At 43.1% G+C, this 288,358-nt stretch overlaps 1 protein-coding gene across 2 annotated transcripts; it reads right to left on the reverse strand.

Annotated features, from left to right (window-relative positions):
• Positions 1-19,491: 19,491 nt before the first annotated feature.
• PRG4 (proteoglycan 4) lies at positions 19,492-200,787 on the reverse strand. 2 transcript variants are annotated; one of them, XM_077452652.1, is made up of 19 exons: positions 200,694-200,787; positions 157,405-157,527; positions 141,145-141,261; positions 123,042-123,164; positions 106,425-106,577; positions 103,789-103,896; positions 66,149-66,238; positions 61,846-61,947; positions 57,203-57,307; positions 54,284-54,385; positions 50,099-50,224; positions 49,314-49,718; positions 41,703-42,788; positions 34,987-35,067; positions 32,588-32,724; positions 30,326-30,482; positions 26,149-26,337; positions 22,933-23,058; positions 19,492-20,385 (listed from the first exon to the last, which is right to left on the reverse strand). In XM_077452652.1, exons 1-19 carry the CDS (start codon positions 200,752-200,754, stop codon positions 20,285-20,287), a joined length of 3,492 nt encoding a protein of 1,163 aa, XP_077308778.1. In that variant the 5' UTR covers positions 200,755-200,787; the 3' UTR covers positions 19,492-20,284. The 2 variants fall into 2 exon arrangements, with proteins under 2 accessions (XP_077308778.1, XP_077308777.1); XM_077452651.1 differs by lacking the exons at positions 49,314-49,718; positions 50,099-50,224; positions 54,284-54,385; ... (7 more) ...; positions 157,405-157,527; positions 200,694-200,787 and adding an exon at positions 45,960-49,291.
• Positions 200,788-288,358: the final 87,571 nt, after the last annotated feature.

A 288,358-nucleotide genomic window follows, 5' to 3' on the forward strand; every position in this document is an offset into this window, starting at 1 on the left:
TTTCTAAGAGCAGACATCCGGCTAAAATTAAAAAAACTTGTCGGGGTAGGTACGCAGCTGCACATACATGTTTGTGAAATATCCAACGGACATTCACTGTCCCATCAACGGATGGGCCCAATATCGATGAGCTCTGACTCTGGACCTCTCACGAAATTTGTGACGACGTTGCTGTCTCATCAAGAGCAACATCAGGAGCATTTCATGACATATATTCAATATGGGATCCATTTCAAAATATATACCACAGAAAGAGATGCAAGTGTACAACTGCTCTCTATGCTACTGCTGCTCACTCTGATCAAAATAGCAGAAATAGTTAAAAAAACATGCTTTGAGAGCTTGGGGAGGGTCTACATGATGTTATCTTTATAAACGCTTATAAACGCAAATGCGGCTAAACGCGGCCGAACGCAGCATGAAAACGCGCATTTTAGCTTTTTTTGAGCAGAGTTTTCACCTGCGTCTCGTGTGCATGAGGCCTTACTCTGCTGAAGAGGTCAACCCTTTGAGGGGGGGTGATGGGAGCTTAATCGGGGGAACTTGAAGGGGGTTCCAAGTCTTAGGACATTATTTACTTTATGGCTGTTGATCATGGACTTACTGCCTTTATGGATTACTGCCAATCATGGACTCTAAGTTACCTCTTGTTTATTATTGTCTAAATGGACTCTTGCCTTAAAGTGATTGCTTTATGGATTTGCCTTCTGTATAAGGTATGCACAGTCTGTGGGATATTAGAAGGGCTCTGCAATGAAACAGTGCTGAAAATGTTTCTTGAGAACTTTTACTGTGATCAGCAACTACTTCAGTAAAGGACATTTGTTTATTTATTTGCTTTGCCTGGACTAAAGTCTCTGAAAGGGGTGAATGCACATTATATCAAAAGAACAGTGCTTGAAATACAACAAGGGGACTGAGTTAGAAGAGATGCAATACATGGGCCTAACACACAGAGTGCTATCCAGAGGAAGCTACTGTGTGTAGCTAAGGGTTACAGTTCCTGTGTCATATGCAAAGCCATCCAGCCGGGAGATGGGTGACATGGCAAAGGTGACAGCTACTCTTCTCATTGAGGGGGTTAATTGCTGGGCACCGGCAGTTCCCCACTCTTTGGGAGCATGCCTGCAGCATAGTTTACCTAGGGACCCAGCCTGGTGTCACGGGAGAGATGTATGTGGTACCTTGGGAGAATAAAAGCATGCAAGGAGGTTGGAGAGAAAGAGAGCATTTCTTGTTTTCCATAGCAACCATGGGATTAGTCACTGGGAGAGAGACGATGCGAATGCTGGATTGGTGGGGACCCGTACAGGCTCTGTGGTCCCTAAATGCTGCACACCTGGGGAGTGGCATCCTCCAACAGAAGGAGTGTCTGACGTGTACAAGTGTCATCAGTGTAATAAAGTCAGCCACAGATTACAAAGAGGTAAGAGTGCAGTTGCGGCTCACTTCTAAGCTCGGAAGATCTGCCTTAATGTGGACTGTCACATGACCACAGCTCCCTGCCTTGGAATTAGGCAGTATTGATTGCAGTTCCATTTGTCTCCACTACGGCATCTAAGCCCCGCCTAAACACATGTGCAATAAACTATCACAACCCTAAAGAAAAGTGACTGGTGCCCAACATTTTAACCAACCTGAGGACAAGAATTGTACCTGTCCCTGAGTGTAATGTGCCTGAGACAATAATCAAAAAAGTAAGTGATTCTGGGATATTTATGATGTCAGTACACCAGCATAGACATAATGCTGTGGATAAGCTGGTTGTTTTTATACTGTAGGAAATCCTCTTTATTTCTCATTTATTTCCTCATAAGGATAACATTATTTTAAGAACTAGATACTCCTTTAATGCTGGTAGTCTCTGCTCTCCGTATTTAGGTTTCATCCTAAAGAATTTTCCTTCACTGTTTTGATGCAAGATACTGCCTTGTTTAAGTCTGATTCTGGAGGGTCCCAATATAGGTACTCCAGATTCCATTGCCACCATTTGTTGGTGAGTTTAACATGATATTGTACAGGAGTTTGGTTTGATAGGTAGGGCATCCCTATTCAGAATCATCAAATCAATTGCTTACAGGTGGAATTATTTGCCAGTCTGCTAGCTAGTGAATGCTCATGGCAAACTTGCAAGCATTCTTCTCTATAGGCTAAAGGAAAGAAACCTTCAGTGTGCAGCTCCCCTCTCAGCCCCCTCTTATACTCAACTAAGCCCAATCCAGCAATGTGTACTAGAGCAGAAGTTCTCCCGGGTCTGTCCCTCCAATTGCTCCTACTGCTGTCAATCACACCCAGTGAGAAGGTAGGGAGGTGCGGGACCAAGCCACTATCTGTGTGTCTATGAGATGCATGAATGCCCCCAGACCAAGCAGCTTGCTTTGGGGGCAATCAGTGGGGGAGAGGCCAGGAGAGCCGGTGGGGGACCTGAGAAGAGGAGGATTGGGGATGCTCTGTGAAAAACCATTGCACAGAGCAGGTAAATATGACAGGTTTGTTATTAAAAAAAAATCTGAACCTTTACAAACGCTTTAAATAGAATAGAAAAGAGAGCACACCAGATTGCACAAAACACTACCACATTTAATAAACAAAAGACAATAGTTGCATTTAAAGCAGAGCTTCATCCAAAAGGGGAAGTTACGCTTTAAGTCCTCTTCCCCCTCTTCTACCTAATTTGACATGCAATCTTTTTTTGGAGGTGGGGTGCAGGTATCTTGTTTTGACAGGTACCTCTTCCCCCTCCTTACAGTCTTCTGGGACACAGAAGACTGTGGAACTATTCACAGATCACAGCACACCTCACACAGGCACAGTGGGCAGCCGACTGCAAAATCACAAGCAACACATTCGGCTGCCCACAGTTAAGATGCCAGCATGGGGAACCCCGAAGGCTGGTGAAGAACTAGCCTGGGTGAGGATAGAGCTGGATTCATAGACAGGTATGTGTTCTATTATTAAACTGTTACAGAGTGGAGAACCACTTTAAAATTAGAAATTGTGATCAATAGAATATCAGAAGCTGAATTTCCCCATCAGTACTATCAGTACCATCGATCTGTGCTGAAGAAGAATTCTCAAGCTCCAAGGTGGTGCCATCAAATAGAGGAGGTAATGCAGATTAAGATAACAGTCAAGGGTAGGAATGAATGTAGGATGCCAAAACCATGTACTGCCTGATGTGCAGGATATCAAAGATGGGACAGCTGGGTTGCACCAAAAAAAACCTGTCAGCTCCGGTCAGAGATGCTGTACTTATGATCCAACATTAGTGCCATGAGCTGTTGTGTTCTGACGGGGGCATGTCCAACAGACTGACATACACAAGGGCCGATTGTCTGACGTTTTTTTTTTCAACCGGCCATTGTCTCCTGACATTCGGCCTGTGTGTACCCGGCTTTAAGGTGCTGCACAGCCAGAACAATGCCACAGAAAGCAAACATGGGTTATTGTTCTCTCAAACCATGTGATGACAAGGGAAAGCATTGAGTGGGCTGCAGGAAAGGTAGAAAGCTGTAATCTCTTCACATCCTAAACAATTTATGAATACCAGTCTATGCCTGTTAGCCAGCACAATGGGAACATTGGAAGCTGAAAAAGGAGGAGAAAAGCTCACAACTCCAATGAAAAGTGTCAATTTCAGGCTGTGCAAGAAATAAGTCTTGCATCCCCCCAACAACATTCCACTGGAGAAGGAAAAAATGTACTATGCGGAAATATTTTTTATAAAAGGGAATGGGGAGAAGGAAAATAACAACCTAGATGGAACAAGAATAAAACTGTAATAATGCTGGCTAATACTATAGGTTGAGAACCACTAGATGCCCCTAAAGGACCTAATTGGTAAAAGAAGAACACTGGATGTTGGTGCAAACTCAGTATAAAACAGTAGATGTAATATAAGAAAAAAGCACAATGATATGTACCAGGGTATAAAAACCAAAATAATGTTAGTAAAAGTAGTATCATTACCACAATATATGAACTTCTGGGTCTTCATTGAGGTCATAATGGGACAAGGTGCTCATGTTGAACCCTTCTTTATTGTCTTATTATAAAACCCTAATTTTTGGGGAGGAGAAAAGAAAAAAAGTAATATGTGCCACATTTTCCTTTGGCACATAAATAGGCATTTGTTTAGATAACAAAGATTTATTTTGTGCAATGATATGTGTAATCCATTGTGGTTTACAGACAACATTTTTAGGTTTATCAGTGAGTTTGATACCTAGAACTGGATCCGATTTTGGAATGCCCCATTTCTTGTATAGGATTAATTTAATTTGAAATGCTTTGGTGTTGTTCCGAGCGGTAAATCTTCCTTGTTCAGATTATTAGCTGAAGAATTTTGGTATCTATTTTAGGCCTAATGAGATTATCTTTACCATACCAATTTTCTGTTTTCTGTTATTTTGTTTTTGTGTCCTTGTTTTTTGTAATACTGAGTTTTTGAGCTATTCCTATGTAAAGTGTAAACCTGACTAAAGGGGATGTTTCTTATCTATATTATATGGTTGCAGCACAGAAGTAGAAATTGTCACCTTACTTATCAACTTTAGAACTTGAAAAATGAGGGACGTGGTTACTGCATGCCGCTGGTCGGACGTGTTTGAGCAGAGTTCTGTCGCACCACAGGCCTAAACACCTATGGCAATGCCTGCCAAAGCCGTCAGATCCCGCACTAACCCAGGCAAATGTTTGGGGAGAGGCCCCGCAATATCTTTCACCTCCTTGGGCTCCATAAAGTGGTTCCTAGCCGCGGAGAAGCACAGTCCTGGTGCGCGGCCTTCACGGGCCTGAACCTCGAGGTCCTGTGGATCCTGCTCCGAGCACACAGCGTCACCTCGTGAGAGCTCCCCTGCCTCCTCATAGGGATCGGAGCTCATGGAGGACCCTGGTTCTCCCGCTGGCTCTGAGATGTCATCACTGGTAAGCAAATTGAAAAGGGAAATGGTGGGGATGTTCTACAGTCTTGAGAAATCAATCAAGAAAGAAAACACAGCGGTATGTTCTGACATGTCACACTTATTGGAGAGAATGGAAGAAACTGAAAAAAGACAAGACTCCCAAGTAGCAGCCATTAAAGAGCTGCAGATTTCTGTGAAGAGACTTGCATTAGCTCCCACCTCCTCTCTCTACAAATTAGAAGATTTAGAGAACAGAAATCGCAGAAACAATCTACGCATTCGTGGGTTGCCGGAAACTAAAGATACCCATCTTGAACCCGGGATTAGAGGTATCCTAAACGCTATTCTGGTACACTTTGTTTGGGTGCACAGGGTCCTTCGTCCACGTAATTTAGCTACAGACTTGCCCAGGGATGTGGTCTGTCATCTGCATTACTTTGAGGATAAAAACGCCATAATGACTAAATTATATGGCATTTCAAATATTGATTTTGATGGCGCCTCATTATATTCCCTAATCTCTCCAAAGAGCATCGTACAGCACTCAAACCACTTCTGGATCAATTGATGCCTCATTGATGCCTCATTGCTACCAAAAATGGCCGTTCCTCAACCCTTAGGTTCCCAGAATATCTCCCTGCATTCTTCTGTGATATTGGAATCCCCCTGGTAGATCTCCCTGGATGGCAAGACATGCTACTGGATTTCTCTACTTCTCTGGATCCCATGTGGAGAAACACTCCTCTTAAAAAGAAGTACTGTACCAGCACTCCAGGTACCTCAGAAAAAGGGTGAGAATTACATTCCCACAACTCATTTAACTCATATGTTGTGCATTCAGTGATGGCAGTCACTTTAGTGTTTGCTATATTACTGTGTGAATACCACCATACTGATGCCAAGTACTGAATGCAGTTGTCTTATTCTTCTTCGATATTAGTCATCCACTTTTGTTCTAATTTCGTACTGTTAATGGATTTTTTCTTTCCTTTTTTTGATTGTTCTCCATTTTACCTAATGCCAGAGGTTTATACTTATAGTTAAACTGTTTATTTCTATAGCCAGACCAGGATGAGACCCCTGACTCCCAAACCATGTGTCGTTTTTGCTTTTGCCACATAACTTACGCCCCTCCTTCTCCTTCTGAGGTTGGTGGGTGTGAGTGGCCCCTATGATTTGTTTTGGCGACCCCCTATATGGGGTCACATGGGTCACTTGCTCTCACAATCTCTACGGAACACCGCGGTAAGCTGTGTTATTCTAAATTGTTTCCCATTGGTTTCTTTGTACTACTAAATGTGCTTTACTTACATGATTACCCTCCTCCTCCCATACTTTTCTCTCCCTCCTCTCCCCCCTCTTGCTGGTCTAGATGGCACCACGGGCTGAAAATGCACATTCCAAACTCCCAATGGCTACTCTAAATATTCTCTCATACAATGTTAGAGGCCTGAAACACGCTACCAAATGGCACCAAATACTACGCACCTTACACATACTACTCCGGTTAGGCTCTTCTCACCTCCCCAAAATGGTATTACAGCCTTTCGGATACGAATAAAGCCAAAGAAGTGGCTATTGGATTCAGCAGAAATGCGTCCTTCCAGCTTGAGGAGATATTGATGGATACCCATGGTAGGTTTCTGTTTTTGAGGGGCTCTATAGGCAACACCCAATGCACATTAGCAACTATTTACTGCCCGAATCATAATCAACCTTTTTTCATGTCTCAAGTTTTGACCAAACTAGCAGCTTTTACAAAGGGAATTACTATTCTGGCAAGTGATATCAATATGCCACTTGACCCCATTATGGATACATCCCAGGGACGATCCAACATACCATTCAAATGCTTATCCTTCATTAAGAAAAGACTACACAAGCTCCAGTTAATTGATGCATGACATACACTTCACCCTAAAGACGAGGACTACTCTCTATATTCCAAAACACATAACTCTTATTCCAGATTTTATAACATTTTCCTAGACCACTTTCAACTTCCCCTTTTGAAATCAACCTCTATAGGTATAGCTTCTTTGTCCAACCATGCTCCGGTCTCTATTCGCCTAGCTATCCCCTCTCTACCCAAACACACCACTAACTAGAAGCTCAATGATTCCCTCCTGTCTAACCCTGCTGATGCTTCTCTATTAGCCACCGCCATGAAACAGTACTTCTCAGAGAATGGGTCAACAGATACAGCTCCCTCCTTACTCTGGAACGCCTATAAGGCCACAGTGAGGGGTAGACTTATCGAGCTGGGAGCTAGAAGACAGAGAGAGCAGGGTCAGCAGCTTAATGATTTAATATTACAAATAGCAAACCTAGATAGACAACACAATTTGTCCTTACATAAATCCCATCTGGAAGCCCTAATGCAGAAAAGAGAGGAACTGAAAGCTCTTCTAGACTCTCAGACTAAAAATACATTTTTAATTTTCTCCCAAAAAGTATATGAATGGGGTGACAAACCTGGTAAACAACTTGCTCATTTCATTCTGGCAAAGAAATCTGCCTCCTTTATCTCCAAAGTCAAATCCTGGCCTATTCTTCCCCCCCAAATCGCCAAAGCATTTAAAGAATTTTACACTATAGCTCTACAGCGTCAAAAGGGCTCTAGATACCCTCACCCCCACTAGAAAAACGTACACGTATATTATCTTACCTGGAACAAGCAAACTTACCTAGACTTTCCTGCAAAACTCTCAAACATTTGGAGTCTGACTTCACGATAGAAGAGTTTCAAACAGTGTTGAAAAGTACCCCATCGGGTAAAGCACCTGGCCCGGACGGGTTTACCGCACTGTATTATAAGACTTTTAGCAACATTCTCCTTACACAATTAATATCTTATGCCAACTCCATCTCGAAAACCACAGGGTACCGATCCAAATCTCTGGCTGCCCACATCACCATCATCCCCAAACCTGGTAAAGACCCTACCTTCTGTGGCAGTTACCGCCCCATATCCCTACTAAATCTTGACGCCAAACTTATTGCCAAAGTTATGGCCACTAGATTACTACCTCTTTTACCCAAGTGGATTTTGGCAGACCAAACAGGTTTCATCCCAGCTAGGGAGGCCAGGGATAGTTCCCTACGCACCCTATCACTAATCCACCATATCCGGAGGTGCTCCCAGTCCACCCACCTTCTATCCACTGATGCCGAAAAAGCGTTTGATAAGGTGGACTGGGAATACCTTAGGAGAAAAGAGAGGTAGAGCAGTGCCGCTCTGAGAGTAGTATGTCTATTAAAACATGGCTTTATTTATAATTTAAAAGATGTGCGTTTACATTTGAGTAGATAAAAACAGGCATAATAGACCCCCGCGGCCATCCTAAGCTATCATCCGGTGTGTCTGATGAAGGAGCACGCATGCTCCGAACGCGAGTGCTGTAGCTACGCCCCCGATCTCAAGCAGCTGACGCTCTCCACCTGCTGACGTGCTCATTGTAGAACACAAACACCCCGGAGCGACGGACGCCACCGAAAGCGACCGGGGTCTGATTCCCTACTACAGCCCAGCAAGACACATCGGATGATAGCTGAGGACGGCTGCGGAGATCTATTATGCCTGTTTTTATCTACTCAAATGTGAGTGCACATCTTTTAAATTATAAATAAAGCCATGTTTTAATAGACACTACTCTCAGAGCGGTTCTGCTCTACCTCACTTTTCTCCTATGTTACAGAGTCTTTTCTGCTCTCTGGAGCCGGCTACCACTCACAACATTCACCAGATCTCATTAACATAAGTCTGAACTGAAAAAAACTGTTCTGAATTGCCACACGAAAAAAAAAACCCAGCCTTTTCTCATCCTCATTTTTTATCAACCATCTTGTGACTGTTCACTAGCAGCTCCCACCAGCACTCCATCCTCCTCCTTTTTACTGGGAATACCTTAAGACGACTCTCATATACTTTGGTCTAGGTCCCAAAATGTTTTATTGTATTTCCTTCTTGTATGCTCTCCCAAAGGCTCAAATTTGAATTAATGGAACATTAAGCAACCCTCTAACACTACATAACGGAACTAGGCAGGGATGCCCACTATCTCCCCTGTTGTTCACTAATTCCCTCAAACCTTTTTTTAGCACTTATCAGACATAACAACAGCATCCAAGGAATCAAAGTGGGCCCTAGAATACAAAAATACGCAGCATATGCGGATGATAGTCTGCCCTTTATCCTACAAATGCAAATTTCCCTACCAAACCTTATGTCCGCCTTCCACTCCTTCCAAACATTGTCTAATTTTAAAATAAACCTATCCAAATTGGAAATTCTAAATATTAATATTCCCAATTCTACAGCTATGCAATGGAAACCTCAATTCCCCTTTCAATGGAAAGCAAACACGCTAAAATACCTAGGTACCCATCTTACCCCTCATCTCCACTACCTCTTTAGATGCAATTATATTTGCTTGCTCAACAATATTAAGTCAGACTTGAGACAATGGTCCTCTCTCCTAAATTCTTGGTTAGGTAAAATAAATATGATCAAAATGAGCATACTTCCACGTGTTTTCTTCATCTTTCAAATGTTGCCTCTGGGTGTGCCTATAGGGTTCTTCTCAATTCTACACACCATGATATCCCACTTTGTTTGGAAGGGCAGACATCATAAAATATCTTTTCCGTTCCAAAAATGCAGGAGGTGTGGCTCTTCCAAACTTTAAGGCATGCTATCATGCCATTGCATTATCCAGGTTCTCCGATTGGAAATATGCTAATGATACTAAATTGTGGGTACAACTGGAACATGAGCTGAGTGGTTCAGATCTGTCTACTATGCCATGGATCCCCCGCTCTTCTAGATCCTTTTCGCCTGTCTCGCCACTTAGTACCTCCACACTTGCAATCTGGGACTCTTTGCACAAAAAATTATCTTGGGAATCTAACAGACACACAAAAACCTCAGTACAATGAATCAATTAATTTAAAATTTTAACTCTTTTATTACATCCCACAGTGAACCCTTTTAATAGCCTTGCTACCTTGAGTACTGACAGTATTTTTTTTTTTCACTTAAATCCCAGATGGATAGTATGAGCTGCCCTTTGCCCCTATGGAGATGGTTATTACTTTCCATGAGCTTCTTATAACTGTATTCCCACACTCTGGCTATCTGGCCTACCAGTATGCAGTGTTGCTGGGATGGCTAAAGGAGGGTGTTTTTTTTTGGGAGTTGGGAGAGACTGTTCACTTGGGAGTGGAGGTCTGGCAGCCATGTGCAGTGGAGCTGGAATGGTAAAGGGTGTGCTGAAAATGAGGAAAAGAGTGCAGATCGAATAACTCTAAGGTCATTCTAGGTCTGGCAGCCTCAAAAGCGAGAACTGGCTAGGGTCTCCACTCCAATGTTTAGGCTTCCTCAAGTACAGTCTCAAGCATTATCAGTCACTGTTATGCTTTCGTCAGGGAGGTGGATGGGCCAGTCAATTTCATGTGCCAGCAGGAAAGGCATTAGGTGCCACCCTAGCATGTGTTTCTGAGGATGCTGACCCCTGCACTAAATCAAGGTTTAATTTGTCAGGATGTTTAACATTTGAGAGGCTATTGGACCAAATATGGGTATTCTCAATATAACAAATAAATAAGTTAATATAGTCCAGAACACAGATCACCACAAATATTTGGGGATGAGGTATGAATCGAGTATGTGCAAACTCAACCTGTTCGCAGAGCACAGTTCTAAGACATAGCAAACTAATGTGCAGTTTTGGCACCATAGCAACCAACAACCAGTAATCCACCTACTAGGCTTTGAATTTACATCAGATGTGTTAGAATGGCCAATAATGTTTGCTTTGTTATATGCAAGCCCCAAGGCTGGGTCCCCAGCAGTGTGTTGGGCAATAATGTCTGCTTTGATATATGCAAGCCATAAGGCTGGGTTCCCAGCAGTGTGTGTTGAAGTACATAACAAGAGCTAATTGCTATATTTATAAAAAAAAATTAGCTTTCCGCTGGATTTGGTTAAAAAAAATTGATAAAAGTTAGAATTTTCATGTTTCAGGGTTTATTTTCAAGGTAGGTATATTTTATTCCATTTTTTTTTCTTGGATTTTTTATTATTTTGTAGCGAACATTTGTTACTTACACAATCTGCTTTTTGTTTGCAGCACATCACCGCATACTTAATAATTAATGATAATAAGTTAATAATAATGAATAATAAAAAATAAAGTGTTATTATTGTGGAAGCAGAAGTGTGAGAGTAAAATGCAACTTTTTTTCAAGCAAATTTGAGCAGTGGCGCCTCCACCTTGGGGCAATCAACCACAACAAAAGTACTGTTGGTAGTTTAACAAATACCCAGATTGGAAAGTTGCACAGTTTTTAGAATCAGGTTTTACAGAAGGTTTTCATATCCCCTGTAACTTAGTGGATACTCCTCCTGTCCCATGTAAGTTAGGATCTGTGTTGCCCCAAGGTAGTTTCATCAAAGTTGCAAAGATTGACTTGTGCCAGATAGGAAGGCTTTAGAGTCCCTTCCATATTAGAAGTTGGTAGTGTCTTCTTTGGACAAGGTCCCTAAACAAACACATTCAGCTCATTCATTACATGTCCTTCCCAAAAGAGGGTTCAGTGAATGATGCACTTGACTTTTATCTGTGTGCAGTGCCATAAATGTCCTTAGATGCGGAAATCGCAGTCATGTCCACATACCTGGTTATTCTATAATGGTGGCTTATTCTTTATCCCTGTTTCATTAGAACAAGTACTGATTGTTGGCACTGGAACCATGTTTAATTTTGCTAATAGGTTAACCTTACTTTTACTGGGGAGCAAGGAAGGTAGACATTTGGTCTAATGGCAGCCAGCTGGAAGGGGTGCAAAGGGAGGCAAATGTAAGGTGGATAGTCATACCCAGGAAGACCTGGAGCTGTATGTTACCAGAAATTTATCACTTCTCCTAGCTAGATGGACTACCTGACATCCTGGTCTTACATGTTGCCTGGAAATTATGTGGATGCGCAGTAAATGTGGGAGCTAATTAGAGACATTAAATTTAATGTGTTGCGGTTATAGGTATTTTTCTTGGTTACTCTTATCATGTAATCTGATATGGTAGCTTGCAGGATCTGGTGCATGGCTAGTTTTGTGAACATGGTAAATAAGGCTGTCATTAACCACTTCCGAACCCCCCACCGTCGTTATACATTGGTACTTTGAAAAGGAGTATTGTTGTAATTGCAGCAGCTAGCCGCCATAACCCCGGTATCCTCTTCTTCCGCTGCTGGTCCACTTTCAGATAAAAGTGGTCTCTGCGGTCTCTGGACTGTACTCCGTGCCCTCTGCTGGTTACCGGAGCTGTCAGCAGCGGCAGAGGCAATCAGATGTTTTCTCTAGTCTGGCATAGAGACAAGTGAGGGGAAGATGGCCCCCACCCATCTCCATATCATTGCAGGGTGGAAGCAAAGTCAAAATGTCACTTCCACCCATATCTCTTAAAGGGCCATTTTTTTTTGCATTTAAATGACAATTTTTTTTTTTTTTTTGCATTTTAGTGTAAATATGAGATCTGAGGTCTTTTTGACCCCAAAGTAAAATAAATAAGAATTTTTTTTTATTTTTTTTTAACGTGCACCATCCCGATGAGCTTGCATGCAGAAGCGAACGCATACTTGAGTAGCACACGCATATGAAAACAATGTTCAAACCACACTTGTGAGATATCGTCGTGATCTGTAGAGCAAGAGAAATAATTCTATCCCTAGATCTCCTCCATGAGCGGGCGCAATTTTGCGTACCATTATCTTTCACAATATAAAAAAGTTGGGCTAACTTTACTGTTGTCTTATTTTTTTATTAAAAGAAGTGTATTTCTTTCCAAAAAAGTGGGCTTGTGAGACCGTTGTGCAAATACGGTGTGACAGAAAGTATTGAAACGACTGCCATTTTATTCTCTAGGGTGTTAGAAAAAAAGTATAATGTTTGGGGGTTCTAAGTAATTTTCTAGCAAAAAAAAATTTTTAACCACTTAACCACTGGGCACTTAAACCCCCTTCCTAACCAGACCAATTTTCAGCTTTCGGTTTTCTCACTTTACCCTTATGAAATTAATGTCCTTTTTTACACACAAACAGAGCTTTCTTTTGGTGGTATTTAATCACCACTGAGTTTTTTATTTTTTTTCTCTATAACTAATAAAAGACAGAAAATTCGGTAAAAAAAAAATAAAAAAAAATAAACAAAAATCGTAGTTTCTGTTAAAATGTATTGGCGAGTATTGGGGAGTATTGGGCGAGTATTGGCAGAGTATTGGGGAGTATTGGGGAGTATTGGCAGAGTATTGGCGAGTATTGGCAGAGTATTGCAGGGTATAGCAGGGTATGGCAGAGTGTTGGCAGAGTATTGCAGAGTATTGGCAGAGTATTGGTGAGTATTGCAGGGTATTGCAGAGTATTGGCAGGGTATTGCCACAGTATTGCACATTACTGCAGAGTATTGCACAGTATAGGCACAGAGCAGCGCTGTGGGCACTACAGATCCAGCCCACAGCGCTGCTAAAAATGATCTATCCCCCTCTCCCTTCTCCCCTCGCACTGTACAGTTCGGTACAGAGAGAGGAGGGAGGAATCGGTATCATGCCAAGTGATCGCTCCGTCATTTGATGGATCGATCACGTGGTAAATGGCAACTACAATTGGCCATGATCCGTGATGCGCCTGGGTCCTCCGGACCTGGGGGTCATGGATGTTTGTGGGAGCGTGCCCCAGGGGGCGCGCGAGAGCAACATTCTGTGAGGACGCCTGGAGGTGGAAACACCCCTCGACTAGGGCCTACTCATGCTTTTCCACCACCTATAAAACGTCCTCACGCATCGACTTAGCTTTTGCCAATCCAGCCATGCTTTCGGACGTGCTAGACGCCACGTACCTGCCCAGCGGGCTGTCGGACCACTGCCCCCTCCTCCTTAATGTCTGTTCCCCCACTTCCCGAAACTCGGCCCTTTGGCGCCTGGGAACCCAGTGGCTCTCCCATGCCGATTTGGTCAACACTATCCCGCCCCACCTTACGGAATACTGGCAAATTAATGCAGGGTCCTTCTCCCCAGAGATTACTTGGGACGCATTCAAGGCCTTCAGTAGAGGTCATTATATCTCCTCCATAGCTGGGATCCGTAGAGAACAAGCCACCACCATGACTGAATTACAAAGCAAGGTAGATACCCAGGCTGAGGCCTATGCAGCTGACCCCACTGACTCTAGTTTCGAGGCCCTTAATGCGACGAAACGAGAACTACACCTCCACCTCACAGAACTTGCCAGACTGGATCTTTACCGCAACAAGCAAAGGTTTTTTGAACAGGAGGACCGGAACGGTCGTCTCCTGGCAATGTTAGCTCAACACGACCTGCCCCTGACGGTGATACCTAGTGTGGTGTCCCCTTCAGGTGAATCGGTCTCCTCTCTTCCAGACATATTGGACGCATTTAGGCAATACTATAGTTCCCTTTATACCTCCGTACTGCCCTCGGATCTCAGGCCACAGGACCTGGCGCCTTGGCTGGACCCCCTGGCACTCGGCTGGCTCTCGAACGCCGAGAGAGAAAATTTGGTAAGGCCCATTACCCCGGAGGAGGTACGGAGGGCCATTTGCTCCTTTCCCGCAGGGAAATCCCCGGGTCCAGATGGCCTCCCTATGGAGTTCTAAAAAACCCACGGGGACCTACTTGCCCCCCAGCTGGCCCAGCTCTATACTCACTGTCTGGCGGAGGGCACCCTTCCCACCTCCATGAGCCATGCCCACATTATACTAATCCACAAGGCCCCTAAGGACCCCACATTATGTGCCTCATATAGGCCTATCGCCCTCCTAAATGCGGACTTCAAAATTCTTACCAAATTGCTCACTACGAGACTACAGCCCCTACTGCCGTCTGTGATAGAGACAGACCAGACTGGTTTTATGGCTAATAGAGCCACTGACATCAACTTACGACGCCTGTTTACTAACATCCACGCTCAGCACCTTACTGAGGGTTCCAGGGTGGTGGCCTCCCTAGACATAGAGAAGGCCTTCGACACTGTAGAGTGGCCTTTTCTGTGGGAGGACCTCCGCAAAATGGGGTTCCCCTTGGTATTTATTAAGTGGCTTCAGGCGCTCTATAGGCACCCCACGTCGGCCATTAAGTTGGGGGGGAGTCTTTCGCGGTCCTTCCCTTTGTCCAGGGGCACGAGACAGGGCTGCTCTCTTTCTCCGGCCCTATTCGCCATTGCAATGGAGCCACTGGCGGAGGCCTTACGTACCTCCCTGCATGTCAGGGGCCTGCGTGTTGGCTGGCTGGAGGAGAGGGTCGCCCTGTATGCGGACGACCTCCTTCTCTTCCTTAACGATGCAGACTCCTCACTCAGAGGGGCATTACAAATTCTTGACTCATTCTACACGATCACGGGCCTTAAGGTTAACTGGTCGAAGTCGCTTCTGTTCCCCATAGACCCAGCAGCTTGCGACACTGCCCCCCCTGATTTACCCCTACAGTGGGTGGAGACCTTCAGGTACCTTGGGGTTGTGGTCTCGAGGCAGGCTTCGGACTTCGTACCCCTAAATCTATCCCCAGTGGTTCATGAGACACGGCTGCGTCTGAAGGCATGGAAGTCACTACCCCTATCATTGCTAGGGCGGATAAACCTGATAAAAATGAAAATCCTACCGAAATTTATCTACCTACTCCGCCAATCTCCACATTGGATTCCCAAATCCTTTTTCTCCCATCTGCACAGTCTGTTTGCCTCCTTCATCTGGGGAAACCAGTCCCCCAGGTATGGATGGTCAACAATTACGCGTCCGTCCTCCCAGGGAGGACTGGCGTGCCCTGACCTGTACAAATATTTCCTAGCCACCCAGCTGGTTACAGCAGCTTGGTGGCTCACTCCTGATAAGACAAACCCTGCCACCTTGGTTGAAGCGGCGGTGTTGGGGTCGCTGGAGGCGTTGAAATTTTTACTCTATCGTGGCCCGAAGGCCCCGTACCCACTGACCCCCTCCATGCGCACCACGTTACGTGCATGGGGGGTAGGACTTAAAATTGAAAAATACCCTACCAATGCACTTTCCCCAGCTGCCCCCTTGTGGCAAAACCCCACCCTGGAGCAGTTTTACAAGCTGCCTGAACCCCATGCTTGGACTAAATTCAATATTAGAACAGTGGACCAGGTGATTTCTGACCAATCGCTGGCTCCACTCCCCAAGTTGATTTCTGATTTCAACGTCCCGCAGAGTTATTTTTTAAGGTATCTACAACTCTCCCATGCCTTCAGGTGCCAGTTCTCCAGCTCTCCCCCCCAGGTTGTCCAATCCACACTGGAGGGCCTCCTCAAGTCCAGCTGTGACACTAAGCCCACCTCAACACTTTACTCCCATTTGATAATGACCTCCCTCCCTACTTTGGGAAAACTTAGAGATAAGTGGGTGCGAGACATTCCCACCTTTGATAACGATGATTGGGATGACATGTGGGACTTCCCCTTCAGATCCCTGGTCTCCCTGAGAGATCGGCTGATACAGTTTAAGATGGCCCACCGAGCAAATTTCACCCCATACAGACTGCACAAAATGAACCCCGCCTCCCCCCCGGGATGTTGGCGTTGTGGGACATTACCAGGGGACTTCATTCATATTTTTTGGACCTGCCCAGCCATTGTTGACTATTGGAAGGAGATACTAGGGGTCATTACACAGGTCACCTCCATATCGCTCCCACTCTCTATAGAAACCTGCATACTGGGCCTGCTAGATCATCTAATTCCCACTGTGGCGCGGCGCACCCTAGCTGGGCTACTTCTCTTCTATGCCCGCAAGGCCATTGCGCTCAGCTGGCGTAAGCCCACTCCTCCCCCTCTCTCCCTGTGGAAAAAATTGGTGAACGAAAGCCTGCCTCTCTACAAGGACTGCTATGTTAATAGAGGTTGCCCGCAAAAATATAACAAGGTCTGGTCCAGCTGGCTGGCGGATGCCTCCACGGCCTCAGACCCACAGCCTACTTAACGCATTTTCGTTTGTTAATAAATGGGAATATGCACTAGTGGAAATGTTGTATAGCTGAGTAGCGTGGTTTAGTCCTGAGTCGTCCTACTGCACATGGAGACGGCCCTCTGTGGCCGGTGAGATGCCTTGAATTCTCCGACATGTTTTGTATGTAACGCACTTATATTGCAAGTCTTTACACGTCACGCCTGTAACACTAATCGTGACCAATGTCTGTGTTTTTGTTTTTGTTTTTGTCTGTTTTGTTTTGCTTTTGGTTGCTTGTTCACTGTCTAAACTCCAATAAACAGATTTGCAAAAAAAAAAAACATTCTGTGAGGACATCCATGAACGCCCTTCTAGAATAAGCCAACCGCGCTGTAGCCGTCTTTCGGCTATGGCCCGGTCGGCATGTGGTTAACTTGTAAACGACAAAGAAAGAGGCTCGGCCCTTAAGTGGTTAAAACCATTTAAGAGCTGGGGAGGTGCATAGCTGCAATGGTGGTTTACTGGTTTGGCACAGGGAGTGAGGAACACAAATTATACTTTAGGAGGGATGGAGTCTATTTAAACTCAGAAAATATATGTAATTTGTAGAAATGCAGAACAGAATACAAACAATCATGATGGTGTGGAGGTGCATTCAAACATAAGGTCTCAAGCCTGAGGTGTTATGAGGGTTTGTGGAGGAGAATTGAAGACATTTATGTGTGTGGGGGAACCCATCTAGGATACATCATGCTGTGGCTTCATCTGGTCCTGTGGTTGGTGGTATGGGATGAAGGTAAGTAGTGGAATCTGTGTCAGGTTCTGTTATTGTCCTGGAGTCAGTGTGGTGAGTTGGGGGCATAGCAGGTAACAGAGTGGACCACAGAAACAATACTGTTAGTGATGTAGTTGCTGTTTATCTTATGCACTTTCAAAGATCATTAGCCTATGCTTGATTTAAAAATTATACTTGATTATGTATTTTTACAATATTAGAATGTAATTTTTTTAATGAAGGGGCCAACCTGGCCATTAATATCGAATGCAGTGTTGGCTGCTTTTGTTACGAGATTAAGGGTTGGGATTTGGGATGTTTGATGTAGGATTAAGGATACCACTGCTGTGACCGAAGCATGCACTGCAGCCAACTGACACAGTATATACTGAAATGGAAAGGGCCATATTCAGAGATTAGTGTTAGAATAGCTTACCCAAGGTATACTTCCACATGGAACTAAAAGAGACTGCGTTATACTCAAGGTTATTCTTAGAAATGTGCAATTGGTTTTGGTCCGAATACAATTCAGAAAAAAATTTTGTTGGGTCGGTAAAGTCACAAGGGGGAGGGGTCAAACGCCAATGTCATCAGGTGACTCTGCCCCTAAGCTATTTTAGAAATGTACGTTTCTGGCAGTTGGCTGAGAGCCTTTGACCAGACCAGAGGTTTTTGTTTTTTCCGGGTCTGGCGGTGCAGCATGATTAAGGATGCATCTACATTGGGGGAATTTTCAAAAAATCATGTACTGTATTTATTCACTTTTTACACTTTTTTGGTGAATGGGTAGGGGTACTATGTACCACATACTCATTCACATAGGGGAGAGGCAGAATCTTGCTAAAGGGTCTTCCAGATTCCAATATGGGGGGGCAGAGCCATTTTAAGGGCATGTGGCCTGGTATGGTTTCTGACCTACCGGGTTGCATTCTCAAATAAAAAAACTAAAAGGAAACTAAACGAATTCCAAAACAAAACAATAACATTAAATTAGTAACATAAATCTATCAGAAACTAAACTAGATACATTTTTCTGTTCTGCACATTATCCTACTGCTCCAAAACTGAATAGTGCCCTGAGGATAATTGACTGAGAAAGCTCCACATGCAAAGCCCAGTACCCAAAGGTCAGATTTTGAAGGTGGTAAAAAGAGTGGTAGCCTAATCCTATATATCCTATATATGCCATGCCTAAATTCCAAAAAATCTTGAACTCTTGGGTCATAAACTCATTGCCCCTCCTTCCAACTTCTACATGGTTTATTTGAATCTTATTAACAAAACACATACCCCAGCGGAATGTATCATGTAATATTTTGGCTCAGTAATTAGAAGCATTGTGCCACTCCTTGATTTGTCTGCTCCCCTGGGCTCCACGAACAAGCTCTATTTATCACCTTATTGGAGTACCTATCTGCAACCCTCCTTCTCTCTTTCTGCCCTTTCTTAGTCCTTGACCCCTGCTTCAGTAGGTTACTTGTTGTTTTTTATGTTAAATAAATAAACAAGAAGGGTTTCACTGATAGATGTGCATCACCAATTACCAAAACCATCCATTCCATTCTCTGTGCTCCTTCATAAGCATTTTTTAAACTGCATAAAACTGTAAAATGTGCCATGAAAACAATGTACCTTTCAAGTTGTTGTCTCTCTCATGCTGAGAGCCTCCACATTGATAAAGAGATTCAGGGTATAGTGTCAAAAGATTTGAATCTTGTTTTACTGAAATGTCCATGGATTTCAGTATAACAAGTTTGGTACACTAGATTTTACAAAGTCTTCTAAATATATTTTATATATGGACAATGTTTTCAGTTTTTATAGTAAATGACAATAAACCAGCACATTAAAAGATAATTTATTAACATTTTTATAAGAAACAAACTTGTGTTTAAATATATGCACTTTTCTGATTTGGTCACTCACATTTGGTCAATAAATTTACTGGAAAATACGCTCCTATAAATTTCCCCTTCCCTCAAACATTCTTCTACAGACAGAAATTAAATTTTTTTGTACTGTGGTTCTGCTGTAAAGCTTTTTATTACCTTCCTGTAGTGCTGTTTTGTGGCAGGCAGCCAAAAAAAATTACATGGGACATTGTCCAAGTTCCATCACTTTTCTTTGGTCTTAATAAAGCCTATTGGTATCGTATACTGCTGTTTCAAATTGTACTGCTGTGTTGTGTTATATATACTTGTGGCAATGTTTTGCCTAGACTGAATGAGCTAAAAGCTAAAAAAAAACTCTGGGATTTTTTTTACTTAAGAAGCAAAGTGTAAATTCACTTAGCCTATGACATAAAATAAAGCAGTGTTCACTTCAATCATCCAAATCTCTGCATGAAAATATCCTGTTCTGGATTTTAATTACCCTGGCACGTGACTGGGTAATCAAAGTAAGCACAGTCTCACTTCGTTTACTAAGCTTACTGAACTTTTACTTTGCAAATTGATTATTTACCTTAAGTGAACAATCTTTTTTATCAATAGTCATCTGCTGGAGGAGAAAAATAGATGCACACCAGTTTTGAATTCATAACAAGTAGTCTAAAGTTTAGGTTTCAAGCAAATTAATACCATATAGCGGTCCTTCAAAGATGTTTAATTAAAATTTACAATTTGGTATCTTCCGTTCATTCTTTGCACTTGTAAAAGTCCTTTGTTGTTTTCTGCTCAGCCTCAGCTGGGGGTTTAATGGCAACTTTGCTTGACATGTTGATGTTGTAATATTTGTCTGTAAAGAAAAAGCATTTTTGTAAATCTTCTCAGAAATGACCAAATTGTTTTCATTTGTTTTCACCATTAGATTGTCATAATTTAATTGCCGTACCATAAAGATATTTCTTGGCAAAATGCATAGTTAAAATGTGTTTATATACAGTATATATACAGTTGGAAACCTGGTCCGCCAATCTTGTGATCCACAAATTGGAGGAAGTGTGGAGCACTGGACCATTGTTTTTAATAGCTGTTCTAGTAAGAACTAGAGCCCAGGGAATGTTTCCTCTTCTAGGCAGATATCCAGGAGCAGCAACTTTATAACAGCAAATATCTCATAAAATGGTGTATGGTGAGGAAAGTGGCACACACATTATTGTAAGGTCCAGAAGTTAATTTGTATTGAAAGAAATGTTCACATAAAAAAATAGTGTATTTTGGAAGTTTAAAGGGTTCCCCTGAAGATAACATACAATGGAATCAGTAATAGTTATACTTTCTATATCTTCTTTTATACCTGATGAAGAGAAATCCGAAACATATATGCTTTTATTTGAGCACATCTTCCAATAAAACATACCAACTGGCTTGTACAATAATGTATCTGGTGCTCATCCTATGACATATCAAAATCATGATCTAGGCACCCTTGCCAGATATCCATCATTTAGTGCTGCACCCATCTGCAAATTGCACTGCAGTTAAGCAATACAGCTTGATTCTGGACCTGCCCCTTTCTTAAAATGCATAATGGACTAGCAGCGCAGTGATGAGGTCATCTCTGTGCTTGTCCTGATACTACTTTGCAAGCATCAGAATCTGGTTGACTCAAAGTGCTGACTCTATCTCGGAGTCTATGACCTTTTGTGCAGGACATTCATTGAGGGTTATATAAAGAGAGATGTAGATATGGATGCTAAATCATTAATCTTAATAAATAAACTTATTAAATAAATATATTTATTTTAATATCAGCTTTTTATTTTAATATCAGCTGGTGTTCAGATTTATGCCCTGTACACACTGTCGGACATTCCGGATTCAGATTTTTTCTGACGGATTTTGGCCCAAACTTGTCTTGAATACACACGGTTGTACAAATTTGTCGGAAAATCCGATCATTCAGAACGAGGTGACGTACAACACGTACGACAGGATTATAAAGAGGCCAGTAGCCAATAGCTTTCATCTCGTAATTTATTATGAGCATGCGTTGCACTTTGTGCGTCAGAATTGTCTACACACGATCGCATTTTGTTGTCAGAAAATTTTAGATCCAGATCTCAAACTTTGTGTGTTGGAAATTCCAACGGAAAAAGTTCGAAGGAGCCCACTCAGAATTTCTGACAACACAGTCCGATCGCACATTTTCCGTCGGAAAGTCCGACTGTGTGTACAGGGCATTAAAGAGGAAAATATCTCTTCACGTCAGAGAAATCTCCCCTTTCTACTGTAGTTCTAGGAAAAAATCTCCCTGAAGGGACACAGACAAAAAAATGGCAGGGGTCAAATTCATATCATACCATTCTTAACCTTTCCCTACTCTATCCAAAAATCAAAAGGCTTTACGTACACTCATATGTGATATTCTAATAGTACCAACTCTTCTGAAAATTTACCAAAAGTCCATGATTGACTTTGCAAAAATCTTCTTTTGAGACTTTAAAGGCAACCAAAACAAACAAACAAAAAAAAAAAAACAGTATATAAAAAATCTTGACTTTATTAAATATGAATATAAAATTATAAAAATAAAAAATGGTACACCATTATTAGCCATCAGGAAATAACAGTTAACACATATTCAACTCTGAATATATTCAACTGTGTGTGTTCAGAAAGTGGCTTTCTGGAGAGGTGTGCTTCCACATTGTCTAAGGACAGGACATTTGATATTCAAATTGCGATTGTTATAATTTCATGAGTATAAGATTGTAAGTGTTATACAGACAAATTAAAAGTTCAATGTATGAATTATGTGATGTTATGAGATCCCAGTTTTGTTTTTATCTGATTTCAGAATGGTGCTTTTTCACCACTGAGGAAGGAAAAGAGAAATAAAGACTCAAAAAGCATTGGGTTACCAGTATAAGGACTTGCTAATGATGGTTATATGTTATGAGTCTGATCTGGGAGTACTATTTAGTTGAATATATGTTGGATATTTGTTACCAATATGTCCATGTTGAATATGTTAACCATTATGTGCTAATGATTAATGATTGTGTACACATCGTTTTTTAATTTGGAATTTTTTGGACAATTTTTTATTGATATTTAATAAAGTTGAGATTTTTTTTGAATATATTCTTTTGTTTTGGTTGCCTTCAAAGTCCCAAGAGAGGCTCTTTGCAAAGTCTGTACAGCATTACAGGGATGATGGCCACCCCATATGCAACAGAGAAATAATAGTTTATTCAAATGTCCAAGACTAAATATGATTATAGCAAATGTAAATATGTGTTATGTACTTTCCATGCATTTCTGAACACTATGAAGTGCAGAGGGTACCATGCATTTTTTTTTGTGTTTGTTTTTGTTACATGCATATATAGAAACTTACCTTTAGTAAAGACAAAATAATCGAATCCATCTTGCTTTTGAGGATTAGGTAGTGATACAGCAGAGACAATGTTGTTAGGGATACCTCTCCAAGTTGAGCGAATTGAACGTTCTTCATGAAGGATTCCTGAATGTAATAAACATTAACAGATGCAATGAAAGTACAGGAGTCAATTTGGTATATGTGTATCCATCTTACCATCAAAAGATCAGAACAGATGCACAGTTTTGATTATGCTTCAATGCATGCACAAAGTTGTTCCTTTGTCTCAAAGTAGTGAGAGACCTTGCTTATGGTAGGTTGTATAGTCAGTCCATTGCAAATTATTTGATTACTTAACAATTCCTTTTTTTCCTCTATCATCACTTCAGGGACACAAGATTCTTGAAGTTATATGTTTTCACTGCTGCCCTCAGAAACAAACTATAGGCCAGCCCCAGGATCTATAACCCCTCTTACAAACACTATGTTCAGTTTTTCTTAGTGTTCTTAGAAGGATAGATGACTTTTCTCAGCTCTGCTTTTTTAAGACCTTTTCAATCAACAGTCAACAGCTGCTGGTAGTTTCAAAGGAAACTTTGCTGATCTGGGAGCCTGTTTAGTGCAGCCATTGAGAGCAGGTTATCTCAGCCAACATGCTTATGAATTCCACTGTGACAGCCATGCTAAGACATGTTGCTGCATGGCATATCTGGATGTACCCTTTGGGTGGTGGATCCTGCATGTTGGGGCTTCCTAGCACTGTGGATCCTCTCTAGGTCCTCTCTGTGGCTTGCCTTTTCCAGACCTGTAAAATGTGCTACTTTTGCTCCAATGGGCATACAGTAGAGTGACCTCATACTAAAGGTGGTCATGAACAGCCCAACCTTCCCCTGCATGTGATGCATGTTAAAAGATTGGCCTGTATAGGAAGAACCTGGTGGTTCCTAACAAGCACTTCTAAGCATCAGAAATGCTTGTTATTTTTACACAAACTTAAGTTTTTAAAATCTTTCTGCAAAGAAACAAATCATCCTCCCTTTTCAAGTTGATAAAATGAAAACATTTCTAAATGCAAATGTCGTAAGTGAGTAGCAAAAACATAGTGACAGTTGTCTCTCTTCCCACAGTTCTTAAGGAGACATCTGCTTAGTTATGGCCACCCTATAATAAACTTAATAAACTCATTCCCCACATTTATTACCTTTTGTACCACCAATCCCTCCCTTTAGAATGTAAGCTCTACAAGCAGGGCCCTCCTGTCCCTTCTGTATTGAACTGTACTGTAATTGTGCTGTACCCCCTCTACATTGTAAAGTGCTGCATAAACTGTTGACGCTATATAAATCGTGTATAATAATAATATAATAATATTACTATGAAAGGTACTATTTGTATTATGGCTATGCCAATGACCTCATCCAGACAGAGAAAAAAAATCAGTCTGGAATCATGAGGTCTATGGCCAAATGTACCATATATAAGCATTTACTTGTATTGTGTGTATTGTGTTCAGCAAGACAGCTTTTGGACAACTTTGTTGGCGTTTTTAGAGCAGTCTTCAGCTTTAGAGCAGTCTTCAGCTTCAGTTTGAGTATGTTAAGCACAGATCTAAATGGGAATTTAATGTGTCACTAAACCCACATCATAAAAAACTATCAGTAAATTCTGTATTGCATGCTGTTCACTCAGTCCCTATGAGATTTATTTTTTGTATTCTGCAAAAAAACTGGTTCATCTTGCTTCTCTTTATCTCATCCTTCTGTTCATGTCCCCAATTTAACCAGGGATTTTGCAGCTGTGGTGGCAACTCTGCACATGCTTAGTCTTCAGTGTGTTTCTATGCAGAGCATTTCCTCCCTATCACATCTGAGCAGCCCATGTGACTATAGAGTCACAAATGTGGTAAATGACAGCCCACTGACTTCTTCCTCTATGCCCACTAGCCAGCTAAACTCAACATGGGCAGGATTTTAAATGTAGATTAATGGAAGCTTCACCTCCCTCTTATTCTAAGACAAAAGCTAGAGGGAGAAGACAGAGCCTGTGACTAGCAGAAATCTGCTGACACCATGTTATTACCAAAAATAATAAAGATTTAATTTCAAATATATATTTGTATAACAATTTAAAACAGTTTATATTAATTATTTTTACTCTGTATTCCAGAGGCAGTTTTTTTTTTCAATTTGTGACCAGTAGCAGAGGACTATAAACTCCTGCTGCTTATGTTTCCCTGTAGACAGGCTGGGAAAGCTCTAGCTCATGTGACAGCTATATGTCAAATAGGAAATACTTAGATGTTTTTTCTATTAAAATAATTACAGTGCCATCATCCATATATAGAAATAGAGGAGACTATGTAAATTGTACAGTGTGTATTTAGTATCACTTTGTCTTTTGCCAGCTCAAATTTAACTCCATATTGAACAATCTCTAGATAGATTTAAAATTAACTTTTAAAGATTCAGCAAAACTATTTAAAGCTTGCCATACACTTCTCTTGTACAGACTAAAGCCCTTGTGAGCAAGGCCTAGTGGAGAAAACTGCAAAGAAGTATGCTCTTATTAGCTGGTTTATAATTTGTGTATACAGCTCCCTTGACAGTCTTTTCTTAAGGCAACAATAGCATTAAGCAGAGATGGATTTCTGTCCTAGCAAACTAAGTTTACCTCAAGATTGTTTGGTACAATGAGTCTGGACAAGCTTGCACAAGCTCATGAACATATGCTCAAATTACAATCATCCAATGTTTATGGGCATTTTGACCTCTTGAATAGTACACAGCACTCATGTAATGGCAAGGAGAGTGGGCCTAAACACTTACATGCCGCAAACATGCATCCTTAGTGGCTCATTGCATGCTCCAAGGACAGTAACTGAGCTATCTCTACTTATGATCAGGAGGTGACAGGATGGGCTCTCGATCATGTAGCCACTGTGACAACCAATCACAGTGGTCCATCCCGCATACCCACCTTATAACCCAGTTAAAAGGCCACCGTGGGCAGGTGGGCAGAAAGCGGTTAAGCTGTAAACACTTCTAAAACGTCCCTTCTTATTGAGCTTTAAAGAAGTGTATCATTTCAATAAAAGCAACTTAAATTAAAACCTTAAACGCTCTTATTTGTGTGTGGAAGTTACTACCAAATTATTAGCTACAGAATTATATTTCTAATTATAAAGCACCTTAAACACTATAATATTAATGCATATAGCTTGATAGTGGAAATTACCTAAAGGTTGTGGAATGTTAGTGAATGTACGGCGAATCTCTATGCGATGTCTCACAATGTCTCGTGGAAAGCGGAACTTCACAGTCTGAACCTTCTGGGAGTATATAGGGTAATTTACACTGGGCTGTTTCTTTTTGGTGCACCGTTTAGTCTGTTCTTGACGGAATGTGTATTTTTGAACATTTCCACCTATAAAAGAATAATTTCAAAATCATACTTAAAATAATTAAAAGCAATGTAGCAGAAAATGCGCAATTGGTGTGGGCAAATATTGTGGTCCACTTCGATTATAAAGCAAACCTGTCATTAGAAAAAATTGTGTGGGGAGGGGGGAGGGGGTCATTGCCTGCATCAGATAACTTAGCATGCCTAGTCTGTATAATTGTTAGATGTAAAGTATTGAACAAAGAGCATGGCAGCCAGGCAACTTAGGCCCCTTTCACACGAACAGGCTGTCTAGCCGTTTTTCTTCCATCCATCAATGGACAACAATGCATTCCTATGGACAAGTGGATAACCATCCGTTACCATCTGTTAACCTCAGCTTCCAAGTTAACATACGTTTTGAAGAAATCAATTTTTTTGGTTTATCAGTGAACCTATGACCAAGGCAGTAGTTGGACAATAAGAAGTACATTGGAAGTACATCCCCAGTACATCCCCAAGGAGAAACATGGTCAGAGATGTCCCCCAGGAGCAACTAATAAACCTGGTGCATGAAAGGCCAGGCTTGTGTGGCTCAACATGTTGGGACCACAGTGATAAAGTGGCAAAATTGTTGGAATCCATTGCACTATACAGATAGCACACAGAAGAACAAGGACAAAGCAAGGACAAGTCACTCACTGAAAACTGCAATGCAGCATGAGAGGAGCAATGCTTTTTAGGTAATGTCATCAAAGCCACAGAAACTGCTGTAAAAGGATCAAAACGGATGGAAAAACTGAAGTTATATGGGTAAATAAACGGATGTAAACGGATGTTAACAGAAAGAAAGACGGATGAAAACTGAGATTAAGGGAATGGATGAAGACAGATGAAGCAATAAATAAGAACTGAAACGGGTTTTAATGTGGCTAAACTAACGGTACCAATGAGGCCTCAAGGTCAGTAATGGAGGCCTCAATGTTTCTCTCATAATTTTCTTTGATGCAGTTAAGTCAAAACAAAAGACAACTTAACCAGGACTTAAATGTAATAATAAAAAGAGGTTAATTTACTAAAGGCATATAGACTAATCACTTCCATGTACTTAGTTTATTGAATGTGGTGAAAAATCAGTTTGCAAACAAAAACCAATTGCATGCAAAAAAAATATATATATTTTTTTTTTCTTGCACATTACTGGATGATGGTAGTCAGCAGAGCATCACCCCATTCGCTAAGCTAAGGGAAAATTCCCTTGCAAAGTGAACAGCTTTTTTGCCTTTAGTAAATAAGCTACACACTGTTAATTGAATTTTCTGAGAACTCAAAGTAAGCGGTCTCGTGACGTGCATCAACACCATGTACTGAATGCGTAAGATGCAACTCAAATCAAGCTAATTTATATCATACTTATAGGGTGTTGAGATTTATTTATTTTTTTCGAAAGGTTGGTTACTGAAACCATAAGAATCTAAAAAACGATCTCAAAACAAAATAATCAGTTCTATGTTGACTCAAGCTTCAGGCCTGTGTTCTGTAAAGCTGGACATACTAAACAGGCAATTTTATGATCAAAAATTTAATTGCAAAATCAGAAAGCAATTATAAGAAATATCCCCAAAGGTGGACTTTTAACCACTTGCAGACCGGACCATTTTGCTGGTCAAAGACCAGACCACTTTTTGCGATTCGGCACTGCGTCGCTTTAACTGATAATTGCGCGGTCGTGCGACATGGCCCCCAAACAAAATTGACGTCCTTTTTTTCCCACAAATAGAGCTTTCTTTTGGTGGTATTTGATCACCCCTGCGGTTTTTATTTTTTGCGCTATAAACAAAAATAGAGCGACAATTTTGAAAAAAACGCATTATTTTTTACTTTTTGTTATAATAAATATCCCCCAAAAATATATAAAAAAACATTTTTTTCCCTCAGTTTAGGCCGATACGTATTCTTCTACATATTTTTGGTAAAAAAAATCGCAATAAGCGATTATTGAATGGTTTGCGCAAAAGTTATAGCGTTTACAATATAGGGATAGTTTTATAGCATTTTTATTAATCATTTTTTATTATTTTTTTTTTTACTAGTAATGGCGCGATCAGCGATTTTTATTGTGACTGCGACATTGTGGGGGACCCATCGGACATTTTTGACACATTTTTGGGACCATTGTCATTTATACAGTAATCACTGCTATATAAATGCAGTGATTCCTGTGTAAATGACACTGGCAGTGAAAGGGTTAACCAGTGGGTGGCAGTGTAGGGGTTAAGTGTTCCTAGGGGTGTGTTACTAACTGTGGGGGGGTTGGGCTTTAATTTAGTGAACACTGATCTCTGCTCCAATCACATGGAGCAGAGATCAGCATCACTAGTTGCTAGGCAGAATGGAGAAATGTTGTTTACACAGCATTTCCTCCATTCGGCCGCTCCGTGAGACGATCGCGGGGATGCCCGCGGCGATCGAGTCCGCGGGTCCCGCGACCGGACTCACAGGGGTCCCGACCAGCGCGGGAGCGCGCCGCCAGCGGCGTGCTCCCAATGGCAGGGCGGCATTGAATATTGGACGTACCTGTACGCCAATATGCCTGCCCGTGCCATTCTGTCGACGTACATCGTCGTGCGCTGGTCGGGAGGTGGTTAAGGCACTTTCAAATTTTTGGAAAATACAAAAAAATAGTTTTTTTATTGAAAAGATTAAAAGAATACATAAAACAAAAAATACATAGGTACACTGATGATCCATACATATACATGTTATACAAAATACCGTACGCCTTTCGGAGAAACTAGATCTCCTTCTTCAGGGAGTATGTACATTGATAATGGATAATCTATTGAAAAAGGAAGTAAAATACGTATTAGAGAAAAATTCCCATATTCAAAAGTACGTATATATGATGTACTTTTGGTTTCTACCTAAAGGCTTCAGGAGGGCAAAACAACCACCAGTAATAATAGTTTCCCTGGCCTCCTGTCGTGTTTTTAATCATAACTCTGATGGAATGTGTACTCAACACACTGTTTGAATATGTAAGTAAAGTATTAGTAAATACATCATATATATGTACTTTTGAATATGGGAATTTTTCTCTAATATATATTTTACTTCCTGTTTCAATAGATTATCCATTATCAATGTACATACCCCCTGAAGAAGGAGATCTAGTTTCTCCGAAACGCGTAGGGTATTTTGTATAACATGTATATGTACGGATCATCAGTGTACCTATGTATTTTTTGTTTTATGTATTCTTTTAATCTTTTCAATAAAAAAACTATTTTTTTTGTATTTTCAAAAAAATTTACATTGACTCTAGGTGCCTTAAAAGTCCACCTTTGGCGGTATTCCAAGATTTTAACACAGATAGGCAGACATTTTACAAGATAGTCACTAATCGCCACCAAAACAGAGATTTGAATCGGTGTAATAGCCAATGAGTCCACGTTCACACTCTTTTCTACAATTATATGGACTTATTAAAAGAAAAAAGGATGCCTTCAACCCACAAGGTCTGTTGCTATCTTTTAAACATGTTAGGGTATGCATAATAGTCATCCACATCTATGTTTGATGATTTCCCATTGCATATGTACAACTTTTATGGAAAATTCTAAAAAGCAGAGTGCAAAGTAGATTTCCATCTTATTCATGACGCATACATCAGTAGTCCTATTACAGCACTCTAAGCAGGCTTAAAGCTGTTGTGAAGGCAAAGTTTGGCCCCACTCATTATTAGCTTTTGAAGTGCATACATTATTTACCTTCTGTAAATTCCAGGGAAACTGCTGCTATGTATATTTGTTTAGCTTTGTTTAGCTCTGCATTAATTTGCCCTGGTGAAGTTTGGGAAATATAGGAGCCCAATCACAATCAGGGACATCACCAAGGACAAACCTCAGCAGTGCATGACAGGTCAAAGCAAGCTATGATTCAGTTAAGCAATTTTAACTGGGATGCTGAATAAACTGATATATGAGGATCAAACTATGTGAACAATACAGCCATGTATTCTTATATTGTTTACCTGGTTTAAAGAAATAGACAGACTCCGGTCTTGTTTTAATTCCAGCCACTGAAAGTACAGCAGTTACTTTACCTCCAAGTCCTCCAAACCCTTTGATAATTTCTTTAGGGTATCCTTTGTCCATAACATCATTAGTAAAGCGCCAGTAGCGTGGACCCTTTGAAAGAAAGTATTTGTATAATTTTCTTGCAGCTTGCAAACATTTTAAACACAAAGATAGATCATCTACCCCCAAGATATACTGACAGATTGTAGGATGTTCTTTATTTCTACTGCTGGGGAAAAGATTTTTTTATTTTTTATTTACAAATTAATGAGCTGGTTGAAATTGATAAGACACCATTTTGCCACTTCGGCACATCTCTCTTCCATGAAAAAATTTAATGCAAAAAGTAAATAAATACAGGATCATAAGAGAAGCTCTTCCAAGCAGGGTCGGGAGGGGGGGGGGGGGTTCAGAGGGGAGGGGCATCTGCCTTGGGAACTATGGTATCATGTGAGGTGGGAGGGCACAAGCTAATATGAAAAGGAAGAGATAGCGGGGAGGAAGTGAGGGCTGTGGTCTCTCTCCCCTCCAGCTCCTCCCTCCTACTGCAGTCCTCCTGAATCTGGAATGTCAAACTGGGACTGTGTAGGGTTTTCTTACTCCCCCACATCTCCTCCCAACAAAGAATGTGGGTATGAGGTAGATAAGCATAGGAGTCACAATCTGAGAGCAGTGTTGTTCCTCAGACGTGATATGATATGCCTGCAGCTGCTACATCTTTCTTCTCTGGCTGTCTGTTAAATATGAGGGGGTAAATGTGCTGTGGGGGATTGAGCATAGGGTATTTGTGCTGGGAGGGGAATTTGGGAATGACAGTGGGCATGATTTTTTTGAGGAGGGGACATTTGTGGGGCTGTGCTAGGGGTGGTAATTTGGTGAGATTTGTGTTGGAGGGGGATGGAGGAAACATGATTTGTGCTGGAAGGGGGGATTTGGGAGGGGGTGGTTGTGCTAGGAGGAAAAATGTTGGAGTTTGGGGGTAGAGAATTTGTGCTAGGAGAGGAGATTTCAGCAATGGGAGATTTGTACTGGGAGGAGGGGCAATTTATGCCTAGGGGGTAAGCATGCCCCCTCCCCCAATCTGTGCTAAAAAAAATTGGGTGGAGGGGATTTTTGCTGACACATAATGCTTGGGGGGGGGGGGGGCAGTTCGGTATGTTTACCCTGGGAGCTAGATGACCTTGTCCTGGCAATGCCACCAGGTATAGACTACCAGATTGGAAATCAATTTGTTTTCTAAAAGGTTGTTATGTCTAAGAATATTATTTGGCTTGTATGAACTATATCTGAACTATATGAACTATATGAGCTATAAATCAGCCCCTAACCTGTCCACCTTTAGGAAATCCCTGAAAACTCACTTATTCAGGAAAGCCTATCCCACACCCACCTAAGAACTGTCCCCAAGCCACCCCAACCAATTCATTCCCCCCGCATCTATTACCTTTTGTACCACCACCCCCTCCCTTAGAATGTAAGCTTCACAAGCAGGGCCCTCGTGTCCCTCCTGTATTGAACTGTACTGTAATTGTGCTGTCCCCCCCAACATTGTAAAGCGCTGTGTAAACTGTTGGCGCTATATAAATCGTGTATAATAATAATAATAATAATAATAATAATAACAATATTTGTTTGTTGACCCAAGATCAGCCCAAGTTTACTGAAAATAGCAACATTCACAATAGCCCATATTTACATACTGTTGAAGTCTCTTCATACTACAGGGTAGTGGGTGTTAAATCAATGTCTTTTTTTTTTTTTTCATTGAAATTGGTAAGCATACACTGGTTGCATACAAATATTGTCTGGTACACTCTATAAAGGCTGATTTTAACCTCCATATTCCAATAAATACAGTGATGATTGGAATGTGAGGTGCAATCTAGCAAGTAGAACAATAGGGATCTATTCTGCATATTCCCTGTTTTTTTTTGTTTTTTTTTAAAGTGTCAGAACATGAGTGAGATAATACATTAGGTTGAATTCACAAAGCTATGGCAATCAATATGTTTAGCATTGATAGCTGAAAATATAATCAACTATTCTTGTCAATATGACATACAATATTATTTCTATAATACATTTAGCATACTGCAACCAATGCATGATTATTTAATGGCAGAATTCATAGACATTTAAGTGGCATACAGTATATTTCAATGGGATAATAATTGTAATTAAAATACTAGTTACATTTGTACAATATGATTTCATACCTTAAAAAAGAATGTCTTGCCACCACAATTACATCTTGTAAATACTGTGTCAATTGGAGATGGAATTCCCCATACTTCACTAATTTTACGAGGCATTTCTGTTACTCCACCCTGATTAAGTGTCCAAAAGTAGTGACCTGTAAAAACACAAAGTATTTGTGTTACCATAATGCACTTCAGTATTTCATTTTAATCACTTAATTTCCCCTACCACCCTTTATGGGCCCCAGCAGTTTTTACATTACTGCTATGAGCCTGTTTGTTCGGTGGTCATTTTGTAATAAATGGTGAAATAGGAACAAACCTCACAATGATGCCCCTGATGATGTCATTTCTATGACAAAAAGCATATGGTGGCACTGGAAGTGACATCATTGCACATAGTGGCCGTTGGCTGCAAGATCGGGAGTGTGTCGATCCCTGCAGATTTTAATTTTTACTTGGTACCAAGGATTATTATTGTAATTATTATTGTAAGTGTGGTAGTTATTTTAAAAGAGAAGTATGGCTTTTTAAACCAATAAAAAATAATACTCACCTAGTTGGCTTCAACACTGATCCCAGCTGCAGCTGTACACTGCCGCCTCTAAAACTAAAAACTGATCAATCAAACAATGCTGATCGCTCGGCTCTCAGTCTTCAGCCTGCTGGGAGCTGGTAACTGTTAGCCATCAGCTCCTTGCTTTGCTCCTTCAGCACTCACCGGATCGTTGGGCTGTGAAGTGGGCAGGAGTGGCTGACTCAGGCTCTCAACAGCTCGAAGGGCAGATTGGGGTCAATGCTTCTGGGTGGATTGCAACCATATGGTCAGGTTTTTTTTAGGGCTGTTTTCTGGATCCAGATATGAGTGGGTCATTACTAGGCAGGGTAGGAGGACCCAAACACCCAGTAAAACTCCCCAATGGACAACAATATAAACCTACAGAGGCACTAACACCCCTCAGCTGAAAAGCAAAAAAAAGTTTTGGCTGGAGTTGGATGATAATTAATGTCATAAATCTATGAGACACCCATATGCCAGTGAAGGATAAATAACCAAAAACAACATGTTAACATTTTTCTTTTACTTTCACCCTGTATAGCTGCCACAGTATTTTTTGTGCGTAAATTCAGCAGTCAAAGGAAAATCAAGCATGCCTCCAATAGCTGGTGAATGCAGCAGGGAGCTTTTCAAAGAGCTCAAAGTGATCTGCACCAGTCATGTGACCAGCACTTGGCACTGTGGTTTCAGCCATTGGCTGGCTATACATAAACATTATTACTTTTCTACCTTTGACAAAGGCCATGTGACCAACTGCTCTACAATGCTGAGTACAACAACTTCTCCTGGAAAATATTTAATATTTCAAGAGTTTTTATGTTAAGTTTGAGGATAGCTGGGGAAAAGATAGAGGGCACTGTGGCTACAGGGTTCCAAAAACCCTTTCCTGAGTTTTTTGAAGTTTAGGCAATAACTCTATTATTATTTTTTTGGTGAGTCTGAAAACTACAAACACCCACAGATGCACATTCCTAGTTCTCTGCTGCAAGGTTGATTAACTTTCTTATCACAGGAGGCATTTTAGATTTGAACTAAAAAGTTAATTGTGGTCACAAAAGCATTAAAGTCTGCTTCTTTTCCCATGATGAAGTTGATAGGACAAAACACATTGGGCGGAGTTGGAGCATTGTGACATCATTATGTAGAGGGTGCTCACATGATTGGTACAGGAAGTGGTGCAGTTCTGTCCAAAAGTTTTTACTGTGTTACCCTGAGTGCTGGGAGCTAGCAAGGGGGGGAATGTGAGTGTGTTTTAAAATATTTTTTTAAATGATTTTAATAAAGTATGTTGTCTGCATCCTATTTACTTATGATGATCTGATGAAGAGAGGTGTGTAGAATATCAGATGTTCCTTTTTGCACATCTTGGTTTCCCACTCTAATTTTGCCACCAACAATAACATTTACGGCAATAAAAGTGTGTTATATAATATGACTTTTTAATTTGAACATACTATATTTTCTGTTAACAAAAAAATCATGTTTTACCTCATAAGACAAAGTTTAGGAAGCGGATTCTCCTCTGTTAAGTACATTTCCTTCTTAAAACAAGCTAATTATAGATGATCAGTTCCAAATAAAAAAGTACAAGGGTTGTGGATGTGACTGTGTATATTACTCTTTTATTTCACAGTAGCCAAATGTATATCCAGGACTGTTGGATTATAGCACAGATACAAATTATTTATAATATTTTTTTTTATTCCATGTCTATTGTGTGTTATCCACCAACAGGGTAAAATACAACAGTGGTTTACTAGCTAAATTTTGGTTCTATTTCTACCAAAATTTTATGAGTTATTATATCTCATATCTACACAATGTCTACCCTTTAAGCAAACAAAATAAATCACCCTACCTCGAAATACCACCATGGATCCATTCTGAAGAGTAGTCATTCCATCTGCTGGAGGTCCAATGCACAAATTCATCTGAGGGTCTATAGTAAAATATGTATAGTTTTAGCAATACCGTGGATGATTCACATTTTATGTAGCAATATCAATTGAAAATAATAATTATTAGCAAAAACGTTATTGACTTCCTCTAGCTGGGTATCATCATCAGAGCCTTCAAAATCGATGGGCATCCTCATGGAGCATTTACCCGACACTGTGCTCAAACAGTTTGGGGGGACTCTTCAGGAGGACATGGTGGGGCTATTGAAGGAGTGACTTATGCCATTGAGACGAGGAAAGAGGCCGCGTTGGCAGCTGCTTTGCCAGTACCCTGAGCCTGGGTGAAAGAGGATTAGGAGGATGAGGAGGGCTTAGTCATCCACTCTACCAAGTCCTCAACATGTCCAGCTGCTGAAAATAAGGACAAACATGTCCCATGGCCACGTGCTGATGAGGATGCACCGTGTCCACGACCAGCACTGTTGCCTCTAGACACAGTGCCTGCTTGCCCTCTTTTATTGGCTCTTCACTGTCTGCCTCTCCTTGTTGGCCTTCCAGACATACTAATGGCCTGCAGCTTAAGGGCAGCACACTGACTGCATCACACCGCAGAGCTCTGTTATTCCAAAAGTTCTTTGGTGTGGGCCTTTTTTGAGACGAGTGCATCAGATCGCACCACTGCTATTTGCAACATATGTCTCAAGTGTGTTTCGGGTGGCCAAAACATCAGCCGCTTGGGCACCACATGCTTGACAGACATATATCAACCTGCCATGCAGTTCGTTGGCAAGTGTACCTAAAAGACCCACACCAAAGAACCAAGAGGACTATACCTTCAGACCTCTCTGAAACCTGCACTGAGAGGAATGAAGGTGTAGAATTAGGTGTGTCACAGCCAAGTACTTGCGGGCGATCAGTACACCGACGTCCGATTGTACCAGGCAAATTTCCCTGCCCCAGCTGCTGCACCGTCGAAAGAAGTTCACTCCCAGCCATCCACATGCCCAGTGGTTGAATGCTAACTTGGCTAAATTGCTAGCACTTCAGCTGCTGCCTTTTCAGTTGGTAGACTCTGCCCCCTTCCGTGAGTTTGTGCAATGTGCGGTTCCTCGGTGGCGATTTTTCTCACAGAAGGCGATTCCGGCTCTCTACCGGCATGTGGAAGGCAATGTCTTGGCCTTGCTGGTCAGGGCTGTCAGCGGTAAGGTGCATATTATCGCTGACTCATGGTTTAGCAGGCATGGACAGGCACGTTTCCTATCTTTCACGGCACATTGGGTGAATCTTCTGGCAGCTGGGAAGGATGCAGGACAAGGTGCAGTAGTATTGGAGGTTGTTTTCGCCACCATGCCTCCAAAATGCTACTACTGGTAATTGTGACACACCTCTCTCCTCCACCCCCTCCTCTTCTTCTTCCTCCGTGGTCTCTCCATGTGCTTTGTCCTCGGAACCAGCGGTGCTCCATAGGCATTCAAGGGGCTATGCAAGTACGCAGGCAAAAAGATGCAATGCCGTGCTTGTGCTGGTGTACTTGGGGGACAGGAGCCACACTGGGCTCCTCGTAGCTCATCCCTATTTATGATAAATGCTGTTTTCATTGCTATTGAATAACCACATCACCTGTACACCCGTGGACCAAAGCCATTGGACCTAATACCCGTGGACCAAATACCATGGGCATGTTTATAGGAATAACTTTGTCATAATTTAGGATTACTAAGTAATGCATTTAGAGTTTTTTTTTTTTAACAAACAAGGCCTTTTTTTTTTTTTTGCAATATTGTCTTGAAAAAATAATGTAATATTTTATGTAATCCAAAGACAAAAACGTAAAAAAAACATAAAAAAGTACTTTTTCTACTTCAGCAGTATTTAACAATAATTATTGCCAATGTAGATAAATAAGTATAAATGTTGTGCTATAATTTGTCCTCTTTGAAATTACACTAACATTATGATTCTGCCACAAAACATTTTAAAGGTATTTAGAAATGCAGTAAAGGTTTTTTTTTTCCCCCCAATTTTTCTCTTGTTTTAATATGATGCCAATAAAGTTAACAAAAAAATCTAAATAAAACAACAAAAATATGTATCAATGATTAGAAAAATATATAAAAAAAAATGCAGGAAAATAATAGGGAAGGGGGAGATGGAGAAGAAAGAGCAAATTAGGGCTGATTAGGGTAAACTAAGGGTTTATAAGGAAACAGAAATCATTTTTTGTTATTTTTATTCAATTATGTTTTTTTGTCAGGTCGCTTTAACTGACATCATATGCAGATCAAATCTTCTCCCTTTGAATTGTATGGCTTGGTTCACACTACTGAGATTTTGATGCAATTTTCAGTGCAATTATGTAGTGCAACTTTAATGCAGCTTTGGGTATGGTTAACGCTTTTTATGAAGCCATATCCCACTAAAATCACTCCAAAGTAGTACGGGAACCGTTTCCAAAACTCGCACTGATTGGTTACTATGTACATCTTCACCAGTTTCTGTGTGCATCAGTTTTAGTAAATCTCCCAGGAGTGTTTTGCATGTAAAGCTGGCTAGTTTATTATTCCAAATAATAGTATATTTTCTATACCCCAGAACCATTAATTAACCACTTGCCGACCGCCTCATGCCAATATACGTCGGTAGAAGGGCTCATACAGGCAAACTAACGTACCTGAGGTGGCCTGCGGGTGCGCGCAGCAAGCTCCGTGAGTCGGGTCGTGGGTCCTACACTGCCCACTAGTGGTTAACCCATTCACTGCCAGTGCAGAATCAGAGCATTTGTATAGTACTGATTGCTGCATAAATGACAATGGTCCCAAAAATGTGTCAAAAAAGTCCGATGTGTCTGCCATAATGTCGCAGTCACGATTAAAATTGCTGATCGCCGCCATTACTAGATTACTAGTAAAAATTTTTTTATAAAAATACCATAAAACTAACCCCTATTTTGTAAACGCTATAACTTTTGCGCAAACCAATCAATAAACACTTATTGTGATTTTTTTTTTACCAAAAATATGTAGCAGAATACTTATCAGCCTTGTGGGTAAAAAAAAGGTCAATTTTGTTTGGGAGCCACGTCGCACGACCACGCAATTGTCAGTTAAAGTGACGCAGTGCCGAATCGCAAAAAGTGCTCTGTAGCCAGCAAAATGGTCCAGGGCTTAAGTGGCTAGACTCCATTGTTTAGGTGTGGGGAAGTTCTATTAGTTGTTTGCCAATGCTGAGACTTGATTGCAGTATCTAAGTACAGAGCCTGTCTGTCTGTTTGGATATCCTAAAAAACTTAGTATTAGAGTTAACTTATACATACTGTTCACTTTTTAAAGGTATAGTTCACCTTTGCCAAAAAACTGCCTTTGCAGGTAAGGGGCGCTCAAAGATAAAAACAAACTGTACAGCTTTGACCAAAGTTTAATAATGTCTTTGCTATAGGTGTAGGCCATTTAGGTACTTGTTGAAGCCTGATTGAGAAACTCCAAGAGATTGCATTATCCTGCCATGCCTTGTTGCTAGGACATTGCTAAGAGATTCCTAGTTCTTTCTGCTCACCTCCACCATCACAGGAGGAAGGTCTCAAAAGCTGAGCTCAGACCTACTGCTTTAAGCAAAGTGCATGTGATGGGATTTGAATCAGAGAAAAAAATAGAGCTTACTCCTGTGATAGTATAAAATGATAGTGTTTTATTCCTGCGCTACCACTGGTGATCTGTCAAATGTCAAGGGCTGCTGCTACTACCGGAATGGATCACACCGTATCCACTTAATATGAAACTTAAGATATGTTGGTATTGCGCTGCCCCTATAGATTTCTAGAGTGATAGTAGATACCCGGATACCTTTTTTCTGAAAGAATTCCCCCAAATAATAAATGTAGACTAATATTGGATATTGGAATATATTATTTGACAAGTCTCCACCAACCTTATTTCCGACCCCCCCTCCCCATTTGATACCAATAATTCTAATTAGGCGATTTTATATTTTTATTTTTTACTCTTTTAATAAAGATTTTTATAGAGTTTTTATTATATTTTTTATTATTTTTTCAATTATATATTTTTTTATTATTATTTTTTCAATTATATATGTATATACAGTATATATATATGAAGTCACGTGATGTGATGTCACGCGTAGGGACGGGAAGGAAGCTGACTGTGGATGCACTTTCTGCTGATTACTAGAAAAAGGCTTTTTTCTATCTATTAATGTGTGAGTACCCTGTGTATGAAATTTTTTAATAAATGCTATTTGTGAAATACTACACTATGGTATTGCCTCTCTATTAATCTATTGGGTCCTATGGAGCAATAAGAATACAATTTAAAGGAGAAGGTGACCGAATTTACCAGGAGAGAAGAAATATAAAGAAATCTATATACCTCTATGCGAATCCCTCCTTGCTATAGGTAAGGGGCCACTGCCCACTAAAGTGTGATCACAACGGGATTAAGCACTGGGAGATCCACACCTCAGTTGAATTTGCACACGTTTGCACAAAGCACTTGCACTTAAAGGAGACTGTTGTTTATTTATGGACTTGAATATTTATATCTTTTTATTTCTTTCTTTTTGATGGATTTCAATATATATATTTAATCTATAGAGGCCGGATTCATTCTGATATAACGTATGTTACAGCCGGCTCTGTAGTGCATTTACTACTATATATATTTTTTGTTTAATTCTAAAGTTTATTTCCATGTGATCAGGAGAGGGTACCCTCTTTTTGGTCAAGGTATACTTTTTCTTGTATATCATTTGTTTATTATTAGAGTGGTTCACTTATATCACCTCTGGAGAGTGTTTACTTATTTGCACATTTATAAGACGCACTTGGCACTTTATGATCAATTCACTGTTTTTTGGCTTTGCACTCAATTGAAGCAGTTGTGTTTCCGTGGAGGTTTTCAATTGACTCTGTAGTGCGTTTACTTTTTTTTTTTTTTTAGAGTGGTTCACTTATATCACCTCTGGAGAGTGTTTACTTATTTGCACATTTATAAGACGCACTTGGCACTTTATGATCAATTCACTGTTTTTTGGCTTTGCACTCAATTGAAGCAGTTGTGTTTCCGTGGAGGTTTTCAATTGACTCTGTAGTGCGTTTACTTTTTTTTTTTTTTTGCATTTTCTCTGCACTTTATCAAAATAGTAATTTTTAAGAGACTGTTTTTAGTTACTTACCTTTGTTCACTTGATTTTCATTTATTTGGATTCTATCACCTCTGTGGTGTGTTTATTTTATTTTATTTAATGTAGCACTTTGCACTTTTTGATATTATTCAGTAGACATTCATATATATATATATATTTATATTACACTATTGATTTATGTAACTAGGCATTATACTTTTCACCCTCGGAGGGTTATTTAATATAGGGGCAGCGCAATACCAACATATCTTAAGTACTCCTGTGATAGTGGAGGTGAACAGTAAGCTGTGAATCTCTTAGCAATGTCATAGCAACAAGTAGACACGTGCACACTGAAATATTTTGTTTCGGAATTTTGTTTTAGTCCGAAAAATACATTTATTTAGTTACTCCCGAAATGAGTTTTTATTTATATTGTTTTGTTAAAAAATGCATTCGTCTGAAAATTCAAAATAATTAAGGTTGAATCTGTCATTGAAGGCTTATGGTGTCTGTCGAATGTTCTAAGAAGATTCGACGAAGCAGCTAAACTGTACGACACCGCAATCGTACATTTCCGGTCGAATGTTCCGCCTACAAACTATAGTAGAATTCTAATGTTGTATGACACTAGTAATAATTATTTGTATTAATTATTATTACTAGTCAACCAACATTAGAATTCTTCTATAGTCTATGGGCAGAGCATTTGACCATAAATGTTTGCCCGCGGCGACTGCTTCGTCAAATCTTAGTGGCAAATCTTTTCTCTCTATGTCGAATAATCTTGGACTAATAGGGTTAGGTTAGGCACATTCGACCTTTTTTGCTATTGTCTCTATAATGTTGAATCTTTTCTCTCTATGTCAAATATTTTCTCTCTATCTCCAATATTTTCTCTCTATGTAGAATAATCTTGGACTAATAGAGCTAAGGTTAGGCACATTCGACCACAGGTTTGATGGACACAGATCGCTATTGTCAGCGTCATGTGGAATCTCCTATCTATATCGAACTGTTGCAACGAAAATGAAAATAAAGCATTTGTTTATGTCGGATCTTTCAGTTTTTGGATTCTGCACATTCGTTATCGTTTGTTAAAACGATAACGAAAATACCTGAAATTCGGACGAAAATACATTCGAACGAAAACAAATGCACATGTCTAGCAACAAGACAGGATGGGAAGATGGCTTACACATATAGCAAGGTCATTATTCAACTTTGGTTAAAGCTACACAGATTGTTTTTATCTACATGTTCCCCACTACCTGCATAATCAGTTTTTGGTAAGGCAAATTATGCATTTAAAGTCCCGGATAAGTCTTGAAATGAATAATCATGAACAGTCTGACCTCATATGAATTTATACAATGACCTGATAACTTTATTACTTTATATGTCCTTTCTATGTCCGATTCCAGATACTAACAACCAGCTATGGTAATTTTGTACAAAAATAAGATAGGGTAAGTATAAAAGATCATAAAAATGCAATTATTTGATAGCATTAGTTTGTTTTAATCCATTTACTTACCAGTGGCACGCTTAATTTTGTTGATTAGCAATAGCCATGCTGTTGACCTATGGTTGTCCTGGCCTGGTATTCCTGTTAAATTTGTTGTTGGTGAAGTATTTATTCTCCTGTATATTTCCTCTATGATCTGAATAATTTTTGATCCTGGTTGTTGATAAATATTTGGCGTCCCTTCAGATAATGGGTATTCAGGAGGAATCTTTTTCTCATCTATATTTGGTTGTCTTGTTTGTAATGATGATGGTATATTTACATTAGGATACTTTTGTTGCATCTCAGCACATGTGTCTGTAATAAGCTTCAAGTCACTCTCGGGTAATCTCAAACGGATTGCTTCATCCTTGAGCAAATTACAAATATGATGTGGGTGAATTGTATGAGGTGTGGTGGCTTTATTATTTTCAATGTCATCCTCGTTAATAGGCATAGTTGTAAAGGAATCTTTATGGTTTGGTGTTGTTGTGGTATGCCTAGGTATCGATGTCGTTTTTGCATTCGGCGATTGTTTGGTTGTTGCTTCATAACTTGAACCTCCACCTGGTATAGGCCTTTGCCCTGGTTGCTTAGTAGTCTGATCCATGCCTGGTTGTCTAGTTGTTAGTTTAACAGATTGACCAGTTGTTGTTTCTGCTGAGTCTTTAGTTATAATATCATCAGCATGTCTTGTAGTGGGGTTTGTGCTAGTTTGTGATTGACTTTCATTCGGATTCTTTGTGCTGAAAAGAGCAGATGTGGTAGAGTATTCATTAATTTTTTTTGTTGAACGATCTATAGTTTGAGTCTTTGGAGATGTTCCGCTGTCTTTTCCAGGAGAAGAATGAGATAAAGTAGTTGTCAAACCACTTTCAGGTGTGTGTTTTGTTGGGCCCATTGGAGTGCTCTTATGTTGAACTGCAGTTCCTGGAGTTGTAACTGCAGTTCCCTCTAATCCTGGAGTTGTAACTGCAGTTCCCTCTAATCCTGGAGTTGTAACTGCAGTTCCCTCTAATCCTGAAGTTGTTAATGCAGTTCCCTCTAATCTTGGAGTTGTATGCTTAGCATTAGAATCTGCAGTACTTTGATCCTGGGGTGTTTTCAAAGTGCTCACTGTAAGATTAAAAGAAGGTTCATGTAAATGATTTATTCCACTTTCTATCACATCGTTCATGTGCTTACTTTTTGTGACACTGCTTTTGATTAAAGGGGGAGTGGTTGTTACATTTACATTGGCATGCTGGTTAGTATTAATTTTATCTAAACCTTGTGCACTGGAGCCACTTACTTCAGTAATTCCACTTCCTACAGCCACGGTTTGAAAATATGGTGAATGCTTTGGACTTACAGTGTTTTGTAGAGTTGTGAATGTGGAATATCCACTCACATTCTCTTTTATAGTTGTAGACATTCTGCTTGTTTCTATGCCAAACATAATCTTAGATAAGTGGCCCTTTGTAGGAAATGATGGACTTTCAATACTTTCACTTGTTACTTGGGCATCTCCAGCATCTGTTTTTCCTCTAGACATATCCTTCGGTCTCATTGTAGGCAAAACAGATAAAATGTTATCACTAGAAACATCTGTTGTTTCAACAGTTGTCTGAATTTTATGTAACATTTTAAAAGCTGAGGAACCTGGTGTAATTGTGTTTGTCATAGTCACAGAAAATCTTTTCTTGTCTACTTCTGCAGTGCTTTGCTTTATTGTGAATGGAGTAACACTTTCTCCTTCACTCTTGGGATCTGTTGATAAGGGTTTGTAGCTATCTGTTGTCACTGGAAAATGTATTTCTGGATTTCTTGTCATGGCAGATGACTGTTCAGCCATGGGATCTTTATCCAATACAGTAGTAAAGGAATCACTAGTATTTTCAGTAGCTACAGTGGTTTCTTTTGCAACTATTATGGTGATGCCAGTGTTATTATGATCAGCATCAGTAGACATTAAATCATGTGTTGACTGAGCCGTCATACTTTTCATTGCTATGGATGGTCCTTGTGATTTTGTATCTGGGGTTCTGCTTATAAGATCATTAAAAGAAGTGGTTTGTTGTGTATCATTATCAGGAAATCTAATAGTAATATTGCTGATTTCAGATATTGGAATAGCCACAGTAGAAATGTGCTCATCTGTGGTCTGCCATACTTTTTTTTTATCTATGGTAGTGGCCGATGATATATCGGCATGTTCTGCATCAGTTTCTTTCTTTATCAGTAAATCATCTGCTGTGTGCTGTGTCATATGCTGAGTGTCAGATGTCTGTTTCAAAGTTGATGTCTCACTTATGGACAATGATTTTTGTGCACTGCTGGTTGTGACTGTGTGAGGTATTTCTGTTTTATCAGTGGAATCTGCAGGTTTAATTGGTTTTGAGCTACTTTCTGTAATACGTGTAGTGTCTGGGGGCCGCAGTGTACTTTGCTCTTTGGCGGGTTGCAGTGATGGCGTGTTCAGTGTTGTAGTTTGGTCTGTCAGTGTTACATGAGTTGAATGTTGTTTCTCTGTCAGTGTTGCGTACATTGTGTCCATTTTTGCGCTACTTTGTTCTATTGTAAATATATCTGAGACTGATTTGTCCTCTCCTCGAGTTGTAGAATATGGAAGGTCTGTGAAAATATTAATTAATATCCCAACATTATTTTTATTGTCCTCTGCGGTTGGAAAATGTTCCTCTTTAATGGTTGTGGCCACTGTCACTGTTGTTGACTGAGGAATATTTTCCTTTTTAGGGGTATCCATTGATCTAGGTGTATTTGTTGACTCTTTTAGAGGTGTCTGTATTGTGTGCAAAGTGCCTACTGTTTGGCTTATCTGAGGGTTTTCAGTTGTTATAGTTAATGCATTAGTCTTTGCTTCTGTCGTGAAAGGTGTGTTGTGACTATCTTTTGAATTTGTATCTGTTGTCATTATTATAGAAGTCTGTTCTAGCTTTGTTTTCTCACTAAAAGAATTGGTTTGTTGTTTATCATTATCAGGAGATCTAAAACTAGTATTGCTGATTACAGATACTGGAATAGCCACAGTAGAAATTTTATCATCTGTGGGCAGAGAGCTTGTATTGAATATGGATTTTTCTGTTTGCTGTTTGTGTTCTATAGGTGATATATTTGGAGTAGTAGCTTTCTCATTGGTTATATCAGTTGAGTCTAAATCTTTCAAAGTATTTGCCTCTTCTGTTACCAAACCAATGCTTGTTTTATGATCAGCGGACAATGTGGTGTGGTAATTGGTTGATGTGTTGGCTGTAGTGGTAACTTTAGTAGCTATTGATACTGAAGCGCTTAATTCTCCAGACAGAATTGTGGATTTGACTTGGTCTGTACCTGTAGTAGCCTTTGAAGATGTGATTTTAGATGTAAAATGAGACAAATCCTCCATAAATGTCTCTGTTGTTAAAATTATGGAATTTGCTCTTTCGCTAGCAGTCATAAAAGTATTAGATATAATTGGTACAGCAGTGCTGATTGTTGTAGCTATGTTTTCTTCACTTTCTTTGTCTATATTCATGTTTTTTGTGGTAGGCCTAATATGTGGTACATCTGTAGTAGTGGGGGAAAATGTAGCCGAATCTGTTTCGCTTTTGACTGAGCCACTAGTTGTTGTACGTAAAGTGTCTGCTATGTTTGCAGTCTGGCTAGATCTGGCTGTTATACTAGTTGAGTTTGGTAGTGGTAAATCAGTATATACTGTATGAGGACTTGTTTTGTATTCTGTGGGACTGGTTGTTATTGGTTCTGAGGCAACTGTGTTCACAATAGTAATAGTGGTGTGTTGTGTACCTTGGTTTTCTGTTGTTTGCAAAGAGGTAGTGCTTGTTGTTGTTGTATAATCATTTGAGATTCCTCTCTCTGTTTGCTTTTCTGAAGATAAATATTCAGTGGTTGTGTTGGGTGTATGGCGGTTTTCTGTTGAGGTAATCTCATTAATTTCTACATGGTATGTGGACAAAATATCTCTTTTTGTTGTAGCAGTTGTCAGAGAATTGTCTGGTGCTGTTGAAGTAATGTATATGCTTTGTGTAGGGTTCTTATGTGGTGGAACAGTTTGTTCCTTGGTTATATCAGCTGTGTCAGTGGCATTTAGTGCACTATTATTTGGCCCTGTTGTACCTAAGCTTGTTTTATAGCCATCAGACAATGTAGTGTAATAACTGACTGGAAACAATATTACAGCACCTGCAACATTATCATCTCCTTTAACTGCTGTGACCTGTGTATTCCACTCTTTGGGCAACAGTGTTGTTTGCTGTTTTTCGGTTTTAGCCTTTACAGATGTCATACCTGATGTTTCCTTTGTGACAGCTATAGAATCTATATTATGTGTAGCGGTCTCTTTAGCAACAAATATAGTACTAATTTCTACTGGTACTTCAGTGCTCATTTTAGTAGTAGGTGTTACTTTGTTATATATCTCATTTTCTGTAACTTCTTCTTTTTCTACTGGTACTTCAGTACTCATTTTAGTAGTAGGTGTTACATTATTATATATCTCATTTTCTGTAACTTCATCTTTTTCTATTGGTGCTTCAGTGCTCATTTTAGTAGTAGGTGTTACTTTATTATATATCTCATTTTCTGTAACGTCTTCTTTTTCTAACAGTACTTCAGTGCTCATTTTAGTAGTAGGTGTCACTTTATTATATATCTCATTTTCTGTGACTTCTTTTTCTACCGGTACTTCAGTGCTCATTTTAGTGGTAGGCATTACTGTGTTATATATGTCATTTTCTGTAACTTTTTCTTTTTCTACCGGTACTCCAGTGCTCATTTTAGTGGTAGGCATTACTGTGTTATATATCTCATTTTCTGTAACTTTTTCTTTTTCTACCGGTACTCCAGTGCTCATTTTAGTGGTAGGCATTACTGTGTTATATATCTCATTTTCTGTAACTTCTTTTTCTACTGGTACTTCAGTGCTCATTTTAGTAGTAGGCATTACTGTGTTATATATCTCACTTTCTGTAACTTCTTTTTCTACTGGTACTTCAGTACTCATTTTAGCAGTGGGCACTACTGTGTTATATATCTCATTTTCTGTAACTTTTTCTTTTTCTACTGGTACTTCAGTGGCCATTTTAGCAGTAGGTGTTACTGTATTATATATCTCATGTTCTGTAACTTCTTTTTCAGCTGGTACTTCAGTGCTTATTTTAGCGGTAGGTGTTACTGTGTTCATTATTTCCCTTTCCGTAACTTCTTTTGATGTTAACAGTTTTCCTTGAATAGTTGATGGAAACTGATCTGCATTTATATTTTCTGTGGTATGCCTTGCTTTTAGAATTTCTATTGCAGTAGTAGAGGACACACCAGAATGGTAGGTTGTTGGCATCTGTGATGCTTCGGGTAAGTTTACGGTCTGCCTAGAAGTGGAAGTCTCTTTGGTTAAAACTGATTTTTGTGAAACATCTGTAGTTAAACTAGTAATTGTAGACATTTCAGCTGTCACTGGTTTTACACCAGTTTCACTATCTGGGGTCAAGGGCAAGTTTGTACTCTGAATTTGTGAGGTTTGTAGGTCTAGCCTGTACATTGTTGTATAACTGACTGTGCCTTTCTTTTCATCAGACTGTTGGGTGGTTATGCCATTGGACTTTGCTGGATCAGTTTGTTCTTTAATTATTTCAGCTGTGCTTATAGCATTTGTTACATCATTTGATTCTCCTGTTGACAAATCTGTTTCATGGTCAACAGACAATGTAGTGTACAATGTGGCTTGAGAAAATGTAGTAGTTGTTTCTTTAACATCAGTGACTTCATTAACAGGCGACATCTTAGTCATTTCCACTTTGGGTTGCAGTGTTGTTTGCAATTTATCTGTAGTACTTTCTATGGGTGTGGCACTAGATGTAGAATTAGGCAATAGTTCATTTACTGTTTTTCCTGGCACAGCTACGTAATCTGCATTATTTGAGGCTTTTTCTGTAGCAACCATAACACTATTCACTTCAGTTGGTGTATCAGCACTGGTTTTACCAATTAGTGTTACTATGTTTTGGTTGTTTCTTTCTGTGGCATAGCTGGGTATTTCTGACAATAGCTTTCCTTCAGCAGTTGTTGGAGACTGGACTTTGTCAGTTCCTTCTGTGGTCTCCCTTGTATTTTGTACAGATATACTAGAGACAGAATTGTCATGTTTACTTTCTGTAATTTCCTTTAATGTTGCCAAATTTTCTTGAATAGTGGATGCAGGATAGACTTTATCTGTATTGTCTGTGGTCTGCCATACTTTTAATTTATCTTCAGTAGTAACAGAGGATATATCTGAATGCTCTGTATTAGTTGTCATATCTGTTGTCAAATGCAGAGTATCAGGCATTTGTCTCAAAGTTGATGTCTCACTTGCCGAGGAGGATTTTTGGGCACTGCTAGTTGTGACTGTGTGAGGTATTTCTGTTTTCTCAGTGGAAGCTACAGTTTTAAATGGCTTTGAGCTAATTTCCTTAATAAGTGTAGTGTCTGGTGGCTGCTGTGTAATTTGCTCTTTGGTGGGTTGCAGGGATGGAGTGCTCAGTGTTGTGGTTTGTTCTGTCAGTGTTATATGAGTTGAATGTTGTTTCTCTGTCAGTGTTGCGTACATTGTGTCCATTTTTGCACTAGTTTGTTCTATTGTATATATATTTGATACTGATTTGTCCTCTCCTGGACTTGTAGAATATAGAAGGTTTGTGAAAGTAGTAGTTAATATCCCAACATTATTTGTGTTGTCATCTGTGGTTGGTAAATGCTCCTCTTTAATGGTTGTGACCTCTGCCACTGTTGTTGACTGAGGAATATTTTCCTTCTCAGTGGTATCCATTGATCTAGCGGTATTTGTTGAATCTTTTAGAGGTGCCTGTGTAGAATGCAAAGTGCTTACTGCTTGGTTTATCTGAGGGGATTTAGTTGTTACACTTAATGCCTTTGCTTCTGTTGTGAAAGATGTGTTGTAACTATCCTTTGAATTTGTATCTGTTGCCATTATTATAGAAGTCTGTGCTAGCTGTGTGGCACGGGCAGAAGTTGTATCTACAGAATGCAGTAGTGCAGTGGTTTTAGATTCATTAATATTTTCTTCTTTAGCAGTACCTGCTGGAAAAATTGTGTTCACATTATCAGCTTCATCATGAAGGGAATAAGCCTTTTCAGTACTTCCAGTAGCAGAGGATGCTACATTTAAATATGCATTTTTTGTTGTTTTTAAAATTGATTCACTAAATACTACATTGCTTTGGTGAGAAGTTGGGAGCATTATTTGATCTGTACTTGCTGTTGGTTGTTCAGTTGTTTCTTTAGTTGTAGAACTGTAGGTTATCGTTTCCTTATTCAGTTTTTCATTTGTATCAAAGTGTGATGGGCTTATGGTCACCGTTGTCACTTTGCTATTTGTTTCTGAACTCACTGTGTTTCCTATATCAATTTCTACCTTCTCTCCATTATTTTTTCCAGGATATGGTGTGGTCATATCCATGTTAACTGGATTATTAAATGAATCTTGTGTACTTTTTGCTTTGGTTTCCATGTCTTGCTGCTCTATAGTAGAATCATAGTTATGTGCGGGCTTTGTGCTTTCCTCATTGAAGGTTGCTGCTGGAGTACTGGTTAATAAAGTAGAAGATATATCCATACCATTCACAGTAATGCTTATGTTGTTCTTACTTTGAGGTGTAGTACCGGTTGTTGTGTCCAGTTCTTTGGTTTTCTCCTCTTGTGTTGACCTTTGAGTGGAGAGAACTGTTGTGGCTGGACTTCCTGCAGATTCTTTTCCTGTTGACTCAGGAATGGGAATATTGGTTGTTGTTTTGTATGAAGATCCATTAATGCTTTCTGTCTGTGGGTTTATTGAAGGCTTTAATGTTCCTTCTGTGTTTTTTGTTCCCACTGTAGTTGCCATGTTTGTGGTTGTATTAAGCCTAATAGTTGTTGACACTATGGTTGTTTGTAAAAAGTCCATTCCACTACCATCTTCTCCAGAGCCCTCATCTGGAGTAGGGTAAACAGGAGTTGGGAGAGGATACTTCTTCTTTGGTGGCATTAAGGGGTTTTCAGGTTCTTCTTCTTCTTCTTAAAAAAAATGCAAAATGTTATTTTAGTATGCTAATATAGTACAGGTTGAACTTGATTTTGTTATTAGTATGCTATAAGTCAGCTAATACATTTTTATTAACAATGTGTGCATGTTTTGCATGTTATGAATTTGTGTTTTGGTAGCAATGGATGAGATTTATTAAAACAGGAGAGTGCAAAATCTGGTGCAGATCTGAATAGAAACCAATCAGCTTCCAGGTTTTATTGTCAAAGCTTTATTGAACAAGCTGAAATGATAGTTACAATGCACAGCTGCATCAGATTCTCAGCGCTTGAGTTTTAGTTTATCTTTCCCAATGAGTCCATTTTATTTTTGTACTAAAAGTAAAGTTAAACAAAATAAAACTTTTTCTTACCAGGAAATTTCTTTTTGCTTTTTTCTTTAATGTTTTTTTTGTTTTTTCCTGTCTTCCTCCGGATTGATTTGCTTCTACTATGTGATGATGACGACTGGGAAGAACTTGAAAACTCACTCACTGTTTCTAATAAAAACAGACAAAATAAAGATTAAAATTACCAGTACATATTGATACAACAATAAAAGAACATAAATATGCATTGTAAGGTGGATGTAGGTCTTCAAAACACTTGACACCTAGAGGTTCCTACTTTTTCCACCTTCAGCCAACCTTTTCTTTAAGCTGTGCAGTTTTTATTTTGTTATTGTTCACACTTATTTGTTCAGTGGTAAGCAATAACATATTTTACTAGTTAATGTTAATGAAACCTAAATAACTGAATGGGTTCTTGTTATGAATATTTGGACCTCATTATCAGCCCTGCGTTAGCTCTAACCCCATCTGACAGCCTTTTCAGGGTTGGACAAGGGCAACTGAGCGGCTGGGAAAAGATCAAGGGTTAGCTAGTGAAAGCCTCTTTCACTAAGTTGAGGCTTAATATGCTATAATTTACCCATTATGGACCAGATACTTATATACCTCATAACTAGTTGAGGACACTGGGCATGCTACACATGTCCATAAAAAGTCATCAACGTACACACATCCAGTTCAGTCCTTTTGCTTCACTGCCACTCCTCCTTCCCATTTGCTGGCAACCTTGGGATTTTATAAAAAACACGAGTTGCCATGCAAATACATCAGCTCTAGCAGCTGTTGCTGTAATAAAATAAAAACTGTATAAACTGTATGACTCAACACTGTTCAGACAAAATAAAGAGATACAAAGTTAACTGTGTTCATTTTATATCTTTTCTCATTCATTCATCTGCAGATCAAAGGGTTAAGCTTGATCTGCAGATGGTGCCATTTAACCACTTTCCGACCAGCACACGCTGATCATCTCACGGGGAGGAAGAGTTTACTAAAGTAAACAAGCATCTCCCTGTTCTGCCTTGCAACAGTGACACTGATCCCTGCTCCCTGTGATTGGAGCAGAGATCAGTGATGTACAAAAACACAGCCATGCCCCCCACAGTTAGCAACACACCCCTAGGACACACTTAACCCCTACACTGCCACCTAGTGGTTAACCCCTTCACTGCCAGTGTCACTTACACATGAATCAGTGCGTTTGTATAGTACTGATTGCTGTATAAATGACAATGGTCCCAAAAATGTGTCAAAAATGTTCGATGTGTCCGCCATAATGTTGCAATCACAATAAAAATCGCTGATCGCCGCCATTACTAGTAAAAAAAAAAATATTAATGAAAATGTCATTAACCTAGCCCCTATTTTGTAAAATTTTGCACAAACCAATAAATAATCACTTATTGTGATTTTTTTTGTACCAAAAATATGTAGAAGAATACGTATCAGCCTAAACTGAGGAAAAAATGTTTTTTTTGTACATTTTTGTGGGATATTTATTATAGCAAAAAGTAAAAAATTATGTGTTTTTTTCAAAATTGTCGCTCTTTTTTTGTTTATAGTGCAAAAAATAAAAACCGTAGAGGTGATCAAATACCCCCAAAAGAAAGCTCTATTTGTGGGGAAAAAAGGACATAAATTTTGTTTGGGAGCCATGTTGCACGACCGTGCAATTGTCAGTTAAAGCGACGCAGTGCTGAATCGCAAAAAGTGGTCTGGTCTTTGGCCGGCAAAATGGTCCGGTGCTTTAGTGGTTAAAGCAACCTGACAAACAATAAAGAAATTTTTTTTTTTTTTCAAAATAAAGTATGTTAGTTAGTTGACTCTAATGAACCGTAATTAACCCCTCATTCTTTCAACTGTTGTTTTCCTGATGATTTTTTTTGTTTATTTCTATTCTTAAACCAATAATATTTAAAATTTCTTTGTTTTTATTTGTTTTTTCATTAAAGCGGGAGTCCACCGGGACTCCGCGTTTTTTTTTTTTTTTTTAAAAGCCAGCAGCTACAAATACTGCAGCTGCTGACTTTTAAATAGTGACACTTACCTGTCCAGCGCGCCCGCGATGTCGGCACCCGAAGCCGATCGCTCGCTCGGCTGCCGGGTCCCGCCGCCATCTTGGGTATGGGAATCAGGAAATGGAGCCTTTCGGCTTCATTTCCCGGTTCCCTACTGCGCATGCGCGAGCCGCGCGGCGCAATCCGGACGGTCCCCGCTGCCTCTGGGAGCTGTGTGTTTCCCAGCAGGCAGCGGGGCACTTGCTGAAGGGGGCGGGGCATTGCGGAACGGGGGCGTAACCTACGCTCGTTCCGCAGACAGCTAGCCCGGAAGTGGGTGCAGTTACCTGGATTATCCAGGTAACTGCACCCCCCTCCCCCCTGAAAGGTGCCGATTGTGGCACCGGAGGGGGGGAGGGATCAGATGAGCGGAGGTCCATTTTAGGGTGGACCTCCGCTTTAAGTAGTTTTATTGTCAGAATTGAAGAAAAGAGCTTTATTCTTTTTGTAAATAACTTTTATCCACAGTAATCATATTTTTTTGCAGGTTGCATAAAAAAATATTTTTTGCAAAAAATATTAACAAAAAGAAAGCATTGTTTGTTCTTTAAATATATATATTTGTATTATTTGGTTATCTAAAATAATGACACAATTCATACTGAATAAACTGGTCTATAGAAAAAAAAATGCTTAGGCCTTTAGGGGGTTGTACAGGTGTGAAAGTAGAGGGACCAGAGAAAACTTCACCTTTGTGACTACCGATTCTGAAATAGCTTTGTCGTTACTTATGACACCAAAAAAAAAAGTATATACTGAATCTTTTTTTGGGGGACAAGAAAGTATTTTTTGGCTGTCTTCCAAATATTATTTTATGTTAGAAGTATCCTAAAATCTAAAAAAAAAAAAAGAAATTACAATGTTTCTGGAGCAAATTATGTGAGCTGTTTAGAAAAAGGTGTTTATCGTTGTATGTATTTTATAATGCATCTCTAAAAAAAAGTACCGTATATGCCGGTGTATAAGACGACCGGGCATATAAGACGACCCCTAATCTTACTGTTAATCTTACATTTTTTTCTTGTACTTACCGTATAAGACGACCCCCTTCCAAGGCTTCCGACGCTTGATATTCCGTCCTTCTTGCTGGAGCAGGAGCTGGCGCCATATCCTTCTTCCTGCTTTTGCTGGAACCAATCACAGCGAGCGATGTATTCTATTAATGAATACAAAGCCTGCTTGGATTGCCAGAGGCTGTATCATCATCAGCCCGCGCCTCTCTGACTCTCAATGCCAATCCGAGCAGGCTACAGAGTAGCCTGCTCGGATTGGCAGAGGTTGTTGCTCCAATCCGAGCAGGCTCTGTATTCATTTGAATACATCGCTCGCTGGGATTGGCTCAGCGGTATATACTGTATGTAGCCGAAGCTACATACAGTATTACCGAACCCTCAGCAGGCATCGGAGGGGCTGATCCGGCGTATAAGACGACCCCCGATTTTCGGCCAGTTTTTTTAAGTGTAAAAGGTCGTCTTATACGCCGGCAAATACGGTAGTTGTTGTTACTATTACTACTACTACTACAACATAAAATAGATCCACAGTATTTATAACTGAAGCCTCCAAACACTGTTTTCAGACTTTGTTTATACATTAATTGTTGGTCGAAAACAGAATACTATCCTGCTATCAAGCTGATTTAACTGGAAGATTTGGTGTGGCAGTTAGGAAGAAACCCTGTGCGTACAAGGTATGCTCAAGTCTGAAATCGATTATGTTTCTTGGATGTGCCTCATATACAAGGATCTTTAATCAGTTAATACAGTGCAGATTTGTCATAGGGCATTACTACAAGATTTGTGCACATTTTATTCTTAGAATATACAACCTTGCGAGTGCTCAGGAATTTTGAGGAACTAGCAAGTTACTGACCCTACCATTATCCATCCAAAATAATGAAATTGTTTTTTGGTAAGCTATGTTTTAAAAAATAACCTGAATGTTTCTTCCCAGGCAAACATATATACTTGAAATTCACCTATTTTAACTATTTACCTGCTAATTATTGGTAATTAAATACAGCCAATATTGTCTCTTGCTGGACAGCATAACTGGGTTTTTAGTGTAGAAAAAGTTGCAGAGAACCTAGTATATCTCTGTATCACAGACAATACATTTCCACATATCATGGCACTTTTTAATCACTATGTACCTTTTCTTTCTTCTTCTGAGTCAATCTTCTTTTTTCTTTTCACTGTATCTTTTGGTGAAGGTTTCTTTTTTGGGTTTTTCCCTTTTCCTTGTTTTGGGGATTCTGGTTGAAGAAAGATCAGGTTATAACACTGGCATGTAAAGAGGATTTGGCTGCAAAGAGGCTAAAGAAGGTTAGCAGTTATGAAATTCGCCAAATGGTAAAATAAGGCGAAAGTATTTTACAAATACAAAATGGCAGTTAATATACCAAAGTCTAGGACTAAGGCAGAAAAGGGGGACAGTGGATGCCCCTAACAGTAAATGGCCAGGAGGGCCAACAATTATGTGGTGAATGTCAACCTTAAGGAAGAATGTATGTGGAATGCATAGAGGCTTGGGTGAACCATAGAGGAGAAGGGACATGTGAGAGAATATGGATTACCAAAGAAAAGAGCAAAGGTACAGAGTAGTGGAGAAAGTAGAGAGAGGATGGGGAATGTTTGGCTATCCCCGGGGGCTACTAGGCTACTAGGTGGTGCTAAGGGTTATCAAACTTTTTTTATTATCTTCTAAGTACTACATTTAAAAAAACACCTTTATATGTAATCACCTAGTTCCCAGTTAGTGATGAGTGAACTAGCCTGGATTAGTTTCCTGGATATTTGCTGAACTCAGCCTAAAATCCACAAACCCTGAACATAGTACCCAAACCGAATTGTCTATAGGAGCCAATTTTTTTTTCTGGACTTTTTCAAGGCCAACTTGCAAGCTATTGTTAAAAAAGGGCATTAATTGCCGGGTCCTATTATGGGGGACAGAAACATTTTCAAAAATGCTGTTCAGTGGGGAGCAGGTTCTTTTTTACATTTTTACAGGACAACATTAAAATACACAATTTCTTTCAAACAACATGCTTTAAACCTACACTTGAAGTGGCAAGGCTATGAGATGTACTTCAGCAAAAGATTTTTATAGAAAAAAAAATTAATACTGCTAAACGATATGTCTCTGATGGCTTTCTTATGTTTGTAAACAAAACAGCATGTTAATCTCCCTCAAAATCTATACCGGATCCTTATGCAAGATAAAGGTCTGGTATGGTTGTTGAGGGGATCCCTCCCAAAAATAAAATGACCAATGTGGGGTCCCTTCCAAAATCAATACCAGATCCTTATTTTTTATGTATTTTAAGGGAGAACCCAAAACCCAAAAAAAATATATAGCATAATGGCCAAACTAAACACTTATCTGACCATACACCCTGAATCATACCAGGCCACATGCTCTTAACATGGAGAGGGTACTTCATGTTGATAGGGACAAGAACCTCTTTCCACAAACTATATAGGTATATGGTGATCTATTTTACCTATATAATATTTTACTTTTTGTCATAAAAGTGGAGATTTTTATCCTTATCTAACATTTACAACTATGTTTAAATGTTTAAAGTGAAACAATAAAAATGAAATATTCCTTTAAATATCATGCCTGGGGGGTGACCTTAGTGTGCTTGTAAAGAAGCACATTTTTTTGTTTAGAACAATACCACAGCAAAATGACATTTCTAAAGGAAAAAATGTCATTTAAAACTACTTGGCTGTAATGTATTGTCTGGTCCCGGCAATATAGATGAAAATCATAAAAAAGGCATGGGTCCCCCCCCAGTCCATTACCAGGATCTTTGGGTCTGGTATGGATATTAAGGAGAATCCTGCACCCAAATTTAAAAAAACATGGATCCCCCAGCACTATATACTCTGAACAGCAGTATATATACTATATGGCCGGCCCTATATACCCTGCAGAAAATTGTGCCTTAGGTGTTGGTGGTACCAGAACATTGTAAACCCTCACAATTACTCTTCTTGGGCGCAGGAATGGGCCCTGCAGTGAAATAGTATATCAAGAATTGTAATAACATGCCCCTGTTAAACATGGGCATTAAAATTGAGCCTTGGGTGGTGGTGGTGCTGCACCCTGCCTTTGGCCAATTATGGCTCTCTTAGTAGAGGGCGCTGTGATTGGCCAAAGCTTGCAGGTCAGGTGCATGCTTTGGCCAATCATCATACAACAATGCACTGCAATCTTGTAGTGCATTATGGGGCATTCCGCGGCACTCGAATTTGCCACGAACTCCCCACAATGTTCGCTCTTCGGCGAATGGGCAAACACCAAGTTGAACTTATGTTCAACCCGAACATCAAGCTCATGTAGGCAAAAAATTGCTAATTGTGACAATTTATACTGTCCCCCAGTAAAAATATCCCTTCAGAAAAAAAGATCTCTTTTACAATTCACCCAGAGATGCACCCAGCTTTAGTTTTTAGGTGTCATATAACACATCAGAGTTAAGGAGAAGCCAGAAAAAGATACGCAGAGATACAAAGGGGTTCATTTGCTAAATGTAAAAATACTGTGCACTTTACAAGTGGAGTTTCTCCAAAGCTTAGTAAATGTGGTAAGGCTTCACTTTGCAGAAAATACCCAATCACATGCAAGGAAAATAAACATTTTTTCTTGTACATTGGATGATGGAAGTCAGTAGAGCTTCTAGTCTAGTCTAGTAAATCAATCCCACAGTTTGCACTTCTGTATCTGAACTCTGTAAGAGGCTACCTGACACATTACCACAATGTGGGTGCTTTTGGCTGCACCCAGGGCAGACTTCCCTCCCCATCCCCCCAAGTATGTTGCTGTTTATTGATAAACAAGCCTTAAACAGATGTACATAAGGTGGGGTACAGTTGCTTATAATAATGTTTAAATCAGCAGTTCTGACTTCTGAAGGGTATAAGGTAAAGATTTGCATGACTCTACATTCTTACAGTAACCTTAGGTTTTTTTTTATTTTTATTTGGTACAACAATGGAAACTATATACTCTAAGATAAAGCTATAAAGATGTGTTTACTTTTAAAACAAATATGTTTACCTACCATCATCTGCATCATCCTCTGGATTTACTTTTTTCTTCTTATTTGGTTTATTATCAGTGGGATTCTTTTTCCTTTTGTCAGATGGCAAGGGTTTCCGAGGTGAATCTTGTTTGAAACAGAAACAGAGACAAATAATTAATAATAGTACAAACTATAATTTTGACCATTTCCATCTGATAATTAGACACACATATATGATACAGCTGTGATGAATATAGCTCTCAAATTATTCAATATTAAAGCAGTAATATGTGTATTTGCGATACAAACAAACAGATCCCAATAACGATTACATATCATCAGTTTGCCCTTTTACAAATAGGTACAAAAATGACAATAGTATAATAGTATATGGGTATATCAAGGTTCTCTGGATGTTTGTTGTATCTCTGTTATTTTTACCATCTGTATTTTGTCTTGAATTTGGCTTCTTTGGTCTCTTGTTTACATTTGCAGGTGAACGTTTTCTTGTATTTTTTAGGCTAGAAGAGGATGTGTTCTCTTCATTATCTAAAATAAACAATATTACATTTATGTGATCATCCATACCTGTAGCTCTAGGAATTCGTTTCTGCTCAAAAGGGCAATACATTTACCTTCAATGTACCTTAAAAGATTTGTGCAGATTTTACAGGAACAATAAATAATTTTCATATTCACATAATAAGTAATTTCTTTTTATTTGGCCGTCAAATCCTAATCAATGCATTTTCATATTGAAAACAAATACATTGGCAGTTGTTCTTATACTCGGACACTTGTTTTGGATGTCGTGTCCAATTACTTCACCCCTGGTCGACTGACTAAAGTGGATGCTAGGGTTGATAGCATAACAAGACAATGACACAATTAACACACACAACAGTTGTGGATGAAATGATAGGAAAAGGGGAAGATGGTTTCAATTCCCCCTTTTCCTCATGGGAGAGCGACAGGATGGGTAGTTTCAAGCCCCCTTTGGGGAGCCGGCAATGGCTCTCGGGTAGACACCTGGTACTCGCATTGCCTGGGGAGTACAGGGGAATTTCTCGGGCTTTGGGGGTATGGGTCATAAAAACTGGTTAAATCTGGTCAGATCCAGCTCAGGATAGGGCTATATAAGAAGGGTTCCGTCCAGTCAGGCTCAGTTGCCTCAGAAGACAGATCTGTGGTGTTCCCCTCCTCCCTTCCCTTTTTCTTTTTTGTCGTGGCTGTAATTATGTGGTGGTGTCACCTTTGTAAAAAAAAAATTAAAAATTATAAACTAAAGTAAATAAATAAATAAAAAAGAAAATACATATAGAATTTATACAAAGGGGACTAATCTGTTTTTTTTTTATTTTTTTCCGATATTATTTTGTTATACTATTGTGTGGATAGTTTTGGAGTCTGAACATATTTTATGCAGCCTGAGTCATAGTGGCTAGGTTGTTTAAATTTCATTGATTTGGTTTTATTATGATGAATAAACATATTGTCTTAAAACCAATAATAAAGCAGCCGTGGCCTTGTTTATTCCAACACTTGTCTGAGTTTCTTATTTAGAGTTAAATTAGTTATTAAGGGTTCCTGCCTGCTGTCCCATTACAGTGACATGGATCCCAAAAAGACACCTTCATCTCCATCATGAGAGTTTCCCTGATAATGGTTCAAGCAGATTGGTTTGCTTACAATGGGGTACAATAAAGTAATGCATATTGCCTTGTTGGGCCATCTAGAAAATGAATCCACCTAATAGGACATGACAAGAGATGATGTGGGTTGCAAAAACATTAGTATAAAGAAGAGTGATTGCATGCAGAGTTCAATAATCCATAGCAATCCCATATTAGTTGACTGCAGACAGGTAACATTACAACAGTTTTTGATTGATTGCTTTGGGGTACTGCTTTTTACATTGCCTTTTGTTCCTGTTTCCCAGTTCATGCTGTAGATGATACTTGGTAAGATTAATAGCCCTTTCACACTGCCAGTGTGGGGGCATCGTGGTAAAGCACTTTTAACCCCCGCTAGCGGCCGAAAAAAGGGTTAGAAGCTCCCACAAAGCACTGCTGCCGAGGTGTTTTGCAGGCGCTTTGGCAGCGTTGCCCATTGATTTACACACTGCTCCTAAATTGCCTGAAAGGAGCTCCTTGTAGGACTTTTTTTGACATCCTGCCAGTGCAGCACCCCAGTGTGGAAGCACTGGGATTGCAGATGAGGCATTTTTCAGGCGCTTTACAGGCGCTATCTTTCACTAATGCATTTTATAATTGCTTTACTATAAAAAAACCTAGCCATCACCAAATATCAAACCCTCCATTGAAATTATAAATTTTTAATGTGCTAAACCAATATTCAGAATTTTGGCCTCAGTAATGAATCAGTAAAGCAATACTAATAATAACTGTATACATTCTAAGTAAATTGCTATCCAGAGTGTCTCTATAATCCTGATGCATTTTGAATGTCTTCCTTAGAAGAGAAGAGACTTTGTCCATACTATAAGAGATGTACAATGTGATATATAGTTTGCAATATATTAAACATATTTACAATCACATCCAATTGGTACTGTGATTGAACTTACAAATGAAGGGTAACCATATGTTGCGCCAGCCATTAAAAAAGAAAATGTTCCAGAAAATATTAGCCCTAGGCACAGTATTTTACATGCTGCGGTCTGAGTTGCTCCAATAAGCTTTTTTATTTGTGTCTGTCTACATACCATATATACTCGAGTATAAGCCGAGATTTTCAGCCCCTTTTTTTAGGCTGAAAGTGCCCCCCTCGGCTTATACTCTAGTCACCGCCGTCTGCCTACCTGATCAGCGTGTCGTGCAGACAGACGGCGGCCATTCCACTGTTCAAAAGCCGCGCCTCCCTGTCTGTGATAGGCGGAACACTCAATTTCCCAGCAGTCAGTGTTCCGCCTATCACGGACATCCGCTCATCCTCATACTACGGACGAGGATGAGAGGATGTTCGTGATAGGTGGAACACTGACTGCTGGGAAATTGAGTGTTCCGCCTATCACAGACAGGGAGGCGCGGCTTTTGAACAGTGGAATGGCTGCCGTCTGTCACAGACGAGGAGGAGAATTGCGGCTTTTGAATCCTGGCATGTTTTTATGACATGCTGATACATGCTGATCGGTGCAAAATGGCACACAATGGCACACGGAGCTGCAAAAGGACACGGAGCTGCAGAAGGACACAGAGCTGCAGAAGGACACAGAGGCTGCAGAAGGACACAGAGGCTGCAGATTGGCACAGGGAGGCATGCACAGGACACAGGTAGGCTGCAATGGACACAGGGAGGTACACAGGGAGGTACACAGGGAGGTACACAGGGAGGTATGCAGCTGCAGATGGGTATTGTTGACCCTCTTTTCCACTCTTTTAAGCTGTAACAGTAGCTGCTGCATGTCTCATCTTCGGCTTATACACAAAATCAATACGTTTTCCCAGTTTTTTTGTGGTAAATTAGGGGCCTCGGCTTATATTCGGATCGACCTATACTCGAGTATATACGGTATTTGTTTTTCCCTTTTTTGAAAAATTACCTTTAAAAAAGTCTTTTAATAAATCCTTTGTACTGTCTACTTTCAAAAAAGGGGTCATTTGATGGGGGGACGGGGTGTTTGTACACCACACACTTTTCACATATTTATTTGTAAAAAAAATTAAAATCATTTATCATTTTCCTTCCACTTCAAAGTTATGTGCCACTTTGTGCTGGTCTATCACATCCCAAATCCCAATAAAATACATTTATGTTTTTGGCTGTAACATGACAAAGTGTGGAAAATTTCAAGGTGTATGAATACTTTTTCAAGGCACTGTATCTAATATTAGACAGGCTATTAATAAAGTGCTGGATGAGGAAAAAGCCTCCGTCCTAATGAGAAATTCTCACTTAATGTAACCAGTGTAATGGAGAACCACCATCCTTAATTTTATTCAGGCTGCCCTAAAAATCATGCATAGTCTGTGTCGGTAGCTGCCCAATAAGGCTAAGCATCCCACCAGACTAGCAGCCTGAGTAGCCCCCATAATAAATTCACAAATTCTGAGTTCTCTAATCAAGCACCTAAATGGCTCTATCTCAATTTGTTATAAGGTCAAGGTAGCTCTCCGATAATAAAAATCATAATAAAAAAGCGCAGCAACTTAATAAATGCACCCAACATCATTCACGGCACCACAGGTGGTGTGATCGGGGTAAAATAACAAACAATGTGTGTGCATATGCTCAAATTAAAATAAAATAAAAATGGTGTCTTCTCCATGTGCCAATGCCTTTTTATAGCTTCCTCTGCCTCCTGCATGCATTGCTCACATGTGATGTGGAATCAGTTTATTATTTTTGGGGGCTATATTGCCAATATGCTCCAAGACTTTCCATCTTAATGGCTTAATAGTCTTGCCAACATATAAAAGGTTGCATGGGCACTTGGCCACATATACCAATGATGATGAACACTCATTACCAAGTTCAATTGCAATGCATATAAAACACACAAAAAAAGAGCTTTATAAAGAGTTTAATATAAATGCCCTGCACATGTGCATTGCCATGTACAAACCCCAGATGATGCCTAGCTTTTATTAACATTACAGGCACACATCATTTTGTCAGTTGAAAAGTTTTACTTTCATTTCAACAGAATATCATGTTCTTACTTTCATCCTGTTCTGTTTCTTCTTCTGTGTTTTCAATAACCGTAGATGTCTTTGTTTTTTGGGGTTTATCATCTTCATCTTTGGGAGATGTTGGCAATCTCTCTGGTGAAGAAATGCAGTGGAAGAGTTCAAATATATATATTCCTTAATCTCATTAAAATGAATATATATATTTGGAAAACAGTCTTTACTTTATACCTATATGTATTCTTGATGTTTGTTTCATCACAAAGTCCAAGCATTTTTTTGCAAGCAAATTGCTACATACACAATTGAACTGCATACTATATATAAAAACAGTTTTATCTGCTAAAGGAACTATAGTTCTGTTCAGTCAGTAGCGTGATCTAGGTACCCCTGAAAGATACAGCAGCTATCTGATGGACTTCAGATTGGATTGCAACTAAGCAATACAATCTAAATCTTTTTAGCCATCTTTTAGTCTTTCCACTGACCACCAATTTAGGAAGGATATTTCTACCACTGACTATCAATGTAGATAGCATTTTTCCCCTCTGACCCTCAATGAAATGGTAATTTTTTCACCCTGAGCACCGAACTAAGGGGCATTCTTGCTTCCAGTGAACTTAAATGTTTGGGGTGACCTCTCTCATAATGTAATGTTGCCTCGCTTCCACTGACCAACAAAGAAAGGGGGGCCTTTCCCACTGACCACCAGCGTGAGGGGACCCTTTACTAACCACCAATAAAAGAAATAATGTCTTCACCCACCACCAAAGTTTGTCTGGGTTTCTTTTCTGGCCAGTATTGTTGTTTTATATTGTTTGCTCACTATATGAACCACATGTGACCACCACCAGATGTGCTCTGACCTCAGCTATTTGATCTCACATACTATGCTTGGTCCAAATATGCTTTTGGTATTCTTTCTGGACTGTGGGTGATGCTAGGATGTACCCACTCTTCATTCTTCCATCCAATGGTACACATCTCCCCCTTTTACTCCACTCAGCACCATGCAGGCAAATATATATATATATATATATATATATATATATATATATATATATATATATATAGTGCTTATCCTTTTAAAACTTTTTATTTATATGTCACAAAACAACAATGCAACACCCATATTTAATGGGTGCTAGATCACACTAAATATATCCAGCATTGTGTAATAGATATGGAGACCCCGTGTAATGTCATGCATCGATTACCGCACCTCCTCATTCTAATCGAGCATCATGACGTTATCCAATTCCTGCCCACAATCCAAACAAGGAAGTGCAGTAACCGATATATACATTACACAAGGTCTCCATATCTATTAGAGCCCCTGCAGCCACTGTCTCCTAATTGTCATCAATTAGACCACCTGTGTGGGTAAGCAAGGCCTAGCATGGATGTACTCTGTAGGAGTAGGAGTTTTAACATTTGTTTTAAACAATACCAATACTTTTTTGTAAAATAAAAAGTTTAGCAGTCTTGAACCTACAATCATATACAGTTGTGCTCATAAGTTTACATACTCTGGCAGAATTTATGATTTTTTGGCCATTTTTGAGAGAATATGAATGATAACACAAAAACATTTCTTTCACTCATGGTTAGTGTTTGGCTGAAACCATTTAGTATCAATCTTTTTAAATCCTAATTACAACAGAAACTACCCAATTGACCCTGATCAAAAGTTTACATAGCCTGATGATTTTGGCCTGATAACATACAAACAAGTTGACACAAAGGGGTTTGAATGTCTATTAAAGGTAACCATCCTCACCTGTGATCTGTTTGCTTGTAATTAGTGTGTGTGTGTGTATAAAAAATTTAACTTTTAATCAGGGTCATTTGGGTAGTTTCTGTTTCTGATTTAAAAAGAGTAAACACAGTTGATTGATAATAAATGGCTTCAGCCAAACACTAGCCACGAGTGAAACAAACGTTTTTGTGTTATCATTCATATTCTCTAAAAAATGGCCAAGAAATCACAAATTCTGCCAGGGTATGTAAACTTATGAGCACAAATGTATACTGGAGATAGAAACACTAACCATTACAATAACCTAGCAATTCTTCATTACTGTTGATTAATTTGAATATATAATTATAGCACTTAATAATATGAGGTTTCTAAGCCAGTCTCTTGAATATTTAAGAAGTGAGCATACCGCCAAACTATGCATAATATTAACATATATTTTGTATAATTTGTTCAATTAAGATCAAAAAAATATAAAAACTTAACAGTACATTTTATTTTAGAATACTACATGTTATTTTTTTAAGCATATACATTTATATTTATCATGATTGATATGAAGGTCTAGGCCAAAGAGCTGAGCACATATACTTGCATGCACATCTTTGTGAGTCCATTATGAGTTTGTGCTGAACACTGGCTGCTCGTCTCGTTTGGGGAATACCCACGTTTTCAGGGTGTTCGGCAGGTGTTTATCCTGCTGAATTCCCTGCAATGCACTGCACACTGTACAGTGCATTCTGCACCCTAAGCTTTTGCCCAATCAGGGTGGAGTAAAGGTTGGTTGTAAGGGAGCAGGGTTGGGAAGCAAAGTACCGATGAGTAATCAGCTGTCAATGGGCTTCCCGGGTCTGGTATGGATTTTAAGGGAACCCCCATGCCAAAATAAAAATAAAAACAGCTTGGGGTCCCCCCAGAATCCATACTAGACCCTTATCTGAGCATGCTGCCTGGAAGGTCAGGAAAGGGGGGGACGAGTGACCGCCCTTCCATTTCCTGAACTATATCAGGCCACATGCCCTCAATATAGGGGGGTGCTTTTTGACAATTCCTTTATTAAGAAATAAAAAAAAGTGTCCCCTGATGTACAGTAAATCCATCGTCAATCATATTTTTTAATAAAGGAATTGTCAAAAATTGTCTCTGTGTTTTAATAAATTTTTGACACTTTTTTGGTGAATGGATAGGGGTACTATGAACCCCATACTCATTCAAAGGTGGGGGGCTGGGATCGGGGGCCAATTGTTTAATTGCAACCGTAAGTCAATGTAAATGTGATATGACTTTTTTTTTTTTTTTTTACTTTAGATATTTCATTTTTGCTGCAGCATGTCCTATGCATGCTACAGATAGATCACAGGCAGACTAAGGTAACCTCCCAGGCACTATATTTAAAGGAATTTTACATTTTTATTGTTGCACTTTAACAGTTGAGTTTGAAAGGCTGCTGTGGGTTGGTGTAGTCTCTTTAAATCCAAACTTCAGGGAAAGACAGCAATAAATTCAAGGGAGAGTCTCTAAATTTCCACATGCTATCCAAAACAAACTTGCAAGTTTTTAGGTGCAATTATCTTGCATTTGAGATGCTTCTGAGATTCTTCTAAATTTCATAAGAACTGCTTTTTACTTCTTTCTGTCCCTTTTTCAACTGATATGGGCCTGTGTTGGCATTCTTTTGTTCCCTTTGAGCAGTCTTTGAATTCTCAAGTCTATGGGAATGCAAAACATACTTGAAGTAGGTCAAATGTAGTTGAGAAGAAGAACATCTAAAGTTCAAATACACCTCTTAATTGCTCCTGAGTGATTTCAGAAGCATCTCAAACGGATGCCATTGAAACAAACCAGGCCCTTAAAGGCAGTAATAAACACAAAAAACAAGAAGTTATATATTTCAGCTTATCAATCTTTAAATGTGTTGGCAGCACTCGTTTTTCTTTAGACCTTTCTTCCTTTCTTTTCACCTGGTGATCAGACTTTTCAACTCTTCTCTTAACAAACCAAACAGTCCAGCAAAAGTGACAGTTTGAGGGCTGAGACAAACCATTTAACACTGGTTACAATGGTGAATGTTTGGCTTTTATTCATTTATATTACAATGTTACAATGGTCAGCTTTTATTCATTTATCCCAAAAGGAAAGCAACTATTACTGTGACTGTTTAAAAAGTGTTAGGAGAAGTTCTGTTTTGATTCCTTAGCCATGTCAATCTAAATCTACTAGTGCATCCAACACTGCCCTCTCCCCAAATTGACAATACTGCTTTCCAAAGGTGTCTCTTGTTCCTCTATCAAGAGTGGAAGCACCCTAAGTCAGGAAGTGCGTTATTAGCCAGATCACTGAGTGAAATAAAGAAAAAAAATGAGTACAAAGAATGAAAAAAGTTAAAAAGATAGAACACTAATGCAGCCAACACATCTAAGAATTGGTAGCCTGCAATATATTAATTTGTTGGGGTTTAATACCGCATTAAGCTGCTTTTTCATTGGTTAGAAAAGAAGCACTAATGTAAACAAATACCCGTCCACACAAGCCCTAAAAATGATCTCTCCCTGTTTTTAAACCATATGAATCAACTACCTTTTGGAAGTGGATCTGGATCTTCAGGGTCATCACCATTTTTCACTTTGGGCTTTTTGGGTTTTCCATCTTTGTCATTTAGATCTGGCTCTAATAAAAACCATGTGTATTATTTTGGCATAGCTATTAGGTTTTTAAGATGTACAGTCAAATATATGATATCGCTGCATAAATACAAATAAAATATACTTTTCTTTTTATAACAACAGCTAATATAAACCTCACATAAACCATACAATTCAGGATTCTATAAGTTGAGCAACTACATTCAAGGTATTTTATTCTATTACCCAATGTTCTATAAGAAAAAAATATTTAAGATAAAAGTTTAAAAAAATACAAACTTTGCTCTAATATTTCAAGTTAAACAAATTACTTTATCTTTATGTGTCCCCCTTTATGTACCCACACTGTTTATACATTAATGTTTAAAAAATCTAAATAAAAATGTATTAAACTTTAAAAGCAAATGCAAATTTTATCTTCACACGTATGGGATTTTTGTCTGACCCCTTACCATCGTCAACTCTTTCCTTAGATGTTGGGCCTCTGGGTTCTTTTGGTTTGTCACGTTTATCATACGTTTTATTCTGATTTAGCTCTGAAATGAATTTGTAATACCTATCTAATAACATAGTAAGCATCCCCTTTATACTTACCTGAGTCGGATGCAGTGATGTGCATGAGAGTAGTGGCCCTCTCAGCTCTATTCCTCCTAACTTGTTCAGAGACAGAAGCGGGAGCTGTGCACTGTGTGTCAATGGACACACAGCGGAACTTGAGAATGAGACTGTACAAGTGCCCCCAGAGCAAGCAGCTTGCTCTGGGGGAACTCGGGGGGGGGGGGGGGGGGAGAGGAGCCAGGAACATCAGTGGGGCACCCAAGAAGAGGAGGCTGCTCTGAGCAAAACTGTTGCACAGGGCAGGTAAGTACACCATGTTTGTTCTTTTAATAAAAAAAAAATTGAGCATTTACAATCACCTTAAGCAATATTGACTCCATTGGGGGAGGAGGTTTGGGTTTGCTCAGGTGCAGGTAAGTATAACGTGTTAATTCTTTAAAACATAGAAGAAAAACAAAGGCGTACAATCTTTTTAATTTAGGCCATGAAGGGTAACACTTAAAATTGTTTTTCTAATTTATCTGATTAGAAAGGAATACAAATGGTAAACAAAAAAAGCTGTACTGTTTATATAGAACAATTATAAACACTAAGCAAAAATGTTTTGAAACTGAGACCTGTAAGTACACACCACATACAGCATGCATATGAGTGTGTTCCAGAATTTATTGAGTTATCTATAAATACTTTGCTGCATGAATGCAAAATATACTTTTTTTTCTATAACAGCAGGTAACTATAAAGCTTTTATACTTCTGTGACTTAGGATCTGACTTGTAAAACCCCAAGTCGCGTAGTAGCAGGACTTATTATTTTACCTCTCCATCCTTCAGGAATCTTTAACTGAATTAACCTCCCTGGCGATATGATTATTTCAGATTTTAGGTGCTGAAAGCGGCACAATTATTTTGCATGGAAATTTGGCATTGTATATTGTAGGCCTGTAATTCTTGGGAATAACTCACTTAAATCTGTCCAAACCAGAGTCTAGTAGACATCCCGGGGATGATAAAGTTTGAAAAATGAAATAAATTATAATATATAATATATAAATTATAATATAATAAATAACTATAAATAATTATACCAAATAATAATATAACAATAATAAAAATTATTCAATAATGTAATCAAATCAAAAACACTGAAATTTGCTCAGTTGCAGAATTGTCACTGTCATTACTTTTCAGTATTTGATGATGGATCTCCCCACAAATCACTATCACTCAATTCTGCGAGTGATTCTAATTTATTGTCACTGTTTTCTAGCTGGTCTAAAACCATTTTTGATGTAAAGGGACAGTTTTGGTTGCTATGGACAATCTCCAGTTTCAAGGTATAAAGAACAGTTTTTATATTATAAAACTGCATGCAGGACACTGGGCAGACCACTAGGGACAAAGGGGATGTGAAATAATTACATACAGCAATGTAATCTGTAAGATTACATTATACTGTATGTATACTGTGTGTTTCACTTTTTGAATTTGGCACCGTTCTCCATCCCCGTGCGTCGCAACGCTCGCAGGGAACGGAGCTCGGCTCTGTGATAGATCGTGCGGAGAACGCCTCACTCGTACAGCGGGGTGACATTGCTGGATCCAGGGGACAAGGTAAGTAACCTCTTCCTGGATTCAGCGATGCGGTCCTAAGTCTGGCTCGGGGTTACCACTAATGGTACAAAATTTTCACCCCGAGCCAGACTCTGGAATACCGCCAGGGGGGTTAATGCATGAAATACATAAATTGGACCTCTTATCTAACTTTAAAATACATTTTGAGAAATCATTATTGATGCCAAGCCATGTCCCTTCTAGGATGATGTCCTCTCTAGAACACTCCTTTCATTTTATCTGGCGTTTTGACTCCCTACCTTACTTGGGGACTCATATTACCCCAGATTTAAAGAGCTTATACAACCTTAATTATTATTATTAATATTATTCAGGATTTATATAGCGCCAACAGTTTGCACAGCGCTTTACAACATGAGGGCAGACAGTACACTTACAATACAAATCAATACAGGAGGGACCAGAGGGCCCTGCTCGTTAGAGCCTAATTATGGTCCTTTACTAACACTCATATTAAAGGATTTGCATAGTTGGAGGGGCCGCCTCCTGATTTGGTTTGGAAGAGTGAATGCCCTTAAAATAAATGTATTACCTAGAATAATTTATATTTTATATACAGTTCCTATAGCACTTCAACAATCCCTTTTTAAACAGGTACGGAGGACATTTTTGACCTTTTGTATGGGAGGAAAGACATCCCAGGTTAGCGTATGATACTCTACGGAGGCACAAATTAGAGGGTAGAATGGGACTTCTGGATGTAAATTTGTATTATAGAGCTATGACCCATAACTCTTTGAATAAACTCTGGGTGCCTTTAGAGAAGAAAATGGCGGGCAGGAACTTGGCAGGAGCCCCATGGATTCCGGCCAAGTCCAGGGACCTGTCGGAGTCATAATTACACATCTACACAAATTCAAAGGATGATTAAAGCAACGCATTATACTTCCATAAGCTTTTACGTTCAAGGGATGTCTTATACATTTTTGACTAGATGGTATCATACCCCAGCGCATCTGGCACAGATGTACCCAATGGTGGGTTGTGTTTCTGACACTTTTTAGATTTTGTTGCATGGTTAAAATTTTTACACAAACTTTACTTAAATTTTTTGCGCTGGATTTCACAATTTAGTATTTAATATATTGTTGTCTGGAAATGTAGGAAATTGCCACCTTTTTTCTTTTATTTATTTATTTATTTTTTAGGTTCCTGTTCGAATTGTTGGGTCCCTATAGGAACATTAAGATATGTATGTATATTCTAAACAATAAGAAAATGGACTTGGATAGGGTACGCAGTACCATCCATCCTTTCCCTTTTTGTTTGTCTGTTTGTTTATTTGTCCTTTTAACCACTTGCTTACTGGGCACTTAAACACCATTCTGCCCAGACCAATTTTCAGCTTTCGGTGCTCTCACAATTTGAATGACAATTACTCAGTCATGCAACACTGTACCCAAATGAATTTTTTGTCCTTTTTTTCCCACAAATAGAGCTTTCTTTTGGTGGTATTTGATCACCTCTGGGGTTTTTATTTTTTGCGCTATAAATGAAAAAAGACCGAAAATTTTGAAAAAAAACGCATATTTCTTTGTTTCTGTGACAAAATTATGCAAATTATTAATTTTTCTTCATAAATTTTGGTCACAATTTATACTGCTACATATCTTTGGTAAAAATAACCCAAATTAGTGGATATTATTTGGTCTTTGTGAAAGTTAGAGAGTCTACAAGCTGTGGTGCGAATCGCACAAAATTGATCACATCTGATGTACTGGTGGCCTATCTCGCTTCTTGTGACCCGAACAAGTCAGAAAAGTACAAATACCCCCCAAATGACCCCTTTTTGGAAAGTAGACATTCCAAGGTATTTAGTAAGAGGCATAGTGAGCTTTTTGATGTTGTCATTTTTTTCCCACAATTCTTTGCAAAATGAAGATTTTTCATTTTTTTTATTTTTCTCCACAAAATTGTCATTGTAATAGGTTATTTCTCTCACGTGGCATGTGTATACCACAAATGACACCCCCCAAAAAATTCTGCTACTCCTCCTGAATATTACAATACCACATGTGTGGGACTTTTTCACAGCCTGGCCACATAGAGAGGCCCAACATGCAGGGAGCGCCATCACGTGTTCTAGAAGCATAAATTACACATCTAACTTGTTGACTATTTATTACACTTTTGAAATACCAGGACAATGACACGTGACACTGATGACAGATGGCACTGATACGTGGCAATGATGACACTTATACGTGGCACTGATGACACGTGGCACTGATGACAGATGGCACTAATATGTGGCACTGATGACAGATGACACTAATATGTGGCACTGATGACAGATGACACTAATACGTGGCACTGATGGCACGTGGCACTAATACGTGGCACTGATGACACGTGGCACTAATACGTGGCACTAATACGTGCCACCGGTGACAGATGGCACTAATACGTGGCACCAATGACGCGTGACACTGATGACAGATGGCACTGATAAGTGGCATTGATGACACGTGACACTGACAACAGATGGCACGTGACACTGACAGGTGGCACTGATGACAAATGGCACTGATACATGGCACTGATGACAGATGGCACTATGTGGCACTGACACGTGGCACTGACGACACGTGGCACTGACGACACGTGGCACTGACGGCACGTGGCACTGGGGGCAGGTGGCACTGGGGTGGATGGCACTGGGGGCAGGTAGCACTGGGGTGGATGGCACTGGGGGCAGGTAGCACTGGGGTGGATGGCACTGGGGGCAGGTGGCACTGGGGCAGATGGCACTGGGGCAGATGGCACTGGGGCGGATGGCACTGGGGCGGATGGCACTGGGGCGGATGGCACTGCTGGGGGTGGATGGCACTGCTAGGGGAGGATGGCACTGCTAGGGGAGGATGGCACTTTATTTTATTTTTTTACTTTTTTTTCTTTCACAGGCAGAACGGCTGCCGCTGCAGCCGTTCATCTCTCCCCTCTCGCACTGTCTGTGCGAGGAAGGAGAGCGGCGCTGAGAGATGATCTCATATGTAAACATATGAGATCATCTCCCATTGGATACGCCGATCACGCTGTAAACGGCCGCTGTGATTGGCCGTTTACTAGCGATCTGTGTTTGCCTGTCCCCGGGGGACACGGCGAACACAGAACTTCCGCGATGCGCGCCCGCGGCGGCGCGCATTGCGGAAGTAAACATCACGCCGTCCAGGGACGGCAACCCGGACGAAGGCGCCTGCTCTACTGCCGTCATTCGGCCATAGGGCGGGCGCGAGGAGGTTAAAATTATACTTTATAAGAATAAATAAGATGTGTTTAAAAGTTGCTTAAAAAACTGGTGACCATTAATACGGGTTGTAAGTAGCTTTTACACTTCTGTGACTTAGGATCTGACTTGTAAAAGCCCAAGTCACCAAGTCGCAGGACGTGAAATGCAATGTATTTCTATGAGAGCCGTTCTTACTGACACTATCGCTGCAAATTCAGGAGCGGATTTTTCCATAGGAACTGGGTAAGGCAGAGTTCCAAATTTGAAACATGTTCTATTTCTAATGTCCGTCAGCTTTTTGGACAGCAAAGGTCCGATGGAGCCCACACACACGATCAAATCAGATTTTTTCCATCGGACCTTTGCTGTCGAAAAGTCAGTCGCCTGTACGCGGCATAAAGCTCACATTTTGTTATATTATGTACTATAATAAAATAAATGCTACATATGCGTTTAAGAAAATACAAACATTGCTCTCATGTTTCAGGGTAAACATCCCTCTTAGCCTTAGATAAATGTAGCCTAAATGTATATAAAGAATATAAGTAAATAAAATGACATAAAAATATATTCAACCTTCAAAATAAATGTAAGTTTACATTTGTAAGTTTACAAATGTAAGTTTCATTTTTACACCTTTGGGATTTTTGTCTGGCCTTTCAGCATCATCTCCCCTCTCCTTAGATGTTGGGCCTCTGGGTTCTTTGGGTTTGTCACCTTTATCATTAGGATTTCTCTGATTTGGCTCTGAAATTAATTTTCATTGTGTTAGCTTTCAGTGATGTGTGAGCACAACACTAATAGTTTTGTCACTCAAAACAACATACAGAAAAACTACAGAAGTTTTCATAATTTTATTTTATTTTCCATAATTATTTTTAATAATGGAAATTTTTAATAATAAAGGAATGCAGCACCCCCATTGCCAGGAATGCAGCACCCACATTTCCAGGAATGCAGCATCACCATTGCCAGGAATGCAGCCTCACCATTGCCATCAGAGCAGGTTGATTGATGCCCATCTGCAACCTTGGATGGGACAGGGAGGGGGCAGGACAAGTGCCAACAGATTATATACAGCAGAATCTGTTTTCTCAGCGACCTCTTTAATAAAACAGTCCCGCCTCCTATGATGGACAGAACAGTCGTCCAATGCCAGTGCAGGAGACAGGACTTCCTATTACAGAGGCCGCCGTGCAAACAGGAAATGTACTTGTATATATGCCAATCGTCCAACCTCCTCCATGTCACCTCCAAAGCAGCCAGCATGCATATATTGTGTGGCCCCTGGTGCTCGGGGGATCGTTAGGAGCCACAAAAGATATAAATGTCCAAATCACCAGGTGGCTCGTTCGAATCTGGAACGCAGGCCATGATTGGCCCGAGGGCCAGACTTTGGACATGCCTGCTCTAATGTTTCAGGGTAAACATGCCCCCCTTATCCTTATAAAGTGCCCCCTTTATGAACTCACAATGTGTCTATATAAATGTCTATAACAATATAGGTAAATAAAACAAAAAAATATATATATTCAACCTTCAAAACAAATGTAAATTTACATTTGTAAGTTTACAAATGTAAGTTTCATTTTTACACCTTTGGGATTTTTGTCTGGCCCTTCAGCATCATCTCCTCTCTCCTTAGATGTTGGGCCTCTGGGTTCTTTTGGTTTGTCACCTTTTTCATTAGGATTTCTCTGATTTGGCTCTGAAATTAATTTTCAGTGTGTTAGCTTTCAGTGATGTGAGCACAATACTAATAGTTTTGTCACTCAAAACAAGATACAGAAAAACTATAGAAGTTTTCATCATTTTATTTTATTTTTCATAATTATTTTTAATAATGGAAATTTTTAATAATAAAGGAATGCTGCACCCCCATTGCCAGGAATGCAGCACCCACATTGTCAGGAATGCAGCACCACCATTGCCAGGAATGCAGCCTCACCATTGCCATCAGAGCAGCTTGATTGATGCCCAACTGCAACCTTGGATGGGACAGGGAGGGGGCAGGACAAGCACCAACAGATTACATACAGCAGAATCTGTTTTCTCAGCGACCTCTTTAATAAAACAGTCCTGCCTCCTTTGATGGACAGAACAGTCATCCAATGGCAGTGCAGGAGTTAGGACTTCCTATTACAGAGGCCTCCGAGCAAACAGGAAATTCACTTGTATAGATGGCACTCGTCCCACCTCCTCTGTGTCCCCTCCAAAGCAGACAGCATGCATATCTTTTGTTGCCCCCTGCGCTCAGGGGATCATTAGGAGCCACAAAAGATATAAATGTCCAAATCACCAGATGGGTCATTCGAAACTGGAACGCAGGCCGTGATTTGCCCGAGGGCCAGACTTTGAACATGCCTGCTCTAATGTTTCAGGTTAAACATGCCCCCTTATCCTTATATAGTGCCCCCTTTATGAACTCACAATGTGTCTATATAAATGTATATAACAATATAGGTAAATAAAACAAAAATAAAAATATATTCAACCTTCAAAACAAATGTAAATTTACATTTGTAAGTTTACAAATGTAAGTTTCATTTTTACACCTTTGGGATTTTTGTCTGGCCCTTCAGCATCATCCCCTCTCTCCTTAGATGTTGGGCCTCTGGGTTCTTTCAGTTTGTCACCTTTATCATTAGGATTTCTCTGATTTGGCTCTGAAATAAATTGTCATTGTGTTAGCTTTCAGTGATGTGAGCACAACACTAATAGTTTTGTCACTCAAAACAAGATACAGAAAACTACAGAAGTTTTCATCATTTTATTTTATTTTTCATAATTATTTTTAATAATGGACATTTTTAATAATAAAGGAATGCAGCGCCCCCATTTCCAGGAATGCAGCACCCACATTGCCAGGAATGCAGCACCACCATTGCCAGGAATGCAGCCTCACCATTGCCATCAGAGCGGCTTGATTGATGCCCATCTGCAACCTTGGATGGGACAGGGAGGGGGCAGGACAAGCGCCAACAGATTACATACAACAGAATCTGTTTTCTCAGCGACCTCTTTAATAAAACAGTCCCGCCTTCTATGATGGACAGAACAGTCGTCCAATGGCAGTGCAGGAGACAGGACTTCCTATTACAGAGGTCTGTGAGCAAATAGGAAATTCACTTGTATATACGGCACTTGTCCCACCTCCTCCATGTCCCCTCCAAAGCAGCCAGCATGCATATCTTTTGTGGCCCTCGGCGCTCGGGGGATCGTTAGGAGCCACAAAAGATATAAATGTCCAAATCACCAGGTGGGTTGTTCGAAACTGGAATGCAGGCCGTGATTGGCCCGAGGGCCAGACTTTGGACATGCCTGCTCTAATGTTTCAGGGTAAACATACCTCCCTTATCCTTATATAGTGCCCCCTTTATGAACTCACAATGTGTCTATATAAATGTATATAACAATATAGGTAAATAAAACAAAATAAAAATATGTTCAACCTTAAAAACAAATGTAAATTTACATTTGTAAGTTTACAAATGTAAGTTTAATTTTTACACCTTTGGGATGTTTGTCTGGCCCTTCAGCATCATCTCCTCTTTCCTTAGATGTTGGACCTCTATTTTTTTTTTGTTTGTCATCATTATCATTAGGATCTCTCTGATTTAGCTCTGAAATACATTTTCAGCATATTCGTTTTCAGTGGTGTGATCACAACACTTATGCCCCGTACACATGATTGGATTTGGCGACAACAAATGTTGGATGTGAGCTTGTTGGCGGAAAGTCTGACCCTGTGTATGCTCCATCGAACATTTGTTGTCGGACTTTCTGGCAACAAATGTTGGCTAGTAGGTACCCAAATTTTCCGCCAACAAATGTTTTTTGTTATAGTTACATAGTTACATAGTTAGTCAGGTTGAAAAAAGACACAAGTCCATCCAGTTCAACCAAAAAAAAAAAAAATATATATATATATATATATATATAATAAATATACCAGCCCATATACCCAATTCTATACCCACAGTTGATCCAGAGGAAGGAAAAAAACCCCAGCAGAGCATGATCCAATTTGCTAAAGCAGGGGGAAAAATTCCTTCCTGATCCCCCGAGTGGCAATCGGATTTTCCCCGGATCAACTTTATCTATAAATTTTAGTACCCAGTTATATTACGTACACTTAGGAAATAATCCAGGCCTTTCTTAAAGCAATCCACTGAGCTGGCCATAACCACCTCTGCAGGGAGTCTATTCCACATTTTCACAGCTCTTACTGTGAAGAAACCTTTCCGTATTTGGAGATGAAATCTCTTCTCGTCTAGATGTAAAGAGTGCCCCCTTGTCCTCTTTGTTGACTGTAAAGTGAATAACTCGACACCAAGTTCCCTATATAGACCCCTTATATATTTGTACATGTTGATCAAATCCCCCCTTAATCTCCTCTTATCAAGAGTGAATAAATTCAGTTCCTCTAATCTTTCCTCATAGCTGAGTTGCTCCATGCCTCTTATCAGTTTGGTTGCCCTTCTCTGCACTTTCTCCAGTTCCCCGATATCCTTTTTGAGAACTGGTGCCCAAAACTGAACGGCATATTCCAGATGAGGTCTTACTAATGATTTGAACAGGGGCAAAATGATATCTCTCTCTCTGGAGTACATACCTCTCTTAATACAGGAAAGGACTTTGCTCGCTTTGGAAACCACAGCTTGGCATTGCATGCTATTATTGAGCTTATGCTCTACCAAAACCCCCAGATCCTTCTCCACTATGGATTCCCCCAGTTGTACTCCCCCTAGCGTGTATGATGCATGCATATTCTTAGCCACCAAGTGCATAACCTTACATTTCTCAACATTAAACCTCATCTGCCACATAGTCGCCCAATTAGACAGCGCATTGAGGTCGGTTTGTAAATTGGTGACATCCTGTAAGGACGTTATTGCACTGCATAGCTTGGTGTCATCTGCAAAGACGGAAATGTTACTCTTGATCCCAGACCCAATATCATTTATAAAGATATTAAAAAGCAAGGGTCCCAGCACTGAACCTTGGGGTACACCACTCATAACCTTAGACCATTCAGAGTAAGAATCATTAACCACTACTCTCTGAATTCTGTCTTTTAGCCAGTTTTCTATCCATCTACAAACTGATGTTTCCAAACCTGTAGACTTTACCTTACACATGAGCCGTGTGTGCGGAACTGTATTGAACGCTTTTGCAAAATCCAAATATATCACGTCCACCACCACCCCTCTGTCCAAGGTTTTACTTGCCACCTCATAGTTGTCTGACAACTCCTGTCTTTCGTGAATCCATGCTGTCTGTTGCTCAAAATATTTTTTTCCTGCAAGAACTCGTCTATGTGGTCTTTTATTAATCCCTCCAGTATCTTCAGACTTTCTGATCGTATGTACACAAGTCAGTTGGACAAATGTCCACGCTTGCTCGGAATCAAGTATGAGCCAGAGATATAACTAGCGTTCGTAATGGAGACACAAAAATCCACGGTTTTGTTGTCGGAAAGTACGATCGTGTGTGGCATAAGTCCAGGCAAAAACTAACTCTAAATCTACTCTCTGCTACATTCTAAACCTAATTTATCTAACCCTGTAAAGCGAAAATCATTGTACTTACCTATTCTGCAGCCGATCCAGTCTAGTTTCCAGCGGTGGATGCTGTATGCAGGAGAGGACCGACAACGGCTGTGAAATGGCTGGGAGCTGAGGTCATCCATAGACTTACTATGGGGCTTCCGTTATTGCCTGTTTTCCCTGCACCCGCCTCCACACTGAAGCCGCTGCTACAGCTGATGCTGGGGCCTGACTGGATCGGCTGCAGGATTGGTACCGTAAGTACAGAGATTTTTGCTTTACAGGGTTTGATAGATTAGGTTTAGAATTTGGCATAGAGCAGGTTTAGCAACAGCTAGGTTTTTCCTGAACTTCCACTTTAAGGTAAACAACCTGCTACATGCATCTCCCCCCCAGCTGCCCCCCCTATACTTACCTGGGCCCGATCTCGATCCAGCAGTGGTTCTCTCTGCTCTCTCCCTCCTAATTGGCTCAGAGACAGAAACTGGAGCAAATGGCTCCTGCTAATGTCAATCACAGCCAGGGAGGAAGGAGCGGGGGCAAGGCCAAACTGTGCTCTGTGCATCAATAAACACAGAGTGGAGCTTGGGATTGAGTCCGCACAAGTGGAGGGAGAGAAGCCAGGAGTATCAGTGGGGGACCCAAGAAGAGGAGACTGCTCTGTGAAAAACTGTTGCACAGAGCAGGTAAGTATACAATGTTTGTTATTTTAATAAAAAAAAATGCCTGAGCTTTCTTTTACAATCACCTTAAAGCGGAGTTCCACCCTGAAGTGGAACTTCCACTGATCGGAACCCTCCCCCCCTCCGGTGTCACAATTGGCACCTTTCAGGGGGGAGGGGGGTGGAGACACCTGTCAAAGACAGATATTTACACCCACTTCCGGGCATAGACTCCCGTGTGAGTCTATGCCTCTTCCTGTCCTGCCGTACTGTCTGCTGGGACACACACGGGTCCCAGAGACAGCGCGGACAATTCCTATTGCGCTGAGCGACTCACGCATGCGCAGTAGGGAACCGGAAAGTGAAGCCGATTTGCTTCACTTCCTGATTCCCTCACCTAGAATGGTGGCGGCAGCAGCCGAGAGCCGAGCGATCGATCGGCCTCGGCTTCCGGCATCGCTGGAACCCGGAACAGGTGAGTGTCCATTTATTAAAAGTCAGCAGCTGTAGTATTTATAGCTGCTGGCTTTTAATATTTTTTTTTGTAGGTGGAATCCCTCTTTAAGCAATACACGTTATTGGCTAACTTACATTATTAAAGATAAAAAAATGTATAAAACCTGACAAAGGGATCTAAGGCATCCCAAAAGCTTGTACCTATAATAATTTAAGAAAATACTTAATTTTCTGCATTAAGATAAGAAACCTTCTGTGCAGATGACCCCCCCTTATAACTACCAGAGCCCGATATCAGCACTACACCTGAAAGCAGCGGCTCTCTCTGCTTTCTCCCTCCTTAATGGCCAGATTGATAGCAGTGGGAGCCATGGACTCCCGCTACTGTCAATCACATCCAGTAGCAAGGAAGTGGATGTGAGGCCGAGCTACAATATCAGTGTTTATGGGCGCAGACAGTGCGGCTCGGGATCAAGCCTTCACAATTGCCCCTATAGGAAGCACCTTCCTATAGGTGCATTCACAGAAGAGGTGGAGCCAGGAGCTCCGGTGGGGGACCCCAGAAGGGGAGGTTTGGGTTTGTTCTGTGCAAAGCCATTGCACAGAGCAGGTAAGTATACCATGTTCATCATTTAAAACAAAGAAAAAAACCTACAGATCACAATATAATCACTTTAATTTAGGTCATGAAGGGTAACACTTATAATTGTTTTACTAATTTATCTAATTAGAAAGAAATACAAATGCTAAAAAAAAGTAAAAACCTGTAAGATTTATATAGTTCAATTATAAACACTAAGCAAAAATGTTTTATGAAATTGAAGGCTGTAAATACATACCACATACAGCATGTATATGAGTGTGTTCCAGAATTGAATGAGATATCCATAAATATTTTTCTGCATAAATGCAAAATTGACTTTTTTCTATAACAACAGTTAAATATAATATGATAAAGCTCCTTTGACACTTCTGTGACTTGAGATTAGGGATGAGCCGAACACCCCCCGGTTCGGTTCGCACCAGAACTTGCGAACGACCCCCGCGTTCGTTACGAACGTTCGAACCCCATTGAAGTCTATGGGACTCGAACGTTCGAAATGGAAAGTGCTAATTTTAACGGCTAATATGCAAGATAGTGTCCTAAAAAGGGTTTGGGGACCTGCCTCCTGCCTCAGGGGACATGGGTCACTGCAAAAAAAAGTTTTAAAAACTGCCGTTTTGGGGGGGGCGTGTCCGGATGTAAACCATGAAGGACGTGTCGATTAGAGCTCCGCTGATCCTGAAAGGAATCCGTCGCCATCCTGTGTATTAGCGCACATAGGTGAGCCCCAAAACAGCCCTACCTGTTCCTGGTCACCCCCTGCCTCCATCCCAGCAGGAATTGCGGAGCTCGGCCGATCGACTGGGGCACCACGCGATCTGTGGCCAGCTCCATTGACCTGAGACCGCCACCATCTTGCGGCCTACGGAGCAGCCAGCATCCTCGGTGCTCGGGGACCGCGATCGGCGGAACGAGCGTCCTCTCCACCTCCCATCCAGTCGTGGCATTATCTCCGGAGGGCATGGCTTGGGGACATTGATCCGGGAGACGTTAGGAGGGTCTCGGACGCCGGCTCTTTCCTCCCGTGGCCGCCGCCATTTTGAGGCCTGCAGAGCCTCCGGTATTCTCAGGCCCCGCGATCCGCGGAACGTGCTGGTTACCCGCTCCCACATCCATCCGGGCATAATCTCCTGAGGGGTCTGTAAGTGAGCACGGATCCGGGGGGCTGCTAGAGGGTCCAGAACAAGCTTTAAACTCCCGCAATCCGCCGCCAGTTTGAGGCAGCATCCTTCCTGCTCAAGTGCCCTGCTGTGCTGTGCGGACGGAGGCCATTCAGCACCCCCCACACCTGGAACTTTATAACTGGAAGGGTGCATCAGTTGGTCCCATTACTTAGCCTCCAGCCATCCATCCAGCTCCCTGGCCCCTTGTTGCACTGACTTTTCAGCTGGGTTCCCCTATTGGTGGTCGGGCTTGTAGGGAGGGGGGGTCCCGGGACACTTGCAGGCATATTTCTTCATGGGCCCCAAGCACCGACCTAAGAGCTCCTCTGCACCGAGCTGTTCGACTCCCCTGCCAGAGGCGCAGCCAGATCCTTCTCTTATAGGGAGACTGCAGTCGCTGCTTGCGGAACTGGAAATGGAGTCTGGGTCATCCGGGAATGTGGCTTTGTCGGCACCCCCTCCCTCACAGGACAGTACTGCATTGATCCTGGCGGCTATTGAGCAAAGTAAGACCTCTATGCTGGTGAGAATTGACCGTCTTGCAGAAGAATGTAACCTTATACGAAATGACCTGGATAAGATCAGGGGCAGGTTGACGGAATCGGAAACCAGGATCTCCGCCACTGAGGATCTTACCACCACGCACACCAACACCATAGCGGAGCTGCAACGCACGGTGCACTTGCTGGTCGCCAAATCCGACGATGCTGAAAATAGAGCGAGGCGCAACAATGTACGGGTCTTGGGTCTGCCGGAGGGGGAAGAGGGTGATCGGCCGGCAGAGTTTGCGGAAGAATTCTTCAAGAAATTACTGTCTCTTACGGACCTATCCCAGACTTATGTGGTGGAGCGTGCCCACCGAGTTCCTACAGGGCGTTATGTCCCCGGGGCGCATCCCCGTCCCTTTTTGGTCCGCTTTTTGAATTTTAGGGACCGTGACAGGATCCTCTCTGCAGCTCGCAAACACCCTTCACTTCCATATGGCAACTCCTCTATCCTCCTGTTCCCGGATTTTTCGGCGGACCTGCAGCGCAAGAGGAAGTCCTTTACTGATGTCCGCAGGCGCCTACGGGTAAAGGATATTAAATACAGTATGCTGTACCCCAGCTGCCTTAGGGTGCCCTACAATGGATCGGTGAAGTTCTTTGACACACCAGAAGAAGCAAATGACTGGCTGCTGACTGTACGTTAATCCTTGACAGCTTGCCACACGGCAGGGGGGGCACTGTTTGTCTGCAATATTGGCCCGCTGTGGGCTCTCTGACTCTTCTGTGGGCTCTCTGACTCTTGTTTTGGATTGCAGTTTGCTGCTGCTGATGCTGTGGGGCTCACGGGACATTACTTACCCAATTGACGAGCAGGGGTACTTTCACCCTTACTTCTAGCGGATGATGTCCTGGCCTCCACCTCTACTAAGTCATTGCGGTGCTCTATCAGCACTTGAGTTGATCCTTGCTGCTTCCACATCGTTTTTTGTTCAGGGTTTGTCCTCTCTTCTCTATTTCCTTTTACCTCGGAGCTCCCCAGATGAAGGACAATCAAGGACTTATCAGATTTCCCCCCTTAGTACAGGTTTTACTCGCCTTGACGAGGCGTAAGCGGTTGGAGTGGCCGCTACTTCGGAACTTTTTTGCTTAAGAAGTCTGGAGATTTAAGTGTTGGTTAGGTTTTGGGTATCAAACTGGCCTTGTTTTTTAGTGCCCAATTGGATTTTTCTTTTTTTTCTCTTTTCCCAATTAGGGCACTCATGGCCAGTAGGGAGCTGTGGGTTGTTTTTTGGTTCTTTTTTATGTTGCTGTTTTATTGTTCTTTTTTCTTTTTTTCACTGTGCGCTCTGAATCCACTGATAAATGCACCTGTTTTGAATGTTATACTGACATGTACCATGCTCACTGGCAGGATAATGGGATATTGTATGTGTATTACTGTACTATCACAAATTATCAATTACTTCCATGGCTTTGAGACTAGTGTCTTGGAACGTGCGGGGCCTTAATGATAAGGTAAAAATGGCGTTGATGTTTAAATACCTGAATAATCACAGACCCCATGTTCTTTTTCTCCAGGAGACTCATCTCCTGGGAAATAAAATCCTTGCCCTGTGCAGGCCCTGGGTGAGACAGGCATTTCATGCTACATACTCTAGTTATGCGAGGGGAGTGGCCATCTTGCTAAACAAATCTCTAGCTTACAAAGTTGTTCACCTGCACACTGACCAAGGAGGTAGATTTATTGTCCTACTATTAGAGATTTGCCAAGTGGTTTATGCTTTTGTCAACATATATGTGCCCCCCCCCCCTTCAATCCACAGATTTTGTATAAGATTAGTGAACTGCTGGCTCCCCTACAGTTCTCCAGATTGTACATAGCTGGGGATTTTAACTCTATTTTAGACCCATCCCTGGATTCGTCCAACCCGAACAGGGTTTATTCGTCAGATCTGCTGCAGTGGGCCCAAACATTAAACTACACTGAGATCTGGAGATGGAAGAATGTGGACGTTCGGGCCTATTCTTTCCACTCCTCCACACATAAATCGGGCTCTAGGATTGATTTGGTCTTCGGCAACTCTGGGGCCCTGACGTCGGTGAGGGGGGCTCTGTACTTGCCTGCAGGTCTCTCTGACCACGCACCTTTGGAGGTCACCTTGCAGTTGTCGGACACCAGGGGTACAGGTTGTTGGCGTCTAGCGCCCAAATGGTTGCAGGACTTGTGGGTGGGGGAGGAGGTCGCTCCTAAGCTGCAACAATATTGGGAGCTGAATGAGGGCTCTGCCTCGGTACAGATGGTCTGGGATGCTTTTAAGGCCAACACCAGGGGGGAATATATTTCGGCTATCAAGGCGGTCCGCTCTGAGATGTCATCTCGGATGCGGCAGCTCGAGGGGAGCGAGGCCGAGGCGGCTGAGGCTTTTTCCGACTCGCCGACCCCGGAGCGCTTCACTCGGCTGGCTGATTCAAGACGGGCCTTATCCCTTCATCTTGCAGAGGCCACCCATTTAGATCTGAAGTCTATGGCGGGAAAAATCTTTGAATCTGGGGACAAAAATCGTAAGCTTCTGGCAAATTTAGTAGCTGATTCTAAAATGCAGACAGTTGTCTCGGAGATCTATGGGTCGGATGGTCAGTTGGTGTCCGCGCCCGACATGATACTTACTGAATTTAGAGCCTTCTATGAACAACTGTATGCTGAGGTTCCAGGGGGGTCGGTGGAAGCGCAGAGGGAATTTCTTTCCTCTCTAAAATTGCCCACTCTATCACAGGAGGACCGAGAATTTCTAGACAAGGACTTTACTTTGGAGGAAGTGGAGGAGGCAATTCGCTCATTCCCTGGTGGGAAGACTCCTGGACCTGATGGTCTACCTGGCGAATGGTACAGGATGTATGCCCCACTGATTGCTCCCAAGTTGTTAAAAGTATTCTCCGATAGCAAAATTCGGATGGGGCTTCCCCCATCCATGTATCAAGCACACATAGTGCTTATCCCCAAGCCTGGCAAGGATATCTCCCTGTGTGCTTCCTATAGACCGATCTCCCTGCTAAATTATGACCTGAAAATCTTGACAAAAATTCTGCCCACTAGGTTACGGACGGTCCTGCCATCCCTGATTGATATGGACCAAACTGGATTTATGCCAGGGAAGTCCACAGATATAAATCTACGAAGGGTGTTTACACATTTGCAGTTGCCGGCCACTAAGTCTTCTACGAGGGTCATAGTTACACTAGATATTGAAAAAGCTTTTGACTCTGTGGCCTGGCAGTTTATGTCCTTAGTTTTGGAGGTCATGGGTTTTGGAGTAGAATTTTGTAACTGGATACATATTTTATATAAGGAGCCCTTGGCGCAGATTAAGATAGGTGGTGCCTTGTCAGAGCCTTTCGCTGTTAGGAGAGGAACGCGGCAGGGTTGTCCATTGTCACCGGCTCTGTTTGCCCTGGCAATGGAGCCACTCGCGTCGGCCCTCAGGAAGGCGGAGGGAGTTAGAGGGATACAGGTGGGTTCCATACAGGAGAAGGTAGCTTTATATGCAGATGACCTCATACTCTTTTTAAGTGACCCGGCCCAGTCTCTCAGGGAGACGCTACTTATTCTTTCTCACTTCACTGACTGTTCAGGGCTTAAGGTAAACTGGGATAAATCTCAAATTATGTCAATAGACAGGGAGGCTAAAGCGGCAGCGGATCCCAACCTGCCACTCATGTGGACAGATACAATGAAATACTTGGGGATTTACATTTCCCCCTCTACCTCTGATTTTTGTGCCCTCAATCTGGATCCACTGGTGCAGAGGATGAGGACTAGACTGAAGGCATGGTCGCATCTCCCTCTCACCTTGATTGGGAGGATTCATTTATTTAAGATGAAGCTTTTGCCTGCTTTTCTCTATGTTCTCAGACATGCTCCAATCTGGATTCCTAAAAAAATATTTTGCACGATAAATTCTCTTCTGGTGTCCTTTCTCTGGGGCGCTGGTCAGCCAAGGTTTAAGCTCACGGTATTGCAGAGGCCTTGGGGGAGGGTGGTTTAGCTTGCCCGGATTTGCACTCCTACTATGTGGCGGCTCTTCTGTCCCATGCTCATAATTGGCTGGTTTCGGATGAGTCCAATGCGGCGGTGGTCCTGGAAGCGGCGTGGTTGGGGTCGTATGAGGCACTAAGACACTTGGTGTATCGCGGTCTACGAGCCCCGTTCCCTCTTACTGCTGCAATGAGGGCGGTGATAAGGGCATGGAATGTTGCCAATCTGATGCGCCCCGTACCCTCGGGACACATCTCCCCGCACAGTCCTCTTTGGTTCAACCCGAATTTACCGGAATTTGGCTCTATTCCCGACCCTAGTGTATGGGGAAGTAGGGGTATCAAATATATTGATCAACTCTGTGTTGAGGGCAAAATACAGACCTTCGATAGGCTGAAACAACAGTATACCCTGCCCAACTCACACTTATTCAGATACTTACAACTTAATCATGCCTTTCAAACGCAGTTTGGAAATGCCCCCGTCGCATTCTACACCTCAAGGTTGGAATCTCTGCTCAGAGATGATGATCTGTCCAAACCGTTGTCTGCTATCTACAAGGTGTTGCTCCCAAGTGTCCATACCGGTTTGGAACTCCAGAGGGTAAGGTGGGAAGCTGATTTTCCCTCCTTGGACACGGAGGACTGGGAAGATGTATGGGAGTATCCTTTCTTACAGTTAGTGTCAGCTAGAGATAGATTGGTGCAATTCTAAATAGTACATAGGGTATATTACACTCCGCAACGCCTTCACAGAATCTATCCATCTGTCCCTGCCTTTTGTTGGAGATGTAACTCGCTTTCGGCGGATTTTATACACATGTTCTGGAGCTGTCCTCAGATAGCTAGTTTTTGGGTGGAGGTGACTAATTTTATTCTGGCGGTTACCACCGTTAACATACCTTTATCGGTCGAGATATGCCTCTTAGGACTGGTCGAGCCGCTGGCTCCACGCCGAGCGCTCAGAACACTCCTGGGCTTATTGCTATACTATGCCCGTAAGTCGATTGTTCTTAAATGGAAGGCCCCGGTAGCCCCCTCTATTAATTTTTGGAAGAGTTTAGTGAATACGGCTCTCCCTCTATACAAGGCCACCTACCTTTCGCGAGGCTGCAGCATTAAATTTCATAAGGTATGGGACATATGGACGGAGTCGCGTGACACCAACGCTGACTTGAATCCAGACTGACGGAGTTTCATTAGTGATTAGTGGAAGAGTTCTAAGTTTTTTGATATTCATGTAACCCTGGGTCATTATTTACGGGGGCAATAGGGGATTGGTAGGTGAAGGGTAATGCTTGTATGTTTCATCCTGGGTCTAAGTGTAGACTGCAGTGGAGCATGGGCGAATTAGATAACTGTCCTGAGAGATGTGAAGTGGTGCTAGAGCGTATAGGGGGAGGGGGGGTTTCTCTCTTTCTTTTTGGATACACACGCCGGTGGCGGTATATCGGGTGGGGGGAGGGGAGGGTTATTGGTTGTTCCCTGATTGTTGACTCAGGGGGGTGTTGTAATAATCAGCCTGGGTATGCCCAATAGGCATATGTAGGTTGTTTTATTGTTTTACTTGCAAATTAATAAAAATAATAAAAAAAAAAAAAAAACTGCCGTTTTGGCAGGAGCACTGATTTTAATGACGATTAAAGTGAAAAAAAAAAGGTGAAATATTCCTTTAAATATGGTGCCTGGGGGGTGTCTGTAGTATGCCTGTGAAGTGCCACGTGTTTCCCGTGTTTAGAACAGTCCCTGCACCAAATGACATTAAACGGAAATAACACCATTTAAAACTGCTTGCGGTTTTAATGTTATATCTGGTTCCTGCAATAAGGTTGAAAATCATTGAGAAAAATGGCATGGGTAGCCCTCCCTGCCCATTACCAGCCTATTTGGGTCTTGTACGCATATTAAGGGGAACCCCGTACCCATATTAAAAAAAGGAAATGCGTGTGGCCCCCAGGCCCTATATACTCAGAACAGCAGTATACAGGCGGTGCAAACAAGACAGGGACTGTGTAGGTTTGTTGTGTTAAGTTCAATCTGTTTGTAATTTTCAACCGGTACATTTTTAAAGTGTAGCTCCAGTCAAAAAAACTATTTTTAAGCTTTTTGGAAAACATAGGGAAGGGTTATCACCCCTGTATAATTTGTTTTGTCGTCCATCTTTTTTCATCTCACTTGCTGCTGTCTCCTTGCATTTGCAAGTTGGATGTTTGAAAGTAGGGGCCTGCCCTATATTATAGCGGTATGTACTGGGTACAGGTATCTCACTTGCTGCTGTCTCCTTGCGTTTGCAAGTAGGAGATGTTTGTAAGTTGGATGTTTGAAAGTAGGGGCCTGCCCTATATTATAGCGGTATGTACTGGGTACAGAGCACGCAGACAGCACGCACTATCTCCTAACACTACTGACTGCAAGCTCTATTATTAACCACTTGACCACTGGGCACTTAAACACCCTTAATAACCAGACCAATTTTCAGCTTTCGGTGCCCTCACATTTTGAATGACAATTACTCAGTCATGCAACACTGGACCTATAGGAAATGTTTGTCCTTTTTTTCACACAAATAGAGCTTTCTTTTGGTGGTATTTAATCACCTCTCAGTTTTTTTATTTTTTGTGCTATAAAAGAAAAAAGTTTAAAAAAAATTATAAAATTTAGCAGATTAGTAATTTTTTCTTCATAAATTTTGGCCAAAATTCATACTACTACATATCTTTGGTAAAAATAAGTACAAATTGGTGGATATTATTTGGTCTTTGTGAAAGTTATAGAGTCCACAAGCTATGGTGCCAATATCTGAAAATTGATCACACCTGAAGTACTGACGGCCTATTTCCTTTTTTTTTTTTTTTTCCACAAAATTGTCATATTATCAGGTTATTTCACACACACAGCATATGCATACCACAAATTACACCCCAAAACACATTCTGCTATTGCTCCCGAGTACGGCGATACCACATGTGTGAGACTTTTACACAGCGTGGCCACATACAGAGGCCCAACATGCAGGGAGCGCCATCAGGCGTTCTGGAGCACCCAGGCCAATTCTGACATTTCTCTCCTACATGTAAAAATCATCATTTATTTGCTAGAAAATTACAGAGAACCCCAAAACATTATATAGATTTTTTTTTTTAGCAAAGAACCTGGAGAATACAATGGTGGTCGTTGCAAATTTTTATCTCACACGGTATTTGCACAGCAATTTTTCAAACGCGTTTTTTTGGGGGAAAAAACAGTTTTGTGCTTAAAAAACAAACAAAAAAAACAGTAAAGTTAGTCACTCTTCAAAATTGCACATGCCCGTGGAATGGCGCCAAACGTCGCTACTTAAAAAATCCCCATAGGCAACACTTTAAATTTTTTTTTACTGGTTACATGTTTTGAGTTGCAGAGGAGGTCTAGGACTAGAATTATTGCTCTCGCTCTAACGTTCTCGGCGATACCTCACATGTGTGGTTTGAACACCGTTTTCATATGTGGGCGGGGCTTACGCATGCGTTCGCTTCTGCATGCGAGCACATGGGGACATGGGCGCTTTAAATTTTTTTTTTTTTTTATTGTTCATTTTACTTTATTTATTTTAGTTTGACATTTTTTTCCCCAAAAATATATTTTTGATCACTTTTATTCCTATTACAAGGAATGTAAACATCCCTTGTAATAGGAATATGGGGTGACAGGTCCTCTTTACAGTGAAATCTGGGGGTCAATATGACCCCACATCTCACCTCTAGGCTGGGAAGCCTGAAATAGAAAATAAAAAAAAGATTCTGGCTTTGATCGTACTGGCGAGTTGGTCGAAGCACCGGAGGGCGGTGAGGGCGTCTATGGCTGGGTATTTCAGGGTATCACCGAGTATGGCTGGGTATCTCCGAGTATGGCTGGGTATGGCAATTTATGGCAGAGTATTGCAGAGTATTGGCGGGGTATTGGCGGGGTACTACAGAGTAATAGCAGGGTACTGCAGAGTATTGGGGGGTACTCCAGAGTAATGGCAGGGTACTGCAGAGTAATGGGGGTTACTGCAGAGTAATGGGGGGTACTGCAGAGTAATGGCAGGGTACTGCAAAGTAATGGCAGGGTACTGCACTGCAGAGTAATGGCGGGGTACTGCAGAGTAATGGCGGGTACTGCAGAGTATTGGGGGGTACTGCAGAGTATTGGGGGGTACTGCAGAGTAATGGGGGGTACTGCAGAGTAATGGCAGGGTACTGCAGAGTAATGGGGGGTACTGCAGAGTAATGGCAGGGTACTGCAGAGTAATGGCAGGGTACTGCACTGCAGAGTAATGGCGGGGTACTGCAGAGTAATGGCGGGGTACTGCAGAGTAATGGCGGGGTACTGCAGAGTAATGGCGGGGTACTGCAGAGTAATGGCAGGGTACTGCAGAGTATGCACTGGTATTGCAGAGTATTGGCAGGGAATTGAGGGGTTAAATTCGGTGAGCAGCGATGTGGGCACTGCAGATGCAGCCCACATCGCTGCTGACACCGATCTCTTTCCCCTCCGCTGTACCGATCAGTACAGAGAGGGGAGGGAGGAACCGGCGTCATAACATGACGCCGGTTTGTTTACAAGTGATCACTCCATCATTTGACGGAGCGATCACGTGGTAAACGGCCGCGACGAGCGGCCGTTTACCGTGATCCGTGATGCGCCGGGTCCTGTGGACCCGGCGGTCACGGATGCTCTCGAGTGCGCGCCCCAGGGGGCGCGCGAGAGCAGAATTCTGGGAGGCCGTTAATTAACGGCCTCTCAGAGTTAAACAACCGCCCTGAAGCCGTTAATCGGCAATGGGCAGTTGTTAAGTGGTTAAAGCTAGATCACTAGCTATATAGGTGAGGTGAATATAGTGGTGTATACTGCGGTCAGGGCACAGACAACAACCACTACACAGCAGCAAGATAGGAAATCAGCCAAAAACGATCGGTGTGTACTGTGTTGAAGGTACACAGAACACCCACTGCTTCAGATGCTAACACACTACACGAGGCCGCCTCAAAGGCGGCCTTATATAGTGTGGGGCGTGCACTACACAGCCTGAGCTATGATTGGCCACAGGCAGGATGCCTGTGGCCAATCATGGCTCTCCTCGCTGCTGGCGCTACGATTGGCCAAGCATGCGGGGTCACAGTGCATGCTTGGCCAATCATGAGCCAGCAATGCACTGCGCCACCGCAGTGCATTGTGGTCCGCGCGCGCCACTCGAATTTTGACGCGAACGGCCCAAATGTTCGGAATTCGCCGAACGGCCGAACAGCCAATGTTCGAGTCGAACGTACGTTCGACTCGAACACGAAGCTCATCCCTACTTGAGATCTGACTTGTAAGACCTCAAGTCACAGGAAATGTGAAATGTAATGTATTTCTATGAGAGCTGTTCCTAGTGACACTGCAGAAGCTGCTGCAACTTCAGAAAAGGTTCCTGCACTTTGGTCTGACATTTTGTTGCGACAGAGAATGTAAAGACGACTTTGGAGACACACTAATGTAAAAGGAGCCTAAACCTCAGATGTTGTTGTTACCCGATGTACTATAATAAAACAAATGCAAAATATACGTTTAAGAAAATACAAACATTGCTCTAATGCAGTGGTGTCCAAACTTTTTTGAAAGAAGGCCAGATTTGATGAAGTGAACGTGCTTGAGGGCCAACCATTTTGCCTGACATTCTTTGAACCAATAAAATTCGGTCTAATGCCCTGTACACGCGGTCGGACATTCCAACGGCAAAATCCGTCAGATTTTTTCCGACGGATTTTGGCCCAAACTTGTCTAACATACACAAGGTCACACAAAGTTGTCAGAAAATCCGATCGTTCAGAACGAGGTGAGGTAAAATACGTACGATGGGACTATAAAGAGTCCAGCGGCCAATAGCTTTCGTCTCGTAATTTATTGTGAGCATGAGCATTTGTGCGCCGGAATTACACACGATCGGAATTTAAACGATCGGATTTTGTTTTCGGAAAATTTTAGATCCAGATCATAAACTTTGTGTGTCGGAAATTCCAACGGAAAAAGTCAGATGGAGCCAACACACGATCGGAATTTCTGACCGTGTGTACAGGGCATAAGTGTATTCGTCCGAGCACTGATACGCTGCCCAACAAGAGTTCTCTTGTCTTTGTGGCTGTGTGTGTTGAAGGGATGAGCTCGGGTGTGTGTGTGGGTGACTTCCTATTACAGGTATCTTAGTATCTTATAGAGGCCGCCATGCATTCACCTGTATGTATGACACTCATCCCGCTTCCTCCCTGTCACCTCCAAGGCAGCCAGAATGCATATCTTATGTGGCCCCCCGGCGCTCAGGGATCATTGGGGGCCACAAAAGATATACATGTCCAAATCACCAGGCAGTTCGTTTGAAAACTGGAACATGGGCCGCGAATGGCCCAAGGACTGGACTTTGGACATGCCTAATGTTTCATGGTAAACATGCCCCCCTTATCCTTATATCCTGCCCCCTTTATGAACTCACAATGTGTCTATATAAATGTATATAAAAATATATGTAAATAAAACTAAATAAAAATATATTCAACCTTAAAAACAATGTAAATTTACATTTGTAAGTTTACAAATGTAAGTTTCATTTTTACACCTTTGGGATTTTTGTCTGGCCCTTCAGCTTCATCTCTTTCCTTAGATGTTGGACCTCTGTTTTTTTTTTTTGTTTGCCACCATTATCATTAGGATTTCTCTGATTTGGCTCTTAAATACATTTTCAGCATGTTAGTTTTCGGGGATGTGACCACAACACTAATAGTTTTGTCACTCAAAACAAGATTCAGAAAAACTACAGAAGTTTTCCTCATTTTATTTTATTTTTTTAATTAAACAATTGTAATATTGATACTGCACTATATTGTCAAAAGTATTGGGTCGTCTGCCTTTAAACGCACATGAACTTTAACGGCATCCCAGTCTTAGTCCGTAGGGTTCAATGTTGCGTTGGCTCACCCTTTGCAGCTATAACAGCTTCAACTCTTCCGGGAAGACTGTCCACAAGGTTTAGGAGTGTGTTTATGGGAATGTTTGACCATTCTTCCAGAAGAGCATTTTTGAGGTCAGGCACCAATTCATCCCAAATGTGTTCTATCCAGTTGAGGTCAGGACTCTTTGCAGTCCAATCAAGATCCTCCATCACAAACTCGCTCATCCATGTCTTTACAGACCTTGGACTAAGACTGGGATGCCATTAAAGTTAATGTGTGTGAAAAGGCAGGCATTCAAATACTCTTGACAATACAGTATATATATATATATATATATATATATATATATATATATATATATATATATATTTATTTATATATATTTTTTTAAGTTTGTAATTAAGACCCCTTTCAACACTAAAGGCATTTTTCAGGCATTTTAGCGCTGAAAATAGCGGCTGTAAAGTGTCTGAAAAAAGCCTCCCATGCCACCCCAGTGTGAAAGCCCAAGTGCGGTGTGCTTGCGGAACGTTAGAAAAAGTCCTGTAAGCAGCATCTTTGGGGCTGTTTGGGAACAGTGTATACACCGCACCCAAAACGCCCTGCCCATTGAAATGAGTGGGCAGCCTTGCCGAAGCGCCTGCAAAGCGATTTAGCTGCGCTGAAACATAGGCGCTATTAATGCTTTATTTGCCAGCAATCGGGGGTTAAAAGTGCCCCACTAGCAGCCAAAAAGCACAGCTAAAACGATGGTAAAGAGCCACTTTACCATGGACGTGCCACAGTGTGGAAGGGGTCTTAAATAGTTCTAAAGGCAGAAGGTTGTTTACCTTGGACACACAGAGTGGAGCTTGTTGAGCGAGCCTGCACAAGTGCCATTTGGCTTACTATGGGGGCACTCAGTGGGGGGAGAGGGGCCAGAAGTATCAGTGGGTAACCCCAAAAGAGGAGACTGGTCTGTGCAAAACTGTTGCACAGAGCAGGTAAGTATACCATGTTTGTTATTTTATTTACAATCACCTGAAGCGATATATATGTTATTGTCGAATTTACATAATTAAAGATGCTAAAAAATTTATAAAACATCCCCAAAAGCTTGTACCTTTAATAACTTGAATTGGTTCTAAAGCCTTAATGTTTTTTAACTTAATGTACTCTCTGCATTAAGGTAAGAAACCTTCCAAGCAGATGATCCCCCCCTTATAATTACCCAAGACCGATCTCAATCCAGCACTGCACTAGAAAAGAGCAACTCCCTCTGCCCTCTTCCTCCTTACTGAGCAAATTGGTAGCAGTGGACCCATTGGATCCCAATGTTGTCAGTGGCGAGAGAGTGGATGCTGGGCCACACCACACTGTCTTTGTATATGTGCGCAGGCAGCACGACTCGGGATCAAGCCTTCACATTTGCCCCATATAGGAAGCATCTTTCTATAGGGACAGTCGAAAAAGAGGTGGAGCCAGGAACAACGGTTGGGGACCCCAGAAGAGGAGGCTTTGCTCAGAGCAGGTAAGTATACCATGTTTAAGAAATACAAATGCTAAAAAAAAACAAAAAAAAAAACTGTACTGTTTGTATAGAACAATTATAAACACTAAGCAAACACTTTTTTGAAACTGAGGGCTATAAGTTCATACCACATACAGCATGCATATGAGTGTGTTGCAGAATTTAAGGAGGTATTCATAAATACTTTGCTGTGTAAATGCAAAGTTTACTTTTCTATAACAGTTACTGTAACTATAAAGCTCACATTTTATTATGTTACCCGAAGTATTATAATACAAAATATTCCAAATATAAGTTTAAGAAAATAGAAACATTGCTTTAATGTTTCAGGGTAAATATGCCCCCCTTATCCTTATAATATACCCCCTTTATGAACTCACAATGTTTGTATCTAAATGTATATAAAACAAAATAAAAATATACCTTTATCTGGCTGGTCATTAATGTTTTACAGGTGCATTCTCAGATATTTATATCTCAAATTTAGAAATCATTCAAAGTATAGGCTATGTTATAGATGTTCGCTCTCTCTCTCTCTCCCTCTCTTTTCTCCCACACTATGCCATGATGCATACAATAAGCTTTATTGGAGTTGGTAGGCTTATTAACTGATTATTAACCACTTATCAACCGTGCCGTAGCTGGATGTCCACTACAGCGCAGCTCAATAACTCTGGGAGGGCATACATTGACGACCTCCCTGAATCGCCCTCCTGCGTACCACCGCATTCCCGCACACCCCCCGGGGCACGCACCCAAGATGATGGCTGGGTCCGGAGGAGCATCACGGCAAATGGCCGTTGACAGTGACGATTTACCATGTAATCACTCCCTCAAATGACAAAGTGGCATCATATCTGGTTCCTCTCTCCCCTCTCTGTACCAATCGGTACAGTGCAAGGGGAAAGGGGAGTGATTGGGTGCAGCAGTGCTGTGGGCTGGATGTGTAGTGCCCACAGCTCCTCTGTGATAATTCAGGGACTCATCATGCCCAGTCATCCCATACATGCCATCCATGCTCAGTCATTCCATGCATGCCATCTATGCTCAGGAATCCTATGCATGCCAACCATGCTCAGGCATCCCATGCATTCCATCCATGCTCAGCCATCCCATGCATGCCATCCATGCTCAGCCATCCCATGCATGCCATCCATGCTCAACTATACCATGCATGCAACCCATGCTCAGCCATCCCATGCATGCCATCCATACTCAGCCATCCCACGCATGCCATTCATACTCAGCCATCCCATGCATGCCATCCATACTTAGCCATCCCATGAATGCCATCCATACCCAACCATACCCAGCCATACTCAATCATGCTCAGTCATCCCATCCATACTCAGCCATACCCAGCCATACTCAGCCATACCCAGCCACACTCAGCCATACCCAGCCACACTCAGCCATACTCATTCATGCTCAGTCATCCCAGCCATACTCAGCCATCCACATTCATGGCTCAACCATGCTTAGCCATCCCAATCCATGGCTCATCCATCCCCGTTCATGCTCATCCATGCCACATCAGTTCTCATCCATGCCACATCTATGCCACTACCGTGCCTCACAAAAGTGTAATAGGTAGTCAAATTATGTTTGAAATTCATGCCCCTAGAACACCTGATGATGCCCCCTGCATGTTGGGCCTCTGTATGTAGCCAGGCTGTAGAAAAGTCTCCCACATGTGGTATTGCTATACTCAGGAGGAGTAGGAGTATCTATTTGGGGTGTAATTTTTGGTATGTACATGCTATGTGTTAGAAATATTGTATAAATGGACACCTTTGTGTAAAAAAAAAATAAGTTTTAATTTTTTCCACATTCTCCAAAAACTTGTAGAAAAAAATGACATGCACAAAAGACTCATAATGCCTCCAAAATTGGGTAATTTTTTGGGCATTTTCATTGTCCTGGTGCTCCAAGGCCATCAAAAGTGCAAGGTAGTCAAGAAATGATATGTGTAATTTATGCTCCTAGAAGGCTTGATGGTGTTCCCTGCATGTTGGGCCTCTGTATGGGGCCAAGCTGTGTAAAAGTATCACATATGTGGTATCACCATACTTATGATTAGTAGAATGTGTTTTTGGGTGTAATTTGTGGTATGCATATGCTGTGTGTGAGAAATAACCTGCTAATATGGGAAAAAATTGCAACTTCAAAAAACTCACTTTGCTTCTTACTAAATACCTTAATATACTATTTCCTGGCGAGATAGGCCGTCAGTACTTCAGGTGAGATCAATTTTCAGAGATTGGCACCATAGCTTGTGGACTCTAACTTTCACGCAGACCAAATAATATTCACCAATTTTGATTATTTTTACCAAAGATATGTAGCAGTATAAATTTTGGCCAAAATTTATGAAGAAAATTTACTAATTTGCAAAATTTTATAACAGAAACAAAGAAAAATTCATTTTTTTACAGAATTTTTTGTTTTTTTGCATTTATAGCACAAAAAAGAAAAAAACCCATTGGTGACTAAATACCACCAAAAAAAAAAAAATCATATAGGTACAGTGTTGCATTGTAATTGTCATTCAAATGTGAGAGCACTGAAAGTTAAAAATTGGTCTGGTTAGCAAGGGGGTTTAAGTGCCCAGTGGGTAAGTGGTTAAATAATAAATAAAAAAGATGGAAATTATATGGGATATTGTTTGTTAAGCTTGTTGAAATATACAATGAATACTTTATTCTTTGTTTTTGATTTCTATATGGACTTTTGTGCCAATAATAGAGTTTATATATCATTATCATATATTAAAAAATGTGTGATATAATTAGAGGCCCTGATAAAACTGGTTATCCCGTGAAACGCTTAGGCCACTTATGCAGATTTTCCAGCTGCAATAACAACATCCTGGTAAACCTTACTGTAATTGTTTTTTTATTAGTTTTTTTATAATTTGTTAACTAATTCTGTGTATGTATAGAATAAAGATTTGTTTATCTTTTTATACAAATTTCCATGGTTTGTGTTTTCATTAGACCTTGAAAGGTACATGTCCCACTTTATTTTGTTCTAATATGGTACATGTTCATAATGGAATGGTACCTTTGAAGGGTCTAACTGTCTCACACTCGTCCCTCATACCCCTTTACTAAATACAAATATATTCAACCTTAAAAACAAATGATAGTTTACATTTGTAAGTTTACAAATGTAAGCTTGATTTTTACACCTTTGGGGTTTTTGTCTGGCCCTTCAGCACCATCTCCTCTTTCCTTAGACGTTGGGCCTCTGGGTTATTTTGGTTTGTCACCTTTATCATTAGGATTTCTCTGATTTGGCTCTGAAATTAATTTTCAGTATGTTAGTTTTCAGTGATGTGAGCACAAAACTAATAGTTTGGCACTCAAAACAAGATACAGAAAAACTAAAGAAGTTTTCACATTTGTTTATTCTTTAAATTAAATAATTGTAATATCTATTGACACACAGAGCGGAGCTTGGGAGCAAGCCTGCACAAGTGCCCCCAGAGCATTTGACTTGGCATGGGGAGAGGAGTCAGGAGCATCAGTGGGGGGACCTGATAAGAGGAGGCTGTTCTATGCAAAACCATTGCACGGAGCAGGTAAGTATACCATGTTTGGTATTTTAATAAAAAAAAGTGAGCATTTACAATCATATAAGTAATACATGTTATTGGCTAATTTACATTAGTAAAGATGCAAGGAAATGTATAAAACCTGACAAAAGGCTCTAAGTCATCCAAAAGTTTAAACCTTTAATAACTTAAATTGGTTCAAAAGCCTTAAGGTTTTTTAACTTAATTCATTCTCTGCATTAAGGTAGAAAAAAAACTTCTGTGCAGATAACCCCAGCCCCCCCCCCCCCCCCCCGTATAACTACCTGAGCCTGATCTCAATCCAGCACTGCACCTGAAAGCAGTGGGTCTCTCTGCTCTCTTCCTCCTTACTAAGCAGATTAATAGTATTGGGAGCCATTGGCCAGTAGCGAGGGAATAGATGCAGGGACGAGCCACACTGTCTGTGTCTATAGATGCAGGCAGCGTGGCGCGTGATTGAGCCTGCACAAGTGCTCCTATAAGAAGCATCTTCCTATGGGGGCACTCGCAGAATAGGTGGAGCAATGAGCTCCGGTCATGGAACCCAGAAGAGGAGATTTGGGTCTGCTCTGTGCAAAACCATTGCACCGAGCAGATAAGTATAACATACATGTTGATTATTTAAAACAAAGTAAATAAAATAAAAAAAGTTTACAATCACTTTAAGTTAGCCCAAGTTAGCCAAATAATTGTTTTTCTAATATATCTGATTAGAAAGAAATACAAATGCTGCAAAAACGGTACTGTTTATATTGAACAATTATTAACACTAAGCAAACATGTTTTTGGGCTGTAAGTACATACCGCATACAGCATGCATATGAATGTGTTTCAGAACTTAATGAGTTAACCATAAATACTTTGCTGCATAAATGCAAAGATGTACTTTTTTTTCTATAACAACAGTTAACTAAACAGTAACTAAACAGTTAACTGAACAGTTCACATTTTATTATGTTACAAAAGAAAATACAAACATTGCTTAATGTTTCAGGGTAAACATGTCCTCATTATCCTTATAATGTGCACCCTTTATGAAATCACAATGTTTGTATCTAAATGTATATAAAGATATATGTAAATAAAACTAAAACTGTAAGTTTACATTTGTAAGTTTACAAATGTAAGTTTAATTTTTACACCTTTGGGATTTTTGTCTGGCCCTTCAGCATCATCAACTCTTTCCTTAGATGTTGGGCCTCTGGGTTCTTTTGGTTTGTCACCTTTATCATTAGGATTTCTCTGATTTGGCTCTGAAATGAATTTTCAGTATGTTAGTTTTCAGTGATGTGAGAACAACACTAATAGTTGTGTCACTCAAAACAAGATAAAGAAAACTACAGAAGTTTTCATATTTTAATTTATTTAAAAAATATATTTTTAATAATGCCTTACACACATACACAAACACACACACATACTGTGTATCCACTTCAATAACGGCCCATTCTGGCACTTCTCTCCTACATGTAAAAATCATAATTTTTTTGCTAGAAAATTACTCAAAACCCCCAAACATTATAAATGTTTTTTTTAGCAGACACCCTAGGGTGGTCATTGCAACTTTTTATCTGGCATGGTATTTGCACAATAATATTTCAAACGCCTTTTTTGGTTTCATAAATGTAAAAAATAACATAACAGTAAAATTGCCCTATTTTTGTATAATGTGAAAGATGATGTTACGCTGAGTAAATAGATACCTAACATGTCACGCTTTAAAATTGCACACACTCATGGAATGACGCCAAACTTCGGTACTTAAAAATCTCCATAGGCGACGCTTTGAAATTTTTTACAGGTTACCAGTTTAGAGTTACAGAGGAGGTATAGTACTAGAATTATTGCACATGCTCTAACGCACGCAGGGATACCTTACATGTGTGGTTTGAATGGTGTTTACATATGTGGGTGGGACATGTGCGTCCGCTACTGGAGACAGAGGCGTTTTAAATATTTTTTTTGTTCGTTTTTTTTATTTTTGCACTTTTTTTTTACTTTTTTTTTTGATCACTTTTATCATCACTTTTATTCCTATTACAAGGAATGTAAGCATCCCTTGTAATTGGAATGGTGTGTGACAGGTCCTCTTTATGGAGAGATGCGGGGTCAATAAGACCCCACATCTCTCCTCCAGGCTGGAAAGCATGAGATCGGGAAAAAAAATTCACTGATTTCATGCTGACAGCCGCGATCGCAGCTTTGTTTATTTCCTTGAACCCAGGTGTGACATCATAATATTGCGCCCGGGCCTCCGACGGTCGGAAATCTCTATGCTCGTCATCCGGCAGTGGACGATTCTTTCTCTGAGCCCCATATGGCACGGGAGAGCCCAGAGAAGCACCGGATGGCGGCAGGAGGGAGAACGTCCCATCCCGTCACCTATAAGAACGTTCAAGCGGCGGATGCACAAAATTGCTGGCTGGAAAGAATAATATCTGAATGATGCCTGTAGCTGCAGGCATCATTCAGATATCCCCACTCAATGTCAAGGGCATCACGCCCTTAGTATTTAAGTAGTTAAAGATACAGATATATATTATGTTTTTCTACATTTTTTAATTAGAAAGAAATACAAATCCTAAAAGACTGTTTATATTGAAGAATTATACAGTATCTCACAAAAGTGAGTACACCCCTCAAATTTTTGTAAATATTTTATTATATATTTTCATGTGACAACACCAAGGAAATTACACTTTGCTACAATGTAAGATAGTGAGGGTACAGCTTGTATAACAGTGTAAATTTGCTGTCTCCTCAAAATAACTCAACACACAGCCTTTCGTGTCTAAACCACTGGCAACAAAAGTGAGTACACCCCTAAGTGAAAATGTCCAAATTGGGTCCAAACTGTCAATATTTTGTGTGGTCGCCATTATTTTCCAGCACTGCCTTAACCCTCTTGGGCATGAAGTTCACCAGAGCTTCACAGGTTGCTACTGGAATCCTTTTCCACTCCTCCATGACGACATCACGGAGATGGTGGATGTTACAGACCTTGTGCTCCTCCATGTTCCATTTGAGAATGCCCCACAGATGCTCAATAGGGTTTAGTTATGGAGACATGCTTGGCCAGTCCATCACCTTTACCCTCAGCTTCTTTAGCAAGGCAGTGGTCGTCTTGGAGGTGTGTTTAGGGTCGCTCTCATGTTGGAATACTGGCCTGTGGCCCTGTCCCCAAAGGGAGGGGGGTCATGCTCTGCTTCAGTATATCACAGTACATGTTGGCATTCATGGTTCCCTCAATGAACTGTAGCTCCCCAGTGCAGGCAGCACTAATGCAGCCCCAGACCAGAACACTCCAACCACCATGCCTGACTGTAGGCAAGCCACACTTGTCTTTGTATGCTTCACCTGGTTGCTGCCACACACACACTTGACTCCATCTGAACCAATAAATTTATCTTGATCTCATCAGACCACAGGACATGGTTTCAGTAATCCCTGTCCTTAGTCTGCTTGACTTCAGCAAATTGTTTGCGTCTTTCTTGTTCATCATCTTTAGAAGAGGCTTCCTTCTGGAACGACAGGCATGCAGACCAATTTGATGCAGTTTGTGGCATATGGTCTAAGCACTGACAGCCTGACCCCCCACCCCTTTAACCTCTAAAGCAATACTGGCAGCACTCATATATCTTTCTGAAAGACAACCTCTGGATATGATGCTGAGCACGTGCACTCAACTTCTTTGGTTGACCATGGTGAGGCCTGTTCTGAGTGGAACCTGTCCTGTTAAACCGCTGTATGGTCCATGCTGCAGCTCAGTTTCAGGGTCTTTTTTTCAGATCCTCAACGAGTTCTTTGCCACAGGGTGCCATGTTGAACTTCCAGTGACCAGTATGAGTGTGAGAGTGATAACACCAAATTTAATACACCTGCTCCCCATTCACACCTGAGACCTTGTAACACTAACGAATCACATGACACCAGGGAGGGAAAATGGCTAATTGGGCCAAATTTGGACATTTTCACTTAGGGGTATACTCACTTTTGTTGCCAGCAGTTTAGACATTAATGGCTGTGTGTTATTTTGAGGGGACAGAAAATGTACACCCTTATACAAACTGTACACTCACTACTTTACATTGTAGCAAAGTGTAATTTCTTCAGTGTTGTCACATGAAAAGATATAATAAAATATTTACAAAAATTTGAGGGGTGTACTCACTTTTGCGAGATACTGTAAACACCAAACAAAAATGTTTTTGAAACCTAGGGCTGTAAGTATATACTGCATATAGCATGTAAAGCAATGTGTTCCAGAACAGTGCTAATCATTTTGGCATCCAAAACAAGATAAAGATAAAGAAACGAGATACAGAAAAACTACAACATTTTTCATTATTTGATTTTATGTGACCAATTCCCATCCAACTATTGCACATAAACAGCTGGGTGGGAGCTTTGTGTATGCAGGAGGGCATATCTATATACCCTCCAGCATCTACTGCTTGTGCACACCCTCTTGGGCACACAGCAGCGTGCGATGTGATCACTGTATACTTCGGTCACAGTGGATCACAGATCAGGGCATAGTGATAACACTTGTAAACACACATAATGCAGTCTATGGGCTATTCAAAGTGATCATTATAGTGATAAGCGCTGTAATGAAAACTCATGCTGCGTACACACGACTAGACTTTTTGACACACTAGGTCCAACGTCTTCCCGATGGACTTTCGGTGGAGGTCCGATTGACTTTCTGAATGAACTGAATGAAAAATAGCAGCGCTTTACCGCCGACACCGCTTCCGCCCCAGTGTGAAAGGGCCCTTATCACATTTCCCATGAGTTGTAAACAGCAGCTGTCTTTGAATCATCCAATCAAGCTGTGCCCAATATACATTTGCTAGGTACAGGGACCAATTAGGGAGCAGTATATTAGCCACGGTACAGAAAGGAGGGGGGATATAATGCTTTGTCACTGAGCTATGGACTTTCTTTTGTGTGGGGACACAAGGCAGTCATCATGAGCAGACCTGAAGTTACCAGGTAACCTAATACTATACGTGCATTGTACAGTGTATTGTAAATATGATTGTTGTGGGTAATTTGTAAATATCATGTAAGCCAAGGGACTAATACTGTACATTGTGTGGTAAATACTGTCTAGTGGGTAATTTGTATATGTGATGTACCCCTATTAATACATGTGTATTGTGGATGGAACTACCTCTTTTGTGTAAGAACTCTCAATTCTAGATGTTGCATCAGTTGTGGATATTTTTAACTGATTTATGACAAATGTCCCTATACATGTGTAATAATACCTCTCACCCACAGGTGGTTTAGTCGCCTTGTTTTGAAGATGGCTGTCTCATATTCATGCAGCTGTGGGGGGAAGTGTAGCCATGTGTTGCTGACATCACTCACAAAACAACCTGTGATATTTAAGAGGGATGACTACATCATGTGGGTAGTCTCTGGTATACAGGGCTATAATAGAGTCACTAGTATACAGACATTCCAACCTGCCAAAACTCATCTCAGGGAGGTGGCAAACTAATTTTAGGGAGGTGGCATGGTGCCCCCCCCCCCCATTTAACACAACTAGAGGATGATCAAATGAAATGGAATCAGTATACACAGGTTTACTTCTTCTGAGAGATATTAAAGGAACACTCTAACAACCATGACCACTTCAGTGATTTGAAGTGGTCAATGTGGTAGGAGTCAGTATGTGGGATGGTATGAATATTCTAATGATCAGCTTCTGTCTAAAAATGTAAGTTTGACATTTAGGCTATACACTTTATTGGTCAACTTAAGTTATAAAAAATGCAAGAAAATGAATGAAGCCTGACAAAGGGATCTATGTCATCCTGAAAATGTACTTCTTTATTAACTTAAGTTAGTAAAATAAAAGCAGAGTTCCACCCACAAGTGGAACTTCCACTTGTTGTACTCCTTCCCCCCACCGGTGCCACATTTGGCACCTTTCTGGGGGGAGGGGGACAGGATACCTGTCTTTCACAGGTATCCTGTCCCCACTTCCAGGAGACTCAGCCGCAGGTATTTGCGTCATCGCTGAGGCTCCCTCCTCCTCCCTCCTCCTTCCCCAGCCACTGGACCAGTAGGAGAGAGGAGCAGAGCAGGACAGATAAGTATCCGATTATTAAAGGTCAGCAGCTGCAGTATGTGCAGCTGCTGGCTTTTAATTTTTGCAGCGGTGGGCGGACCTCCACTTTAATACATGTATATGGATTATATGGATTATGGATATCAGATCACTGCATTTAGATAAATAGACAGCACAACATGGACTGTTTGTTGTGTGGCTATTTTTTCTGACTGAACTTCAGACTGAGCCCTACAACAAGGGACTTGTCACTGCTGATGAGTTATCCATGTCTGTACGTAAACTACAATTGTAAAAACACTGTAAACATCTGGTTCAGTCAGACAGAAAATGTATATATTGAGTGCTTAAAGAAAACTGCCTTCTGCAGGGATGTGCTTCTGGCCAGTGAACAAATTTGTACTGTAATTCTACAGCAAAAATTACAGTTTCTGGGTGTTGGTAAGATAGCCCTGAGAGTAATAAAAGTCTTATATGATCATCACTAAAATCTACTTCATAGGTGCTGATTTTTCTTAAGAATTACAATACATATGCCTGCTGATTGGTGCCACATAACTGCAACAAGTTTCACCCACGTCCTTGACATAGAGACTTGTGTGTCATTCTGCAAACAATATTGGATATACTACATTTGCCCTACAAGCACCCTGGATTCTGTACTGCTGTCATCCTGGTGCGTCCCCCTATCCTCAACAATGCAATACAAGCTTGCCAATATCCATAAATAGAAAATCTGCAGACCATACTGGTACCTCAGGCGTGACAGTTTCCAGATAGTTCACATAAAATAAACTATCATCTATAGTAAGGCCATAAGGTACAATCTAATCTGTTTAGACACCACAGAAAGAAATTCCCAACTGAAACACCTTAGGAAGGATTTCATAAAACAGGGATATAATCTAGTGACAACCAACACACAAACACCTGTGCAGGTGTGGAATCTGGCAACACATGCATCCATCACTAAAACTACCCCCTTAGAATGTGTAGACGTAGCTCAAGAGGTACAAACACATTTTACAAAGGCTTTAATCAAAAACAATCTATTTATTTGAGATGATATTGCATTTCATACCTTTTGGAGGGATTTCGGGCTTATCAGGATCATCATCACCGTCTCTAGTCTTTGGAGATTTAGGTTTATTTGGTTCATCATCTTTATCTTTAGGTTTTTTATTTGTCCCTGTAATTATACATTTTTGTGAAGATGCTGTTTACAGTAAACACAACGAGTTGTAGCATACATCAACCTAGGCAGGAAGTAGCAACAAGCAGGCTGCACAGGATCAGTAGCACTGAGATCCAATAAAGCAAAAAGAATAAAACAAGTATTTTAAAAGTATTGTACAATTTTTTTATGCTACACATTGCTTTAGAAAACTAAATGTTAAATAATTGGTGCTAACATACACATTAAGAATACAAATATTTTTGAGAGGAAAAGGTGTTTATTGATGGATGTATCTTCACTTTCTGTCTCAGTACCAAAGGTCACTAGAACAAATACAGGAATCAATCTCACCAGCAGGGGTACAGACAGCAATATAAGCTTGGCAAAGGATCTAACTCCATCATACTCTATCCAAGACAAAAAAAAAAAAAAGATTTTCATACTAAAAATCTTTTTGTAGGAATTCCTTGGGGGACACAACATTGTAGTAAGTTTTGGACATGTTGGCAATACTGTTAACCTACAGGAGGTCTTATGTCTGATGTCTGAACTCATGTCTGAGTTTTTTTTAGCAAATAGTACATAAGGCCTAATTATACAGTGGATTAATGTAAACATTTTTTTTTTTTTTTTCGTTTCCAAACCTCTTGTTGCAGCAGTATAAGTTTATGTGTCAGATTTGCCCTCAACCTCAGGACACTTTCTTTTATGTTTATTAGACTGAATGGGACTTCAGCTTAAATTCCCAAAAGGAAGTACAGTGCAATTCACATGTATAAAGCACACAGCCGTGTTTTATATATGTGCAGAAACAACTTCTAATTTAAAAAAATATTTAATTTTGAAAAATGCTGCATGAATGGTCAGCTAAAATGTTAAACTTGAACTAAGTAAGTAAAACTAAACAAGAGAAAAATGTACATTCTTCATAAATGAGCATGCGTTGATATAATACTTAAAGACTGAACTGATTCCTTGATGTGCCCAATTCCAGTAGGCTGTATTAAAGCTATTCATAAACAAAAAAACATTTCTATCGTTTTTCGGCCGTCACATTTTGTGTAGTAATAAAAGAACAAGTGAAGACTTCGTTCTTAGAAGACCAATCTGCTAACAATCTGCTAATAGGAAGTGAGCTACCATCTAGGGGTTAGCTCTCCAGGGGAAGGCCTGTGGATTTAGTGTATCTGGATCTTGCAAAAGCATTTGATACAGTTCCCCATAAGCACTTAATCTACAAGCTGAGGTCTGCAGGCATAGACCATAGGGTTTGTTCTTGGGTAAAAAACTACAGGGGCTTGTCCAAAGGGTTGTGATACATAACATGTACTCAGACTGGTCTGGAGTGGTATGTGGGGAACCCCAAGGTTCTCTCTTGGGACCAATTCTATTCAATTTATTCATAAATGATATAGAGGGTGGGATAAATAGCTCAATTTCAGGTTTTACGGATGATGAAAAAATAAGCAGGGCAATAACTTCACATCAGGATGTAGACAATTTACAGAAAGATCTGAACAAAATAATGGAGTGGACAACTTCATGGCAAATTAAGTTTAATGTGGAGAAATGTAAAGTATTGTACTTGGGGGCAAAAAACATAAATGCAAACTACTCGATAGGGGGAGAACTGCTGGGGAAATCAAGGATGGAGAAAGATATGGGGGTTCTGGTAGATGACAGACTGAGGAATGGCATACAATGTCAAGCTGAAGCTACCAAGGCTGGCAGAGTTTTAGCATGCATAAAAAAGGGGATATACTCCAAGGATAAAACAATAATCCTGCCACTATAGAAAACTCTGGTTAGGCCACATCTGGAGTATTCTATCCAGTCCTCAGAAGGGAAATGCTGGAGCTGGAGACAGTCCAAAGATGGACAATTAAATTAATAAGGGGATTGGAGGACCTCAATTACAAGGAACGACTACAAGCATTACATTTATTCTTGCTGGAGAAGAGCCGATTGAGTGGGGACATGATAGCGATTTACATATATCTCAATGGTGACCCCAGCATAGGAAAAAACTATTCAGTCTTAGGGAGTTTAAGAGGACAACGGGAGGAGAAGTGGTTTAACCTTAAACTGTGCGGGGGGGGGTTCACTGTCAAGGCAATAAGGCTGTGGAACTCTCTTCCACAATTGGTTGTGGCAGCAGGGAGTATCTATATTTTTAAAAGACTCTTGGGTGTGCATCTTAAAGAATACAACATGCAGGGATACGGGAATAATTATAGACACTGACACATGTAAACCTACACAGGTTGAACTGGATGGATGATTGTCTTTATTCAACCTTACCTACTATGTAACTATGTAACTTTGGAAAACCAATGATGACATCACAAGAGATCTGATTTCCTGATTAACTAGAGATAAGCTTGTGCCATACTGTATTTACCATTGGAGGAGATGAAACACCTACTGGGCATACATGGAAAAGTGGATATAAATTTGAGGGGAAAAATATCTCTTTGTGGTTGACATTTCAAAATAAAAACGCAAATCCCTCTATAGCCTTTTATATTTTATTGCAGTACCTGGATTGTCTGGATCAGGTATATCATCCTCATCCTGTGGTTTCTTTTTCATCTGATTTTTCCTTGATAATTTCTTGGTTTTTTTGCTCCCTTTAACACTTGATGAAGAAGATGACGAAGAGAATGAAGATGAGGATACATTGTCTTCTGATTCTTTAAAATAAATAAAGCAAATGTTTAAACTTATTCATTATTTTAAAAATACATATGCTCAATATTTTTTTATTTTATGAACATACATTTTACATATATGTGTATGTACAGTCTTATCTAAAGATACACTGTACATATTTAGCTGTATCTTGAAGGGCATTTCTGCTTTATAAAAGGCTTGTTGACAGAATTGCTGCAGTGATTGCTGCATATGAACTGCAGACAACCTGCACTATTTTTTTAAAGCGGCTCTGTCAATAATTAAGAAATACTAGCAAACGTTTTCCTGTAAAAGAAGCAAGTAAATACTTACCTCCCCTGCTGCCTGCCAATGTGAACACTACTCCACTGAAGAGATGGAGTCTCAACAGAAACCGACACTCTTGCCACTTTACTTGCTGTGCTTGTTACTAATGTATTTGCATGTGTTTTAATTTTTATACTTTTAAGCTTTCACGTTAAAGCCTTATATGCCCTTTTCATTGCATCTCCACACTTTGCTGTGAGAATTGTTGGTGACAATAATAATAATAATTATCCTTGTAATTATTATTAGTATTGTAGATTTAACTGTAATACCTTCAATTTCTTCTTCTGACTCAACAAGTGTCTCACTCTTTTTCTTTTTAGGGGACTTTCTTTGAGGATTTTTTTTACCCTTTGCTGGTAATCTTGAAGAGGGTCTCTCTCTGGGGTCTAAAATACAGAAAAATAATACCAACCATCATGTCATTACCGTGTCCTGGATAAATGGGCACTCCCTATTACCCTTGTTATTATGTGTACGAAACAATTATTAGTATTCATTTTTTGTAAAGTCAACTTTAGCCACATTTTGAAATTCAGATTAATAAACGAGGGCTTATTTTTTAAAATATCTTCTCCTTTACTCCTCTATGCTTATTACTTACAGAATTTAAGATCTTTGGACATAGATTTAATTACACTTGTTACTAACGTATTTGCAAATGTCATTTTTTACCTGTGAGCTTTCATGTTTTAGCCTTCCATGCCCTTCTCTTTGCTTCTCTATACTTTGCAGTGAGAATTGTTGGTGACAATAATAATAATAATAATAATAATAATCTTCATAATTATTATTATTATAGATTTATCTGTAATACCTTCAGTTTCTTCTTCTGACTCAACAAGTGTGTCACTCTTTTTCTTTTTGGGGTTTTTAGGAGACTTTCCTTTAGAATTTTTTTTACTCTTTGATGGTGAGCGTGACGAGGGTCTCTCATTGGGGTCTACAATACACCAAAACAATAATAATTATTATGCATATTATTTAAGTATACCATATTTTCCGGAGTATGAGACGACCTTATACAGTAAAAAAAAGGGCAAAAAGTAGGGGTCGTCTTATACACCGGGTATAAAGCTGAGGTTGTCATATGCAAGCCGCCCACTGGATGTTAAGCCCTCTGGCATGCTCGCTGAGTGTGCCGTAATACTGTATACATACAGTATACACCGCTGAGCCAATCCCGGCGGGCGATGTATTCTATTAATAAATACAGTAGCCTGTTCGGTTTGGTTGTGAGAGTCAGAGGCACGGACTGATGATGTTACAGCCTCTGCCAATCCGAGAAGGCATTGCATTCAATAATAGAATGCACAGCTCACCGTGATTGGCTCAGGGTGGTATACTGTATGTATACTGTGAGACAGCATGTTACCCAGTACCAACATAGTTTCTGAACATACGGTATTACCGCACAAGCGGGTCATCTTATACAGTGAGTATAGCACAAAACCAACATTTTAAATCAAAAAATTAGGGGGTCGTCTTATATGCTCAGCCGCCTTATACGCTGGCAAATACGGTATATGCATATTTTAGACATTGCACATATTTTTCATAAGCTATACCTTCAAATTGTGAATTGTTATAGATAATTTTTCACATCAAGAAGTTATTATAAATCAGGTTAGGTAAAGCTTGCCAGCTTCACATGTAGAAACTTATATACAATAGAGAAAAGTGCAATTACTGGATGTACCATTAGTAACCAATGATATATATATTTTTTGGTAGTTTAGAAATATAGGAAATACTATTGATTAGTTGCTATAGATTACTCTATATTTAGATTTTTTTCCAAGTTTAATAAATAAAGGCAAAATGTGAACTTCATTTTAGGCATAGCAATATTTAAAGAGTTAAGTTTAACAAAATCCTGCTTGGTTACTGATTATTATCGGAAGAGGTACACAGTGCATGTTGCCTTTTCTTCTTCATAATATCATATATAATATAATATCATAATATCATCTCGTAAAATTTCACACCTTTTTATCTCTTTATAATCTTGTACTCTTTGCATGCCATGCTTTGTGACTATTTTTTTCTTGAAATGTCTTTAACATATCATTCTATCTCAATGGAAACACTGGTCCTGCCCAAACAGGAAGGTTACCAGGATCCAGGATCAGCACAATTGTCTCCCCCACAGACTTGTTTTACAGAAAAGGATGGGGTGTGTTGTACAAGGTCTGTTACATAACTGAGCTGGCAGGAATGTGCAATCCTCAAGAAGGGATGGACAAAAATATAAAAATCCTTTGACAGGTAAATCAATTATATGTGCTTTATGTGTGTATTTTGCCCGGAGTTCAGATTAACTGTTGCCTATAAAAAATAACTGAGGAAAAAAAAACTAAACACAGACATGCACATTACTGGAATGTTTGAATTGTTAATTGTGTTTACTGCAGAAAAAAATCTATATTAGAGTCAAGGGTCCATTCTGGTGTAAATGTTCTAACAACTGACTATAATAACTCAGCATACTTTGCCTAAAATGTGTTTTTCCTTCAGGCTAACTTTGAAAAAAAAAGTATTGATTGATTAGAATTTAAAGTATTCAGAAATTGTGAAATTTAGTCACAAAGATCTAAGTCAGGTTATGTATGACTCAGATCTATGTAGTTTGGGTGCAGTATGTATGCAGCCAAACATGTCCTATTTACTAAATACCTTCTGATTCGTCTTCATATTCATATATAATCCTCCTCTTCTTCTTCTTTGGTTTTTTAGGTGTAGAATATACTGGATTCTTTTTGTCCTTTTTGGGTTTTTTTTTATTAGTACGTGAAGCTGGTGCATTTCCCTCAAAGGGATCTAGATTAAAGTGAACATCTAAGAATCAACAGGATGGAGCAAAACAGTCAGCCATACTGAATTTGCACCTCAAATGTCTTTACAAAAAATGGAGATAGTTTTGCATAGGCATATCATTTTTTTTTTTTTTTTTTTATAACGACAATGTAATAGCAGCAGCTATTGCTGTTCCTGTTAGCCTTTGCTATATATACAGAATAAAGCTACGAACTGACCTGGTATTAATTCTGCTATTATACATGCCAGCTTCTCACTGTCAATGACTGTTACACCCCTTTCACACCAGGGCGTTTTGCAGGCGCTATAGCATTAGAAATAGCGCCTGCAATCCGCCCTAAAGAAGCTGCACCATTGTGTGTTGTGTGAAAGCCCGAGGGCTTTCACACTACAGCGGTGCGCTGGCAGGACGTCAGAAAAAAGTCCTGCCAGCAGCTTCTTTGGAGCGGTGAAGTTTTTACCGCTCCTCCACCGCTGCTCCCCATTGAAATCAATGGGGCAGCGCTGTAATACCGCCAGCAAAACGCTGCTATTGCTGCATATTGCCAGCGGTTTTAACCCTTTCCTGGCCGCTAGGGGGTAAAATCGCCCCGCTAGCGGCCGAAATGTGACGCAAATCCACCGCAAATCCGGCGGTAAGACGCTGCTAAAAATTTTACCGCTGATGCAATGGGCGGTGTGGTGTGAAAGGGGTCTTAAGTAGTATGTTAATAGAACAGGAGACTCCACAAGAATTGCCCTTTCTGCAGGCTTGGGAAAGAGACTTAGGGACTAAGTTTTCCCCAGAACAAAAGGATAAGAGGTTGCTGTTTAATCAAAAGGCCTCGATGGCAAGCAGATATCAAGAAGGGGGATATAAGATCCTCACTATTTGGTATAGAACACCAAAAGTGTTACATCAAATTTACCCCCAGATATCAGAGACATGTTGGAGATGTCATGGAGCAGAGGGAACACTACTACATATATTTTGGGAATGTCCAAAAATTAGAGTGTTCTGGGAGATGGTAGCCGATACTATTGTAAGGATTACAGGAATTGACCTGGGAGATAAACCGGCAACTTTTCTGTTGCTGGATATTCCAATGGCAATAGAAAGATTCAAAAATTCTTTGCTGAGACACTTATTGATAGCAGCAAGGGCATGTATTTCGGTTCTGTGGAAAAAAAGCAGCCCTCCAGATAGAGCACAGTGGTTTCAGAGAATTGCAGAAATCCAACAAATGGAAAATTTAACAATGACAATGAGAGATCAAGATGAGAAATATCAGAAGATCTGGGCCCCATATCTAAATTATAGAGAAAGTATGATGTAAAACATTTGAAATATGATAGAGCAGGTCGGTTGGGGGGGGGGAGTGAGGGGGGGGGATTATAGTGAAAACTCTGTTTTTTTTTTTTTTTTTTTTAGTTTGTATATTTATTTATTAGTTTTTTTGGGAGGGAAGGGTGAGGGATGGGGGAGGATGATGTGGAATTGAGGTATGGATTGAAATATTATAAGACTGTTATAGCTGTTAAAGAAGTTGTAGATATATAACGAAATGTAATGTGAAATCTATGGAAAGAAAAGATGAAAAAATAAAGAATTTATAAAAAAAAGGGATCTTAAGGACACAGGCAGATGCAGGCACTGCTGAGGTGGGAGCAAGGGCTGGGCTCTTCTGAGTGACATCATTGATAACATATGGACACAACCATATTTGGTCAATGATATCATGGGTTCCAGTGGCATCATTGACCATATATTGTCATGTTTGTATATGGTCAATGAAGTCACCCAGGAGACCCTGCCCCCTTGTAAATAACAGTTGTCACTCACTGGACCTTTCAGTCAAAGGGAAGCAAGTGAATGGAGTAAAAGTGTCTTATTGATTCTTTTGGTGGGTCAGTGGTCATCAGACATTTTGATTGATGTGGATCTACAATGCTGGATGACGAGAATTACAGTGGATGTACTTTGTATGACTTTTTAGTTTTTTTATTTATTAAAGAGCCTGTCAAAATCAGTTTTTTACTGTTTCCTTTTTTTGTGAATGATTAGGGGTGCTATGTATCCCCTAATCATTCACATGGGTATCTGGCTACCCCTTTGCTGATAAAGTAGGCTTCCAGATTCCCATAAGCTCCCTACCCAGAGACCCCCACATCCTCCAGTACAGGGTTGGGGGAAAGAGCCCCCTTTCCTCATCAACATAGGGACAAGGCACTTTGCCAGGGGAATCCCACATTAAGGGCATGCTTTTTGGTATGTTTGGGGGGGGGGGCATGCTAGTTCTCTCCCCTTATTGATTTTTAGGGGGGGACCACCTACATTGTTTTGTTTTTGTTGCATGGTGTACCCCCTCAAAATCCATAACAGATTTAGAAGGGCCTGGTATGCATTTTGAGGGGACGCACACAATTGTTTTCTTATTCTTGCTGTAGACTGTGCTACAGCAAAGCAACATTTACAAAGACAAAAATGCTATAGTTTAAATTGCCAGCAAATTACATTTCATTGCCAGCTTTAAAAAAGCAACAAAATAACAAAACAAAACATAAAAAGAAATAGCAGGCAAACCTCACAAAAGGTCCTCCAAAATACATAGCAGGACCTTGAATAAATTGTAATTTGCTGGCAATTTAAAACACAATTTTACTTGTAAATGTCTTTGCTGCTGCAGCAATTTCTGTACAACACAGAGATGCACCCCATTCACAAGGGAAAAGAATTGAACATTTTGAATGTTTCACTTTACACATTTAAAACATCACTGCTCCACCTGCATTGACATTTTTAAGATTTTTTGCATTGACACATGTTCGCCAGGTCAGCATCCACACCCCCATGCTATTTTTTTTTAAAACCCTTTGCTTATTAATCATGAAAATTGGCATAGGTTTAGCATCCAAACCTCTTTGAAATTCGCCAAACCCAGTTTGAACTGAACCCAGGGCAATTTGACTCATCCCAACTGACAGTCTGTGTAGGGAGAGCTAATTGCTATAGAACTCTATATTGTACTAAAATATTGTGGAACGCAGTGTGGTGGTCTACATATTCCCCATGTGTTCACTGTTGAGAGACCCAACGGTCCTTTTTAGGAGTAACTTTTGATGTGTCAGCAACAACTGGATTTGCTGTTTAGCTTCTGCTGCCTGACTAACCTGAGCTATCAAATTTCTAATGCTTGCTGCAGGGTAAATCCTGAATTGCACCTTGACGTTTATAACTAGGGAGGATTGCATTTGGGTCTTGTAAAGTTGATGGGTTATATTCAAGTGCTGCTCTCACCTGCTTTTTGTCATAGCCTCCTTATGCACGTAGTCCCAAACAGCTGGTAGTTTTACCCTGGCTGACATTTTACAGGTAAAGGCTACAGACAAAAATGATGCTGTTGGCAGCACATGTGTGAAGAAAAAAAAGACTGCAGAACTCTGTGGAGCGTCCCTGAGGATAATATTGGTCTGTGGGGCAATGCAGTATAATAAGACAGCTGCTCCCTATAGTCCTCTGTATGCTGCCCCTGGACAAAATCCTCCCTTTGCTGTTATTCTCCCTCAACCTGCTTATCTCCAATATCTGGTACCCATGCATAATGCCCACTTGGCAGTAAGTTGCATCTGCAGGAACATCAATTGCTGCTGTCTACTTGATGGCCCCTCTCTTTATGTTCTTGGGGTTCTTTCCCTCAACATCTGGTATTATTAAATTCTTGCACATCCTCCTCCCACAAATAACTCATCATGTGCTGAAAAAAATTCCACTGACTTCTCTATGCCAGTTTGTGGGACAATGGAAGGATTGAATAAATGGCTGCTCTGCACCTGGGAGGATGAAGAAGAGGAAGGCTTTGTCAGCCATTCAAATATATATATATATATATATATATATGTACGCTACATTACCAAAAGTATTAAAGTATTGGAATGCCTGCCTTTACATGCACATGAACTTTAAGGGCATCCCAGTCTTAGTCTGTAGGGTTCAATATTGAGTTGGCCCATCCTTTGCTGCTATATAACAGCTTTAACAAAGTTGGAAGCATTAAATTGTCTGAAATGTCTTGGTATGCTGACGTCTTAAGAGTTCCCTAACTAAAGGGCCAAGCCCAACCCCTGATAAACAACCCCCACACCATAATCCCCCCTCCACCAAATGATTTTGACCAGTGTACAAAACAAGGTCCATAAAGACAGGGAGAAAAGTGCTTTAGAAATATAAATAATAATCACACATGCTAAAAATATAATTAAAGGTGTTTTAGAAAGCAAGAATTTGGGGAGGATACATACACATGTCAGAATACAATATTAGTTATCCAGCAACAATTAGTATTACAGACTAGAGAGCAGAGAGCATAATTTCTCCCGAACTGTATCTTACAATATGTCTACTTTTCACCCTTGAATGAATAAAACATATTTTTCAGACTAACTATTGTCCAAAACTCCAGGATTTCATTCCAATATATGTTCTGTTTAGCTACCACAAACTGTAAATTGTTTTCAATCTATATTCCAGATGGCATCTCTTCTGTGAAGACCAGTGAATGCCATCACTGAAAAATTACCTTCTATGTCATCTTCTTCAGTGCTTAAATTCCTACTAATCTTCTTCCTTGTTCTTCTTGGGCTCCGTTTTGTTGTTTTTTTAGGAGGAGATTGTGAAAATTTTGTACTTGTCTTTGGAAGGTCTATAAGCAAATGTAAATGCCATAAACTATTGTTTTGTCTTTATATTGATATTATTGCTTAACCGGGAATTAAGAAAAAAAAATCAACAAGGTCAAGCACTGTTTTCTGTTCCTAAATTAAATACTACAAAATAGATTGAATTGCAAGGCTACATAATTTCCATTTGTAATGTTTAATTATAGTCCCAAAATAATGAATTAAAAGTTATGCCACCATAGCATATTATAATAATACATGTATAAATATTACGGTGGCTTTTGGTGAAGCTGCCATATATGCCATGCTATATCTTTTTTTTTTTTTACTTTGTTGTATTGAATTCATAGCAGTTAATGTTTCATTTATTTCATAAACATGAATTAGAAAGCGAATTATAGGCAAAAGCAGAGGCCAACAAAAATATTAACTTGAAGGACTTCTATTGTGTTAAAAATAACCTGTCTTTAAATTTTTTAGGTAGTCTATTACAACCAGTTAGACTTCTTTTTTTAAAGTATTGTGAAAAAAGGGCCAGATATTGCATTTGTGAGATCTGAAAAATTAAAGCATTCCATGTGTTTAGAAACACAATTGATTTATGTATCTGCACATGACTTATGTTAAGAGATTAATTCCTGCAAATCTCTGGATATATTAGCCTCAGAACTGATTCTCATGTCAGAATGTTATGGTATCTTAGTTTATTTTTTGATAATGTTTAGTAGTTAAAATCTCTTATCTTTAAATTGTCAGCAAGGCAATTAGTCTTTCAAACATGAAAAGAGACTAGAGCGCTTCCTGCTGGCAGAAAATGAAAACTAGAAAATATTTATCTGCAGCACTTCAAATAAAATGACTAATAATATGTTTACAAATTGTAATGTTTCTGCCCTGAATGTAATAAATAGACAAATAAAGACCTTATATAAAATATGATACATTCACTATGTGTAGAGAAATGGAAAAATCTGGCGGGGGAGTCCAAAATGTTAGAGCACCTCATCCCAAAATTAGATTAGTGATATGATAGAGTGATTAGGAAAATGGGGATTATTGTGGTGCCAAATTGGTCAGACAGAAACAAGTTAATTCTGAAAAATCACGTTAAAAGATTTTATTTTTTGTTATTTTTTTTATTTTTGGTATTAAATAAAATCTTTTAACGTGATTTTTCAGAATTAACTTGTTTCTGTCTGACCAATTTGGCACCGCAATAATCCCTATTTTCCTAATCGCTCTATCATTCACTATGCGTGTTTTCCTTCTGTTAATTCTATATTTGCTATGGGTTCATAAAAAAACAACAAAAAAAACAGGTTTTATCTCTTTGTCCGTTTTAAAAATGAATAACTGATTTAGTAGACACAGTATACCAGCTTTGTAAAGAAGGCATTGCCTATTGCCATTGGTATGTGCTGAAATCTTTTACTGACTACATTTTAAGCTTTATTTTGCAGATGTCTTTTTTTTACATCTCGTAACACAAAATAAAGCCAATCCAGGGACTTTACCTTTTTTGTTTATGGGCAGAGATTTTTTCCCTTTTTTTGGCACTCCTTCATCTTTCTGAATTTCATCTGCATTGATATCAACAAAATCATTTGTAATTTTACTTTGTAAAAATCAGCAGATATAATGCATGACGATATTTGTAAAATCAATGTATTTGCCATACAATTCCCACTGTGTTTTTTAGCTAAGGTAAAATAACCAGATATGTTAATGTATGCCTCCTACATAATGCCCTTAAATTACATAATTGGATAAAAACAATATATTGCTATGTAACTGGGACTTACTGTATTAGGTGCCACAGTGATGTACATAACCCCCCCTCCTCCCCCAAAAAAGAAATATACAATATTATTAAAATTGATTCATAACAATTTAACAAAAATTGATAGGCTAAATTCCTAGATAAATAATACACCGTTACCATACGGAGCCAATCCAGCATGTATTAAAAAAATTGCATACCAAAATGATTAAAACTGATTCACAACAATTAAACCAAAAATGATGAGTTAAATTCCTACATAAATAATACATAGTTAACATACAGAGCTAATCCAGCATGTGGCCACTCATACTTCCACCGCTGCATTACATACATGAAAATGACAATATATTTAATTTAAATGCATAAAAATAGGGAGCAGAGCAGCCCCAACATGTTTCCCAGACTGAATCTGCTTCTTCGGGAGTGTAAATATGCACTCTTTGTAGTAAATAACTATGTACAGTAAAAAGTAGGCATATGCACCAGGGATCACAGCACAACTCAACAAATAAATACTCAATATCAAATATGCATTCAAACAATCCACTGTGCTAATTTACAGGAAAATATATAAATATATATCCACTCAAAGTATATAACACTATCAGATGCAACAGATGTATATATGGGAGCAAAGAGAAAGCCCACAAAATCTAGTGTTCTCTGTTTTAAAATGTAATAAATCGCTAAAATAAAGTTATTGCACTTACAAGAATAGCACTGCAGTCAGTGCTAACTCAAACCACATATAGAATCACATATAGAATCACCAGCCAGCTTTCAGCCAGATTCCAAGATTGCCTTGGGATGACATCACATCCTAAGCTCCGCCCCTATACACATTGACACTGGATTTATTTTGGGAGACATTTTTTTTATAGGATTTGTCAAAAACTGTGTTCATGTATTTATTTATTTTTGACACTTTTTTTTGTGAATAATAGGGGTATTAATATACCCTATACTCATTTCCATGGGGGGCAGGTATCTGGGGCCCCCTTGTTAAAGGGGGTTTCCATATTCCTATAAGCTCCCCTCCCGCAGAACCCCCAACCTTCGCTTAGGGTTGTGAGGAAGAGGCCCTTGTGCCCATCAGCATAGCAACAAGGGGTTTTGGGGGAGCACCCCTGCCCCAAAGCACCCCCTATGTTGAGGGCATGTATCCTGGTATGGTTCGCAGGGGGCACTTGTTCGCCCTCCCTTTCCTGGACTGCCAAGCTGCATGCTCGGATAAGGGTCTGGAATGGATTTTTGGGGGTACCCCACGGCATTTATTTTCTTTAATTTTGGTGTGGCAGTTCCTCTTCAAATTCCCATAAATCCCCCAAAGCACCTTGTCCTCATGTTTAATTAAAATTATTTTTTGACGTGGAGTTCCCCTTAAAAACCATACCATTCAGGGTTTACATCAAAGAAGCAATCTGAGAATTTGTAAAATGTGAAAAGGAGAGATAGAAAAGAGAGAGAAAGGAAAAATATTAATATGCAATTGTTTGCTTCAATAGAGATCAGCTGAAATAACCGGATTAATTTTAGTTTAACATATTTTTTCTGTATTTTGTAGAACTCAACTCTCTAAAATTACCATATGAACTTGAAGAGCATTAAAAATGTATTGAACATGGATAAAATAACTCCTGTGGTCTCGATCACGTGATCCGAGGCAAAGATATCCCTTCAGTCTTAGATCAGTCCTAAAAAAAGGCCTGAGCATTTTCATCCAGAGTGTCCAAAGAAGAAAACAGCAGCAGGAACCAAAATACAATAGACATAAAATAAAATAGACAACACCAAATAGAACATTTTGAATTGCTGAATACTCGGCAACAGCAAAATTAATATATAGTAAAAAGGATGGACAAGTTCATATCTCTGTTGTGCAGTAATGCACACACACACATACACGTTGATGCAAAATGAATGAAAAAATATATATGGTCGATAATTATAAAGGGAAACGCTGGATTTGTACCTCTGCTGCACAAAGGCAGTGCCAACACAAGGTTCTCTGGCACCAAAAGTGAAGATGGCAAAGTCAACAACTCAGATTCTGCCTCCCCCCTTTCCTTCCCTTTGCCCCGTGGATAGTACAAATATGTAGGTGCAGAAAGAGGTTTCAGGGTATAGTAGTAATAGCTGCTGTCCTACAGTCCTAGTGTCAACAGCCTTTGGTTCAAAGGGAACTGAATATGATGGGTGTGTTTAAAATGATTAAACCAATGTGATTTAGTCATAAAAATATGTTAAAATGGAACCAGGATTCCATTAACATTATACGGATCTGCATTTTTTTCCATTTCAAAACTAAAGTTGTTTATAACTTATCAAATGTGTAAATTTTATTCAGAAAATTGTCCTTTTTAAAACGCACAAGAATCATGTTTATAGTATCTGTTACAAAGCATTTTTATTGCATTGCTACAGACACAAGGAAACTTTTTCTTACAAATGGTAAAAAAAAAATAAAAAAAAGAATTCTAAGGCAAAAAGGGATAACAGAGTTAATAATAACCAATTAATGTTATCTTAAGGTAATACATGGGCTGCTTTTTTTTTTTCCTTTTTTTTTTTTAAAATACCACTTTATAGCCACAAGATGGAACTAGTAGATCAACATATTAAGCAAAATACAGTCAGAATTTGTGATGGCTGGGTGAGTGCTTTCTCTTTCTCTAAACAAATTCTTATAAATAAACCCTTAAAGCGGAGTTCCATCCAAAAATTGAACTTCTGCTCTAAGTGATGGTGACACACTGACATGCCACATTTGGCATGTTATTTTTTTTTGGGGGGGGAGCGGATACCCAGCTTTTATGGGCACCAAGTTCCCATTTCCTCCCTGTGCTCCCCAGTGCTGGAAGAAAGTTTACCTCTCCCCCTTCCTCCCTGTCACAGGTCCCAGAAGATTTCCAGACCATTCACAGCACACAGTGTGGCTTGCGCATGCGTAAGCCACAGCTGGGTGCCCACAGCAAGAATGTCGGCACCTTGGAGAGGAGGGGGAGATGAGCGGGGCTTCATAAGCCTGCATTGCTGGACGGTGGGACTGGTGAGTGTCAGAGAGACATGTTCTGCCAGTATATTCTGTAGGGGCTGGGGGCCTGGACGCACCCTAGCACATTGACAGAAGGGGGGGCCTCTTCTGCTGCTACCTGGCTCTGGCACTGCCTACAGAACTGGTAGTCAGGGTTCATGAATAGCCTCTTAAAAAAACATGCAAACAACATAATCCAAAATGAGGAATGGCATATTTAGACTTTCAAACAACATATGCATAGCCTTGGCTGCTCTGGTTGCTATAAGGAATGCCATCATTCAACACTTACTTGTTACAATTATTATTATTATTATTATTATTATACAGGTTTTATATAGTGCCAACAGTTTGTGCAGAGTTTAACAAAATAGAGGCAGACATTACAGTTACATTACAATTTGGTACAAGAGGAATCAGAAGGCCCTGCAGATTAGAGCTTACAATCTAAAAAGGAAGGGTCAATTGATACAAAAGGTATTAGCTGTGGGGGATGAGCTGATGAGCTGATGGAGGAAGTAAAACAGTGTTAGTAAGAAGTAGGATAGGCTTCTTTAAAGAGAAGGGTTTTCATGGATCGCCTAAAGATGGATAGATTAGGGGACATTTGGACAGATTGGGGTAGGGAGTTCCAAAGGATGGGAGAAGCTCTAGGGAAATCCTGGGGCCGAGCATGGGAGGAGGTGACAAGGGAGCTAGAGAGCAGGAGGTCTTGGGAGGACTGAAGAGAGCGGCTTGGTTGGTATTTTGGGACTAGGTAAGTGATGTAGCTGGGGCAGAGTTATGGATGGCTTTGTAAATTATTGTTAGTAGAATTTTTTTTCATTGGGTGAGTGAAAGCCAGTGGAGGGATTGGCAGAGAAGGGTGAAGGACACTGAATGCTATTTGTTATAGCTGAGCACAATAGTGAAAATTAATACAGTGTTCATATTTCATAGTTCAAACTTTGGAAATCTGATTTAGTTATATCTAAAGCCAAAACATATTTTTTACAGTGTTGGGCAGAGTATGAAATAGTTAAAGTGGTATTAAGCCCAAAACCAAAAATGTAATATATTTCCATTTACACATCATTAAATGTGCTAGCTGGATTAGTTTCCTTTTTTTAGGCTTTTTCCCTTTCTGTTTTCACCTGGTGATCTAGCCAGTAACCCACCTTCTGTATTAGAATGCCCCACTCTGAATGAATGAAAACAAGGGGCACAGCAGACAGCAGCATTGTCCCTCTTGGGGGGGGGGGAGGGCAGTAGTGTTAAACATACTAGCAAATTTAAATTCACTAACAAACTGAAGCCAGACTCCAGCTAATACTTTGCAATCAGTTACAGCAAACAACTTTGTTTTTCTTTTGGGAATTTTTTTTTTACATGAATAAATAAAGGCTGATCATTTTAAGCACCCCTGTCAATGGTAAATTGTTTGTCTCATCCCTGTAAACTGACACATCTGGAATAGAGTTTGTTCTTTTCAAAAACTACAGATGTACTGGCTGGATTGCCCATTTGCCAGCTGGAAATAGAAGAAAGAAACATAAAACTAGTGTAGCCACCACATCTAAGAATTGGGTGGCACAGTGGTGTAGTGGTTAGCACTCTCACCTAGCAGTAAGAAGGGTCACTGGTTTTAATCCCAACCATGACACTACCTGCCTGGAGTTTGCATGTTCTCTCTGTGCCTGTGTGGGTTTCCTCCCACAATCCAAAGACATGCAGGTAGGCTAATTGACTTCTGTCCAAAATTGGCCCTATTATATAAATGGGGACCTTGGATTGTGGGCTCCTTGAGGGTAGGGACTGATGTGAGTGTGCGATGTACAGGGACAATTGTAGACACTAGCTCAGGATGGACTGGTGTCTTTATTCAACCTTACTAACTATGTAAGCTGCAATTTTATAAATATTTGCTTTTGGCTTTAATACGCTTTAAGGCACTTGTTCAGGTATTTGTTAATCAAAGGTGACACAGCGCTGTCTACACTGGAATATTTCTTAACATTCCTGTTCTAATGACAACTCAAAATATTAGATTCTCTATCACTTCCAGTCCCAATGTTGACCAGAACAAACAGCAGGGATCGCTCCAATGGGGACACAGACAACAATAAAAACCTACAGAGGGTCTAAGCCTTACAACTCCATACAAAACGAACTTGAAAAAGAGTTTTCGCTTTAGATACACTTTAATAACATCTATGCTGGTTAATATCTTATCCCCTGATCAGCATATACTGTACAATAAATATTTCTTACTAATATGTTGTACTTTCCTTTTACAAGGAAGCATTAGGTTAAGAATGCATGTACACTAAAGAGCATCTAACAAAAATGTTGCACATTGCAGCTTGTCAGCCCTTCAATGTAGTGGCTGCATTTGTTTTTTATTTGTTTTTCAATGTGTTTTTCCTTTATTTTTAACTGGTTATCCTGCCAGCAACATACTTTTTGTCTTAAAGTGTCAATTTTCACTCATTTATCTGAAGCAGCATTGTCACCTTAGGACAGCAAGTGTGTTAAAGCGGAACTATAATCTCCTACTATGCCGGTGTGCTGCAGCTCCCCGCCAGCTCCTGCTATCTTCGATCGGATCGGCTCGGTACCAATCACTGGCTGTTTTTTTATTGGTTCGGCTGAGATTACATCACCCCCACGCATGCACAATAGTTCATTTATCTTGGCATTGTTAAAATGTGTCCACTGAGCTGTGTGCACAAGGTGTATAGGCAGATAACGGAGCTCTCCTCTGCATTAAAATCCTGCCTGTTTGCCAAATGTTTTTTTTCCTGCTTAAAGTTCCACTTTAGAACTACAGAACACCCCCCCCCCCTCATTTCTTCATAATATAGAAAACACAGCCAACAGCTTAACAAGGGCAAGGTGTACAAGATGTTTTTAGTTCACTGTATTTCTGGCCGGATCAACAGATATTTTATTGAAAAGCACTTACTGAACAGATAAAAAAATAAGTTTCAGTGGCATTCAACAAACTAAAAGGGAGCAAAAGAAATGTTTATTGTAAGACCCCTTTCACACCAGTGCGATTTGCAGGCGCTATAGCATTAGAAATAGCGCCTGCAAAACGCCCTAAAGAAGCTGCAGCATTGTGTGTAGTGTGAAAGCCCCGAAGGGATTTCACACTACAGCGGTGCGCTGGCAGGACGTCAGAAAAAAGTCCTGCCACCAGCTTCTTTGGAGCGGTGAAGGGGCGGTGTGTTTACCACTCCTCCACCGCTGCTCCCCATTCAAATCAATGGGGCAGCGCTGTAATACCGCCGGCAAAACGCCGCTATTGCGGCGTATTGCCGGCGGTTTTAACCCTTTCGCGGCCACTAGCGGGGGTAAAAGCGCCCCGCTAGCGGCCGAAATGCGCCATTTTACCGTCCACGCTATCGGCGGTGTGGTGTGAAAGGGGTCTAAGGGTTCACAAATAGTTTAACACAAAAATGAATAGGACATTTCTACCTAGTGCAGTACACCACAGTACATTGGCAGAGCAGGTCGAGGACATTGACAGTTCGAGTGCATTGTGTGCTATTATAATTGTGCATTGAGGTGCCATTCTAAATGAACGGCACATTGGCAACACAATGAAAAGTACTAACTGCCATACTTTTATGTATTTTAAAGGACTGGCCAGTAAAACAGACCTTTTAATGTGTGCTCCCTAAAACCATATGTCTGAAAGGGGCCAGATTGAATTTTTCCAACCATGTGCAACACAATAACACAATAAAGAGTAGCCAGTAGGATGTGTTCATTTCAAAGTACAAACAATAAATTATTATAATCATAGGAAAACCTGTACGGATTCATTTCAATGAATGTTCTACCTATTTTTCAAATAATGTACTTTAATATTCTTTCCTCTACCTTCTGGTGTAGGTTCTGGTACTCTTTCCTCTGGTTTCCTGCTGGGTTTTGGAGCATCATCTCTAGGATCACGATCTGGAAGCTGTGGTGGTGGAGGAGGGGGTGAATGCTTCTGAACTGGTTCTTAGGGAAAAAAAATTAACTGTTACTAAGGTATTATTATTTCATTTTTTAGAAATAAAATTACCAGAAGTGAATAAATTATTAAAAAAATCACAAGACAATAATTTTAAAATAATCACCATAACAAAGACCTAAGTTAGTATTAAAAGTGAATTTTATTGCAAATGACAGAATTTAAAAAAATGATAAATATTTTACAATAAATAATGTGTAGCCAGATACTTAGCTACAAATGTAAAGTGAGAGAAACTCTGGCTGCAGCTGCTCTCTGTAGCTTCTGTCCTGCAGTTCTGAACTGGTAAACAACTATATTAACAAGAGGAGGGAGCTGGTGAGCAGAAATAGTTCAATTGACTGTTTTAGGCAGCAAATCACTGTGGAAATTTAGTCCAGAAGAAATAGAGTCTATTTTAATTAGGAGCTTTTGAGCTTCATTTGCCAGAGAGGAGATTACTAGGAGGAGTGGAAATAGCTGTATTTTCTCAGGCTTTAAATGACACAGCTTGCTCTTGCCACAGGGGAGCCTGAAGAGTGCACATCGCTGTCCAGTGTGCACCACAACACCTGCATAATGGCGGCCTAAGTAGGATCTGGAGTGCTGAGTCCAAGTGTGTCCACAGCCAGAGTCACCTGGGTGTAGAATATAGTGTGGAATAATTTCTGTGTGTGATCAGATGGTGGACTGCAATATCACTGGTGAGCTGCTGCAGTGGAGATTTACTATATGCTGCTAGAGAAACTTTACAATTTAAGAACTGACCATACACCCATCTAGTAGTCATATTCATGCCTGCAGGCTTGACTAGGATTATTTTCAGGTGCACCAATGGTACAACTGGGCTGCAACGCTAGCTGGCTGAAAAGTTAGGACTAAAGACTGACCCTTTACAGCTGCTATACAGAGACCTTCACCTAATACTTATGCTTAGAGGTAACACTTATGCCGCGTACACACGAGCGGACTTTTCAACATCCAAAGTCCGAAGGACCGAGTCCGTCAGACTATCCGATCGTGTGTGGGCTGCAACGGACTTTTGATTCACCAAAGTCTGACGGACTTTAGAATATGGAACATGCTTCAAATTTTCCCGAAGGAACTCCGCCGGACCCGGTCCCCTTCGAAAACTCCGCTCGTGTGTATGCTACTCCGACGGACTAAAACCGACGCTAGGGCAGCTATTGGCTACTGGCTATGAACTTCCTTATTCGGGTCGGGTCGTACGTCATCACGTTCGAATCCGTCGGAGTTTAGTGTGATTGTGTGTGGCCAAGTCCGTTCGGCCGAAAAGTCTGTCAGAACTCCGTCGGAATTCCAGCAGAACTCCGACGGAACTCCTTTGGAAGTCTGTCGGACTTAAGTCCGCTCGTGTGTACGGGGCATTAGGGGACACTGCACTAGATCCTGGCCATTCTAGTAGAGTTCACTTTAGACTAATTATAGTATTATTATTACACATTGCAGTTAATGCATACAGTGCCTTGAAAAAGTATTCACACCACTTGAAATTTTCCAAATGTATTTCTTTGGGATAGACCAACACAAAGTGGCACATAATTGTGAAGTTGAAGGAAAATGAAAAAAATGGGTTTCAAAATGTTTTACAAATAAATATGTGAAAAGTGAGGCACACATTTGTATTCAGCCCCTTTACTCTGATACCCCTAACTAAGGAGCACTAAGGTCAGTGTGAAACGCACAGGTCACCTCCTGGGTTCAGACACTCTGTCTTTGTGTGCTTTCATTTGCTATTTTTGGAATAAAGTCATTGGAACATTCCTGTGGTGTGCACTTGTTATTTTTTTACCCATAACTAAAATTTAGTTGAACCAATTGCCTTCAGAAGTCACCTAATTAGTAAATAGAGTCTACATGTGTATAATTTAATCTCAGTATAAATACAGCTGTTCTGTGAAGCCCTCAGAAGTGTGTTAGAAAACCCTAGTGAAAAAACAGCATCATGAAGGCCAAGGAACACACCAGACGGGCCTATAACATAAAATCCCAATAAAAATACATGTACGTTTTTGGTTTTAACATGACAAAATATTGAAAAATTCAAGGGTATGAATACTTTTTCAAGGCACTGTATATGCAGTTTGTTGCTCACTTTGCTGATTTATGAGTTAACTCCAGTCCAGTGGTACAGAACTCTATTTTAAGTTATATTGGCATAGTGATTATATTGTTTGGCAAACTCTGTCTTAAAATTCTGAAATAAATAAACTCAATGCTATCACCAAAAAAAAAAAGTGAAAAAACCCAGTAAATAATCCACCTCCCTCTCTCTCCCACATCAACAGAAATATAAACATGAATAAGTGTAGCACAACTTTCCTCCTTCACAAATAAAAATAAATATAAAACACATATCTACTCATAACATATTAATCTCTGTGTGACATTAAAAAAACACAACAACAAAGTCAGTGCTGAAATTTCATAGATCATTAAGTGTCCATATATTGCCACATATAAGTAATTTCCAATGTGACCATATCAACTCAAACAGAAAAAAAATATTCAGTGCAATTGGCTATACATAAAATCTCCAATTAAGCTGCAGCAGACATATGTGTAGGATAATACACACCACACATCATAATATCAAAAACATGCCTTGCTTTTACTAACAATATGTACCTTATAATAAATCAAATGTGCATATAAAGTCCACTTTGCAAATAGTTCAAAACGTTGTCAACATAAACAACTTAAGATCTATCCATGTACCAGCTGTGTTAAATAGTCCAACACCAGTAGAAATAAATTCTTGAATATAGGCAAAAATCTGTGTGACTTTAAATCAGCTTCACAGATGTGACTCCCTATGCTCACTGCAAACCTCACACATATGAGCTTACCAGAATGTGGGTGACTCTCAGTGTATAAAGAGTCAATGTGACCATATGTTATGCGCCACAACCTTCTTACTCCATGTGCCTATATATATATATATATATATATATATATATATATATATATATATATATATATATATATATATATATATATATATATATACTGCTGCCTGTTCACTTCCTGGATACACACAAAGGCACACTTCCAGCTCTGCAGCCCTGCAGATCTCATTGGCCCTCTTATGACTCATCCCCCTCCTTTCCTGGCAAACTCTCACAAGAGTGAGAGAGAGAACTGGGCATAATGTCATAAGCCTAGGCTTTTTACCAGAGAAGAAACAGGAAGTGTGCTGTCTAAGGTATTTACTGGAAGAAAAACAATGTTTTACTATCCAAAGTTAAAACAACAAGGGAAAAGGATTTAATAGATGGAAATTTGAAAAAATGACTGAAGTTCAGCTTTCAGTAACCCCACCCCTCACCACGAGGCGGGGGTACTCCAGTGCAAAATGAGGATCCAGTGCGGCTATCTGTTTGTCATTTGAGCTCCTGTGATCTTCCTGGATCCCTTTTTCAAGCTGCAGGACCTCTGGTATATGAAATTTTTCCAGATCTATATAATGTTTGTCCCTTTGACTTTTTCCTGTAAAGCTGGACCTTATAGTGGGCCTAATTAGTTTGTGTGTTTTTCATAATTTATTCCCAAAATTACTAATTAAAACCTCCTCAAAACTATAATTATATTTAATAGTATATATAAAACCTTATTATTTATTCATATCCTATATTCTATACTAGGGATGAGCTTCGTGTTCGAGTCGAACGTACGTTCGACTCGAACATTGGCTGTTCGTCCGTTCGGCGAAATCCGAACACTTGGTCCGTTCACGTCAAAATTTGCATGGCGCTCACGGCCCACAATGCACTGCGATGGCGCAGTGCATTGCTGGCTCATGATTGACCAAGCATGCACTGTGACCCCGCATGCTTGGCCAATCGCAGCGCCAGCAGCGAGGAGAGCCATGATTGGCCACAGGCAGGATGCTTGTGGCCAATCATAGCTGAGGCTGTGTAGTGCACGTCCCACACTATATAAGGCCGCCATTGAGGCGGCCTCGTGTAGTGTGTTAGCATCTGAAGCAGTGGGTGTTCTGTGTACCTTCAACACAGTACACACCGATCATTTTTGGCTGATTTCCTATCTTGCTGTTGTGTAGTGGTTATTGTCTGTGCCCTGACCGCAGTATACACCACTATATTCACTATTCACTTCACTATATTTATATATCTTTAATAATAGAGCTTGCAGTCAGTAGTGTTAGGAGATAGTGCGTGCTGTCTGCGTGCTCTGTACCCAGTACATACCGCTATAATCCACCTACATAGCTGTTCTCTATTTGAGCCCAATTGCCATCTGCAGGAGTTATTGGAAGTTGTGTGTGCCTCCAGCACAGCACAGTATACATCTGTATATACCCCTTTATCTCTGCTGTTTTCTGGTTATTGTCTGCATGCCCTGACCGCAGTATACACCGCGATATTCACCTAACCTATATAGCTAGTGATCTATCGTTAATAATAGAGCTTGCAGTCAGTAGTGTTAGGAGATAGTGCGTGCTGTCTGCGTGCTCTGTACCCAGTACATACCGCTATAATCCACCTACATAGCTGTTCTCTATTTGAGCCCAATTGCCATCTGCAGGAGTTATTGGAAGTTGTGTGTGCCTCCAGCACAGCACAGTATACATCTGTATATACCCCTTTATCTCTGCTGTTTTCTGGTTATTGTCTGCGTGCCCTGACCGCAGTATACACCGCGATATTCACCTAACCTATATAGCTAGTGATCTATCGTTAATAATAGAGCTTGCAGTCAGTAGTGTTAGGAGATAGTGCGTGCTGTCTGCGTGCTGTCTGCGTGCTCTGTACCCAGTACATACCGCTATATTCCACCTACATAGCTGTTCTCTATTTGAGCCCAATTGCCATCTGCAGGAGTTATTGGAAGTTGTATGTGCCTCCAGCACAATATAAACTACCCAACTGCTGTTTTACCCAACTTCCTTTAGGCCATTACCATGTCTGGAAGGCCAGCAAGGAGTGGCAGACAGGCGTGAGCCGATAAAAGAGGGCAAGCAGGCTCTGTGTCTAGAGACAACAGTGCTGGTCGTGGACGCGGTGCATTGTCATCAGCACGTGGCCATGGGACATGCTTGTCCTTCTTTTCGGCAGCTGGACATGTTGAACCACAACATGCCAACGACTTGGTAGAGTGGATGACCAAGCCCTCTTCATCCTCCTCATCCTCTCTCACCCAGTCTCAGGGTAGTCGCCAAGCAGCTGCCAACGCATCGTCTTCCCTCCTCTCAATGTCATCATCAGTGACTCCTTCCCTAGACCCACCACGTCCTCCTGAGGAGTCTCCTGAACTCTTTGAGCACAGTGTTGGGTACATGCTCCAGGAGGATGCCCAGTGTTTGGTGGGCTCTGATGATGACACTCAGCTAGAGGAAGGCAGTAGCGTGAGCGCAGAGAGAGGGGATGCTCAAGAAGGACAGCAATCTGGCAGTCATGTTCCACAAGCTGCAGCATACTGCCAGGTTTGCTACAGCGATGAAGAGGGAGGGGATGATGAGGGCACTGACTCCACGTGGGTGCCTGGAAGGAGGGAGGAGGAGGAGGAGGAGGAGGCACATGTCCAACGAGGCAGGATGCCCTCCGGGGGCCAGCTTAGGGGCAGCACACCGACTGAATCACACCGCAGAGCTCCGCCTGTGCAGAGCGCTGCCTCTGCGCGTTATTCTAAAAGTTCTTTGGTGTGGGCCTTTTTTGAGACGAGTGCATCAGATCGCACCGCTGCTATTTGCAACATATGTCTCAAGCGTATCTCATGTGGCCAAAACATCAGCCGCTTGGGCACCACATGCTTGACCAGACATATGTTGACCTGCCATGCAGCTCGTTGGCAAGCGTACCTCAAAGACCCACACCAAAGAACAAAGCGGACCTCTCCTTGCTCCTCATCAGCTGGCATCTCCAACCCCACTAGACCTTCAGTCCTCTCTGAAACTTGCTCTGAGAGGAATGAAGGTGTAGAATTAGGTGTGTCACAGCCAAGTGCTTCCGGGAACTCTGCTAGCGGTACACCCACGTCCGATTATAGCAGGCAAATGTCCCTGCCCCAGCTGCTGGACCGGCGGAAGAAGTTTACTCCCAGCCATCCACATGCCCAGCGGTTGAATGCTAGCTTGGCTAAATTGCTAGCACTTCAACTGCTGCCTTTTCAGTTGGTAGACTCGGCCCCCTTCCGTGAGTTTGTACAATGTGCGGTTCCTCAGTGGCAGGTCCCCAAACGCCACTTTTTCTCACGGAAGGCGATTCCGGCTCTCTACCGGCATGTGGAAGGCAATGTCCTTGCCTCGCTGGACAGGGCGGTCAGCGGTAAGGTGCATATTACCGCTGACTCATGGTCCAGCAGGCATGGACAGGGACGTTACCTGTCTTTCACGGCCCATTGGGTCACTCTTCTGGCTGCTGGGAAGGATGCAGGACAAGGTGCAGTAGTGTTGGAGGTTGTTCCGCCACCACGCCTCCAAAATGCTACTATTGGTTGTGACACAGCTCTCTCCTCCACCCCCTCCTCTTCTTCTTCCTCCATGGCCTCTTCCAGTGCTCTGTCCTCAGAACCAGCGGTGCTCCGTAGGCGTTGCAGGGCCTACGCAAGTACGCAGGCAAAACGATGCCATGCCGTGCTTGCGCTGGTTTGTTTGGGGGACAGGAGCCACACTGGGGCGGATGTTTTGTCAGCTCTGCAGGGGCAGGCCGAGAGGTGGTTGACGCCACGCCAGCTTAAGCCAGGAATGGTGGTTTGTGACAATGGCACCAACCTCCTCTCTGCCCTCCGACAGGGACAACTGACCCATGTGCCCTGTGTAGCTCACGTCCTTAACCTGGTGGTGCAGTGGTTCTTGGGCAGGTACCCCGGCTTACAGGATGTCCTGAAGCAGGCCAGGAAAGTCTGTGTGCATTTCCGCCGATCATTTAATGCCTGTGCTTGGCTGGCTGAGCTCCAAAAGGAGTTGAACCTGCCCAAGAACCGCCTTATATGTGACATGCCCACCAGATGGAACTCAACATTGGCCATGCTGCAGCGGCTGCACACGCAGCAGAGGGCCATCAATGAGTACCTGTGCGACTACGGCACCAGGACAGGGTCAGGGGAGCTTGGTTTTTTCTCACCACGCCAGTGGGGCATGATCAGGGATGCATGCACTGTCCTGTCACCGTTTGAGGAGGCCACAAGGATGGTGAGCAGTGACAGTGCATGCATCAGTGACACTGTACCTCTTGTCCACCTCTTGGAGCATACGCTGCGTGGAATAATGGACAGGGCACTTGAGGCAGAACAGAGGCAGGAAGAGGAGGACTTCCTTGCCTCTCAAGGCCCCCTTTATCCAGACAGTGTTCCTGCTGTGCCACCCATCACACAGGAAGAGGATGAGGAGGAGGAGGATGATTGTGTCAGCATGGAGGTGGAGGCTGGCACTCAGCATCAGCAGCAGCAGTCTTATAGGGATGATTTACAGTCCCAAGAAATACGTGGACTTGTACATGGCTGGGAGGAGGTAGCTGCGGATCATGTTGTCCTTAGTGACCCAGAGGACTCCGGACCGAATGCCTCAGCTAACCTACGCTGCATGGCCTCCCTGATCCTGCAAAGCCTGCGGAAGGATCCTCGTATTCTTCGGATCAAGGAGAGGGACCATTACTGGCTGGCCACTCTCCTTGATCCACGGTACAAGGGTAAGGTTGCCGACCTTATCTTGCCATCGCAGAGGGAGCAGAGGATGAGACATCTCCGGGAGGCCTTGCAGAAAGCTCTGTGCAACGCGTTCCCAGAGACTGGGAGGTTACAAACTCCTGGTCCTGGACAACGTGTTGCTGAGGCATCGGTCAGAAGGAGCGGTGGAGAAGGTGGCCGTCTGACTGATGCTTTCAGACAATTTTTTAGTCCGCAGCCCCAAGGTATGATTGGTTCCAGCACCCATTGCCAGCGTCTGATTTACATGGTGCAGGAATACCTAGGGGCAAGGTCAGACTTGGACACCTTTCCCACCGAAAATCCTCTGGCTTACTGGGTCTTGAGGATGGATCACTGGCCAGAGCTTGCACAGTATGCAATTGAGCTACTGGCCTGTCCTGCATCCAGCGTTCTTTCGGAACGCACCTTCAGTGCTGCTGGTGGCTTTGTTACCGATCACAGGGTGCGCCTGTCCACCGAATCAGTTGATCGACTGACCTTCATCAAGATGAATCAGTCTTGGATCACCCACAGCTACCAAGCACCTGAAGCTGATGTAACCGAATAATTTTTTTTGAAATACCACATCCCTTCAAGACTGCCTATGCTGATGCTGAGTGACTGTCCTGTTATGTTGATTGTCTATCCTCTTCCTCCTCCGCTGATATGTTGGAAGAACATTTTTGGTTCTGGGTGATGCCAGCAGCCCAATTTTTCTGCCCCTGTTTAACAGGGGCGTTTAATTACAATTTTTGATGCAATGCTTTGCAGCAGGGCTAATTCCTGCAATAAAACTAGAGTATATGGCAGAGGTTGCAGTGTGGTGGCACCAGCACCAGTGCCTAAGGCCCAATTTTTCTGCCCCTGTTTAACAGGGGCGTTTAAGTACAATTTTTGATGCAATGCTTTGCAGCAGGGCTAATTCCTGCAATAAAACTAGAGTATATGGCAGAGGTTGCAGTGTGGTGGCACCAGCACCAGTGCCTAAGGCCCAATTTTTCTGCCCCTGTTTAACAGGGGCGTTTAAGTACAATTTTTGATGCAATGCTTTGCAGCAGGGCTAATTCCAGCAAAAAAACTAGAGTATATGGAAGAGGTTGCAGTGTGGTGGCACCAGCAGCAGTGCCTAAGGCCAAATTTTTCTGCCCCTGTTTAACAGGGACATGTAATTACAATTCTTGATATAATATTTCACAGGAGGGCCCCTTCCTGTGCCCACCCAGAGTAACGGTGAGGACTTATAGTGTTGTGGCACCAGCACCACAACCACCAAAGGTCAATTTTTCTACCACTGTTCAACAATGGCATGTAATTACAATTCTTGATATAATCGTTCACAGCAGGGCGCTCCAGCGCCCACCAAGAGTCACTTTGAGGGCTTACAATGTTGTGGCAAAACCAACACCTTGTTCGGCCATTTCTGCAGAGCATATAGGGCAGGCCCCTACTTTCAAACATCCAACTTACAAACATCTCCTACTTGCAAACGCAAGGAGACAGCAGCAAGTGAGATGAAAAAAGATGGACGACAAAACAAATTATACAGGGGTGATAACCCTTCCCTATGTTTTCCATAAAGCTTAAAAATAGTTTTTTTGACTGGAGCTACACTTTAAAAATGTACCAGTTGAAAATTACAAACAGATTCAACTTAACACAACAAACCTACACAGTCCCTGTCTTGTTTGCACCGCCTGTATACTGCTGTTCTGAGTATATAGGGCCTGGGGGCCACACGCATTTCCTTTTTTTAATATGGGTACAGGGTTCCCCTTAATATGCGTACAAGACCCAAATAGGCTGGTAATGGGCAGGGAGGGCTACCCATGCCATTTTTCTGAATGATTTTCAACCATATTGCAGGAACCAGATATAACATTAAAACCGCAAGCAGTTTTAAATGGTGTTATTTCCGTTAAATGTCATTTTGTGCAGGGACTGTTCTAAACACGGGAAACACGTGGCACTTCACAGGCATACTACAGACACCCCACATGCACCATATTTAAAGGAATATTTCACTTTTTTTTTTCACTTTAATCGTCATTAAAATCAGTGCTCCCGCAAAAACGGCCGTTTTTAAAACTTTTTTTTGCATTGACCCATGTCCCCTGGGGCAGGAGCCAGGTCTCTAAACCCTTTTTAGGACAGTATCTTGCATATTAGCCGTTAAAATTAGCACTTTCCATTTCGAACGTTCGAGTCCCATAGACTTCAATGGGGTTCTAACGTTCGTAACGAACGTGGGGTCCGTTCGAAAGTTCTGGTGCGAACCGAACCGGGGGGTGTTCGGCTCATCCCTATTCTATACTAATGAACTGCCACCTAGTGGCTAAAAACATTTATTGCATATAAAATATTATTTCATAGAAAATACTGATTGCAAAAACTCAATGAAACAATTCAATTCAAAATCCACATTGAGACTGTGGAACCAAGGTTTGAATTTTATTAGACCCCTTCCAGTAGCTATGATATTTCTCAATGCCCCAGAACATTAATCGGTTGGGGTCTTTATTGTAAACCTCTCTTAAGTGTTTGGATAGAAAATATTTTTAATATTATGTATTCTTCTAGAAAGGTTTCTTTTTGTGCATCCAATATACTGCAAGCGTCAAGGGCATTGTATGCAATAGACTACCCTTTTCATTTTAACAAGCAGGTTACCAGGAAACGTTATGTAGCGTCCATCATCCGTCCAGAGCTGTCCTGCCTCTGATGTTGCAACCTGTGTAGGTAGGAGATGAAAAAGAGCTATGCATCTGCTGTGAAGGATGTGGGGGAAGCTGAGGAAGATGCGAAGGGGTGGGGGGGCCAAGGACAGGAATCTGGAGGAAGCGGTGATGTAAAGGTGGGGGAGCTGAGGACAGGAATGTGAAGGAGGAGGGGGAGTGATACAAAGGGGCAGGGGGATGATGACAGGAATGTGAAGGTGGAGGGTGAGTGATACAAATGGGGAGGGGGATGATGGCAGGAATCTGATGGGGGTGATATGAAGGAGGGCTGAGTTCAGTAATGTGAAGGAGGAGTGGTGATATAAAGGCAGGGGCTGTGAACAAGAATGTAAAGGGGGTGAGGAGGAGAGGGGGTGATATAAAGTGTGGGGGGGGGGGGGGGGTGAGGACAGGAATATGAAGGAGGAGGAGGGTGATATAAAACATAGGAATAAAGATATACAGGATATTGATTTCACCGACTATTACTTTAGACTATAACAGGCAGCACAAAAAGGTTAAAAAATTGTAAAATAAAACCCTGCCCAATTTTGAAGGCGGATAATGATCTGGGTAAGATACAACCAGACATATCAATATTTGTATATAAGAAAACATCTTGATGGATAAAATGGTAAAATTAGTAATAGATCCCCCCCCCCCCCCTCCCCAAATAGTAAGAATGTATCTTTTTTACACAAAAACAAAGTGGAAGTTGCCAACGCTGTACAAGAACAATAGGAAACATAAAAAAAATAGAAAATAGTTAATATCAGAAGTCACCAGGAGAGAATATGAAATAAAAAAATGTATAACGTGCGATACAGAAGGGCTAGTGTAACGCAATGGTCATCAACCCTGTCCCCAGGGCCCACTAACAGGCCAGATTTGCAAGATAACTGAAATACATCACAGGTGATCTCATTTGCTGCTCAGTGATTGCAGTATTCTAGTCTGCATCTCCCCAAGGTAATACATAAAATCTGGCCTGTTAGGGGGCCCTGAGGACAGGGTTGATGACCACTGGTGTAATGCATACAAAGCCCTTGCGGCTTGCAGCATATTGGGCGCACAAAAAGAAAACCTTCTAGAAAAATACAGGAACATGACCACGTCACTGTAGATTATAAAAAACATTTTCAACCCAAACACTTTAGAGAGTTCCACAATAAAGACCCCACAGGATTAATGTCCTGGGGCATTGAGAAATGTTATAGCCACTAGAGGGGGTCTAATAAAATTAATAATAATACAATTACCCAAAAGAAGACAAGAGAGGATTATGAAATTAAAACTGGTTCTGAATGGTCTGAATATGGATTTTGAATTAAATTAATTCATTGAGGATTTTTGAGATTTTGTAGTCAGTATTTATTATTAGATAGGATTTTATATACAATATCAGTTTTTAACCAATAGATGACAGTTTTCTAGGTATAGAATAAAGGATATGAATAAATAATAATGTTTTATATATACTAATATAAATATATATATACAGTATTTCACAAAAGTGAATGCACCCTTCACATTTTTGTAAATATTTTATTTTATCTTTTCATGTGACAACACTGAAGAAATTACACTTTTCTACAATGTAAAGCAGTGAGTGCACAGCTTGTATAACAGTGCAAATTTGCCATTCTCTGAAAAAAAAACTCAACACACAGCCATTAATGTCTAAACTGCTGGCAACAAAAGCACACCCCCAGTGGTGGCCCGTGCTTTGTAGGCACACGGGTGCTGCTCCCCATCCCTATGCCACCTCCCTATCCATGCGCCCGGCCCCTTTCAGGATGCCAGACGCATGAACTCCTATGACGAGGACGGGAGGGGGTGTATTTTTTTGAAGCACCTGATTGGGCTCTAATAAGCTTCAAAATACGGTTGACTCGGGGTGCATAGAGTGCACCCTGATCCCACCCAATTGTGTGACCATAGCAAATGAATATTCGCTATTTTCACACCACAGTGTCTCCCCTCCAATCAGGAGGCAGGTCAGTGAGACCTGTTTCCTGATTGGCCAAAGTGCCAGGTGCCCCCATTGGATGCCCAGAGCTGTGGCAGAAGTGAGGCAGAGTGGAGGAAGATGCCTGGAGGAGACACAGGAGAAGAGGAGAGGGGGATACTTTGCTAAGTGCCACAAGCCACCTATGGGAGGGTGGGGGGATACTTTGCTAAGTGCCACGAGCCACCCGTGGGGGGTGGGGAGGGATACTTTGCTAAGTACTGCGAGCCACCTGCAGGGGGCTTACTTTGCTAAGTACTGTGAGCCACCCGTGGGGGGTGCTCTGAGTGTGTCGTCAGTGTTTCTGATGCTGAAACATATACTATCTATATACTATCTGTGGTGCCGATTTATATACTATGTGTGATGCTGATCTATATACTGTCTATTGTGCTGATCCATATACTTTCTGTGATGATGATCTATATACTATCTGTGATGCTAATCTATATACTATCTGTGATGCTGAACTATATACTATCTGTGATGAATATATATATAATGTGTCTGTGATGCTGAGCTATATACCCTATCTGTGAGGCTGAGCTGTATACTCTGTCCTGTGATTCTGGGGCTGTATACTCTGTCCTGTTGTTTTGGGGCTGTATAATCTGTCCTGTGATTTTGGTCTGTATACTCCTGACACTATGGATGATAGTAAGTGGATTCCAGGGGACGGAGTGGGCGAATTCTATAAGGGGTGGGAATTATGGGAAGTGGGAGAGGTCAAAAATTAAGCGTGGGGTCTGGTCCCCCATCCTAAAACTTCACCAGCCGCCACTGTATACTCCTAAGGGAAAATTTCCAAATTGAGCCCAAAGTGTCAATATTTTGTGTGGCCACCATTATTTTCCAGCACTGCCTTTACCCTCTTGGGCATGGAGTTCACCAGAGCTTCACAGGTTGCCTCTGGACTCCTCTTCCACTCCTCCATGACGACATCACAGAGTTGGTGGATGTTAGAGACCTTGCGCTCCCCCACCTTCCATTTTGAGGATGCCCCACCGAGGCTCACTAGAGTTTAGGTCTGGAGACATTCTTGGCAAGTCCATGAACTGCTTGTGAATGAGAGGATACGTGGGGAAAAGGGAGCAAGGGCTGACCCGAGGAACCCCTGCAAGAAGATGGCTGAGCAGACTGAAAATACCTACAACGGACACCAGAAGTAGCACCGTGAAACACCCCCCCAACCCCTGGCCTACCCATACCTGGTAATAGGAAGTGAGAGGGTGAGTGCCAAAAATACAAGTGATAGGAGAGGGAAAGCTGGCTGCCCGATGGATGTGATGGAGTAGGTGCCATGGCAATGAGCATCATCAACATGGAGACACCAAGACAGACTGGTCCCACCGGATGCGAACAGGTCATGCTTCAGCCTGAGACCTATCAACCAAGACCAAATCCTTAACCGATGAAGGAGAGTCAGACTCCAACCCAGGGAAATAAGTCCCATGGCATGTTACAGCCATGCCCAAGTGACTGAAGCCCCCCCCCCCACCTGGAACAGACCGGCAATCAGCAAAGATGACTGGAACGATGTCCCTGAGCAGTACTCCAGGCAACCTCCTAGACACAAGCTCGGAGCTGAGAGTGGAATCCAGAATCATGACGATGTCGCCCAAAAAAAACGACCACCTAAGGACCGTGGCTAGGACACACCCTGACTATACATCCCTGGGCGGTAACCAGGGCCTCAACACAACAGGACATCAATTGAAGAAAAATTGACGACTGCATCTGACCCAAGGGTGAACCCAGTGGCGAAACAATATCAACACCAATCCGCTAGCCCCCCAACAATGGCCGGGCTGAAGGAAGTGAGTGCAAGCACGGTCGATATTGGTATGGATGCCCAACCTAAAACACAAACTAGACAAATGACAGACAATCAGACATGAGAACAACAACGCCCCTCTGCCTACCTAAGAATGAAACATGAGCCGAAATGTCAAGACCACTGCGCGTACATGAACCTGATGAGTAACCTCGGGCTCACTTGCGCAGAGACAGGTAATTAACTGGAAACTCAGGGCTAGTGTACCCACAGGCCGTGGTGGGTAGTCGTAAGGATGTGGTGAATGAACATGCATCGTATGACGTATAGTATACGGGCGAGAAGATTGTGGACAACAATCAATTACCAAACAAAACCTCAACCCGTATGGATCTGTAGACGTGACAGATCCCGATGTGCGAGCCCTAGCTAACTGACCCCGGTACAAACACGAACACAGATACGATGAGACATGACAATCAATGAAGACAAACCTACCAGAGTATGTCATAAGTGAGCAACGCCCTTCTGAGAACTCTGAGGCCAAACACTGAGGTTGAAACACTATGACAGAAATGCTGGGCAGAAACGCTATGACAGAAATAGTGACAGAAAAAATGTCCTGACAACGCCATGACAGAAATGCTAAAAGTTAACCTGGGTAGAACAATATGACTGAAACCCAGGGCAGAACGCTATGACAGACATGCTGGCAGAACGCTATGACAGAACTCCAGGGGCAGAACAATGTGACAGAATACCTGGGGTGGGAACGCTATGACAGATAACCCTGGCAGAAACGCTATGGCAGATAACCTGGGGCGGAAACGCTATGACAGATAACCTGGGGTGGAAACGCTATGACAGATAACCTGGGGCGGAAATGCTATGACAGACATGCCGGGCAGAATGCTATGACAGGAAGCCAGGGGCAAAAACACTATGACGGACGGATCGATATGACGGAAATACTGGACCAAACGCTATGACAGATAACCTGGGGTGGAAACGCTATGACAGATAACCTGGGGCGGAAATGCTATGACAGACATGCCGGGCAGAATGCTATGACAGGAAGCCAGGGGCAAAAACACTATGACGGACGGATCGATATGACGGAAATACTGGACCAAACGCTATGACAGAAAAAGCTGGACTAAATGCTATGACCGAAAGCTGGACAGAACGCTATGACAGAAATGCTGGACAGAACGCTATGACAGAAATGCTGGACAGAACGCTATGACAGGAAAGCTAGATGGAATGCTATGACTGAGCATGCTGGACCAATCACTATGACAGAAATGCTGGGCCGAACGTTATGACAGAAAATGCTGGACAGAACGCTGTGACAGAAAAAGCTGGACTAAATGCTATGACCGAAACCTGGACAAAACGCTATGACCGAAATGCTGGACAGAACGCTATGACAGGAAAGCTAGATAGAATGCTATGACCGAGAATGCTGGACCAAACGCTGTGACAGAAAATGCTGGACAGAACGCTGTGACAGAAATGCTGGACAGAACGCTGTGACAGAAATGCTGGACAGGACGCTGTGACAGAAATGCTGGACAGAACGCTGTGACAGAAATGCTGGACAGAACGCTATGACAGAAATGCTGGACAGAAATGCTGGACAGAACGTTGTGACAGAAATGCTGGACCAAACGCTATGACAGAAATGCTGGACCAAACACTATGACAGAAATGCTGGACCGGACACTATGACAGAAATGCTGGACCGAACGCTATAACAGAAATGCTGGACCGAACGCTATGACAGAAAATGCTGGACCGAACGCTATGACAGAAATGCTGGGCAGAACGCTGTGACAGAAATGCTGGGCCGAACGTTGCGACAGAAAATGCTGGGCCGAACGTTGTGACAGAAAATGCTGGGCCGAACGCTATGACAGAAATGCTGGGCCGAATGCTGTGACAGAAATGCTGGGCAGAACGATGTGACAGAAAACACTGGCAGAACGATAAGACAGAAAACGCTGGCAGAATGCTATGACTGAAAACGCTGGCAGAACGCTATGACCGAAAACGCTGGTAGACCACTTTGACCGAAAACGCTGGCAGAACGCTATGACAGAAGACGCTGGCAGAACGCTATGACAGAAGACGCTGGCAAAACGCTATGACAGAAAATGCTGGAAAAACGCTATGACAGAAATCGCTAGCAAAACGCTATGACAGAAAAACGCTGGCAAAGCGCTATGACAGAAAACGCTGGCAGAAAACGCTATGACAGAATGCTACGACAGAAAATTGCTGATGGAAGCTACCACAGAGACACCCGGGCTGACCGCAATATAACACCAACCAAAGAAAACAACCAACAAGCAAAGCAGCAACCTGGGTGGACTGAGAGCCTCCATCACTGCAGCAGAGATGCCAGTCTGCGCTGCGGGGAGGAAAGGAGCAACAGGTGGGTGACAGCCCATCCCCCTTCTGAGCACCAGGACCCACAGAGAGATGCACAATTAGGCAGCTGGCCGGCCGATACCACCCCCCCCCCCCCCTCACATGAGCAAGGGGAGAGAGGATCCAGCGGCTGTCCGATCACCAGGCGGGCTCTCGGCAGCTCTGGCAACAGACATGCACGGGGAGCGGAGGCAGCGGTGGCCGACCACCCCCTCCCCCCTGTCACCATGCGAGCAAGGGGAGAGAGAAGCCAGCGGGCGGCCGACCACCAGGCGGGCTCCCAGCAGCCCCGCTGATCACACCCTCCCCCCCAGGGAGAATCAGCCGACGGCCGCCACGTGGAGCCCCTCCCCCACCGGACGAATCGGCAGGCGGACGGAGCACTACACACATGGGGAGAGAGAGGAGCTGGGGCGGCCGATCACCCCCCCTCTACCCACACTGGAAGAAACGGCGGGTGGGTGGACAGAGCAAACACATGGGGAGAGAGAGGAGCTGGGGGTGGCCGATCACCCCCCCTCTCCCCTTACACCGGAAAAATGGACGGACGGACAGAGCACGGCACCTGGGGAGAGAGAGGAGCTGGGGCGGCCTATCAGCCCCCACCCCCCCAAGAATCGGCAGGCCGCCACGTGGAACATGGTACCTGAGGAGAGGGCGGGCAGGGAGAGTGGAGGTGGAACATGACAGGAGAATGCACCCCCACTCCCCACCAGCATGAACGCAGAGAAGTGAGTGGTGGGGGATACATGGGCGGCCCTTCCCCCGTGAGCTGCTTCCACTTAGAAAACACCAACCCTGGTCCTGACAGAGGAGAAGGGTTAAATAGTCTCTCAGACTCCTCCCACAAATACAGGCTGGCCTACGGCCAGCCTTCCCACACAGGCAGAGCCAAATCAAGGTTGGGCTTCTACATTTGTCAAAGGAGGCTACTCATTTGGTTCAGCCATGACCACATGCTGTGCTTAGCAGATGACCATCCCAAGATACTTGCTCCAGTTTACCCTTATTCCTTATATTCTGGCTTTCTGTGAAGTGCCCTTTGGGTAGACAGCACATACACTCCTAGAGGTTGACTCCTAGAGGTTGATGAGGTTTTATATATACCTAACTACTTTTTATTTGTTGGAAGACATGTATGGCCTGCCCTGTCTGGTGGTCTTTTTTGTGTTTCCAGACTGAAACTCTATTTTTGGTAGATAAGCATGGCAAGATTTTAGAGAAAGCTGTTCATGCCTGTTGTGAACTTACCTGTTATCAAGCTTTGGCCTAAGTTCCCACACAAGATTTGAAATATTTGGGCTTAATGTATTTTCATACCATTTCATTTCATAAAGATGTACACAAATATTTTCTACTATTAAAACAAAAAATTTGTATGAATTACTTACTCGCACAATGTTCTTCATAGTCCGGGCAGCATTTTCCATAGCCTACACAGCTCGCATCACAATCACATGTCTGTCCTCTAATAAAACCCTCATGGCATCGTCCTTGGCATGAGCCTTCTGTGTAAAAGTCAGTAAAGAATTTTCAAATTTAGCCACAATTTTTAGTTGGGCCATCAATACTTCTGATATAGCCACTCATTAGTGGTCTTTAAGCTCTGGTAAAATTTATTTATAGCTAAGCCTTTTTATTTAAATTTGAATAGATTAAGTAAGGAATAAAACAGTATGGCAACAACCAAGCATAATCACCAGACAAAACAATAAGAAACTTGACAGAGATTCCAAACCTTCCTTATTCTACCCAAAAAAGTTTTCTGAAGTGTTTTTTTTCTCTGAGATGTCTAATTTATGAGGGTTGAATGAAATGTAATGCCTCCACTATGCTCTTTCATAAACAGATAGCAGCACTAATAGGCGAACAGGTATGGAAATGTTTTGCAGGTTCTCCTTTGCCACTTTTTGTTGGTGGTAGATTATTATGGTGAATATTTTTTGCTACTCTCTGTAAATCATACTCCTGTACTAAGCCCACATAAATATAATTTAAGCAACATTTTGTGATTAATTTCTTAGCAGCAAACTGTGTTGCTTCAATCACAATTCTGTATGCATGATGTTTATTTTGAAGTGAGCGCCTTGTGTCTCTGGGCCAAAAAGATGCAAATATGTAAAGAAGAGTACATTCGAGTTGTATGGCAAACAATGGTTTGGTCATCCTGTGACAACGTCTGATGAGCTTCACAGGTAACATGTTGTGAAATAATTAAAGTGGATGTAAACTCTCACATATACCCATTGAAGTGAACAGCCTCAGATGATATACAGAGGTGAAACAAATCTCCCTACAGAAGTTCTACATGCATATCTACTGTCTTCAGCTTTCTAGACTCTTTAGAAAGTGCACATTGTGTTAGAAATTTTTCTTCCTGTTTCAGCAGTGGGAGGGGTGTCTGAGCATACACTTTGTGTGATCTAAATGGAGGAAAAGCATGCACCCCCTCCCCCACCCTCCATATAGGCAAAGGGATGAAGAAACTTGCAGAGCTGTGCTTTGAATAGACATGCTCTCTATTTATCTGTCTCTAAGTTACGTCCCAGAGACTGATTTCAAGCTGCTTTTATCTCCTGTGTTGGAGAGTTTGTCAGAAGTTATCATGCTGGCAACAGCAAAAAGACATGGGACTTAGGGCTTTGGAGAGAGTTAAGTAAACACTACAGATATATGTGCCCAGGTCAGATTTCATGAATGGGGTTTACAACCACTTTAAGAACAATTGGTGATTCACTCAGCAAAAACACAGGCACCTCAGGGCCTACAAAATGTTGATACATATTCTCGAAATCAGATTTAATGCCTGAATGTGCTCCCTGGATATGAGGCTCCTTGATGCAACTAGTCTGCAAAAAAAACACATTTGTGGTTTCTACATACTCATTAGGAGCAGTAGAATGTGTTTTGGGGTGTAATTGTAAGTATGCTCATGCTGTGTGTTAGAAATAACTTGTTAAATTTACAACTTTGTGAAACAAAATCTAAAAACTGTGGCAAATTAGAACTTAAACAACTTAAACAAAAACACATGACATGGTCTCTTACTACCTACTTTTGAAAAAGGAGTATTTTTTTTTAACTGTCCTGGCCTGAATAAGCGTTATGGCAGTGAGAAGATCAGGGTTGATATTTTTCAAATGTATATACCAAATTTTGTTGACTCTATAAATTTCATACAGACTCAAGATTATATACTTTGTTTTGTTTTTTAATCAAAAGTAATTGGACACAGTGCTGCATGACCGAGTGACTATGTAGTAACATAATATACATAATTAAAGGGCAAATTTTGAGAATTATTTCTGTATTTATTCAAATAATATATTTACAGCTAGTCACAAGTAATTGCATGGAGGCATTACTTTTTATTCAAACCTTGTATAAAATATGAATGGCAACCACAAAAACTGAATCAAACAGCCTAGAAAACCTGCTGTTCAGAGGTGGGTATATCATGTAATATCATAGCTATCTGTTACACTGCTTACACTGGACCTACCTGTAGTTCAGATGAAAGTCCTCCAGCAGCACCAACAGTGTATCACATATGGTGGGAGTACAAGACTTTTTATGCGGTAATTACAATAAAATATCTACAATTTATACATATATGTAAGCATAGCTGAATAAAGTTTACATGTCTGCCAGAAAGTTTTTTTGTTGTTGTTTTTTTAACCCCAGTTATTATACTTATAATTTGTTGTTGTAATAGTATCCTCAATTGCAGTTACATGAAATAGTAAAAACATAGGGACACCACTCTTTTGGCCATACTTCTCATGTGAGTCACAGAAATGCACTCAGTTCTTCTTTCCTGTGACTTAAGTAACGTCTGTTGTCAGCCAACATCATTCAGCCAGTCCTGGCTCTGGAGAGATCCCTACGTTCATGTCGGCATCTACCCAAATGCCTGGACCAGCAGCTGACTTAGCCTCTCAGCATGCTGCTGAAAGGCTTGGCCAGCAGCTACTGCTCCCTCCACAGCCCAGCTTTCCAGTGAGCACTGGAAAGGCAGAGCAGAGATCTGGTGACTGATAGTCCCCGGGTCCCTGCTCACTGAAGACCGAGAACTGAGCAATCAGGGATGTTTGCACACTCAGTACTTGGTCTAGAGGCCATATTCATGCCGCTTGAAATTTTCCACATTTTGTCATGTTACAGACAAAAACGTAAAAGTATTTTATTGGGATTTTATGTGATAGACCAAAACAGTGACACATAATTACAAAGTGGAAGGAAAAAGATAAATGGTTTTCAACATTTTGTACAAATAAATATCTGAAAATGATGGCGTTGATTTGTATTCAGCCCCCCTGGGTCAATACTTTGTAGAACCACTTTTCGCTGCAATTACAGCTGCAAGTTTTTTGGGTATGTCTCTACCGGCTTTGCACATCTAGAGGGTGAAATTTTTGCCCAGTCTTCTTTGCAAAATAGCTCAAGCTTTGTCAGATTGAATGGAGAGCATGTGTGAACAGAATTTTTTAAGTCTTGCCACAGATTCTCAATTTGTTTTAGATCTGAACTTTGACTCTGCCTTTCTAACACATGAATATGCTTTGAGCTAAACCATTCCATTGGAGTTCTGGCTGTATGTTTAGGGTAGTTGTCCTGCTGGAATGTGAACCTTCGCCCCAGTCTCAAGTTTTCTTCTAAGATTTCCCTGTGTTTGGCTCCATCTATCTTCCCATCAACTCTGACCAGCTTCCCTGTCCCTGCGGAAGAAAAGCATCCCCACAACATGATGCTGCCACCACCATGTTTCATGGTGGGAATGATGTTCAGGGTGATGTGCAGTTTTAGTTTTCTCACACACATAGCATTTTGCTTTTAGGCCAAAAAGTTTCATGTTGGTCTCATCTGACCAGAGCACCTTCTTTCGCATGTTTGCTGTGCCCCCCACATGGCTTCTCACAAACTGCAAACGGACTTCTTATGGCTTTCTTTCAACAATGACTTTCTTCTTGCCACTCTTCCATAAAAGCCCGATTTGGGGAGTGCACGACTAATAGTTGTCCTGTAAACAGATTCTCCCACCTGAACTATGGATCTCTGCAGCTTCTCCAGGGTTGCTATGGACTTCTTGGTTGCTTCTCTGATTAATGCTCTCCTTGCCCATCCTGTCAGTTTAGGTGGATGGCCATGTCTTGGTAGGTTTGCAGTTGTGCCATACTCTTTCCATTTTTGGATGATGGATTTTTTTTTTTTTTAAATCGTCTTTATTATTTTCTTATATAAAATTCAGCAAACAATTACATTCAGTCCTGAAGCATTGAGGTTTACACAGATCCCCCAATGTCTTCACATTTACATGCGTACTTTTCCACTTCATATCTATAACAATATTAGGTAGTGGCCCGAGAGGTGGGGATATTTGGGGGAGAGTCAACCTGTGTGTAGGAGAGGGAAAAAAAAAAAAAAAAAAAAAATTGGGGAGGTTTAAATTTCTCCCCTGTGTTATTTCCCTTCTTTATGTGTTTTTTTGTGCCCTTGTGATTCCTTTTATTTATATATTTAAAAAAAAAAAAAAAAAAAAAAAAAAAAAAGGAGAGTTTCTTTTTAATAAAAAAATAATAATCTTTTCTCCTTTAATCATTATTACGTGCTTTTATTCCGTTTGTGTCCCCTTAGTGTGTTGTGTTTTGTGCTTAGGAAAGTCCTCAGCTTTCCTTTATGTTTCCTAATAATTGTGTTGTTTGTTTTGGTGTCTCCCCCACTGGTTGTCTCTCCTCCTACCCCCCTCCCCTAGACCCTTCCAATTATATTTCCATCATTTATTCACTTCCCATATACCTTAAAACATACTACAAACAACAAAATTTATAAGTTGTGGTTCGGATTCAAATTTCCCCTTTACCCTTTCTGCGATGTACCTTTGGAGGACACGAGCTTGCGCAGCAGCTTTTTGATTTTTCTCTTTCCCTTCCTTTCTCCCTCTCCCTATCAGGGATCTCTGGGTGATTCCGGAGGGATTATCAAAATTTTTTAATCTGGTATAACTTACTCTTTCTCTATTTCTCGGGAGTTATGCTTCCAGCCCGCCCATATATTTTTATATTTTTCTTGTTGTTCTTTTATATCATATATCCCTTTTTCAGCTTCCATTATTTTATCTACCTCCCCCTTCCATTCCAATAGAGTGGGACATGTTTTCTGCTTCCAATATCTAGGTATTAGTATTTTGGCTGCATTCAGCAGATGTGGTATGACTCCTTTTTTATAAGATTTAATGGATCCTTCTGTCCCATGAAACAGATATTGTAAGGGTGTCATTTCTATTGATTTTGCTGTTATCCTCTCTATCCATTTAGCCACTCCCTCCCAAAAGATCCTAATTTTTGGGCAGTCCCACCATATGTGAAGGTATGTCCCCTTATCCTTACATCCTCTCCAGCAGTGCCCGTCCGCTGTTGGGTATATCTCTGCTATTCTGGCTGGGGTTCGGTACCATCTAGCTATAAACTTATATGACATTTCTTGTATTGCTGCGCTTATTGAAGTCTCATGCGTCATTTCCATAAGTTTTTTTATTTGTGTTGGTCTAAATGTGCATCTTAATTCTTTCTCCCACTCTCTTATAAAGTAGGGAATTGTGCTACTTTGTTCACTAAGAACTAATTTATACATCTGGGATAGCAAATTATTTGGTTTTTCTATTTTCATACACATCTTCTCGTATGTCGTAAGGGAGCTCAGAGGTCTTACTTGGGGTTCTAATTTATTAAAAAAATCTCTCATTTGGTAATATCTCCATCTTGACATGTATATTTCTCCTTGTGATGATATTAATTCTGTTAAGGGGAGTAAACTTCCTAATGGAGCGTATCTTAGGCACCTTGTATTTCCCCCTGAGCCCCAAGAACCTAATGCTCCCTTTTCTTCCCCCGGTGGAAACCATGGATATCCCCCTAATGGGGCCAGTGGTGATGTACGTGGAGCATATTTTCCATTTTTGTTCATTCTGTCCCATACTGCTAACGTATTCCGTGTTAGTGGTGATGTCCACTTTGCTAAAGCTCTATTCGTGGCCTGTATCCATGGGGCCCCTGCTAGATTCCTGCCCGCCATGCTTTCTTCTACCGAAACCCATGCCTTATTTAAGGAGTCATGGCACCAGTTTAGTATTCGTACCATAGACATTGCTTTATAATACATAAAGACATCTGGAAGCCCTATTCCACCTTCCTTCTTATTTCTACGCAGGATATCATATGCTATTCTAGGATTTTTATCGTTCCATATAAAGGATATAAACATTTTACGTATTCTCTTAAAAAAGACCTGAGGTACTGCTATAGGTACAGTATTTAAGATATATATTATTCTAGGTAATATATTCATTTTCAGAGTGTTTATCCTTCCAAACCATGTCAGTGAATAACCCTTCCATCTATTTAGATCTTTAGTTATTTCTGTTATTAGAGTTCCATAATTAAGTTCATATAAAGATTTAGCCTCCGCCGTAATATGTACTCCTAAATAATATAATGATTTTTTTTCCCATTTAAATGGAAGGTTATCCTTCATTACCATTGTCATCAATGGGGGTACATGACAGGGTAATATTATAGATTTTTCCATGTTTATTTTAAAATTGGACATTTTCCCATATCTCTGGACCTCCTCCATTAGTGCCATTATTGATCCCTGTGGTTCTGAAAGATAGAATAGTAGGTCATCAGCATATGCTGATACCTTATGCTCCTCAGATCCTATTCTTATCCCTTTTATTCTCTTATTTTCTCTCACCCTGCACAGAAATGGTTCCAGAGTCAAGGCAAATAGTATTGGGGACAGGGGGCACCCCTGTCTTGTTCCATTTCGTATATCGAAGCATCCTGATAGAGTACCATTTACCTTCACTCTTGCCCTGGGTTTGGCATATAGGGCTTCTATCCATCCCATCATTCGATCTCCCATACCTATTGCTCTCAGCACTTCTTTCATGAAGTCCCAGTCCACTCTATCAAATGCCTTTTCGGCATCCATTGATAGTATTGTCCTGGGTAATCTATCTGGGCCATTTTGCATCCAATATAGTATATGTAAGGCTCGAATGGTGTTATCTTTGGTTTCTCTGCCTTTCATGAAACCCGTTTGGTCACGATGGACCAATTGTGTTACCTCTTCTTGTATTCTAGTCGCTATGATTTTTGCCATTAATTTAGTATCTGAATTAAGCAATGATATGGGTCTGTAATTAGCACATTCCTGTGGGTCCTTCCCTGGTTTCGGTAAAACTGTTATGTATGCTAGCAGTGCTTCTGAGGACATTGGGTTAGAGGCAGTAATATTATTGAAATATCTACACAAAGGTATTTCTAAAATTTGGGCAAACTTTTTATAGTATGCATTAGTTAACCCATCGGGTCCTGGGCTCTTCCCCCTCGGCAGGTTCTCAATTGCTATTCTTATTTCCTCTTTAGTTATTGGTTCTTCTAATTTTTCTATTATCCTGGAGGGGAACATTGATATTGTAGAACTACGGATATAATCTCTCATTTCTTCTATCCTCTCCCTATCTTCCGCCTGCTCCAGCATGGGTTGGATATTATATAGCTTCTTATAAAATTGTTGAAATTCCTTTGCTATTAATTTTGTGTCTTTTACTTGTTTATTATTCACTCTAATTTCATGTACATGGGATAATTCCCTCTTTTTTTTTAGTTGTCTAGCTAATAATCGGCCACATTTATTCCCATGCTCATAAAATCTGTTTGTTATAAATCTATATTTGTCCCTGACCCTTCTATCCAGACACCTGGAGAGCTCCTCCCTCATGATTCCCAGCTGCCTGGCATCTTCTGGTTCGCAAGTACTCTTATGTTTATTCTCTAATTCCTTTATTCTTTCCAACTGATCTTCTATCTCTTTTCTTTTTTCCCTTTTTACTCGCGTTCCATGTGCTATTAGTTCTCCTCTAATTACCGCTTTGTGGGCTTCCCACACAGTTTGCTCCGATACTTCTTCTGACGTATTTAGATCAAAATACTCTTCTAATTTATGTTGGAGGTCCTCTAGTATTATTTTATCATCCAGTAATGACTCGTTTAGTCTCCACGTTCGTTCCTTGTGACCCGCGTGTATAGGGGAGATCACCGCCACCACCGGGGCATGATCCGAGATCGTTATTGGCTTTATATTTACTGCTTTTACGTGTTCTAAATAATATTGATCTACCAAAATCCAGTCTAACCTGGAGTAGGTGTTATGGCTCTTTGAGTAATAACTGTAATTTTTTTTTTCTCCGTTTAATGCCCTCCAACTATCTACCAAGTGTGAAGATTGAAATAATTTTTTTACATGTTTAAGTGCTCTAAATGATAGTGGTGTTTTCCCTGTGGTTGTATCTAGTTTAGTGTCAACAATAACATTAAAATCCCCTCCAAGAATCAAAAACCCTTCCCTAAATTTTTCTAACGCTTTTAGTGTTTTTCCCAGGAAATCGACTGTGTGTGTGTTTGGGGCATATATTGAAGCGAATGTGTACCCTTGTCCCTGCAGTGTTCCTTTAATAAAAAGGTACCTCCCTTCTGGGTCTGTGTTCACTACTATGGATGTCAGAGGACACGTGTTTCCAAAGGCTATCGATACTCCTCTAGCTCTCGCAATGGGCGATACTGCATGAAACCACTGATTGTATGGGAATAACGGTAGCCTTGGTACGGATCCTGACGTGAAATGTGTTTCCTGTAGATATACTATATCTACAGCTTGATGATTTAATTCCTGCCAAAGACGGCCCCTTTTTTGAGGTGAGCACAGTCCCCTTACATTATAAGTCATTATTTTTAAAGCTTTAGCCATTCTTTTAATCTACGTAAGTATGTACCATTCTTAATCTGTTGCTGCGCTTCTCGTGTTCCCCGCCTCCATGTACACCTGTGGTAAAAACTTCAAAAAAAATTCCATTCTGACCCCATCCACAACTTAACACTTTACTTTGTAAAATGTGCCAACTATTGGTAGGGTGAACCCGTTTGGTTGCTCCCAGCTCCTCCCGAGCCCTCCCCCCTTCCTGCATATTGCAGGTTTATCAATCCCTTTCCACGGGACCTGCCTAGTTGGAAAAAAAAAAAAAAAAAAAAAAAAAAAAAAAAAAAAAAAAGGGGGTAAAAAAAATTTACAATAAAGCTGTAAAGTTGAGTGACAAATTTAAGCACTGACCCATACTTCCCCCCCTCCCCCTTTGCTTTACTTATTGCTATTTCTTCCTAGGTCTCTCTTCTCTTCCCTACTTTCATTCTTTTATACTAAAGAGTATTATAGTCTTTCATTTAACCTTTTCCTCCCACTTGGGACCATGGCTCAGGTCGTTGGATTAGTGTCTTGACATTAGCTGTTCTCCAATCCTGAAAATCTACAAATGGGAGCTCTAGTATTTCTAAGAACTCTTTTAAATCGTCTCTGGTGCGGAGTACTGCTGTTTTCCCATTCCTTGATGCTATTAAGCGAAAAGGGTACCCCCATCGATACCTAATGTCTGCTGCCTGTAGAGCTTCCAATAGCGGTCGGACCATCCTGCGCTGCATTAATGTACGACGAGATATATCAGGGAACAGAAGGATATGAGCTCCTTCATATTCAATTGTGGAAGTGTCTCGTGCAATCCTGATTATTGTTTCCTTTATTGTATACTTATGCAAATTGCATATCACGTCCCTAGGCTTGTCTTTATTTTGAATACCAAAAGAGGTGACACGATGAACTCTATCCATTTCAATAAATTCCGGCGCAGCTGTTCCCATAATTTGGCAAAATAGCTTTTGGACTACCGTTGGCAGGTCGCTACTATGGTATTTTTCTGGTAGTCCTCGTATGCGTATATTCTGTCGTCGATCCCTGTTCTCAAATTCATCCATTTGATCTCTGTAATTATTCATTACTTCCTCGTGGTATTTAATAGTGTCTTGGTTCTCTGCTACTGCCTGTGCCATTTCTTCTTGGGTATTTTCAATTCCTTCCAATCTATTACCTATTGCCACAACCTCCTCCCTTAGTTCTTCCACTGCTAGCTTACATGATTTCTCTACTGTTGCTATTAGCTGTTGAATATCCGCTTTTGTGGGTAGAGCCTTTATATGCTCCCTTAGGTCCCATTCTATATTTATACTTTCTGTCTCTCCCCCCTCGGAGCCTCTTTTATTTTGCTCTATCATGGTGGGGTTTTCCAGTCTCTTTTTTGCCGTTTCTTTCTTTAATATGTCGGCATGAGGTCCCATGGGGTCTTTGCCTTTCACCCCTCTTTCTGCTTGCTCTTCCTCAGGTATATTACCTCCATTATCAGCTGTGTATTGAGTTTCCTCATCTTCACTGGCTGTTGCTGTTTCCTTAGCAGGAGGTCTTTGTGACTCCTGACCCTGATCTGTTGGGGTACCTTCCATTATTGAAAGTCTTTTATTGTCCCCCCTTCCACCACCATCCCTCCGATCCTCTTTCATGCCTCCTGGGGTTTGTGTTCCTTCTCTCTGCCTTCCCTCCAGATGATTTCCACTTACTCTCCGCTCCTCTCTGCCTGAGATTTGTAGCCCACGGCCGTACCCCATTGGCTCATTGTGGTTCAATGTTGACGCTCCTCGTCCCCCCTTTGTGTGCCCACCTGCCATCTCCAGGCTCCCCCGTCTCCCTTCTTGGTTCCGGGTTGCCAATCGTTCTCCCTTTTGCGGCGTCAGGTAAGCTCGCAGTACACTTGCCGAATTCCTACTTCCGCCTGCCGCTGGTTGTAATGCTGCACGTCTGCGTGTTGTCATCCCTGCTGCTTACTCTCTTCCGCTTCCTTTATCCTCTATTATCTCTTTATTTCTCTATGTGTTATAGTTCAGTCTCCCTGCTACCCCAAACTATACACCCATACTTCTATCGGGTCTTAAGAAGCCCGGGTATACAGGGGGGGGGGGGGGGGGCTCTCCAACTTTATTTTGTTCACCAGCTTCTTTTTATAGCCAGGCTACCTCTGCAGCCGAAAACAAGTTCCAACATATAAGCATATATAATGGTATATACCAAGATTCGTCTGCCACCCAGTTCCTTTAAGTCATGTCATTAAAGTCCATGCATCTTTATACATATCTTTATACTGCCCTGTATATGCATTCAGAGTGGATCAGGTCTGACTTCAAAGTTACTGTCCCATAGAGAAAATAAAAATAAGTTCTCTCTCACCCTCTCTTCTAATGCTCTCCGGGCTGTCCTTTGGTGTATCGTCAATCCAGGCAGACAGGGGCTTCACTGACTTGCTCCTCCAGATCGTAATCTTCTCTAGCATCCAGCTCGGTCTCTGCCAGTAACACCGGTATTACGAGCGCCTGTGTAAACTGCTCACCCCTTCGTGACTCCGCACCAGGATGTGGGGAGTCCCAGAGTCTCGCGATATCCTCGCTTCCTCCCGTTCGACTTACTGCTCTGGTTCTCTGTCACTTGCCCTGCATCGCTCGTCCTCCGTCGGTCTGTCAATCCCAGCAGCTGGGCACCGCAACCCCGGGTGTGGAAGATGGAGGGATCCGCGGGAGGAGAGGAGGGAGGCGGCAAGAAGGTGAGGCCTTTCCAGCTTTGCAGAGAGGTACCCTCGGGCTTACCGCTTATTAGCCATTCTATCTTCGCCTTCTGAAAGGTAAGAAAATTGGTCAGACATCCCGCTGTGATTGCTTCCTTGCGAGGGAGGGGGGAGCGGCGTCAGTCACTCGTTCACTCGCACGTTCCTCTCCACCGGAAGTCCGGCATGATTCCCCAGCTGGATGATGGATTGAACAGTGCTCTGTGAGATGTTCAAAGCTTAGGATTTTTTTTTTATAACTTATTCTTGCTTTAAACTTCTCCACAACTTTATACCTGACCTGTCTGGTGTGTTCCTTGCTGTTTGTGCACTAAGTTTCTCTAACAAACCTCTGCAAGCTTCACAGAACAGCTCTATTTATGCTGGGATTAATTTACACACAGGTAGACTTTATTTACTAAGTAGGTGACTTCTAAAGGCAATTGGTTTCACTAGACTTTAGTTAGGGGTATCAGAGTAAATACAAATGCACGCCACACCTTTCAGATATTTATTTGTAAAAAGATTTGAAATCCATTTATCATTTTAATTTCATGTCACAATTATGTGTGACTTTGTGTTGGTCTATCACATAAAAGCCCAATAAAATACATCTACGTTTTTGGTTGTTACATGATAAATGTGGAAAATTTCAAGGGGTATGAATACTTTTTCAAGACACTGTATTTGTTTGCTTTATTCAAATCCTACACTTCTCTTTTAACAAGTTTCTAGACCACTTAGTGAGGTAATCTGGTACAAGTTTAAACTATTGTGTATTGCTTGAGTAAGCTATATCTGTTTTCTTCTGTCATGAAGGGTTTTCTATGTGAATACGTAACAGGCATATCAACTATTTAATGAAAAGAAGGAAGAATTAAGAATTGGCCTACATATACACTAAATACATTTGATTGACACATTAGATGTTGAATTACTCTTCCGCTATAATTAATACTCTTGAGTAGGGATGAGCCCGATGTTCGAGTTGAACCTAAGTTCGACTTGAACATCGGGTGTTCTCCTGTTTGCCAAATAGTTAACAATTTGGGGTGTTCGCTGCAAATTTGAAAGCCGCGGAACACCCTTTAAAAGTCTATGGGAGAAATCAAACGTGCTAATTTTAAAGGCTTATATTTATGGTATTGTCATAAAATGTGTTTGGGGACCTGGGTCCTTCCCCAGGAGACATGTATCAATGCAAAAAAAGTTTTAAAAACGTCAGTTTTTTGGAAGTAGTGATTTTAATAATGCTTAAAGTGAAACAATAAAAGTGAAATATTCTTTTAAATTTCAAACCTGGGGGTGCCTATAGTATGCCTGTAAAGTGGCACATGTTTCCTGTGTTTAGAATAGTCCAAGAGCAAAATGACATTTCTAAAGGAAAAAAGTAATTTAAAAGTACTTGCGGCTATAATGAATTGTCGGCCCCGGCAATACACATTAAAGTCATTGAAAAAAACGGCATGGAATTCCCCCACAGGGGAACCCCGAACCAAAATGCAAAAAAAATGTGTGGGGGTCACCCCAAATTCCATACCAGTATGGGTATTAAGGGGTACCCCATCCAAAATTAAAACAAAAATGGCGTGGGGTCCTCCCAAAAATCGATACCAGACCCTTATCTGAGCATTCAAACTGGCAGGCCACAGGAAAAGAGGGGGGGTGAGAGAGTGTCCCCCGAACCGTACCATGCTCTCAACATGGGGAGGGTGCTTTGGGGTACATCCCAAAACACCTTGTCCCCATGTTGATGGGGACAAGGGCCTCATCCCCACAACCCTTGCCCGGTGGTTGTGGGGATCTGTGGGTGGGGGGCTTATCGGAATCTGGAAGCCCTCTTTAACAAGGCGACCCCAAGATCCCACCCTTCCCCTGTGTGGCTTGGGACAATTCCTTTATTCAAAAATGAAAAAAAAATAAAAGTGTCTCGAGAAGTCCATTCATCTTCTTATTCTCTCTCTCTGAAGGACAAAAAAAAAAGTTGCACGCCACCACCGATGTACGCACCCGCTGTAATGACCACCTCTCAGGTGACAGCTCTTTTATAACTGAGGGCGGGCCCACGCGATGACGTCACCGGCTGACCCCGTGATGTCCCCGCGTGTCGTGGGGGGTGAGGTCACCCATCAACTTCATCACGTGGCCCCCACCCTCAGTTCTAAAAGAGGTGTCACTGGGGAGGAGGTCATTACGCGGGTGCCTCCCATTGAGGCAGATTGGTGGCGGCATGCAACCTTTTCTTTTTGGTCCGTCAGAGCGAGAGAAGATGAATGGACTTTATGGGACACTTTTATTTTTTTATTTTTTAATAAAGGAATTGTCCCACGCCATCTTGTGTTTTTTTACCATTTTCACACTTTTTTTGTGAAATGGTAGGGGTACGTTACCATTTCACACAGGGGGTAGGCCAGGAGCTGGGGGTCCCCTTGTTAAAGGAGGCTTCCAGATTCCGATAAGCCCCCCACCCGCAGACCCCCCACAACCACCGGGCAAGGATAAGGGTCTGGTAGGGGTTTTTGGGGGGACCCCACGCCATTTTTTTTTATTTTGACGCAGGGTTCCCCTTAATATCCATGCAAGACCTGAATGGCCTGTTATGGAATTTGGTGGAACCCCCCCCCACGCATTTTTTTTAAAATTTTGGTTTTGGGGTTCCCCTGTGGGAGCATACCATGACTTTTATGTGTATTGCCGGGACCGACAATTCATTATAGCCTCGAGTACTTTTAAATGACTTTTTTCCTTTAGAAATTTCATTTTGTGCAGGGACTGTTGTAAACCTGGGAAACATGCGTCACTTTACAGGCATACTATAGACACCCCCAGGTACGAAATTTAAAGGAATATTACACTTTTATTGTTTCACTTTAAGCATTATTAAAATCACTACTCTCGAAAAAACTGCCATTTTTAAACTGCTTTTTTGCATTGATACATGACCCCTGGGGCAGGACCCAGGTCCCCAAACACTTTTTATGACATTAACTTGCATATAAGCCTTTAAAAAATTAGCACTTTGGATTTTTTATGTATGCGTCCCATAGACTTTAATGGTGTTCAAGTATAGATCATGGGAATGTCGATAATAATGACAATTAGTGCAATGTATATGTTCCAAGTCTCAAAGGTATATGGAATGCCATCCCTGTGTATATACAATCAACCCGTATTAACACATTAAAGAAGATATTTTATATACACTCCACAACCTGGAATTAGATTTTGGAATACAAAATGGCATTTTTTGAATAGGGGCTATATGGTGGTACTGGTCTGTTTTTGTAAGTGAGCATTTTTTGATTAAATGTTAGATTAATAACTGAGGAGTAGAATCTAAGCCAGCATTTTATTGAACCTTTGGATTTAACATAGCTAGTAAATTGACAGATATTATATATACTTGCAGCATTTTTAAAACATGGAAAATGTGCATGTATCAGTATTTCCTTTATGACTAAATAACATTTAAGCATCAGTTTGAGGTATATTACTGTTTCTGTTGAAAGCTGCAGTACCAGAAGCTGCATTTTGGACCCTTCTAAAACTTGAAAAGTCCAGTATGTAAATAACAATATAAATCAATTTTCTTGGTAATTGTTCTGTTAACTTTTTGATTATATTTATTTATTGTGAAAATTGCACAATTTCTGTAGCCCGTGATTAGGCAATGAAGCAATGATTGGTAGTAATAAACGTATATTCACTTGCCTTGAACTTTTAAAGCTTTTAAGTAAGTTTAGGTTATATTTTTCAGGGGCAGTGTTTACATTTAATGTGAAATGCCTAAAGTATAGGGAAATAATAAAAAAAAAAACAGGAGTTTGTCTTGCAAATGACTGGAAGTCTAAAGTGAATATGGTTCATATTTGCATTATTAGTAAATTAATAACCCAAAAATGCTTTAATGCTTTGTGTAAACTCCTTACACAAAAGGATTGTTATATGGAAACAAAAATCTTTGTTACATCGGCTAGTTGGCCACGCAGCATGCACCTTGTGTATGGCAAACATGATATTCTGCATGTTTAAAAAGGAGACATTGACAGATACATTAGATGTCACAGCACATAAACCTAGCTTCTGAGTTGAATTTTGAGAGCTATTATCTTCTTAAAGTAGAACTTTCATCAGAAAATTAAGTCCTGATAGATCACTTTAGGCTGGCCCCTTTTGCAGGTATAGCTATGTAAAACATTAAAAATAAGTGCCTATACTGTTTAAAATCCAGTAATGATATGTCTCTTCCCGTTCTGCACATGCTCAGTTGCACTCAGCATTGTGCCTAAAATCAGAGTTGCTAGAGGCTAATCTGCTTACAGTTTTAAGATTTAAGAAGGAAAGAAAATGACTCAATTCCCAAATCAACACAGTCAGTATTGACTGGGGAATCCCTCACACAACATTATTGTGCTCTGTCAAAAGAATACAGCCTGCAGCCTTCCCTGCCAACAGAGCTCAATGATCACTGCTGACTGCTATAGCCACCGGCAGTGATCACATAAAAATCAGGCAGGCTGGTTGTACTAATGCCGACTGATTGGTCGATTTTAGTACAACCAGCCTGCCCATAAACAGGTCGAATCTCGGGTGGGCACTACTGAACCAGATTTGATCCATCTATGACCAGCTTTAATTTTTCTGAAGGAGGAAGAAAGCAACAGGAATGACACAGACTGTGTGGAGGAAACATAGATTAGGGAGGAAGAGAAGAAAAGCAGGAGAGGTGACAGGACAAACTCTGCTGCCAGGAAAACACAAAAGAGTTAAACGTACAAGAATAGTGTCTTATTTTATGTCCCTGATATTGCTCTCTAACTGAGCCAAAACATACAATCAAGGTGAGAAATGTACATATTTAAGTTGAAGAATGTGACATATAGTTTTTGAGACCAAGGAGAAGGGGATAATTTCCAATAAGGAATGACTGCTCTGGGCTTCAACAAAATGGTGGCCTCTAGCAAGAAGAAATAGGAGCAATGTTGTAGGAAATTTACAGCATACACTAATGTTGGTAGCATAATTATTATTGTGGAATTTATGTTCTTTTATTAAAGAGCATTAATAGTTATCAAACTGTTATGGGGTAAAGTTGCGGTTTAACCTCACTGGTTACCTGATGTGCAAACTGTCTTGTAGTCTGGACAACATTCCATATAAGTCATACAGGTATAATCACAATGGCATGGATCCCCACGAAAATACCCTTGACCACATCTCCCAACACAGCTTCCTTCACCTACAATTAAACAGAAGAAATTACCTATTACTGCAAAAGTGAAAAATGTAGGTATCTTAAACTAAAAAAAATAGAATTTTACAAACAACCCAAATGTTATACTCCAGCTTTTCAATATCACAATGAAAAAATAAACAACATATGATCTGAGCATCTAAGTATTACTTGAGGATGTTTTGTAATATGCTACATGCTATATGTTACCTTTCTTGTGTTTATTTTTTAACTTTCTCCCCCCGGGGACATTTGTGTTGTGTTTGGAATCCAGATCTCCAGATCTCCATAAGTGGGGATCTATTTTCTTTTTTTAATGCACAATGTAAATATCTGTGTGTGTATAGTGATGGCCTTCTCAATCCATTTATTTGACTATTGACTGAAAACAGTAGATATTGACCAATAGCCAGAGACCCCGTGATCTAGGGTGCTTAAGCTGGGAGAGAAACTACAGTTTTTTATACATTGCAAGAAAAAAAAAAGCTGTACTTGTCCCGATGTTGAGATGAAAGGACCTCTTCCTTACATCCAGTACTCACAGAATGGATGTGACAGTTATTAGGGACTTATAAAGGGAGTCTGGAAGCCCCCTTTATAATAAGGGACCCCCAGATATCCACTCCCTACCAGGTACATCAGTATCCTGAATTACTCATTCTCACCAAAAAGTAAATGTAAATAAACACACACACACTCCATTGAAAAAATTATTTAGTTAAAATACGTCCAGCAATGTAAATCCTTTTTAAACACGGGGACTGGACATGTTCACCTGTGATACCTCCGTTGCTAAATGACAGATCCCCAGGACTGCAGAGATGTAAACACAGCACTGAGCATTGTCAGCTTTGAAAACCAAGTATTGGAGTAAAAGCTTTGGAGGGAGCAGCAGCAGAAGGGATAGGGATGCTGTGCACACCCTGGCGAATATTTACTAAAACTGGTACACACACGATATGGTGTAGCTGTGCATAGCAACCGATCAGTTTCTAACTTCAGCTTGTTCAATTAAGTGTAGCGGCGACACTTTGGACAAGGTGTCCGCTATGTACAAATTTAGTTTTTCCTCAGAACAGTAAAGGGGTTCTGAGGTCTGATTGTGTAGGTTTAACTTTGGCATCAGTTTGGCTGGGCTATGATAGGGTCATGTGTACAGTTGGGTGCACATGACAGGCCCAGAACCAGGCCTGGTTGGACGCTTCAGGTATCAGCATTTCCCGGAACCAATCAGTGGGTGCGTCTGGCCCCGCTGAGGAGTCTGGGGAAGGGTAATTAAGATGTTGAAGTCACGTGTTCGGGGTTTCGTTCGTGAGGCAGAGCTGCCTGTTCCTGAGTCTGAGGGGTCCCAGTCACGGGAGCGCGTGCCGCCCCGCAACATGGTCCGTTACTGGACGTGACTAGCCCCATTAGACCCGCATGGTCTGGGGTAAGGATCCATCTGTTCCCGAGTCTCGGAACTGGCTGATCCGAGGCACAGTAACTGAAGGAGGATTCAAGGCGTCCGGGTGTGCTCTCAACTTTGATGGGCACCGCAGCTCGTGTAAGCGACCGGGGGAAGACTCTTCGGAGGGCCTAGTTGCCGGGTTGCTGAGCTGTCAAGGACACTAATGAATCCACACTTTTCCAGTACTGCCAAGGAGGCAGAGAATGTTCCAGGTACTGAGGAAAGGTTGCTGTTCATTTTCGGTTGCAGATTTATTCAAGATCAGAGACTTTGCAAGTTATGAATTAAAGTGCTCACTGCCACAATCTCTGGCTAGAGATTTGTTCAGCTTTGAAGTGCCCAGCTGCGAGTGGCTACTCTCTGGGTTGTATTAGAGACTTTCTAATGATTAGCACTTCAAGGTGCCTGAGTTTCTTCACCCTTGCCCTCTGTTCCCTTATGAGACTGTGTTTGTTGGATGTTACCCCTGCAAATAAAAACCTTTCTAAAGGACATTTATGGTGTCAGCGTCCAAAGTTGTTGGATACTAACCCTGGGAACCCCTAGACATGGAAGAACAAGCCAAGCAGAGGTAACCGGTAAGCCCAAAAGTCAAGGCCGCCCCATCGAGGGTTATGGCCACTACATAAGGTTTGGCAATGAAACCTAGCAACTGATTGGTTACTATAAACAAAAAAAGGAGGAGGGGGATAAGGGAAGGGGAAAGGGAAAGGGAAGGAAGGAGGCAGACTGTCCACTAGTAACGGTCAAGTACATTAAATTACCAATTTATGATCATCTGTTAAAAAGGAAGTAAACCTTGATGAGTTTACTTCCTCTTTCATTCCCTGCAAAGGTAAAGCATAATGGACTACTATGCATCCCATAGTAGTCCATTATATGTCACATACCTGACACAGGAGCCAGCGAAGTCACCGCTGTCCCCTGTAGTCCAGCGCATCCATCTTCTCAGTGGGTCTCGCCGCTCCGCCGCTGTCATTTGGCGAAGCCACGATGACGTCACTCCCGCGCATGCACACAGGACCCGCCACGTGCGGCATATCGGTGTTGACGGCGGCGCGCTCAGTGTGCCTGCGCGCCACTGTCTACGGCGCATACGCCGCAGACAGCGGTGCCTGTCTTTCGGCAAATATCTCCTAAACCGTGTAGGCTTAGGAGATATTTCTTGGACCTACAGGTAAGCCTTAATCTAGGCTTACCTGTAGGTCAAAGTGTGTTGTAAGGGTTTACAACCACTTTAAGGAGTTGTTGTTGTAACCGTATGGCATATAAGGAAAAGGGAGGTTATAGAGAACAAAAATTAGATCGAACTGTAATTTGTCAAATAAAATTACATTTAGTCCATTTACAAATGTTTAATTAATGTATCAAAAAGTGTATACTAGAAATAGTGCAGTATTCTTAAAAACTGATTAACCCCAATAAGGCAATGAATTAATTACCATAAACATATCAACAAACAAGATAAACATATAACAATACAAAACAACACTGAACACTGTCCGGACGCATTGCATTAGCCGACCGCCAGTCAAACAATCAAATCATTTAAATATAACTTGATAATGTGGGGTTTTATGTGGACCCCTGTATTCACTGTTATTGATGGCTGGCAGTAGGCTAATCCATTATAGAAAATGGTGAGATGTGGGGAAAAGATAGCAGGCTTATTGGGGGATGTTGACTGAGCCTATCATGCAGAAAACTCATATATTATATTCAGTAAATTGAGGATAGAATTACTAAAATGCTAAGGAAGTCCATATATCTAGAAAACACTGGTGTACTTAGTACTGAAAAAGGATTTGAAAACAGGCAGTCCTTAAAGTGCACACATATTGTATCAAAAGGATCCAGTAATTGAAAATAACTATTATGGTGCTTGTTGGAATCAGACAGGAATTAGTATTATACATCTACACAGCTGTTTGTACAGCCAAACTCAGCCATATTGATACCATGCAGTCTCACATGTTTAAAAGCAAGGAATGTGACACCAAGACACAATTTGAATAGCAGAATGAGTTCTATTCAGCCCACCTGGAATGTACTGAACTTCAAAGAAAATATGGTGCCGGCCTGTCTGCAAGAACAAAGAAGATAGTTCGTGAGCGGGAGGGGGCGTCCGAGATCGAGCCACAAGATGGGAACCCAGTCAGAGCAGTTGCAATTCATGGGCAGACACTGCCCCCCAGAGGCCAAGTATGGCAGGACTGTCCGAGGTGATTAGCCTGGGGGAGGAAACGCCCCAGAGACGCTGATTGGTCCACGGGAAAAGCAGGGTGGACTATGGGGTGTGGTATGGCTGAGGTATGTTTAACAAAAAGGGTTGCAACCATGAGTTTGGTCTCTCTCCCTATTCCATCAGGAGGTCGAGTCACAAGGGTTGATAAGTATAAGTCGTATATTGTACTTTGATTGTATGCTATGTATTATTGTAACTTCTATTGATATCTTATGCACGCTATCTTATTTCCTTGGGAAATAAATGAGATTTAATTGACCTTAGACCGTGTGTTGATTTCATAGCCAATGGTGATAGTATTGTGATATTAACGATAGCATGTGCTTGGCGTATTGATTGATAGCTAAACTATAGGGACTAGACAAAGGAATACATAACTGATAATAATAATAATTGATTGAAGTGATCAGTTACTTCATTTGGCACCCCAGAAGGCGTGTAAAACTTATTTTTACACAGAATCCACAAAAATCGAATGTATTTTTGTTTCTGAGTCCCTGTAAGCCACGAGGACCCTCAAAGCCACCCAGAACTGAAAGTCATCTCTAGTGTGGACAAGATTGGCGCTGGCTCGCGAATTCTGAAACCACGCTTGGATGAGCAGGAAAATTCTGTGAGATATTTCACTGGTATAAACGCACGCGTAAAACCTGGTGAGAACTGTGACTGATATATATATATGTACGTATTGTTGTGTTTGCTGCAAACTTGTAACCAGAGGGCAAATTGGCGCACTGGCGAGATAGAGGGACTGATCATCCCTAGTTATGTGACATAACCGCAGATTGACAGGATAAACCACACAATTTTGAGGGAAAAGTGGAAATATCCACGTGAGGGTCCCAAGAGAAATTCCCTGTGGCCTGCTATCGGATAGGAGGGCATTGAATAAGAGTGTGTTCTCCTAAAGAAATTTGGGTAAACGGATTTGTATTTGTTTTTTTTGTTTTTTTTTGTTTTTTTGGCTTTTTGCATTTTTTTTTGTATTTGGAGTGGGACTACAGGTCAAAGCTAGCTTCTAAACAGCTTCATCTGTGTCTTTGTGTGTTTGGTATCTGTTTGTTTAGTGTATTGCTAATGCACAGTGTTGGTTAGAGAGTGACAGGAATTACCATACATCTTTGAGGAAAAAGAAAAAAGTGGGGGAAATATAGGTTTTTATTTCTACCCACGTGAGAGTGAAATAGCTCTGGTCCAATAGAAGACCAAGGCATTGATTAAGAGTGTGCCTTGTGTCTTGTAAGTCACTGTAGATTTAAACGTTCGTATCTGTTTTTTTTTTTTTTTTGTTGTTTGTTAGTAGGACTAGGGGGGGTTGTCCATTTGTTGTCTGTTTTCTATTGTCTAAACAACTGGTTGAGCAACCGTAGTGTGGATAGGCTAATTAGCATGTCAATGGATATCCTTGAAGAGTTTCTTGGGAAAAATGCTTGTATTCAATTCAACAGTATAGGAAAGGAGGCGTTAACACACCAATTCAATGATCTATTGAAACAATGCAATACTCATAATGATGCCATAAAGTATAAAAAATCTTCAAAAAAAGGCAGGAAACAGAGAATGGCCAATGCCTTATGCATGTTAATGAGAATGAAAGAAATTGCGGAACAAAAAGAATTAGAATGGTTTGCTGATAGAGAAAAAGTGATGGAACAGGTAAGTTATATAGCAATGAGGATTGAAAAGGCTGATGCAGATGCTCGTAGTCGGATTAAACAATTAGTGACTGAGAAATGTGTATTGCAACAGAGATTAGATGAATTAGAACAAACGTGTAAATTAAGAGAAAGTTGCATTGCCTCTTTGAATCAAAGGGAGGCTGAGAATTTGCAGGTTATCACAATGCTTAAGGCACAAGCAGCCATAATGGAATTATCCTCCAAGTGTGCAATAGTGGAGGTACCCTCCGCACATGCTCAGTGTACAGAAAAGCTAGAAGTGAAACATGAAGAAAACCCGTATGCTATTATCACTGCAAATGATAGTACTGTGATGGGAATCGATGTGGAAGAAGCAAATAAAGGTGGGATAACTGCACTTGAAATTGACTCAGGAGTTGAAACTTCTGATGACTCCTCAGACAACGAAAGTGTAAAGTCTGTGCATTCCAATCACAGTAATATTATCCAGCAATGTGGGTTTCCAGCACCATATGCTAAAAAAATGGCCTATGCAGGGAAACCAGAACTAAAATGTTTTTTGTGTAAAAGGGGGGGTCACATTTCAAAATATTGTCGGGCGGCGAATAATGATATCGAAAGGAAATTATACCCGAAAACGACCCCAAGGCTTCAGCTGTGTTATTCAGCAAGGTGGGGTAGCCATCCAAAGCATGGAACCCATAGTAATCAAACCCATTTCCCGTGTAAAACGCAAATGCGGGGTCTACAAACTAAAAAGCAATATGTAGGACAGTTGCGTAGAGTCAAAATGGAGATAGACGCATGGTTACTCAAATATAGCACTGGGGGAAACGATGTTAGCAGAACTTAGTGAGCTGCAGGTATGGTAAGAATATTCTGGTCAATGTTTCCCGGCTATGAAAAAGGTTTGATGTAAGTTTCAGGTTCAGAATATGATAGAGGACCTGGATATAGATATACATTTTTTTTGTTTTGTACTTATAGGGATAAACCTCTGAATTGGTATTATGGTTTTTCTTTTGTGTGGTTAAAAGATGTTTCTGTTATGAGTATTTTTTTTTTTATCTTGTGTTTCTTTACTCTTCTCTTATCGTCAGTCTTTGTAAACTTTTCCTGAGTAATATCCAATACTGCTGATTAACATAAGAATTGTGTGTAATCACTTGTGTGTTCCTTTTTCCAGAGACCAGGGAAGAAGTTAAACTGGTTCGTATGCAGACATTTGCATTTGTTTGCAGGTCTCTCAAAGTGAGAACAGTGGGAAAAATATAACAGAACAGGGGTTAGGTTATTGTAAATGCATAATCGATTATCACATGGTACCATGAGCTCATTAGGTAGTAATTGTTTGCAAACAATGAAAAATAAATAGTACTAAAAAGAGTTACAAATGAAGCTAAAATGTTGTGATGATACATATGCTTTGTTTTGGTTTTCGTTTTCCCCATTAACTAATTGTATTTCAGATTGGAATAAGCACTCTTTGCAGGAGAAAAGTCCATGGATGTTGTCAACTAAAAGTTGAGTGTTTGTCATTGTTGTATGATGGTTGTCTTGTCGTATGATGGTTGTCTTGTCATGTTATTTGTGTGATCATGGCCAGATTTTTTAGTTTTTTACATTTTTTTTTAGTTAATTTTGTTTTTTTTTCTCAAAAATGTTTTGTTTGATATTGGTTTAGTCCTCTATTTTAGTTATATTTTTATTCAGGTGGAAAAGTAGTAGGTCTAATCCACCTGAAAGGGGGGAATTGACAATGCCCTCAGTTAGAACCAGTCGCCTGAAAGGGGGTAGTGCATACATCGTAAAGATACAGATAGATGCATTGTTTTTGTAGCTTGTAAAATTTGACGTTTTTGAGAAGCAACACTGACGTTCAGTTTGAAACATTTTTTGATCATACCATGGGGATCCATTTTACAGTGGGTTCAGCCTAAAGAGGTCATGGTTGTTTGGATAGTTTGGTCAGAGTTGCAGAAGCCAGGAATACTGAGGTCCTGGGCTCCAAGGAGGGAACTATAAGTAAACATGGTAAGCGAGCAGATATTGTGGATAAGAAGTTGATACTGCTCTTGTTTTTCACCTCCAGAATCCAAGTGGGGCGAGAATTGGAGAGGCTTCTGGAACATGGATGACAGATGATCATCTGGTTGGCAGTTTGTCTGTGCCACACCACGCCGCAAATTTGTTCTGATAAACATCAGGAGAGGAAAAAAGGAAAAACTTGAAAGATTCAGATTATACTTGTTTGTTTTCTTATGGACAGTTTGGTGCGAATGCTGAAACTGAAAGACTGTGCCTAGCAAGAGAACTTGTGAAATACTTTTGCTGAAGTCTCTCCTGATGAATGCAAACATGTTATTTGTACATGTGCAATGGGTTGGAGGTTGGGGAAGAATTATGACACATCCAATCCGTCAAAACATGAAAATTTAAAATATGTGGGTTTTTTGTTGGAAGGAGGAATTGAAAGAAGAAAGGTTTTAATGTATTACATGTATTGGTGTAACGGAGTTAATATGGTGCAGGTACCCAGGAGGCATACTGGCGCTTATGCATAATAAGGTAGCTGTTGGTCAGACTAAAGGGTGCCAGGTGACACATCAATGGGGTGAAAACATCCTCGTAGGGGTGGTGTCTCAATCCTAGCAGTCCTAGAGAGAAGCTTTCGGTTACAGGACATGCGGGACACCAGAACTAGACATGAGGAAGATACGCCCGGTTGGTGTCTCACCTGAGAAGTTGAAACCCTGCACAGATAATGCCAGTAAATACACACAGGAGCATGCTCTGTTAAAATAAAGGGAACAAACGCTGGCTACCAGGGTACCGTAGGACTTCACCACACGGTGCTGCAACATCTCACGGTGGTTGACAACAACCTATCACCCTATATGTGCTGAGTATACACTGAATCAAGTGCGGTCATTGTACCAGTGACTTACTCCCAGAGATGCGATCAAGTCCATGCAGGATACTTATTTCTGAGGAGTAACCCGAAAGAGGAGGGATGTATTCAGCACTTTATTAGGGGGGGAACAATAGCTGGGATGGGTGTTGTTAATGGAGGGGACATCAGCCTCCTGAGGAACAAACTCACAGCCATAGCTTCAGAGAAGGGGCGTGACTTTGTTACTCCGGGAGATTGGTGGCGTCCTTGATAACATTCAATGAAGTCACAGAAACACTCAGGTTAGAATGGCTCCGGATTTGGTCAACCATGTTGAGAGGTTGGTAGAGAGGACAGAAACCTGTCATTGGCTCTGGCACGCACTCTGTGGCAGGTGGAAATATCAGCCAACATCAAGCTGATTCTACCGTCTCTGTATGAGGGGCAGTGGCCTGATGAGTTAGCATCACCGCTCAGTAAGATTTTGCCAAAACACGTTGCTTACACTAATCCAAAGTAGTGGTCGAATGCCTGTATGGGCTGTACTAAGTTGGATTGTGAAAGGTGTTATGCTGTATGTTCCCATATACAGAAGTGCAGACTCGGTCTGTATATTTGGTGGCATCAATGGGCTTACTGACTGGGGATTCTATCTTGTTGCATTTGAGGCTATATCACACATGTGATCAGAGAAGATGAACGCTGGAGGCAGGTTGATATTTCCCTTTGTCGGAAGCATGACCATGATGTCCTTTGTAGGCCAGGTCAATACATGGGGATGAACGAATAATGTTGGGAAGTTATTTCTCTCTGTATTCTGGATGGAGAGGTCATTGCTGGGAAGAAGGCACCCAGGTATAATTTAGGACATAGGCGAGTTTGTTTCTTTGTCCTAAAGAATACCGGTGTAGTGTTAGTCATGGAACTAGAGGGTTCCTTGAACCTAACTGTAGGTAGAGGTGCATGGTATACAATGGGCATGATCTCTGAAATCCAGGCACAGGGGTGGAATTGTGTGGGTTTGGTAATTGTTGTAAACTTATATGTGTAGTTAAGCAATATTTATCTAGGCAAGTTGAGGGACGATTTGACGGTGAGCCTCTGTGTACAAATTGGAGACGTTGCTGCCAAGTCAGAGCCCTGCAACGCCGCTGCGAGCAAGCCTGCCTAATCCCGACCCGTATTTACAGTAAAAGGTTATAGGAGGTTGGGAGCAGGGTGCGTAATACATATATATGTATATATATTATGGTAATAAGTTGATTTATGTTTGTGGTAGAGTGTGACCTAGGGGTATTGTAGGCTAGTAATATGGGCAAGAAAGGCCCTCCTCAAGACTCTGGGTCTGAAAGTTGGGTGATATGTTGCTCTGAATGGGTGCTGGTGAATGGTGAATGAATGAGCACCCCTTGCCTGTACTGCCATCCTGAAGATACCCAAGATGCAGAATGGTGACATGGAAGCTGTCGCTGAAGAATGGTGGAGATGTGTCACTCAGTGGCAAAGTGGCACGTGTTGGGAAACATCACATGGTAAAACAATTATGGACTGCTCCATAGGACCTGTTTCTGCACACGTTGAAAACACAGCGTGGTAAGACACTTGTGTACTGTTCCATAAGAGATGTCTCTGGAGCGCTCGTTGGAAACAACCACACGTTACACAAGCTAAGGACTGTGCCACAGGTACTGGTTCGGAAGCACATGTTGGGGAACCACACACGTTAAGACAGTTATGGACTGTTCAAAAGGAGCCGTGTCTGAAGAAGGGTGGTATGCGCCTTTTAGGCGCAAAGCGGATAATTTGGGAATCAGACAGGAATTAGTATTATACATCTACACAGCTGTTTGTACAGCCGAACTCAGCCATATTGATACCATGCAGTCTCACATGTTTAAAAGCAAGGAATGTGACACCAAGACACAATTTGAATAGCAGAATGAGTTTTATTCAGCCCACCTGGAATGTACTGAACTTCAAAGAAAATATGGTGCCGGCCTGTCTGCAAGAACAAAGAAGATAGTTTGTGAGCGGGAGGGGGCGTCCGAGATCGAGCCACAAGATGGGAACCCAGTCAGAGCAGTTGCAATTCATGGGCAGACACTGCCCCCCAGAGGCCAAGTATGGCAGGACTGTCCGAGGTGATTAGCCTGGGGGAGGAAACGCCCCAGAGACGCTGATTGGTCCACGGGAAAAGCAGGGTGGACTATGGGGTGTGGTATGGCTGAGGTATGTTTAACAAAAAGGGTTGCAACCATGAGTTTGGTCTCTCTCCCTATTCCATCAGGAGGTCGAGTCACAAGGGTCGATAAGTATAAGGCGTATATTGTACTTTGATTGTATGCTATGTATTATTGTAACTTCTATTGATATTTTATGCACGCTATCTTATTTCCTTGGGAAATAAATGAGATTTAATTGACCTTAGACCGTGTGTTGATTTCATAGCCAATGGTGATAGTATTGTGATATTAACGATAGCATGTGCTTGGCGTATTGATTGATAGCTAAACTATAGGGACTAGACAAAGGAATACATAACTGATAATAATAATAATTGATTGAAGTGATCAGTTACTTCAGTGCTGTAGTTTTAAAGTTCAATTTCTTTCCATCATGTTTCAAGAGAGAGCATTTAGCATATCAGAGTTTTCATTAACATTCAACGCTCACTTCCCAATATTTTTTGGGAGGTTTAAAAAGTCAAGGGCATTTTGGATATCCCACTGTCAGCGATACTACAGATGCAAGGCGAGAGTAAAACTGAAGATAACTAAATTGTAAGTAAAAGCATCAGGCGGTATCCTGTAATACATTTCATGTGGAAATCATCCATACGTTACCACCCTGCTGTTAAGGAACTTTGAATCATTGATCTCTGTTGATTAGAATAGCGGCAGATTTAAATCGCTGAGCATTCCTTGTCACCAGGATATAGATAGAGAGAGTGTTCACCGACTTGTACATCCATAAGGAGGTTCATCTAGCTTGTTGCTGAGCCAACACTCGCATCTGTGTCCCGCTATCACTGTTGCGGCCATAGCGCACATATGCCAGTATCCCATCGTTATCCTCACATCGCACACACACAGTGTCATAGGACGAGGCAGAGTTGTGAATGATGTCAACGCATTTCACTGAGTCTTATGACGTAGCTTCATTTGGGACGTTACTTGGACTGGCAACCATACTCCCTTTTATCATGATGTTAGCGTATGGTTACCGCCAAGGTTTTACATTTTTTTAAAGGGACCAGTGTCTCATTTTCTCATCAGTGTCTCAAGTCTCTGCCACAGACTTGCATATGGAACGTTTGAATAAATTCTCTACCACAGACTTGTTGTAGAACACTTGTAGTAAACGGAAGGGTGTAAACAAATTTAGAGAGCCCTCATACGGTACCAGTATCTTGCAGCCAGTCCGGCGATACTGTACAAGTGTAGATTCACTTGGGGTCATTCAACTCAGCCTCCAGGCTCTTTCTGAGAAGCCAGCCTTCTGCATGGCCTTCCCCTGAAGAGTCCTCCCCTGGTTGCTTCTTCAGTTGCTAAGCCTCTCCACAGACGAGACGGCACCGGACCACTTCCGAATCCTCCCTCTAGTTACTTTGGCCGGGCTAGCCAGCCCTGAGATCGGAAGTGGATGGATCCGCACCCCAAGCCACGAGAGCCATGGGGGCTGGTCAGACAGAAAAATCCTCTGGACCAGAACCCAGAAGCATGTGATGTCAGTACCTTAAGTACCCTCTCCCAGAATGCGCAGCAGGATGATGCGCCCACTGGGTTGGTTCCAAGAAGGAATGGCACTCAATACACCCAGCTAAACTGCATTCTCATACCTGCCAGTGATGACAGTGCCACCTATGGCCAAGTAGAACACAGTGCAATCCAGCCAGACTGGTACTGAATCCATAATTTGGCATAATTAAACCCAAAACCAAACTGCGGTTCTAGGAACGTTAAATATAGAAACACACATAGGGCTTGCTCTTCAGGAGCATATAGAATATGTATTTGTGGAGCTTTTGTATGGACTTCATAATTATACAGGGGGAGGCAAAAGGAAAAAAGAGGGGGGAACCCCCCTTTTCCTGATTGGTTACTATGCCTAGCTGCACCAGATGCTGACTGCACCAGTTTTAGTAACCCCCCGCCACTGTGTACTTTGGTAGTCATTTGGACGTACATGGCACACAGACGATGCAAGACTGTTTAAAAGATTCCATTCCGGGAGTGCGCATGCGCGAGGCTTCCAAGATGGCCGCGATCATCTAAAGCTCCGCTGCCTCGCGGAACGACGGAACCCCTACCGCACGACACGGCTACCCTTCCGCTTCCCGAGCTATAGGGACGGACTCCCGAAGTGTTGGGGCACATTTCTGAATGACCGGTGGACTGGCTAAACGCAATCTGGGCCCGCTGTTCGCTTCATTGGACGTGAGGGAGAAATCCAAGATGGCCACCGCAGCACAGCTCCTGTCTCAGGATCACAGATCCGCAGGCACAGTGGATTTCAGGTCAGATACAGACTTTCCTCCTCTCCACGCCACCCCAGGCAACCCCAGGGGTCTCCCCAAGGAAGCCACACCGTCCCCGGCCTCCACGGTCTCTCTGCTGGAACGCACCATCCAGGAGTTCTCCCCCTCCCCAGCGGGGACTTACAGGGTTACCCAGGCCGCCATGGCCCCCCACGAGGCTGCTCATGCAGACCCAGTCTCCCACATGGATGCCCTGTTTGGCAAATTCTCTGAACTATTAGAAAGGGGCCTCTCCCAAACTGCCTTGCAAATCACGGGGGAATTGAAAGCTGATTTTATTAACCTAGGCTCCCAGATCGAAACGATCGAACATAAAATGGAGGATACCATAGCCAGATCCATCCAAAACTCCAGGCACATTTATTCAGTACAGGAGCAATTGGACATAGCCATGGCCCGTATAGATGACCTCGAAAATAGGTCACGCAGATATAACATCAGAATTCGCGGGCTTCCAGAATCAATAACTGATGTGTCCAGGGCGGTGCAAGACCTCATTCAACAGCTAATCCCTGACATCCCAGCTACTAAGCTTGAACTTGACCGGGTCCATAGAACCCTCGGCCCCCCTAGGAAGGATGGCACCCCGCGCGATGTTCTGGCCAAGCCACATCACTTCTCGGTGAAAGAAGAAGTTATGAAGAGAGCCAGATCCCTGCAACACGTCACATACTAGGGTCACCAGGTTCAGATCTTTGCGGACCTCTCCCCCTCCACTATACAGAGACGGAGAGCTCTAAAACCCCTCTTGCTTGCAATGTCACAAAAAGACATAAAATACAAATGGGCATTCCCATTTGCGGTCAGGTTCACGGACAAAGGGAAGTCTTTTGCCTTCTCCACTTTCCCCGAGGGGGAAAAGCTCCTCACCAGGCTGAAAATCATTTCTCAAGAAGCTGATATGGACACTTCTAACCCTAGCCAAGGATCCAACAAACGGCCCACTCCTAACAGCCCACAATCCCCGTTGTGGACCTCCGGAAGAGCCAAGAAGGTCAAGGATAATGCACCCACCTGAGCAACATCCAGTCCCCTTTTCAGACTCTCCATTCTGTGACTGACCGTCCGAGGTCCTGGAGAGGGCCGGAGGACTACTCCCCAAACATTGAAAGTTTGGCCCTCCAACCCTTTTTGCCCTCCCCTTGCCTAGGACTTGTGCTACCCTGCTCCCCATTGCCTCCAATATTCCGGGACGCTATGCAGTACTTCGTCCATCTAATGGACTGCCCGTAACCCCTCATATTTTTTGCGTCCCCTCGAAATGGGCCCTAAGGTTGCTTTGAGAATTACCCAGGGGGCTGCATTCCACAGCACCCTCCCTGGATATACCATCCTACCTTCTGCCTAAAGAACAGCATTCATTGTTTAGCCCCAGTGTCTTCTAATCATTATGTTTAGCCGTGCCTCAAGAAAAATTCTTTTTTTTTTTTGTACATTGCTGCTTATATGTTATTGCTATATAATGTTGATTTCACAGTTCGGGTAGTTACCCGACTAGGGGTCCCCAGTTCCGCGAGGGACCACATGTGTAACTCTCCCTCCCTCGGCCTTTCCCAGGCGTCTGAGGGTCGGGACTTCTGACCTTATGGGTCGGTTGTCTACATTGTTTTTTCTTGGGATTTCGGGGGGTGTCTCCTGCCCTGATCTCCTCTTTCTCTTCTCAGGAACCCTTTCTTTCCTTGCCCTTTCTCCTCCTCTCTCCCCCCTTGATGGTAAGCTACCCCCGTTGAATGTTTACATGACACTACTCTTTTTCTCCTCAGGTTGGGCTGAGCCAACCCAGTCGGCATGGTATCCTGGGAGACAACCTCGGGCCACCGATCCCAATGCCCTTACCGAGAACCCCGCTATGGATTGGGTAAGTGAGGTCGCTTTCAGATGCTGGACTCCCCCTCTGCTCCATGGCTGATCCACAGAATGCTAGGCTTAAGATAGCCTCCCATAACATTCAGGGTCTTAATTCCCCCATCAAACGGAGAAAAGCCCTTGATTACTACAAATCCCTGAAACTAGATATAATTCTACTTCAGGAAACCCACCTTCCTATCCGGTATGGTCCCAAGTTCCTACATGCCCACTTCCCTCAGTTCTACTTAGCCAACGCGGAATCCAAGACCAGGGGGGTGGCCATTTTGATTGCCAAAACATGCAAATTCAATAAAAGTTTTGAAAAAGCGGATCCGGAGGGCAGGTATTTACTTGTAAAGGGCACTGTGGGGGACCAACTTTACTCCTTGGTCTCCTACTACGCCCCGAACACAGGTCAGGCCAAATTTTTCGAATCCCTGCTGCGCACCTTAGCACCTCTTTTAGAGGGAATGGTTATTGTCGGAGGGGACTCTAACGTCGCCTTTGATCAAGGACTTGATAAATCCTCCCCCTCACATTCCCGCTTAACCAGGCCCACGAAGGCAAGCTTACGGATCGCCAAATTGCTGCACGCTCATGGGTTATCCGATGTCTGGCGGGAATTAAACCCCACAAAGAGAGACTACACTCACTTCTCAGCGCCACACCAATCATATGCACGCATAGACCACATACTTGTCCCCTCCTCGCTCCTTCCCAGGATGCTCAAAGCCTCCATCACTGACACAGTGATCTCGGATCACTCGCTGGTAATTGTGACGGCCCGGGGGGGTTCGAGTGGGAGACACCCCAGGCATTGGAGGTTAAATGAATCCCTCCTTTCGGAGCCATCACGAGTTATGGATCTCGACAAAGCACTGCAGGAATATTTCTCTATTAATGCGACTCCTGATGTCTCCCCCGAAACCCTGTGGGCGGCGCACAAAGCATATATTAGGGGAAAACTCATGCAATTAGGTTCTCAAATAAAACGGGAAAGGCAATCAACCATCCTGAAGCTAGAAGAGGAATACTCTAAACTCAGAGCTCTTCACAAAAAGGACCCCCTCCGCACCCCCACCTCCATACTAGACAAGACTCGCTTAGAACTCAATCTCGCCCTCACCACGAAAGCTGAAAAATCGGTTAGGTGGTCTGGCCACAAATTTTACTCACAGGCGGACAAAATAGGCACACTCCTGGCTAATAGACTCTCCCCTAGAACCAAGCTGAGCACCCTCCCTCGGATCAGAAGCGCAGGACTCCCGCCCACGTCTAATCCGGTCACAGTTCTGAATGCCTTTCAGAACTTTTACACCTCTCTCTACAGTAGCCCCCCACCTCCCAAAGATAACCTCCTTCCAAAGTTTTTGGAGGGACTCCCCATCCCTGCCTTATCGGACGTTCACAAACAAGTTATGGAAGCCCCCTTCCAGGCAGAGGAGATACTGGAAGTCATAAAGGATCTTAAAAAAAGCTCCGCCCCTGGACCCGACGGTCTTTCGATCCCTTACTATAAAGCCTTTGCCAACACGCTAGCCCCTCACCTGGCCAATCTCGGTAATCATAAAGCTAATGGAGACCCCCTGGATCCCCACCTTAACACGGCATATATCACGGTCATCCCCAAACCTGGCAAGAACTTGGAAGATGTCAGCAACTACAGACCGATTTCCCTTATTAATAATGATCTCAAAATTCTCACGAAAGTTATGGCCAATAGGTTAGCCTCCTTTATCGGACGCTACGTCCACAAGGACCAAGTTGGTTTTATCCCTGGCAGACAGGGACCTGATCAAATTCGGAGGGCGATTGATATTATCTCCATTTTGCAGTCTAATTGGGAAGGGGGACCCGGACAATCTGGCTTCCTCCTTTCCTTAGATATTCAGAAGGCTTTCGACTCGGTCTCATGGCAGTACATCTTCCAGCTCTTTGACAGGTGGGGATTTGGGGCTCGTTTCCTGGGCTTATTACGGGCCTTATACTCCCAGCCGAGGGCCCAAATTCGAATGCAGGGATACCTCTCTGAGCCAATTCCCATCACCAGGGGGACCAGACAGGGGTGCCCCCTATCCCCCCTCATATTTGCAATAGCCATTGAAACACTGGCGATCGCAGTCCGCCACAATATGGACATTGGAGGTGTCCAATGCGGTAGTCAAACGCACAAATGTGGACTCTTCGCGGACGACATACTATTGTTCCTCACTTCCCCCCTCACAACCCTGCCCAACTTATCCCGGGTACTGGACGACTTTGCCAAGGTCTCAGGCTTGAGGGTTAATTACTCCAAGTCGGTGGCATTGAATATCTCTCTCCCCACCCACCAAGTCCTCTCACTCAAACAATCCTTTCCGTTCCAATGGAGTGACACTGCCATCCAATACTTGGGTATCTCCCTTACACCTAAAATAGAGATGTTGTATGCCCACAATTACCCCAAATTATACAGACAGCTGGAAACTGATCTCTCCTCATGGTCTAAACACGAACTATCCTGGCTTGGCCGGATTAACTCCATAAAAATGACCCTTCTCCCCAAAATCCTCTACTATTTTCGAGCCCTGCCAATACCAGTTCGGAAGGACCACCTTTGCTCTCTGCAAAGCAAAATACTGAAATATATCTGGGGTAATAAGGGATACCGTCTACCGCAAAACACGCTCTTCCTGCACAGACGCAGGGGGGGGTTGGGTTTGCCTAACCTCCACAAATACTACCTTGCAGCTCGCCTAGCCCAACTCTCCTCGATCTACTCCAAATATGAGAAACCGGATTGGCAGTCCATAGAACGCTGTTCTGTACCCTCCTTTACACTAGATTTTCTATTATGGTGCCCGCCCAAAGCCAGGCCGCCCATCATGTCCCCATCCCTATCTCACTCATGCGCCCTATGGGACGGTCTTCGCAAAGAGCCTTCCCTAGTCTCCACTTTAAGACCCCTTGCTCACATGTTCCGTAATCATGACTTCCCCCCTGGTCTGGACATTGAGGCCTTCAGATGGTGGTTGGACAAGGGACTATACCGGATAGGTCACTTTTTCAATTCCAGGGGTCCGATTTCCCTAGCTTATTGTATCGAACACTTAGAGCTACCAGACACAGAGAGGTTCCGCTTCCAACAAATATCTCACTTCTTGAACTCACTTTGGAAAAACAAACCCCTTCCTCCTTCCTTTACTGAATATGAAGCCTGGTGTGGTAGGATCGGGGAGCAGAGGGGTGGTATTTCAGTGATCTACGCGGCTCTCACTTCCCCAACGGGCAAATCCCCCTATATGACGGCATGGGAATCTGATCTCCAGACCTCTGGCAGTCTTGAAACCTGGCAGCTGGCCCTAGCCAGATCCTTTCGTGGGATCCAGAACACCTCACTAATGGAGGCTAGCATCAAATTGATAACCAGGTGGTACCTCACTCCAGTCAGGCTAGCCAAAATATATCCCACGGCTAACCCCTTATGTTTCAGGGGGTGCCAACTTCGTGGCTCTATGATCCACATCTGGTGGGAATGCCCTAGACTTCGATCGTTCTGGACTAAAATCTTCAACTTGATTTACTTAGTCACAGGCTGCCGGGTTCCGAGAACTCCAGAGGTTGCGTTACTCAATACCCCTGTTCCTTTGATGTCTGGTAACACTCAGAAACTAACTTATTTTATCCTATTAGGAGCCAAAATTGCGATTGCCTCCGCATGGAAGCAACCCAGACCCTCCTTCCTCGCAGTTAAGAGGAAGATATCGTGGATAATGTCCCAAGAAAAACTGTCAGGTATTCTGTCAGATACCACACCTAAATTCCGAAAGGTGTGGGACCCTTGGGCCCGTTACATGGGAATCTCTCTGCTGCCTGGGGTACCCCCAGGCTCTTCTCTAAGGACCAGACCTCACCCCTAAAGCGCCCCCTCTTACATTGAATGCTAAACATTCTCCCGCTATAACCTTCCACCCTTTCAGGACATAGCTTACCTCCCCTTACCCCTCTGTCCTTCTCTTCTCCTCCTCTTTTCTTTTCTCTGTCCTTCTAGACGTTCTAAGTTTTTGGTTTGCTCAACAGAGCTGTAATTGACAGGTTCACCATACAGTCCAATTTAATGTTGCGGTGCCCACTGCGGACGGTCCTCCAACTGCTTTATCCCTCTGAGAGGGGGGGGCCTGGGAGGATACTCCCCCATCCTGGCACAGCAAGTTCCCTATTAGGGGTGTCGGGATGGGGGCTCCTGGGGGCTACCCCTAATAGTTCTATTTGGTGGGCTCTCCCGGGGGGTCACCCTCCGTTTACCTCTATTTTCATGTAGCCCCTCGATGAGGAAGGGCATGCCGACTGTACCCTTTTGATATTGTCTGTCTTTCACTAATGTCTCCTGTTTTCATTACTTACATTGTGACAGCAGGCCCTCCCTGCTGCAGTTTGTTTATATACTGTTATACGTATGTAAGTGCCTTTACCGTAAAATAAAATATTTTGAAAGTAAAAGATTCCATTCCTGGCCAAAATCTAGATAATTTGGACCAGAATACAGACAAATTAAACATTATTATTTCTTTTACTCATCCACAAATCATATGCAATCATGTTACAGCTTAGCTATGTAATAATTTTGCCTAGATACATGCATAAAACAATAACATATGTACATAAAACTCTCAGAATATTAGGGCATTAAACAATAATTGCCACCATAACTTGGCAATCAAGTGTCCTTATATCATAATTTGATTTAAATTGAGAAAATTGTCTTAGATAAAAAAAACAAGATGACTAATAAAGTAGAACTACAGTGCCTTAAAAAAAATATTCCACATGTTGTCATGTTACAACCAAAAACGTAAAAAATTTGGGGGGATTTTATATGGTAGACCAACACAAAGTGGCACATAATTGTGAAGTGGAAGGGAAATGATAAATGGTTTTCAACATTTTTTACAAATAAATATCTAAAAAATGTTCCATGCATTTGTATTCAACTCCCTTTACTCTGATACCTCTAACTACAATATAGTGAAACCAATTGCCCTCAAAAGTCAGCTAATTAGTAAATAGAGTCCACATGTGTGTAATTTATTCTCAGTAATAATACAGCTGTTCTGTGAAGCACTCAGAGGTTTGTTAGAGAACCTTAGTGAACAAACAGCATCATGAAGGCCAAAGAACGCACCAGACAGGTCAGGGATGAAGTTGTGGCAAAGTTTAAAGCAGGGTTAGGTTATAAAAAGATATCCCAAGCTTTGAACATCTCACAGAGCACTGTTCAATCCATCATCCAAAAATGGAAAGCGTATGACACAACTGCAAACCTGGCATAAAGAAAGTTGTAGACACAACCAGTATATTCAAAAGGAATTATTTCTATTTATTTTTAAAACAAAAAAATAAAAACAAAAAATAAAGAGTTCAATTTCCTTTTTACACACAAAAAGGAAATGTTTCCTCCTTGTAACTACACATTTAAGACCTAATTGACATCCTATCAAAGACAGTAAGATCCATTTCAAATTTCCAAAAAGGAAAAAACAAAATATGTATCTATATAAATATAGGATTAAGGATATCAACCATACAGTCAGCAATTACATATATTTTTGGTGCTCTACATGTTTCGCGTCTGCGATGACGCTTCTTCAGGAGCTGATAACAATGTTCTAAATTATAAGGAGAAAATATAAATGAATAAAAAAGGAAAAAAACATATATGTATATAAAATACTAAACAACACATATATAAGCATACATTAAAATACATATATCCAAATATATATAACATAATTCATTATATCACCCATCAGAATACTGAGGTGTTTCAAAAAAGGGGGGAAAATGAAGGAGAGGGACAAAACAAAACAAAAAAAAAACAAAAAAAAAAAAAGGAAAGGGGGGGGGGGGGGGAAAGGGGGGGGGGGGTTTTTTGGAACTACAATGTGGGGGCGGATATAACATTCCTATTTCATATCATATAGTGTCAAGCCATCAATACTTACATTCCTTCATAGAGTGTGTCCCATATAGAGAGACCACCATTTCCGAAGGAGACTGGGGAAGTTGGTACGATTGGTTACACAACCATTTCTCCACAGAGGGAAAAAAAGTAATTGTTGAGCAAAAAAATATAAGTATAGATTTTGAGCTTAGTGAAATCACTTTAAAGGTGTATTGGGCTCATAAGGTTTCAAATCTTCAGTGTTTAATAAATATTCTTTTTTTTTTTTTATAAATTCTTTATTTTTTCATCTTTTCTTTCCATAGATTTCACATTACATTTCGTTTTACATCTACAACTTCTTTAACAGCTATAACAGTCTTATAATATTTCAATCCATACCTCAATTCCATGTCATCCTCCCCCCTCCCTCACCCTTCCCTCCCAGAGAAATAAATAGATAAATATACAAACAAGAAAAAAAAAAAAAGTTTGAATTTTCACTATAATCCCCCCCCTCACTCCCCCCCCCCCACCACCACCCGCCTGCTCTATCATATTAATAAATATTCTTGAGACGTAAGTAAACAGAGATAGGATCGGATCTTACTGTCTTTGATAGGATGTCAATTAGGTCTTAAATGTGTAGTTACAAGGAGGAAACATTTCCTTTTTGTGTGTAAAAAGGAAATTGAACTCTTTATTTTTTGTTTTTATTTTTTTGTTTTAAAAATAAATAGAAATAATTCCTTTTGAATATACTGGTTGTGTCTACAACTTTCTTTATGCCTAAAAAGTCCAACTGAACCCACATTTTTTCTTTTGAGGTCTTTTATGTGAAGGTTCTTTTATTTTAATTTTTAATTTTTCTCCCTTACTCCCCCTTTTCCTTGTCAATATTTACATTCACAAAGTGATAACCAGGACGTGGCATCTTATTTATCAGTGTATCCACACACACCACCCTGTGATAGATACACATTTGTTTTATTTTAAATACAACTGCAAACCTACCAAGACATGGCTGTCCACCTAAACTGACGGGGAAGCAAACCAAGGAGAGCATTAATCAGAGAAGCAGCCAAGAGGCCCATGGTAACTCTGGAGAAGCTGCAGAGATCCACAGTTCAGGTGGCAAAATCTGTCCGCAAGACAACTATTAATCATGCACAAATCTGGCCTTTATGGAGGAGTGGCAAGAAAACAGCCATGAAAAAATAGCATAAGAAGTCCCTTTGCAGTTTGTGAGGAGCCATGTGGGGGACGCAGCAAACATGTGGAAGAAGGTGCTCTGGTCAGATGAGACCAAAATCAAACCTTTTTGCCTAAAAGCAAAACGCTACGTGTGGTGGAAAACTAGCACTGCACATCACCCTGAACACACCATCCCCACCATAAAACATGGTGGTGGAAACATCATGTTGTGGCAATGCATTTCTTCAGCAGGGACAGGGAAGCTGGTCAGAGTTGATGGGAAGATGGGTGGAGCCAAATACAGGGCAATCTTAGAAGAAAACCCGTTAGAGTCTGCAAAAGACCTGAGACTAAGGGAAGGTTCACATTCCAGCAGGACAACGACCCTAAACATACAGCCAGAGCTACAATGGAATGGTTTAGCTCAAAGCATATTCATGTGTTAGAATGGACCCGTCAAAGTCCAGACCTAAATCCACTTGAGAATCTGTAGCAAAACTTGCAAATTGCTGTTGACAGATACTCTCCATTCAGTCTGAAAGAGCTTGGGCTGTTTTGCAAAGAAGAATGGGCACAAATGTAACTCTCTAGATGTGCAAAGCTGGTAGAGACATACCTGAAAAGACTTGCAGCTGTAATTGCAGCGAAAGGTGGTTCTACAAAGTAATGACTCAGGGGGGCTGAATACAAATGCACACCACACTTTTCAGATATTTACTTGTAAAAAAAATTCAAAAACATTTATCAATTTCCTTCCACTTTGTGTTGGTCTATCACATAAAATCCCAAAAAAATACATTTACGTTTTTGGTTTTAACATGAAAAAATATTGAAAAATTCAAGGTTTATGAATACTTTTTCAAGGCACTGTATAAGCAAAATGTTTTACATTTTGTACAGAGCAAAGGAGGTTTATAACCCCTGTCAGATTTTTTGTCATCATCTGTGTCCCATTGTGGAGATTTGCCTTCACTTCCTGTCCTATAACCAAACAGGAAGAGAGAGAAGATTCCTGCAAATTAGGGGAATTCCTCAGAGACCCCCAGAACTAGTGTCCCCATTTGAAGATTTCACCTCTATTCCTTTTCTGGGGCCAACCCAAAATTTTTGGATCTTCTTTTACTTTAACTTTCAATGATATGGGTAAACAGGACAAACAGAGAGGGTAAAGCACCCTAACGAAGGCACAGACAGCTATAAATGTAACACGTGTTCTAATTCCACTTAACTAAAAAAAAAAAAACATTTTGCCTTTAATCTGTGCCTCTATGCCTCTTAAATAAATACAGACAGTTTCATGATGCTGGTTAATAAAAAAGGGACTGTTTTTTATTCTTGGGCAATGAAGACATAAAGAAAGTACTGCTATGGCAGGCTGTATGTGAAGGGGTATATTTATAAACCAGCAAAAGTGACATTCACCAGACATTAACTGGTGGTGAATCATTTAATGTATAATAACCACTTCAGCCCCGGAAGATTTTACCCCCTTCCTGACCAGAGCACTTTTTACAATTTGGCACTGCATCGCTTTAATTGTCAATTGCACGGCTGTGCGACACTGTACAGAAACTAAATTTGCGTCCTTTTTTCCCCACAAATAGAGTTTTCTTTTGGTGATATTTGATCACCTATAAACAAAAAAAGACTGACAATTTTGAAAAAAAATATTTTTTTTAAACTTTTTGCTATAATAAATATCCCCAATAAATATATATATATATATATAAAAAAAACGATTTCTTCCTCAGTTTAGGCTGATATGTATTCTTCTACACATTTTTGGTAAAAAAAAATCCCAATAAGTGTATATTTATTGGTTTGCTCAAAATTTATAGAATCTACAAAATAGGGAATAGATTTATAGCATTTTTATTATTATTTTTTATTAGTAATCGCAGCGATCTGCGATTTTTATCGGTACTGCGACATTGCGGCAGACAGATCGGAAACTTTTGAAACTATTTTGGAACCACTGACATTTATGCAGCAGTCATAGCTGAAAATAGCCACTGATTACTGTATAAATGTCACTGGCAGGAAAGGGGTTAAACGCTAGGGGGCGATCAACGGGTTAAGTGTGTTCCCTCAGCATGTTCTAACTGTAGAAGGGATGGGCTACCACTGACATGACAAAGATTGATGTTCCCGATGACAGGGAACAGAAGATCTCTGTCATGTTACTAGGTAAAACAGGAAAATGCCTTGTTTACATAGTTCCTTCCTTGTTCCTCGATGTGATGGCGGGCTGCCGGCAGAAATCGAGTCCACAGGACCCATGGGCACACTCCCACGACATGTGGTGGCACGTGCCCACTATCCTGCTTTTTCAGACTGACATACAGTTACGTCAGTTTGAGCAGGCGTGTCATTCTGCCGACGGATATCGGCTTGAGCTGGTCAGCAAGCAGTTAAACAGCATTCACTAGGAATAGTTACTCTGTGATAGTCATATTTACTGCTTTATAATTTTGCCCCAAGCTATTTTCAAATGGGAAACTTTTGCAAAAGGATATTGCATTTTGATACCCATACATGGTTTATAGATGTGTAGATAGTATTATTTATAAGAAGACCTGTTATTTATTCTACATAATTCTTTTAACAGGAGTGGAGCAGAGGACAATGTGGGAAAGGAGGAGCATACGGACGAGGAGCGAAGGAGGAGGTGGGCACTGGAGGATCCCATGGAGGATCACAGAGGAGGACAAAGAGGGGAACCGGAGGAGGATACAGGGAATACTCAGGAACAAACATTGCGGCAGTGGGGAAGTTATAAGTACTGATCTTCCTGTGTGTTTCTCCTCCTCTCCCCTCTGTGGCTTTCAGCTGCTTTATTGAAAGCCACACAGTGAGATCTTTGATAATAACTTCCCCTGCCACCGCACTGATTGTTCCTGAGTGTCCAGATATCGGACTAGGCATTGGGAGTATTTGCACGAGTTCAAGTTCTGCAAATACTCACTATCGGGACAACCCTAGTTAGTTATCAGAGTATCATTTTTATTATAGTGATTTTAATACATTTAATAGTATGATTTATTACAAATTAAACATTTTAGTAAGTGACACACATCCCTATTTTTTAACATTAAGGAATGCTTTGTTTTCCAAAAAAACACTTTATGTTTGTTTTATTCCAAAAACGTAGTTGAGCCCTCCTATACTTGTATTACAACCACTGTGCTTCTGGATCAAAAACTGTCAAACCTGAAGCTGCCACTTGAACTAACTAAATTTGTAAACAGTATTGTGTCCTCTATACAACCCGCATAAATAGTGAACCAATAGTGGCGCTAAAAAAGTTCAAGTGAAAAAAATATGAAATACATCAATACATACACCTATGTGACATGTGTACGTGGAGTCACACTTCTGAGAGTGTTCCTCACACCCTCAAAAAAGGTCATCCATGACAACTAGTGATGGACGAAACTTCCGACGGGACGTTTTGCGAATGCGGACGGCGAATGCGGCCGATAGTTCGCAAACCGTAACGTTCGCAGCGGGCCCCATTGACTTCAATGGGAGGCGAACTTTGCAAACCTACAGGTCAAATTTGCAGCCACAAAATAATTACTAGCTGTGCAAACATAGTCCCACCACATGGCCAATGACATAACACATGCATGAGGTGAATCTGGGATCGACAACTACAAGCATTCTTTTTTTATATGTGAAATTGTTGTGACAATTCAGGACTGTGGAGCGCATGAAGGCAATGGAGGAGAGGGAAGGTCAGGGTAGGCAAAGAAGAGGGTGCAGGAGATGATCACCAGCAGCGTGACATACAGCAATGACACCTGCACCGTGATAGAGTCATCTGACACCAGCACCGTGATAGATAGCACTGACATCAGCAGCGTGACATACAGCAATGACACCTGCACCGTGATAGAGTGATCTGACACCAGCACCATGATAGAGAGCACTGACATCAGCAGCGTGACATAAAGCACTAACACCAGCACCGTGATATACAGCACTGACAGCAGCACCGTGATAGAGAGCACTGACATCAGCAGCGTGACATACAGCAATGACACCTGCACTGTGATAGAGTGATCTGACACCAGCACCGTGATAGAGAGCACTGACATCAGCAGCATGACATAAAGCACTGACACCAGCACCGTGATATACAGCACTGACAGCAGCACCGTGATAGAGAGCACTGACATCAGCAGCGTGACATACAGCAATGACACCTGCACCGTGATAGAGTGATCTGACACCAGCACCATGATAAAGAGCACTGACATCAGCAGCGTGACATAAAGCACTCACACCAGCACCGTGATATACAGCACTGAAACCAGCACCGTGATATACAGCACTGACACCTGCACCGTAAGCAGCCCCAGGAGGAAGTCAGCATAGCACAGGGATGGTGGGAGCCCCACATAATGAGAATAGCACAGGGATGGTGGGAGCCCCTCATAATATGCACAGCAGAGGTACAGCCCCAGGAGGAAGTCAGCACAGCACAGGGATGGTGGGAGCCCCTCATAATAAGCAGCCCCAGGAGGATGTCAGCATAGCACAGGGATGGTGGGAGCCCCTCATAATAAGCAGCCCCAGGAGGAAGTCAGCACAGCACAGGGATGGTGGGAGCCCCTCATAATAAGCAGCCCCAGGAGGATGTCAGCATAGCACAGGGATGGTGGGAGCCCCTCATAATAAGCAGCCCCAGGAGGAAGTCAGCACAGCACAGGGATGGTGGGAGCCCCTCATAATGAGCATAGCACAAGGATGGTGGGAGCCCCTCATAATATGCACAGAAGAGGTACAGCCCCAGGAGGAAGTCAGCACAGCACAGGGATGATGGGAGCCCCTCATAATGAGCATAGCACAGGGATGGTGGGAGCCCCTTATAATATGCACAGCAGAGGTACAGCCCCAGGTGGAAGTCAGCACAGCACAGGGATGGTGGGAGCCCCTCATAATAAGCAGCCCCAGGAGGATGTCAGCATAGCACAGGGATGGTGGGAGCCCCTCATAATAAGCAGCCCCAGGAGGAAGTCAGCACAGCACAGGGATGGTGGGAGCCCCTCATAATAAGCAGCCCCAGGAGGATGTCAGCATAGCACAGGGATGGTGGGAGCCCCTCATAATAAGCAGCCCCAGGAGGAAGTCAGCACAGCACAGGGATGGTGGGAGCCCCTCATAATGAGCATAGCACAGGGATGGTGGGAGCCCCTCATAATATGCACAGCAGAGGTACAGCCCCAGGAGGAAGTCAGCACAGCACAGGGATGGTGGGGGCCCCTCATAATAAGCAGCCCCAGGAGGAAGTCAGCACAGCACAGGGATGGTGGGAGCCCCTCATAATAAGCAGCCCCAGTAGAAATATGACACCGCTCAACCTCTTCAAACAGGAGGGTACGGGCATATAGTATGGTGTGCTTTTTTTAGACAAGGAAGTGAGCCAAATGAAGAAAGAAGGTCTGTGTGCTCGATTAAAAAAATTGTTTATAGACATATACATGGTCTACTGGTCACATGTGTTGAATTCCTCTGAGATCCATGCCTCATTCATTTTTAGAAATGGGAGGTAGTTAACACTGTCGTGAGCTAGGCGAGTACGCTTATCGTACGATCCCCCCTGCTGCGCTGAACGTCCTTTCGGACAGGACACTGGACGAGGGGCAAGCCAACAGTTCGATTGCAAATTGGGCAAGCTCTGGCCAGAGGTCAAGCCTGCCCACCCAGTAGTCCAAGGGTTCATCACTCCTCAGAGCATCCACATCGGCCGTTAACCCGATGTAGTCGGACACCTGACGGTCTAGGCATTCCCTGATGCTGGATCCGGATGACACCTGTCGATGGGTCGGCTGAAAGAATGACCTCATATCCGAAGTCACCAACACATCTTCAAACCGGCCTCTTCTTGCAGGCGCTGTTGAATTTGTACCCGCAACTCCTTCTATGGGAGTGGGAATTGCTCCTCTGCCAGCGCACGCAAAAGCAGAATGCAGCATTTCTTGAAGCAAGGCCTGGAAGTGCTCCATTCTGACAGCCCTCTGTGACGGCGGTAACATTTCCGCCATTTTGTGTTTGTACCGGGGGTCTAAGTAAGTTGCCACCCAGTACTGGTCCTTGACCCTTATGCTTTTTATACGGGGTGCCTATTAAAACACTGGAGCATGAAGGCCCCCATTTGCACTAAACTGGAAGCGGTGTGGTGGCCTGGCTCCTGCTCATCATCCAGGATAATGTCATCCTCTTCATTCTCCTCTCCCCATCCACGCACAACAACAGGGATCCCAGAAAGGTTTAAAGCATGCTCTTCTTGCTCCTCCTCATCTGCCCCGGCACCATCCTCCTCTGACTCCTCTTCAGACTCCTGTTGTTGACTTGTCTCAGATAGAGTAGCCCCCCCTGGGAATTCATCCAGCATTGCGACTTCCTCATCTTCCCGCTCCTGCTCCTCCACAGCTTGATCAATGACACGCCGCAATGCACGCTCCATAAAGAAGGCATAAGGTACCATGTCACTGATGGCGCCATGGCTGCGACTGACCAGTTTGGTGATCTCCTCAAATGGCCGCAGAAGTCTGCATGCGTCGCGCAGCAGCCACTGGCACGGTGAAAAAAAACCCAGCTCCCCAGAACCTGTTCTGCCGCAGAGTTCATACAGGTAGACGTTAACTGCACGTTTCTGCTGGAGCAGCCTATCAAGCATATAGAAGGTTGAGTTCCATCGAGTCGGGCAATCGCAAATTAGACGTCTGACCGGCAGATTGTGTCGCCACTGAATGTCAGCAAGACGAGCCATGGCCGTGTAAGATCTTCTGAAATGGGCCAAGATTTTCCTTGCCTGCCGCAAGATGTCCTGAACCCCAGGGTATTTGACAACGAATCGCTGCACGACCAAGTTTAAGACGTGTGCCATGCATGGCACGTGCATAATTTTGCCGTTTCAATGCGCTAAGCAGATTGGCACCATTGTCACACACCACTTTACCAACTGTCAAATTGAGCGGTGTTAGCCACTGATCTGCCTGTGAACGCAAAGCTGAAAGGAGTGCCGGGCCAGTGTGGCTCTTGGCTTCCAGGCACAATAGACACAGCACGGCATGGCAACGTCTCACCTGGCATGTTGAATAGGTTCTGGGGAGCTTGGGCGGCGCAGCGGAAGAGACGCTAGCAGCGGAAAAGGAGGAGTCAGCCGAGAAGGAGAGGGAGGAGGATGGAGTAGGAGGAGGAGGAGAAGAAGAGCCAGGCCTGCATGCAATCCGTGGCGGTAAAACCAAATCTACAAGGGTGCCACGGGTTACATGCTTGACGGCCGTCAGAAGGTTCACCCAGTGGGCAGTAAAAGTGATATACCTTCCCTGCCCGTGTTTGCTAGACCCCGTGTCTGTGGTCAGATGTATCTTGGCACCGACACTGTGTGCCAGAGATTCATTCACTTGCCGCTGAACATGGCCATATAGCTCTGGGATGCCCTTCTCTGAGAAATACTTCCTTCCTGGGACCTTCCATTGTGGTGTTCCAATGGGCACAAATTTGCGAAAGGCCTCCGAGTCCACCAGCTTATATGGCATTAGTTGGCGGGCTATGAGTTCTGACAAGTCAGCTGTCACCTGTTGGGCAAGAGGGTTATCCGGCGTCATCATTTTTTTACGCTCAAACATTAGGCCCACGGAAGCCTGCCTTTTTGCAGAAAAACGTGAGCTTGGCGTGATGGAAGGTGGAGTGGAGGACAATTGTGAGGAGAGAGGAGAAGGAGAAGTAGAAGATGAGGCTGGACGGTGAGAGCCTGGAGTGTGTCTTTGTGTGTTCCGTTGCTCCCACTGGGCTCGGTGATGGCTGCTCAAGTGCCTTCTTAAGGCAGTCGTCACTAGGTGAGTGTTGGGCTTACCGCGACTAATGCGTTGACTGCAAAGATTGCAGATGGCAACACTATTGTCAGCAGCGGACACGTTAAAAAAAGCCCACACTGCGGAGCCATGTGTCGGTGTCCTGGGAGCGCCAGATGTGACCGTACATGGTCGATGACTCGCTCCTGATACATTAGCAGTCTGCTTTGTCCCTCCTGTGCAATGTAAGTTAATCCTGCTTCTCCTCCCTATCTGCTGGTCCATATCTCCCTCTGAATTCCCCTCCTCTTCCTCTCTTGTGGGCACCCACGTGACATCACTAGACACGTCATCATCGACGTCACCTTCCCCACCGCTATAAGTAGAGATCTCGGATTAGGCAGCAACACCGGGGACCAACCTCCTCCTTGGGCTGATCTGGGTACTGTCGTCAGACTGCTGAGTGGCGGTTGTTGCTACCTCCTCTTCCTGATCCAATACCAAGAGTGGCTGCGCATCAGAAATGTCTTGATATGGATCGGAAAATAATTCCTGTGACTCAAGCGGAAGGTATGTGGTTGTGGTGGTGTTGTTGGTGGTAGTGTCTTTGGGGGTGCACATAGCAGAGAGTGAAGAAGAGGGTGCAGATCGAGAGGATCAGGAGGGTGCAGAAGAGTAAGGCTGAGCGAGCCACTCAACCAAGTCTGGTGCGTCCTTTAAAGTAATTGAACGCACCTTCTGCAACTTCCCACTTTGGCTCAAGCCTGTTGCTTCTGCCCTACCCCTACCACCCCTGTGGAAGGGCCTGCCTCTTCCTCTGCCTGTCATTTTTTAAATGACCCTGTGACAAAACTCTCAGTCCCTATACCGATGAAGGACTGCTGCAGTATAGGGCAGTGGTCAGCAGTAGTGCACCTCAACCCTATGTATTGTGGACCTATACCAGTCCTTATAGAATAGCAGACTGTACCTCACTCAACCTTATGTACTATAGCACCCTACACCAGTTTATTACCAGTCCTTATAAGGAGGACCTTTGTGGAACAAGTAGGTTGTGACTGATTAGCAGACTGTACGTCAGTCCCTATACCGATGAAGGACTGCTGCACTATAGGGCAGCGGTCAGCTGTAGTGCACCTCAACCCTATGTATTGTGGACCTATACCAGTCCTTATAGAATAGCAGACTGTACCTCACTCAACCCTATGTACTATAGCACCCTACACCAGTTTATTACCAGTCCTTATAAGGACCTTTGTGGAACAAGTAGGTTGTGACTGATTAGCAGACTGTAGGTCAGTCCCTATACCGATGAAGGACTGCTGCAGTATAGGGCAGCGGTCAGCAGTAGTGCACCTCAACCCTATGTATTGTGGACCTATACCAGTCCTTATAGAATAGCAGACTGTACCTCACTCAACCCTATGTACTATAGCACCCTACACCAGGTTATTACCTTACCAGTCCTTATAAGGACCTTTGTGGAACAAGTAGGTTGTGAATGATTAGCAGACTGCAGAAGAAGGGCAGCAGTCAAGTATAATATTATTTCTATATTTGGAAGAAAGAATATTATACGTGTACAAGCCTATTACCATACCACTGATACCAGTCCTGAAAAGAACCTTTGTGGAACTAATATAGTAACAGCTACTGATTAAACTGACCCTCACTGCCTCACACACTGCTTCCTGCCTGTCCCTATATAAACTGACAAAACAGAGGCTACTGGAACAATAACTGGAATAGCACTTTTGTGGACCTGATAGTAACAGCTAATGACTAAACTGACTGTCCCTACAGCAGACACACCGTCCTGTCCCTTTCTCTAAACTGACAAAAGACACTCAGGCTGCTGCAACAATCAGTAGCACAGCAAACCTATATACACTTAACACCTATACCAGTCCTGAAAAGAACTTTTGTGTACCAAATAGCTAGCGATTTGGGTCACTGCAATCTCTCCCTGCTCCACACAGCAACCTCTTCCTATAGTGACAGAAGAAAGAATGTAAAATGTCCGCCGGATCGGGTGTATTTATACGTTAGGGGGAATGTCCAAGTGTCCATGTGCTGTAATGTCTCAATTGGCTGTCCTGTACCCCATGATGGATGTGTCATCATAGGTCAAAGTTCTTTTACACAGAAAACACGGAAGTCCGCCGGGCGCACGGCGGCAATAGTCCGCCGATCGGGCGAATCGCGAACAGCCGAAATTCGCCGCGAAACAACCGCCGGGCGAACCGTTCAGCCATCACTACCTAAGACACAGTTTGCATATAGCAACAGTGCGGTCTGCTGCAGATGTGCTAAAAAAAGGCCCAGACAGCTGAGCTTTGTGGAGTGGGCCGGGAGATAACAGCTGCAGAATATGATGGAATAGGGTGGCTGATCTCTACTTTCTTAAAGTCGGCCTCCTTGGGTTTGTGCCACCTCACCTTCAGTTTCCTCCTTTGCTCTATCTGGCACCCAAGTCGCATCAGTGACCTCATCATCATCATCATCATCATCTCCATCTCCTCCATCTTCATCATTACCACTGGAGACAACTTGGCAATACGCTGCGGCTAAGGGAACATGAATGCCAAATTGTCTACCAGTGTCCCTCCCTCTCTTCATGTTCCTGCCATCCTCAACCTCAGAACAAACATCTGAATCCAGTAATGGCTGAGTATCATTAAAGGGTTGACGCTGTGATCAAATACCTTAGCTTACTCTTCAATGGCTGATGTTGGGGCTATGGCAGGAATAAATGTGGACAAGAAGGCAGGTTTATCCACTCTGGCAACTGCAGGGGACTGCACACATGTCTCTGCTTGCATGACAGAGGATGAGGAGGATGAGGAAGGTTTAGTAAGCCAGTCCACCACCTCCTCTATATGCTGTGGCTGGATAGCATGGGCAAAATCACTAAACAGAGGAAATGATGCCTGAGGAGTGACCACAATGTCCACCTTTGCCTGTGGACACATTTGTTGCTGGCCCCCTTACAGTGCCAAGGGAACGTCTGCCTCTCCTTGTTGTCCTCCCAGACATTATTGGGATGGAGGGGGCAGTGCTTTTAAGCAAATGTAAGGAAGAAGTTGAAATCTGTACGTAGATGCACTTTAATTTGAGTACTCAAGCTACACAGACACACTCCACAGATACACTATATTATACTGCAATATAATGCGCCAAACGTACAGTGACGCACAGAACTGGCAGTAAAGCATGCAAAACGATATGGCGTTAAACTGGCAGTAACACATGCAAAACTATATGGCATTAAACTGGCAGTAACGCACGCTAAACTATATTGCGTTAAACTGGCAGTGGTGCACACAGAAGTAAATTATGTTAAACTGGCAGTAACGAACAAAACTATATGGCGTTAAACTGGCAGCAACCCACACAGAAGTAAATGATGTTAAACTGGCCTTAACACACAAAACTATATGGCGTTAAACTGGCAGTAACGCAGACAGAACTATATGGTGTTAAACTGGCAGTAATGCACACAAAACTATATGGCGTTAAACTGGCAGTAACACACACAGAACTATATGGCTTTAAACTGGCAGTAACACACAAAACTATATGGCCTTAAACTGTCAGTAACGCATGCAAAACGATAGGGCGTTAAACTGGCAGTAACGCACACAAAAATATATGCCATTAAACTGGCAGTAGCGCACAAAACTATATAGCGTTAAACTAGCAGTAACGTTCACAAAACTATATGGCGTTAAACTGCCAGTAACGTGCACAAAACTATATGCCGTTACAATGGCAGCAATGCACACACAACGATATGGCGTTAAACTGGCAGTAACACACACAAAACGAAATGGAGTTAAACTGGCAGTAACGCACAGAGAAGTAAATGGCGTTAAACTGGCATTAACGCAATCAAATAGATGTGTTCAACTACACTGACGCTATCTGAACTGTCCCTACTCTAGCTATACACTAATGTCAAGATTACTGACATGGTCTCACTACAGTACAGTGAAACTTTCTGAGTTGTCCCTACTCTAGCTGCACACTATGCAAAGCTGAATGATGGTCCTCCTCACTACACTCACTCTATCCCTAGACTGACACTAAACTAATATTCTACACTGACAATTGAAGCAAATAGCACAGTATAGCACACTAATGCCACGTACACACGACCGGACTTTTTTGACAGCAAAGGTCGATCGTATGTGGGCTCCATCAGACCTTTGCTTGCCAAAAATCCGGCGGAGTTTAGAAATAGAACATGTTTTAAATGTTCCCATGGACGGACCGAATACGACAGATGAGCAGCTACAGCACCTGCCCGCGAGAATGTTTCCAGAGTGATCCTATTGCGCTGGTTCTCGGCTGCAGGGTACTGTACATCTTGCGCTCACTGCAATAGGAAAAACACGAGTGCGAGAGAGAGGCGACAATGTCCCTTTTAGGTCTGGTATGTGGGGGTCCCCCCAAAATCCATACCAGACCCTTATCCGAGCACGCAGCCCGGCCAGTTAGGAAAGGGGGTGGGGACAAGCCCCTACCCATTCACCTGGGGGAAAGAAAGTCAATAAAAAAACACTAGACAGATTTTAAAAGTAATTTATTAGGCAGCCCCGGGGGTCTTCTTCTGACTTTGGGGTCTTCTTCCGCCTCGTCCGCTCTCCGACCTCTTCACCCCCCCCGATTCTTCTCTCGGGCTCCTCTGCTATCTTCTGCTCTTTTGCCTCTCTTCTGCTAGAAGTGGCCCGGCTTTCTCCTTCGTCGTCGTCTTCTTCTTCCTTCTTCTTCTGTTCTTCCGATGGTGACACAAAGCTCTCTCCCGCTGTAATGCTGTGGACACGGTGTGCAACACCTTATATAGTCATGGGGCAGGGTCACCGGGTGATGTCACATGGTGACCCCCACCCCTTATGATGTCACAGTCTCGGAGAAAGTTAAGGCGTTAACGTCATTTAGGCCAGGTGGCATAGTGGCATTTAGTCTTTCTATCCAAAGGGCTTCCCTTTGTAACAGCATTTTGTCATGATCTCCTCCCCTAACATCGGGAGGTACCACTACTAATGACAGAAATTTGGCAGCTTGAGGATTAAATTTGTGGTACAGGCCTATATGTCGGCCAGTAGTAGTAGGTTTGCCATTAGTTGAGTGGTAGACATGATCTCCAACTCTCTGTCTGAATTCTCTGACAGTCTTGCTGATGTAAAATTGCTCCGCAAATACAGAGCATAAGGTATATGATGCCAGTTGTGCCACAATGGGCTGATGTATAAGGAGTAAATATCCATTGGGAAGCTTAAAGAAAGTACCTGTAAGTATCCAGAGGCAAAGAGAGCATTGCCCACATGGAGAGGTGCCCCTACAATTAGGGGGGTCACTGGTATCAGGTCTATAATGACTGCTAGTTAACCAGTCCATAAGGGATTTGGCTCTATGAAAGACTAGTTCAGGTGTACTGTGTACATGCTGTTTAAGGATGGGATAATAAGTAAGGAGGCACCAGTACTTAGATAATATATTTCTGAGTTGATCATGATATGCTGAGTATTGAGTAATGATTTTTACTGTGTTGGTGCTAGGGGCACATGGGGAGGGGTAAAGTAGAGAAGTTCTTGTGCGGCCTAAACCTTTGTTAAAGGCCCTTCTTAAATTGGTCTTTAAATAGCCCCTCATAAGGAGTCATTCACGTAAGGCAGCTGACTGTATGTAAAAATCTTCCTCTCGTGTGCAGTTCCGGTGCAGTCGCAAGTACTGCGCATAAGGGATATTGTGGACAAGGGGCTTGGGGTGGGCACTGGAAGCATGCAGCAGGGTGTCACCTGCTGTCAATTTACGGTAAAGATTGGTTCTCAACATCCTATCAGGGTTTTTGACAATCAGTATATCCAGAAATGGGATCTGTGTGTTTAGGGTTAAGATTGATAGCCTCAATGAGTTGATTTCGTAAGGACAAAGAGCTGGTCCAGACCACAAACAGATTGTCGATGAATCTGAACCAGAAAAGTATTGACTCTAGAAAGGATGAATACTGTTGTAGGATAAATTCATTTAAGGGCCAAGATGTTCCATCAAGAAGCGTCAGCGCCGTTATTGCGTCACAGGGTTGGGAGATATTTATTAGCAGGTAGCTCCTGCTTATCACTAGGCTGGTGGTGACCCGGAGGAGGCCCCTGTTTATCTATTGCTGCCAGTAAGTCCCTGAATGCTACTCACTATACGGCTTCTGTATAGCCTTGTCCCTGTAAACTGATCGGTTTGGATTGTATTGCTGCACATTTATGCTAGTACTTTATTATATTTTCACAGGCTTTATTTACATTGCCTTATGCATAATGAAGCTATGCATCCTTTGTTGTTTGCAGTAATTAACAAGCTTACTTTACCATTGGTTATAACCATTCATTTTTATACCATTGATACTCTCTCCACCAGGTCCTATACTCTAGCATTATTGCCAATTAGGTATTTATAATTTTGGATACCTACACATTGGGTGGTACCTTTTTAGTTTCTACTCCTATGCATGTGGTTTGAGTTAGTATACTGTTCACCTTTGCACCTTTGGCGGCACTGCTTCACTTGTAATGCATGCTTTCTAGCATGCTTTTTAGCACAATTCCTCATTCTCTGTCTGTTGTGTTTATTCACCACCCCCGCAGTCACGTGTCTTCCCACCCATCACCTCCCCTCACTCTTTCCCCCTTCTCCTTCTTCTTTCTCCTTCCCCCTTCTCCTTCCCCTCTCCCCTCCCTTGTGTCATCTGGTTACTAGCTGAACCACAATTTGAATTGCAACCTATCTTTCGGTTTTTATTTTGCCCCCTAACACCTCACGTTAATTCTGATCACCACTTTCATCACTATGGGTCTTGCCTTCTCTATTGGCACTGATTCACTACCATTACCTGGCAAATTTTATTTACTTTATTACTCCATCTAGACATGAGCCATTTGGTTCTGTTAAAACATTCTCCCTCAGTCGCCGTGGGAGGCTTGACTGGGTGTCCCGTATGCCCTAATTGTGCTGGATTATGGGTAAGCATCCTTATACCTTGATCCTTTGCCTTTTTTCCCTCACCATATCAATTTGTACTGTTCAAAACAAATATTATTTCTATTATATTGTTCTGGAATCTTTATATCGTTTACAGATGTATTTCCTTTTACAGATGTATTTCCTAATGAAGATGTCAAACCTTGAAACTAGTTGAAATACCACACCATCTGTATTTTGAAGAAATTATTTTTGTGTTGTTTTTTGTACTAATAAATCATTGTTCATTTTTTATGTCTGTCTATATACTTTTTTTGTACTTTTATAATTTGTAGCGAGATAGTCCGCTTGCCTTTCTGCCCTTGGTGGGTCTTGGTTGGGGTCCAGACTCCCAAACCTTTATTCCATTCAACTCGGATGATGGTACATATGTTAACATTTTCCATGTATTTTAAATTATATTGTGAGGCCACCCACTTTCTCAATGCCTTTTTTGTAAAGCTGAACTGACACTTCAAAGCCTGATTCCAGACAAAATGTTTAGTGCATTTTGGATAAAGTAAGGAATCTGTCTCTGTCATATTTTTAATGACCTTTGTTTCACTGTTGGGGAAATTTCCCCTAACTTCCTGTCAGGACCGGGAGTAATGGGAAATCTCCCCAGACATCATGGACAAAAATAAATACTTGATGGAAAATGAAACTTTTCTGCACTCTATCCAAATAGAAAAAATGCTTACTGAAGTTAAGCTTTAAGGAAACCCTATTACTCTTTCTAAAGTCTCAAAAGACTGTAAAGCAAACAATGATTAGCCACTTGATGAATGTTAACCAAAAAAAACACACTTGTGTCTCATGAGACACTTGCTATAGTGACCAAATCCCATATATACACTGTGTTGAACTAAATAGTCAAAATATTTTAATAGTAAGTAGTAACAGGTAATTCATCCAATTTCATAGTTAAGTAGTTGGCAAGGTTGAATAAAGGCACAAGTCAATCCAGTTCAACTGGTGTGGGTGTGTGCGTGTGTCTATGCTAATAATTCCCATATTCCTGTATGTTTTGATCATCAAGATGTCCATCGAATATTTTTTTTATTTTTTTTTTTTTTTTTTTTTTTATCGGCACTCCCCAATGTCACCACTGGTTGTGTCCCTCAAAAGGATCATGGAAAGGCTACAAACATTTGGAACCCATGACAATCCTTAATCCATTTCCACAGTATCCAATATGCTGCAAAAAAAAAAACAGGAGACCAGATGCTCCACATAGTGTGAAATCCAATATACTACATTTATTAAAAGGTTAAAATGCACCTAGAGGTAAAAACAAAGTAATAGTGAAGTGAAAATAAGGTCTTAGCTGGCAAAAGGCTCACTTTCAGGTTGACCTCCCTCTTGCGCAATGATGTCAGCATGTAGCTGCACACGACGTGTTATGTTAAATATGAAATTGTCAATGTTTGATCACTTTAAATGTTACTTTCTATTAGAATATTTTAACTGTTTGGTGCAACATATTGTATATATAGAATTAATAGCTACCTGTATCCTGGCCCAAACCACTAACTCTGCTGTGTTGAAAAGAAGTATGGTGAAAGATTTTCTACATTTGACACTTCCAGGAGTGTTAAATGCCAATGACAGGACACAAAAGTGGCATAGGGGCAAGCAGAAGAAACCAGTGCAGTGTGGGACTAGGCAGGAGTATCAGATGCTGGAGATCTTTTCCCAAGCTTCTTTTTTCCACACAGTGGAGTTCTGGGGCAGTGGAAAGATAAGTAATAATTTGCCTTGCGAGGACAATTTCTTGAGGGACTGTTCACACCACATAGCATCTGTGTATATGTGCTGACATTCATTTTTGATAAACACTGCAGTGCATTTTGCTTTTTCTAAGTACTTATCTCTTATATCGTCCACATGCGTCAGTGTGCCGTAACCTGTGCAGTGTGGTAAAAGGCTACCTACATCATTGTTTTATTCACACAGTAAGTAATTGACACTTAAGAAAATGACCTTAAGAAAATTTACCTTCTCAATATATTGGAACAGTCCTGACCAATGCAGCCAAACACAGGTGGTATGAATTAGCCTTTAGGGCTTGTAAAAATAGTGGTAGAGTCCCTTTAGGCTAGGTTCACATTGCTGCGATGCGGGAACGCCGCGAATCCGCGGCGTTTTCCCGCATCGCATACCTCCCGCCGGCAGTTCACACTGCCCTATGCGGACGGCTGGGGGTGTCAATGTTATGTTAATGACACCCCCAGATCCGTCGGCATATCGCAGTGCGATCTGCCGACTCGCACAGGAATCGGATCGCATGGTGTGAACCCCCATGCGATTCCGTTGCGGACCCAAAAAAGGGTCCCGTGCGAGTTTGCTGCGGGACCGCTGCGAGTTCAGCCATACTATCTGTATGGCTGAACTCGCAGCGCTACGGAGATCGGATGTGATTTGCTGTGCGAATCACATCCGGTTCTCCCCCCGCAGCAGTGTGAACCCAGCCTTAAAGTGGTTGTAAACCCTTACAAACCACTTTGACCTACAGGTAAGCCTAGATTAAGGCTTACCTGTAGGTCCAAGAAATATCTCCTAAACCTATACAGTTTAGGAGATATTTACTTGAAGACAGCCAACACTGCCTATGGTGAATGCGCAGGCGCACTGGGCAAGCCGCAGATCGCGGCGATATGCCGCGAGTGTCGGCTCCCGTGCGCTTGTGCGGGAGTGATGTCATCGCTGCTCCGGCGAATCACAGCGCTGGAGCAGGGAGACCCACTAAGAAGATGGACACTCGGAACTACAGGGGACAGCGGTGACTTCGCTGGCTCCTGTGTCAGGTAAGTGACATATAATGCAATGCGATGCATAGTAGTCCATTATGCTTTACCTTTGCAGGGAGACAAAGAGGAAGTAAACCCATCAGGGTTTACTTCCTCTTTAAAGCTAAGGGCATTTTATAGAGATTAACAAGTGACATGAAAGTAACATATTATTTGACAAAGTACAACAAAGCCAAAAAGCTTTTACATTTACTGTATTTACTGTATTTCTAAGTGGAAATGTTCAAACAGGTATCTATATAAATATCATATTACAGTATACAGTTGAGGAGAAGGTGCTTTAGATAGGAACCAAGATTTGTAGGAAAAAAGGACCACTTAACCGATAGTTATGAGCATCTGAATACGTTTATTTCCAACAAGACACAGTGGGTTTAAGATTTCCAAAAGTCCCTTCCCCCAAAAAGGTCTTCCCGGGCTTTTAGAATTGCCTGGTGACAGCTTGGTCCCCACTAATATAGCAGTTGCCTCATAGGCACTAAGTATTGTGTACTGTATAAAAATGGGCCTAGGTGAAAGAACAGGACACCTACTGTAAATGTTATATAATTCTGATTTGTCTGGCTCTGTTTAAAATATTTCTTAAAGACAAACCTTTTTAAAAAAAATGTTGGATGCACTAGGAAAAAGTTAAAAGCCTTGTCAGGTTTCTTTTTTCTATCTATGTCTTAGGCCCCTTTCACATGGCGTGGACGCTGGCAGTGCATCCACCCTCATAGCAGGGGTGGCTCCACTGATCCCTGCTGAGCAGGCAGATGACAGGTCCGCGTTCACTCCACTGATGCAGAGCAGACATGGACACAACCCACTGTTCTCTATGGGGCGGTCAAATTGAAACGGACCTCCTGTTCTTCTCCATCTGACTGTCATCTGATCTGATCCACCGGATATCCATCCTTCTGTTTTTAGCAGACTGGATCAGATCTGCATCTGCTGACATCCGCCGCTCCTTATAGAAGAATGGAGGTTCCAATCAGGGCCATCTAAAAAACGGAAAGGCGGACCCAATTGGAACATCCATGTGAAAGGTTCCTTAGGGTTCATTTGAGCTTGTGGTTGCGGGGGTCTGTTCAAAATGTGTGGCTGTGATGCCTTTTTAGCATCCCCCATTAAACTGCAAAGGTGGTGGATGGGGTGTCAACATGTCATGGCTGTGATGCTTTGTTTCGCTCCAATGGCAAAAACTATCACCCTGTCACATTCGGTGGGTAGTACAGCCGCAAATGCAACCCATAGGAATGGAGACATTCTTCAAATGCCCCTCCACCACATGCAATGCAGATTACTGGATTAAAACAGGCAGTTTTACCTCACTATGCCTATAAAATGTCTCTGAAAAGCAATATACCATAAACAAAGATTGCTTTTCAGAAGCATGGCAGTTTAGACTCAAAATGAAAATATTATACAGTTTAAATTGCTGGCAAATGCCATTCATTTCCAGATTCCTTTAAAAAATAAATGAACCCCTGAAGATTCCCCAAAATACATAGCAGACCCCTGGAGGGATCTGTGTGCTGTTTTTTTTTTTTTATAAGAAAGAAACTGTCAATGAAATGTTATTTGCCTGCAATAATTTTAAACACTTTTTTTCCTTGGTAAATGTCAGTGCTGCTGCAGCACATTCTGTACATTACAGACACGCTCCCCTTCACTTTAAGCATTTAAAAAAAATCACTGCTCCTGACTGAATAGAATTGTATTTATTTATTTTCGTCTTTGTTACATGTCCCCCAGTGCAATGCCCAACCCAATGCTATTTTTTTACCTATTTACCCAGAAAATGGGCACTTGACAGATTTTTTTCCATTGATTTCAATGGGATTTGGCAATTGAACTTCTTTTAAGTTTGCAAATACCACTCAAATTGAACCCAGGGAGGTTTGGCTCATTCCTACTATTGGGTTGCCCACTATTTCCAAGTAACACAGTAAACCTGAATAATTTCAGTATTTATTACCACGGTTAAGTTGTATGTCATTGGATGCAGAAAACGGCTGCTTCCATCTCAGGTATCTCATATTTCTTTGTAGCAGGATGCTTTAAAAGACATGTCCATGTGTGGATAAGAAACTGACATACTCTATATTTATAAGAACAAACATTCAAATGTATAATCTGCTAGTAAAACTGCCACATGCCTGCATGCCTAATGAATACTAATGACATATGCTTGCACTTACCTTTACCACCAGCACACAATTGGTTCAGTTATTAGTTCTTACTGACCTTACAAGTGAAAAGTTATGCATTTTTTATGCATTTGCTAAGTATAGCTTATTGAACTGGCACAACTTATGTGCTACAATTATTTCTTTTTTTTTTTTTTTTACCAAAATGTGCAGCCACCGTTTGTTTGTACTTATATGATATATGTAGCTCAGGCTGAATACCCTAAAGCTGAATATGTTATATAATATACACATTTGAAACACGGGAATAAATGGGCTCTAGTGAAATATAGACTTTTACAATTGCACATATAATTTAAGCATATCTAAACCCTAAACAAAAATACAGTAAAGTAATATATTACAATTGACCAATCCATATTTTTCAGTCTGTCAGTAACACACTTACTGTACTAAGGTGGCAACACTCACTTATTGTACTGTATCTATGGAGGAGCAACATTAGCACCCTAGGCTGATGTTCAGATTGGGGCCACAAACAAGGGAAGTCCTTTCTTCATCTCTATTTAAAGGGGAGGGGGTTAAGGATATCTAAATATCTAAACAGGTTAATAACACATAAGAAATACCAGTTTCCCTTTAACCTCATTAAAGGGTTTTAAGAAAACATTGGAGGGGGGAATTCAATAAAGCTACTGCGGCTCGTGCACCAAATCTAGGTAGTTCTAAAATTTGCCACTTTTACATTGTGACGCATTGAATGCGCCATTTGTAAAAGTGGAGCTAATTAAGATCCAAATCTCTTTTGATATACAGAGAGAAAAACTGTCTCAGACAGATTCTGCGAACGCGTCTCTCTAAAAGTGGCGCAGCATGAGCTGAATTCAAGTACAAGTTCTAGACAGGTATATGAATTTGGCAGATTCCTCACCACTTTTAGAATATATGAGAGGCGCTTTCACAAAATTTGTCTTTATGAATTCCAGGGATAGTTCTCGTTTATCCCTTTGGCATAGGATATATTTAGGCATTGATTTACTAAAGGCAAATAGACGTTGCACTTTACAAAGTGCAATTGCACTCTGAAAGTACAGTTGCTGCAGAGACTAGTAAATGAGGTAGCTTCACTGTGCAAAGCATACCCAATCACGTGCAAGGTACATTTAAAAAAAACTTTTTGCTTGCATATGATTGGATGATGGAATTTAGCAGAGCTTTTCCTCATTAACTAAGCTCTGGAGCAACTACTCTCACAGAGTGCAACTGCACTTTGCTATTTTCCTTTTGTAAATAAACCCCCTAGAGTTTGTTTTTAACGAATAGCCTAATAGTGAACACGTTTTCTACATTTACAACACAGCAATGTTTTACTTTTTACCAAGTCAGTTATAACATTATAACAAACATTTTAGCCTTTAAAGATACTGATATCCAAACATAGTAATAGTTTACCTATAGATACTATAACTATAACTATAACAATAAGCAAGGTATTTAAATGAATCCATTTGTATTCTATGGCTAGCGTTACATACTAATAACTCTTTTCTCAAAGGTCTCCACAGTGTAGTCAATGTTATATTTATTATATTTTTCACTACGTAGGTAAAAAATAAATAAATACATCCATACAATGTTGATTATTGATTACTGCAGTCCTGAACTTGGCAAATAAATGAAATCTTACTTTGAGCAGATACCACAGAGAAGGAGATTGTAAAACAGAGGAAAAGCTGAGGGCTAAGCATCTTCGAGTCCAGGGTAAAAGTCTCTTGGGAATTATACCTGTATGGCAGATAAAATAATAATTAATTTTGAAATAATTAATCAAAAGTAATAAAAATAATATTCTCAATTTGTCACAAATATATTGATACTTAATGTCCTATTGACTCCAATGTAAGACAGTTATTTTTAACATACTAAAATACTCATGCTCATCCTTTGTCCTTAATTCGTTATAGCCAGATAATTGGTATGTAAGTATGATTTTGTACTGATATGCCGCTTTTTTTAAGGTAAATACATTATACACTTGTCCCGTATGACCTATAGATTTGTTAAAAATTACAGATACATTTCTATCACTCACCTTGAAGGGGAGATGTTCAGGAAATTTGGTTGGGGAGAGAAATTCTACGTTTATATAGTGCTGGAAATATTGCATCTTTTTCAGTACCAGTCATAGAAAAAAAAAAAAGACGTGGAAAGTGGGTGTTGTCCTCTCATTTAATGAAATTTGACTTTCCACAACTGCTGGAAAATGAAGCTAAGTGACTAGAATTGAGCAATATTGTGAATCACATTAAGTAAGCTTATACACTAGGTAAATGATTGAGGAATTGAAGTACTCAATTTAGCAAACAAATGTAAAGTATGTGACATGTGACATCTAATAGGGGTTATAACCCTCCTTTGATTTATTCCAAAAAAAAAAAAAAGTTTTCCCTTTAGTTCTACTTTAAATACAAAATTGATATACACATATGGGAACTACAGGGGGTCCCCGGGTTACAAACAAAATAGAGACTGTAGGTTTGTTCTTAAGTTTAATCTGTTTGTAAGTCGGAACGTGTACATATTTTTTAGTGTAGCTGCAGCCAAAAAATAAATTTTTAAGCTTTTTGGATAACATAGGGAAGGGTTATCACCCCTGTAACATTTGTTTAGCTGTCTGTGCCCCTGTACAGAAGATTTCACCTCACTTTCTGTCCCAATGAGAATTGGATTTTGAACATTTTGGGCTGTTAGGGAAACAAGGATGGGTGATAAAGCATCAGCGGAGACACCTTTTTCCCATATTAACTCTTACAGGAGAGAATGTCCCTTCCTAGAGGTAGATTTCCTCTTACTTCTTGTTATCTCCCTCCATTTGTAAGTAGGAGTCGTTTGTAAGTCGAATGTTTGAAAGTAGGGGACCCCCTGTGTCCTATGTGCAAAGTTCTTGTTATTATTCCCAGCCATTTTTGTGGTTCATACACTTCTGCTAAAAAAGCCAGGAGGGACACCACAATCCTTGTTAGAATGGAGGACAGACAGATGACTGAAAGGTCAGTCTCCTCCATTCTTAGAATGGTTTTCTTTGCGAGAAGCAACAGCATGGCATTTGTGGACAGAGAAAGAAAGGAAGGGTGGGTACAATCATCTCTTTTTATGAGTGCTTGTGACTGATTCAGCAGCTTATATTAACTATGGCAGCACCAAAAGATTGCAGCTGCATGGGGGGTAGGGGGGGACAAAGGACTGAACATTTCAATAAAACAGAGCCAGTGCAAGGGACACTTCTCATTCAATGTAAGTTCCATCCCTTGTGCTGATAAACGTAATCTTTAAAGACCACATTAATCCCCCCCCGCCTGCTGATTGAACAATAAGGCCTCATGCATACTGGACATATTTTGCAGCTGCTACTTTTGGCTTCAGTTATTTTTTTCTGCAGCCAGTAAACTCCCCAGCATTTTATCCTAAGTGTCCATGCACACATAGGGTGTTATCAGTGTTTTTTTGGCATGGGCGTTTTCTGTCTGGAAACCCCTCCCCTCCCCCCCCCCCCCCCCAGAACTAGAGGGTTTCAAGAGGTGTTTTTCAGCTGTAAAAGTGCTCTAACTCTCATAAAAGACGCTGAAAAAACACAGCTATTTGGCGTTTATCAGCGTTTTTTAGTCATAAGCTTTTGTGGAGTATAATTTTGTTAAAAAAAAAAAGCTAAACGATGCTCAAAATGGCTACTGCAAAAACGTTGCAAAACTCATTCTACAGCTACAGCTTTCTAAAGCACCAACGCTACTGGCATTTTTATAACGTCCACTGTGCATGAGGCCTAAAGGAGCAGCAGCACCATACCACTGTACCATCAACTCTCCTCACTTTGCCCTCTCCTTTTGGCAATATGTCCCTTGTTAGCACATGGGAATGCAGCAGTGGCTGATTACCACCTCGTGATTACTCTCCCATTCTGGGTGCTGGAGGGATAACAGAGAATTAGATTGAGACAGATTCATTTACTTTTCTTGGTATAAAAACATATTTTATAGACATTATTATTATTATTATTATTATAATACAGGAGTTATATAGCACCAATAGTTTGTGCAGCGCTTTACAACATGGATAAAGACAGTACAGTCACAATACAAGTCAATACAGGAGGGATCAGAGGGCCCTGCTCATTAGAGCTTACAATCTAGAGGGGAGGGTCAAGTAGAAGAAAAGGTAATAACTGTGGTGGATGATCAGATGGAGAAAATTAAAATTCAGTTGTAAGGTGTGGGTAGGATAGGCTTCTCTGAAGAGGAGGGTTTTCAGGGATCGTTTAAAAGGTAATAGAGTAGGAGATAATTGGACAGATTGGGGTAAGGAGTCCCATAGCATTGGAGAGGCTCTAGAAAAGTTCTGGAGGCCAGCATTGGAGGAGGGGAAAAGGGAGCTAGAGAGCAGAAGGTCTTGAGAAGAATGAAAAGGTTGGTATTTTGAGACTAGGTCAAGTGATATAGTTGTGGTAGAGTTGTGGATGGCTTTGTAAGTAGTTGTTAGTATTTTGAATTTAATTTAGTGATGGACGAACTTCCAACGGGACGTTTCGCGAACGCGAACCGCGAACGCAGCCAAAAGTTTGCGAACCGCAAAGTTCGCGGCAGACCCCCATTGACTTTCATGGCAGGCGAACCTTAAAAACCCACAGGTCATAAAATTCAGCCACAAAATACTTACTAGCCATGCACACATAGTCCCACAACATGGACACTGACATAACAAAAGTATTAGGTGAATCTGGGATCGACAACGACAAGCATTCTTTTTTTATCTGTGAAATTTTGACAATTCAGGAGTGCATGAAGGCCATGGAGGAGAGGCAAGGTCAGGCCAGGCTATGAAGGGGATGCAGGAGATGATCAGTGCCACAGTCAGGGCAGCGCAGTCCTGTGCCAGTGTCCCAGTGTGCCAACCTGTGCTTGAGCCCCTCCCTCTGCCCGGCCCTTACCCCCACCTATGCAGGGCTCCACTGCGGTGGTCCGGAGGTGCCAGTCCAGTGCTGATCCTCAGCCATGGTGCTGGCACTGCCTGCTGATTGGCTTCTCCGACTGCTATCGCCCTCACTGTCTGAAACCAGCACCGAGATAGAGATTGAGCACTGACACCAGCACCGTGATAGAGAGCACTGACACCAGCACCGTGATAGAGAGCACTGACACCAGCACCGAGATAGAGAGCACTGACACCAGCACCGAGATAGAGAGCACTGAAACCAGCACTGAGATAGAGAGCACTAACACCACACCAGCACCGTGATAGAGAGCACTGACACCAGCACCATGATAGAGAGCACTGACACCAGCACCATGATAGAGAGCACTGACACCAGCACCATGATTGAGAGCACTGACACCAGCACTGAAATAGAGAGCACTGACACCAGCACCATGATAGAGAGCACTGACACCAGCACCGTGATAGAAAGCACTGACACCAGCACCGTGATAGAGAGCACTGACACCAGCATCGAGATAGAGAGCACTGTCTTTGGGGGTGCACACAGCAGAGAGTGAAGAGGGTGCAGATCGAGAGGATAAGGGGGTGCAGAAGAGTAAGGCTGAGTGAGCCACTCAACCAAGTCTGGTGCGTCCTTTGACGTAATCGCACGCACCTTCTGCAATTTGCCACTTTGGCTCAAGTCTGTTGCTCCTGCCCTACCTCTACCACCCCTGCGGAAGGGCCTGCCTCTTCCTCTGCCTGTCATTTTTTAAATGACCCTGTGAGGAAAGAGAAGTGCAGTATGTATGTGGAAGAAGGTATATAACACCCCGCTTCAATCTGTAGTTTTTGGGGGCCACTGGTCTATCACACTAGTTATAATACTTTTTTTTAAATTGCGTTTGTCACTCTTTTGCCGCGTACACACGTAGCGGACTATCCGACAGACTTAGTCTGGCGGACTTCCCGCCAGACTGTCCGTCGGACTTTCCGAACGAGCTACTTGCCCACACACGGCACTTTTTCAGCGGACTAATACGGCGTACTAAGTCTATCCGCCCTACTTTTGAAATGAACGGACTCGCCCACACACGCGGAGGAAAGTCCGCTCATTTCGAGCGCGTCTCCAGGTAGGCGGGGCCCCCTAAGGAGACGTCGCAGGCCCGCCACATGGTATGGACTTAAAGTGGAACCCCAACGCCGAAAAAAAACGGCATGGGGTCCCCCCCAGGTCCACATCAGACCCTTGTTCGAGCACGCTACCCGGCCGTCGAGGAAAGGGGGGGCGGAACGAGCGCCCCCCCCCTCCGAGCCGTACCAGGCCGCGTGCCCTCAACATGGGGGGTGCCTTGGGGAAGGGGAGGCCACACGCCCCCCCCACCCCAAAGCACCTTGTCCCCATGTTGATGAGGACAAGGGCCTCTTCCCGACAACCCTGGCCGTTGGTTGTCGGGGTCTGCGGGCGGGGGGGCTTATCGGAATCTGGGAGCCCCCTTTAATAAGGGGGCCCCCGGATACCGGCCCCCCACCCTATGTAAATGAGTATGGGGTACCCCTACCCATTCACCTGTAAAATAAAGTACAAAAAAAAAACACAACACACAAGATAAAATAGCTCCGGGGGTCTTCCGTCTTCGGGGGTCTTCTCGCCGGACTCCTCCGCTATCTTCTTCTGGCTCTTTTGCTAGCGGAGAAGCCCGGCTTTCTTCCTCGCCGTGGCCTCTTCTTCCAACTTCGGGGGTCTTGTCCCCCTCTTCGGTTCTTCTGCCGGGCCACCGCATCTTTTTATAGCTCTTTTACAGGCGGTGGCCCGGTCTTCTGTCGTCGCCCCTGCCTTCCGTTCTTCTTCTTCTTCTCCTTCTTCTCCTGGAGATGTTGACTCGACGCTCTCTCCGGCCGCAATGCCAGGGACGCGCTGCGACTTATATAGGGACAAGGGGCGAGGTCATCGGTTGATGTCACATGGGTTGATGTCACATGGGTTGATGTCACATGGCGACAGTCCCAGCATCCTCCGGGACTGTGACATTGTAAGGGGGCGGGGTCACCATGTGACATCAACCTATGTGACATCAACCGATGACCCCACCCCTTGTCCCTATATAAGTCGCCGCGCAGCGCGTCCCTGGCATTGCGGCCGGAGAGAACGTCGAGTCAACATCTCCAGGAGAAGAAGGAGAAGAAGAAGAAGAACGGAAGGCGGCGGCGGCGGCGACGACAGAAGACCGAAGAGGGGGACAAGACCCCTGAAGTCAGAAGAAGAGGCCGGCGGCGAGGAAGAAAGCCGGGCTTCTCCGCTAGCAAAAGAGCTAGAAGACGAGAAGACCCCCGGAGCTGTGCAATAAACTATTTTATCTTGTGTGTTGTGTTTTTTTTTGTACTTTATTTTACAGGTGAATGGGTAGGGGTACATTTTACCCCATACTCATTCACATAGGGTGGGGGGCCGGTATCCGGGGGCCCCCTTATTAAAGGGGGCTCCCAGATTCTGATAAGCCCCCCGCCCGCAGACCCCGACAACCAACGGCCAGGGTTGTCGGGAAGAGGCCCTTGTCCTCATCAACATGGGGACAAGGTGCTTTGGGGTGGGGGGGGCCACGCGGCCCCCCCTTCCCCAAGGCACCCCCCATGTTAAGGGCACGCGGCCTGGTACAGCTCAGGAGGGGGGCAGCTCGCTCGTCCCCCCCTTTCCTGGCCGGCCGGGTAGCGTGCTCGGACAAGGGTCTGATGTGGACCTGGGGGGGACCCCCACGCCGATTTTTTTTGGCGTTGGGGGGTTTCCCTTTAAGTCCATACCAGGTGGCGGGGCCAGCGACGTCTCTTTCGTGGGCCCCGCCTACCTGGAGACCCGCTCGAAATGAGCGGACTTTTCTCCGGGCGGGAAAAGTCTGCTCATTTCAAAAGTACGGCGGACTGGCATACACACGGCTGGATTGTCCACCGAAATGCAAGTCTGGCGGGAAGATTGGAGTGCAAAACTACCTTCTAAGTCCGCCATACTTTCGGGTCAAAAAAGTATGCCGGAGGCTACACACGGGGGGATTGTCCGGCGGACTTGAGTTTGCCGGACTTTTCCACCCGATTGTTTGATCGTGTGTACGCAGCATTTGTAGTATCGCTGCAGAACCGCTCAGCAGTCACAATGCTGCACAGTGGAAATGCACTATACTATGCTTTCTATATGTGCAAGTATTTTATAGGTGTATTACACCCTTATATACTGCACACCAAATAGTACACCTATATCAATCCTTAAAAGGACCTTTGTGGACCTAGTAACTAATGATTTGCAGACTGTCCCTCAGTCCCTACACTGATAAAAGACAGCTGCAGAATCGGTCAGCACTCAGCTCAGCAGTCAAGTATAATAGGCTTTCTATATTTGAAAGAAAGTATATTAGACGTGTACAACCCTATATACTGTACACCTATACCAGTGCTTAAAAGGACCTTTGTGGACCTAGTAGCTAGTGATTTGCAGACTGTCCCTCAGTCCCTACACTGATAAAAGACAGCTGCAGAATCGGTCAGCACTCAGCTCAGCAGTCAAGTATAATAGGCTTTCTATATTTGAAAGAAAGTATATTATACGTGTACAACCCTATATACTGTACACCTATACCAGTCCTTAAAAGGACCTTTGTGGACCTAGTAGCTAGTGATTTGCAGACTGTCCCTTAGTCCCTACACTGATAAAATAATATGAAAAACAGATTTTCTCCTCTAGGGAAAGGACTTTATCATGGGCAGGTGGCCGCACAAAATATACAAAAGTAGATCAAAAATAAAAAGATTTTTAATAATAATGATTAAAATTGATGATACCAATTTCAGTGCACATTTCATATATTTACAAGCAATAGATAACATATAAACATAATTTATCCTGTTTCACTGTAAGTCCAACTGTATTACAATACCCTACAGTGGACGAAGGCAGCAACCCAATGCGTTTCGAGATCTTAAGTAAATTCTCTTCATCAGGGGTATGTATGATTCACATAAGACAGAAAACAGGAAATCTAAAATTAAAACAAGATCACATTAAACTAGATATTTGTGTCATCAAAAAACAAATAAATAATATATCCATAAGGGAGAATCTGAGAAAAAGGGAAAGAAAGAAGAAAAAAAAAACCTACACCAAGGCACCGCTCACCACTATGATGTCCAGAAAGACTATACTGGACAGTATGAGAGATGCGAAGAGAGGGGGAAAGAAACTCTCTCAAGTCTCTGGACAATAGCGCGTGAACCAACGGGGTCACCAGACACAACTCCACACGGCCCACAAGACAGGGATTTCACAAGGGACGTCAAGCAGTGTGACCCAATAGGATGGAGAATCACTGAGGAAAAAAAAAAGGGGGAATTTTTTTATATATTTTAAATCAATATTATTATCTGACTTAAATACAGGAAATATAATAACCTGCAAGTACCTCCTACAGTGAATATTGTAATTAAAATAAGAAATTGCATCCAGGGTAAGACTAGCAAATGCTAAATCCACCGTTTAGCAAAAATGTATGCAGGACCGGGCAGTTTTGATAAATATCTAAGAGACGTAAGGATTATCCAAAAAAGAAGGAAAACCCAAACATAAATCACTGCCTGGTCTCCTGTCGTCACCAAACAGGGGGAAAGAGCCCAAACTCATACACCAATGACTCAGCGACCCAAAGTATGTAAGCATCAGCTGGTTATACAAGAAGAAAGCCAAAGCCCTAAATAAAGAGACATGTGTAAAGGCTCTCAGACTGACCAGCTAATAATGAGACAAGTTAAGCGGCTTAACCAAGAGGTATTAAGGATAAGGTCCATCAAAACACGACTAAGGATATAAATATATAACAACTTACAGCATACATTGGGGCCAGGTCCCAGGGCTCACGTCCTGAACCCTTAAAGACTGAGCCCGAACTAAATAGAGCTGGTGATTGGGAGAGGAAGGGTCAGTGAGTAATCACATGATGAATAATCAACCAATAAGAAAAATCGATGGGCGGTCCTAAGACGGTGGCGCGAAAGCCAGCTGACCCGCCGTCGTCATGGTGACGCACGCAGCGTCGCATAGTGAAGTGAGCGGTGGATTGTCCCTCAGGGTGGTAGTGCGGGAACGGCACGCCCACCATCGTCATGACGAACGGCCGCTGCTCGGTGCCACAACACCACCACAGCTGGCAGAAATAAGGCAGCCAAACATTCCCCCAATGACTACCGCCTCGCGGCGCACAGACACCGGGCCACATGACCTGGAAACCCAGGTCACATGACCCAATGTAAATAGAAGGCAGCAAATCCATACATATACATGACAGGAAAGCTGCCTCCCGCGTGCCGAGTGAAAAGACCGTCAGGGGCATTGCGAGCATGAGCAATCCCATACACTGATAAAAGACAGCTGCAGAATTGGACAGCACTCAGCTCAGCAGTCAAGTATAATAGGCTTTCTATATTTGAAAGAAAGTATATTATACCTGTACAACCCTATATACTGAACACCTATACCAGTCCTTAAAAGGACCTTTGTGGACCTAGTAGCTAGTGATTTTCAGATTGTCCCTCAGTCCCTACACTGATAAAAGACAGCTGCAGTATCGGCCAGCACTCAGCTCAGCAGTCAAGTATAATAGGCTTTCTATATTTGAAAGAAAGTATATTATACGTGTACAACCCTATATACTGTACACCTATACCAGTCCTTAAAAGGACCTTTGTGGACCTAGTAGCTAGTGATTTGCAGACTGTCCCTCAGTCCCTACACTGATAAAAGACAGCTGCAGTATCGGTCAGCACTCAGCTCAGCAGTCAAGTATAATAGGCTTTCTTTTTTTTTTTTTTTTTAACAATTAGATTTTATTAAAGAAATAGCCAGTTACAATACAAATATAGCAATACATAACAAGCGCAAATACAATTGCCTGTGTGTACCATAGGGTAGCAATAGCGTTACAGACTCAAACTCATACTTTTAGTCCTCTTATTTGCATATAAACAGATTGACAGAAGATCCCTATTAGACTAATAAGCCCCTCCAAAAAAAAAAAAAAAAAAAAAAAAAAAAAATTGGAAAGGCACATTAGTAAAAGGATAGGTACCCTACCATTCCCAAAGCGTCAATAGGATCTAAACATATATATATCAATGGGTTGTAAAAGCCTGTCCCGGCATATCTGCCTTATAACTTTATACCACTCTAAATACACCCTATTGCCTATCATACAAAGGCCAAATGTGACTAATAGATATAAAAACAAAAACAAAACAAAACAAAACAGAACAAAACAAAAAAAAAAAAAAAAACAATTGTCCCTAAATAATCAAGCGGGCATTGCTAGCCCGAACACACAGCGCCCCCTCCACCTCATGTTTGTATCAGAGAGGCGTTTACAGAGGAATTGCTAAACACTACCCAAGGTCGCCATATAACTATATACTTACCCATGCTTTCATGGGCTATAGCCCTAATTTCTTCCATTTTATGCAAATATCCTATCTCCCCCAGCCATTCCATAATTGAGGGAGTCGTAGTGTTCCTCCAATATCTCGGTATCACTGTCTTGGCGGCAGTTAGAAGAAATCTAATCAGCGATTTTTTATATTTACTCATAGAAAGGTCAGTAATATGTAGTAGACAACATTTAGCGTCAAGAGGGATCTGTGTATCAGTTATTTGTTGTATAATACTAATCACTTGGCCCCAAAATGGTCTGATTAGGTCACACTCCCACCATATATGTTGTAAAGTGCCCTTAGCTTGATTACAACGCCAACATAGGTCTGGAACATCGGGGAACCCCTTATGCAATTTAACTGGCGTGTTATACCAATTCGTCAGAAGTTTAAAAGAAGTTTCCTGTAATCTAGTGCTAATTGCACATTTATGAGCAAATACACATGCCTGTAGCCATTGGTCGTTTGTAAATGATGCATTTAGTGCTGCTTCCCAGAAAAGCTTATGTTTATTAGGTTCCAGACGTGCTGCGGATTGTAACCACGCATACGTGAGAGAGATATTTTTCGTAGAAGCCTTGGCACGAAGGCAAACCGCCTCAAAAGGCGTTAATGGTCGTATAAAATGTTTGATCCTCCGCGGGCTCAAAATATAATCATGTATTTGTCTATACGTCCATTGCCCCAAAACGGTTAAACCCAAAGTATGTTGTAAGTCCAACATTGATTTAATCTTATTACCCTCAAGACAATGAGTGGCTAATAAGGGCAGATTCCCACATATAAAGTGCCGGATAGGTTTATGCATGCCTGGTATAAAGTCAGGATTATCTACTAGCGGTGTTAATGGGCCAGGTGAAGTAGTCAAACCCGTTGTTTGAGCCACTGTTTGTAATAGTCTTAAAGTGGTCCCTATAAGGGGATGTTGCTTAAGCTGTTTAGGGCACAAGTCCCACGGAATCCAAGGGGAATATGTCACTGGAATAGGACCTACATCGTTTTCAAGTTTCACCCAATCTTTATTATCCGCATGGCAGGTCCAGTCAATCATTCTGGTAAGATGAGTGGCCTTATAATAATTTTTGAAATTGGGGAATCCCATTCCCCCACTGCCTTTATCTCTAGTGAGTATTGCAAGGCTTATGCGTGGCTTTTTAGATGCCCATAAGAAGTGTCTAAGAATAGCATTCAATGACTGAAAAAATTTTGCAGGTAGCCATTTTGGCAAAGTCTGGAAAAAATACAAAAATCTGGGCAGGATTGTCATTTTGACGATCGCTGCCCTACCAAACCAGGAGAAATGTTTGAGTGTCCATCTCTCCAGGTCTTTTTTCACGTTTTGTAACAATGGCAAAAAATTTTGGCTATATATCTCAGTTAAACTGGGAGTCAAATGAACTCCTAAATATTTAAGGGAGCGGGATTCCCACTTAAATTTACAGTTACGTAAAACAGCCTCCCGTGTGGTCTCTTGTAGCGTAAGATTGAGGGCCTCAGATTTTTTATAATTAATTTTGAAATTCGCCATATAGCTGTAATGCTTAAATATAGTGCACAGATTGGGCATAGTAACATGCGGCTGAGTTATAAAAAACAATAGATCATCCGCATACGCAGCACACTTGTATTCCTTATCGCCTACATGGAAGCCATGTATAGAGGATGATAAATTAACTGTGCGGATTAATGGTTCCAAGGTGAGTATAAACAGCAAGGGCGAAAGAGGACACCCTTGCCTAGTCCCATTCCGTATCTGCACCTTGTCTGACAGTGTCCCATTCACCTTAATTTGCGCCGTAGGATTATAATAAATAGTTTTAATCCAGGATAGCATATGTGCTCTCAGACCTATATGAGAGCAAGTCGCATACAGGAAGTCCCACGACACACGGTCGAAGGCTTTCTCTGCATCTGTAGATAAGAGCATGCCTTCAAATTGTTCTGTTTGGGCCCTGTGTATAAGATTAAGGGCTTTAATCACGTTATCTTTCGCCTCCCTACCAGGCATAAAACCTACCTGCTCGGGACCTATAAGTTTGTGCAACAATGGGCGCAGTCTGTTCGCTAGTATTTTCGTATAAATTTTTAGGTCCACATTCAATAAAGAAATCGGCCTGTAGCTGGCACAATCTAGAGGGTCTTTATTAGGTTTAGGCAATACTGTAACGTGCGCTCTCAGGAAATCTTCTGGTAACGTTTGTGGGTCTCGGAAGTGGTTAAATGTATTAATCATGTATGGAATCAATAATTCCATAAAGATTTTGTAATAGTGGGCTGTTAAACCATCCGGTCCAGGGCTTTTCCCCTTTTTAAATTCCTTAATAGCTGCGGTGAGTTCACCTTCAGTTATCGGTTCTTCCAGCGACAGCGCTTCCTCCTCAGTAAGTTTGGGGAGTCCGCTGTCAGCCAGGAATTTATTAGTAATCTCTGCTGTCGTCCCCCTTAGGTCGCTAGGTTTATGTAACTGCGGTAAATTATACAAATTGGAGTAATATTCCTGAAATCTTTGCGCGATTTTCGCAGCATCCTGTGTTGTCTGACCGTCACTGGTTTTAATTGCAGCAATATTCGTCGATAATAATGTTTCTTTAAGGGCCTTTGCTAAAAGTTTGCCTGTTTTATCATTGTGTTCATAGAAGAACCCCTTCTTAAAGAAAAGGATCTTTTGTGCTTTAAGGTTCAAATGGGCTTGTAATTTTTTCCTCAATTCTAATAAAGTTACTGCTATATCCGTTGCTAAGGATTGTTTATGCTTCCCTTCTAGGTCTCTAATGGTCTGTATCAAATCATTAATCTCCCTCTCAGCAACCCTTTTTCTCGTGGCCCCCAGCCGTATGAGCTCCCCCCGAACCACGCATTTATGGGCCGCCCAAATTGTAAACGGCGACAATTCTTCAGAGACATTTTCTGTAAAATATAATTTAATTATATCCGCTATTTTGTCAGTGTTGTCCTTATCCGTGAGCAGGGAGGGGTTTAATCTCCACGAGTGGGGGCCGCGATGTATGTTTATTTTGTGAAATTGCAACGATATAGGGGCGTGGTCAGATAGGGTCTGCGCACCTATTTTAGCAGATTTTATACGGGGTATATCCCTTTGAGTAACAAAAATGTAGTCTATGCGTGTAAATTTATTATGCAAGGGTGAAAAATATGTGTAATCCCTACCTGAGGGATTTGCCAAGCGCCAAGTATCTACTAAAGTAAGGGAAGCTAGAAGTGTCTTGATTTTACGCAACTTTTTATACGGAATGCTGGACCTGCCATCTGATGTATCCTGAAGGGGATTTAGCGCTAAGTTGAAATCTCCCCCCAGCACCACACATCCAGATGCAAAGCCCTTCAATTCATCTACCACATGTTGACAGAAAGTAACCTGTGCAGTGTTGGGGAAATAAACGTTGGCCAAGGTAACCGGAGTTCCCGCCCAGATCCCCTTCAAAAATAAATACCTTCCGGCAATGTCCGCCATCTGCTGATGTACAATGAAATCAGCATTTTTATGTAGCAGAATTGTCACCCCCTTAGATTTGGCCTCGGGATTTGTTGCATGGAAAACATATGGATAATGTCTATCATGCAATCTAGGAATCTTGCCGGACCGGAAGTGGGTCTCCTGAAGAAACACCACTATCGGTTTCTGCTTGTGGATTTCCCTAAGCACCGCCAATCGCTTCTCCGGTGTATTTAGACCCCTAACGTTATGGGAGATCACAAAAGCATGTTCATCTAGCATAGAGTACGCCATATTAAATACAATAACTAAATAAATACAAAAAAAAAAAAAAAAACACTCAGGTGGATAGACACCCAAATGGAGTGACTAGGAAAAATGTCTCCTCCTATCAACTGTAGGAGAGGAGAAGAAAGAAAAAACGTTGTGAATCCCCGTCTGGGTAAACCAGACAGCGATTCACATGTGGAAGCAATGGGAGGACTTTCCTTCAGAAAATGGTAATAAAATAAAACCCAAAATACAAGAACTATTAATTATCTGTTTAAATATAAAAGAAAACCACTCCAGTCCTTCCGTGATTCAAAAATTAAGCACATATTAAGGCCACATATATACCCTTCCAGCCAGAAGGATGAGATCATGAACAAAATTAAGTATATGAGATTTATTTTAATATTGCGCTATAGGCGCTTTTAATAAACAACATCTATAATAAAAACTATAACGAGAACTGCAATAGTCACTGACTACCATACCACCCATAATACTCTGACTGATCTTAGTGCTCACTATTCCCCCAACTGTCACTCTTAACACCCCCACATTCCCCCTATAGCGGTGTGTGATTCCTTCCCTAGCTTACTATATCTGAAAAAAGAAATAATCATATCCTTATAACACTCAGACCATTCCCCTTATAAACATATTCAGTTCAACTACAAAAAAAAAAATGTCCGTATGGAGAAAAGCCAAAAAAAAAAAAAAAGGAAAAAAAAGGAAGGAAGACAAGCTCCCACTCTAAGCTTATCCATGTGGCTGTAGCCAATGCTCTGTCCCAAGTTGTGAAGGTCTGCCCCTATTCAAGCTCTGAGGTTTATCCGGGCGAGGTTTTTTGGCTGCTAGCTTCGACGGAGATGGCTGTGGGGTATGCGGTGGAGAGGTCTCCAGCGGGGGGCAATGAAACTCCCTATACCATTCCGGCACTTCAATCAATGGAATTTGTAGCTGTGCACAGAAGCTTGAAATATCCTCAGGCATGCGCAGATAATATTGTTTTCCCGAAAACGTGGCGTTCAACGCAAAAGGAAAGCGCCATCGATAAGGGATACCCCTCTCCCTTAGAACGTTAGTCAATGGGCGTAAAGCTCGCCTATTCTGTAGTGTGATGTAAGAAAGATCCTGGTATAGTGCCACAGCATGATCATTAAAAAAGATCTGATCATTCCTCCTTGCTTTCCCCAGTATCTCTTCCTTCAGTAGGTAGCTTTGTAGGCAGCATATAATATCCCTTGGGGGGGCTGTGTCACTTGGCTTTGATGCTAGCGTTCTATGCACTCTTACAAACTCAATATCAGTATCCTTAGGTCTCTCCAACACTCCGTTAAACACTGACTGCAAAGCTTGTTTTATCTGCGCAGGCTCAATCTTCTCGGGGATCCCCCTCACTCTAATGTTCTGTCTGCGCCCCCGATTGTCAAGTTCCTCGAGGTGCTTGTTCATCTGAATAAGATGAATGGTGTGGGATGAGACAGTGGAGCACAGCCTCTCCACCGCTCTATCCCTTTTTGCCTCTGCTTTTTCATTCTGGGACAGTCGATCCGACAGAGCCATAAAGTCAGCCTTTAGGTCATTAATAGCAGAAAACAAAGTGCCTTTAATATCAGCCGCTATTTTTGTCATTTCTGAGAGCTTAAGAGGGTGATCTGAGCAATCCTGCTCCCTTACCCTATCCTCTGAAGCCGACCTGGAGTCCTCGCTGTGTTCTACCTCGTGGCTTCTCAGCGCCATCTTACTAGCAGGGCGGCCCCTACTCCTCTGTATCCTCTGTGCTTGAGGGTCGAAAATGTCCGCTATACGGCGTACTCCAGAGGTGGGATAGGAGCTCTGTGGTTCAGGACTCTCAGGCAGTCTATCTCGTCTGCCCATCGCACTATTCGATATAGCTGGTGAGGAAGCTGGTATCACAATCCGACGGAGCTCAGCTCAACTCAGCAAGCGGTGTCCATCGCACAATTCGATGTAACTAAAGGGGGAGCTCAGCAAGCGGTGTCCATCGCACAATTCGATATAGCTGAAGGGGGGGTTCAGCAAGCGGTGTCCTTCGCACAATTCGTTATAGCTGGAGGGAAAGCTCAGCTGGCGGCGTCCATCGCACAATTCGGTATGGCGTCCGTCACACGATTCGATATGGCTGGAGGGGAAGCTGGTATCACGGTCCGACGGAGCGGAGCTCAGCTCAGCTCAGCACGCAGCGTCCATTCCCTTCGGCGTCCAAGCCACGCCTCCCTCCTGATATAATAGGCTTTCAATATTTGAAAGAAAGTATATTATACGTGTACAACCCTATATACTGTACACTTATCCAAGCCTTAAAAGGACATTTGTGGACCTAGTAGCTAGTGATTTGCAGACTGTCCCTTAGTCCCTACACTGATAAAAGGCAGCTGCAGAATCGGTCAGCACTCAGCTCAGCATTTAAGTATAATAGGCTTTCTATATTTGAAAGCAAATATATTATACGTGTACAACCCTATATACTATACACCTATACCAGTCCTTAAAAGGACCTTTGTGGACCTACTAGTAATAGCTAATGATTAATCTGACTGCTCCTGCTCCACACAGCGTCCTGTCCCTACACTGACAAAAGACAGCTGCAGAATCGTTCAGCAGTGCACTCAGCAATCAGCAGAACAGCAGTCAGCAGCAGTGCACCAGAGCCCTATATACTGTACACCTATACCGGTCCTTAAAATGACTTTTGTGGACCTAATAGCTAGTGATTTGTGTCACTACAGTCTGTCCCTGCTCCACACAGCAACCTCTCCCTACACTGACAAAAGACAGAATGTAAAATGGCCGCCAGATTAGGTCTATTTATAAGGTAGGGGGAATGTCCAATTGTCCATGTGCTGAAATGTCTCAATTGGCTGTCCTGTATCCCCATGATGGATGTGTCATCATGGATCAAAGTTCTTTCACAATGTAAACGCATATGTCCACCGCACGCACAGCGCCAGAAGTCCGCTGGTTTGGCAAATCGTGAGCACGCAAAATTCGAACTGACTGCTGGGCAAACCGCAAGGCCATCCCTAGTGGTGAGTGGAAGCCAGTTGAGGGATTGACAGAGAGGAGTAGCAGATACAGAGCAATTCGTAAGGTGGATGAGTCTGGCAGCAGCATTCATCATGGAATAAAAGGGGGAGAGCCAATGTAGAGGTAAGCCAATGAGGAGGGAGTTGCAGTAGTTGAGGCGAGAGATGACCAGGGAGCGAATTAAGAGCATTGTTGAGCGTTGTTGTGTCATTGGTTAGAACGGGGCATATTTTGGAGATGCTGCTAAGGTTGAGGCGGCAAGATTTGGACAGTGATTGGACATGGGGCTTAAAAGAGAGTTCAGAGTCCAGCACTACACCTAGGACCTTGGCATGCGGGGATGGGCTTATACTTTTGCCATACATTTTGACAGAGAGATCAGGGGAAGGGGCACGTGGGGGAGGAAAAATTATAAGTTCAGTTTTGGATAGATTAAGTTTGAGGAAGTGGTGTGACATACAAACTCATATTTCTGTTAGTAAATTAGTGATACGGGAGGAGACTGAAGGAGAATGAAATACACAACTGCATTAAATTTGTATTTTTTATATTTGTTTGGGATTCAGGTTTATTCACGTAGTGCAAGAAAGTTAGGCTTTAATGCCCATCCACTGCACATATGAACTGTCACACCATATGAGCTTTTCACACCATTGCATTGTGATAATCATGTTGTCACAACATGCGCCAATGCAGGGCACATGCATTGATGCTCTGCAGTGTTAGTCATTGTTAATGGCAGCTCCAAAATGCATGTACATCGTAAAATAGCACAGTTCAGCAGAACATAATCGCAATGAAGTAGAATGCACAATATTCCATGTGTTATGCTGCCTGGCCTTAGAATGCAGCCTGTTCTATTTTCTTGTACGTGGCTGTGCATTTCAGCCAATTGATTTTAAACAGTGTGAATGGGCCCTCAATGTAAATTAAAAAGCAGATGATCATTTAAAAGTTGCCTAGGTAATACCAATTAAAGAAAGGTTATTATTTTAATTTTGAACAGAACAGAATGGTCGCAAATTATATTATATTCCTTTATTTACATTTCCCAGCATATTCTGCAGCAGTAACCATAATTAAATCATATATGCAAACAATAATTGTTTCATGCTTTGTGTTTTTAGTCTTTTTATATTGTGTATGTAACTTATCAATATTGTTTAAACAGTTATGGTCAGAAAAACGAAAGGCACATACACAAATTTATATAAGGACATTATTTTTACTTTTGTTCTAAAGACGATTGATGCTGGAAAGATGGCATTTCTATATTGGCTACAGTCAGTACATCGAGCAATTATCATTGCTATCCATAGCACATTGTGTGCCTTGCTGTTTATTGGGTGTGCCTGGCTGCACACAAGAGCTCATTCGTAGAAATGATTATCCTACATACAGGAGGAAATCATTTCCAGCCAATGATGAGTAATAATTAAAGCTCCAGCCAAAATAAAAATGAATAGCCCATCAAAAGATAAAATTACAATCCCAACTTTTGCTGCAATATTCAGCTTCAATCCAGAGATTTACACCACAGTACTTTTTTCTGCTGCTTGATATCCTCAGTCTGATGGCCAACATCTTCTCCCCTCCTTCCTCTGAGCCCCGGTTGTTGTGGGTCCTCCCCAGCCTGTGACTGGACAGTGAAATGAGAAGCAGCACAGCAGTAAAGCTCATTTCTCTGTCACTCTGCTTTCTCTTCCTATCAGTAAGTTTTTTATCAGCACATGAACCAAATGGAATCCTGTAATGCCTCTTCCTTTCACACTCCAGCCCTGCTGTAGGCAAGAGACTGTTTCTCAGTGGCATACCTGGCACCCAGGACCACACACACAGGAAAAAAGCCAAAATAATAACTGATGCACACTGTATCCCCCCACCCTAACCCCTCAGTTCAGACCCCCCCTATAGGGACCCCCAGTACAGACACTCCCCCAGTACAAACAGCCCTATTACACATACCCCAACTATATACCTCCCATAGTAAACACCCCTTTAAAATAGCCCCCCAATAAAGACCCCCTTAGTACAGACATCTCTTAGCACAGACCCCCCACCCCAGTACAGATCCCTCAGTACAGACACTCCCCAGTAGAGACATTAAAATTGTTAAATCGATTCCCCCAGGGGCTTTAATGCCAGATACAAAAGATTAAAAAAAAACTGATGGGAATTTTATTACAAAAATTGAAATCAACATATTGCTTAAAATATTAGCTCTGGCATCATCATTAGGGATGAGCTTGATGTTCGAGTCGAACATACGTTCGTCTCGAACATCGGCTGTTCAAACGTTCGGCGAATACCAAACGTTTTGGGCCGTTCGCGCCAAATTCATGTGGCGCTCACGGCCCACAATGCACTGTGCCATCGCAGTGCATTGATGGCTCATGATTGGACAAGCATGCACTGTGACCCCGCATGCTTGGCCAATCACAGCACCGCCAGCGAGGAGAGCCATGATTGGCCACAGGCAGGATGCCTGTGGCCAATCATAGCTCAGGCTGTATAGTAAACACCCCACACTATATAAGGCCGCCAGTGCGGCGGCCTTGTGTAGTGTGTTGGCGTCTGTAGGAGTTAGTGGGTGTTCTCTGTGTACCTTCAACACAGTATACACCGTTCGTTATTGCCAGATTTTGCGTTCTTGCTCTTCTGTAATTGAGCTTTTAGCAATCTGCAGGAGTTTGTGGGTGTTGTCTGTGTGCCCTGACCGCAGTATACACCATTATATCCACCTATATAGCTAGCTATATTGCTCTTCTGTAATAGAGCTTTCAGTCAGCTGTAGGAGATTGTGGGTGTTGTCTGTGTGCCGTGACCGCAGTATACACCTTTATATCCACCTATATAGCTAGCTATCTTGCTCTTTTTTAATAGAGCTTGCAGTCAGTTGTAGGAGATTGTGTGGGTTGTCTGCGTGCCCTGACCGCAGTATAAACCGTTATATCCACCTATATAGCTCTTCTCTAATTGAGCCATCTGCAGGAGTTAGTGGGTGTTGTGTGCCTCCAGCACAATATACACTACCCAATTGCTGGTTTTCCCATCTCCCTTCAGGCCATTACCATGTCTGGAAGGCCAACAAGGAGAGGCAGACAGGCGCGAGCCGATAAAAGAGGGCAAGCAGGCTCTGTGTCTAGAGACAACAGTGCTGGTCGTGGACGCAGTGCATCGTCATCATCAGCACGTGGCCATGGGACACACTTGTCCTTCTTTTCGGCAGCTGGACATGTTGAGCCGCAACATGACGAAGACTTGGTAGAGTGGATGATCAAGCCCTCTTCATCCTCCTCATCCTCTCTCACCCAGGCTCAGGGTACTAGCAAAGCAGCTGCCAACGCATCGTCTTCCCTCCTCTCAATGTCACCATCAGTGACTCCTTCCCTAGACCCACCACGTCCTCCTGAGGAGTCTCCTGAACTCTTTGAGCACAGTGTTGGGTACATGCTCCAGGAGGATGCCCAGTGTTTTGTAGGCTCTGATGATGATACTCAGCTAGAGGAAGGCAGTAGCGTGAGCGCAGAGAGAGGGGATGCTCAAGAAGGACAGCAATCTGGCAGTCATGTTCCACAAGCTGCAGCATACTGCCAGGTTTGCTCCAGCGATGAAGAGGGAGGGCATGATGAGGGCACTGACTCCACGTGGGTGCCTGGTAGGAGAGAGGAGGAGGAGGAGGAGGATGATTGTGTCAGCATGGAGGTGGAGGCTGGCACTCAGCATCAGAAGCAGTAGTCTTGTAGGGATGATTTACAGTCCCAAAAAACCTGTGGACTTGTACGTAGCTGGGAGAAGGTAGCTGCGGATCATGTTGTCCTTAGTGACCTAGAGGACTCCGGACCGAATGCCTCAGCTAACCTATGCTGCATGGCCTCCCTGATTCTGCAAAGCCTGCGGAAGGATCCTTGTGTTCTTCGGATTAAGGAGAGGGACCATTACTGGCTGGCCACTCTCCTTGATTCACGGTACAAGGGTAAAGTTGCCGACCTTATCTTGCCGTCGCAGAGGGAGCAGAGGATGTGACATCTCTGGGAGGCCTTGCAGAAAGGTCTGTGCAACGCTTTCCCAGAGACTGGGAGGTTACAAACTCCTGATCCTGGACAACGTGTTGCTGAGGCATCGGTCAGAAGGAGCGGTGGAGAAGGTGGCCGTCTGACTGATGCGTTCAGACAATTTTTTAGTCCGCAGCCCCAAGGTATGATCAGTTCCAGCAACCATTGCCAGCGTCTGATTTACATGGTGCAGGAATACCTAGGGGCAAGGTCAGACTTGGACACCTTTCCCACCGAAAATCCTCTGGCTTACTGGGTCTTGAGAATGGATCACTGGCCAGAACTTGCACAGTATGCAATTGAGCTACTGGCCTGTCCTGCATCCAGCGTTCTTTCGGAACGCACCTTCAGTGCTGCTGGTGGCTTTGTACCGATCACAGGTTGCACCTGTCCACCGACTCGGTTGATTGACTGACCTTCATAAAGATGATTTAGTCTTGGATCACCCACAGCTACCAAGCACCTGAAGCTGATGTAACCGAATAATTTTTTTTTGAAATATCACATCCCTTCAAGACTGCCTATGCTGATGCTGAGTGACTGTCCTGTTATGTTGATTGTCTATCCTCTTCCTCCTCCGCTGATATGTTGGAAGAACATTTTTGGTTCTGGGTGATGCCACCAGCCCAATTTTTAAGCCCCTGTTTAACAGGGGCGTTTAATTACAATTTTTGATGCAATGCTTTGCAGCAGGGCTCATTCCTGCACTACAACTAGAGTATAAGGGAGAGGTTGCAGTGTTGTGGCACCAGCACCAGTGCCTAAGGCCCAATTTTTAAGCCCCTGTTTAACAGGGGCATTTAATTACAATTTTTGATGCAATGCTTTGCAGCAGGGCTCATTCCTGCACTACAACTAGAGTATATGGGAGAGGTTGCAGTGTCGTGGCACCAGCACCAGTGCCTAAGGCCCAATTTTTCAGCCCCTGTTTAACAGGGGCATGTAATTACAATTCTTGATATAATATTTCACAGCAGGGCCCATTCCTGTGCCCACCGAGAGTAACTGTGAGGACTTATAGTGTTGCGGCACCAGCACCAGCACCACAACCACCAAAGGCCCAATTTTTCTACCACTGTTCAATAATGGCATGTAATTACTGTTTCTTGATATAATCGTTCACAGCAGGGCGCTCCAGCGCCCACCAAGAGTCACTTTGAGGACTTACAATGTTGTGGCAACACCAACACCTTGTTCCGCCATTTCTGCAGAGCATATAGGGCAGGCCCCTACTTTCAAACATCCAACTTACAAACGTCTGCTACTTGCAAACGGAAGGAGACAACAGGAAGTGAGATGAAAAAAGACGAACGGCAAAACAAATTATACAGGGGTGATAACTCTTCCCTATGTTTTCCAAAAAGCTTAAAAATATATTTTTTGACTGGAGCTACACTTTAAAAATTTACCAGTTCCAAATTACAAACAGATTCTACTTAACACAACAAACCTACACAGTCCCTGTCTTGTTGCACCGCCTGTATACTGCTGTTCTGAGTATATAGGGCCTGGGGGCCCCACATCTTTCCTTTTTTTAATATGGGTATGGGGTTTCCCTTAATATCCATACAAGACCCAAAGGGGCTGGTAATGGGCAAGGGGGGCTACCCATGCCATTTTTCTCAATGATTTTCATACATATTGCCTTACCAGATATTACATTAAAACCGCAAGCAGTTTTAAATGACTTTTTTTCTGTTAAATGTCATTTTGTGCAGGAACTGTTCTAAACTCGGGAAACACATGGCACTTCACAGGCATACTATAGACACCCCCCAGGCACGATATTTAAAGGAATATTTAACTTTTTTTTTTCACTTTAATCATCATTAAAATCAGTGCTCCCACAAAAACTGCCATTTTTAAAAGCATTGACCCATGTCCTCTGGGGCAGGAGCCAGGTCCCCAAACCCTTTTTAGGACAGTATCTTGCATATTAGCCATTCAAATTAGCACTTTTTATTTCGAACGTTCAAGTCCCATAGACTTCAATGGGGTTCTAAAGTTCGCACAAATTTTCGGTCCGTTCTAAAGTTCTGGTACGAACCGAACCGGGGGGTGTTCGGCTCATCCCTAATCATCCTATCCCAAGTATGACAAAAAAATTATAAACCTGGATGAGGCAGGTACTATATGCAACACATTTTCATATGGTGATTCTGCTAGAAAGAGTATGTGTTTCACTTACAAGTATCACAATCTTCATCAGGAGATGAAGATTATCTAAATTTAGAGACACATGATATTAATATTACAACAGTTAGAAAATACAAAACTTCAATAAGCATTTTATATTTGCTATGGAGTATAGTTAGCTTTTAATACAGGGAAAGTGGACCTAGACCAGAGAGACTTTAAAAAGAAATCCAGGGAGAGCGCATGCGCGAGAGCTCCGACATGGCCGCTTGAACCACGAGCTCCGCTCCACCCCGGACCGCCGATCCAGCTAACGCCGCTCACAGCTACCGAAGCGCTCCCCCAGCTACACCCCCGAGTGTGGGAAAGGACGAGGAACAGCAGCGGATGCCTGGCCCCCCCGCCAGACGGGATTTAGGGCCGCAATTCAACCGTACAGTGGAGAGAGGGTGTACCAAGATGGCTACCGCCACCTCAGCTGCACAGCCACACGCGGCCTACACAGACAAACCGCCAGATCACAGGCAAGTGCTGACCCCCGCCACACTATCCTATTCCCAGGTGGCACAGGGCGGCTCCCAACGCCTCCAAAAACCCCCGGCGAACCCCGCTCGCCTCAGGCCCCATCACCAGCATCCACTGAATCCCTAATAGGCCAACACATGGAGGACTTCCCTCTATCCCCGGAGGGCCCCCCCACGCCGCAGCCCCAGGGACCTGCATATCCATACTTCTCCCTGACGGACATTTCCGCTCTCCAAACAAATCTTTTCTCCAAATTCTCTGAATTACTTGAAAGAGGGCTGGCTAATACTGCTGCTCAGATTACTAATAACATAAAATCGGACTTTGCCAATCTGGGAACCAGAATCGAGGCCATAGAAAACAAAATGGACACCACAGTCTCCAGGACCAACCAAAATGAGGCCCACATTAAAACTATTCAGGAACAACTAGACTTAGCCATTGCAAGAATCAACAACCTTAAGAATAGGTCCAGGAGGTACAACTTCCGAATCCGCGGCCTACCAGAATCCATTTCTGACATTCCCCTTACTGTTCGGGACATTATCTCCCAGCTGGCCCCTCAAATCCCACTGCAACGACTGGAACTAGACAGGGCGCACCGGGCCCTGGGGCTCCCCAGAAAGGATGGCTCCCCCCGGGACATAATTGTTAAACCCCATTATTATGCAATTAAAGAAGAAGTAATGCGTCAATCCAGAGCGCAACCAGATCTACAATTTCAGGGCCACTGCATACAGATATTCGCAGACCTGGCTCCCTCCACTATACAAAAGAGGAGGTCTCTCAAACCACTTCTGCTTGTGCTCAACCAGCAAGACATAAAATATCAATGGACTTTTCCGTTTGCAGCGAAGTTCTCACTCAACGGGAAATCATACACTTTTGCCAACATGATGGAGGGAGAAAAGCTCTTTCTACATCTGAAGCTGATTTCTCAGGAGATCCCCATGGACTTCTCCTCATCTTCAGCCGGATCTGCCAAGAGCCCCCCCCCCCCCCCCGACCAGCCCAGTCTCCCCTCTCTGGCTCAATGGCCGCACCAAGAAGAGCAAAGAAGGAGGCCCCCCTGAAAGATGACTGCGGAGAAGTCTGACTTTTCATTACTCTCCCCGTTATAGGGTGGATTTCCACGGGCAACAGCAGTTTGTTTGACACTTTCCCTCCTGCACATGTTTGTTGTTTTCCCTGGATAGGGCCCCATGGTAGTTTAGTGGGGTAGCCCCCCCCACCCCCGCAGGGGTTATATTTCATCTGGGTACCACTAGCATCTCCCTCACAGCACCCGGGATGTGTAGGAAGAGAACCCCAGCCCGCTCCATGGCCCGGGCCTTCCACTGCATGTCTCCCCCAGGTCCGCACAGACCTGCTTTTCATAACTAGGCCCTCAGCATAAGTTTACGTTGTGCTAGCAGGTTATATGGTCTACAAATTTCCATGTACCCCCTTCTCTACTTTTAGATTCAACTGATCCTTAGTAAGTTAGTTTGGGGGCGGGGGGAGGGTCTGGGTTCCCTCTGACTAACAGATCGGGGGGGGGGGGGGTTGCCCTATATTCCCTTTTTCCACACCAAGGTCTCAGGATACAGATCCTTGGGTTAGACCCCAGCTGGGTTTGGAGGGATTATCTCCCCATACAGAAGATAATCACTAGAAATAGTTGGGGTCCAACAGCTGGCAGGATATAGTTGTTTTCAACAAAATGGTGTTATGTTTAAAAGTTTTACATTGATTCTTTATTTTTTTGTTAGGGTCCGGGTTGGTTCCTATGCACTCTCACCCATCTCCTAGAGGTAGTTTCTGTCTCTATGACATGGGCCTTTGGGCGACCCCTAGGATCGTCCAAACTAACCACGACGGTGGTCGGTGGGTTCTTTCACACCGGCCCACCGTCAGTCTTCGCAGAAGACGTGTCTCTCGGTTTTGTGTCTCCTTTCCCTCCCATCCCTCATGTTTTTTTCTTCTCTTTCCCCAAGCGTGTCCGCGGATGAGTGAAGCCTCCGGATCCAGGGATCTACTCGACTACCAGATAAGACTAGAGGTATCGGACCAGAGCGTCTACACCCCAAGGGTAAGTGGAAGTATTCGGTTGCTCACTCCCCCTCTCTGTCCTAATGGCTAACACATCCCCTAATAACAGGGACCTAAGACTGGTTTCACACAATGTCCAAGGATTAAATTCCCCCAGGAAGAGGAGAATAGCCTTCGAACGTTACCGAGCCCTAAAAATTGATGTGGTCCTGTTACAGGAAACGCACTTCCCTATTCGATATAGACCCAAATTTATCCACTCTTCCTACCCCACGTTTTTTCTGGCAAATGCCCCTACCAAAACCAAGGGGGTAGCGATCCTCTTCTCTAAAAACTGTAACTTCACACACATTTCAGAATACAGGGATCAAGAGGGCAGGTTCATACTTGTGAAGGGGACATTTGAAGGAATACTTTACTCCATAGTTTCCTATTATGCTCCCAATAAAGGACAAGCCAAATTCTTCCAGACTCTCTACTCGACACTGGGTCCACTTCTAGAAGGCAAAATTATCATGGGCGGGGACTCCAATGTCGCATTTGACCAAGGGTTTGACAAAACTAAACCCCCTAAAGATCAAGTGAAGAGACCCTCCAAAATGAGCAGTAAAATAGCAAAATTTCTCCACTCTAAGAGCCTAGTTGATATCTGGGGGGAATTAAACCCTAAGAGTAAGGACTATACACATTACTCATCTCCACACCAGTCATATGCCAGGATTGATCACATCCTGGTTCCCCCATCGCTGGTTCCCCTGGCCCTTAAAGCGTCCATTATAGACTCCCCATGGTTGGACCACTCAATGGTCCTTCTCTCCCTCCGCAATGTTTTCACCAACAAAGGAGGAACGCACTGGCGATTAAACGAGTCTATCCTCAGTAACCCTGTTCACGCCAAATGCATAGCCGACTCTACCAAAGACTACTTTTCCACCAACACAACAGAAGGTATCTCCCCTGAAACCCTCTGGGCTGCCCATAAAGTCTCCATTAGAGGAGAACTTATTAAGCTCTCATCCCGCCTCAAAAAAGAACGCCTCTTAGACATCCGTAACCTTGAATCCAAATTTGCAGACCTTAAAATGGCTCACAAGAACCGCCCTTTGAAGGCCTCAGCAGACCAATTGGACGCAACCAGACTAGAACTCAACTTAAAACTCACAGCGTCAGCAGAGAAACACCTTAGATGGAGTGGAGCCAAATACTACCTACACAAAGACAAGATAGGATCTATGCTAGCGCGTAAACTCACACCTAAATCTAAAACGTTCTCCTTCCCCAAACTAAGACTGAATGGCCAACCCCCCACCACCAATTCGACTAAGATCTTGAGGGCATTTCATGATTTCTACGCCAAACTATATAGCCAAGATGCCACAGCGAAAGCCCCAATGCTGACATCCTTTTTTCAAAGCCTCAGGTTGCCGACTTTAACCCCAGCCCATAAGGACATTATGGAAGACTCCTTTACGCCGGAGGAAGTTCTGGCGGTCATCAAGGACTTGAAATCTGGATCGGCCCCTGGCCCAGACGGGCTGTCCACACCTTACTATACTTTGGGGATATACTAGCCCTGTACATGGCCAAATTTTTAATTTCAAAACAGAGGGATCCCCACTAGACCCACACCTCAACACTGCCTACATCACAGTGATTCCCAAACCCAACAAAAACCACAAAGAAGTTGAAAATTTTAGGCCCATCTCCCTCATCAATAATGACCTCAAAATTCTGACCAAAATTTTAGCTAATCGCCTCTCTTCCTTTATTAAAAATTACATTCACAAAGATCAAGTGGGCTTTATACCGGGCAGACAGGGACCTGACCAAATTAGAAGAGCGGTCAACATTGTCTCCCTCCTCCAATCAGGCTGGAACGGCAAACAAACTCAGGAAGGGATGCTTCTATCCCTAGACCTACACAAGGCATTTGACGCCATAGACTGGAAATACATTTTCATCCTACTAGACAAATGGGGATTTGGTCCCCGCTTTAAAGGGATCCTGGGCTCTTTGTACTCTAACCCTAAAGCCATGATTCGCATACAAGGCCAACACTCCGAACCATTAGCAATAGCCAGGGGTACCCGGCAGGGCTGCCCGCTCTCCCCCCTAATCTTTGCAATGGCAATAGAGACCCTGGCCATTGCAATTCGATCAAACCCAGACATACAAGGTGTCACGGATGGGAAACAAACCCATAAATGCGGTCTATTCGCCGATGACCTACTCCTTTACCTGACTTCACCGACCACCTCCCTCCCCAACCTATGTAAACTCCATCAGGAATTCTCAGTCATCTCAGGACTCACAGTAAATTACACTAAATCCCATGCCCTGAATATCTCTCTCAGACCTGAAACTAAATCAGCACTGCAGAGCTCTGTCAAGTTTAAATGGAGCGACTCCTCCATAGAATACTTGGGAATCAACCTTACTGCCAAGTTAGAGCAGTTATATGAGGCTAACTACCCCCTCATATATCGAAAACTCGAAGAGGATCTGGGACACTGGGAGAAAAGAGAATTATCATGGCTGGGAAGAATATACTCTATTAAAATGACTTTACTTCCGAGATTGCTCTACCTTTTCAGGGCCTTACCCATTAATATCAAACTAGATCACTTACGGTCTTTCCAAGCCAAGATAAACAAATTTGTATGGGGAGGGAGAGGCCATAGGATCCCCCAGCGGACCATGTACAACCATAAATTTCAGGGAGGTTTGAGTCTCCCGAGACTGCTCTGGTACTTTCAGGCAGCAAGAATAGCACAGCTATCCACAGTATACAGTAGAAATGAAAAACCAGACTGGGTCTCCCTGGAGAGTCAGGCCGCCCCGGCTTATACCATTGTTTTTCTTCTATGGTCCCCTCCCAGGCTCCGACCCCCTATTCTCTCCCCAATTCTATCACAATCAATACAGTAATGGGACAGGATGAAAAAATGCCCCCACCTCATATCACCCCTAAAATCTTTGGCTCACATGTTCAACAACCCAGATTTCCCACCAGGCCAGGATATCAAAGTTTTTAGATGATGGCTAGACAAGGGTCTATATAGAATAGGGCACTTTTTGGATGCTCATGGCCCTATCACATTGGGACATTGTGTGAACCAGCTCGAGATGCCCCCCTCAGAACGCTTTAGATTCCACCAGATCCGCCATTTCTTACTAAAGTTATGGACGGATAAGCAGGCTTCCTCAGGCTGCACTCCGTATGAATCATGGTGCGGACAGGCCACGGAGCAGAGAGGGGCGGTCTCAGTTGTATACAAGGCTCTTGCTCATAAACCTAATAAATCCACTTACATGATGGCTTGGCCTGACCTAGCAATTAGCTGTGGAGCAATGGCAGGCCTCCTTCTCCAGAGCCTTTAAAGGCATCAGAAATGTCTCACTAATTGAGGCCAATGTTAAGGTCCTTACCAGATGGTACTTAACTCCCTCGAGACTCTCTTTAATGTATCCCGCAGCTGACCCCAACTGCTTCCGGGGATGCCAACTGGTCGGGTCCATGGCCCACATCTGGTGGGAATGCCCCAGAATAAGGCCTTTCTGGAAAAAAATCCTGGCCTTAATAAGGAAAATCACAAATCTTTCCCTCCCGAGAAGCCCTGCCATTGCTCTCCTTAATGCTAATCTTCCTAAGATCCCGAAACACACTCGTAAACTAATTCAATTTATATTCCTGGGTGCCAAAATGACAATAGCCAAAGCATGGAAGCTCCTTTGCAGCTGCCATTAAAAAAATTTATTGGATAATGTTACAAGAGAAACTTACCGGCATACTACTAGACTCCACAGCCCAGTTTGAGGCTACATGGGAGCCTTGGGCTCAATACATGGGCATATCACTGATTCCAGGAATCCAGCCCTAGATCCCCGGACCTCTCTTGGATGTGGGTGTCGCTCGCCCGCGGACACGCTTCCTCCTTCCTCCCCTCTCCCACCTACCCACGCCCCCCATCCCTTGTCTGTCTGTACAGAGTTTTCATTCGCTCCCTCAACCTCCAGGACCTTTAACATACCCCATTTATATTTTCTGTATAGAACTGGAGCGAAGAGGTGTTGGAGCTTTAGTCACACCCCTAACAGAGTCCCCCTCCTCCATTACAGTTGATGTCCGTCACCCTTGGTACAGGACTCAAGACACTACGGGGCTCTCACCCTGCACAGCATGATCCCAGTTGGGGTGCAGGTGAGGCCCAGCAGGTGTTCCTCAGGTAAAACCTGAATATTTCATAAGTGGTTGAGAAGGGAGACTATAAACAAGAATACTAAAATCCTAGTTCCATGTTATCTTCTAAGTATCCATATCTGAATTTGTTAACAGTGTCTTATGCCTTCGATGCGTGATGAGTGATAACTGTACTGTGTTGTATTGTTCTCTCTGTTTTGTAAACTCAATAAAAAATTTTAAAGTAAAAAGAAATCCAGGAGTTCTTCCTATTCATACTGACCACAGGGCTGGCAATACATGTAGCTTGGGGCCTGCAAGAGGCCATGTGGGTATATGCCGCAGGAGGGCAATAGGCAATAGACATGTGCAGAGTTAAATATTTTGTTTCGGAATTTCATTTTCGTCCGAAAACTTAATTTATTTAGTTACTCCCGAAATTCGTTTTTATTTATTTCATTTTTCGTTCAAAAATTGCATTCGTCCGAAAATCCACATGAATTACGGTCGAATCTGTCTTTGAAGGCTTATGGTGTCTGTCGAATGTATAAAGAAGATTCGATGGAGCTAGTATATAGCATACTTTAGAACCCCTGTTAAAGTCTATGGGACTCCAACGTTCAAAATCTAAAGTGCTAATTTTAAAGACTAATTTGCAAGTTACTGTCCTAAAAAGTGTTTGGGGACCCGGGTCCTGCCCCAGGGGACATGTATCAATGCAAAAAAAAGTTTTAAAAACGGCCGTTTTTTCGGGAGCAGGGAATTTAATAATGATTAAAGTGAAACAATAAAAGTGTAATATTCCTTTAAATTTCGTAGGGGGGGGGGGGGGGGGTGTCTATAGTATGCCTGTAAAGGGGCTCATGTTTCTGGTGCTTAGAACTGTCCCTGCACAAAGTGTCATTTATGCAGGAAAAAAAGTCCTTTAACCACTTCCCGACCAGCGCATGACGATGTACGTCGACAGAATGGCACGGGCAGGCATATTGGCGTACAGGTACGTCCAATATTTGATGCCGCCCTGCCATCGGGAGCGCGCCGCCAGCGGCGCGCTCCCGCGCTGGTCGGGACCCCCGTGAGTCCGGTCGCGGGACCCGCGGACTCGATCGCCGCGGGCATCCCCGCGATCGTCTCACGGAGCGGCCGAATAGAGCAAATGCTGTGTAAACAACATTTGTCTATTCTGCCTAGCAACTAGTGACGCTGATCTCTGCTCCATGTGATTGGAGCAGAGATCAGTGTACACTAAATGAAAGCCCAACCCTCCCACAGTTAGTAACACTCCCCTAGGAACACTTAACCCCTACACTGCCACCCACTGGTTAACCCTTTCACTGCCAGTGTCATTTACACAGGAATCACTGCATTTATATAGCAGTGATTACTGTATAAATGACAATGGTCCCAAAAATGTGTCAAAAATGTCCGATGTGTCTGCCATAATGTCGCAGTCACAATAAAAATCGCTGATCGCCGCCATTACTAGTAAAAAAATAAATAATAAAAAATTATTAATAAAAATGCTATAAAACTATCCCTATTTTGTAAATGCTATAACTTTTGCGCAAACCAATCAATAATCGCTTATTGTGATTTTTTTTACCAAAAATATGTAGAAGAATACGTATCGGCCTAAACTGAGGGAAAAAAATGTTTTTTTATATATTTTTGGGGGATATATATTATAACAAAAAGTAAAAAATAATGCGTTTTTTTCAAAATTGTCGCTCTATTTTTGTTTATAGCGCAAAAAATAAAAACCGCAGGGGTGATAAAATACCACCAAAAGAAAGCTCTATTTGTGGGAAAAAAAGGACGTCAATTTTGTTTGGGAGCCACGTCGCACGACCGCGCAATTGTCAGTTAAAGCGACGCAGTGCCGAATCGCAAAAAGTGGTCTGGTCTTTGACCAGCAAATTGGTCCGGTCTGAAAGTGGTTAAAATCACTCGCAGCTATTATGAATTGTCGGCTCAGTAATACAGAGAACACTCATTGAAAGTCATTGATAAAATAAATAAATAAATAAAAAAATAAAAAAAAAGCGTGGGGGTCCCCCAAATTCAATTACCAGGCCCTTCAGGTCTGGTATGGATATTAAGGGGAACCCTGCCTCAAATTTAAGAAAAAATTTGACGTGGGGTTCCCCTAAATATCCATAACCAGACCCTTCAGGTCTGGTATGGATATTAAGGGGAACCCCGTGTCAAATTTTAAAAAAAATTGACGTGGGGGTCCCCCTAAAAATCCATACCATTTAACTTAACAAGGGGACCCCCAGATCCCGCCCTCCCTGTTTGAAATGGTAAGGGGGTACAAAAGTACCCCTACCATTTCACAAAGAAAGTGTAAAAAATAGTTAAATAAGACAAAGACACTTTTGAAAAATTCCTTTATTAAAAATAAAAAAAATTAAAAAAAGATTCCAGTGGTGGTAATCCACTCTTGCTATCCAGCGACGGACGGTCATCTCTCCGGCGATGGCTCATCTGAATCAGCTCAGCGAATCCATCCTTCTTCTGTCTCCACGGAGGAGAGACTGCAGGGATTCCGGCGGCCTGACGTTTCTTATATACGGAGGGTGGGGCCACCTGTCACCTGACCCCGCCCCCCTCTGACGCAAGGGGAAATCTGGGGTTCCCTGTGACGTATGGGTGACCCCGCCCCCCTCTGATGTAACGGAAACCTGCCTGTGTTACATCAGAGGGGTGCGGGGTCACCCATACGTCACAGGGAACCCTGGGTTTCCCATTGCGTCAGAGGGGGGTGGGGTCAGGTGACGGGTGGCCCCGCCCTCCGTATATAAGAAACGTCAGGCCGCCGGAATCCCTGCAGTGTCTCCTCCGCGGAGACAGAAGAAGGATGGATTCGCTGCGCTGGATGAGATGAGCCATTGCTGGAGAGATGACCATCCGTCGCTGGATAGCAAGAGTGGATTACCACCGCTGGAATCTTTTTTTTATTTTTTTTATTTTTAATAAAGGAATTTTTCAAAAGTGTGTTTGTCTTATTTAACTATTTTTTACACTTTCTTTGTGAAATGGTAGGGGTACTTTTGTACCCCCTTACCATTTCAAACAGGGGGGGGCCCGGGATCTGGGGGTCCCCTTGTTAAAGGGGGCTTCCAGATTATGAAAAGCCCCCCGCCCGCAGACCCCCACAACCACCGGCCACGGTTGTGGGGATGAGGCCCTTGTCCTCATCAACATGGGGACAAGGTGCTTTGAGGGGTCACAGACCCCCAAAGCATCCTCCCAATGTTGAGGGCATGTGGCCTTCTATGGTTCAGGAGGGAGGGGGGCCGCTCTCTCGTTCCCCCCTCTTTTCCTGCGGCCTGCCAGGTTGCGTGCTCAGATAAAGGGTCTGGTATGGATTTTTAGGGGGACCCCCACGTCAATTTTTTTTTAAATTTGACGCGGGGTTCCCCTTAATATCCATACCAGACCTGAAGGGTCTGGTTATGGATATTTAGGGGGAACCCCACGTCACTTTTTTTCTTAAATTTGAGGCAAGGTTCCCCTTAATATCCATACCAGACCTGAAGGGCCTGGTAATTGAATTTGGGGGACCCCCACGCTTTTTATTTATTTATTTTTTTATCAATGACTTTCCATGAGTGTTCTCTGTATTATGGAGCCGACAATTCATAATAGCTGCGAGTTATTTTAAAGGACTTTTTTTCCTGCATAAATGACACTTTGTGCAGGGACAGTTCTAAGCACCAGAAACATGAGCCCTTTCACAGGCATACTATAGACACCCCCCCTACGAAATTTAAAGGAATATTACACTTTTATTGTTTCACTTTAAATCATTATTAAAATCACTGCTCCCGAAAAAACGGTAGTTTTTAAAACTTTTTTTTGCATTGATACATGTCCCCTGGGGCAGGACCCGGGTCCCCAAACACTTTTTAGGACAGTAACTTGCAGAATCTTTTCTCTCTGTCAAATCTTTTTTCTCTGTCGAATATTTTCTCTATATAATCTTGGACTAATAGAGGTAAGGTTAGGCACATTCGACCACAGGTTCTATAGACAGATTGTTATTGTCAGAGTCAAGTATAGGCCAGGAACCGTAGTGAAGCGTAGGTGGAGGGCTTACATGATGGGGTTTGGACAGAGAAGGCTAGCAATAAAAGGGTTAATTAAGATAGTAAGAGCAGGGGGAGGTCAGAAAGGTGGTGTGGTCTAAAGTAAAAGGTTATTGGTGGAGGATAAGGTGTGGCAGGGTGGGACAGGGTGGTCCCTAGGGGGTTGCTATGTGGGGTGTGGGGAGACTGGGAGCAGTTGCAGTCAGGACAGCCATCCAGGGACATTCTCTGATTCTCAGCCAGCAGTTAGTTTATTGATATGGAGGCCATGCTGTCAACTTTTAGAGAGGCTGCGGTCGCCAACAGGCCACAATGGCTGCGTGCCCAACTGAAGGGTATGTTGCCGGGGTCAGGACAGGTGGCTAATACGTCTGCCCCTGTCCGACAACGTGCTAGGAGGTCACGGCCTCCTGAGCGTCTGAGCCCACAATTGACCCCAAGGGGTTGTCGCCGCGCTGGGAGCCCTGTGCAGGACCCTTCAGCCTCCGCGCCTAAGAGAACTCCCTCGCAGGCCGGGGGGGCTGGGAGGAATCCCCATCTGAGGCGTACCCCTGGGGGGCGCTGTGGGTCTTTGGCCCGCTCGTGCCCCCCCTCTTCTGCAGTCCCGGACCAGACGGCCTCTGCTGAGGCCTTGCCCGTCAGCAGCGGTGCCCAGCGGAGGAGGAGAAGGCCACCCAGCGCCGGCCTGTGAGCGGGGCGCTCCAGCAGACCCGGAGAGCTGGTCGGAAGGGGAGCTTTCGTCGGAAGATGACATCCAGCCCAGCGGTGCAGAGCATCGGCCTGGCTCGGGATCTGCGGCTGCGGAGGAGGGGCAGCCTGGTGAGTGTGATGTGTCTTATTTGTCTCTGTCGAATGTGCTGCCTGTTCTGTCTGTGCTAGGGAGGGAGGAGCAGGCTGTACAGGGAGGCTCTCCTGGCTGTGTGTCCGCCGGGGGGTCACCTGGACACGGGGGGTCCGAGGCAGCTTTCCGGGGGGTCCCACAGCAGGCTCTGCCGGGGACGGCTGCTGCTGGAGGGGGCGTGACAGGGTTTTTGCATGCTTTTTTGGCGGGTTTCAGCAAGGCGTTGGCCCGCTGTGAGGCGACTGGTACCGCGAGCGGGGTTTGCCCTGCGGGGGCCTGGGGGGTGGCGCCCACGGTTGCTCCGAGTGGACAAGGGGCTGCAGTTTTCGGCCCCCAGTCTGCTGCGGGCCTCGGGGAGGGGGAGGGGGAGAGAGTGTGCCCGCTTTCCCAGGGTGGGATAGTACAGCAGGTAGTTGGTGGTGGGGTGCATGGGGGCACGGGTCAGGCCACGGAACAGGGTCAGGAGCCCGTGGCGAGAGGGTCCTGCGATGCGGAGGGTTTACGTTTGGCGGATGCGGCCAGGTGCGAAGTATATGTGTGCTTCGAGGGCCCGCTGGGTGCTCACCTGAAGCAGGACGTGAAGGAACGGATTTGGCGGGGTGAGTATGTTGAGATTTTCTCCCTCTTGCCTTTGGAAAAGTTTAACCTGGATAAGGTTAGACCTGATGAGAGCAAAAGGGAGGAAGAAGAAAAGCGGCAGTTCAGGCTGATTCCCCGAATGTTTGGGAATTGGTTACAGGCGTTTAATATGTTGGCAAGTGTGATCGGCGAAAAGGCGCCGGAGCAATGCTCGGCCCTTTTCTGCTACGCCGATGCGATTGGGGAGGCGCAGCGTGTTTATGGGGGGTTGTCGTGGTTGCGCTACGATGAACAATTCCGGCAACGGAAGGCTGTGAGGCCTTCTATTCGGTGGGACCACAAGGATATTAGCTTGTGGATGCATTTGATGACGCAGGCGCGACCGTCCGGCCCCCCCTTTTCAGGGGGGGCTGGTGGCGGTGCAGGAACCTCGTCGTCATCAGCCGGAAAGAGGAAAGGTTACTGCTGGCAGTTCAATGATGGGACTTGCAAATTTGGAGGTACCTGCCGATTCCGGCATGAGTGCTCCGGCTGCGGGGGTTCGCACCCGTTCTCGAAGTGTTTTAGCAAACAAAAAGGAAAATCTGGTGAGTCTGGAAAGAGGGAGGACGCCAGTGAAAGTGGAAAGATTGGCCCCCTTCCTAAGTAGATATCCGGATAGGGTGGCGGCGGATTTGTTGTTGCGCGGTTTTTCTTTTGGTTTTGTCATCCCGAGCGAGTTAACAACGGTCCCGCCTGTTCCTAGGAACTTGATGTCTGCGCGGCAACACCCGGAGGTGGTGTGGGCGAAGCTGGCTAAAGAAGTGGCTTTGGGCAGGATGGCTGGTCCGTTTGGGGAGCCCCCCTTGGTGGACCTGGTCGTTTCGCCGCTGGGGGTGGTTCCGAAGAAGGAACCTAATTCCTTCCGGTTGATTCACCATCTTTCCCATCCAAAAGGCTCATCGGTCAATGATGGCATTGACCGGGAGTTTTGTGCGGTTTCATACGCCTCTTTTGACAAGGCGGTGGCATGGGTCTGCAGGTTTGGTAAAGGGGCGCTGTTGGCGAAAACCGACGTTGAGTCGGCTTTCCGCCTTCTTCCGGTGCGTCCCAGCAGCTGGAGGCTGCTGGGATGCAAGTGGAAGGGCCAGTATTTTGTGGATTTGTGTTTGCCAATGGGCTGTTCCGTTTCGTGCTCTTTCTTTAAGTCTTTTAGCTCATTTCTGGAACGGGTGGTGAAGGACGTGTCCGGGTTGCACTCCATAATCCATTATCTTGACGATTTTTTGGTGATCGGCCCTGCGGGGAGCAGGGTTTGTCAGACCCTCTTGGCTTCTTTGCAGTGCATTTTTCGTTCTTTCGGTGTGCCGCTCGCGCTCGATAAAACGGAAGGCCCGGTTACGACGATCAAATTCCTGGGAATTGTTATTGACACGCTCCGGATGGAGTGCAGGTTGCCCCTGGATAAGGTGGAGGAGTTGCGTGCCAGAAGGTTCTGCGGGGATACCGCAGGGGCAGGGTGGTGCGGGACCAGCGCCGCCCTGTGTCCTTTCAGTTGTTGGGTACAGTTGCTAATGCCCTGGAACGGGTTTGCTCTTCTGTTTACGAGTCTACTCTTTTTCGGACGGCGTTTGTTTTAGCGTTTTTTGGTGCGTTTCGCATCGGGGAATTGGTTTGTGCATCCAAAAAAGGGGGTGGGGGTATGGCTTTGGATGATGTGCGTATCAGGGGGGAGGTGTTGTCCATGCGTATCCCCTTTTCCAAGACTGATCTGGCCGGAAAAGGTAAGTGGGTGGTCTTGGCGTCGGTCCCGGGGTCACATTTGTGCCCGGTTCAAGTTTTGCGCCATTGGTTGGGCGTTAGAGGGTCGGGGCCAGGGCCGTTGTTGGTTCACCAGGATGGGTCGGCCTTGTCTCGTTTCCAATTCGGGGCGGTGTTTTACAAGTGCTTACGAGCGGCCGGTATTGATGTGCAGAACTACTCTTCACATTCCTTCCGGATTGGCGCGGCCACGGAGGCGTTCCGCTGGGGGGCGGAGGAGGAGCTGGTTAAACGCATAGGGCGTTGGGAGTCACATCGTTTTCGGTCATACGTACGGCCGCAGTTGTTGTGATTTTGGTGGTCAGTGTTGGCTCTGGTGTTTTATACATGGGTTGGCTGGTGGTTGTTCTTGTTTCTATGTGTGTCTTAGCGTCTTGTGTTCGTGATGTTGTGGTCTGTTTGTGTCAGGGCCTTTCGGGGTTCTGGAATGTGAATTTTCTTTTGCAGGTGCGGAATGTTTGGTATGGATCCTGGGCCACTCGTTTGTGTTCTGGGGAGCCAAGAGGGCGGATGTTAGGCCGGAAGGGCGCCAGTTGGGTTTTCCGAGGGACCAGGTGAAGGTTCGCTGGATTGGGGTTCCTGGGATGCTATGGTCGCGGGTGCTCCCTGAGGTTCACCGTTATGCCAGGTTGGATAGGCCCCCTGATGTCCTGGTTCTGCATGTGGGGGGTAATGACCTTGGGCTGCGGGCATCCCGGGAGTTGTGCAGGGATATTAAATATGATTTCCTGCGGTTGCGGACCATGTTCCCTGAAACAGTAGTGGTGTGGTCCGATATGGTGGCAAGAGCGACTTGGCGGCTGGCGGTGTCAGTGGAAGGGGTAAATAGGGCTCGCATAAAGGTCAATAAAGCAGTTGTCAAGTTCTTTTTACGTAATGGAGGTCTGGCCATTAGGCATTGGGACTTGGAGAAGGAGCCTTGGCTGTTCCTACGGGGTGACGGGGTACATCTGAATGCAGTGGGGATTGACATGTGGTTTTTGAGTTTGCAAGAAGGCATTCAGAGGGCCATAGCAGTGTGGCGGGCCGGCCGGGCGTAAGGTGCCACGCCTGCCGGCTTTGGCGGTGGTCGGAGGGTTTTTGAAGGCGGGGATGGTAAAAAGGTATTCGGAGGAAGATGGGCTGGGCCCATCACTGAAACAAGTGGATCTGCCCTAAGGAGGGCAGAAGTGAGAGGTGGCTGTACCGGCTGGGTGAATTTTGCCAATTATTGTCTCTGTGCTGGCGTAAGTCACGGCTAGGGGCCGGGTAAGAGGCAAAAGGGTGTGCCGGATACAGAAAATTAATGTCATTGGTGCCTTCAAAAACCCTCGGCAATATATATATATGGTTTCTGGTAATTGTGAGTTTTAATGTTTTAAAGTGTTTATGTTATGTTTGGTTAATAAAAGGCTGCTATGGCCATTTAAAACCCAAGTACAGGTGTCTGGTAGTGATTATTTCAGGGGTTATGGGTAATGGGGTTTGGTTAGGCCTAAAATTGGACAATACCCCATACAAGTATAGGCCAGGAACCGTAGTGAAGCGTAGGTGGAGGGCTTACATGATGGGGTTTGGACAGAGAAGGCTAGCAATAAAAGGGTTAATTAAGATAGTAAGAGCAGGGGGAGGTCAGAAAGGTGGTGTGGTCTAAAGTAAAAGGTTATTGGTGGAGGATAAGGTGTGGCAGGGTGGGACAGGGTGGTCCCTAGGGGGTTGCTATGTGGGGTGTGGGGAGACTGGGAGCAGTTGCAGTCAGGACAGCCATCCAGGGACATTCTCCCGCCCGCCCTATCTTTAGTGAAGTTGGTGTCTGACAGGTGGTTGTAAGGTTTTGTGTTGTTTTTCTAAAGTCGTAGCAGCTGGTGGTGGTCGGAGGGTTTTTGAAGGCGGGGATGGTAAAAAGGTATTCGGAGGAAGATGGGCTGGGCCCATCACTGAAACAAGTGGATCTGCCCTAAGGAGGGCAGAAGTGAGAGGTGGCTGTACCGGCTGGGTGAATTTTGCCAATTATTGTCTCTGTGCTGGCGTAAGTCACGGCTAGGGGCCGGGTAAGAGGCAAAAGGGTGTGCCGGATACAGAAAATTAATGTCATTGGTGCCTTCAAAAACCCTTGGCAATATATATATATATATATATATGGTTTCTGGTAATTGTGAGTTTTAATGTTTTAAAGTGTTTATGTTATATTTGGTTAATAAAAGGCTGCTATGGCCATTTAAAACCCAAGTACAGGTGTCTGGTAGTGATTATTTCAGGGGTTATGGGTAATGGGGTTTGGTTAGGCCTAAAATTGGACAATACCCCATACATGTCGAATCTCCTATTCTATATCAAACTGTTGTAACAATGAAAACGAAAATAAAGCATTTATTTATGTCGGATCTTTCGTTTTTCGGATTCTGTGCTTTCATTATCGTTTGTCAAAATGAAAACGAAAATAGCTGAAATTCGGACGAAAATGCTTTCGGACGAAAACGAATTCACATGTCTAATAGGCAAGGACAATCATTTAAAGAGGTAAATGTATACACTGAGAGCAAGCATGAGGCCATACACTGGGTGCTAGCTATACATTGTTCCATGGTATTAACATACTGACCAGAGAATATTAGGATGGGTTCCTTTAAGAGTGTGTGCAAGTATGGATTGTCTATCTCGCAGTGACATGTCACCTGTAAGATAAATATTTATGTATAAGAGAGGACTCTTCATAGTAGGAACGGTCCAATGCATGCTCCAATAAGTCCAATGCACACAAATACATATAAACGTATGCCAAAAAATGCAACACCCATAAAACGTTTTTAGATTCTATGAGTTATAAAGTACCTTCAAAATAGACAACATGAATATTCCAGGGGAGATCCCATGTTCAAAAAAAAGAGGAATGTATACTTGTTTCTTATTTAGGGCTTGAGGTGCATATATGAATTGTATACCCCTGGAAAGTTGTATGTGCACCAGCTGAAATTAGAAATTTAAAAACTGTATGAGCCATTTAGAGAAGATGTTTAGGACAGATCCTGATGGAACTAGGCACCAAAAGAGTGAATAAAATGCAAGTAGTTAGGCACCCCCCCCCCCCCCCACACCAGCAAGCATAGGATGCCCAATGGTGTGCTCTACGTGGCCTCCTGGGCATCCTGGAAAGTAACACCTGCTGCCGTTACTTCCAGCGCAACCCACATGCCGCGGTGATGTCACATGCATGCACAGAGCAAGATCACAACCCGGAAGTGGCCAATGGATGCCGCCAGCATGGCAAAGCACTCCCCCCAATACTCGGAGGTGGGAGAGCCTAAAACCATGCTGGAGGTGCAAAGAAAGAGGAAAAGGAAAGCCCCCTTCAGCTTGCCATGCCGGGAAACCAAAAAGCAAAAATCCACTTCCGCCCAAGGGAACAGATAATCAAGGTAGAAGGCCTATGAAAACAAAAGCTAAACAAATAATTTATAAATATTGACATCATTTATATCAAGGTCCCGCTTCTTTAAAGGGATTGTAAAGTGATTTTTTTTTTTTTTAAATAACAAACATGTTATACTTACCTCCACTGTGCAGCTCGTTTTGCACAGAGTGGCCCGAACCTGCTCTTCTGGGGTCCCTCGGCGGCTGTCTCTGCTTCCTCCCTCAGATGCTTCTCACGTTCATGCAAGCTCCCTCGCATGATGAGAAGCATCTGCGGGCGCGCTCCCGTGATACAGCCGGCGGCTGTAGCCGCTCGCTGTATCATACGGCCCCGCCCCACCGGCGCTTCGTGTCAGTGGATGTGATTGACAGCAGCGCGAGCCAATGGCTGCGCTGCTTTCCATATATCCACTCCAGCCAATCAGCGGCCAGGCTGAACGGTGGAAAGGACATCGGGGGGACGAGCGCGGGACATTCGAGGGGTGAGGTAAGTAAAACAGGGGGGCTGGGGGCGCAGGTACTGTCAGATGTTTTTTCACCTTAATGCATAGAATGCATTAAGGTGAAAAAACATTTACCTTTACAACCCCTTTAAGCAATAATAACTATATGAGCATGCACAGCAAAAATATTCAGTTCAGATGACCTGATAGACCAAATTGATCTGGGCTAACTTCTAGAGGAAACATCCATATAAAACCTAATGTCTTATTTGAAAAAAACATTCAAACAAATTTCCTCCACTCAATACTAATACCAATGTGGATTTTATTTTTAGAACAAAACATAAATATTAATAAATGACCACACCACCAAAGGGGAATACACAATCGTCCACCAGCAACAATTAAACATGTGCACTGCCAAACAATGTGTTAGGCCGCGTACACACGGGCGGACTGTTGGCTCAACTTTGTCCGCTGAACAGTGTTTCAGCGGACAGTCCGCTCGTGTGTGGGGCTTCAGCGGACAGTTTCAGCGGACAGTTTGACGAACAACGTTTTTCGGAAATTCCGAAAAACTGTCCGCTGAAACTTGGTTTGAGCGAACAGTCCGCCCGTGTGTAGGCTACTTTCGAAATGAGCAAACTGTTCCCGCTCGGAGGGAAGTCTGCTCATTTCGAGCGCGTGTGCAGGTAGGCGGGGCCCGCGACGGAGACGTCGCGGGCTCTGCCGCCTGGAATGGACTTAAAGGGGAACCCCAACGCCGAAAAAAATCGGCGTGGGGGTCCCCCTAAAGTCCACAACAGACCCTTGTCCGAGCACGCTACCCGGCCGGCCAGGAAACGGGGGCGAGCGAGCGCGCCCCCCCTCCTGAGCCGTACCAGGCCGCGTGCCCTCAACATGGGGGGTGCCTTGGGGAAGGGGGGGCCGCGCGGCCCCCCCACCCCAAAGCACCTTGTCCCCATGTTGATGAGGACAAGGGCCTCTTCCCGACAACCCTGGCCGTTGGTTGTCGGGGTCTGCGGGCGGGGGGCTTATCGGAATCCGGGAGCCCCCTTTAATAAGGGGGCCCCCGGATACCGGCCCCCCACCCTATGTGAATGAGTATGGGGTACAATGTACCCCTACCCATTCACCTGTAAAATAAAAGTACCCAAAAAAAAACAACACACGAGATAAAATATTTTATTGCACAGCTCCGGGGGTCTTCCGTCTTCGGGGGTCTTCTCGCCGGACTCCTCCGCTATCTTCTTGTAGCTCTTTTGCTAGCGGAGGAGTCCGGCTTTCTTCCTCCCCGCCGCCGGCCTCTTCTCCCGACTTCGGGGGTCTTGTCCCCCTCTTCGGTTCTTCTGCCGGGCCACCGCGCCTTCTTATAGCTCTTTTGCAGGCGGTGGCCCGGTCTTCTGTCGCCGCTGTCGCCGCCGCCTTCCGTTCTTGTTCTTCTTCTTGTTCTTCTCCAGGAGATGTTGACACGTCGCTCTCTCCGGCCGGAATGCCAGAGCCGCGCTGAGCGGCCACTTATATAGTGACAATGGGGCGGTGTCACACGGTATATGTCACATGGGTTGGTCACATGTGTTGATGTCACATGGGGACTATGACATCGTAAGGGGGCGGGGTCACCATGTGACCAACCCATGTGACATATACCATGTGACACCGCCCCATTGTCACTATATAAGTGGCCGCTCCGCGCGGCTCTGGCATTCCGGCCGGAGAGAGCGACGTGTCAACATCTCCTGGAGAAGAACAAGAAGAACAAGAAAAAGAACAAGAATGGAAGGCGGCGGCGACAGCGGCGACAGCGGCGACAGAAGACCGGGCCACCGCCTGCAAAAGAGCTATAAGAAGGCGCGGTGGCCCGGCAGAAGAACGGAAGGCGGCGACAGAAGAACGGAAGGCGGCGACAGAAGACCGGGCCACCGCCTGCAAAAGAGCTATAAGAAGGCGCGGTGGCCCGGCAGAAGAACCGAAGAGGGGGACAAGACCCCCGAAGACGGAAGACCCCCGGAGCTGTGCAATAAAATATTTTATCTCGTGTGTTTTTTTTTTTTTGGGTACTTTTATTTTACAGGTGAATGGGTAGGGGTACATTGTACCCCATACTCATTCACATAGGGTGGGGGGCCGGTATCCGGGGGCCCCCTTATTAAAGGGGGCTCCCGGATTCCGATAAGCCCCCCGCCCGCAGACCCCGACAACCAACGGCCAGGGTTGTCGGGAAGAGGCCCTTTTCCTCATCAACATGGGGACAAGGTGCTTTGGGGTGGGGGGGCCGCGCGGCCCCCCCTTCCCCAAGGCACCCCCCATGTTGAGGGCACGCGGCCTGGTACGGCTCAGGAGGGGGGGCGCGCTCGCTCGCCCCCCTTTCCTGGCCGGCCGGGTAGCGTGCTCGGACAAGGGTCTGTTGTGGACTTTGGGGGGACCCCCACGCCGATTTTTTTCAGTCCATTCCAGGCGGCGGAGCCCGCGACGTCTCCGTCGCGGGCCCCGCCTACCTGCACACGCGCTCGAAATGAGCGGACTGTTGCCTCGTGTGTGGGCGAGTCCGCTCATTTCAAAAGTTGCGTGGACTTAGTACGACGAACAAAGTTTGCCGTATTTGTCCGCTCAAAAAGTGCCGTGTGTGGGCGTGTTCGTTCATTCAAAAGTTTGAGCGGACTGTTTGACGAACTTAGTTTCGGCAGACAGTCCCCGCGTGTGTACGCCGCCTTAGTTTAAATTTTTTTTATGTTTTTTGGATCATTCGTTATGATTGAAATTTGTGAATTTGTAAATTCGTATAGTGGAAAATTGGTAAATTTGAAAATCCTAAATTCATAAATTCGGAAAATTCTAGAATTTGAAAATCTGAAATTCGAAAATTCGTAAATTTTTGACATTTCAGAAATCCTCGAGTTTGAAAATTGGAAAATCCGAAATCTGGGAATTCGAAAATTCATAAATTTGAAAGTTCGAAAATCCGAAATCTGGAAATTCGAAAATTTGGAAATTCGAAAATTCGAAAATCCCAAATCCTGAAATTCAGTAGTTATTATTAGTTAGTTATTATTTCAGATTTTAAAAATTTCGGATTTTCATTCTTATTTTTAGATTTTATTTCTTACGAATTTTCGTTTATTTTGGATTTTAGAATTTCCAAATTTTAGAATTTTCTAATTTTCGGATCTTCTAGTTTTCGCTAGTTTTGGATTTTTACATTTTGAATTTCCAAATTTTCGTATTTTTGGGTTTTCTAATTTTTGAATTTCTGAATTGACAAATTTTTGAATATTCGAGATTACGAATATTTAGAAAAATCTGTTAAACAAGTTTTCGTTAATTCTGATATTTTGCGAATTTCATAATTTGTCGAAATTAGTTAAAGAACTAATTCGGCACAAAATGAACTGCATATATCTAGCAATAGAGCACTTCTCTAAACAATAGCCCCCCAGCAACAATAGATCCCCCATAGCCAGCATTATTAGACCCTCCAGCAACAATAGATCCTACTCTCAACATTTGATTCCTTCCAGAAACAATTGACACCCCCCCCCCCCCAGAAATGATAGACGTTTCCCTAAACAATGGATACCCCAGCAGCCATCATCAATAGACCCTTCAGCACACTCCTGCATCCCTTGCCATTACGTACATTCAGTGCTGGAGGTGTCGGAGCTGCGTTCCCCTGCGTTCACGATGAAAAAAAGCCCTGCCAAAGTGTATACAAAAAAACATTAGGAAAGGAGGGGGATAGGAAGGCAAGTTACCACTGATACAGGGTCATAAACGTAACATGACCAAGACTAGATCATTCACCCTTTCAGGCATTGTTGCCTTAACCTAGCATATATAGAAAAAACAGGGGGAATTAGCCTGATAGAACCAGGCTAACAAGGGGTTACTACTGGCAACAACAAATAGATCAGAGTAAATTGATTCAAATTTAAATAATTCTAACCAATTTTATTATGATATTAAAATTAATTATAAATAGAAAAGATTGTGCAGTTCATAAAAACAGATGGTTCTCAATCAAATATAAGTAAATTACTACAGATGATTGGACAAACAAGACACACATAAAACAATAAACAAAACCCTAATCAAGTCCAGACAGGTTGCTTTAGTCCATTGTAACCTCAATAATTATATTCCTATTTGTTAGTACAGGATCAAAATGTCCCTAATTCATCCAATAGCTAAATGCTTAATCAATGGACTAAATCAAAATACGAGTGGGGGAAAGAGAGATGATGAGGTAGATAGCAGAGAAGTTAAATATTCAAACAAATTCCTCCTTTCTGCATATGTCCCTTATCTAGATAATATAACTATAATAATATATATAATCTCATCCCTTGGCGCTGGAGAGGTTAGAAAAATACAGCAGTAAAAAAAGGAAAAATGGAAATGTCGGCACATAAAAAGAGACCCATCTGAGCTGCGTCTGTTTATTGTAGCAGCCTTCTAATCAGTCATTTCCACAGAAGCAAATATTGCACACTTCCAAAGCACAATCCAATGCGGCCGGTGTTCTGGCATATAGCGCCCGGCCATCGGATACTGTCCACCCTGTACTGCGCAGGCGCACCGCTTGCGCAGTACGGAGCAGAAAGAGCTTTGGAAAATCTCAGAAGATAAACGACGCCTGCGCCGTGAGTCGAGGTGGTAGCCCCACTATCCAAGTGGACATAGGGCTGCCGATATTAGAGGGCTTCGCTCGTCACGCTTCAGGCACGGCCTCGCTGCGCTCAGCTCTTTTTATTCTAACTCTATGTCCACTTGGATGGTGGGGCTAGAACCTGGACTCACGACGCAGGCGCCATTCATCTTTGGCTCTTTTCGGAATCTGTGTGTGCTGTGTACTGCGCATGCGCAGTACACAGCGGACACTATCCGAAGGGGGACACAATATGATAGGACACCTGCCAGCTTACTATGCTTCAGCAGCTGGCAACTAATTAGCTCTTTGTTAGTTTAAGTGGACCAAGTAGTGAAACCATTCACTGATATAAATAAACAAATACAGTTTGCAACTGTTACTTCAAAAGCAACTCAATTCAGATGGTATTTAGTAAGTATTGAAATGTTTGTCAATACATTACCACTTCGCCCGATATCCACGGTATCAGCCTGATAGGTTGAAAGTAAGTTGCCACCAGTGTTTGCTCATATCCAGGCCATATTATGCCTATAGTCATATGTTGGCACAGCAGCAGCCACTGCCAAACATCGGCGTGATCGTAGCTTCTCCACGCCAAGTGTATCACTCACTCCACTCTATTTATAGCATCATGTCAGGACTGAGTAGTGGTGTGATACATATTTATTGTGGTAATAGGACCATGAATATACATAGTGTGCAAGTGTGTCTTGCCTACAGTTGAGCATGGTGATGGGAGTGTCATAGTCTGGGGCTGCATGAGTGCTGCTGGCACTGAGAAGCTACAGTTCATTTGAGGGAACCATGAATGGCAACATGTACTGTGACATACTGAAGCAGAGCATCCTCAAAGGGAACTTCTCTAACATCCACCAGCTCCTGTGAAGCTCTGGTGAACTCCATGCCCAAGAAGGTTAAGACAGTGCTGAACAATAATGATGGCCACACACAATATTGATACTTTGGGCCCAACTTGGACATTTTCACTTAGGGGTGTACTCACTTTTGTTGCCAGTGGTTTAGACATTAATGGCTGTGTGTTGAGTTATTTTGAGGGGACATCAAATTTACACTGTTATATAAGCTGTACACTCACTACTTTACATTGTAGCAAAGTATAATTTCTTCAGTGTTGTCACATTAAAATATATAACAATATATTTACAAAAATGTGATGTGTGTACTCACTTTTGTGAGATACTATATATATATATATATATATATATATATATATATATATATATATATATATATATATGTATATATATATATATATTCATGGTACTATGACCATCACATAAACACATGAAAAGACTTACAACATAAATAGACCTGAGGTGTGCCCTGATCGTTTGGTTCATTTTCCAAGAAAAGGCGGCATACCCAAGCTAAGTATTGGGTGATTATGGAGAAGGATGTGCTGAAAAGTGCCCTGAAAAAGTGAAAGGGAGGGAGGGTATCGCACACTGGAATCAACAAGGAGCATGGGCGAATGTGGGCTGCTTAAATACCCCTCGGGCTCCTCCCATAAATTCAGGCCACCATACTGCCCATCTTATTTATGGTTGTGGCCCTATGAATGAGAAAGATAGGGATGACATAAACACGCCACAAGACTTACAACATAAATAGACCTGAGGTGTGCCCTGATCGTTTGGTTCATATGCCAAGAAAAGGCGGCATACCCAAGTTAAGTATTGGGTGATTATGGAGAAGGATGTGCTGAAAAGTGCCCTGAAAAAGTGAAAGGGAGGGTATCGCACACTGGAACCAACAAGGAGCATGGACGAATGTGGGCTGCTTAAATACCCCTCGGGGCTCCTCCCACAAATTCAGGCCACCATACTGCCCATCTTATTTATGGTCGTGGCCCTATGAATGAGAAAGATAGGGATGACATAAACATGCCACAAGACTTACAACATAAATAGACCTGAGGTGTGTCTTGGTTGTCTGGTCAGTATGCCAAGAAGAGGGGGTAAAAATACCCAGATAGGGGAGTAACTCTTTATTGGGTCTGTCATTATTGAGCATGCTTGGTGAGGGCCTGTGCCATTTCCACCTGAGGATTTATGATGTATGTAGCAAAGCAAGCGGACTTCCATTTGTCTAATTTCTAGATCACATGATCTGGTACTCTGTGCTGGGATGCAGCTGAGGCTGTCCCAATCCAGGAGGAATGTCCGGAGAACCGACCTAGGGTGAGGCCCAAGATGACTAGTAGGATCCTGGCGTGCCTGATAAACTGGCTGCCACTCAGGGGGCTGGTCAAAAAAGGCAACAACGGTCTACAATCTTCTTCACTGGGTAGATAGCACAGTAGTCGGTCAAGTACCATTACTGGGCATCAGGTATTGTTAGTCTGAAAGAGGCTGATGTGAACCCCCGGGACCAGTTTGTTGAGCTTTGGAGACGGCAAGATGAAGGACGTAATGGTTTTGAAAGTGAGTCAGGTGACATCTGTACAGTATCTGACTGGCGGTGCCGTTAAAGGTGAATTTTCTAGCATGTAAAAGACCATAGAAGGTCAAGTAGATAGCCACTTGACTAAACTGGGCAAAACCCCAAACGGGGAACGCCTGAGGATTGAATGGGCCGTAAACACCAACTGCTTTCCGAGGTCCTTTAAGGACAAAAGATGCTGGACACCACCTAGATATTGCCTGATAGTATTGTGAGAATGAGCCAGCTGCATGTAGCAGTATGATATGAAGGCTAGGAGGTGTCTAACGTTACCTATCGCTGCTCCAGGGCAATAGGCTAAAAACCTGCAGTAGGCATTCCAAGCAGTGTGATAGGCCTTCAATGTGCAATGTGTTGGGGGCCAAGGAGTGGTTAATGAGCTGGGTTGCGTTCGCAAGGTGTGGCTTCAATCCATCGTTAGCTGTGACCAAGGTGGGACAGAAGTAGTCGTTAGGTCGGCTCCAGGTTCCTGCTGGAAAAATGAAAATTTTTTTAAACGAGACAGCACACCTGCTTCGATATTGCACTTGCCTGAAACATGCTTGCAGTGAATATTAAATTGGTGATGGAGTGACAATTGCACCAGCCTGTGCAGGAAGGACATGATGGGGAGTGATTTGGACCTGTCCTTATTGCCTGGGGTCTATTGACTTAACGACCACTGAGATGTCCCCCCAGACATATGATTTATTAACAGCCTAGTCATGCACTGAAATAAGAAGGAACGCCAGATTGATGTCCTCTCCCTCCAAGATGTCCTTCCTGATGCTGGCTGGGACAAAGTGAGCATGGAGGATGGTAGGCATAGTCCTTGGCATAACTGCAGGAGGAGATGCCAACACCAGGACTGCGACTGGGTCAGGGAGGTGGGTGCACCTCCAGAGCTTTCACTCTGGTCTGTACATCAGAAACTGCTGCAGATAAGGAGGAGACCAAGGAGTGCAGCTGGGAAATAGCCCCAGAGATGGACTGCAGGGATACCTGTTGGGCGCTGGGCCCTGCAGTGGCTGTCGGCGGGAAGAGGAGCCCGATGAGCTCTGCCTTCCTGGCCATAGTGGGGTAGGGAATGCCCTTGCATCTCAGCTCTGCTATGAGCTTGAGGATGGTCCATCCCCTGAGGGACTGCACGCTGCTGCTCTCTGAGCCAACAGAGGGTGAAAGAGGGGCGGGTGTGAAGTCATTACTGCCAGCCTGTGACATGACTCCAGCTATAAGGCAAAAGAAGGGGGGTGCATAGAAGAAGAGGCACAGCAGTAGGATAATAAGTGAAGTGGGATAAAGAAACTCAGATAAGAAGGAAAAAGGAGAAGCACAGGAAAATAAACGACAGGTGCAGGGAGGAGCCAACTGAGTTATATTGTATAGAACCCTGTAGAGTGAAAATTTTGAAAACTCAAAGAGTGCATGGCAACCGAGGTGAGCCAGGAGGTGACTGGCCAGGTAACCGATGCTCGGGTCCCTGTCTGTGCTAAGCACAAACCTGTAGAACAGAGCCACATGGCGTACTGGAGTAAGCAACTGAAGTCTGGTATGTTCTATGTAGGAATGTTGCAGTCTGTAGTTGGGGACGTATGCTTGGCCTGCTAATGCTTGCACTATCATCAAGCTCAACATATTAGCAATCTTGTCTGTGTAGGTGAAGGGTCGCCCTTCGAAAATAGAGTGTAACGTGGAGACACCTGACAGTAACTAATGCCCGATGAGCATGTCAAATTATGTATGTGAAAACGTACAGTGAAAGGGTGCTGCAGGATAATGTGACAGAGGAACCTGTAAACTACATACCTGACTGACGCTCTAGCGAGGTCCTGGTAAGGATCGAAATTCGGTCGACCGGAAAACCTGTAGTGAGTGTGACATAAGTGTAACATATATATTTTCCTTTTACCTGAAACAAACTCTCCCACCCCTGCAATGTGACTGGCCCTGAATGTGAATATGCAATCCCTATGTTCTTTGTTTTTGTTTTTTGTTTGTTTTTTACCTGGGGAGGTAACGTCCAACCTGGTGCAGGATGGAACCTGAACTTGACTGACCTAAGAGAGAAATGACAGAGAAAACAACGAGTGGCTCGTATGAAATGGAGATGAATGGCCAATTGAGTGCCACTAAAAAATGATGTGCGGCTTATTGTGTGCCACTGAGACTGTGCTTGCAATGAAGTTGCAAGAAGTCAGTTGCAAGAAGTCTATGCTCAGATGCGTGTTTGCCATGTTTGCAAGAAGTACCAATTGTATGCGTGCTTGCACTTTCCGCATTTGGTGGCGTATAAGGCGACTGGGCGTATAAGATGACTCCCTATTTTTCAAGTGAAAATATAGGTTTTGGGCAATACTCGCGGTATAAGACTACCCCCCTTCTGAGGCAACACCATTTAAAAAAAACATTAGAACTATTAAAAAAACACAAAGCAAGAATGCCAACTACTCATCCGCCATGCTGTGATATGTCATAAAGTAAATCAAACAATAATAATCACACACAGAGATCTATTGAATGCCTCAACTCTGGAAAGTAGAATTTTTCACTAACCAAACCTATACCACTTTTGGGTTACATTCTATGGGAATTGTCCACCAAAATGCATTTAATAAACACCCTGTCATATGTCCCAGATTTACCTGTCCCTCTTGGGTGCCTGGGACCTCAAAGGAAAACAGCAGGATGTATAGTAGTAGGAGATCAGGGAATGGATTTACCCAGGGAAGTATGGTGAGCGGTGTATTATTTTAATGAATACAATGCCTGCTTGGATTGGCAGAGGCTGTAGCATCATCAGCCCTTGCCACTCCCTCTCTCTCTCTCTCTCTCAAAGCCAATCCGAGCAGGCTACTCTATGTAGCCTGCTCGGATTGACAGAGGTTGTTACTCAAATCCAAGCAGGCTCTGTATTCATTAATAGAATACACCGCTCGCCGGGATTGGCTCAACGGTGTATACTGTTTGTAGCTGAAGCCACATACAGTATTAGCAGACATTTGGGGGCTGACATCCACCGGGCAGCATTGTATACAAGGCGTATAAGACGACCCCCATTTTTTGGGCATTTTTTTTAAGTGTAAAAGGAAGTCTTATACGCCAGAAAATACAGTAGATGCATGCAGCAAGATGTTTGTTTGATGTTTGCTGTTGTAGATGTACTTGCAACGATTGCAAGTGTCTCAATGATTTGCTAATGTCTGTGCTGCAGGAGACATAGTTGCAATGTATTACAAGTGTCTGGTTTCCTGGAGACGTGGTTGCAACGATTGCAAGTGTCTGTGCTGCAGGAGACGTGGTTGCAACGACTGTGAGAGACTTGGTTGCAATAAATTCAAGGGTAACAGGAAAGGTGGCCTTATTGGCAGGCGAAGAAAGGAAAGGATAGCAGAAATTTGAATGTGTAGGAATAAAACTATGACCCTAACAGGTTGTAGCTGTGCTTTATAGTGTGAATCCAATAAAAATCACAGTACCGCAATGCGGCTAGACTCGAATTGGACTGTAACGGGCATGGAAAATGAATCTGATATGAATTGTTTGTAGGGTAGGACCAATATGAATCTGTGTGTGTACTGCAAGTGATATGAATTGTTGTGCTGCTGATGCTACTAGATTCAAATCGGATTATGGTGAACAAAAACAAATGCGATACAAATCGGTTGTGAGGTAGAACAGTAGTTAGGGTAAATTACCTAAAAACAGGGTAAATGAGGTAGACCGATGCGAATGGTAGGTAGGGTAAAAGACACAAATCAATATGAATTGGTGTGCAAAGCGCCCGATGCGAGACCGCTGTGCCGCCAACGTGACTAGGTTTGAGTGTGCAATGTATCCGATACGAGTCCAGAGAAGTGCTCTGTAGCGCTGTGCATGACGCACATGGAAAATAACTCTGAGTTTGGCATGTAGATGGGATAAGGACAGTGTTTTGGAGATTTACAAACAATTTGTAAGTTCTGCTGCAGGAACTGAACATGTGAAATGGGGAACACAATGAATGGCAATCACCTGAACATGACATGAAAACATAGTTACAAATCTTACCTGTGAGATTGAGCAAGACTTGATTGAAAACTATGAATAAAGCAACCGCAACACACTGAATTCAGGAACAACAGACTCACGGACATGAAGTGAGCTGAAGAGTCAGCCTGGTGACGCAACAAATCACGCACTGGAACCAGCAAGGATCATGGACTAGTGGGCTGCTTAAATAGCCCCCAGGATCCTCCCATAAATTCAAGCCACTGTACTGGGCTTCTTATATACAGTTGTGCTCTTAAGTTTACATACCCTGGCAGAATATATGATTTCTTGGCCTTTGTTCAGATAATATGAATAACACAAAAACATTTATTTCACTCATGGTTAGTGTTTGGCTGAAGCCATGTATTATCAATCAATTGTGTTTACTCTTTTGAAATCATAATCACAACAGAAACTAGTCAAATGACCCTGATCTAAAGTTTACATATCCTGGTGATTTTGACCTGATCACATACACACAAGTTGACACAAATGGGTTTGAATGGCTATTAAAGGTAACCATTCTCGCCTGTGATCTTTTTGCTTGTAATTAGTGTGTATGTATAAAAGGTCAGGGAGTTTCTGGACTCCTGACCGACCCTTGCATCTTTCATCCAGTGCTGCACTGACTTTTCTGGATTCTGAGTCATGGGGAAAGCAAAAGAACTGTCAAATGATCTGCGGAAAAAGGTTGTTGAACTGTATAAATCAGGAAAGGGATATAACACGATATCCAAGGAATTGAGAATGCCAATCAGCAGTGTTCAAACTCTAATCAAGAAGTGGAAAATGTAGCTGGTGGTTAACCCACCCCCGATCCGTTCGAAGGCTTATCCGAGCTTTTTTTTTTTTTTTTCTTTCCTCTTCTCTACCTCTATATTCTTCCTCTTTAAGTCCTGGCTGGTTCCTCTCCTACACCCCTCACCCCCCCCCCCCTTTTTTTCCCCTTTTTTTTTTTTTTGTTTTGTTCCCGCTATCTTATAGGAACCATTGGTAATTTTATGTGACCGGGCCGTTAGAGACACAACGGTTAAGGGTAACCAGGGGGCACAAGGCCACTTTGAACAAGCTTGAATATAGGCATGATTCTACACGCTATGGTTCTCTCTCTGGCAACTTAGTGTCTGCAACGGGCTTTTCTTAACTACTACAACTGCTGTCTACAGATATCTATATACGAGGTTGTACGGATGGCTAACGAGACACTGTATGGTTTACTATATTTGTTTTGTTTTTCTTTTTCTGTAATTCTGTATTTGCTTGCTGTTACCTTGGAAACATAATAAAAATTTCTAAAATTAAAAGAAAAAAAAAAAAGAAGTGGAAAATGAGGAGTTCTGTTGAAACCAAACCATGGTCAGGTAGACCAACTAAAACTTCAGCCACAACTGCCAGGAAAATTGTTCAGGATGCAAAGAAAAACCCACTTATAACTTCAGGTGAAATACAGGACTCTCTGAAAACATGTGATAATTTACCATCTTTCCCCCGCTTACTTAATATAGCAGGCTCCTACTACACCCGCAGTCATTTCCCAAGGACTCCCGCTGGACTGACCCCGACAGGATTACGACCCGGACACCCTTCCACGCACTCGCACAACGGACGGACTCTCCGACTGTTGACCCATTCCGGACTCACCGCACTAGGTCAGGGTAAGGTAGCTGTGCTACACAACCCTCCGGCTTTCTCTCTTCCTTGTTCCCTTTTCCTCCCCTTTTTTTTTTTTCTCTCTCTCTTCTACATTTCCTTTCTCTGTTTCTCCCCTCTTCCCTCTTCCCCATCCTCTCTCTTACCCACCCTTTGCTCCCTCATCCCCGTATATTTCTCTCCGGCCTCCCCTAAACCGCACGTCTTCCCACGAAGGGAGGATCTCCTTCCTAGCGCTAGACCCCCACTTAATTGCTTGCGCATCACCCCATTCGATCTTGATTTTGGGGAGCTCGCATTGCTAAGCGCAGGGCTTGATCACACTACCGCACGCAATTTCGTCTGCTTCTCCCTACACAACTATGTCTAACTTAACCCCTACCCCGGGCCCCCCCACTCTAAAAATCTGGTCGCAGAACGTGAAAGGCCTGAACATCCCCGAAAAACGTAGCCAGGTCCTAAACCTTATATCCAAACAGAAAGTAGATGTGGCATTCCTACAGGAAACACACTTCCATACCGGACAGATCCCTAACTTTATAAGTCGAAAATATCCTACAGCTTACCATTCTACAAACCCCTCTGCAAAAACTAAGGGTGTCTCAATTCTCATCGCTAGGCACGTCCCATGGCAGTTAGAAGAATCTATTATTGACCCAGAGGGAAGATACGTCTTCTTGAAGGGTACCATATATAACAGACCAGTTACTCTAGCAAGCATTTACAGCCCTAACACGGCACAGGTGAGTTTTTTCCGAAAAGGTCGTGGACCTTCTCACGAACTTTCAGGCGGGTTTGACAGTACTGGGCGGCGACTTTAATGTTGTACTGCAACCCCTCCTGGATTCCTCGTCAGGGACGTCCTCCCTTCCCTACAGATCTTTACGGCAGGTCAGAACCTTACTGCAAGCTCTTGCACTACACGACGCTTGGCGCACTCTACACCCCACCACAAAAGATTACACCTTTTTTTCCACACCACACAACAGATATTCCAGGTTAGATTATCTATTCCTCTCCCAAAGAGATTTGCCTCTGCTCCAATCGGCTAGGATAGAACCACTTCTCTTGGCAGACCATCACCCGATCTCAATGCTCCTTACCCTCCCGATCCAACATAGGGCCACAAAAATTTGGCGCCTGGACGCATCCCTCCTTTCCTCTGAGACAGACATCAATGCTATTTCATCCAGCCTAAGTCACTATTTCCAGGAAAATACGGTCCCCGGGATCTCCCCTATAACGATCTGGGAAGCACACAAATGCACCATTAGAGGGAAGTTTATAGAACTTGCCGCATTACGAAAAAAAGCAAACCAAGCCCGTATCTCCGATTTAGTCCATAAAATTCAACAACTGGAACGAGCCCACAAACACTCGTTAGCGCAGGCCACACTTCAAGACCTGACTGACACGAGAAAGCTTCTTACAGGAGGCGTTGAACCGTAAAACTCACCGCAAATTTATTCTTAACCAGAAACTGTTCTATGAACAGGGCAATAAAAATGGTAGACTCCTGGCCCAGGCCATCCGCACCAAGCGCATATCCACTACTGTCCACACCATAAAGGATCCAGGGGGCACTGCACACACATCATCGGAGGATATAGCGTCCCAATTCGAAACGTACTACAAGAGCCTTTACAACTTACACAGCCCTTCAAATACTCATTCGACCCAAAGACATAGGGAAATGCTCCTTACAAACTTCTTGGAGAAATATAGTCCCGGAAAAATTTCAGGTGAACTGGCCTCTGAATTGGATAATCCTATCTCAGATTTGGAGCTCAGACAGGCCATCAAGCAATTAAAGCCAGGCAAAAGCCTGGGACCGGACGGTCTGTCTGCCCCTTATTACAAGGCTTTTACAGAGATCCTCACTACGCCCTTTTTGCGGGCCTTAGCAATTCAGAAACTCCATTCCACCGGCTTTTAGAAGCCCACATCACGGTCATCCCCAAACCAGGGAAAGACGCTTCCTCGGTCACCAGTTATAGACCCATTTCCCTACTTAATTCAGACATCAAGCTCTTTGCCAAAATACTGGCCAACCGCCTACTACCGCTCCTCCCCTCTCTTATTGGCAAATATCAGGTGGGCTTTGTTCCTGACAGGGAAGCCAGGGACAACACTACCAAGGCCATTAACCTACATCACTGGCTTACGTCCCGCAATGAAAAGGGATTTTTCCTGTCTCTGGATGCGGAGAAGGCATTTGACAGGTTGGCCTGGGACTACCTAGCTGCTGTACTCCAACACTTAGGCCTACCCAATAGACTGATGACCTTAATTTTGTCCCTTTATACTACCCCCACTGCGAGCATAAGAGTTAATGGCCACCTGTCGAATGCCTTCCCCATCCGAAATGGAACGAGACAGGGATGCCCTCTGTCCCCTATTCTGTTTATCTTGACGCTTGAGCCCCTCCTCCGACGCTTACAATCCAATGAAGACATTAGGGGAATTCAGGTAGCAGGACGCACTCATAAGTTAGCGGCTTTCGCGGACGACATCCTTCTGTTCCTCAGCGAGCCGCTAACATCTATCCCGAATGTGCTTAAGGACTTTGAAACCTTTGGCAAGCTCTCCAACTTGAAAATAAATTTTTCAAAGTCTGACGCGCTAAACATCACTTTGCCTAACGAACTAGTTTCCCAATGTCAAACCGCATTTCCCTTCTCCTGGAAACAGGAAGCTATCACATACTTAGGAATTCAACTCCCCAAGCATTTATCCAACCTATACTCCAAAAACTTCCTCCCGCTGTCACGCTCTATCACCGAAGACCTACGGAGATGGGACAAACCCCACTTCTCTTGGTTTGGTAGGGCAGCTATTCTCAAGATGAATGTGCTCCCTAGAGTCCTGTATCTTCTTCAGACAATTCCCATCCAACTCCCTGCCTCCTTTTTTGCGCACCTTAAGCTTGCGTTCACGCAATTTTTATGGAAACCTAAACGTCCGAGAATCAGCTATAGCCAACTTACGAGCCCTAAAACTGTAGGGGGCATAGGTCTTACAGATCTCAAACTATATTCCCTTGCCTGCCAAATGGTCAGAATCTTTGATTGGTCAGCCCATGGGTCAGATAAGGATTGGGTCACTATAGAAAACGCTTTCTCGAACCTACCCATTAACCACACACCCTGGATCCCCCCTCCCTCTGTACCTAAGGCCCTAAAAGAACATCCCCTAGTACACGCCACCCTGACAAACTTTAGAGAAGCTTGCAAAAAATTCAATGTTTCTTCCAATCCTGGGCCCCTCATGCCTATTCGGCTGAATCCCGCGTTCCCTCCTGGCATGTCCGTAACCTTTCTCAAAAATAGCTGGCCACATAAAGAAATGGTTGCGCATCAGTTTTATAACAATGGGGAGATCCTGGATTACTCTGCACTCCCGACAGAAGGGGGTATCCCCCCCATACCTAAGTGGTCTTACTTTCAAATACGCCATTTTCTTAAACAGGTACATAGAGAAGCTGAATTATCTAGGCAGCTGACACCTTTTGAGACCCTTTGCTCACAGGCCTCTCCCCAGCGCCACCTAATTTCGATGACCCACTCATTCCTCTCCCAGTCCAAATCACCAAAAAATTGGAAAGCATGTATAGCGTGGGAAAGGGATCTGCAAATGGAGATCTCGGAGGAGGAGTGGGAAAAAATCTTTATCATCACACATAAAGGCTCCCTGAACGTGCATACCCAAGAGAACAATTTTAAACTTATTTCCAGGTGGTATCGAACGCCGGCTCTGATTACCAAGTTTAACCCAGAGATTCCTAACAAATGCTGGAGGTGCCTTGGTGCTGATGGATCCCTACTACACATATGGCGGTCATGTCCCCAAATCCAGGACTTCTGGACCCGCGTACATAGCATAGCCAGCTCTATTACTGACCTCCCAATTCACAGCTGCTCGCATGCTCCTACACCATACTTCAATTCCAAACCGCTCATATACGCACTCACTAGGCTTGCATCTACTCAACGCTGCCAAACTTTGCATTCCTATCCATTGGGGATCTCCCACTGTCCCCTCCACCACTGAATGGTTACAAAAGGTGGCAAAGATAGCTGAGATGGAGGAACTCATTTATATTGCTAAGGACGCCCCTCATAAATTCGCACAGATCTGGGATAGATGGATAACTTTTCAAAGCAGCAACCCCTTGAACTCCGGGGCCAACCTGTCTTGTCCTATACTTAATGGGTAATCATCTGTCTGATCTAGAAGACCCCCCAGCCCCGACTCACACCGACCGCTCGGCCCCAGGCTCCTATTTCAGCTAGGCTGCTAGGCTGCTTTACCGATCCCAACCTCCTTTCTGCACATGGACAAATGGGGGAGCCCGGAGAGAAAAAAAAACCCTTCCTAACTTATGTACTCGCTATCTACCCCCCATCCCTTCTTTTGCTGTTCCCCGTCCTTACTCTTTCCTTCTTTCTTTTTGAGTTCACCATCCCCCCGCACGGGGGTTAGGCCTTCGACATTGACACAGACACCCACCCCCAGAGACGGTTGCCAGCTTCCTATTGACGGAGTGAACCCCTTCCCAGCCCCCTACGCCTCTCTTCTGGCTGAAGTTTTACTGCCCACCCACCACTCCCCTCCTTCATGCCCCGGGGAAATAGCCCGACAGCCCAATTGCTATGGTCGACTGAACGTCCCCGAGACGAACAATTTGCCTGTGATTAGCTACCCCCCGACACCCATTGTGATTGCAATCTTAGAGAGGAAATGGAAAGGAGTTGAGACGTAGGGGTTGTAGCACTGTGTTAAGTTTGAACAGGGGATGCGGGGAAGGTCTCATCTCCGAGTTCCACTTCAAAACTAAGCTCTCTCCGTCTGTTCACCTGTACTAGTACTTACTTTGTTATTGTCTGTAATATTGACTTGTACTTTATTTATGTAGTACATTAAGTCTTGCTTGTTACATTTATTTTTTCTTTGAAAATAAATAAATACTTTATGGAAAAAAAAAAAAAAAAGAAAACATGTGGTGTGGCTGTTTCAAGATGCGCAATAAGGAGGCACTTGAAAAAAGATGGGCGGCATGGTCGAGTCACCAGAAGAAAGCAATTACTATGCAAGTGCCACAAAGTATCCCGCTTACAATATGCCAAACAGCACAGATACAAGCCTCAAACCTTCTGGCACAAAGTCATTTGGAGTGATGAGATCAAGATTTAGCTTTTTTAGCCACAACCATAAGCGCTGCATTTGGAGAGGAGTCAACAAGGCCTATAAAGGGAGGTACAGAGGTGGATAGCTGATTTTTTGGGGATGTGTGAGCTACAAAGGCACAGGAAATGTGGTCAAAATTGATGGCAAGATAAATGCAGCATGTTATAAAAAAATACTGGAGGAACATTTGCCTTCATCAGCCAGGAAGCTTAGCATGGGACGTACTTGGACATTTCAACATAACAATGATCCAAAACACAAGACCGGTCATACGCTACAGCAGAATAGAGTAAAGGTTCTGGAGTGGCCATCTCAGTCTCCTGACCTCAATATCATTGAGGCACTCTGGGGAGATCTCAAACATGTAGTTCATGCAAGACAGCACAAGAATTTACAGGAACTGGGGGCTTTTTGCCAGGAGTCTAGTATTTTCCAGGAGGAGAGGTCAGGAATGGCAGCCTCCATGGTTGATTTTGACGCTGAAGCTGAAAGATAAAAGAAAGAAATTTCCAAATATGACAGAAAATCATTTTAGGGAAACTGTTGGTAAAACTGGTGAAAGAATTTTACAAATACTTACCTCTCAAGTTGTCTCCCCACTAGTGATGGACGAACTTCCGACGGGACGTTTCGCGAACGCGAAACGCGAACGGACACAAACGTTCGCGAAAACGACCGTTCGCCGCGGGCTCCATTGACTTCAATGGGAGGCGAATTTCGCAAACCTTTAGGTCGAATTTGCGGCCACGGGGTAATTATTAGGGGGTAGCACGTAGTCCCACCACCTGGACAATAGCATAATACATGTATGAGGTGAATTTGGGATCGATAACTACAAGCATTTTTTTTTTATTTGGGAAATTGTTCTGACAATTCAGGACTATGGAGCTAATGAAGGCAATGGAGGAGAGGGAAGGTCAGGGACCAGGGTAGGCAAACAAGAGGGTGCAGGAGATACAGAGCACTGACAGCAGCACCGTAATACAGAGCACTGACATCAGCACCGTGACATACAGCGCTGACAGCAGCTCCGTGACATACAGCGCTGACAGCAGCTCCGTGACATACAGCGCTGACAGCAGCTCCGTGACATACAGCGCTGACAGCAGCTCCGTGACATACAGCGCTGACAGCAGCTCCGTGACATACAGCGCTGACAGCAGCTCCGTGACATACAGCGCTGACAGCAGCTCCGTGACATACAGCGCTGACAGCAGCTCCGTGACATACAGCGCTGACAGCAGCTCCGTGACATACAGCGCTGACAGCAGCTCCGTGACATACAGCGCTGACAGCAGCACCGTAAGCAGCCCCAGGAGGAAGTCAGCACAGCACAGGGATGGTGTGATCCCCTCATAATAAGAACCCCCAGGAGGAAGTCAGCACAGCACAGGGATGGTGGGAGCCCCTCATAATAAGAACACCCAGGAGGAAGTCAGCACAGCACAGGGATGGTGGGAACCCCTCATAATAAGCAGCCCCAGTAGAAATATGACACCGCTCAACCTCTTCAAAGAGGAGGGTAGGGGCATATAGTACGGTGTGCTTTTTTGGGTCAGGGAAGTGAGCCAAATGAATTAAGAAGGTCTGTGTGCTTGATTCCAAAAATTGTTTATAGACATATACATGGTCTACTGATCACATGTGTTGAATTCCTCCGAGATCCATGCCTCATTCATTTTTAGAAATGTGAGGTAGTTAACACTGTGGTGAGCTAGGCGAGTACGCTTATCGGTCACAATCCCCCCTGCTGCGCTGAACGTCCTTTCGGACAGGACACTGGATGAGGGGCAAGCCAACAGTTCGATTGCAAATTGGGCAAGCTCTGGCCAGAGGTCAAGCCTGCCCACCCAGTAGTCTAGGGGTTCATCACTCCTCAGAGCGTCCACATCGGCCGTTAACCCAATGTAGTCGGACACCTGACGGTCTAGGCGTTCCCTGATGCTGGATCCGGATGACACCTGTCGATGGGTCGGCTGAAAGAATGACCTCATATCCGAAGTCACCAACACATCTTCAAACCGGCCTCTTCTTGCAGGCGCTGTTGGATTGGTACCCGCAAATCCTTCTCTGGGAGTGGGAATTGCTCCTCTGCCAGCGCACGCAAAAGCAGAATGCAGCATTTCTCGAAGCAAGGCCTGGAAGTGCTGCATTCTGACAGCCCTCTGCGACGGCGGTAACATTTCCGCCATTTTGTGTTTGTACCGGGGGTCTAAGTACGTTGCCACCCAGTACTGGTCCTTGACCCTCATGCTTTTTATACGGGGGTCCCTATTAAAACACTGGAGCATGAAGGCCCCCATTTGCACTAAAGTGGAAGCGGTGTGGTGGCCTGGCTCCTGCTCATCATCCAGGATAATGTCGTCCTCTTCATTCTCCTCTCCCCATCCTCGCACAACAGGGATCCCAGAAAGGTTTAAAGCATGCTCTTCTTGCTCCTGCTCATCCGCCCCGGCACCATCCTCCTCTGACTCCTCATCAGACTCCTGTTGTTGACTTGTCTCAGATAGAGTAGCCCCCCCTGGGAATTCATCCAGCATTGCGACTTCCTCATCTTCCCGCTCCTGCTCCTCCACAGCCTGATCAATGACACGACGCAATGCACGCTCCAGAAAGAAGGCATAAGGTACCATGTCACTGATGGCGCCATGGCTGCGACTGACCAGTTTGGTGATCTCCTCAAATGGCCGCAGAAGTCTGCATGTGTCGCGCATGAGCAGCCACTGGCGCGGTGAAAAAAAACCCAGCTCCCCAGAACCGTTTCTTTCGCAGAGTTCATACAGGTAGACGTTAACTGCACGTTTCTGCTGGAGCAGCCTATCAAGCATATAGAAGGTTGAGTTCCATCGCGTCGGGCAATCGCAAATAAGACGTCTGACCGGCAGATGGTGTCGCCGCTGAATGTCAGCAAGGCGAGCCATGGCCGTGTAAGATCTTCTGAAATGGGCCGAGATTTTCCTTGCCTGCCGCAAGATGTCCTGGACCCCAGGGTATTTGACAAGGAATCGCTGCACGACCAAGTTTAAGACGTGTGCCATGCACGGCACGTGCGTGATTTTGCCCTGTTTCAATGCGCTAAGCAGATTGGCACCGTTGTCACACACCACTTTACCAACTGTCAAATTGAGCGGTGTTAGCCACTCATCTGCCTGTGAACGCAAAGCTGAAAGGAGTGCCGGGCCAGTGTGGCTCTTTGCTTCCAGGCACAACAGACGCAGCACGGCATGGCAACGTCTCACCTGGCATGTGGAATAGGTTCTGGGGAGCTTGGGCGGTGCAGTGGAAGAGACGCTAGCAGCGGAAAAGGAGGAGGCAGCTGAGGAGGAGAGGGAGGAGGATGGAGTAGGAGGAGGAGAAGAAGAGTCAGGCCTGCATGCAATCCGTGGCGGTAAAACCAAATCTACACGGGTGCCACGGGTTACATGCTTGACGGCCGTCAGAAGGTTCACCCAGTGGGCAGTAAAACTGATATACCTTCCCTGCCCGTGTTTGCTAGACCACGTGTCTGTGGTCAGATGTATCTTGGCACCGACACTGTGTGCCAGAGATACATTCACTTGCCGCTGAACATGGCCATATAGCTCTGGGATGCCCTTCTCTGAGAAATACTTCCTTCCTGGGACCTTCCATTGTGGTGTTCCAATGGCCACAAATTTGCGAAAGGCCTCCGAGTCCACCAGTTTATATGGCAGTAGTTGGCGGGCTATGAGTTCTGACAAGCCAGCCGCCAACCGTTGGGCAAGAGGGTTATCCGGCGTCATCATTTTTTTACGCTCAAACATTAGGCCCACGGAAGCCTGCCTTTTTGCAGAAAAATGTGAGCTTGGCGTGATGGAAGGTGGAGTGGAGGACAATTGTGAGGAGAGAGGAGAAGGAGAAGTAGAAGACGAGGCTGGACGGTGAGAGCCTGCAGTGTGGCTTTGTGTGTTCCGTTGCTCCCACTGGGCTCGGTGATGGCTGCTCATGTGCCTTCTTAAGGCGGTCGTCCCTAGGTGAGTATTGGGCTTACCGCGACTAACGCGTTGACTGCAAAGATTGCAGATGGCAACGCTATTGTCAGCAGCGGACACGTTAAAAAAAGCCCACACTGCGGAGCCATGTGCCGGTGTCCTGGGAGCGCCAGATGTGACCGTACATGGTCGATGACTCGCTCCTGATACATTTGCAGTCTGCTTTGTCCCTGCTGTGCAATGTAAGTCATTGCTGCTTCTCCTCCCTATCTGCTGGTCCATATCTCCCTCTGAACTCCCCTCCTCTTCCTCTCTTGTGGGCACCCACGTGACATCACTAGACACGTCATCATCAACGTCACCTTCCCCACCGCTATAAGTAGAGTAGGCAGCAACACCGGGGACCAACCTCCTCCTTGGGCTGATCTGGGTACTGGCGTCAGACTGCTGAGTAGCGCTTGTTGCTACCTCCTCTTCCTGATCCAATACCAAGAGTGGCTGCGCATCAGAAATGTCCTCTTGATATGGATCGGAAAATAATTCCAGTGACTCAAGCGGAAGGTATGTGGTGGTGGTGGTGGTGGTCGTGTTGTTGGTGGTAGTGTCTTTGGGGGTGCACATAGCAGAGAGTGAAGAAGAGGGTGCAGATCGAGAGGATGAGGAGGGTGCAGAAGAGTAAGGCTGAGCGAGCCACTCAACCAAGTCTGGTGCATCCTTTAAAGTAATTGAACGCACCTTCTGCAACTTCCCACTTTGGCTCAAGCCTGTTGCTCCTGCCCTACCCCTACCACCCCTGCGGAAGGGCCTGCCTCTTCCTCTGCATGTCATTTTTTAAATGACCCTGTGACAAAACTCTTAGTCCCTATACCGCTGAAGGACTGCTGCAGTATAGGTGAGCGGTCAGCAGTGGTGCACGTCAACCCTATCTATTGTGGACCTATAGCGGTCCTTACAGAACAGCAGACTGTACCGCACTCAAGCCTATGTACCGTAGCACCCTATACCAAGTTACCAGTCCTTATAAGAACTTTTGTGGACCAAGCAGGTTGTGTATTAGTGTTTAGCAGACTGTACGTCAGTCCCTATACCGCTGAAGGACTGCTGCAGTATAGGGCAGCGGTCAGCAGTGGTGCACGTCAACCCTATCTATTGTGGACCGATAGCGGTCCTTACAGAACAGCAGACTGTACCGCACTCAAGCCTATGTACCGTAGCACCCTATACCAAGTTACCAGTCCTTATAAGAACTTTTGTGGACCAAGCAGGTTGTGTATTAGTGTTTAGCAGACTGTACGTCAGTCCCTATACCGCTGAAGGACTGCTGCAGTATAGGGCAGCGGTCAGCAGTGGTGCACGTCAACCCTATCTATTGTGGACCGATAGCGGTCCTTACAGAACAGCAGACTGTACCGCACTCAAGCCTATGTACCGTAGCACCCTATACCAAGTTACCAGTCCTTATAAGAACTTTTGTGGACCAAGCAGGTTGTGTGTTAGTGTTTAGCAGACTGTGCGTCAGTCCCTATACCGCTGAAGGACTGCTGCAGTATAGGGCAGCGGTCAGCAGTGGTGCACGTCAACCCTATCTATTGTGGACCGATAGCGGTCCTTACAGAACAGCAGACTGTACCGCACTCAAGCCTATGTACCGTAGCACCCTATACCAAGTTACCAGTCCTTATAAGAACTTTTGTGGACCAAGCAGGTTGTGTATTAGTGTTTAGCAGACTGTACGTCAGTCCCTATACCGCTGAAGGACTGCTGCAGTATAGGGCAGCGGTCAGCAGTGGTGCACGTCAACCCTATCTATTGTGGACCGATAGCGGTCCTTACAGAACAGCAGACTGTACCGCACTCAAGCCTATGTACCGTAGCACCCTATACCAAGTTACCAGTCCTTATAAGAACTTTTGTGGACCAAGCAGGTTGTGTATTAGTGTTTAGCAGACTGTACGTCAGTCCCTATACCGCTGAAGGACTGCTGCAGTATAGGGCAGCGGTCAGCAGTGGTGCACGTCAACCCTATCTATTGTGGACCGATAGCGGTCCTTACAGAACAGCAGACTGTACCGCACTCAAGCCTATGTACCGTAGCACCCTATACCAAGTTACCAGTCCTTATAAGAACTTTTGTGGAACAAGCAGGTTGTGTGTTAGTGATTAGCAGACTGTACGTCAGTCCCTATACCAATGAAGGACTGCTGCAGTATAGGGCAGCGGTCAGCAGTAGTGCACGGCAACCCTATGTATTGTGGACCGATAGCGGTCCTTACAGAACAGCAGACTGTACCGCACTCAAGCCTATGTACCGTAGCACCCTATACCAAGTTACCAGTCCTTATAAGAACTTTTGTGGACCAAGCAGGTTGTGTATTAGTGTTTAGCAGACTGTACGTCAGTCCCTATACCGCTGAAGGACTGCTGCAGTATAGGGCAGCGGTCAGCAGTGGTGCACGTCAACCCTATGTATTGTGGACCGATAGCGGTCCTTACAGAACAGCAGACTGTAACGCACTCAGGCCTATGTACCGTAGCACCCTATACCAAGTTACCAGTCCTTATAAGAACTTTTGTGGACCAAGCAGGTTGTGTGTTAGTGATTAGCAGACTGTACGTCAGTCCCTATACCAATGAAGGACTGCTGCAGTATAGGGCAGCGGTCAGCAGTAGTGCACGGCAACCCTATGTATTGTGGACCGATAGCGGTCCTTACAGAACAGCAGACTGTAACGCACTCAGGCCTATGTACCGTAGCACCCTATACCAAGTTACCAGTCCTTATAAAAACTTTTGTGGACCAAGCAGGTTGTGTGTTAGTGTTTAGCAGACTGTGCGTCAGTCCCTATACCGCTGAAGGACTGCTGCAGTATAGGGCAGCGGTCAGCAGTGGTGCACGTCAACCCTATCTATTGTGGACCGATAGCGGTCCTTACAGAACAGCAGACTGTACCGCACTCAAGCCTATGTACCGTAGCACCCTATACCAAGTTACCAGTCCTTATAAGAACTTTTGTGGACCAAGCAGGTTGTGTATTAGTGTTTAGCAGACTGTACGTCAGTCCCTATACCGCTGAAGGACTGCTGCAGTATAGGGCAGCGGTCAGCAGTGGTGCACGTCAACCCTATGTATTGTGGACCGATAGCGGTCCTTACAGAACAGCAGACTGTAACGCACTCAGGCCTATGTACCGTAGCACCCTATACCAAGTTACCAGTCCTTATAAGAACTTTTGTGGACCAAGCAGGTTGTGTGTTAGTGATTAGCAGACTGTACGTCAGTCCCTATACCAATGAAGGACTGCTGCAGTATAGGGCAGCGGTCAGCAGTAGTGCACGGCAACCCTATGTATTGTGGACCGATAGCGGTCCTTACAGAACAGCAGACTGTACTGCACTCAGGCCTATGTACCGTAGCACCCTATACCAAGTTACCAGTCCTTATAAAAACTTTTGTGGACCAAGCAGGTTGTGTGTTAGTGTTTAGCAGACTGTGCGTCAGTCCCTATACCGCTGAAGGACTGCTGCAGTATAGGGCAGCGGTCAGCAGTAGTGCACGGCAACCCTATGTATTGTGGACCGATAGCGGTCCTTACAGAACAGCAGACTGTAACGCACTCAGGCCTATGTACCGTAGCACCCTATACCAAGTTACCAGTCCTTATAAGAACTTTTGTGGACCAAGCAGGTTGTGTGTTAGTGATTAGCAGACTGTACGTCAGTCCCTATACCAATGAAGGACTGCTGCAGTATAGGGCAGCGGTCAGCAGTAGTGCACGGCAACCCTATGTATTGTGGACCGATAGCGGTCCTTACAGAACAGCAGACTGTACCGCACCCAAGCCTATGTACCGTAGCACCCTAGACAGACCAAGTTACCAGTCCTGATAAAGAGCTTTGTGGAACAAGTGAGTTGTGAATGATTAGCAGACTGCAGCAGAAGGGCAGCAGTCAAGTATAATATTCTTTCTATATTTGGAAGAAAGAATATTATACGTGTACAAGCCTATTACCGTACCACTGATACCAGTCCTGAAAAGAACCTTTGTGGAACTAATAGTAACAGCAAGTCTTTAAAATTATCCTCACTGCCTGACACACTGCTTCCTGCCTGTCCCTATACAAATTGGCAAAAAAGAGTAGGCTGGAACGATTAGCTGGAACAGCTCTTTTGTGGACCTGATAGTAACAGCTAATGATGATGATGATGATGATGATGAAGAAAGACTAATCTGGCTGAGCTGTCCCTAAAATAGCAGCATACAGCGCTCTGTCCCTTTATCTAAACTGACAAAAGAAACTCAGGCTGCTGACCTAACACCTATACCAGTCCTGAAAAGAACTTTTGTGTACCAAATAGCTAGCGTTTTCTCTGTCCCTACTCCACACAGGATCCTTTCCCTACAGTGACAGAAGAAAGAATGTAAAATGGCCACCGGATCGGGTGTATTTATAGGTTAGGGGGAATGTCCAAGTGTCCATGAGCTGTCATGTCTCAATTGGTTGTCCTGTAACACATGATAAACGTGTCACGAAAGGTTAAAGTTCTTGTATACATTAAACACGTAAGTCCGCCGGGGCGAACGACGGAAAAAGGCGTTCGAACCCGCGGACGGCGAAAGTCGGAAATTCGCCGCGAAACGACCGCCGGGCGAACCGTTCGGCCATCACTACTCCCCACCAAACACCATGCAATAAAGAGAAACACTGCCAAAGAACTGTTCAGAATTGGACATTTTCCATGAGGTGTCAATTTCCCCAGTGGTTCATTAAATTAAAAGTACTGTTATCTTCTGTTGTGACAAATAAGTTGGCGGGAAGAACCAACGTGCAAAGCCAGGAATCTTCTAGAATTATATGATTCTTCAGAGTCTTCGCCAGCTGTTTCTCTTTTTACATGGGATCATTGTTTTGGTATATTTATTCTAGATGCTTTAACTGAAGATGCAGAATGGTGAACAGTAGAATCACCGTGACCTTTGTGTAAAATCTGATACATTACACAGAACTTAAAATTGTAATGACAGTACATTTCTAGGAAAACTGTTTATAGGAGAAGTACAGCCTCTTACAGAGCAAGTCCAGGCTCAGGAAGGATTGCGAACATATGGTCAGAATCTGCCCACATGCATGGTCCAGCACCCAGCTCAGCCTCTCAGTGAGTCGCTCAGAACCTGAGCTAGCCACTCTTGCCTCCTCATCAGCGCAGCGCTCAAGTGAGCATGCGGGGGGGGGGGGGGCTGGGGCAGAACAGAGAGCCAGTGACTGATTGCTTGGTTCTATGTGTTAGAGCTGGCATCCACCTAGGTAAGTATACTTTAATAATTTAAGAGAATCTAAACAAACCCATACTTACATTTTTTATTAAGAGAAATAAATATTCTGTTTCTTATTCAATACATTTTTGTTTGATTTTTCAAAGGACATGCCTGTGACAAGTTCAAAATAAAATACTGACAGTTCTTATCTTACAAAAGTGGAGCTAATTAAAACCAACTCTCTTATGGCATACAGAGAGAGACCCTGATGCTGACACATTTTTTTGGGTTAATTTTAAAAGTGGTGTAGCATGGCAAATTCAAGTATATTAATATCTAAATAAGGCAAGGAGGAACGGGTCCTGGAGAAGGCAAAGGAGACATTTTGGGCATTGGATCTGTTCTTGTTAACACAGAGACCAGAGAGTTGGCCAAACTGGGTCAAAATTAGTATAAGATTAGGGAGAGAGACCAACAAATCTCTGGAACTATACTACTTCTAGACATGTGCATTTCGTTTCGTTCCGAATCGAAATTCGGATGAATTTTTCATTATTCGGACATTCCGATGCATCCGAATTACCGAATTGCAATGCTAACGAATTCAAACGAAATTTTAATTCGAAAAATGACATTTTGCGACCCGACTTTGGGGCCATGTATCTCGGGGCCACTTATTTGGGGTTTCTAGCTCCAAGTGACGCCGAGTTATGGGGCCCCAAAGTCGGGTCGCAAAATGTCATTCTCTGCTTAAGAAAAGTGCTTGACATTTTGCGACCCAACTCTGGGTCACTTGGAGCTAGATATGTTGTAGTGCTAGTTCTACTGTGTTTGCATACCAAATTTGGGGCTAGCCATAAGTGGCCCCGAGATACGTGGCCCCAAAGTGGCCCCGAGATACGTGGCCCCAAAGTCGGGTCGCAAAATGTCATTCTCTTCTGCAGAAAAGTAATATAAATTAAATAAGATGTGTGTTTTTTTGCACTGGTACACTGCAAGTATGAGAAGTTGATGTGACAGATGTATATAAGTAAGTAACTAACCATCTTCCAAAATTTCTAATTCAAATAGAAAAGATTAGAAGAAAATATAATTTAATAGAATGAATATACAACCATCTTCTGAAATTCAAATTTCAAATAGAATACATTTGAATTTCGAATAGTACGAATTCAAAATTTTTAATTAATTAATTTTAAATTTGGATAGAAAAGATTATAATAAAATAGAAAATAGACTAGAAAAATGATAGAACAGAACAGAACAGAATAGAATATATTATATTTTATTCTGTTCTGTTCTATTGTTTTTCTTGTCTATTCTTTTATATTCTATTAAAATCTTTTCTATTAAAATCAAAATCATTATATACTAAATTCGAATTTTAAGAAGATGGTGGTTTTATAATATATATATATATTTCTTTCCGACATTTGAATTTCATATAGAATGAATTCGAATTTGAATAGAAAAGATTAGAATGAAAATAGAGAATAGACTAGAAAAACAATAGAACAGAATAGACTATAGATACTATCTATTTCATTTTTAATTTCTTTTGCAGATTACTATTTGTTTCCATAAGATCTCCTGCAGACTATTAGCTTCTATTTACATTTTTTGCAGATCTCCTGCAGACTATTAGTATCTATTTTGTTTTCTAACCAGATCTCCTGTAGACTATTAACAGCCATTTCACTTCTTTTTTTTTTTTTGCAGATCTCCTGCAGACTGTTAAAATCAATTTCATTTTTTTTGGAGATTGCTATTTATTTCCATCAGATTTCCTGCAGTATAATAACATGTATTTCATTGTTTGCAGATCTCCTGCAGACTATTAGCATTTATTTCTAAAGGAAATGGCTGTTCTAATGCAAAAAAAATTAAATAGATGCTAATAGTCTGCAGGAGATCTGCAAAAATTAAATAGATGTTAATATACTGCAGGAGATCTGATGGAAATAAATAGTAATCTGCAAAAAAAAGAAAAATTTAATTGATTCTAACAGTCTGCAGGAGATCTGCAAAAAAAGAAGTGAAATGGCTGTTAATTGTCTACATGAGATCTGCTAAAAAAAATAGATGCTAATAGTCTGCAGGAGATCTGCAAAAAAAAATAGATGCTAATAGTCTGCAGGAGATCTGCAAAAAATAAATAAAATAGATGCTAATAGTCTGCAGGAGATCTGATGAAAAAAATGAAAAATAGATACTAATAGTCTGCAGGAGATCTGCAAAAAAATGAAATAGATGCTAATAGATCTTATTAAAACAAATGGTAATCTGCAAAAAAATTAAAAATTAAATAGATAGTATCTATATTCTATTCTGTTCTATTGTTCTAGTCTATTTTCTATTTCTAATCTAATCTTTTCTATTCAAATTAGAATTCATTCTATACGAAATTCAAATGTCGGAAATATATATATATATATATATATATATATATATATATATATATATATATATATATATATATATATATATATATATAAAACCATCTTCCGAAATTCCGAAATTCGAATTTAGTATATAATGATTTCAATTTTAATAGAAAAGATTTTAATAGAATATAAAAGAATAGACTAGAAAAACAATAGAACAGAACAGAATAAAATATAATATATTCTATTCTGTTCTGTTCTATCGTTTTTCTAGTCAATTTTCTATTTTATTATAATCTTTTCTATCCAAATTTAAAATTAATTCATTTAAAAATTTGAATTCATACTATTCGAAATTTCAAATTTATTCTATTCAAATTTGAATTTCAGAAGATGGTTGTATATTCTTTCTATTTTATTCTATTAAATTATTTTTTTTCTATTCTGTTCTAATCTTTTCGATTTGAATTAGAAATTTTGGAAGATGGTTAGTTACTAACACCCCTTTCACACCAGGGCGTTTTGCAGGCGCTATAGCGTTAAAAATAGCGCCTGCAATCCGCCCTAAAGAAGATGCACCATTGTGTGTAGTGTGAAAGCCCCGAGGGTGCGCTGGCAGAACGTCAGAAAAAAGTCCAGCAGCTTCTTTGGAACGGTGAAGGAGCGGTGTGTTTACCGCTCCTCCACCGCTGCTCCCCATTGAAATCAATGGGGCAGCGCTGTAATGCCGCCGGCAAAATGCCGCTATTGCGGCATATTGCCGGAGCTTTTAACCCTTTCGTGGCCGCTAGCGGGGGGTAAAAGCGCCCCATTAGCAGCCGAAATGCGCCGCAAATCCGGCGCAAATCCGGCGGTAAAACGCCGCTAAAAAATAGCGGCATTTTACCGCCGACGCAAAGGGCGGTGTGGTGTGAAAGGGGTCTTATACTTACTTATATATATCTGTCACATCAACTTTTCATACTTGCAGTGTACCAGTGCAAAAAAAACACACACATCTTATTTAATTTATATTTATGGTATCAATGAAGTTGTCAGCATGCCTGATTGAAGAAGTCACAGATGTCGATCGCAAGGCAAGTGCATATGCTGTATGTCATTGTCCACTTGCCAAAAGTTGTGTATTGTCCACTTGCCACAACACCTGCCAGGAGTGCCACGTGACCTGATACAAGTGCCACGTGGCCTGACACGAGTGCCATGTGACCGGCCACGAGTGCCATGTGACCTGCCACGAGTGCCACGTGACCGGCCACGAGTGCCATGTGACCTGACATGAGTGCCATGTGGCCGGCCATGAGTGCCATGTGGCCTGACACGAGTGCCATGTGACCGGCCACGAGTGCCACGTGACTTAACACGAGTGCCATGTGACCGGCCACAAGTGCCATGTGACCAAGTTGTGGATTGTCCACTTGCCACGTCACCTGCCACCAAACGACCCCAGATATGGGCAATATGAAAGTACTTTTCTGCAGCAGAGAATGACATTTTGCGACCCGAATTTGGGGCCACATATCTCGGGGTCACTTATAGCTACCAAATTTGGTATGCAAACACAATAGAACTAGCACTACAGCATATATAAATTTGGGGTTTCTAGCTCCAAGTGACCCCGAGATACATGGCCCTAAAGTCAGGTCGCAAAATATTTTCGAATGCGGTTGAAATAGTTTTGAATGCGGTTGAAATAATTTAGAATCATGTTGAAATCATTTCGAATTCGGTAGAAATATTTTCGAATTTGGTTGAAATATTTTCGAATGTAACCGATTTTTCGAATTCGGTAGAAAACTAAACGAAATACGAAAACGAATTTAAGGAATTTAACGAATATAACTAAACGAAATTAATTAATTAACGAATTAAAACGAAACAAAACTAAACAAATTTTTTCCTTTTGCACAGGTCTAACTACTTCAAGAGTGTATTTATGGTGGTGATGCTAGTCCTAGACCAACTGGGTATGCACTATCCAAAATAAAAGGGAGGCAGGTGATCAACGGGAAATAATGCAGAATAATTATTAAAGGAGAGGCAATCCTTTGAGGTGCTCTTCTGCCGGCTATACTTGGGGCCCTTTAAGAGTGTTGGTGCACTTAATCACTGTCCCAGTTAACCTAGATGCTATATAAGTACAGGTGCAAGGTAGATGTGGATCAGATTTGGTAAAGGTCTAGTATAATGCGGTTGGTATAAGTGCGCAGCATGGGTGTGGTACACTAGGACCAATGTACATACCTCATCTCCTACACTGCAAAAAATAAGTGCTGGTAAAAGCTGTTCCACCACTCCCCTTCCACTTTAATGTCTTATGGAAACTGTATTGTAAAGGTCCATATGTCCCATTTTGTGATTGATGTTTATATTTCAGACTGCAATTCTCATGAGGGGGCCATGAGGGGGTGCTGACCAACATTACAGTACATTAGTTCCCCCATGCTAACATTGCTGTAATTGCTAGAAGACCATGAGACCAAACCATCAACTTCATGTACTGTATCCTTTCAGAAAAGAAAATGACACATGCAGGGGGAAATCACTCTACAGCAAATAGTTAACTCTCAAAGAACCTGACTTTAACCCTTTGTGCAAAATACATTATTTGGTTCTAGCTTCTAGCTTCTTTGATGCTTTTGTCTAAGCTGCTTTTGTTCTACATGTTCAAAATTCTGCTGCCGACTCGCTTATAATTTTTTACTTAGACAAGTTCAGGCTGTTCAGTGATGCTGGAAGGACAGCTGTGAGGTGACTTGTATTATGACGAATTACGAAAAGCAAAAAGGCTGTTTATTTTACAAGGGAATTCTTTTTCAAAGTGCACATCCTATTTGCCTTTAGTAAATCAACTCCATTGCTTTTAATCTTTAGAGGCTCTGCAACAATTGGCTTGGTACTGTAGCACCCTGATGTAGTGGCCTTGGCCAGTTGTTAGGGATCAATTGAGTTCACCCTAAGTCTGGAATTGCTGCACTTCCCTCTTCTGTCACTAGATGGCCCGGTGTCTGGTGACATTAGATAAGACAAGGGCATTGCAAGGACATATTAAGAATAAATGGGATATCTCAGCTAATGGGCAGGGATCTTCTTGGGTCCCTTGGTCTGCTGGAAGAGTCTATTTATTTGGGTGAGGTCAGGTGATCAGGTTTCTGTGCCACCTGGACAGCTGTCTGGGTGGATGTGTGTTGTGCTGTCTGGGCTGTTAGGCCAGAGTTTGGGTCTATCCTGGGCACATCTGGCTGCTAGGCTGTCTGAGGGCCTATCCAGAAGCAAGAGAGAGCAGCGTAGGCTTGGGATTGCAGCTTACAGTCCAACCAAATGTGGTGGTTCTGCCAGCTGTAGGGCCTGTCGACGTCGGAGGTAAAGGGGAAACTGTTGCCACTAAGGGACCAACCACCTTATTACTAGAGGTCGACCGATATGGGTTTTTCTCTGGCCGATGCCGATATTTAGAAATCATGGGGCTGATGGCTGATATATGATGCCGATTTTTTTGGGACGATATGTTAGGCCGATTTATTTAATTTAATTTAATTTTATTTTTTATCCCCCTTCATCTCATAAAACCTAACAGACACCTTTTCCACTGGGGCGTTTTTTTAGGCGCTTTTGGGCTAAAAATAGTGCCTGTAAAGTGCCTGCAAAACAGCTCCCCCGCAGTCTGTGTGAAAGACAGAGTGCTTTCACACTGAGTCGATACGCTGGCAGGATGTTGAAAAAAAAAGTCCTGCAAGCAGCACGTTTGGAGTGGTGTATACCGCTCCTCCACCACTCCTGCCCATTGATATTAATGGGCACCACTGCCGAAGCGCATGCAATGCGATTTGGCAGCGGTGCTTCATGGGCGCATTTAACCTCTTCTTCGGCTGCTAGCTGGGTTATATGCGAGCCACTAGCAGCTGAATAGAACCGCTAAAATGATGGTAAAGCGCTGCTAAAACTAGAAGCATTTTACCATCAACGCCTGCCCGCTCCAGTGTGAAAGCAGCCTATAAAATAAAAACAGGTAGTCAAAACTTTTGGACGAAAAAAAATGGGCTAACTTTACTGTTTTCGTTTTTTTTTTTTTTTAATCATTTAGTGTATTTTTTTCCCCCAAAAAATGCATTTGAAAGACCTCTGCGCAAATGCCATGTGACATAAAATGTTGCAACAAACGCTATTTTATTCCCTAGGGTCTCTGCTAAAAAAATATATATAATGTTTTGGGGGACTAAGTGATTTTCTGGCAGAAAATACAGGGCTTTTACTTGTAAGCAACAAGTGTCAGAAAACTCTACACACTGAATTGAGTTCATTCATTCAAGTGTAAACATTGTATCTTTTTGCTCTTTTCTTGGCAGACTGCCCAGAGAGGAGACAAGTCGTTTCTATGAAGACTCAGTCAACTTGCACTGACTTCTATTACAGAAATCATTTCCAAGTCGCGCTGTTCTAAATCGGCCTTTTTATCAGCTCAATCGGCCGATGCCGATTAATTAAAAAACGGCAAATATCGGCTGATATATCGGTCGACCTCTACTTATTACCAGGGACCACTGTGAGTAGCTGAAGCAAGTACCGGAGCAGTATTCTCACCAACCGGGGAAGGTGAAGAGTCGGGAAACTTCAGCAGGAGCCAGTCCAGGGACCCAGCCAGTGGGGTGACGCTAAAGCTCTCCTACACATGCATATGGTGCCTTTCTGGATGCCTTTCTCTGCATGGCTGAAAGACTGAACTGTTTTCTTTTTATGTGAATGTAAGTAAAAACTGAAAGACCAAAGTACTTGCTTTTTATAAGAATCAAATTTAGAAGAGAGGAGTCAAACCAAGACACCACATCCCAAATTATATTAGAAAAAAAAGGGAAGGGACTAGAGGTCACAAACCTTGGGATATTGAAGGGGCCCATAGTATTATAAATAGTAGTACCAGAATAGTGGATTAGAAAAATACAAAAAATATTTTTATTTGGATTACAAAGATATTTTAGTAAAAAAGACAACTTGCTTTTTATGTGGAATTGAGTAAAGACAAAGGGGTGGCTGAAGGTATAATATACATGAACTTTGCTAAACCATTTGTCATAGTTTTCCACAGGCTGTTAATGCTAAGTAATGGTGTATAGGCTTACATAATTTAGCCGGTAAATGGATAACAAACTATTTTAAAGGCCACACATGCAGAAGGTTTTTGGGTAACTGTACTTTCCTGGGGGGGAAAAAAATTGGAAAATATTTTAAAAAATAATATATACAATTGCAACACAAGTCATATTGTAACATGACATTATTAAGAATTACCTTTCCTTTTCAATCTGCAGCGCTGTAATTTTCTGAAAAAAAGTCAATGCAATATAGCTACCTGGAGGCATTCCTTACATAGATGATGTACGGAATCAGCAATGTCATTCCCTGTTTGTGTTATGCAGCGTACACACGAGCGGACTGTATGGCGTACTTAGTCCGTCGAAACACATTTCAGCGGACAATCCGCTCGTGTGTGGGCTTCAGCGGACTTTTTCAGCGTGCAGTCCGGCGTACTAAGAATTTCGGATTTTTCGAAATTCTGTCCGTCGTACTTTGGTTTCAGCGGACAATCCGCTCGTCGGTATGCTAGTTCGACGGACTAAGAATGGCGCATGCCCAGAAAGGATTTACACGGCGGAAGGGTGCTTTGCTGTGTCTTGGACTTCCTATTTCTAGTCCCGTCGTACGTGCTGTACACGTCATCGCGCAAGCTTTCGACGGACTGTTTGTGCATCCGTGTGTGGTCAAGTCCGTTCAGTCGAAAGTACGACGGACTGTCCGTCGGATTGTATGACGAACTAAGTACGCCATACAGTCCGCTCGTGTGTACGCGGCATTATTGGCTTACTTATTTTCCTAGAAGGCTGCACCAAAATACAAATCAGATTTTGGGCATCCAGTGCAACAAAAATGTCAGTTTTGGTCAGATACTCCCAAAGGGTTAATCACATCTAAAGCGATGCAGACCCTGTAACCTTCTTCATCAGAGCCTTGAAAGTGCAGCAGCTGATCACTGATGAAAAAGTTATTACATTCAAATTCAGTTTGTACATGGGCACAGACAAACAAACAGCTATTTCTTCAGAATAACAAAAGGTAGTAATCTGTAACAAAGTTTATTAAACTCCTAACAATGTACATAGATCACCCAGAGGGGATTTCTTTTTCTCCACAAAGGTGGAGTTACTTTTTAAGGTCTAAAATGGTGTATCCTCAAGTTCAGTACTTTTTATTTGTTTATACACTTGTTTGGATTTAAAATGTCCAAACCCGTGTTTGCAGATTGACAGCATGCTATATAGTGAAATAAAGTTTCTACCTTATGTGCTGACTGTTTGATTAGACATCTAAATTATTATTAATTTAATGGGTCTGAACTGATTTTGAGAAGAGGTACAGTAATTAAGGGGATGTATGATCACCTTGTAAAAATACATACTGTAAATGGTCCAAATACTGAACTTGGTGCAACATAGTTTACTTTAAAGCCATATTAAAGGCAAAATCAAACATATAATAAATTTAAGCTTACCAATTCTTGATGTTATAACTGCATTTGTTTTACCTTTTAGGCTTTCTTTCCTCTATTTTTATCTTTTTGCAATACTTTATCATTGTGACAAACCACTTACTACTGACAGTGGTGCTTACAATGATCAGCTTTTATTTATTCATGTAAAACCTTTATCTTAAAAGGAAAAAAAAACTGTTTGCTGTGGCTGATTATTAAGTGTGAGCTGGAGTCTGGCTTTAATTTGTTAGTGTACCTGAAACTGCTAGTACATTAACCACTTCAATACAGGGCACGTTCCCCCCCTTTCTGCCCAGGACAATTTTCAGCTTTCAGCGCTGTCACACTTTGAATGACAATTGCACGGTCATACAACACTATACCAAAACTTTCTCTTGGTGGTATTTGATCACCACTGTTTTTTTTAATTTTTTTGGTAAACAAACTAAAAAAGACAGAAATGTTAGAAAATTTTTTTTTTCTTTGTTTCTGTTAAAAAATGTTGTTTTCTCCTTCACTAACAGGCACTGATGAGGCTGCACTAATGGACACTGATGAGGTGACACTGATGGGCATTGATGAGGTGGTACTGATGGACACTGATGAGGAGGCACTAATGTGCAGAATTGATGGGTACTGATAGGTGGCACCGATATACAGCACTGATGGGCACCGTTAGGTTACATTGATATGCAGCATTAATGGGCACTGATAGGCGGCACTAATGGGCACTGATAGGCAGCACTGATGGGCACTGATAGGTGGCACTGATGCACAATAATAGGCAGCACTGATGGGCACTAATAAATGGCACTGATAGGCAGCACTGATGAGGAGTAGGGATGAGCTTGGTGTTCGAGTCGAATGCCCGTTTGGCGAAGCCAGAACTCTGTGGGCTGTTCCCGCCAAATTCGCGTGGCGCTCACGGCCCACAATGCACTGAGCCATCGCAGTGCATTGCTGGCTCATGATTGGCCAAGCATGCACTGTGTCCCCGCATGCTTGGCCAATCACAGCGCCGGCAGCGAGGAGAGCCATGATTGGCCACAGGCAGGATGCCTGTGGCCAATTATAGCTCAGGCTGTGTAGTACACGCCCCACACTATATAAGGCTGCCAGCACAGCGGCCTTGTGTAGTGTTCTGGCTTCTGCAGGAGTTAGTGGATGTTGTGTGTGTGCCTTCACCACACAATACATCTGTATCTACCCTTCATTGCTGTTCTGAGTGTTCTCTAATTGAGCCATCTGCCATCTGCAGTAGTTAGTGGGCCACTGGGTGTTGTCTGTGTGCCACCACCGCAGAATACACCTGTATCTAGCCATTGTTTCTGTTCTTTAATCGAGCCATCTGCCATCTGCCATCTGCAGTAGTTAGTGGGCAACTGGGTGTTGTCTGTGTGCCAGCACCGCAGAATACACCTGTATCTAGCCATTGTTGCTGTTCTCTAATTGAGCCATCTGCCATCTGCAGTAGTTAGTGGGCAATTGGGTGTTGTCTGTGTGCCAGACAGTTTGTTTGTATTGTGTGCCTCCAGCGCAGTATACACCTGTAGCTACCTATATTGCTCTTCTCTAATTGAGCCATCTGCAGGAGTTAGTTGGTGTTGTGTGCCTCCAGCACAGCACAGCACAGTATACACCTATATGTACCCTTTATTGCTGGTGTTCTATAATAAAGGCATCTGCAGGAGTTAGTGGGTGTTGTGTGCCTCCAGCACAGCACAATATACACCTGTATCTGCCCTTTATTGCTGGTGTTTTATAATAAAGGCATCTGGAGGAGTTAGAGGGTGTTTTGTGCCTCCAGCACAATATACACTACCCAATTGCTGCAGGCCATTACCATGTCTGGAAGGCCAACAAGGAGAGGCAGACAAGCATGAGCCAATAAAAGAGGGCAAGCAGGCTCTGTGTCTAGAGACAATAGTGCTGGTCGTGGACGTGGTGCATCATCATCAGCACGTGGCCATGGGACACGCTTGTCCTTATTTTCGGCAGCTGGACATGTTGAGCCGCATCATGACGAAGACTTGGTAGAGTGGATGACCAAGCCCTATTCATCCTCCTCATCCTCTCTCACCCAGGCTCAGGGTACTAGCAAAGCAGCTGCCAACGCATCCTCTTCCTTCGTCTCAATGTCATCATCAGTGACTCCTTCCCTAGACCCACCACGTCCTCCTGAGGAGTCCCCCGAACTGTTTGAGCACAGTGTTGGGTACATGTTCCAGGAGGATGCCCAGTGTTTTGTAGGCTCTGATGATGATACTCAGCTAAAGGAAGGCAGTAGCGTGAGCGCAGAGAGAGGGTATGCTTAAGAAGGACAGCAATCTAGCAGTCATGTTCCACAAGCTGCAGCATACTGCCAGGTTTGCTCCAGTGATGAAGAGGTAGGGGATGATGAGGGCACTGACTCCACGTGGGTGCCTGGTAGTAGAGAGGAGGAGGAGGAGGAGGAGGCACATCTCCAACGAAGCAGGATGCCCTCTGGGGGCCAGCTTAGGGGCAGCACACCGACTCAATCACACCGCAGAGCTTCACCTGTGCAGGGCGCTGCCCCTGCGCGTTATTCTAAAAGTTCTTTGGTGTGGGCCTTTTTTGAGACAAGTGCATCAGATCGCACCGCTGCTATTTGCAACATATGTCTCAAGCGTATATCGCGTGGCCAAAACTTCAGCCGCTTGGGCACCACATGCTTGACCAGACATTGGTTGACCTGCCATGCAGCTCATTGGCAAGCTTACCTCAAAGACCCACACCAAAGAACAAAGCGGACCTCTCCTTGCTCCTCATCAGCTGGGATCTCCAACCCCACTAGACCTTCAGGACTTCCTTGCCTCTCAAGGCCCCCTTTATCCAGACAGTATTCCTGCTGTCCCACCCATCACACAGGAAGATGACGAGGAGGAGGAGGAGGATTGTGTCAACATGGAGGTGGAGCCTGGCACTTAGCATCAGCAGCAGCAGTCTTATTGGGATGATTTACAGTCCCAAGAAACCCGTGGACTTGTACGTGGCTGGGAGGAGGTAGCTGCAGATCATGTTGTCCTTAGTGACCAAAAGTACTCTGGACCGAATGCCTCAGCTAACCTAAGCTGCATTGCCTCCCTGATCCTGCAAAGCCTGCGGAAGGATCCTCGTATTCTTCGGATCAAGGAGAGGGACCATTACTGACTGGCCACTCTCCTTGATCCACGGTACAAGGGTAAGGTTGCGGACCTTATCTTGCCATCGCAGAGGGAGCAGAGGATGAGACATCTCTGGGAGGCCTTGCAGAAAGGTCTGTGCAACGCGTTCCTAGAGACTGGGAGATTACAAACTCCTGGTCCTGGACAACGTGTTGCTGAGGCATCAGTCAGAAGGAGCAGTGGAGAAGGTGGCTGTCTGACCGATGCGTTCAGACAATTTTTTAGTCTGCAGCCCCAAGGTATGAACGGTTCCAGCAACCATCGCCAGCGTCTGATTTACATGGTGCGGGAATACCTAGGGGTAAGGTCAGACTTGGACACCTTTCCCACCGAAAATCCTCTGGCTTACTGGGTCTTGAGGATGGATCACTGGCCAGAGCTTGCACAGTATGCAATTGTGCTACTGGCCTGTCCTGCATCCAGCGTTCTTTTGAAACCCACCTTCAGTGCTGCTGGTGGCTTTGTAACCGATCACAGGGTGCACCTGTCCACCAACTCGGTTGATCGACTGACCTTCATAAAGATGAATCCGTCTTGGATCACCACCAGCTACCAAGCACCTGAAGCTGATGTAACCGAATAATTTTTTTTGAAATATCACATCCCTTCAAGACTGCCTATGCTGATGCTGAGTGACTGTCCTGTTATGTTGACTGTCTATCCTATTCCTCCTCCGCTGATATCTTGGAAGAACATTTTTGGTTCTGGGTGATGCCACTAATTTTTCAGCCCCTGTTTAACAGGGGTGTGTAATTACAATTTTTGATGCAATGCTTTGCAGCAGGGCTCATTCCTGCCCTAAAAATAGAGTATATGGGAGAGGTTGCAGTGTATAGGCCCAATTTTTCAGCCCCTGTTTAACAGGGGCATGTAATACAATTTTTGATGCAATGCTTTGCAGCAGGGCTCATTCCTGCACTCCAGCTAGTAGTATCTGGTAGAGGTTGCAGTGTTGTGGCACCAGCAATCAGTGCCTAAGGCCCAATTTTTCAGCCCCTGTTTAACAGGGGCATGTAATTACAATTCTTGATATAATATTTCACAGCAGGGCCCGTTTCTGCGCCCACCGGGAGTAACTGCGAGGACTTACAGTGTTGTGGCACCAGCACCACTACCACCACCACAACCACCAAAGGCCCAATTTTTCTACCACTGTTCAACAATGGCATGTAATTACAATTCTTGATATAATCGTTCACAGCAGGGCGCTCCAGCACCCACCAAGAGTCACTTTGAGGGCTTACAGTGTTGTGGCAACACCAACACCTTGTTCCGCCATTTCTGCTGAGCATATAGGGCAGGCCCCTACCTTCAAACATCCAACTTACAAAGGTCTCCTACTTGCAAACGGAAGAAGACAACAGGAAGTGAGATGAAAAAATACGGACGGCAAAACAAATTATACAGGGGTGATAACCCTTCCCTATGTTTTCCAAAAAGCTTAAAAAATAGATTTTTTGACTGGAGCTACACAATTTACCAGTTCAAAATTACAAACAGATTCTACTTAACACAACAAACCTACACAGTCCCTGTCTTGTTTGCACCACCTGTATACTCCTGTTCTGAGTATATAGGGCCCCACGCCTTTCCTTTTTTTTAATATGGATACGGAGTTCCCCTTAATATCCGTACAAGACCCAAAGGGGCTGGTAATGGGCAGGGGGGCTACCTATGCCATTTTTCTCAATGATTTGCAACCATATTGCCGGAACCAGATATTACATTAAAACCACAAGCAGTTTTAAATGACTTTTTTTCAGTTAAATGTCATTTTGTGCAGGGACTGTTCTAAACACGGGGAAACACGTGCCACTTCACAGGCATACTAGGGACACCCCCCAGGCACGATATTTAAAGGAATATTTCACGTTTTTTTTCACTTTAATCGTCATTAATATTAGTGCTCCCGAAAAAACTGCCGTTTTGAAAAACATTTTAGGCATTGACCCATGTCCCCTGGGGCAGGAGCCAGGTCCCCAAACCCATTTTAGGACAATATCTTGCATGTTAGCCATTAAAATTAGCACTTTTTATTTTGAATGTTCGAGTCCCATAGACTTCAATGGGGTTCTAAAGTTCGCACGAATTTTAGGTCCGTTAGAAAGTTCTGGTGCGAACCGAACCGGGGGGTGTTTGGCTCATCCCTAATGAGGAGTCACTGACAGGCATTACTGATGGGCATCTGTGAAGGGCACTGATAGGCATTACTTATGGGCACTGATTGGCTCTTTGATGAGCACTGATTGGCGATTTTGGTGGGCATTGACTAGCAGCTGATGGGCACTGATTGGCATTATGGTGAGCACCTCTGATGGGGGCTGCACTGATAATCAATGTGCTGATTATCAGTGCACACCACTTTCTGACACGAGAGCCGCCGTTTGTCTCTCCCTGTCAGTGTGATCTGAGAAAAGCCGATCACCGGCACTTCCTGCTTCATGCTGTGATAAGCTGTGATTTGTCCCTCCATTATCCTCTATGCTGTGGCAGATGTAAACAGACATGTGTCCGTTTACACATGCCGTCACGCAATCCGATCCACTAAAAATAGACATCTAGCGAATCACTTCGAATGATAGTCGGGTGTAATTGGACAGGCGGTCGGTCCGTTTACATCTCACCACCATGGAGGAAAGCAGGCTGTGTTTATGTCTTCAAAATGGAAAAATATGATGAGCGCTATTATCCACACTATGTTTAAAGCGGGATTCCACCCTAAAGTGGAACCTCCGCTGATCGGATCCCTCCCCCCCTCCGGTGCCACAATTGACACCTTTCAGGGGGGGGGGGGTGGAGATACCTGTCAAAGACAGGTATTTTCACCCACTTCCGGGCATAAACTCCCATGGGAGTCTATGCCATTTCCTGCCCTGCCGCGCTGTCTGCTGGGACACACACGGGTCCCAGTGACAGCGCGGAGATGTCCTATTGCGCGGCGCGGCTCGCGCATGCGCAGTAGGGAACCGGGAAGTGAAGCCGATTCGCTTCACTTCCTGATTCCCTCACCTAGAATGGTGGCGACAGCAGCCGAGAGCCGAGCGATCGATCGGCCTCGGCTGCCGGCATCGCTGGAACCCGGGACAGGTGAATGTCCACTTATTAAAAGTCAGCAGCTGTAGTATTTATAGCTGCTGGCTTTTAATATTTATTTTTTTTGGTGGAATCCCTCTTTAAAATCCAACCTAAATTTTCAAAAGAACTGAATAAAATTTCACACAATGGCAGCTATAACATTGGCATATAAACAGCAAATGTCTTGAAAAAGTCCATGTAGTTTGTGAAAATAGCAGCTTTAGAAGGCAGCCCCTTGGAAGCATAAGAAGAAAATCTTCTGTGGACACTGTAGATAAAGCAAAAAGTGCCACTCTAAGTGCAGTAAGTCTGGTTATTTTAATAAAAAGATAAAAGCATGGTACTCACAAAGGTACAAAACTGTTGTGCATGTAGGGATATAATGCCGGATGTCCGTGGGATGGATAGGAGTCATGCACTGGATGGCAGCAGTGTCCAAACAGCAAGCTGGAACTAAGTGAGTTGACACTTCCTGCCGATGGAACGAAAGCCAACAACCAGGACCACAATGTCACTTCTGGGAACAACAGCCAATCGGTGACGCGTTTACGGAGCTACGCCCCTTCCTCAGGCCTTCTGTACCTTTGTGAGTACCATGCTTTTATCTTTTTATTAAAATAACCAGACTTGGGCTCTCCAAGATGGCAGATGTTTAGTCCGTGAATTCCGGTCCCGTCCCGCGATCCGCGGCCCCTGTAACGCTAACGCTAGCACAGATTGATCCAGGGGCAAGCCTCCGACTCTCCTCATCCCTCCCAGGCACTTCATGGGGAAAATCGGGGATCAGCGATCGGCGTATCGTCCCCCGCAGCCCTCCTCCAATATGGATCGCTTTCTAACTAGGCCCTCATCCCCTGCCCCGATTACACAGGGGGATCCGAAGGACTATGTCAGTGCGCTTATGGCGGAGGATTCCTCGCAGCGGTCACCCCGACAGCCCCCGCCTTCCCCCCCTCCGCAGGCCCTCACACCGGAGTTGATGGATCTCAAGCTCCAGGCCCTGGCGCAGCAAGTTACCAGGGACATAGCCCAGGAGATGGGAAGGATCTCCAGAGAACTTAGGGGGGAAATAGATGCCCTAGGGGAATGCACGGCGACCCTGGAAACAAAATTTGACGAGACTCTGCATTACGTGCAGACCCTTGAAGAGGAAAACGCTACTCTTAAAAATTCTGTCTCCCAACTACAACTCCAACAGGAGGATCTCGAGAACAGGGAACGACACTAAAACCTCAGGATCCGCGGTGTCTCTGAGAAGATAGCTGACAATAACATCAGGCCGTATCTTCTAGGCCTCTTTAACACCCTGGCCCCGGACATAGTGGACATAGACTGGCGCCTGGACAGGGCCCACAGGTCCCTGGCTCCTAAACCCCCTGCCGGGGCCAGGCCCCGGGATATAGTGGTGCGTTTCCACTTCTATGAAAGCAAGGAGGCCCTGACCAAGGCTACGCGCAACAGGTCCAGCATCGAGTACAAGGGGGATAAAATTCAACTGTTTAGTGACCTTTCTCCCATCACATTGGCCAAGCATCGCTCTCTGAGACCCATCACATCCCACCTTCAGGAGCTCAAGGTCCCTTATTATTGGGGCTTTCCCTTCCGTTTGAGTGTCACCATGGAGGGGGCCCAGCACACCCTGCGGGACCCCCAGGAGGGGGAGGCTTTTCTCAAGAAGCTGGGCCTTCCCCCGCTCCCTGCAGAGTTTGACCAAGCTCCTCCGACTACCCCAAGACATTACTCTCTTCCTCCCAGGATCTGGACCCCGGTGAGAGGAAGAGGATCAAGGGCCTACTCCACACCCCAACGCTCTCAATGCTCCAGACCCCCCACCTGAAGACCTGTCGGGGTCCCCTAGGGATTTGCCCCTTTTTTTTTTCTTGTTGCCTCACACAGGGGGTTGCGACCTTTTTGATGGTCCCCCCCCCCCCCCCGTGGAGTGAGGTATGCCTCTACAGTTGGTTTTCGGCCCTGCGCGGTTCCACCGCTGGTTCAGAGATCCCAGTTGGGCTGTTTTTTCTACGGTTCTGCTTTATACTTAAGTTTATGTTTGCTTCCCTCGGCTACTGACTTTGTTACGGAGGACATGGGGAGCCCTTACAACGCCATCGACCTCTCTGGATCGTCGGGGCAGGACGTCACGGACCCCCTTCCATGTTGGGAACTGCCATGCTCCCCACCAAGTCCTTGGGCTGCGGCCAAGGACCCCTGAGGGGTTTGACTCTCTCAGGTTTTTTTTTGCTGACTTTTTTTGTTTTTTTTAGGCCGTCCTGGCCTTGTGGTTTCTCCGCATCACTATATTCAGTGGCCCCCTTTTTGGGCCTGCACGCATACCCCCTTTTTTGGGGACTGATATGTGTCTTCTCTTTTTCATACTATTGCTCTGATGTCTTCTTGGTGTTTTGGTTTTTATTTTTAATTTTTATTTTTTTATTTTTATTTTTTTATTTTTTTTTCATTTTTTTATTTATTTTTTATTGCTTTTATTGGGGTTTTTCCTCTAATGCATTTGCCGATAACTGTTATGTGTATTTTATGTCTATATATGTCCTTGGGTGTTTCTTTCCATGTTGCAACTAACTCTATTGTTAGCAATATCTGTTTTAATTATAATGTGCTGATAGGCAGGTTGGGGCCCCTCCCTGGCCCCCTATTGAGCCGTGTTGTGTCGGGGCCTCCGCTCTTTGACCTGCATGTTCACTGGCCTGACTGCCCCGACGCGACATGGCTTTGAAACTGGTCTCCTATAACGTAAAGGGCCTGAACTCCGTCAGGAAGAGATGGCTTGCCTTGAGGGAGTTTAGGGCCTCCGGCGCGGATGTGATATTAGTCCAAGAGAAGCACTTCCGAGCCGGAGGCTCCTTTAGATTCGCATCTAAACATTTTCCGGTGTCTTATGTGGCATCGGATCCTTCGGGTAAGGCTGGAGTAGCAATTTTAATAAAAAACTCATGTCCTCTGCAGGTTAGGTCATCTCAAGTGGATCCTCATGGTCGTTATATTATATTGCAGGGATCCTATCTCTCTAACCCTATGACGATCATGAACGTCTACGCCCCCAATTCAGGCCAGGTGAAATTTCTCACAGATGCCTTGGCACGTCTGCATAAGCTTTCTTCCCCCTTTACAGTTCTAGGGGGGACTTTACTGCTGTGCTCTCTCCCGCCCGGGACAGACGATCTCTATTTAATCTCACTCCCCCCCGGCCTCTCACACCCTGGCTACCTCCTTTAGGAAACTTATTCGTACACACCACTTGTTCGACGCTTGGCGGCTGAAACATCCCTCGGGTAGGCAATACTCATTTTACTCCCCTCCTCACAAGATGTTCTCTCGACTGGATTATTTTTTTATTACGGCCCCCTTGATATCTCACGCAGTGTCATCTGATCTGGGTGCGATAACCTGGTCGGACCATGCCCCCTTGACTCTAGATTTATGCCTCTCTGCTGCTTTCCCCAAGAAATTTCACTGGAGACTCAACGAGTCCCTGCTCAAGCACCCTGAAACCAATGCTAAACTCGAGGCGGCCCTGACCGAATATTTTCTCCTCAACAAAGGCTCCGTGCCCAGCCCATCCACCCTCTGGGAGGCCCACAAGGCCTTCTTCCGGGGGCAATGTATTGCTCTCGGTTCTCGAAGGAAAAAAGATGCGGCTCTCTTGAAAACTTCTTTGCTCCTAGAGCTTCACAGAGCAGAAAGGGCTCTGCTGCGCTCCCCCACGGTGGATCGGCTGCGCACGGTCACGGGCCTGCGGAACCGTATAAAATCCCTAGACATGTCTCACATAGACAAATCAATCCTGTGGGCTAAACAAAAGTTCTATGAGTACTCGAATAAGCCCCACAGGATGCTGGTTTCTAGACTTAACCCTAGGCCTTATCACGCCTTCCACATCAAACTCCCTGACGGGTCCCCCACTTTCTGCCCCCAGACAATGACCCAGGTGTTTGGCGACTTCTATAACAAACTCTATAATTGCCTAAACCCCGCACAACATCCAACTTTTGATTTGGCTGCTTTTGAGGAGTTCATGTCGGGCCTGAAGCTCCCCCAGTTGTCAGATTCTGATCTGCATATACTAAATGCACCCGTTACAGAGGATGAGGTGGACAACACTGTTAAGGCTCTCCCCTCCCACAAAGCTCCAGGTCCGGATGGCCTCCCATACTCCTATTACAAACATTTCCTCCCCATCCTGTCGCATCATCTAGTGACCCTGTATAACTCGCTGCTTCTAGGTAAGTCCCCTCACCAACATTTTCTTCACTCCTTCATCACGGTCATTCCTAAACAGGACAAGGACCCGACACTACCAGACAACTACAGACCTATAGCCCTTTTAAATTCAGACTACAAACTATTTACAAAAATTCTTGCCAACCGTTTGTCCCAATTCCTGACGAAGCTCATAGACAGAGACCAGGTGGGCTTCGTTCCAACCAGGCATGCGGGTGACAACACCCGGCGAACTATAGACCTAATTTACATGCTGAACAGGGTTCGTCGCCCCGCCCTGATTCTCAGTCTGGACGCCCAAAAGGCGTTTGACAGGTTAAGCTGGTCCTACCCTTTCTCTCCGCACTACAATCCCTATACTCCAACCCCTCTTCCCAGGTCCGATTACTGTCCTTCACCTCCCAATCATTCCCTATGACAAACGGGATGAGACAGGGTTGCCCTCTCTCCCCGCTCCTCTTTATACTCTGCCTAGAGCCCCTGGCAGAGGCTATCAGATCTCACCCTGATATCAAGGG

This window comes from Lithobates pipiens, unplaced genomic scaffold (assembly GCF_037356315.1).
Source record: "Lithobates pipiens isolate NorthernLeopardFrog02 unplaced genomic scaffold, aLitPip1_a1.2 Scaffold_23, whole genome shotgun sequence".
Classification (NCBI taxonomy): domain Eukaryota; kingdom Metazoa; phylum Chordata; class Amphibia; order Anura; family Ranidae; genus Lithobates; species Lithobates pipiens.

Excerpts from the sequence above, each read along its gene's own strand:
- PRG4 (XM_077452651.1), bottom strand. The coding sequence starts at position 49,281 with ATGGATATATCTTCTACTTTATTAACCAGTACTCCAGCAGCAACCTTC. Across the intron at positions 42,789-45,959 it reads TGTCACAAAGGAAACATCAG|TGAGCACTTTGAAAACACCC; the intron begins GTATGACATCTG and ends TTAATCTTACAG. Across the intron at positions 26,338-30,325 it reads TGTCTATTTCTTTAAACCAG|GTGGAAATGTTCAAAAATAC; the intron begins GTAAACAATATA and ends ATTCTTTTATAG.